Consider the following 288,358-nt stretch of genomic DNA (forward strand, 5'->3'; position numbering starts at 1 on the left):
GAGTGGTCTCCTCCTGCCCGAGAGCACCTCATCCCTTTGCATTTGCTATTAGAGTCAAACCAGTGCCCCACGCGAAGATAAAATTTGCTTCAGCGTGTGAATTTGCGTTTCCCTGGGTTGGCAGCCATGTGTGGATCTGGGATTTATGGCTCAGCTCTGGCCGGACACCCACAGCCGTGCCTGAACCCCTCCAGGGCACAAGGCAGAAGGGTCGAGCTGCAAAGGGAGCTCTTCAGCAGTTTTCAGAGAGCGGCAGGCGATAAAGGCACGGAGGTCATTTCGTATGCTGAACGGATTTGCCAGAGCAGGCATCTGAATTGCATATCTAATGACAATTGACAGAAAAGAGGTTTTTAGCAGAAATATGGCTGCTTCTTTCCTGTGCTCATCATCGGGTGCAATTAGTCTGATCAATACTGGATGCTCCTTGGTACCTTCAGGGATGTGGGTTCAACCGTACCTGGAGCTCTATCAATGGTCATTTGTAATGCAGGACTGCAACTGCCCGACTGCCAAGGAGCGGACCCCAGGTCCTGCTGAGCCCCGTAGAGTAAATAAACGGCAGAACCGAGTTTTTGCCATTTAACTGGTGTGCAACACGAAGTCACGAGCTCGTTATAGCCGCTGGCCAGCGTGTTCCCTGGCAACCAGCCTCAACCTCTTCCTCCGTGGTATTTCTGGCCGTGGGTTTTGAGGAGCAGAGCGAGCGCTGGGGCACGATGGGCAGCTGGGGAAGGTGCCCTGCGCCGCCGCCGGCTCAGCTGCCTCCTGGTCATCGCATTCCGCAGCTTCAGACCCGTCTGCATGTGCTTAGCACAAGAGATAATCCCATTAAGCAACCCGAGGCATTTATCACTCAGCTCGATTAAGACTTGAGTCTGCGAAGAATCCAATTAAAACCCGGGAATGAATTAAGCAGACCTGGTCCATGAAGCAGACCTTATCTATTGTCTGGTCTCTGCCTCTGCCCGGAGAAGCAGCAGCCGTCGGCTCGCGCCGAGCTCGCTGCCCTGGGCGCTGCGGTGTCCGGCTCTGCCACCCCACCGGGCTGTCCCCATGGCGATGCCATCTTCCCAGCAGGCCCAAAGGGCTGGCCAGGATTCAGGAGTCTCTGGGGTTTGGGGGGAATGGGATGGAGAATGATGGAAAAGTGGTTCAAAGCTAAAAAGGACCCCAGTTACTGCCCCCCCCCCCCCCCCCCCCCCCCCGCCCCGTGCTCTCAGCTCTTTCCTCAGCTGCGCCCGTGCCCCTCGAGGTCGTGTGCCCGCGTGGTGTCCACGCCCCAGCCGCAGTCTCTGTGTCAGACCACGCTCCTCTGAACCATCCATCCTCGCCGTACCACCTCCTTGGGGGAGGCCTGAGCTAACCTCTCTGCTTTTCCCACCGATTTCATTCCTAATGGACCAGCATGAATTTTTAAAGAGCACTTTTTTTCCATCTCCTGCTGGCTGAGCAGCATCTGCGCTGGCACAGACGGGCTCGTGTGGCTCCTCGGCCTCATTCAGGTCCTTTCGAGTCATGGCAACGTGACTATGGAGTTTACGGTAACAAACTTCGTAATGGATTTTGGGAAGTCAGAGGGAGGAGGGCACCTGGAAAGAAAACTCCTAACTTCAGCATTTTGCATACATGCTTCTACAACTCGAGTCCTTATTAAAACAGAGTTTATGTACTTTGAGGCAAAATCATCATTGAAATTTCTATTTGTAGAGTAAGAATGACCATAAACGAATAACAGTAACTTGGCTGTTTCGGGGATTGTCTTCAGTGTTTTGGGGGGATTTGGGCATTGTCTTCAATTTTTATCACAAAGTTTTTAAAATAAAAAAAAAGGCATCATGAACTCCAGGTGCTATAATTCATAGTGGAGTTAATGAATTTTTTTTTTTTAGAAAAAAGCATTGTCCATGTAGTCCTTAACTGCCAGCGTGAACAGCGCTTCTCTACACGGAGAAACTCAACGTGGAGCCAGTGCAGACTGAGCGAAGCCCGGCTGTGGGGCTGGCGGGCTCTTCTGTGTCCCCCTGAACGCAGCAAGGTTTGGGGCTGGGGACACCCAGCGCGCCTGCAGCAGGGGTCGGGGTTTGCGGTGAAAGACGAGGGGGGGAGCTTTGCAGCTGGCCTGAGCACAACGAGGACGGCGGGGCTCAGGGATTTCTGGAATATTTGTTGTTTGGACCAAAAAGGACCGTGGGGACAGGGTTAACCCCGTGGAGCGGCTGAGCTCCGGGCGGCAGCTCGTGCCCGGGGTGGGGAGTGCTTGCAGGGGCTGCGGTTGGCCCTGGTCCCTGCTCAGCCCCCCACCCCAACCCTCCGAGTGAGCCCCGTCAGCGACTCCCATCCCGTGCCTGTGGCTCGAGATTTTATTGCAAATAGATGCAAATTAGGCCAGTGCAGAGTCAGCCCTGAGCTCTGCTTGTAGAATGGGTTTAGTCTCTTTTTTTTTTTCTTTAATCCCCATGAAATCCCAATGATAGAAAAGAGTTCAAAAACTTCAGACTTCTCCAAAAATCAGACAGGACCGGTGCAGTAAATGGACTATGCTTTTAAGTGGCCTCTAGTTTGTTTTCTTCTCCCTGCAGTAAGCAGAAAGCTGTGGCCCTTAGCGTTCTGGTTTGCTAACGAACTTCACTGAGGGGACAGCCACCGCGGGCCCATCAGCCCATCCCCCGTGTCCCACCCTGTCCTGATGCCATCATCTAAAGCTGCTTTAACAGGAGGCTTTGTGTGCAAGAGAGAGACATTGAACCAAAACCGAGAAAACCCCCATGGAAATTTTATACTTCAGGAGTGGCTTCGTTATTTTTGACCTTCGTATCAGAAGGTTCGGTAGGAGGAAAACAAAAAATAAAATTGTGGTTTGAAGTCTTGATTACGCTATTTCAGGAGGAAGGGCTCTTTACAGGAGCAGACTGTTGGAAATGGCACAACCAAAAAATAAGGAAAATAAAGGGTGAGAGAGAAAGCTATCGTCACCGTGACTTGCAGTAAAGAGGCAGGGTAGCAGGGCTGCGGTGTGCTCCAGGGAAGTTTGAAGGCATGGGTTGAATGGAAACCAGAAGATTAGTTGAAAATTACAGTTCTTTGCTGTTGTTCATTTGGAGAATACGAATAGTGCAATCTTGAGAGCCCTTTTTGTAAATGACATTCTTGGACGAAGGCAAGGGACAGGCCGTGCACGTGCCTGTGCACAAACACCAGCACAGGGCACAACCAGGCTGCAGCTTAAAGGCGAGGGACCGCCCGAGGTCCCTCCTCGCTGTCAGCAGCCTGCCCGCACAGGCCACCCCTCTGCTGACCCGAGCATGGTGACGGCACCAGCACGGGGTGTTTCAAGGCTTGCTTAGAGGGGGGGAAAAAAAGGCATTTTGTGTATAAATGCAACCCTTGGAGCTGCAAACACGTTTCCACTCCCGCTTTCTCGCAGGTCGCTGTAAAGCGATGCCCTTCCCCTGGCTGCTCCTTTTCCCGGGCAGTGGCTTGTGTCGGCCGCTCCACGCTCCAGCGCTGTGCCGCAGGGTCTCCTTGTCCCTTGGAAGTCCCAAAGCCATTTTTCAGGACCAGGCTTTGGAGTAAGCAGCCCTGGGACCTGATCTCCCGCTCCGGTGCTGGGTCCCAAGCGGTGTCTATGCATCAACCTAACCTTAGTCTCAAAGTCCAGGAGCTATTTGGCCATCGCTGACACCATCACACAACTGCCCCTTTCCTCCCTTCTCTCCTTCAGTTCGTCAGCTGAATCCTTTCCCTGTTGACTTTGCCCCCGTCTCACTCATGCAGCTCATTGTCCTGAGCGTGGCACCCCGACAGCAATAGCCCGCCTCCCTGGGATTCAGTGTGAAACATCACGGAGGCCGGTCCCTCGCTTTGATCTTAAACGCTTTGCTCTGGGCTAGACACCGCGCTGCAATTCGGTCTGGGCCGTGCCCCTTTTTGTTTCAGCAAATAACACATTTCAAAGTGTACCTGAGCAGCGCTGGTACCAGCAGATGTACGACCCAGTCGGTGGCCTTCACTCCCCCAAGTTCCTCTAAGCTCACATGAATTTTTCTCCGAGGGAGGACTTCGGATTTCATCTGCAAAACACCAGGCTCCAGCTTTGCCCGTTTTCCACACGACGACATCCTTCAGCAAGAGCAGGAGCCACCCGCGCCGCGGGAGGACTGCAGCGCGATAAGCTAACAAAGCAGCGTGTGGTTTTAAAAACATTATTAACTTTTCTTCTTATCTGGTGCCATCGCCTGGGCTGTGCACGGCGAGGAAACCGGCAGAAACTCCCTTTCAGTCCTGCTGACTCGCAGTTCCAGATAAGCCTGTCTTGCTCCCGACACACGCCAAAGAAGCAGATTATGCGTTTTTTATCTGTAAATGCAGTTTAGGATGCTGAGGGTTAGGTCAACAATACTGCTGGGGAGAAAAAGGAAAGAAAAGAAAGAAAAACTCGATCCCAGAGCGGATCCGCTCTGGGCAGCGCAGGGTAGGGCTCCCGCGGCGATGTGGGGATATGATTTTTGAAGGAAAGACCGTGTTCCTGCATTTTTCCCTGGCCAGGTGCTTGCTGGATGGTATGGCTGCCTCCGACACCACGTTTATACGTTGAACAAATGCAATAGAGGTTTATTTAAAATACCGCAGTGCCGCTTCCGTCCAAACAGATCAATTTAATGGTTATTTAGCAGAAATAAATTCAATCTGGCACAACGGAAACGGCAGCAGGAGAATCTAAATATAGCGGCGGCGGCGGCAGGCCCTGGTGTATCATTTTTTTCCAACTGCCATATTGGTTTTTATTAGGGCAAGAGACGCTGTCAGTGCGGGAGGAAGCTGGATTGCTCCCACCGCCTCCCCACCGGCGCAGCGGCTGTGCTGCCCTTGGCATGTCCCGAGAGCTGAAGATGAACAGACCCGGTAAGAAAATGGAAAATAATGGCTGTGTTACAGAGACAATAGGTCCCGGAGGAACTCATCAGCCTAAAGGCATAGAGGGGACGTAGGAAGCAACCTGGATGTGTATAGGAGGGGAAGGAAACCTGCATAAAATGGAATGATCAAGTAGTTGAATAAAAGACAGAAAGACGATCTTAAATGCTAGGGGTTTTTTTACTAGTATTTATACTTCACTCGCTATAAATACGTTAATAACTCAGGGATGGTTTAGGTAAGCAAAGCAAACTGCCAAACGACCCAGGAGGGGTCTACGGGAGGAGCACGTGCCTGTGTCGGGTGGGTGCTGGCAGCCGGTGGAGCTGCCCGTCCCTGGGCTTCCCCAGCTCCTCCGCCTGCTGCCGGGCACGTGGCAGCCCCCCAGCTCTGCTCGCGCCTCCCGGGTGACGGGCGGCTTTTCACCCAGGACACACCTGGGGCCGTGGAGCAGAGGTTTCCCTGCTTTCCTCGACGGAAGGGACGTTCCGCGCGCGCAGAGCCGGGCAGCAGGACGGTGCCGGGGGGCGCCGCACCATCCCCGGCGTTAGGTCCTGAGTTGCTGCGCTCAAAGTTCTTCCTGTAAAATGCTTAAACCGTCTCCGATGCTCCAGATCGCCGCAGGATGCGGCCGGGGGCAAAGCGCCCACCGCGCTGCCCCCGGGCTCGGGGGCGAGGCGGTGCTGAGGGACAAGGAACAGCAGCGGTTTTCCCAGTTCAGGCGATCGTGTTGATCAGATCTGCTCCAGTCTGGGAGCACAACCTCCTCCTTGCTCCTGCCTCTGCCCCGGACCTGCTGGGAGCCTGGGTCGGTAAGGGAAAGAGAGCTGCAAGAATAAAACCACAATTTCTCTCCTTCTGAGCACCCCCAGGCTGCGCACGGACGGACCCATCCTGCTCCAGAAGCGCTTGGTCTGCAGGTCCAGCAGAGCCCCTAAAAGGCAGCAGTTCCAGACCATTAAGCTAAATTAATTTTGTGTTATCATTACTAAGTTACCTGTTGGAAGAAGAATTCTCCCTTCTTTGTGAAGGACGGGTTTTATTTCTGCCAAAACATTTGCAGCTCAATGAACAGAATTAATCTATAATTTGGCAGTTAATGTGTCCGCAAGCTCTCATGAAAGAAAAAAAGCTTATTAAACTTAATCGGGTTTTAGGTTTTCATTATTTCTGCTCTAATAAACACAGGAAACCATACTGCAGGAAGGCAAAGGCTGAGCGTGTTCCGAGGGGAGGGTTGGGAGGGCTCCAGCACCCTCCGAGTGAGGGGTAACCCCTGCAGGGCTGGGACGGCTTCCCCCCAGTGACTTCAGGTGCTGAGCTACTGCAGTCAGCTCAGCACAACCCCTCCAGCCTTTCTGCTGTGCGCACACACACACAAATGGGGGTGTGTGTGTGTATATATATATATATATGTTTGTATATATATAGCTATATATAAAAGTATGCTTGACACAGTTATGCTAATAAATAGGATATATTTTATATATATCGTGTAGAGCTATAATGTTAATAATATATAAATATATGTGTGTGTGTGTGTGTATATATATATATAAAAATGCTGATGCTGTTTGCTAGCAGTGCTGCTTTCCTGAGTAGCTGCTGCTATTCAGGACCTTGCTAATTAGTTTCTCAGTCAGAGCTGAAATTAATGACACAGAGTCAGACCTTTTCAATTCTCTCTCTTTCCCCATTGTTCCCCCCCTCGGCATCCGATGTGGTGCTCTAAGGTGAGACACTGGGGACCGTGCCAGGGCTCTGCCGTGCGGGACGTGGGCACCTCTTGGGGGGTGCTGGGGTGCCCTCAGAGGGTCCACAGGGGCGCTGATGCAGTGAGGAGCACTCGTGCCCGGAGGGATGTGATGGAGGAGGTATGGAGACAATGGAGAAGAGCCTTTTCTGAAAAGACTGGGAAAACTACTGAGCCTTTTTTTTAAAAAAAAGTCATTTGCAAGCAGTGGCTGACTTTAAAAGCGAGCCTCTCGATCACACCTCTCCTGGACGGATTCGGCGCCGGGTGCTGGGCGCTGCCGTGGCCCCGTCTTCACCCGCAGCCGTGACCCAGGGCTCCAGCCCACGCTCTGGCCTTCGCATTCTGAAGGATGATCTTTTTTCCTTCTCTGCTTCCTTTAGTACAAAATCCTCTCGTGCCAATATATTAATTGAGAGTCACTCCTCAAGCCGACCTCCTGGAGCAGAGACTGAACGTGGTTCTCTCAGCGACAGCCGCGATTCACAGGTCTCAGGCACCCGCATAGAGCCGCAGGGTAGGCGATGACCGGGGTTTCGAGCTCTGTGAATCTTTTGTCTCCCCCTGCCCTGATGTGCTTTCACATCTGGGGGTCTTTGCTTGCGGAGTAAATTGTTAGCAAACATCTTGTTCCAGATCGTTTGTCTTTCCCCGCAGCTCGTATCCGTTTGAAAAAAAGATGAAACAACAGCAAGATCAAAAGGCCGCTGTCGTGTCACGCACGAAATCGTTATTTAAATGCCAAAAGGGATCCTTAAAGAATTTGGCTCGTACATGCGAATTACGGGTGGAAAATGCGTGTAATTAAACTTTTTAAAAAATTCATATGGGAATTTGAAGCGAGTACCTGCAGACAACAAATAAACACAAAGCTACCAGGATGGCAGGGAAAGCCAAAGATGATGGGAATATGAACTTATTTAATTACAGAGAGAAGTTACAATGATATTTAAAAATGCCTTTTCATATTTAAATGCTTTTGGAAGAGCTTTGGTTTCTTTAAATCCAGAACATCGGGTGGGATGCTTGGTTTGCCGTCGTCAGTCTGCTCTTACCATTGACGGCTTTCCAAGCGCCCTGGCCAACATCAGCCCTAGGTGCTGCGGCTGGCCCCGCTGGCCCGGGGCTGGGTTCCAGCCTGGCGTTGCGTTGGAGCCTCGTTAAACGAATACACGTCCCTGGTGCTTCGCCTCAGCAACCCTGGGGCACCGCTCCTCCTCCAGCGCCGCCTTACGGACCGTCCGCGGTCGGGCTTGGGTGCGGCGGTTAACGGCGTGTTTACTTACCGGCTGCTCTGGTTGCTACGCTTGTGCTGAACTTTTTCTCGTGGAATCACTTTCCTGCGAACAAAAGGCGCAGGGAATACGCGTCAGCCCCACGTGCTTTGGAGATAATTCACTGAGGGACGTCAGGCAGCTGCCGATGGTATCAACGGCTTCCTCCGACAGAGGAATAGAATTGTTCACGTGCGGTGATAGCAAAGGGTTGCAGGAAGGGGCAGTGGGTTTGTGATTCTCCTGCCATTTCCCAGAAACGTTTTTTTTAATCAGTCACTCCTCTGAAATGACTGTGCGTATGAAAAAAAGAGATTATCACACATCCTTTTTTGTTCAGCCGTGCGTTAAGAGCTGAAACGCACCTTTCAGACGAGGGGTGAGGAATCAGCCTCGCAACGCCCTTGCGGCACGGCCTTTGCTGGTCTGTTCCAGCAGCGACTGGGAAAAGTTCATGTTATTTCTCAAGGTAGTCACCCCCTGGGAAAGGCGGGCAAACCCGGGGAAATGCGGGCTTTGGAAATACCCTGGGGGGGTGCAGGGTACACTGCGTCCCTCCCCTGGCAGCCCCCTCTTTTCCCATCGGTGCTGCCGGGGTGGTTCTGGGGTGCTGAATCGTGGGTGCTCCCAGCCCGGGCAGCATCACGTGCCGGGGGAAGGTGCTGGTGCCTGCACATGTGTGTCTGTGTGTGTGTGTGTGCAAGTGTTACTCTGTGTATCCACCCCAACTGCCCCACACGCCCCCACAGAAGCCGTACACAGCAGCGCTATTTAAGAAATAATCAAGGAACACCACCAGGATTCTCTAAATTGGAAAACAGAAACCCGATTTTTTTTGTTGTGGTTTGCAAAGACCCCCGTTCCGCACGCTGTTCCTGCGTCACAGAGGTTCTGCTTGGCTCTTCTCTGCCTGTTTCAGTGGGAATTTTGTGTGTGCAAGGCGAGTCAGTTCAGCCTCTAGGGGCTCCTTTACTGAAAATATATTTAAGCAAATGTTTTTAACTGAAAGTAAAAGAAATAGTTTGAATTAAGATTTTTACCTATTTATTTACCTTTAGAAAGAGCCTTTACCATGCGAGTACTAAGCCTGACACTTCCGCAGATCCCAACACTAAAAATGGTTTATTCTCCCAGGAGTTTTAATCAGGTAAAACACACACAGAAATGGTGAAATATGGTTCTGAGGCAAAGCTTTTTGAGCAGAGAAATGTTTGCTAGCCGCCTTTCACACCGCCTGCCTGAAGCTCGTGAGCCCTCCCTCTGCGCCCCTCCCCAGCCATCCAGCAGAACCGCCTTCCCACGGGAGCCACGATGCTCACAATTAAATCCTTCAGAAAAAAAAAAAAAAATACCAGAGAACTGCTCCGAGAAGCGCAGCATCTGAAACGATTCTCCGCGTGGTGTGGGCGCACGCGCGTTTCAGAGGGTCACGCAGCTCCTCCGCGGCGTTGGAGGGGACGAAACCGCCCCGCCGTTATCGCGAGCTCCCGCCCAGCGCGTGTCGGGCACCCAACTGTTCTGGGGTGCAGCGTGTCCCCCGAAACGCCAGGGGATCACAGAACCACAGAACAGTTTGGGCTGGAAGGGACCTTAAAGCCCACCCAGTCCCACCCCCCTGCCCTGGGCAGGGACACCTCCCACCAGAGCAGGTTGCTCCCAGCCCCATCCAGCCTGGCCTTGAGCCCTGCCAGGGAGGGGGCAGCCACGGCCTCTCTGGGCAGCCTGTGCCAGGGCAGAACCACCCTCACAGTGAAGAATTTCTCCCCCATATCTGACCTACAACTCCCCTCTTTCAGCTTGAAACCGTTACCCATCCTATCATGGATGCTGCAACTTGTCTTCGCCTGCCTCCCTGCTCTAGACATTTTCCACAACCTTTTTTAAAAAATTATTTATTGTTTTCTCATTATATTTATGGTATTTGCATGTTAGATTTACTCAGAAAAATTATCATCTGTGTCAGTTCAAGGGTTATGTATCTCTCTCTCTCTCTCTCTATGTACCTATATATATATAAAACGTACCTTTGTTGTGTGTTAGGCGGGAAGTATAGCGACTGGTCCTCCACAGATATACTATGGCTTTTTTTTCCTTCATCTGGGACCAGGAATGCTAATTGAAGCCAGCAAGTGGCTAGTCACAGCCAACAGCCCCGTACTGCCATCAGCCCAACGTGCTGGCCGGTGGCTGGTCCCGCTGGTGTGCCGGTGGTGCGGGCAGAGCCCCGGGAGCTGCCTCGTCCCCCGGCAGCTCCGCCACCCGCTTTCCCACGGACAGACGGGGTCAGCGCGGTTTGGAACAGCCTGTCTTCGAGCTGCGGATGGTTTTTCCACCTTCTGTCCTACCCGGTGCAGCGTGGAAATCAGTCGGTGCCCCAGCGAGCGCCGAGCTCCTCCAAACACGGGTGCGGGTCAGCCGGCGGGGAGAGAACCCCTCGGTGCTGGACGGGGGTCTGTCACCCAGCCCGTCAGCGGGACAGGGCTGCGCGCTGCGCTCTCACTGCGAGGACAGGCAGACAACTTATTAGTCTTTGAGAGTAATGGAATATTAGGTAAATAATTATGTTAATGGCTGCTTGTGCAGGCTAAATGCAGCGCTGAGAGACTCGTCTGCCTTGCTTCGCTAATCAACAGAGAGGGGGAAACTACTCCAGCTGGCAACTGAGATGGATAGAAAACGAACTTATGAGCCCTGGGTCTGTGTCTGTCGTGCTCTTCCCATCTCCCACGGCTGCAGAGGAAGCCTGGGGAAATTAAACTCTTCCTCTCTTTTTTTTTTCCTAATCTCCCTCTGAATTGGTCCACAGATATTCCGCTCTTTTAATTTATTCTCCCTGCTGAATGTGGCAAGTTGGTCATACTGCACAAACTCGGATGAGAATTTCTAGGGGTGAAATTTATTCAGAGGCACCACCGTACTCTTTGTTTGGTTTGTATTTAGTCTGACTTTGACTTTAATTTTCAGCAAATGCTTTTTTTTTTTTTTAATAAAAACCGGCAAGTAACTAAAAAATTAAGAAAGGCATCAGCCATGGGAAGGAGCAAGTGGGTGCGTCCTGGCCAGCACTGACAGAAGAGGGTTGGGAATTCGGGGTGCTGCCGGGCCAGGAGCATCTTCAGGCCTTTTGAAGCTGGAGGGAGCAGGGGGAGGAAAAAATCACCAGTGGGTAAAAAGCCGACCTGGGCAGTGATGGCTTCTCTCCTTCCTGAAAGAGGCTTGATGGTTTTCTGCTCTTTATAACCCAAAGTAATGCCAGGCAGTGGGGGTTTTTGTTCCTGCCTCTTCCCTCTCCCTCCCTTCCATCACCTCCTGCGGTTTGCGTCTCTCCCCGCGATGGAGTTAATTACGGGGAGGCTGGAGGGACGAAGCATCGCCAGGGAGCTGCTGGGAAACCAGACCTGCCTGCCTCGTCCCTGCGACACTTGGCTCGCCCAGCTCATTAAAAAAAAGGTGTTTTCATTTCGGCGGTGGCATGTGGGTGAAAGTGGCACGTAGACCTTCATAACTCATCTGTTTCTTCTTCTTTTTGATTTTTTTTTTGCTGAGCAACCCTACTACGATCTTTCAAAAAAGCAAAGATTTTCCCCTATAAGTCGCTGATCAGAGAGATTTCATTTTCATTTGTCTAGGGAGTTATTTAAAACAACCAGTATCTTCCCTTGGAACACCTACATCTCCTGGCGGCGCCTCAGCGGGGCTTTCTTCTCTCCAGGGCCAGACCAGGGGTCGAAGCCCTGGCCCAGGGCGTTGTGTGAACATCCCACATCCCCACCCGGCCTGGAGCGTCCATCCTCCCCCACCTCCTATTTCCCCTTTCCTGAACTTATCCTGGCTTTTCCCAAACTGCTCGGCTGTGTGCGGACCCTCCGGCCCTGCAGGACACAGCCAGGCTTGGGGCAGGGGGCCACCGCAGGGTGACCTCTTTGTGGGTTTTGTAGCCTGGGAGCCAGTTCCTTTATGTTGGGCTTCAAAATAGGTGTCCCTGGGCCAGTCCAGGTGTGCGGCAACCTGAGGGTGATGGGGAAGGACACGGCGCTTGGGGTCCTGCTGGAAAAAAGGAGAAGGGAACCATTTGCTGTCCTCAGGAGTAAATATTAAAAATATTTCTCTCTTTAGAAAAAAAAAACACCTGGTACTGTAACAGTGGAGAGGTGATGCCCAGTGGCACCATAAAGTACAGCAGAGCTGGAAGGCAGTATACTGGTAAGTATATATATAAAAATATGTAAGTATACACATAAAAATATGTAAATATACACATAAAAATATGTAAGTATATATATCTCTCTATACACACAATACATAAGTATATATATAAAAATACATAGATGTATTTTCTTAATATATGTAAAAGTATTGGGTTTTACATCTATATATAAAGGCTTGCTAATCTCCATGTGCCTCCCAGCATTTTATTCCTTTGTCTAGGAGGCTGTATTTCCATTTCTGTGTCTTGCCCTGTGATATGCTGCATTCACTAACCCTATTTTAGCAGGCACTAGCGAACAGACCGTTGAGCGTGAGGTTGTTGCTGTCACAAGCCACAGGAATTCAGCCGCTATCGGCGCTGTGGTGGTAATTCAAATGGTGAACAAATCCCTTTCCATAAGCATCTTATTGCTCCAATCAATACTGTTTGGCAGGGGAGTTCGTTTCCAATAAATAAAAATGTGATTAAAAACGCTCTGTCTGCGTAGCGAGGTGGGTGAGTGAAGACGAGGTGACTTAAACCCTCTCGAGTCGTGTCCTGACGCGGGGTCAGCCGGGTGATCCAGACCCCGGCGAGCGCTCGCGGATCACGGCGAGAAGAGGAGCCCCGCGCCCCAGCCCCCTTGCTGGGACGTCCTTTTTGGTGTTGCCCTTGTGGGTGTGACAGGGCAGGCGCCTCCGCAGCGGCGGCGGGGCTCACAGCGAGGCGGCTGGGGGGCGGGCGGGCGGAGGCTCAGTAGAACTGTGGGACGAAGGCAGAGCCCCCACGACGGCGCCGCTGGGCAGTGACAGCAGAGCAGTGACACCCTGGGTCTGCTTGCAGTCTGCAGGCAGGCAGGTATTCACGACTCGTTAACTGGGACTGGAAGGATTGTTCCATCTAGTCGGAACTGCTCTCAAACGGGACGTGTCGGACGTTATTGCAAAGCAGAAGATAAAAGCTTGTGTTCTTCTGTTTGAAAGGTACAGATGCTTGTGACCAAGGCGAAGAGGCTGCCTAGGAAACCACCAAAGTACTTGATGATAAGGACCTGGTGCAACGAGACGTCCTACGGGCGGGGGTAATAACGTGCACGTTTACAGCCTTTGGATGCTTGGACCGAAAGCTGCTCCGCCGTCACATCGTGTTTGGTTATCCCAGTGATTTCCCTGCGTAAAGTCAAAGCCCGAGACACTTTAATGTGAAATCTTTTTGCAATTAGTTCCTGAAATGAGCAGGATTTCTGCAGCTAACCACCTCTGAAAAATCTGGCTCGTGGTGCCTGCATCTCCCCAGGAGATGCTGCAGCTCCCCCGGGGCCGTGCCGGCGTGTAGGGAAGCCGCAGGAGCGTGCGCTAACCGGGAGCGAGTTACTCCCAGCTGCTCCCCAGCGAGAAGGATGCCTTCCTTCGTGCTCCCGGAGCAGCCACAGGGTACGAGCTGCTGCCTGGAGAACAGGGCGAGACCCGGGGGTGCTGCGGGGTGCTGCAGGGAGCGGGGCTGGGAACGGCGCAGCCGCAGCACGGAGGAGGTTAACCCCAGGCCCCCTCCCAGCAAAGGGGCTAAAGCACAAAACCCGACCGCGCGGGTATTTCAGAACGAAAAAGGAAGGGCAACAACGGGTGAAGGGGCACGCAACACCAACAGGAACTAAAAACCCCGTTTTAATTGTTGCCTCTCTCAGCCTGAACTGAGAGTGACGAACCCGCAGCAGATACAGAGCCCTTAGTGCAATTTTACAATATGAAGCTGGAGGTGCTGCTTCTTCGAAAATCTCATAGGAATTATTGTGATGCCTAAAAAACCCATTTTCTTTGCTGTTCTTGATTACACAATCTTTCAGGAATATAGCGTTTGGCTGTTATGAATATACTGACTGCTAAGCTGGCGACAAAAAGAGAATTTCACAGATTATGGCCTTGATCGGAGATTGGCCCCCCCAGTAACTTTCAGACAGAATTATTTTTTTCCGATTTGTTTTGTCGGGTTTATTTTTTTATTACTCAGCGTCTGCATTTTCCTACGGCTGAAGTGAACTGAATATCACCCAAAGCGAACAAATGCGTAGAGTGCGTCCCTCGCCGCTGAAGGCGGGTAAACCTAGCACCAAAACCTGCCCTTCTGCAGCCAACTTAAGTCCATTGATCTTTTTTTTTTTTTCCACAGTTTTTAGCTATTCCATCATTAACCCCGAGGCCTCAGGGCCTGGGCTGGGCTGTACCGGGCTGGGGGGTCCCGTCTACACTTAGATGTCGCTACCCACTGATGTAGGATGGAGCAGGAACCCGCGAGGGCAGCGACACGACGTGCAAATACAGTCCCATCCCAATGAAACCAGGGATGACGCTCTTCCAATTGACATTTAAAATTAAGAACAACGAAGGAAGGTTTAGGAACCATTTTTTCAGTGCTCGAATAACGAAGGAAGGTTTAGGAACATTTTTTTCTGTGCTCCTACCTCCATCCTCAATTTACACAGCAAAGTGTAACATCAGAATGATTATTCTGAACCTGGGAAGGGAATTTATGATTTTTTTTCCCCTTTGCGCCATGGGAAACGAAAATTCCCGCACGGTGCGTAGGCCGGCTCTTTGTCTGAGTCAGTGTGAACGGAGTCTCAGAGAGGCTCTAGGGAATTCATCCCTGTGCGCACGCCTTCCTCGAAAGAACGAAAAGGGGGCAACAGCAGCGGCTGCTGCCGGGGGGGGGGGGGGGGGGCACGGCCCCAGCTCTGCAGCCCCCGCAGCCCCGCGTGGCAGCGGGGCTCCCCCAGCCGCGGTGTCCGGGGAGGCTGGAGGGAGGGAGGGAAGGTCCCGCTCGCGGCATCACATCTGCCCTCCCTGCTGGGCTGCGGGTTCGCTCTTTTCTGAAAGGTCCTTTTTGCTGTTTCTCTACGGTCAGCTGTCACGCAAAATCTACCAGAAATGGCTTTTTCCTTGAATATAATTGTAGATCTATGGCATATACGGGGTTTTATGTACCAGTAGTAATGGGGTTTTCCTCTCTTTCTGTGCACATACCCATAAATACAGACTGGTAAGTGCTCAGACGCCCACTTAATACGTGCAGATAAAACATAAACATACATAAATATATTTCAAAACTTCGGTGGTTCTTCCTAAGGAAATGTAGCCCAATTTTAAGACGTAGGGCTTTGTGCTCTTTCAATTTGCCTAGTGGCTTTTTGCTATTTTGATTAACAGACTAGGAGGTGAGGTGACTGATAATGCCAAAGTAAAATAGCCTTAGATGAACACAAGGTATTTTAAGCGTGCTAACTTTAAATCTTTAAAAAATGCACCGTACAAAACAATTAACCTCGTTTTCGTGTCTGCCCTGCAATTATACAAGCTTGCCCTCGCTGTGTAGCACACGTTTCTCGATAGGTTTCACAGCCAGGGTTTGCAAGAGCAGGGCTCCCTGAGACACACGAGAACACCCTCGCTCCCAGGGCAGGTTTGCACGATGGTAAATTACATTAATCTCCATCAAACCCATCTTTGTTGTTTGGGTTTTTTTTGTCCTTTTCATTTACCAAAGCTTTGCTCTCACGGTTGCTGGCCCGATACGCAGTGAGGTGCGATGACACGCAGGGGGACTGGCATTAACGGGCTGCACGCCAAGGCTGACCCTGAACGTGCACGGTGGGACAGACGCCGAGCGACCGGTGGGTCTCCACTGGGACCTCTCCCAGCCCTGGGCCATTTGGGGGTGCGGTGGGTTGGGGTCCCCACCTCCTCCTGTCCTTTGGGGTCTGCCAGGACCAGGCTTGGTCCTGCTGGAAGTCCTCCGGGAGGGCCGGGGGGACTGGGGAGCTGCAGAAAGCTGTGCTGCTGCACCCCTGCACCCGTCCTCTCCCCGCTTCAGGGGACAAGCCGAGACCTCGGGGCAGCACGGCAGCTTTGCCTGCTGCGGTTAAGAGCAGGGAAAAAGTCGCAGGCTGCAAAAATACTCTCAAAACCGGCTCCCACAAACTAGCCAAGAGCAAAGTCTTCCGTTTAGCCAGTTCTGGTTTATGCAACCAATTATAAGACTAAACCGCAAAACAACTTGCACGTTGTTCCCCCATGGAAAGCCAAAGTCTTCTTGGCTCCAGCGTTTGTCCAGCGCCGTCGGGATGTTTTCCCACTGCGGCGCTCTCCTGTGCCGTCCAGCAGCGCATCGATTGCCGGGTCCCTTCCAAGGGGCTGAACTCTAAAAAGACAAAATCCCAGCGCTAATTCACTGTCTGCTGGCAAAAGAACGGAGGTGTGAGCTCTTCTTCATTAAGCGCTCCGAAGGCTCCACAGCATTACCTCTGGGGGGGGGGCTAAGGGCAGTGAGGGCTGGGGGACCACTGCAGCCCCCGAGGGGCTGCCCAGGGCTTCCTCCCCAGCTGAGCGAACTCCATTTACTCTTAACATAATTTTACATCCAAAAATGTTTCCTAAAGCAGCCGTGACTTAAAAATGAGATGTTTCTCCAACAAGAATGCTTTTCCATAAAACATTCCTCAGAAAACCGCTTGTCAAATGGGTTCTGAACTTATCAGTGGACTGAAAAGCTGTTAAGATTTTGGTAAAAGAAGAATATTTGGTAAAAGGTGGTTTGTGGTTCCGGTAATAGTTTTGACAGACGTGTCGGCAGAAACACAAAATGAACACCGAAAAAAAAAAGTCAGTCAAGTTCCAAACTCCCAAAACAGCCCCACGGCTGAAGTGTTCCAGTCATTTAAAAAAGAAAGTTCAAAAATGAAGCAGGGGGCTCTGCCGGCATCTGCGCCGCTGGCCCAGAGGCCCCACTCTGCCTCCCTGGGGACTGCACATCCCCCAAGGATGCCCCTGGCAAGTGCCTGGGGACGGGACCGCTCAGCGGCTGCCGCCGTCTCTTCAATCCCGCCATAAGCCTCGACCCCTCGCTGCCGGCAGCGTCTCGGCACTGCCGGTTGGAGCCTCGGTTGGTCACCAAATGCCGTGAGCCGCAGGGGGGTTGTTATGGTTTCTGTTTCTTTCAGTCCCCCACGTCAAGCCTATCGGGGACTGCACACACGTTTTATAAAGCCCGTGGTTTATACAATTTCACCTTTGATACTTCTCAACAGATACAGTAAATAGCGTAGCTGTGGTATATACACTACATACGCCATATCTAGTGTATCATGTACAGCCCAGATTGTTTCAGCAAATAAATTCGAAGTGGCTGCCATGTTGCCATCCCCTAAAACATTTTTGTAAAAGGCCGGCCTGCCATTTTCGAGGATGGGCTAAGGAACGGAAAAATGAAAGAATAAAGGAAAGGCCAGCAAACCTCCTGCTCGCCTCAAGCCTCCCACCAAACCAAACGCTTGGTGCTGTTTGCACGTCCAAGAAGCCACCGTGGTGCTCCGCCAGCTCGGCAGCGACAGGGAGGATTTCTAACACCAACGGTGCGCAAGGACAAAACCCCCGGCGAGGCGGTGAGGTGCGAGTCAGCGCGGTCGAGCCACAGCAGGATGGCTACGGGCACCCCTGGGACCTGGAAACCCGGTCCCCAAAGGGACCCGGCCACGGTTCTGAGATGTTCGGGTGTGCCAAGGAACAAATACAGCCCGATGACTGATTTTTTTTTTTTTTTTTAGAGCTGTAGCAAAGCCTGAATAGAACGTGTGTCGTTACAAAAACCTCTCGAGTCAGGGGGAAATGGGGAAGATCAGCGTGCTCAGAGCACACCCCCAACCGCTGCTTTGGAAGAACGGTTACAGAAAAACCATTCCCTAATCCTGCTCTCCCCTGGAAACCCCGGGAAGCTCTTTCTTCCCGGATACCTGCAGGACCGGGGTGGATAATCTCCTTTTTGTTCCTACTCTATGCTGAATAATTAATTTCCAAACGCAAAATAGAAAACACCGGGGATAAAAAGGGGAGCTGTTACCATGGCACCGCAGGACGGGCTGGCTCCATCCTTCCCCACGCACGCCGCCCGCCCGGGGGCGGCTCGTCTCGGCAGCAACCCAAGGCCAGGAGGCAGCTCCGGGTGGCGAAGGCTCGGCCTCCAGAGCCCGGCATGCCCGTCGACCGCCGTGGCAAGCTGGGCCGGGGGCGGCGCACCCCGCGGCCGGGCGACGTCCCCAAACCCTGTGGGGTCCCCGGGGGTTGGTGCTGGGAGGACGCGGCTCTGGCCGGCGCCTTGCATCCAGCGCGAGCTGCAATGCAGACGGCAGCTGCCTCTTGGTTACCCAGGTCAAAAAAAAAAAAGTCTGAAATTGAGCCTTACAAGCGTCTGCGAGGTCTGACGTTCGGATTTCTCTCCTTTCCCTTCAGCTTTGCACCAGCCGAAGTTGCTGGCCTTGCGCCGCAGCGTGCGGTAGGCCAAGGGCCAGGGTGCCGGTGCTGCGAGAGGATAAATGCACATCCATAAATAAGGGGTTGTGTGCTAAAATTCTGTGCTATTAATAAAAAGTACATTATACCAGTCTCTTCGATGCTGCAGCGCGTAGGTCGTACATACCCAGCTAACAAATCCAACTCCTACTTTTCCACGAGCACATGTACTGGGCTTATTGCTCCTCCACTGTGCCTTTTAAAAAGCCCATCTGGTATATTAGCATTTCTTCTAATTAACGTCAACTCGAATCACAACCACCTACATAAAAACACAAAATAGGGGGAAAAGCTCTTTTACAAATAGCGACAACATTTCAAATTGGCCTGGCTGCGCATAGCGATGTGCCCGACGGTAGCTTTTGTGGCGAGCAGAAAGGAACGGAGAGCACGCAGAGCTTTTCATCACACGTGAAATACTTGCGCCCACTTTCCCCGGCATATAGGCGAGGCTGAAGATAAGAAAACCGAACAAGGGTTTTACAAAGCCTAAGAAGGATTCATGAGTGGTGATTATGGATCACTTTTGCCAGACATGGCCTATGTTCTTGCCCTGAATACTTATACATGATAACGTTAACTCAAAAGATCTCAGCAAAACATTTGCGAGAAATACTGACACGGGGCTGAAAAGCACGTACCTACAGACGTGAAGCCTGGACGGAGCTGGGGGATCAGCTGCCTCCTGCCCAGCACGTGCCAAAAGTGCTGCCAGCGTCTCCGCACCGAGCCTAGACCTGCTGCTGTCGAGAACAGACGAGCCTTAGGTTACGTACCCGAGGTCGAAGTCTCAGGGAGGTCGAAGTCTGAGGGAGGCTGAAGTCTCAGGGAGGTCGAAGTCTCAGGGAGGTTGAAGTCTCAGGGAGGCTGAAGTCTCAGGGAGGTCATTCCACCGGCTGATCGCACCCTCTGACCGCCTCGGGGAATGGTTTGCACTTTTCTGCCTGGCTGACATAACGCCCAGCCGCGCTTTTTGGCTGCTGGCCCCCAGCCGGTCCCTGCCGGGCTCTGGCAAAGCCCAGCTGCCCTCCATCGCCCCGGAGACTCCCCGGGCTCTCCCCATGGGGCAGCAGGTCCCGGAGTGGCGGCAGGACCTGGGACAAACCCTCCCGTTCGGGGTCTCTTGCCTTGGCGTTACCCGGGACGGCAGCCCCGGCGGTGCCTGGCCCGCAGAGCGCTGCCGCGCTGCCTGCTCCTGCTCGCGCCAGGCGATGGGCTCGAAGGACTTTCCTCTGCACCGGGCCCGCGGCGAGGGGCAGGAGGCAGCTCGGGATGTCGGGGGCTGCTGTCGCAGGGAGGGGAGCGGCGGCGCTGGCACAGCTCCCCGGCACCGGCCGCAGCGCCGGTCTCTGCAGCACCACGCCCCGGCACGGCTTGCTTGCGCCGTTCCACCCAAGCTGAAGACACGAGCTCGGCCGTAACAAAAGGCAAGGCAGAAAGAGGCCTGTTGGAAGCAAGAAAAGTTGTTACTTGGTCAGAATAAACGTGTTTTTTTCCTTCCCCAAGCCTAGATCATACAGGGGTGTGCAAATATAGCGCGTGTGCCTGTATCCTACTGCCATAAATGCTGCTGTTGTGGTGTATATATGAACCGAGACAGGGCTTTTCTCACAACGGCAGCTTGTTGTTTATTCACAATTGCTATTAACACCAAAGCTTTCCAAAGCAAAGTGCTTCCCTGAAACAGCAAAACATCGAATTCACTACATTTTACCTTTTAAAGACTGGCTGCATGTCACGACCCCAAGGAACCCGCACCTCGCTTCTGCTGTACGTGGGAGCTTCGGCAAGCGTGGCTTTCACGAGCAATACCCTGCCTGAAGTGGGGATATTCCTCCAGCACGGTGGCTTTGTTTGCTGCTTTGCTCTGGCTTTTGGCCTTAATCAACAGTTTGTCTCTGTACCCAGCTCCTGGTAAGCACAGACACTTCTCACCAAAACAGCGAACCCTCCTGCTCCGTAAGAGCATAGTTTCCCCGTCACTCCGTGACTTCAGTACTTCGGGGGCTGAGTAATCATGCAATTCACTTTTCTATTATTTATTTCTTATTTCTACAAGCGAGGCAAGCGGTAAGCCAGCATTTGGAAGTGTAGCGCATTTAAATATTTCAATTCTACCTCAACCCAAAGGACGATCCCCCCGAGAGCTACGCTGAGGTGTCTCGGATCAGGAAAGAGGGATCTAAATGCGCATTTGAAATATTAAAGATTTAGGAGAGGCAGGATGATATCTGCTGTGCCTGCCAGGTGTGATGCGAATAATAAGAGGATATGAGGATAATCACTCAGTTTTTGCTCCAGCAAAACTTGCGTCCCTGGGTAACATTAAGAACAACTTCAGCTCCCAGGGGTGTTTCCAGGTGCACGAGGCTTTGGCAGCGCTTCCATTCTAAAACCTCCTGGCCCCCCACACAACGTGGGAACCTCTCCCCGCGGGTGCAGAGCCGCCCTTCGCACGCTGATGTGGGAGCCGGGTTTGGACACAGCAGATTTCAGAGCTAAGGACGAAAGGGGAATAGTTTAGAAAAAACATGCTCTTTTTTGATTAACTCCCCCCCCAATAACAGTATGGCTCTTAAAACTCATGCCTGCATCGGCCTCCTTTTTTATCACTATGTAGGGCACCTATGGATTTTCCAGTTTCTGATCTGCCTGTGACTATAGGATATTTCTGGCTCTACAAGACCAAAATTGAAAACCAGCTTTTTTCCTCTCCTCTTTATTTCCCCCCCCGCCTCCCTTACAGCAGCTCCTGTGTCCCTGGCATCAGGACGGTGGCTAGTATTAACCGCAGTGGTACAGCCTCTAACTTTCACGTGCAGTTTTGCCACAGTGATTTTTCACGGGCTAAAGCCGGTGATCTGGTCCATAAGTCTCCGTTGACGATCTACGGGGAATTAGATGCTGTATTTTTATTGTTGATAACGGAGACCTTGCAGAAAACAGGCAGCTGAAGGCAGCCACGGCCACAACACATTTATTCCGATCTATCACCATAGAAACAGATAATCCACAAATGGTCCATTTCTACCAAACCAGTTGACAAGATGGAGCAGGAAGCGGGCTGCCTCGTTAAACAGCACGTCGCACTCTGTGCTCAACGCTCCTGAGGGAAAAAATACCTGGGAAAAGGTTCAGTTTTATATTCGGTTACATGTATAACTTGCCCCGCCACCTACGGCTGGGCGATGCGGGGCGTGCACCCAGGCAGGCCAGCCCGCGGACGGACCAGGAGGATTTCACACGCACTCATCAGCCACTGGGGACAACAGGGACAGAGAAAATCCCCGTGACGATCCCGCACATGAATTTCTGTGTACGAGGCCCGAGAACCTCACGGAGGAGAGCGGCTGTCGCAGCCCAGGGCTGGTTCTGCTCTCCTCCGCGGAGCTTGGGGCTGTCACTGAAAGCGTTACTCATGTTTTACCCAGATGTGGCAAAAGTGCAGAGTCTGCTACAAGGCACCCTTCGGGAGGAGAGTTCTTTGGCCGGGGTAGAAGGGACCTCTGCAGCCTGCGCTGTCTTGTTTAAGCTGTAATGCAGCCACCTCCAACCTTATAAAAAAGATGGAAAAAAGAGAAAGGCAAGTCTAGAGTGGGAAGGAGGGTCATAAATTAAATTACAAAACCTTTTCCCCTGCTCTAGAGGAATATTTTGCAGAGAACAAATAAGATGAAAGAAAGGGTGCTCTGCCGGAGCATCAGGGGTTTGCAGGACACCCCCACCCCACCCCGCAGCCCCGGCAGGGCGGCACGGGCTAGTGGGATTTCAGACCCACACAACGCGCTTGTCCCACGCCAGCCCAGCTGTGGAAACCTCACGGCTCGAATGGAAAGCTCCTGGCCAGCTAGCCAGGGGTGTTGTTAGAGTGGATGGGGTGGGCAGCCTGCCCCGAGGCAGAGCCTGGGGAAACGCCGGCTCTCCCCAGCCTGAAGAACAGTGATTTTTTTCCAATTATTTTTAATATGTTAGCTCCTAAAAATTTGAAAAGAAAGTTCAGCTCTCATTAAAAATATCCTGTATCTACGTTACTTCTGTCTCTTGGCTCTTTAGAAGGCATCTATAGGCTCCAAACGACTTAAAAGGCACTGAGGCAGAGAGCTCGGAAAGTAATTCAAGTTTTCATCTCGTAAATCCCTTCTGGTTTAATACGAAGCTCAGGTATTTCTGGAAGCAGCAGCAACGTGACTCCTACGGCAGCTGGCCTAACCAGGCTAACGGAACTTTTGACCATAGCAATAATGACATTAATATTTGCTTATTGATGTAAAAGTAAGGAGCTTCACCGCAGACGCCCCCGCCGGCTCGTCCTGCCTGGGTGGCAGAGCCAGCCCTGCCGCCTCCCCTCCCGTGGGCCCGGGGCAAAGAGCCCGTCACTGTGAGGAGCAGGTCCCAGTGAAACAGAAGCTACTCGGTGCCCCACACCCTGCCTGGGATCGCTGCCCCGCAGCACAGACAGGACAGACGTGACCCCACACCATAGGACGCACGGGCCCTGTGCACCGGGGTGTCCGTGTGCCCGACTCCCTCCCGCCCCTCATCAAGGGAGGGAACAAGGAAAAGGTAAAAATTTAATTATTTTTTTGTTCACTTCTTAAGAAATTTGAGAATTATTAATTCCCAGGGCAAGGAGTTTCACGAAAAGAAAAAAAACCCCAAAAAACAAACAACAACCCCCCCCCAAAACCCCAAAAAACCCCAAAACCCAACCCCACACCAAAACCCAGAGGGATGTCCATGAGCTGACTGCACAGCGTTTAAACCAGGCATTTCTAAACCAGGGAAGTGTTTTCAGTGGAAGCCACAGGGCTCTCCTATCCTCCTTTTTTTTTTTTTTTTTTTTTTTTTTTTTTAAGAAAAACTTCAGCTGTATCTATCTGGCTACAAGCCCGTTCACAGACTCATTTCCATAGTTTTCTTTTTAACCACTCCATACCCAAACACCGTAGAGCCTCGAATCACCTCATTGCCACGCCGGGTTTCACGCCCGAGGCAGAAGGACGTGCGATGCACACCAGAAAGCGCCCGGGCCCTTCCAGCTCACTCGCTGCTGGAGTCAGCCGGCAGCCCGAGCGAAGGGGACAGGGACTGACAGCTAAATCAGCTTTTTTTTTTAATTATTATTATTTTTTGCACATCCAGTTGTGTCTAAGTTAAGATTTTGATGTCTAGACTTAAGAAGACGATAAATTGTCTTCCCAACACCTAGGCCTACAAGCACTTAAAAAAACATTCTTCCCCTATTGTCTTTCCGCTCCATTAACTCCAGTACCGACGTACCAGAGCAGTAGCTGACATTTCTTACAGCGTGCGCCGTTTCCTTAGCACAGATTTCCCGGGGGCTAAGCAAACTCAGGATGTATGCACAAGGAAAAAAATAGAATATCAAACACATAAATTATGCAGTAGCATTAAGGTATGGAGGCCTCGTGGTCTAGCTGGATGTTGCGCGCGTGCAGAATTGTAAATGACTGCTTAGAAAATATTTTCACCGTGTGGAGCTGCTACACGACACCCTCATTTTGTAACAGATACTGCAGGAATATGCTATAAAAATTAAGAATAGCTCTTGTCAAAGAAACTGTTGTTTCTTGCTTTTTTTTTAATACTGAATTCTAAATTATGCATTAGGAAGGGGCCACTGAGTTTTTTGAGTGCTTATCCATAATGCCTAGCACACATTTTAAATGGCATTTTTGTATCCCCTGCAAAGTGAGATTCCTCCCTATTTTTAGCTCCCCGCAGTTCATGTGTTGTCCAGCTGCAGCCCAGTACTAAAAAACAATTAAATTGAAAGAAAAAAAAACCCACTATCTTGAGCTTTAGTGGGAGCGAGCTGAAAGCCGCTGCTTTTCGCTTTCCAGAGGGGGGACAACCAGGTAAACCGGCAGTCCCGGGAGCCAGGACGCCGTCGCTACCTCACCGCGCCGTGTTTAACCGCTGCCCCTCACGCGCAGCCTGCCCGGCTCTGCCCCGTCGTGTGCCACCAGAAGTCCGTTCAAGAGAAATCAGTTCGCTTCACTTGGAGCTTTTCACTCGCTTATGCCCCAGGGAAGGGCTGAAGCAGCAGAAACGACTGGATTTCCATAAACACCAACGGGAAATTGTATTTGCGGGCTCTTGGGATGCGCATTTGTATCTCAGGATTCGATTACCTCATGGCTGAGACTAAGAATGAGCAGCTTTGGCCGCAAGATGGAAGAGACAGACGTGTTCATGAGATTTTTTTTCTCGCTTCTGGGCTCGTCTCTTGCGAGGCTTTCGGCCCCTGGTCCCGCTGCTGTGACCCTTGATGTCCCCTTGCCGCCGGTTTTGCCCTCTGTGTCACTCGCAGCCACCCCGGGCCGTCACTCCGTCAGCAGGCTGAGGGGTTTCTGGGCCAGTTTAGGGCACCCATGCAGCGAGCGTGGCGCTTACACCGTGCTCTGTCCACAGGCACGGCTGAAGGGTGAGGTTGGTCGGCAAAAACATCCCCGCGTTGACTCTCTAGCAGCCCACGTTTACTTTCAAATTGCCTCAATGTACAAGCGTTGCCACTTTTTTCTTGTTAGCAAGGATAATTTTGTGACTAAAGGAATAAGGTGTTATCAAATAACACATTCGAGGAAACATGTTGAGAGTTTTCCCCATTTTGCATGAAACGAAAAAGATAAATTTGTAACGTACTAATTAAAAGAAGAACAAGGGACTTTGTTTTATCGCCTCACAGGGGAGCTCGCTAATTTGTTTTTAAAATTAAATTACTTTTGCTATGAAGTGTGGATTTATCAATATTGTCAATTATAAAAATCATTTGTGCAGCTCCTTCTTGGAGCGGGGTGTAAGGTTATGGTTATATTCATCCTGAGCATCACCCCAGCACAGGGCTTAACTTCGTCCCTTTGCTGGGACACGCATTACTTTGGCTTTTCTTTATTGCTGACGAAGGCTCCAAGAACTCTTAAGGAAACAACGCTCAGAGCCTTCCCAGGGAAAGTCTGGAGGATGCCAAGAGAAAAGTCTCCCCGGGTCACTCCGACAGCGAGCGATGCCGCCGTGCCCGCGCTCGCCCTCGCCTTCTCCCGGTCGCGCACTCGTCCATCCGCCACCAGCTCCCCACCACACGCAGCCGGCGCGGGATGAGTCCAAAGACTCGATTCCCAAGGCAGTGCCCAAAAAGCTACGAACATTTTAGACAGAAAGAAATGTAAAATCTGGGGGAGCAGGAATGTGGAATGGGTCTGAGCCAGCGCGCAGCGACCTCGACTGCTCTTACGCACAGCGCGACGGTTACACAGACATTACACATCACGTATTTTCTTAGGAACGTCTTTGCAGTTACTACGTGCACGCTGTGTACCTTCTCACCTGCATATCGCCTGACCTCCCGCAGCTGGATACACCGACGAAGCTCTGCGGAGCCCGCGGCACTTGCAGTCACCAGCACACCTCATCCCGGCGCCGTGCTCACGCTGTTCCTCAGCCCTCACCGGTTCGGCAAAGCCCATTACTGGGGCGAGCAGGGATGGGCACCGAAATGCAGGCTGCACAGCCAAGCACAGCAGCAAGGGCCTTCCAGCCTCTGACGGACGAGGCACAGGTATTTGCCTCAGGAATAATGATTCAAGTGCATTTTTGCAGCAACCAGAGGGTGCTTGGAAGTGCTGTAAACAGCTCAACAAAGCCAGGAGAGTGCTTGGGCTGACCGGTAATTAGAACCGTACAAAAATCAGGCTGCCATAGCAGGACACAGGAGCTCTTTCTCTGCCTTTCTCTTTCTCTTTCTCTTTCTCTTTCTCTTTCTCTTTCTCTTTCTCTTTCTCTCTTTCTCTCTTTCTCTTTCTCTTTCTCTGCCTTTCTCTTTCTCTTTCTCTTTCTCTCTCTCTTTCTCTTTCTCTTTCTCTTTCTCTTTCTCTTTCTCTTTCTCTTTCTCTTTCTCTTTCTCTTTCTCTTTCTCTTTTTCTCTTTCTCTTTATCTTCCTCACCCTTTCCCCCTTTTTTTTTTTCCCTTCCTCGTAAAGCGGACATGTGAGAAGCGTAACTATAAATCACCTCGAATCCCTGGAAGTGGGAATTCTATTTATCACACGTGAACATTGACCTGCCCTTCCTGCCAGCCCACCCCAGCTCAGTCACAGGGTGGCTGGTGCGAGTGGCAGCACATTCAGGAGCCACCTGTCACCCCCAGCCAATCCTTATTAAAAAAAAATAATACAAAATATATTTATCTATATATGGATGCAGCTGCCTTCAGCTGTGACCTGACCCACAAACCCTGCCCAGGCCAGGGTCCCTAGCAGGGCCGGGGCACAGAGCTCCCCTCCTCTGGCAATGCCCCCACCTCCAGCCGTGGGTGGAATAAACCCCTCACACCTCATTTGAAGGTGTTTAAATTCTTCTCCTCGTTTTTTCCCCCAACACAGGATGAGAATATATTTCCTTTGGAGCTCATACACCAGGGATGCTCCTCTCTCTTTCTCGCCCTCCCTCCCTCCCCGGCAGGTCTGTTTCCTACGCAGGTATTTAAACCCAACCATTTCATTTCCATATCTCCAAGGAACGACCGCAAACCCACTTTGTTTCAACCGCGGCGGAGGAAATAAATCCCACTGCACTCTGCGCCCGGCGCTGGGGGATGATGGACGCGGCCGTGTCACCGCCCTGCCGCCCGCAGCACCGACCCCTCGGGCTGCAGCGGGTTTGACACAGGCAGCAGCAGGACGGCTCCTCCATTCCCCAAGGATGGGCCTGGCAAGCCGGGACACCCGCTAGGTGATACAGGTGTTCCTGGGTGACACCGGTGACGCCGGACTGGGGAGGGGGAAATAACATCCACCATAAAACTCTGGATGGAAACCAGGTGTGTGAGCCAAGAAACCTCCAACTTTTACGACCTCACCACTTCCAACAGCACGAAAAAATACATCCTCATCAGCACCTAGGGGCAAGTGTAGGGGGCCCAGCAACAGAGGGTCAGGACTCAGAGCAAGGCGAGCAGTTAGGTGGGAAAAACCAAAAATGGGCATGTTCCAGCAACCTGCCTTCAGCAGCCTCGTGAGGGGGAGGAGTTAGGAGTCAGCTATCGTCACACATCTTCTGCCATTCTTTTATTACTTTTATTTTCTTAGCAAAGGCCATAGTTTGCCCACCCTGAGTGCTGACACCCAGCCACTAACGGGGCCATTAAACCGAAGAGGAAGGTCTGCTCTAATGGGGAGCGATCCCATAGCCTCATATCGATTTCTGGCGCTTTAACTCCCGGGGCTGGACGGGGGGGACAACGACAAAAATCCCTACTTCTCTGTGCAGAGAGAAAGAGAGCTCCCCAGCCGCTGGGCTACAGAGGAAGCGGCATTTCACAAAGCCAAGCAAAGCTCACACAAACTCGGCAGGACGTTGGCGCCCGGGGCTGTCTGGGTTACAGCCCACGGGTTCCCAGCAGGACCCCGGGCTCTGCCCTTCAGGAAGGAGCCTGCGGTGGCCTCCTGCCTCGGCGGGGCTGGGGCTGGGCTCAGCCCGGCCGCCTCCGAAGTGCAGCTCGGCTCAACTCGGGTTGCACCTTTGCTGCTCGGAAGAGCAATCAAGAGATCGGCCCTTTGCACACGCTAGGATGTGAAACCAGAAGCCCTTGAACAGCTTGAGTACACAAGTCGTTTATTAAAGTAATAAAAAGCGGGCGGGATAAAAGACAAACACATTTAAAGCGAACCATTTTGGAAAGTTTAATAGCGCTTTCAATAAAACTGAGCTTGCAGTATTAACGAATGCAAGAGTTTGTTATTTTGTATAATCCAAATAAACTTGTACATTTATACAGTTACAGACTGCATGCCATAAAATGCATTTTGTTTATTCTAATTTGAATATGTACAATTTACAATATAATTCAAGCATCAATTCAGCAGTAGAGAACACAGACCGGCTGTGCAATCGGTTACTTCTCCTCAGCGTAAGCGTCAGGGCTGGGCTAAAATGTTAACTGGGGAAAAAAAAAAATAATTCTGCCACACCAATAAAAACGGAACATTAACCAGAAACAACTTCCTAAAATGAGCAGCTAAAGCAAGTCATCACCCGTGTTTACCCTTTCACTCTCACTAACGAAGGACGCACCCACTGCCACTGTAACACACGTAACGCCTCGCAACACAAGCCGCAAGCCTCAGAAATCTTGTGTCCAGCAAGGACAGGTGCATTTTCTGATTCAAAAAAAAAAAAATCCAACTTTTCAGTTAATCGTACCTTAATATTTTCTATGGCATTAATGTAATAAAAGCGAGGATACTTTCCCAGTGTCTCCCATACTTCTAGGTTTTTCCATCCAGGCTACCCAGCGAGCTGCAGCCACCCAGACTGCCAGAACGTTCTACAGCACTTCTCTCCGTCGCCTGTTTGCAGTTCAAGTTGTAGAACACGTGCACGCTGCTCCTACTTGATTCAGTCTTGTAGGCAGATTCAACCCAAAGCTTCCCAAAGGAAAACGCCACTCGGCTCTCCCAAAGGCAGGACTCTGCACCACCGAGCAGCCGCCACGCTGGGGCATGGGAAGCCGGACCTTCCCCACGTTTTTTTTGGGGGGGGGGAGGATGCCGGTGGCCCCGGGGCACGGCTGGTGAAGCATCATTGCTCTCAGTCCGGGGACGTGTCACGTTCGCTTTTCCATACAGGAAAGTCAACGGGACCATGAGGCAACCCCAGCTGATGGCGGGAGAACTCAGCAAAGACAGGGAACCCCCAGGGCACCCCACCTGGCAGCGGCGCTGCCGCACCAGAGCCCCAACTGGGGGCAGTGCAGGGGGACAGGACAGGACAGAAAAGATGGGGAGGGGAGGAAGGGGAGAGGAGAGAGGAGGAGAGAGGAGAAATGAGAGGAGAGGTGAGAAAGAGGAGAAAAGAGAGGGGAGGAGAGGAAGAGGGGAGGGGAGGGGAGGGGAGGAAAGGGAAGGGGAAAGGGAAAGGGAAAAGGAAAGGGAAAGGGAAAGGGAAAGGGAAAGGGAAAGGGAAAGGGAAAGGGAAAGGGAAAGGGAAAGGGAAAGGGAAAGGGAAAGGGAAAGGGAAAGGGAAAGGGAAAGGGAAAGGGAAAGGGAAAGGGAAAGGGAAAGGGAAAGGGAGAATATTTGCAGTTGGAATGGACCTACAACAATCATCCAGCCCAACTGCAGTGTCACAGAAGGGCAGGGGGTTGGTAGGGTCACACTCTGGCAGCATCCCAGGAAGGAGGCAGTGACCCCCCATCCACCCCAAATAAACCAAAGGAGCTTTTGAGGAGAGGTCAAGCTGCTGGAGACCCTTCTTTCAAAACCAGACCGATCTGCTCCAGCCTGCTGGCAGGACCCATCGCTCGGTTGTGCCACCGGCTGAGTGTTCACCACGGCCAACTCATGGTCTTGGCGCCCTGGTTTGGACATGGTGGTGTTTTTACTGCTGACACCTGGCAATTGCACTGGCTAACTTGGTTGCCAGTCAAGGACTGGTAGAAGAGTTACACGTGTACAAAAATCAGCGGTATTTTACAAGACAACCTGAGGAAGTGTTAGCAAACAGTAGAAGAGAAGTCCAGGTTTTACCTTGCCGCATCAGCAATCTGCTCGCCGCGCATGTAGAGCACAGGATCAGCGCCCAGGGAGCGACGCACGCCCTTCCCTTCAACAGCAACGTGCAGAGAATTGAAGTGTAGCCAAAGGTGTAAAGAGCATGCAGAGCCACTCAAAAAATCGTGATCAACGATGAAAATAAACTTTGGAAGTCGGTATAAAGTCCTTGGCTGTACAACTGACGGGTCGCACACGGCAACTTCCAGGGAAAAGCGCTGAGCCACAGCTGTGTCTGAGCCAACCCTCCAGCAGCGCTGAGTTTCCGAGTCCTTATTCCGTGCCAACGTTTATAACAAAACACAATTTTTTTCCTCAAAGACCATCAGATCTGTTGTTATTAGCTAGGCAGCAAGCAGCAGCATCCGTGCCGGATGGCGCAAGCCAGAAGCGCCCGTCCATGACTGCCCCTACACGTGCACCTCCCGTCCCACGCGTGTCCGTGTCTGGGCCCCCCAGGCTGTGCTCACCAGGGTTCTCCACGCAGAGGGTGTCACGCAGAGCCCTCCTCCTGGCCGCTGCCGGCGGTGGCTGTCGTACCCAGCTCCCCGACGGTGCCGCCCATCGCTCCACCTCGCCCAGACCTTCTCCTCCAAGAAGGAGCCCCCGGGAAGCCGTCGCCACCTGGCCCCCAAGCACAGACCGCAGTCCCTGGGCACCGCAACAGCTCACCTCCAGCGGTTTGGGGTGGTGTGGGGTGCTCCAGCTCCGCAAGCCGCGGTGACGGGGCGTGGGGGGCGCTGGGGCACCCACACAGCACCCAGCCCTCCTGGTTCACCTCACCGGAGCAAAACAAGACAGAGGAAGGAAACCCAAAGCCAAGCACAGGAGGATATCAAACCCCACATTTATACCAAGTATAACTCATTTCGAAACCCACAGGGTCAACTTTGGTTAAGAACGTGTTTAAACAGCATTTTCACCATAGAGAAAGCTGTAAGGAGCGACGCCGCCGGCAGCGCGGCCAGAGGGCAGCTCACGCAACCATCACCTGGAACCCAACTGGGCCGCCAAAGCGAGAGGGAGCGAGATCCGGGCGCTGCGGAACGAGGCGGGGTTGTGACTCTGCTTTTGGGGCGCGGCTCATCCAGAAGGAATGCCTGCTGGTTTCACGGAGAGGTTCAGCTGTTTTCGTGTTTAGCTGTTCTATCAACGCGAGAAATCAAGGACGTCCTGCTTATTTAAAACGGTTTTCTTGCACATTTCATGAAGATTTTAAAAGATTTTTACTAATCGTATCTAAAGTGTGAATTTTATTCATTTATTTATTGTTTTGCCTAGGCTTATTAATACATGTTTCTTCTCTAAACAACGCCTTATGAAACACATTTTCATTTTTTTCCGGTAGCCTAGACGCAGGAAAAGAAACCCCAAGGAAAAGTTAAAGCAAAACACAAACCAGCAGTTAAGGCCAGCAGATTCGGTGTTAGGAATTAATTAATACACCTCCTTTCAAGAAAAAAAGACATGCACCATAACTACTTTGTTGAACAAAACATCACGATCCACATCAGAGAAGAAAAAAAAAAAACCCCAAACCCCAAACCGTTTTCAAATCAAATTATAACTTACCCTGAAAGTTACCCACTCGCATGTTGTACCTACTACTTACTCTTAAGAAATACAGGGGAAAGGAACGCCCCTTTCCATATTTTTGAGAATATACAGTATAAATATAGTAGGAGTCATGCCGTAAAACTATATGCAAAAATTGCACACTATTATTGCATGCGTGTTGTGATACTACATGCCAACGAACACCAGCTCGCCCATCGTCCCGCCGTCCGCACTCACAGCGCAGCCGCTGCGACCCAGGGGACGCTCCCGCCCCCCGGCGCGCCGGGGAGCCCAGAGTCCGGCACCCCCACGGCTGGCGGGGGGCCCGCTCTCCCCCGCAGCTGCCCTCGCCAGTCGCAGTTCAAGCTCTCAACGATAGCTCCGAGTCCCGGCGGGTTATGTGAACCGATCCGAGTTCATTTTTCGCAGTTTGGGCGGAAGGTTCCCTTCCATCCTGCCGCCGCCGCCCGACAGCTTCTGCAGCTTGGGTGGCAGGTCGGCCACCGACTGGCTGATGGGATCCGACATCATCTTTGTGGTTTTAGACACCAGTTTCTCCTCCGAATTCCCCGGGACCGAGCTGATCCGCTGGAGTTTCATGGGTAAATCCCCCATGCTGTAGGCCTTCTCAGAGGTGGTGGAACTCATCCTGAGCAGTTTTTTGGGGAAGTCTTCCCTCCCTGTTATTTTCTGCAGTTTTGAAGGCAGTTTTGTGCCAACCTCGTCGAGACCATCCAGGCACTCCACCGAGTTATTCCGCTCCTTGCTGTTGCTCACAGCGGGCGCTATCAAGGGAGAGGACATGAGCAGCATCTCCTCCTGCTCCTTCACGCTGTACGGCGGGGTGGGGACCTCAAACGTCGCGTGGAACTGGGAGTAATCGACTTTAAAGAACCCCTCTTCCAAGGAGATAACAGGGAAGAAACGATGACCCCAGAGCACCTCGTCCTCGGTATAGGATGTCCTGGCTTGGCACGTCATCCCTGCAACGAGCAAGGGAGAAAAAATTTCACCAGTTACGGGCAATTGTGGATGCACTTAAATCCTGGGGGTTTTCGAACATTTCCATGAAACATATTTTATGATCTTAAATGTATAAAGGAAAAGGCACTGGCATGCCTACCGTTGGCACACAGAAGCTATTAAATTGTCATCCTCACGCTGAAAGGAGCCAACAATAGAGGAAGGAGTGTAACTGAATAATTCACATCGACTCTTACGGGCACTTTTGAAGGTGCTGCTGACAAAGGGAATTGCAGGGCTGACTGATAACCCCGGGATTATATCAGCAAGAGCTGCTAATTGTGATGTAAAGCTGGACTTGTCAGGATCTTAAAGTATTCCCAAGTTATTCCGTATTTCCATCACATTGGCGAATGCAGACAAAACCAGACCCTACGCTTCGTGCATCGTACACACAGACCAAGCCCACGTTAGTGCACCCCGACCCCCCAGCCAGCTGCAGGCATGTCCTATGAAACACATTTGTTCCTCTTTAAGGGCTTCACCAGCAATCTGCTCACAGATCCATCGCTGCCGGGCTGAGATCCAAGCTTTGAAAAATTAGCAGGGAAGAAGAAATATGACTAAGAGGCACAACACAGCCCTTCCTCTTCCTCCACTGCCTCCCACCGCGGAGAAAAGTCCTCCATGACCCATCTGACCTTGGAAATCAGAGGGAAAGGATGACTGTGGAGTGCTGGAGGCTTCTAGAAGAAATCCTGCTGCTGCTTTTTTTTTTTTTTTTTAATGGTATCTGTAGCAATCTGTAAATAGAATTACCCTGCCATTTCATCCTAGTATAGCAAACTGGAAATATGACATTTGGTTTTTCAGGAAGCTAAATCTACTTCTGTAAACACATCCCCTGCTTAGCTGGCACGAACGCCTTTCAGTCAGGAGAAAATGAAAGGAAACTTCAGAAGGCACGAGAAAAACGATAGCGGGGCTGTAGCGAGGGGGAGCGGGGATGGATACGTGCCCGGCGACATACAGCCAGAAAAATAAATTTCTATTACACTTTATGCTGCTGCAAACGGAATCAAAGTTTAGTTTTGCGTAGCAATTGCTACCGCTAATGCGCCTGAGAATATCACAAGACACAACCCTCGGGTTTCTGGTTTATCTCTCAGGTAAAAAATAGGAGCCCAGGGATTTTTTTGGCACCGCACGCGGCTCCCAGCGCCCACAGAGGCGCCTCGCCTGAGCTCGCCCACCTGCAGCAGCACACCCTGAGCCCAAGCAGCCCTACCCCCTTCACCCAGCCGCAGCCCGGGCTGCACTTTATACCTGAGGGTGTGTTTTCACCCGGTCACCACGTGTTTCGGTCCTGTCTACCAAGCGAAGCGGAAGCAATCGCGTACCTAACGGGTTGAGGAAAAAACCCGCAACTTTTAGAAAAACGGTAATTAGAGTGAGTCCTTCTTCCATCTGTGTCCTTTACTCGGCAGCTGTTTGTCAGGCGGACCTCCGCCGTGGAAGCCCAGACCTTTCCCCCTCTGCTTCTTCAGGCCCGACCTCCGAGGGAGACCTCATTAGCGAGCGCACCTAACGACGCACGCGAGCGGCGAGAGCCCTGCTTGGGATCGGGTCTGCGGTGCCCGCGAAGCAGACGGCTGGTTAACCCCGCTGACCTGCGCTTTGGAGAACAAATTGCTGAAAATGCAAATCTCTCTCTCTCTAGAAAAGTGGGTCATTGTCGACCTTGCTGCGCCGCGGGCTTGGCCGAGGGGGCTGGAGCCGCGCCTCCGGCGTGGCCAAAGGGCTCCCGTGGGAACACCGCCGGGGCGGCCGCAGCATCCTGCCCTGCGGAGAGCTGCCGGTCGGGCGGGAAGCCCTCGCACAGCTTTTTCTTTGCACTGGCCACACTAAAAAAAAAAAAAAAAAAAAAAAAAGAATTAAGCTTTATTGTAAAAGGTGTGCTATCAAAATGCCGCGGGGGGAACACGGGGGCCAGGAATGCTGCCAGGGCTTGGGAAGGGATCAGCACACAGGAGCGGCTGGCACCTGCATCCCCATCCCCACCCTCCTCCCCATCCCCAATCTCAAGAGATCCCACGGCCGATCCCTCCCGCAGGGTACGGGACCCGCTGCTGGCCGGGTTCGGCTCTCCCATCCCCACCAGCCGCTGTGCTGCAGGGCTGTTTCCACCTCCTGATCGATCACCCTGCCACCTCCCAAACCTGCTGCCGCCAGGAGGCTTTCAGAGGAGGAATTTTATACCTGCTTCCTATCGAAAAATGTATTTGCCGAATCTCAGGAAAATCAGCTTCGCATTTTGTTCCGTTGATGCAACTCTTTGTAAGCTCGCTGGAGAGATAAATATTTGCAGGTATATAATTTTTCTTTAAAATCAATTCATCTTATTCCCTAACAAACCTGAGGGTGCAAATTATTTAGCAGCCTCTCAGGATGATCAGCAGCAACTAATACGCTTGTCATGATAGGGAATACCTGTCACGCTAAGCAGATGATGCTAAGAGGTGCTAACGTGCTCTGATAAGCCCTCGGACAAGAAATCGATTCTCGGGTTTTCTTCCAGCTCTGCTACGGTTCCTGGCTCTTCCTTCCCTTCCCTTCCCTTTCTCTCAGCAAAGCCTCGGACTCTCAGCTATCAGCTCTGCAATGCCTCTCAGCTGCTACACGCCTCGAGCAGCCAGCTCGCACCACCTCCTTTGTGTTATTACAGCAACAACAACGGAGTTGACGACCGGAGCCATTGCCCGCACGGCCCGCGCTCCCTCCTTGGGAGAGCTGAAGCTGGCACCGGCGCTGGCAGAGGCACGGGCCTGGGGGTGGCCAGCCAGGACAGTCGTGGCATGGCCACCCCGCACCACGCTCGGGGCATCCAAAAGCCCTTACGCTGCTGCCCACGGCGGGGGTGAGCCGAACCGCAGCCGCGGCGGGTTTGTCCGTCAGCGTGGCGGGGGCCACGCGTCGCCCACAGCTCAGCTCCCCCCTCGTTTGCCCCGTGAGCCGGGGGGGGGGGGGGGGGGGCGGAGCAGCAAACCAAAAACCCGTGGGGATTTCCATGTTCTCCCACAGAAACACCAGCAGCACCTGGGTGCAACCTGCCACGGACCGCCCTTCTTGATCACTACCTCCGGATCGGGTTTTGTGCCCTAAGAAGTTATTCACCAGCAGGGCACACCGCCAGCAGGTCTGCTGGTGCCTTCATCATGCTCATGGGCCTGTTAAAATCGTACCAAGTTGTCTATATTATTAATGTCCACTTGCAGTATACATTTTAAACTCCTGTTTGGCAGCAAACACGCCGTATGCAGCGCGTATCATCAAAAAGCCAGCCGTTTGTCAAAGTAGGAGATTTCGATGCGTTTCGTTCGTCGCTCCGAACACAAGCTTCCACCACGACGTGCTCTCCAGAGCTGTGAACGGCCGGTGGTTCGTTCCCTGCCTACGCACAAATCGCAACGCCGCACCCGAGGAAGAGGCGCGCTTCTGCGTGTATTCCAGCATAAACCCAAACCAAACGTCCGCTAAAACCCCCGCTCTATTATTTCAAAAACAGAGGCTGCAAAAACATCGTTGACTACGTCCAAGAGAAGAGATTTTCACCCAGAAGCGCCGCTCCTAAGGGCGCAGGCAATGCTGTTTTGCCTGAACACCCCGTACTTTCACAAGCCTCACTCCTGCGTATTTGGGAGCACCCCTGCCCTGATCATCTCTCGCTATTTCCAGGAATTACACTCCTTCTGCAGAAACCAGGAGCTGACTCTGTTTTCAAAGTATTATGAATAATGAGCTTAAAGGAAGGCAAGGGCAAAGTTTTGGGACTCATCTCCTCGCAGGCAGAGGCTGAAATGGTGTTAGAGAGAGTTTTAGCATTAGACATTATTAGAAATGTTGCTGCTGATTAAATTCAGTCATTTACACCCACCCGCAGTGATCTGGCATCCCTTCGGTAGAGACCAGCACATAATGCCCCAGTCCCTAACACAGGAAAATCCCAGCCGTGCTTATTTAGGAAAATTTTCCATTCCTTTCCTTAACTAATGCACAGCAGAGCAGCTCTGGAGGATGAGCACAGGTTAATCCAATGTATTTCTCTCCTCAAGGTTGATATGAAAGTATCTTTGACCTTTTTTTTTTTTTTTTAATAATCATGCCTTCTCCTTTTAGTACTTGCTCTATCTGGAGCAAGAGCTATCACTGGAGAAAAATGCATCTATATCTGTCACATCGTAAGTTATTAATTACAAGTTGTTATTTCTAATGAGGTAGAACTCTTGGGTTTAGAGCCCTAGCCGAGCTGGAAAAGCGGATGCAATTATCCCACCCTCAGCCAAGCAACAGACTAGTCCAGCTTTTTGTTTTTCTCTGGCTATGGCAGGTTTAGACTCAATACCCCATTTCCAGGAAACACCAACGAGGAACAGGGTTGTGCAAACACACAGACGCAGCTGACGGGGACTGGAGCTCCCAGCGCGCTCCTCAGTAACCATGTAACCCAGAGGAGGTTTGATGCCGTTGGGATGATGCTGGGGCCAGAATTCCCCGGCATCCAAAACGCTCCTAATTCAGTTAACGATCCTGACAGCTTCTAGCTTTGCTCCAGGGTGAGGCCAGCTCCCCGGGAAGGCAAAGGCATCCCAAAGGACAACGGTTGCTGACGCCAAACTCGCCAAAAATCCAACCCAAAGTCCTGTCCCATGCACGTCAGCCGTGATGTCCCCACCGCTGGCTCTGGGTTGCGATGGGCAACGCACGCCCAGTTACTGGGCACGGCTGGGAGCCCACAACCTGCCCTTCATGCCCATGCTGGGCTCCGCAAGCCTGGGCGCAGCCGCAGTCAGGACTGCGGTGAGCGCTGGCTCTAGACGTTCAGACGCACCCGAAATCACTCTGGTCGCTCCTGAAGCGCCCAGAGAACGGCGAAAACCCACAGCACCCTACGGCTGCAGCCCGCCCTCAGCACAGCTGAGAGCTGCCGCCCCGAACTAATAAAGGGGACAAAAAAAATTCGTAAATAAGTGCTTTGACTAATTCTATCCTATAATAACCCTCAAATTATTTCTAAAGTGCCCAGATGGAGCTGGCTGTATTCAGGCAATTTCTAGAAGTCGTAACATGCTGCCTTGAAAAAAACCCCACAGGCCTGCTGTTATTTATGTGGCCCTCTTACATCTCATTGCAGAAGTTGGCTGATCGTTGTCACACCATAGATCACTAACGAGCTTTTAACGGCCCCCCCTGTGACAGTCTTCAGAAGCCACTTCAGCTAGCAAAGGTTAGGTGGCTCTTTTCTGGTAAGGTCAGAAATTTCACCTTAAATCTTTCTGTGTTGCTGGGCTGCAATTTGCTGGGCAAGGGCTGGGCGCAGGGACACCAGGAGGTGGCCTTCTCGACATGGAAACACAGGGAAGTTAATCTTAACCAGTCAGGGAAAGAGAGAGTTCTTTTGGCATTACAACGACTCAATAGCACATAGTCCCAAGGGCACCAAAAAGGGCATCTTGGCATCCCGGCCACCAGCACTGGGGTGAAGAGGAATCCTCCAGCAGAAGTTACTGGCAAAAAAAATGCACAAATACGCTTGCGTTTTGTCAGATCTCCTTTTTTCTTATTAACAGTTAGGGCCCTGCACGTTAAAACGCCTGGACCTGAGCCAGCTCCAAGAGGGGTGGCTCTTCCCTTCCCAGGCCTCGCTGTGCATTTCGGGGGGTGTCCGCCTCCCTTACACCTGCCGTTTATCTCCAAAGCCCAAATAATAAGTGCTAAAAATTGCCAGTCAGCAATGTCAAATCCATTAGTAAGAATTAAGCTAATTCACAACTGCAATCTGAGGCCCACGAAGGCAAGAGTAAAGCTTGATGTGAGACCTGATATAAAACTACACCACGCTCACCCTGCACCACTCACTCTTGCAGGACTAAGGGAAGATTTACAGCTGTAGGAAAAAAAAAAGAAAAAAGAAAAAAGGAGTTGCACGATTTCCACAGCAATCTCTCTTCCTCCAGGGCTGCAGAGAAAACAGGGGAAGAGAAGGTGGTTTTGCCACATTTAGCTAAGTGAGAGCGCGATACCCTGATGTTAACATCTGCCCCCCGCGCCACCCCCCGCCTGCGACGCCAACAGACACCCGAGTGCTGCGATAAGCCAGAAACCGGGCGCCCGAAATGGGAGGTCGGAACCAAATCTGGGAGCGAAGGCCGCTCTCAAGCTTTTCCTCCCAACGTTCGCCGCCACGTTGTTTTTCCGTGGAAGCTAAAATGACAAGCTGTACCACGCACGGCTGAGAAATGCACAGCCCGACGGAAGGGTTTCTCAGCAGACAGAAAGCGTGGTGCCTAAACTCTAACACTTCCCATCTACTTGGAAGGAACAGCTATTTTTAGCATTAACATTTTCCCATCATAATTTCAGGGGGTATTTTTTTATTAAACTGATGATAGTTTGAAGCGCAATAAAACTTCCTGTCGATTTGCGGTTGCCAGCCTCTTGCCGCTGTCTGCTGCCAAAGCCTGCTTTAAATCACCGGCACTGGCAGCCGCATTTTCTTTAGCTGAAGGCAGCTGGGCAGCCACCTCGCCATCTATCCATGTAATGCTTCTGATTACTTTTAAAGTAATGTTTCAATTAAAAATCCCTTTCGTTAAAGATAAAAAAAAATACAGCGTTTCCCAAAATGCAAGAGACAAAAAAGTCTTAAAGGCAACGACTGCGAAAAGGTGCTCTGGGAATTCAGGCAAACACAGGTACGGGAACGCCAAGCCCTGCTGGAGGCTGCTGAGGGGGTGTTTCAGGCGGAGGGATGCAGGCGGCGATGGAGCAGCGGTCCAGGAGACGTGTGGGGCGAGGGAAAGGCACGAAACCCACCCTGCCCCCCCCGCCCCTGCCTCTGCCCCCCCTGCCCCTGCCTCTGCCCCTCCCTCCGCTGGGCAAGGACGTCGCCCATCACCCTCACCGCTCCTCTCCGGAGCCAGGGGCGGGTGTGTCATGGAGCTGGAGGACAGAAGCGAGAGGGGGATGAGGGTACTGGGAAGAAGAAAATAGTCCAGGTTTTGGCACTTGGGGATAATCTGAGATCTTTCTTTCTGTAATGAGTGAACAGACACGCTGCTGTTTGGCGCTTTAAGCTTATCTCTGGTTTCTTCGATCATGACACAAATCGGTCCCGGGCTGGCACGCCAAGCAAAGCAAAGCAGTGGCCCTACGGATCAGCTCCGCAAGAGCCACATCCCTTTATCAGAGCAGGAAAAACCGTGGAGAGCCTGCCACTGCCCACGAGCCTGTGGTACCAGCGGAGAAGGCACCAGTGTGGAGGTCCAACGCACGTCCTCGGGCACACACACAGCCAGGACAGACCACGGGTGACGGGTAATTCGGGCCGTCCGACATACCACGGGGCAGGGTAAAGTGGCCAGCGCCTCAAGTGAGGGCATCATCTCCCTTGAAACATCGACCTGCAGCAGGCCTTTCTACAACACTCAACGCTTGATCACCATTTATTACCGAAATCGAGAAATTGTCCCACCAAAAGGTGGTCAGAGAGTGAGCAAACGGGGCAGGAAGGCGAAAGGGCCCCAAGGGAGCGACCCGAGGAACGCAACGCACGCGTTTATGCCGGAGTCAGACATCAATCTTATGCTGAACGTTTTAATTCCTGCACAGCAAACCCAGGCTCCTGCTCTGCTACTCAATTTAGACACGTTGTTTATGCTCCGGCACTATAAATACCTCCTGGTTTATTCAGACTGTGCTGTTCTCCCAGGAGCTATCTCGACACTGAAAAAACAGCGGTGACAGCCAAGGTATTTTTCTTATCAGCCAGTCCTCTTCTCAGGGCAATTTTTAATCACTCATACTCACATAGCTTTCTGACAGCTTGCAGACAGCTCACCTTGATGCTTACCAGGACCGCAGCTACCCATCGTTAGCACAAATTACAGCAGGTTTCGAAAATGTCATGAAACCAGCGCGCGAAAGCAAGGCACCGCTGCCTGTGTCAGTGCTGTTCCCATGTAAAGGAATGCAACAGGCTGCTGCCAGGTGAGCTGACCTCCCCTCTTTTGTGCTAGCCACTTACAGGGAAAAAAAAAAACAACTGGGAAAACCCACAAAAGCACAGCAGCCTTCAGCACTGCCCTGCTGTGCTCAGCCCGCAGACTTCTGCAGCAGTGTTTTCCACGCTTTCGAAAAGAAAAAACAGAGAGAGAAACTCAGTTATCTGAACAGAACCGTCTAACGCACGTTTAATGCAGTGACAGCAAGTTATACTACCTGAGAATCTGGCCTGGTATTTTTATTTTTTTTTTTATTATTATTTTTAACCAAAACCGCCCATATTATTCTGAAAGACTCTGATCCTTCTACCTACGCGCAGGAGTGCGTCAGGGCTGATTTCAGCCCCTTCAGCTCCCTCCTTTGAGCAGATTTTTTTTTTTATTTTTTTTGCAGAGCCATCTGCCACATTCCCGTTTTTGCATCATTTCCCTCCTACCGGGATGTTATTGAATAAGCAGCCGCGGCACCAAAATGGAAGTATTCCATTCCCTGCTCCACGCAGCTCTCTGCTAGGAGCGGGCAGGGGGAAAGGGATGGAGGGAGGAAAGGGGGGCGGTAACGAGGAGAGGCAACGCACCCCTTCTCACTGGATGGGGATGTTTACAGGGTGCTCACAGGCAGAGCTGGCGGTACTTACAACGTGGCACTGCGACACAAACTAGGGGTGCCCATCCGTGCCCTGACAAAGTGCAGCCGACGCTCTCCAGAGCTTCCCCTCCAGCCTCAAGGATTCCCTGATTTTTACTTGCTAACACACTCCTCGGATAACTCTCCTCGTGATGATGCCTTGGAGCAGACAGAGGAGGGTCACCACCGGCGGCAAAGCGCGCTAGAGCCCTCCTGCTTTGGGGACACAGCGGCCGGTGGCAGCCAGGGTGCCCTCGGCCACCTCCCCAGCACGGCTGTGGGCACGCTGCAGCTGGCGAGGGGACATCTCCAGTGATCCAGTAACTCCCAATTATTGCAAAGTGAAAGTGTTTTGTTTAACATCAGTCTGTGCAGAACTCCTGTCATAGGAGTTATTTCACGCCTGCTCCATCACTAGCAAGCTTTAATTTTAAAAGCAAGACGTTCCAAATTATCCTGAATTAATATCAGAATAACTTTCTTCCCCAGTTTAGTATCAGAAGTGATTTCCCTCAACCTTGAAGCTGCCTGAACCACGTCCTCTCCTTGACAGCTTATAGAAAAGCCCAGGGTAGCTGCCTCTGCGCTGGGTTTCTCTTCAAATTGCCAGTACAGTTTTTCAGAAAGAATTCAAAAGCTGGGTTCTGCAATTAATGCAGGTTTGGCTCCAAAGTGCAGCCAAAACCGCAGTGTTTTTATATGGAGCACAATGTAACTGTCCACTGGGGATGCTGGGGAAGAGGCACGGGAAGAAAGGACTGTTTTGTTAAATCACAAGAAAATTGTTTGGGGTCAGAGGACGCCTCAGGAACATATGGCTAGAGTGAAATGTGAGAGAAGTCTACCAAACCATCAGTTAGACAAGGAAAAAAAAAAAAAAAAAAAGATATTTAAAATAAATGATCCTCTTTGAATGAGAACATTTTAACCACGAGGCAAGAAACACAACCCTTCCCCTGAACACACAATTTCTTCAGCAGCCCTGTGCTTCTCCAAACACCCACCCAGCCATATGCCGCTGAGCACCAAAATAGAGCACTTTAATCTTCAGGGCTTTGGCAGCCCTCAAAAAAAAAAATCTGAAGAACTATTTCACGTTAGAGGCTGCCTTCCTGGGCTGGAAAACCCACTTCTCTTCCTATCGAAAAGGGCCGTTTGCTGGTGCTGGGCAATACGGCCCCGCGGCCGGTGCCCCTCGCCGGGCTCCAGGCGACACGGCCGCCTCGCGCTGCAGCGGAGGGAGACCCGCTGCAGCTCCCGCCTCTCCTTCCCAGCGTCCCTGCCTGCACCCACGGCACGGGAAAAGGCTCCCAGGGGACGGCCGGGAGACTTCTATTTAAATATGCCATAAACCTGGCAGCCCGTTCCTAAGCTGAAAATAACGTGCCATTTGGTATGAACTCTATCAATAGAAGGAGGGAACGCAGCACGGGGCTGTGTTTGGAAATAGACTTTCCTTATTTAGTGGTGTTGCTCTAACATATGTATTAATTTGTGGAATATCTTCGCAACACTAAACGTCTAAAGGGGGGATCAGTCCGGCCCTAGAGCGGCTTCCAACAAGCCTGCTCCTGTACCGGTGCGACTGCTGCTCCTGACCTGCAGCCCCAGCTGGCCCGTGGCTGCTTCAAACAGCAAATGCAGCGCGGGACACCCCCACACAGCCCGTGGGCCTCCTGTGAAAAAGGGAAAAATCTCATTTACCGTCCTCTCTTGGTGGACTAAAAATTAAGGTGACCGCCGACTGCCCCAGAACTCCTGCGCACCCCACCAGTACCTGAGGGCTAGGTCCAGGGGTGACGGACAAGGTCCAGCTTCTGGCCGCAGAGGACAGCCCCCGAACAAGAGGGGAGATGGGGACAAACGACCTCCAGCTTTGGGACAGGAGCTGCCCACAGCAAACGCACAGCGAATACCTGGAGCAGGGGACTGCCTGATGCGGGCAGCCTGAACAACCCCAAACCACTGCCTTCTGTTTTGGGGGACTGTTCCGTTCCTCTCTGCTAGGGACAACTTCTGGCGTCGTGTTTAAAGCAGCTTTTCTGTCTACAGCTCTTTCACCCGCATCCACCCAAGAGTGCCTGTCTTGCACTTGAAACAGTCACAGTTCCCAGCTCCATCCCCAGCATCTCCCAGCCCGGTTCAGCTTCTGTCACGTATTTTAAAATTAATGCACAGTGCTTAACACAAGATCCCTTGAACTAAACATAGCGTTTGCCGCGCAGCCTTCGCTTTTAGCTGACAAACACTTCTTGCAAACGCACCAGGCGCACAGAATTTCCTAGGGAAGAGATCGGTTTTGTCAGGTCCGGGAGAAATGACTGTCAGGCTGGACTTGGGGCTGCAGAAGCCTCTTCAGGAAAGCAGACGCACCTTGCTGCACCGTATATACGCACATATATAGCAATATATATTTAGAAAACAAGTTATGCCCTTCAGCATAGTGCTGGATGCCTCACAGGTCGCCAGAGGGACCCAAGCACCCCCATCAACGATCTGTACTGTTCTGTAATGTCAAGACTCACACTGAGATGACAGCAGCGCCGCGAGAGCAAGAGCGTTCGCAGCGCCTTGCGGAAGCGATCCGCGAGAAGCGCATCCGCGCGCGGGCTGGGAGAAACGGGATGCTTCGCCGGGAGAAGCCAACGCCCACCGAGGTGCCCACCCGAAATAGTGCTCTTGGTCCCAGCAGCTCCCACAGAACACACACACATGTGAAGACGAGTGGCCAACCAGGCGGTACATCCCCGCAAACGCACAGTTGCTCATTAGGCTTCGTTTCCTGAGAGCAGTCTCAGGTTTTCATGAAAATTGTCTACGTATATACATCCAGAAATGCCTCTGAGGTTTCGAAATAATCAAGACCCTTGGCGAGGAGACCACCTTAAAACCCACAACCTTCTCACCTTTTTTATGCAGCCATTTATCGATGGTGTTGCAGGTAGTTCCTGGAATACGCACCAGCGAATCCATCTAATCCAACAGCTATTTACATTTTGGGAGGCAACGAACACTGATTCCAGGTTTCCCTCCCTCCCTGGCATGTTGTACACGCTTCACCACAGGCTCGGTACAAGCTTAAACAAATCGGCTGTGCTGCCTTTGATCAGGACGTTTCACTTTTCGGTTTAAGTCAGACGCTACGTCTCTCAGCCGTTAGCGAGGAGGCAGAACGACGTTCTCACTTGTACTTTCTGTGCAAAGAGCTCTGCCGAGGCTTGAGTCCCAAATACCACTGCTTGCCTTTGTTACGGGCTCTGTAGGCGCTGCTCGGCCTGACCAGCTGGCAATCCTGCTAAAATACAAACTTGCAACGGCAATATTTTGTAAGGATGTCCTTTAGCATTTATTACCAGGAATGCAATTGCTTTAATTTTCCTAAGAGCCATGACTGAGCCCCTGGCACCCCGTGGGACATAACGGGGTTTTGTTCTTCCCATCTGAGTGGTCCCTTGCCACAAAGAGCAGTGAAATAAGTTGCCCATCACCTTGGATCTTCAGCCTTTGGGCAGAACACCACCACGCTGGTCCCTGTCCAAGGACAGTCTCTAAGCCCTGGCCTGGTGACTGTGATCTTTCAGGCAGAGGAGGTGGAAGAAAAAAAGATACATTTCTAGGAAAAACCATGGAACTACTTCGCTTCCCCTTTGCCCCTCAGGAGAAAGCGTGCAGGGCTTTGCAGCTCCCGTCAGACAGACGCTGGCCACGTGAAGCCACGCGCCACGCCTTCCTGATAACAAAACCAATTTTAAAATGGACTGAGCACAGAAAAATTCACAGCCTTGTCTCTGATGCCCGTGGCACAGCTTCGGCAGCCTCAGGGAAAAGCCCGGGAGCAGAGCCCGGGTGGGTGACGGTGGCTGCAGCCCCGGGCGCCCCCTCCCCAGCAGGGCGCCCCGCTACCCTTCTGCCCAAGGACGCGGCGGTGGGAGCGCTCATCCAGCCAGCGGGCAGGAGGCCACCGCCGGGCGCGATCCTGGCCCAGGTCCCTGCAGGAGCCAGGGAAGGGCATCCCGTTTCCACGTGCAACCGGTCCGAGAGGACGAGCGTTAGTTCTTGCTAGAGGTATTGTATCCAGGGGGTTTGGAGGCAGGCTCAGACTGGAGCTCTCGGCACATAAGCAGCTTCAAGACAGAAGAAAAGCAGCTGAAGGGGACAGCTCGCCTTCAGCATTGCTGCCCAGAAGTGCCCTGGTCTGTCCTTCTTCGTCCCATCCTGACCCAGCCATCCCACCCCCTGCGCGGAGGTCCCTGCAGGACCCATCCATAACCCCTTCTGGTGGGACCGTGGGGGCGTGCAGGCCTTGGGCTGCCCTCTGGAAAGGGGAGTTTTCCTTTGGCAGAGAGATGTCAGCTTCTCCTGGAGAAGCCGTGGTGGAAGCTGGCTGGAGTTGGGGTGAAGGAGCCGGAGAGATACAGGGACCACTTGGCAGCTGTTTTCTTCCCTCTGAATTAACATACAGGGCCAACGTCTCAACAAGACACGTGAAGAAGACGTACAGAAGCCTCACCGCTTGTAATCAACAAACACTGGGTCTTTCCCCAAATTGCAGAAGTGAAAATCAGCCTGCCCAAATCTAAGGTCTCCCCTTCCTACGCGGTGAGCAGGGCACCTTAGCGTTACCTCCCCAACCTACCGAGCTCTTGCTCTGCTAAACTTGGGCTTCCCTCTGGACAAACTTCCAAAAAAGCATCTTCATGCATTCAGTCACTTTGCATTGTTGTTTTTTTTTTTCCCCCTTGGTAATAGATCTGACTGATCTCTACAGATCGCACCGGTGCATTCGTACCACCGGGTGCACAACCTTTCAGAGCCGTTCCTTCGTTTGCAGCGTCATCAAACCTCTCCCATAGGAAAATAAAAATAAAAATCCAAAAATAAAACAGGACCAACATTTTCAGTTGCCAAGGCAGGAAAGGCCGATAAGGCTCAGAGTTATTGAATGCCGTTTTCTTCCCACGGCCCCATCTTCCATTATGGTTTATACACAAAGCATCAAGAAGATAATACAGCAGAAAATAATTTCCTGCGGCGCGTGCAGGAGTGAGACTATTACAGCAGTCAGCGAAGGTTAATTAGGGACTATATATATCGCCATGTGATGTCATGCAGCGTACTGGTTATTTCCATGTGCGCCCCAGGAGAATAAATAAGCCACAACTCAAAGCTGTACTGTACAAATAACCATATGCCTGTGAGGAGTTTCTAATTTTATACACAAACCCTCTTCCTCACATTCAAATCGCACTGCTATTAACTCTCCCCAGGCCAGTTTAAAATCCTGCAAGCCTGGGCCCTTTTTGACATTTTGGGGAAAATCATGACTTTTCTTTTTGAAAATTTCAAAGGCGTGTCAGTTTGACATTTCCTTGTGAATTCTGTATGGTGTTCTTTTTCACTTCCAGTCCTAAACGTCCCTGTACTGCTTTTCTTCCAGGAAAAGACCTGGTGCCTCCGCAGGTCAAAGGCGTTATCAGAAAGTGCTTTGAGCTGTTTAGATGGTGGTCACCACGAAAGACCCATTCAAATTCAAGAGCAGCGTTCACTGGTTTCCATCACTTGCTCCATTTTCAGTTAAAGGTGAAATACAAAATAAATCCAAGAAATTATTGAGAAAGACTTGGATGTACACATAAAATCTAGCAAGTAATTCGGAGCTAAGTAGTTTTCCCAATTGAAAGGTTTGCTAATTACTTCCCAAAATACACTGGTGGAACTGGTTGAATCCTCAGGGCTGGGCACTTGCCGTGCCACCACGGGATAGTGGCGCGTTGGCATTGCCCACAGCTGCTGGAGAGACCTTCACGGGCAAGACGGAGAGATGGAGAGATGGAGGGCAAGAGATGGAGGAGGAGGGCAAGAGAGATGGAGGAGGAGGGCAAGAGAGATGGAGGAGGAGGGCAAGAGAGATGGAGGAGGAGGGCAAGAGAGATGGAGGAGGAGGGCAAGAGAGATGGAGGAGGAGGGCAAGAGATGGAGATGGATGGGCAAGAGAGATGGAGGAGGAGGAGGCAGCAGCGAGTCTGCCAGAAAGTACTCAGTTCGCCACCAAGTACTCTGAAAAAGCAGCACCACCGCGAAGCACGCTATGGAAAACCACTCCTCCTTCAGCCCCCACCCCAATTTCGCCCTTTTGCGACACCGCTGTACTCAGGAGTTCAACACGGCAGGCACAAAAACTGCCCAGGACTGTGTGAATTATCATTCTTTGCTACAGAAAAGTCATGTAGAGGTGTTGTAGATGCTTCTGTGGAGAGACAGAGCTTTTGAACCCACCGACGGGCACAACTCCCAAATCCTAAATGCACTACTTCCACGCCAAAGCAGGGCCCCACACCCTCTTGGCTTGGGGTCTTTCGCCCTTTCCACGGCACTGGGGGGTATTTCCAGCTGCTGCAATCTTTCCTCAGAGCCCGTTCGATCCGGGCAGTTCTGCGGGGCATTGGGCACCACCCCCAGCCATCGCTTTTCCACGCGGCAGCAGAAGCACTACGCCGAAATCAATCCGATTTCCAATGGAGACGTTACAAAAAAAAAAAAAAAAAAAAAAAGATGATGTAAATGTTCTGAACTCTTAGGCAAAAAAGGGTGAGTCACAACAAAACTGAAGCCTCTCTTCTCCTGCTTTAAACGCCGCATGCTGGAAGCAGTGAAGAAGGACACTCCGCTCCAGGTTTCGAAGGTCAGGGACCCGCTGCTGAGATCTTTACAGCTGATCCCTCTCACCGAGCCGCCGGGCAGTGCCCGCGCTCCCTGCACGCACGGGAGCAGGGCAGAGGGCCGGCACTTACGTCCCTTCCTTAGCAAGGCCAGGGACACAGCAGTTTTATGACAAAATTCAGTGATTTTTGTAAAAAAAAAAAAAAAAAAAAAAAACCCAAAATCAGAATTAAATTAATAAAGCCATGCAATAAATAAACAATTTATCAGAGTAATTTAAAGCTAAGTGAACCAAGAAAAGGTTGCCCTTTGCTAGCCTGGCATCATGCACGTATAAAACTGCAATTGCCCTTTAGGGAAAAAAAATTAATAGTCCTTTTTTTTTTTTGGTCTATTACTCACTTTTCTGTGCACTGAGGTATGAAAAACCATGTTGTGCATTTTCCTTTCCTTCTCTCTCGGAAAGAGGCAAAGTTCCTGAGACCACGCAGAGAGGTGGGGGTCTTCTGCTGCTGGGTGGCTGCTGCTTTTCTGCTGCAGCCCCTCACACAAGCCGTGGCGCGTACGTGCCCTTCATGGACAGTATCCAGCACTAAGCGCAAGCGTGAGCATCACTTCATGTAGCACCGGAAAACCCCAAAGCTCGGCTTCATCCCGCCGTGCTGGGTTCACCATCTCAGCCCCCCACTCCTCCCCTCATTACCGCCAGCAAACTATCTCACATTTATATTTTTTTATAACTTTCTGGAGAGCAGCCACTGCTGCTCATTGTATTTTATTTTTTTTCCCCTAAAACCCCCAAGCCTATTATTTCCATTTACCTGGTTTGGCTCTAACAGGGAGGCAGCTGCCCGTGCAGCACTGCAGGCCCGCCGAGCGCAAACCATCTCAGCACCTTCCGCCGACGCCAGGGAAGGTACCTTTCCAGCAGCACACCTAGAGCCCCCAAAATCCGGCTGCTCCCAACCGCACCTGGGCCAGCCCCACCTCCGCGCTCACCAGGAGCAACCGTGGCAGCCGGAACAGCGCATTACACTACCTGAAAGTCATTAATTATTTTGTTTGTGTTTACTGATGTTCTCAGGTTGATCTGTTCAACACTAATGAGCCATTTACTCTCAATTAGAAGCCTCTCTCAGAGCAGAGCTCTAATTCCAGTGAGTTTTGCTGATGAATTAATTACAGCGTGAGCTCAGCCTTCTGCAGGAGCCTCTCCTCCTCTCGGAGCGAGGTCCCCTGAGCCACGGCACCCAGAGAATATGATTTACCTTAATGCCACTGTTGGTGACACGTTGGCATGGGTAATGCATACCCATGGAGTGGAAAGACGGGACGGTTTCATGGGCATCAGGGACCAAACAACATCTTAAGGCACGTTTGTTGGGCAGGTTGTAAAGTCTTAAACTCTTCCAGGCAAAAAAATTAAAAAAAAAAAATCAATTTTTTGTTATGTGTGAGGTACTTAGTATAAAGCATTATATTAATTTCCCACAGCTTTAAAAACCTGCCCAGGTCTGGCTGCTGAGCGGTACGGCGAGGAACAGCCACGAGCAGAGAAATCTTGCACGGCGATGCCTGCTTGTAAAGAAATATTAAATATAAATCTGTGCTGTTCCATCATGCAACATTAAGTCAGCAATGTTCCGCGGTGGGAAATCTCATCCCCATTGCTGGGTGAATTTAAAGCATCCGCAGCGCGATGAGGAAGACGGAAGGAGCTCCAGCGGAGCCCTGCGAATACGCTGAGCGCCGCGGTTTGGGTCCCGTTGGACGACGGCAGCTGACACGTGCGAAGGGTCGCGCTACCAAAGACAAAGGAAAAGAAAGAACGAATAATTAACAGCGCTCCGAAGGGTAGTTTGGAAGGGAGCTCTCTTTAGAGAGAGGCTCTAGGGTCTGTCTTCCCTCCGGTGCTTGGGCTGCGCGGCCCCTCAGTGGCTGCAGTCGGAGCGAGCGCCCCGGCCCCCCTGCGATACCAAAAAAACCCCCTGCGGCTTTACACAAGTAAGTACAACTTGGGGTACAACCGACTCGGAATCAGACAGTGCCAAAGATACTCTTCAGGCGCCGAGGTGTGCGTGAGCTAGAAGCGATGCCCCTTTCCTCTATGCCAAAACGTTGATCCTTGGCACAAAGCACCAGGGCCCTGCTCTGACGGCTGTAAGATGACGGCCAGCTCACGGGCACCCCAGTGCAAGAGGAGAACCCCCAGGTAGCCCCAGAGGAGAACCCCCAAGTAGCCCCTGAGGAGAACCCCCAAGTATCCCCTAAGGAGATCCCCCAGGTAGCCCCTGAGGAGATCCCTCAGGTAGCCCCTGAGAAGAACCCCCAGGTAGCCCCTGAGGAGAACCCTCAGGTAGCCCCTGAGGAGATCCCCCAGGTAGCCCCTGAGGAGATCCCCCAGGTAGCCCCTGAGGAGATCCCTCAGGTAGCCCCTGAGGAGAACCCCCAGGTAGCCCCTGAGGAGATCCCTCAGGTAGCCCCTGAGGAGAACCCCCAGGTAGCCCCTGAGGAGATCCCTCAGGTAGCCCCTGAGGAGATCCCCCAGGTAGCCCCTGAGGAGAACCCCCAGGTAGCCCCTGAGAAGATCCCCCAGGTAGCCCCTGAGGAGATCCCTCAGGTAGCCCCTGAGGAGAACCCCCAGGTAGCCCCTGAGGAGATCCCTCAGGTAGCCCCTGAGGACACAGATAACCCCAGTACGTTTCCAGTGAAGTTTCTATACCATAGACCTCAGCATCTCCAAGAGCTGAAATTGTCAATTCTGCGATGCAAAAGACTTGGGGGCAAAGCCTGCGTTACACGGAAGGTGACCACCTGGACGCAAGGCGCTAAGAAGCAAAAGCCCGAACGACTGCACTGCAGAACTGGCTGGGAAGCAAAAGCTGTGAGACAGGCTTGGCTTGGCCGTGCCACGGCAGCGTGCAAAGTAGGTGTGCACGGAAAATGTTGGAAAGGATTGACTTGGACAAGCCAGAAGGTTCAGCTACCTGGAGATTAAGGGAAAGGCAGATGAAATGTGTTTCAGGAAACTGCCAGCCCAGCCGAGGGAGCACCCAGTGGCACAACACCCGCTCCCACCCCTCGGGTGCCCCCCAGGCACGGCGTAGCACCACCCTATCACGCCGAGCTACGGCTGCGGCACCGCTGCGAGCGTTGGAGCGAGGGCAGCAAAGCCAACCCCCCCAAGCAGGCCCACACTGGCTTTTCTGCTTTCCTGCTACCGTAGCTCCGCGTGCTGAAGCTGTCTCCAGTAAGAAGACACATCCCCGCTCAACCCTAGTCTGGCTCTTTGCCAGGAACATAAAATAAGGGAGGAAACCAATTCTGCCCAGCTTTCCAGAAGGTTTTTTTCACAACTGGCACTCATGTAAACATAAACCGGTCTTTAAGGGCAGAAAAGCGTAAACATTTCAAAGGGCAACTTGTTGGTGAACGTGGAATGCTCAAGAATAATTCCTATGCAATGCATCACACAATCTATTGGGAAGGAAAAGATAAGGCAACAATGCACGCCATGGGGTGGAGATGCAAGCTTCTAGCTGTAGTTTGATATCAAAAGCTCATTATATGGATTCACCCCTGTAGGCAACAGCCATGTAACGGGGGCAACGACTGCAACTTGCACACTGCTGCAAAGTAAAAGCCACTGGAGACTCTCCTTCCTATCCCTGCCCTGTGTCGTTTGGGATATCCCAGTAAATCTCACATCCCCACGCTTGTCAGCTTCCAAAATATTAAAAAAAAAAACGGTCTTCACCTGTGCCAGGCGGTCCAGTACAGAGGGGAAGGAAAAAGTTGTGTTTTCACAGGTGAACTAGAGGAAAAGCCTATCACGAGAGAACAGAAAATTCCTACCCCAATGAAAACATCAACAGCACCACTTCGAAACATAATTTCCCACTTGGAGTAACGGTAATAATATGATTTGAATAATAAATCTCAATGCCAGAGCAAGCCACTTCAGAAACACAGCAATCTGTGTGCTCTTCAAGCACCAAAATCAGGCTTATTTACGTTAAGAAAAATATTTTTGCAATCTAGTTTGCTATGTATTATTTGCCCCCACTCCTTTTGGTCTCAAATACTCTTCTAATTCTTTTCTCTCTTTTTCTTATGCCATTTCCTTCCTTTACCAGCAAAATACTTATTGGCACATTCAAGCCCCAATCTGGCAGCAAAAGAGAGGAATACAGAGGATGACACCAGCCAGCAGCTATCTCATGTTTAACTACTTCACGGCCCCAGGGCCACAGGGCACCCTCCAACCAACAGCTTCTTTCATATTCTTTGCCTAGAGACACAGCAGTAACTGGGAAGAATTCAGGGGGGCACCCACCCCTCTGCTGTGGGTCAGTCACTTCTAAAACATTGGACTATTTGAAATTAAAGCCTTCTCTGCCATATCCTTAGCCACGGGAATAACAAAACACAGAACAAAAAGTCAGTTGGCTTCTTTCCTCAAACCTTTTCTAACGTATCTTGTTATTTTTCCGTAACTACTGAAATTTCTATCGAGTTTTGTGCGGTTCTGTATTTCTTTGCCAACTCACAAATACTACTTGCAAAGCACGTTAAGCACGATGAGGGGGTACAGAGCCGGAGCCCCCCGGGCTTGCCATGGCTGCACACACACTCTGGACCGATTTTTCCAGGGTGACGATTCCTAACTCGGAGACTTTGCATGTCCCGTGCTGTTACAGCCTCTATCGCCGCAGCTCTGAACTTGGTGGAAACACAGTTTTTAACGTGGGAACTAAAACTACGTCTCCAGGAGCGAAGGTGGAAGGGGGATGACCAGCAGAAAGAGCCCAGGCGGTGGGTGGGCTGGGAATGCTGGTCTCCAATTCTCTACGTGGAAAGGAAACCGAATCCAGCGCCGAAAGAAGCACCTCATTGAGTCACAGCTCCGTCCAGGCGTCACCTCTACTACCCTTGCACCTTCCTATACTTTGAGGTCATAATTTTAACTCTAAAGTTGTTCCAACTCTTAGCTCCTCCGGTCCCAAAAGCACTCCAGAAGCCAAAATCGTTCAGAAACCCACACCCACCCGACGTTAAAAGCACCGCAGAAGCGAGGGGAAGCATCGCGGGGTCGCCGGAGAGGCCACTTTGCAAGGCAAAACCGTGAAATGGCTAACAGCGATCGGCAGAGGGAAGATTGAAAGACCCGAACACCAGGCAGCCTAGTCGGCCATGGGGGCGTCCACGCGTCCTTAACCACCAACAATTAGTCACGCCGTGTCCTCCGTTATTTACACAGGAGATGCGAGCGCTCTGCTTTTTCCGGAATCATCATCCCGCTGCAGACACAGATCAGTATCTTAACGAGGAGCAGAGGAAATCTTGTTAGAAAAATTATTGCTCCAAGAGGCCACCTCATTTCTACCGCACTTATTGCTGCATTTCCACGTTATCTTTTCTTCGACCTGCTCGGACTAAACACGTGGTGATTCCCGATGGGACCGGGGCGGGGATCGACTCACAGCCGCGGGACCCCCACAGCGTCTCAAAGTCATCACTCCCACAAATATTCCTTAAAACCCATTCCCCACCTGCGAGAAGGACCCCGACACCACCTCCCATCACAGCCCCAGCACCCCTTCCTCACCGCTTGCCCCAAAAAGCGAGTCCCCCCCCATGCCAGCGCCAGGCAGGGGCTGAGAGCAGCCGGGCAGGGCAGCGCTCGCCCTTCCCAGGCATTCTGACCGTTTTCCAGGGATCTCTGCAGCCCCGGCCGCCACCCACACGTACGTATTTCACCACCAACCCAGCGCTCGCCCTGCAGTTCACAAATAGCTGTTTGCCAAAAATAGCTGTGCTGGGGGAACCCGTTTGGGTGAATGACTGAAGAAGGTGATTACTTTGTCAAACTTTTGCCTTTTTAATAGGTAAGTAGGCTTTTTACATCGTTTGCTTAGCTCAACCATAGGTCATTAATTTCATTTTTATTTTAAGCCAGCAGAAGTCCTGCTCGCTCTGCAGGGGCAGAGCCGACTGCAGACGATGCACATCAAAAATCATTTAAAAAAAAGCGTTGCTACTCAGCATCCCCTGTCAGTCCTCGGTACATTTAGGTGTATTGCCCCGTCCCTTACCGAACGCCACCCGACGTCGCTGTGCCCCACGAGCGGGCGTGCAGGGACCCCGAGGGTGCTGCTGCGGGGGGGGGCAGACGTGCTCTGTGGATCTGCACCCCTGCAGATGTCCCCTGGGCTGCAAAAATCCCCATGCACACGTCACACCTCCTGATTCATGTCCTGTCACCAACACATGCATTCTCCTAATTGCTAGTGATATTTAATGCATATCATGTTCAATTCATTATTTTTTTTGTCTTTACTCTGTCAAGGAGTTGACTTTCTGTCAACACACACATTTTGCAAGCGTACTTGGTGCTGGCAGAACAAAAAACCCAAAAGAAACAAGCAATTCTGCCACCAGACAGTAAAACAGTCTATGAAGTCTATTTATCCAGAGATTTATTGATGGTGGGATTAGAGCTGGTTCAGCGCGTTATCTGTGCGAGCCTGTGGCGGACACGGTGCAGTCCCGGGCTGGAAACCACCCGCTGTATATTCAGCTTCTGGATTTGCTTTATGCCTATGCCCTACCCGTTGTGCTACCGTTATTTCTGCTGTTAGAGATTTATTTCATTTCTTTCCTAGAAGGATCCTTTGTGCCCAGGTTTTGTCACAAGCGGTAAAGACTCAAGGAACCGCTGTGTGATGAAGATGCCAAGACCTTGGTGATGAATTCTGTACATGACTGCAGCGCTCCCTGACACACAAAATACCGATAATGTGCCTGGCGCTCCCGTGGCCAAGCGTGGCTAGCGGCAGCTTAAGCATTAATCCCAGGCACTCCTTGCAAAGAAAAGCTCAGTAGCATCAATCCCAAGGCTGCGCGGTACAGAGCCAGCCAAGGACTTCTGGACAATGACATTTGTGAGAGCTGATAAAAAGAAATGAATTCAAATAGTACATACTCTAAAGGACTGGCTGGGGAAAACCCAAACTGCTGGCTTTTTTCGCTGTTTTGCAATATTTTAGTGCCAAATCGCCGTGCTGTAGACACGCCCGCTCCTGCGGACAGCCAGGGTGTGTGACCACGCTGCCTCCCCACTGCTACGAGGTAGAAAACAATCCCCACGGTTCTTCCCACGGTTCACATTTTGAGGCTCAAGGAAGACCAGGGCCTCCAGGAGAAGATGCCATTGGCATCCCAAAGTAGGGCACCAGCCCAGAGCATCCCTGGAAAGGTGCGTGGGAGTTGCCAACCGAATAAGCCACAGAGGCGAGGAAGTACTTCAGCCACGACGATCGGATCCAAACTGAACTCCCAAACTCCCCAATAAATGTAGATTTTTGCTAAGGAATGACAAGGGCCATTTAACAGCCCTGTGAGAAGCCGTCCCTGCGCGGCACGGGGGCTGCCTGCACGGCGGGCAGCAGGGATGCTCCCTGCTCCCCGCCAGATAGCTCTGCCAGCGAACGCCACCACGGACCTACAGCCTCTCTCCTCTCGGGAACCGTGTGTTTATCCCCCCGCAGGGAACAGCAAACGGGGCTGAGCTCCGCAGCTTCATCATGAAGTAAATCACCACCACACCTCTGGTGACCCCGTCACATCGCCGCCGGCACCTCGCTGGATGCTGCGGGTGCCAAGGGGGCTCAGGTCCAGCTGGTTGTGGAGGAGGCTGGGAAGGAGAGGCTTGAGCGGGCAGAAGAAAGCTCTCTGTGCTCAGATGGCCTCTCAGATGCTCAGCTTCCCCACTGCAGGCAGCCAGGAGAGAGTGAGGGCTTGTCATAACTCTTCCAGTGGCTGTATTTAGCTGGAAAAATCAGACCAGGCACCTAACAGCACATCACTGACTCGATTGCTGTATTTATGGAAGTTGTTGAATGCAACAGCAGTTACAGTACGATGATCAAAGACCCTCCGAGGCCCCTACAATCACACATCACCTTGGCAACGGCTTGGCACGCTGCGTATTTACCTCTCAAAAATCAATGTATTGCATAAAGCCCCTTAATAAATAACTGGCCAGCAGCAACGTGCGCCATCACCCGACCAGGGCACACAAAGGCGCTGTGTCATATTTTCTTCACATAAGTAATCCAAAACAATTATTCCTATCACAAAGGATCTACACCGGCGACTCTGGATATCAAACAACAAGCAAGGCTCTTCCTAACTTTCACTAGGAAATTAATTGTTAGATATCAGGACAATTCTTTTAAGAAAGCTGAAACTTTTTGGAACTTCTGAGGTGAATTCCATGAGTTCCTAAACATCTTTCCACTGAAATACATGAGAAATTGTGCTTCATGCTACGAAACACCTCTCAGTTTTTAGGGATCCTCAGGCAATTAAGAAACGCTTTAGCAAGTCATATGAACGACAGAAGATTGAAATCAGGTCAGATGAAGAAAAAAAAATTATTTTAGCAATGTTAATTCTACCTCTTTTGCTGCATTTCTGCTCCCTGCCTACCAAGAGAGCTGTCTGTACCGGCCAGGAACTTGCAGCTGTGTACCATGAATGCATAATCCACAAAATGCAAATTCTTTTTTGTCTACCAACTTGCCAAAAAATATTTTCCTCCGAGCAAAGACCAACCATGAACAATTCCAGTCTCAGAAGTTAATTGGCTGGAAAGTTATAAATAACTGGAAGCAGAGAACTACAGCTCAAGTGCGCTTCTGGCCCTGTCGGGGAGGAAGGCGGGCCGTCAGCACGCAGCTCTCCCAACAAGAACAAAAGCTCCCAACCTTGATTCAAAAAATGAGAATTTACCGAAATAAGGGGAAAACCACACTTTTTTGGCGTTAGGCTTGACCGTCCTCTGAGCATCAGGGCTGCAGCCCGGCGTGCAGCGCTCCCCTCCCCGCAGCCATGCCGGGCCCACGGTGGGTGGGAAGGTCTGACACTGGTGGGGACCGGTGCCCCCCGCCAGCCCTCCTCCCTGCCTGCTTTCGGTCCCACCCAGCCGCCCCCCACGGCAGCCTGCCCCCCTGCCCCACCCGCTGGAGGCACCCAGACCCCCTGACCCAACACCTTGCCCTCGGTGACCGCGTCCCACCCCCGTTCACACCCACCCACCCAGACTCAGGCTGAACCTACACACTGTTACTCCAGCCAGAAGGGTTGAGGGGGCCAGGCAGCGAGTTTTATGGTTTATTGATCTACTGCACAAGTCGTCTGTTGAAGACCTATAGAGTTAGTAAGAAATTAAACCAATGAACCTACAATAAATCATGCTTTTTGAGGAGGATGCTGTTCCCAGGATCCCCAGTATCTTCTACTGATGCTGCGATGACACAGACAGTCAAAAAAATTCTTTGCACCTCCATGAATCCAGCCTACCCTGAACTGCCCTGCTCACTGCTGGGTGATGCGCCAGCAGCAGGTCAGACCGAGTGCTGCGTTCTGCAATCACTGCAGATAACCACACAGGCATCTCTCAGCACCTCCTTTATTTCTAGTGTAGCTGGAAGTTTTGGACAAGCGGGACAGAAAAGGGTGGAGAATTACAGATGCAATAGCAGATGCTTGGTTTTCACCTTCCTTTCTCTTCAACTTTTTTTTTTTTCAATATACTTTTTCTGCAGCCACATTTTGCCGTTTATCAGCAACGCACTAACGTTTGAACCCCGTCACACTTGCTAACGGCTTTATTTTTCATTTGGAGATTAATTCAATATAACAAGCCAAGATAACAATCTCTACTGGATGCCTCCAGTGCCAGAGCAGCGTTAAACAACTCAGTCAAACCGTGTCTCCCTAAGGCTGGATGGCTCCTGCGTGCGGAGAGCCAGCAGGCAGGCTGGAGCTGGGGGCAGGCAGGGGGCTACGTCCCACAGCCCCAGGAGCATCCTGCCCACAGGGATGTAGGGACGCAGGGACGCAGGGATGTAGGGACGCAGGGACGTAGGGACGCAGGGATGAAGGGACGCAGGGATGCAGGGACGCAGGGACGCAGGGATGAAGGGATGCAGGGATGAAGGGACACAGGGATGTAGGGACACAGGGATGCAGGGACACAGGGATGCAGGGACACAGGGAAGCAGGGACGCAGGGAAGCAGGGACGCAGGGATGCAGGGACGCAGGGATGCAGGGATGAAGGGACGCAGGGATGCAGGGATGAAGGGACGCAGGGATGAAGGGACGCAGGGACGAAGGGACGCAGGGATGCAGGGATGAAGGGACGCAGGGATGTAGGGATGAAGGGACGCAGGGATGTAGGGACACGGGGATGTAGGGACACAGGGACGTAGGGACACAGGGACGTAGGGAAGCAGGGACACAGTGATGCAGGGATGTAGGGACGCAGGGATGTAGGGATGCAGGGATGCAGCCAGCAGCATGCCCCATCCCAGGGGAGGCACACGGGCTGCCCTCCTCACCGCTTGCTTCTCTGGCTGCTCTCCCCGAACCCCACAGAGCCAGGGTGAACGGGCGGGGAAGGGAGGCAGGAGCTGCAGCGCACCGGGAGCTGCCTCCCAGCCTGCCCCCGCTAAGGACAGTGCCCGCAGGCTGCTCCTCTCACCCCTCGCCCAGCCGGCGGGTGCTCCCCTCCTGGCTGTCGTCAGCCCAAGCACAGTTCTCCCCTCCATAAAATTCAGGAGCTCCTCATTACACTTTGGACGACTCTCTCCCCAGCGCTCGCACAGCATCGTACCCACGACAGGCTTGTTCCCCTTCTTCCCAACAAACAATTTAATCATAGCTCAGTTAGTTAAAAGTAGCACTCAGTGAAGGTTTGGTTCTCTTAACCAGAACAGTTGTCCTCTTTAGCTTAAACCTCACCTTGGCTTGACAATAACAAAAAAAAGCAGATACATAAGGAGGTTTTAAACAGAAACTACAACTATTTTATCTCACCCACAACACTGTGCGAGCCCCGCAGCTAGGACAAAGGGCCGCAGCGGGCTGCAAACTGTCCCTCCATCCGCAGATGAAAGAACAAGCCCTTGCTGAGGTTCCTCCGCAGCTCACAGAAGGGTTTGGGCTGGAAGGGTCCTTAAAGCTCATCTAGTCGCTTTGCTCGATGTGCTTTGGGGTAGCACCGATGCTCAGCTGCCCTGCTGCCGGCACAGAGCTCCCCTCGCAAGGGCCAGCCCTGCTCCCCAAAGAGTCCCTTGGGGCGGGGGTGGGGTGTGACTTCCAAAAGGCAAAAGAAACAAAGAAGTTAATCCCAAGGAAGAAGTCAGGGCTGCGTGCCAACGGAGCCTTCTCCGAAAGCGTGCACCGAGCGTCGCTGCTCAGCGACGGCCGTAATTGCCCCGCGGCAGCCGCCTGGAAAGGCGACACTGGGGTTCCGCCGGTTTTCCACCTCAGGGAACGGCTGCAGCCTTCAGAGAGCCCCCCGCGCTGCTCCCCATGCCTTCGCAGAGAGGTTTGGGGGAAGAAGCTGTAAACTGGGGTCACTCAAAGCAACGGCATTTCGTGCGCCAGCGAGAGACGCCGAGGGCAGCGTGTCCCTCCGCGTCCGGACGCTCGCGTTGTCGGGGCACCGCTATTTCTTTTAGTGCGACTGTAAGACTGAACCTCACCACATCTTTTGCTGGACGATGATGAGTTTTGGCTTTGGAAGCAACGCCTACACCGACCACAAACCCAGCACGCAGGGTTCCGACGGGGAGAGCTTCGCCGTAAACAGTACCCGCCGCTGTAGGCAGGAAAAGCCCCCGGCGCGCCACCGCCCGGGCGGGCTCTCTGTCAGTCCCGGGGATCCGAGAGACCCAAACCAGCACAGGTCCCAGCGCATCTCAGCCCATCCAAACGGCCCAGTCCACCACGTTACTTCAGAGCAAGCCAACCCCCGATAAGCTCTTTAGAAGCAACAAAGTAAGTGTCCCTCAGCACTCCGAACACAGAAAGGCCATTAGAAGGGGCCTCTCCTCGGGCTTGCAGAACGCTGATGGGAGAGGTTTCTGGGGTATTCAACAAGTTTTTTTCTTGGACTGCAATTTGTGATCCCTTAGGTGAGCGAGTGCATGAGGAACCACCTCGGAGGGAGCTGCTGGGAGCTGAAATATCCAGTAAAACCCCCCACCGTGTAGTGCTCTAAATAAACAATAGTGAGCACAAAGGTATCCAGGACAAGTAACAGGTATCCATGGAGAAGACAGCTGGGCATTTCTTCCAGGTTTTAAGCAGATAGAACATCTGCCAGAGGCAGGTAACCTACTGAATATTATTTAAACAATAAATTAATAATACTTAAGAGGTATCAATTGGCTGCTGACAAAAAATACTGACAATATCATTAATAATTTATCAGGGATAAACATCCAGGGAAAGTCTGCATTGCCAGTTGATCTGATATGTTAACTAAGGGGAGGAAATAAGCTGCTACATAAAAATAATGGCCAAGAATCCAATACAATAAGCAAAATACTCTCTTTAAAGCAGAGCAGCCCCAGCCCTGCCACACTTCCACAGCACCTTGGGCACCAGAGACCCCGTCTCAGCCTGGGAGACACTGGCCACTGCCACAAAGGTGTTTTCTCTGCAGAGCCTGTACACCTTCCAAGGCAAGCCTGCTCCCTCCTGATTACAGTACTGTGACGGAGTGCAGAAAAAAAACCCATACCTGCTCCCCAGCCAGCTATGCCAAAAATCAAGAGCACTACATATTAAACTGTAAAACAAAAGGGAAAAAAAGGGAAAACTGTAAAACAAAAGGGAAAAAAAGGGAACACTGTAGAACAAAAGTAAAACCATCTCTGCCCCCCACCCACTCATGTGAAAATCAAGGCCACCACATACTAAACTGTAGAAGAAAAGGCCTTGATGGTATTTATAAATGCAAAGAACGCGATGCTTACTAAGCTTTCAGCATTAGCAAGGGGCTCTGCTTTCAGCCAAGCACACCTCTCCGTGTAGGCAGGACTGCAAACACACGTGCCACGGACCGTGGCAGCCTGCTCCGACCCACCACCCCTTCCAGGTCTGAAGGAGGAAACACTTTTAATGATGCTTTGAGCTCTGACCCAAACCCTGAGCATCCCCGAGGCCAAGACGATCCACGGCTGCCACGAGCCATCCCACAGGCACTGGGCTTGGAGACTTCCCTTTCAAAATAGCCAGTGAGCTGCAAGCCCCAAAACTGAAGATATTTCTGGATTTTCCCCACCAAGGTCTGGAGAGAAACAGAGAAAAACGGGCACCGCTTGTCGCGATGAGGCCACTGACAGGTCTTGTCTCGCTGCCAAAGCCAATGGCTTTAAAACAAGAAAGGGGATGTGGCAGCTTTGATGTACACGGACTCAGATGGCAAAGCCCAGAGGACAGGGAACGTTCAGGCTCGTTTCCACAAGACGTTGCTTTAGGAAAGGGGCCTTGGTGCGGGTCCCGGTGCACAGCCAAGGGGGAGATGTGAGGACCAGCACCTAACACCCTCTGCCCGGCGCGAGGGGTCCGACAGAGCCGAGTAGCCCCGTCACCACCGGCTACAGCCACACAGGACATCGAGCCTGATGCTCGTACAGCTCAGGCAGAGGTAACTACGGCCATAACGGACCCTGCCTCCCCGGAGAGGTGGGGTAGCAGCTCTGAAACTGAGCTGGGCCTTTCGGAGAGTGGTTCTCCAAACAGAAAATGCACCAGGAGATCTAGTTCTGGAGTCTTTTTTTTTTTTTTTCTTCACACAAAGCAAGCGAACTAGCAAAAATAATAGACCATAACTGCAGGTAAGTGCAACTGTTGGGCATCAAATGACACGTACGTGGTGCTGGACACAAAACATCAGAAAAGATTGAATAATGAAGCTCACTATGTGCAGTACTTCTAAGGACTATCTAAATATTTATAAAAAAATCTAAATAAATATCTAAAAATATCTAAAACCACGAGTAAATAGTTCACCATGATATTAAAATACTCAGCAGCATGCACCAAGTGACCTCAATCCTAGTCCCAAACTCTGCTTTATTGTGTTCTCCGAATGACGTTTCCTTTTTAATCAACCCGCCCCTGTAAACAGGAACCTGCTACAAAGGGTCACAGGCCTCCACCTGACCACACACGCCGAACCTTGATGTGCCTTCGGTACCACCCTGGGCCACCGCTCTGCCACCAGTAAACTGCCCCGAGGGCCAGCAGCAGCGATCACCCTGCCCAGACAGACCAGCTCTGTGACGGGGTGAAGAGCAAATCAGCTACACACCTACTCTGCAGCTGGGCTAAGCACACCAGACCAGAACAGTCTGCTTTTGGACAGGCTTCTACTGGCTTGCAGTCAAAAAAACCCAGAATAAGCACTGGGAAACAGCGCAAAAATGTCAGCACGAGTCTGATGTGCCAACTGGTCAGACGAATTGTGAATGGTTTCAAACCAGTCGCCTAAATGGGCGTTATTAAAGCAGAAAACTGCACAGACTACTTCAATGAACAACGATTTAGTCATTTTGCTAAAAAGCTTCATTCTTAGATTGAATTTTTTTAATATTTCTATTTCACATAAAGGCAGGAAATGAGTATTCTGTAATTCGACTATCATGTGTCTGTTAATTGCTGCACTCACGTTACGCTCCTTTTTTCAGCACAGCCAACACTTGCAGTTGCTCCCCAGCCTGCAGCAGACGAAAAAGCTCAGCAAACCGCCACACAGATTGCGCCCACCACCCCGGGGAGGTTTACGACGGTTTTTAAAAGAGCAAAATGCACAGGGAAACCTCGCTCACACACCACCCCCCCCGAGCCGAGCAGCGCCCCAGGAAGCTCAGCACCGCGAGAAACGCGGGGCAGCAGCCGCAGGAGCCGTAGGGGTGCACCGAGGCACCGACCCCGCTGCCCAGCCCCTGCCCCGGCGAGGCACAGCCGGGGAAAACGTGCCGGGGCACCGCTCTCCGTCCCAGGAAGCCGCCCACACGTGCCAGCCTGGGCTGCGCCCGCCCTGCCCTGCCCACGGCGTGAGGGAAGTCATGCCAGCCTCTCTCTGCAACCCCATTTCCACGCCGTAAGCACCGCTGCAGAACAGGAACGGTTTGCTGGTTTTCCTCTCCTGTGGGACACGCTATTTTACGTGTAACCAACGAGTGCACGGGCAGGGTGCGGAAAATATCTATGAAGTCCAGATTCTTAAAACGAGGACATTTGGGTGACAAGGTAAAACGTTTCCTCTGCTTGACTCGCTGTGTGAGCTGGTATCTCGGACAGCAGAGGACTGGGGGGAAAGTTAGCACGATACTGCCCATTCAATATTAAGTTAAAAGGACAATATTTGGTGTTTGAAAACCAGCTTAGCAGAAGGTGGATGCTCTAGGATACAACTGAAAGGGTACCAAACCAGCAGGTGTATAAATACCAACCACAAACCCTCCCTTTGTCACAGCCACAACGAAGCTGGCTTCTTGGAGAAGGTGCTGAAGAACAACGTGGTGCATTAAACCAGAAAAAACACCCACTGCCTTCAGCACCACTGCGCTCCCGACTCACCGGGCGCTGCAGCGTGCTGCTCACGCCGAACCTTCCCCGAGAGGCTGGGCTTTTGAGGGTCCTGGGGACTAGAGGGAAACCCTCGTCCTTGTCCAACTAGGCTTTGAAAAGCTTACAACTGACTCGGTAAGGCTGTTAAATATCAAAAATAATTGCAATTTCAACCGAAAAGACAGAATTTTTGTGACAAACACAACATACTCGTTTTCTGAGGTAGCACAGTAAATCTCTCCTTATTTCCCAGCAGCGATCAGGAAACGTTCGCTGGCTCATTATTTTTCTTTTCCAGCTAAGTATCTCTAAGATGTATCTCTAATTCTCTAAGCCCCATGGCTTGTGCCCACGATTTCCAACATGGAAATAGCTTCCAAAGGGAACTCCAACATCAGTACAGGCCATGTAGGATGCAGATTTTATTTCTCACTTGCAGGTCCTGCCTTCCCTCCCAGAGAAGCACATTCCCTTCCTCACGGGGTAGCTCCAGGGACTCATTCCAGCTCTGACGGTGGAGACAAGAGGGCCAACGGGCCATCCATGTGGTCTGTGGTCTCACCCCGGCGATGCCCCAGCCTCCTCGCCGGGACTGTCCCAGCGAAGGCACGGCAGGATTCAGGATGACCCAAGGTCCACCGCTCTCCTGGGGAGCTCCCCAGCAGCGACAAACCCGGGGAAAGGCCGGGCTGCGCCAGCTGAGCTCTCCAGAGCAGCGAAGGCAAGCAAGTCCGCGATCCCCAAAACGCAGCCCGACCAGGGACAGAGGCAGCAGACAATTCCTTACCTTAACTACGTTAAGGGTTTAATTTCGTTGTTGCTGCCTTCTCAAACAGTCCTGCCTCTGCTCCTCCTCTCCTCCCTCAGCCCAGAGGACTCTCCCCTCCATCCTTCCCACCGGGAAGGCCATGGCCCTGCAAAGCGAGACTCACATCCCCTTTTCATGCACTTCAGTTAAGAGCCCAAGTTGGGAGGAGCTTAGGCTGAGTTTAAAAAGGGTGAAATGCAGCCACTTCTCTGTTTCTTTTTCCCCAGAATGAAACAAACTCTAGATACTGGCCATGTATTTTCCCACCAAATAACCTCGCTCTACCTAAAGCAGAAATTAAGATACACAGACAGAATATATCACTGAACGCTTTACACGAGGTAGATTATCGATAGGTTTGGAGACGTGTCTTCATCAACGATCTGCCACACAATCGTCTTCTGTCGGTACCATAAATCTTTTTCCTACTTAGCCCTAGAAGCTGAATTCTCACTGGTACTCAAACGAGTTATTTTAAAGCACTTGCCAATGTCTTGAGGCTTTACCTGGCACTTCCCAGCCGTACCAAGACACGCCACCTATGGTGAAAACATGGGTAGCTGAGTGGTCCTTCAGAAAAACGTGGTAACTTCGGGAATCTCAGGGCACTTGTCCCTGCCTCGAAGGCATGGCCTGGTGGTGACTGTCAGTGCCGTTAAGAGAAAGGCCAGGTTCGCTCGGGTGCGAGCGGCAGTCCCTGTCCCAGCAAACAGACACGCCACCCACCCGCGCCACAGCACGTGGGAGGACGGGACTGGTGTGTGTGCAACATTTGAAACAGTGGGGGAAAAATCCCAGGTTTTCTCTTCCCTGACACGTTTGTGAGTTAGTGCAGTTTCAATATCAAGGTATCACTATGTGAAAAAAAAATTTAAAGCAGAAAACGAGTTTTCAGGGACTTGGCTGCAGCACTGGAAATTAAGAAAGAAAATGCATTTCTGTACCTAATGAAAGAAATAGATCTTCACAAGAGCCTCCTACCGTGGTGGCTAAGCAGGAGATCTTTAACAGCTCCTCTGCACTCCAGATTTTAACTCACATCCTTGGCATAAATGAAAAAAAAAAGCACCTTTTTGGTGAGAGGCCGTGCAGGTCTGCTCCTCCGCCTCCATCCACATGCTCTTTGCTCCCGTGGCTCACGCATGCACACACACATGCACAAGCATGCACACATACGTGCACACGCACTCACACGCATGCACACACACACACACACCCCCAGCAGCTAAAAGGCTGCCGTAGGACGTGGCATCCCTTTGCACCCTGCCAACACCAAATACACTGAACACACTATAGACAGCGGACCACAGCTTTGGGCACTGCCCGGAGGTGCCCACCTCATTCACCCCTCTACAGGGCTGAATTTACTACACTTTATACTTACACCTGTATTACTTATATATACACTCACATACTATATTTATTATACTACATTACCACCCTGTGATCTGGCCCAGCATCAGCCAACAAAAATGACCTCATAGGCATAAAAAAGCAGCAAGAGACTCTCTAAGAGCTGGAACTCATCCTAGAGTCTTCATGTCATCAACAGCCTTGGGAGGGGTTGTGAAATATTGTCACTTCAGTGATTTCAATGTACAATAAAATACCTGCTGAATTTTATAGCTTAAAAAAGTCCACATAAGTGATTATGCAAAAGTTAAAGAGAATGGAAAGCCTTTGTGAATACCCAAGGCACACAGAGAATGACCATTTCTTTTCTCCTTGGGAACACACAGAAATCTTTGACAGTTCTGATGCATCCTGGAAGCTCCTCAAGAGAATGTTTTGAAGTTTTTCATTAATATTCAGATGAAATTGGCACTACCACTCTTCCCGGTAACAATTCATAGTGAGCCCCACAAGAAGTCACATCAGTGCAGGAAGCGTTGGAAGGTTGGGCTCCCTCCCTCCCCCTTTCCACCGTCGTGTCCCCCTGACACCCTTGGAGGGTGACTGACTGACAGCAGTGCTCGTGGGCTGAGCAAAGCCCAAGGAAACTCCATGCCACGCAGACACACAACCCCTCCCGTGAGATCCCTGGGCAGATCATTCCTCGTCATGGTGCAAGCGCAGAATTCAGGGAAGTCCGACTAAAAATACGACAGCCCAGCCGTCTGCCTGGGGGCCGGGGGCCTGACGCACGGCATGGCCCCACCTGGTCCACGTCCCTCTGAATTAGGCCAGTTTACTTAAAATTCGTGTGGACACACTATGACAAAGAGAAGGATGTCAACGGGCAGGTGCAGCAGCTACGCTGGCAAAGGTGACACCGAATCCCTGCCTTGATCTACACGGAGCAAATGCACCTGAACAGGAAAGGTAAGAAACGGTTCATCCGATGGTGTCACTTCACAGACCACTCCTTGCTCCTCAGGAGAGTTCTAACGGCCAGCTGTACGGCGGGATAACAACAGCCTGGTGCTTATTCCTGTGAAGGGGTTAGGACTGGGTTACGAGGCTTAGCTAGGGAGGGCTCGGTGAAGAGCACTTCGTGCCTTCACGGCTGAATTCTCAGGCAAAAGAGTAAAAACCTTTGGGTTTGCAACAAGTAAGATTTAAGAGCAAGAAAAGCCATCTGAAGAATGAAGGGTGCTGATGCTCAGCAGTGACTCTCCAGAATTCCCAAGTCATGCAAAGGCACAGGGAAATTTTTAATTTCGAAAACAGGCACATTTCCGACGAGGCGGAGAGAAAGGGACGCGGCAAAGCACAAACTGCTCTAACCCCCCGTTTTGCAGCAAGGCAATGCTCGTTAACCCTGGTTTACAACCTGAAGGGCTTCACCAAGCTGCCTACCGGCTACAAGCCTTTCCCAGGAACAACCACTCTTTCCAGCTTCGCTTTTCACCCCCTGGTATTACAAAATCTTTTTGCCGATTTGCCACCCCGTTTCCCCTTGGCTGCCTCGGAAGCGGACGGCGCCCGACGCACCCACTGCCCTTCCCTTGCACGGAGCAGCGCGTGGAGCCAGAGACGAGCCCGCGCTGCGGGAGGAGGGAAAGGCAGGCGACGGGTAATTACGCCCCGTCGGGCTAACTTCAAATCGCGGGAAAACAGCGCACAAAGGAATCAAACCATTTTCATCAGCTAGAAAACAGCAAGGTTGCAAGCAAGGGCCAAAATGGACTTGTCAGAGCAAATCAGGTCAAATGGACTGAATTTCCTTCTAAGGCAGAGGTAAGGGGCTGCTCAGTAGGAGAGAGCAGCCTGCAAGAATACAAGCTTTAAACTTATTTTACAATAACATTAACAAACCAGAGGAAAAAAGGAGAAAGAAGCAATATGTGAGGAAATGGCTAAAAAGAGCAGCTCTTGGAAGCAGGAACATATTTGCTGTACCAACAGAAAATGGGAGATTTTCCATTTATTTCCCATTAAACTCCATTTAAGGCGACAGCCTTGCTGGAAACCCCAGCCCGGTCTCCAGGGTGGTCCCTGCCACAGCGCTGCCGCTCAGGAGTGAACTGCTCCATCCTTCACGCTGACCACGGCCGGGATGTCAGGACCGAAGGGGCCAAGTGCCCCCCAGCCAGTCCCATTCAGGGGGTAACACCACGGACCCCCAGGCACTGGGACTTCCCGGCGCTGCTCGTGAGACTGCTCAGACGCGCTTGTTCCGTACGAAGGCAGCGACAGGAACGGGCAACTCGGCCCAACGGGATTTAAATGAGATCGATACCAGCAAGGGTCACTTGTGAGGGCTTCGTTTAGGGCAGGGTTAAACAATAAAGTCATCCGATGCAAATGACAGAAACTGCCGAGCCAGCTGTCTCCTCCTTGGGTACCGCCACCCACACTCGGCCCAGGAGGAGCTGCTCGTTGGGGGGGCAAAACTGCTTGGCTCCAAACGGAGATTTGGGGACAATCCCAAGCAAAGCCACCGCGGAAAGAGCTATTACAGAAAATACAGACAGGGCAAAACCAGCCATTCAGGTTGCATCAGCACTCGGAAATGCTTCCTGTGTTCAAATTAGCCACCCTCATATGAGTATTTTCATGCTCTGTTCAAACCACTTTGCAGGAACCTTCTTATTTAAGATATGATGTGCCCCAAATCTGGGCAAATAAAATGTCCCTCAGATTCACGGTGGCTCAAATTCAGATCATGGCACAATCCATACGTGCACGTGAGCTGAACAGGTCTTTAAGCCGATCTCGCAGGTCCACAAAAGCATCCTTGTGACTCCAACACCGGGGCTACGGTAGCCACAGCTTTTTTCTGCCCAGAAACACAAAAAAATCACTAAATCATTTATACAACTCAGTAGGAGAGGCAGTGATGGCAAGAGGACAAGAATTAAATGAAGACTTCCAATTTGTGCTTATTAACTGAAAAGACAATAGACGAGACACAGCACAACTGGAGCACTGTAGAGTTTTCTTATTCGTTCACGAATTTCTCAGAGAGGAGCAATTTGGGTCTATATTTAGCAAGCAGCATCTCCATGTCCCTGCCTGCCGGTGGGTTTACAGGAGTGAAGTATTCCCTGCCCAGCACTGCAGCATGAGAAAGCAAACACCCCGTGCAACCACATTGCATTTGCTCCCTGGAAAATTCAAGCCCTTTGCCTTCCCCACGTTTCCACCCAGCGCTCGCGCAACAGCCTCGACCTGCCAGCGCTCCGGGTGTGCCGCCCCCGTCCTCCAGCCCCGCCGGGGAGATCCTGCCCCCCCGGCACCCCCATAACCAAACCCACACGGCTCCAGCTGCAGGAGGGACGTCGCTTGCACGCTCGCGGGGAATATTCGTATTTTTCTCGTTAGATACGTTTGATTTCCTGGAGGCACAGTGCAGATTTATATCAGAGATCAAGTTTTAGTGCTCCCGAGTTTTCCGGATGATTGCACATGTCACTCCCCCAGAGATGACTAGCTCGTGCTTAGCCCTCCAATAATTATTAATGAAAAAAATTGAACCAGACTGATGGTACAAGGTCCGTCTGTGCCAGCTCACACAGCACAAGATCAACACAGGAAGGCTTGTTCAAGGAGAATGTATTCTGTTTGATTAAGCGTGAACAAGTATTTTTTGCAAAGACATGACTTCTGATGAATCACCAGTTATTCAGATTATATATGGTGAAAGGAAAGCTCGTGCAGAGCTCCAGATTAAAACCACTATCGTTTTTCTCTTCTATATCTCCAAAGAAATCTAAGAGGGGGGAAAAAAAAAGAGAAAAGAGCCACGAAGGCTTTATGCAGTGAAATTCAGCACTTTGGGGAATTGCTGCCTGATGCAGGAGGGAGGTGTTAACCAAAATACAACGGCTGCGAGTTATGTAAGGGATGTAGTTACCAAAACTGTTCTCTCCCCGTTGTGCCTCCTTAGAACCAGCATGCAAACCCAGACACTTCCCCTACGGTTTCCCAAAACCGTAAATCTTTTCATTAGCATCAAAAAAAAAAAAAAAAAGCTGTTTTCCCCTTTTTTTGGTCCAGCTGAGCCCTTTGGCTGTGCTGCACCTGAGCAGCAGCTGCAGGGGGGGCAGAGGGAAGCGGGGCGGTGAAGGTCCCAGTTTCAGCAGATCCTTGCTTTGACAGTGACAAACAAGTTTGCCTGCATGACCAACAAATACTGGGATTTCCACTAACAGATTTTGTATAATGGTAGCACAGGAAAAACATTTGCTGAACTGCTGAGAGCACAACATTTTAAATGGCCACTTCATCGTGTTTAGGAAAAAAAAAAAAGAAGAAAAAAAAGCCACTTTCATCATGTAGAACTGCTGAATTGTTCTTTTCCTGCCACCTTCCCATCTCACACACCTCACTGATGTCTCAGTACTAAAACAGTGGCGGAATCTCCCTCCTTGGAGATATTCAATAGCCATCTGGACACGGTCCTGGGCAACTGGGTCTTGCTGGCCCTGCTTGAGCAGTGGGGTGGGACCAGATGACCTCCAGAGGACCCTCCCAACCTCAACCATTTGTGATTCTGTGCTACTTTGCACAGAAGTGGTTCAGAGAGGTGGTTTCTAAGCGAATTTAGCCATCGAGTTATCCCTGGTAAAAGCTGGCTCGGGCTCCCCGAGACCCCAGTGCTCTCCACCCAAGCAGAAGGTCAGGACTCCCCTTCATCCCTTGCCAAAGACCATGACGAATAGGTCCACGACACACGTGCGGGTCCATACTCCACCAAACCCAAGCTACCGACAGCTCCATGCCATCCTGGCACAGACAGGCAAACCCAGAGGGAGCAAGGCGCCGTCGATGGTGGAGCAGGGCCAGCACGCACGGTGCTGTGGAAGAGTCTGCTCTGGAGCTTGAGCTCCTCGCTCCACCTCTCTATCCCAATTTCTGTCCTGCCAATACAACGCGACTGATGATACCTTATGAACACCACGATCTGGTCCCAAAGACTCCGGTAAGCCAGTGGAGAAGGAGAGTGAGAGGATGAACCAGGTATAATTTATGAAGTCTACGAACTAACAAGTGATGCAATGTTTTGACTCGGGTTAGCTCCTCCATTAACTCCAGAGTATTTTCCCTCTCTCCTGTCCTCTGCCCACAACACTCTGCCCGCAGCTGCACAAAACCCCCAAAATCCAAATGGTGAGATAAAAACAGAATAAATAGATTTTATGCTCCACCTTTAAAGTTGCTAAACTGTATTGGGGTTTCTTTGAAGCTAAGCGACCTTGAGATAAACGCACAGGAAAAACATTCTTAAATAGCCCTAGAAATTATCTAAATCACATTAGCTTTCAGGTCTGTATTACAGTTCTTTGTTCACTCGAGTTGTTTCAGTTTTGAGATCATTCCCATGTACCTGTTTCTGAGGGAAACCTTCCTATGGAGACCCATAGTTTCATCATTCAAGCTCTTCATGTTTTTAAAAGTAAAACCAGTGGTAAATGCCTTTGATTCCATCTCTATTTATCTAGTTAAAAGGCCTGGCAGGCTGTTTGATTTCTTTAATCAGAAAATGATGTTAAAAGGTTTCAAAAATAACATTTAATGAGTTTTGAAGATGGATGCCTATACCATTCCTGCCAGGTTTCTGTACGTTTCAGGTTCTTATTAACTGTTCATTTTTTAGCCATTTCAGCAGCTTATCGGCAAGTCACAGAATAACGCAGCAACTGCAAAAGGCTACGTACTCCTGAAGGCATGCAGAGGCAAAGCCCCAGAAGGGGAGTCCAGCGCGAGAGGCAAAACCTGTTCTCCCCATGAACACCACCAGGAAGGTTTGCTGACAAGGGAGCTTAAAATTCTCCATCACAATAATGTGAAATCAGGACAATAGGTTTTGAAAATAAACGCTTTGAGTGTTCTTCAAAATTATATGTTATCATAATAATGGAGGGGTTGAATATATATCAAAAATAATCCTAAATGATTAGCAATTACCCTTATGAATCATAACCATCTTCGGATTCTGGAAAGCCATTTGAACATCTGAGCTGTGAAACCCTCCTGTCGCTGACTGACACGCCAAAAAATGGAAACAGGCCAAAGCCCAGAGCCAGCGCCGAGCATCCTGCAGCGTTCCCTGGGGAATCGCCCGGGCTCTGGCCTTGGGACGGCCCTGGAGCTCTCCCCACACACGAGCTTTAGTCTGTGGGTCACCCAGGAGGTAGAGAGGAGAGTCAGGAGCCACCCACGGCTACCTGAAGCACCCGTGGCCACGACCTCCTAAAAAAACCCTAAAAAATCTGCCTGCTGAGCTATTTCCTAAACGAAAGGGCTGGCTGGAAAGGGGAGGAGAGCCAGGCTCTGCTGAGCTCAGCCCTGCTGCTCCCGCAGGGAGGTCCTGGAGGGGTCAGAAGACCCTGGCTTCCTTCTCGCTCGGGATGTGCTGGGTCTGCTTCCCACTTCCCACGTGCTATTATCTAAACAACCTAAAAGCTGTAATTAAGGAAGGTGAAGAGGCATAAAGGAATGTTTATATTTTCAGAAATTAAAATTTCAGTGACGAGGAAGTAAATTAACTTAATCAAGTTGGGAGGCATCTATGAGAAATCATTTTTATATGACTTAACGAGAGAAGGCATCGGAAATGGTGATTTTAATCAGCCAAGTGGGATTTATAAGCAAGAAGATCCTGCTTAAACAACTCATTAGACTTCTCCAAAAAATCTTTACTGTCCCTCCAGACAGTCAAAAACAAGATTTATTGTATATATTTACTAATTCTCTAAATCCCTTGGTAACGTTGCATATCAAAAGTCAACTGATTAAAGCAGAAAACAAAGTCAAAGGAAAATAAAAATCTTCATAAGCACCTGCTAAAGAAAACCAGGAGGCTCTAAGTCCCTATCAAAAGACAGCTGACTCAAATCAAGTGCTATTAGGACTCCTAAATCCCTATTTATTAAAAATACGAGGGCTACATCAGAGTGAGAAACACTCAATACCTTCTAATACTTCTTATAATTTGTAAGACACTTGCACCCTGGCCCGCACCAGACAGCAATATCAGAGGGCTGGAACAGGAATAACCCGGGAAATGGCAAAGTACACGGGATCCTTCAGGCATTTTACCCTGTAAAAAGCTTGCTGTAACCCGCCAGGCACGATGCGCCTCCCAGACGCTACGTCCCACGGCACCACTCCACCACGGGTGAGCGCAGAAATGCGGCAGTGCTGCTAAATACGTCTTGAAATGATCATCTATAGAATAGTTCGAGGTTGAAGCATTTCAAAGCATCTCAAGAGCCCTGAATCCACCCCACTGATCCTCCCAGTGACTTTAATCCTCTCCTATTTTTCATGTGTTGAACCAGAAGTCTACATTTATTTTTTACAGGTATTCCTTCAGTTCCAGACTACAGGCCGCTTCTGTCATGTTGGTACAAACAGAAGAAGTGCTAAGAGTATACCATGAAATAAATATTTTTGTTATTTATTATATCAGGTCGACGCCTGACTCTTGGCGCTGGGACCAGCAGATCTCCACCGGACGCAGGAGCCGCGCGCGAGTAACTCGGTTCTTTACAAAGGACGCTGTCGATCTGAACATAATTTCCTTGAAAAACAAACCAGGAGCGTAGGCTGGAAGCACTAGCTCCCCCTTCAAACTCCGCAAGTTGAAGAACTTTGGCGAATAGCAAAGCCTTTTCCATTAAATACACTACCAACGACCAGCAGCAAAGACCCAGGGTAGGACCCTCCCGCAGCCCAGGCAGGGGCGGCTCCGCTGCGGTTTGCTGCGAGGATGTGGCAGAGGGGAGCAAACAGCCCGATTCCTCTGCGCTGCATTTCTGGGGAGGGCAAGGACACAATTCATCTCCATGGTATTGATGCTCTTGAAGTCAATTTTATATATATATATTAAAAAAAAAAAATAAAAGAAGACAGCAGCTTCAGAAAATGGGCTGTATTATCAGGTTGCTGCATGACTACATGTAGAAGCCGTGTTATTTTATCAGACGTTCTGAACCGGCTGTCAAAGCAGGAGAGGTGGCGCAGAAACCAAGCAGCACCCCTAGAATGGGGCAGGGGAAGTTTCTCCTAAAACTGCTGCTCTGCTCAGTACACATCTCCCTGCTCGGGAAGGAAGACATCCGAGTGACACTAAACTGTTTTTCATAGGGAAACATCAGAGCTGGAGTCCAATTTTAAAGCCAAAAAATACTTCCCAGGCAGGGTCTCCCCGGAGACGCCCCAGTGGAGAGCGCCGCCTCGCTCTGCGGCAGCACAGGGACTGGCACGGGAAGGGGCGCGCGGGGCTACTCGGCTGCAGCTTGGCTTCTGGACCTCTTGCCTTGGGAAAGAAACCAAAGGCCAAGACTGCATCGCTGTGCAAACTCATTGTGTTCCAGCGCTGAAACAGAGTCTGTTGACTTTCAAAACCCAATTCAATTTCAGCTCAGCTTAATGACACAAAATGATGATTTTTTTCATGCAGTAATTGGTAGGAAGGTAACAGATAACCACGGCAAAGGCAGCTTCCTCGGCTGAAAGGTAGGAAGTTCTTCACTCTGCAGTAAACATCTATTTTACTCCTGGGATGCAAGAGAAACGCATCCTAAGAACGGGGTTGTCTGAGAGACTTGCTCTCCGGAGGCTGCTGTCCTATCTGCACCAGTTTCACTTACAATTAAATTAAACACCGCTCCCAGTAGCATTAACAGAACATTGTGCTCGTGCATCGAAACTCAAAATACACAGTGCCACAGCCGAGGTCTGAGACAGCAGCTGTCAGAAGGGACTTCCATGCCGAGCGGGAAGCTGGAAGGCCTGAAAGGCGGGCAGGAGCACCGCCTGCAGCATCACCCGGGCTGACCCTGGCAGCACACGCCATGCCATCCATCACCCAACCTCCCTCTCGGCTCAGCCTTGGCTCGGACCTCTGCCGGCTCCTTCTGGGCTCGACGGGACCAGGCACAAAAAGAAACCCCAAACCCCTCTCCCATTCGGTTCAGCTCAGCCCTCACTCAAACACTCGCAGCTGCAACTCGGGCTCATTTGCAAATCAACCAGTTTATTTAATCTTCCTCCAACCTACTTCCCGCAGGCTACGTATCCATCATCCGCAGGACTCTCCTGAGCCACACGCGGATCAATCCGGCTCGCTCAGCCCCTGCGAGACCCGCCGGTACCACCACCGCTCCCTCTCCAGCCCCACACTCAATCGAAATGAATTGGAAAAACCTTTTCCAATGTACGACCTGCTCACTGACTCTCTGAGACATGAAAAAAAAAAAAAAAAAAGGCATCGTTTTTACACCTAACCAAAAATAGCACCCTGGTTTCCAAACAACCGCCAAGTTATTTCTGTTCTTTCCACGCCAGCAGACATTTCAGACGGGTATCGCACTTCTGACGTCGGGCACACACCGCAGCGAGGGCAGGGAACGGCCTTACGCCGAGGAGGAAGAAAGCACAGAGCGAGTCTCCTGCCGGCTTTACCTATGGAACAGCCGACGGAGCAAGCTGTAAATTATTTTACAGTATTTCTAATAATCCCCTTCGAGTTATTGCTTCTGTTCCGGGGCGGCTGTGGGCTGTTAGATGCAAGCCGTGAGTTAAGGCAGCTTAGATGGAAGATTTCTGCCACGTATTACTTCCACAAAGAGAAGAAACCTGCTCTGCACAACCCATACTAGCCATGCTGAGGGTGGCGTCCCCTGACCTTCAGCCAGCCCAGCCCCAGCGGTCACACCTCGCGGCATCAGACTCGGCTTCTCAGAAAACTACCTCTGAATTAAATCCATTTTTTACCTTAGCAGAGGTATTCAGGTGCGTAACCCACATGAAACATTCCACATTTTTCTTGATACATCAACACAAATTGCCCACGTTCGTGTACAGAGATTATGTTCCCCGAGCAAACCCTCCGTCTTGCGAGATGTGTCGTGAGAGGGGAGGTGGGAGCTGGAACAAAGAACCTGCCGGCAGAGCACCAGGACAGAGAGACAGGTCCTGACTTTCTTCAAGTTTTAAACCTACTAAGTGTCCACCTCTCCTCTCTTCGAAAAAAGGACGTCCTTTAGACGAGACTGCCCCTTCCCTCGCGTCTGCTCTTGTCTTCCTCACCTGAGCCAGGCCCAGCAAAAGCTGGAAGCATCAGTGACAAGTGCTGCAGCTTCTAATAAACCCCCCGTGGTTGTGCCTAAGGCAGTGCCCTGAAATGAGGCTTTTTGCCTCCTCACCACTGCCTGTGGCACCTCTTGTCTTCATGTTTACATGTCCTTGCCGGCACTGATACGGGTTCTCCTCCAGTCCAGCTGCCCTCCAGCTCTACACCCTCCTCCTCTCCCATTTACTCACATTTTAAAAGATTTTTTTTTAAATTTAAAACCCTTTCATCCCTCCATGTTTTATCAAGATAGAGCACATTTTGCTCTATTTTACCCAATATTCATCTCATCTTATAAAACTAGGTCACAAAATTTGCAAGCTTATGTAAGCTAGGCTTTATAGACTCAGAAAATACCTCCTTTTGGGTTGGCTTTTTTTTGTCCTGTGTATAATTTCTAAGTCTAAAATATTTACAAAACTAAACTCAAACGCATACGAACACACCGCTTTGTTTTAAAACTCTAATGAGTTACTTAGAAAATGCCTTTTCTTCAACCATTTCTGTTTTCAAACAGTTCTGCCGGGGGAGGGGAACAAATGAAACAACCTGGAGTTCTCTGGTCTGCACGTCAGCCCTGAAATCCTTAGCTATGCTAATAGCAGGGAGTTGTTCTTGAAATATCAGGGAGCTTTTCTTGAAATACCAGGGAGTGTTTCTCAAACAGCACAGATGATTCACCTCTGCTGCCCCCCCAGCCTCCCTGGGCACCAGGCTGAGCTACTAAAATCCTGCAGCCCGAGGCTCTCGGAGGTGACCTCCTGTGCCAGAAGAGCAGCCCGGCACAGAAACGCTGGGACACCCGCCCACGGACTGACAAAACAACCAAAGATATCCTGAATTTCCCCCCGCAAAAGCTCCCCGGCGGCAGGCAGCAGCCTGGGAAGCGAAGCGGGGGGCAGAGCACGCCCGACCCCACCACGGCGGCCCCGCCACCGAGCCACGGCGGCAGCTGCCACGGCGGATTCTCTTCGCCTTGCCGGCAGCACCGTAGCGCATCACCTTGGTAACAGACACACTGCCAAAAATCCCTCCAACGCTTTCACTTTGTAGGAAAACACGACTTGGGCCGTCTTGAGGCGCTTGCCGAAATCTGACCGTGCCGTTGGCACAAAGGGCAAGCTGAACGCCCCATTTTTCGAGCGCGGATGGCAAGACCTGCGGGGCCACGTCTGCTTTGCGGAGCCCTTTTTTTTTTTTTTTTTTCCCTCTACTCACCCGTCGTTTCCACGATGCCCTCCAGGATGACGACGATCTCAAACTGCTCCGTCTGCATGCTGCGCTGGGAGAGGTCGTAGAAGGGGCTCTTGGCGTCTATCACGTGGCAGATGGTGAGCGGGGACACGAGGAAGAGCTGGTCGGCCCCCGTGCTGAAGCCCACGTCCAGCTCCAGCTGATCGAGCGGGAGGAACTCGCCCTCCGGGGTCTGGCGGGACTGGACAGGCAGCGAGAGGAGAGACACAGAGAGAGAGAGAGAGAGACATCACTGCCGGAGCAGCCGTCACCGAGGCACCCTGGCAGCATCCCGCATCCTTGCCACCGCTCTGCACCACCCACCACACGAGGCGACCTCCCTGTCCAGCCACACGGCCACAAAACGGGAGGAAACCCAGCGCCGGCCATGTGGAGCAGGGATGAATTATTTCTAACACACGTCTTACTGCAACTGCAGCTCAGCAGCCCTGGAAAACCACTGGCCACCGACAAAGAATGGTGGCTTGGCCACCAACCCGCAGCATCACCCACCAGGAGAAGAAGATGAAGCTGGCACACACCCAGCCCGCCCATCACCCAGCTTTGCACGCCATCCCTTGTACAACCGGTGTGCCCAGAGGGGTGCACCCAGAGAGCGTCCCCTGCCCGGGGGCTCAGACAAGGGGACATCTCTCCTTGAGATACCCAAAACCCCCCAAAACCCGTGTGGCGACGCAGCAATCGCAGGTGAGGGCTCACAGCCACCTCCAGGGTCCCTCTCACTGGGGGCTGTCCACGAACTCCTTGCAGAAAGGGGCAGCAATTAGGTTAATTACCAGCTCTTCCCAAAAGAGACAGCTCCCCAGCGCTGGCTAACCCCCACCGGTGTCAGCCCTAAATCAGCTGAGCGCACGGTTCTGCAGGGAAGTTTTAAATCGCTGCCCTTTTGACAGAAGAAGCCTGGAGGAGGGGATGCTCTCACCGCTTTAGCCCCCTAAGACGCTATAAACCACAATTTCACAGCTACAAAACAAGTCCATAAATCCACGCCTGGAGCTGAAACCTGAAATTCAGCGCTCGGACTGGCACGCCTCGCTGCGAGCCCCCCGAGTCCGTGAGGAGCGCTGCCACAGCACAGCCCTGCCCCAACGCTCCCTCGTCGGCTCCTCTTTCTCCTCCCCGTGTTACGAAGAGGCAGGAACAGAACGTTATAGCCCTGCCTGGTCATTATCTTTATTACAGAATTTTCCATTATTCCCTACTCAGATTTTAAAAAGAAGTTTTACAAACTGTTGTGCTCATCACGTGTAGCCAAACCCCAATGTTCAATCACTACTCGAGATGCATTTCCATCAGCGCTTTGAGCTGATCTGAAACCTCCCGTTTCACTGACTTGACATGAGATTATTTCCTTTTTTTTTTTTTACCAGGAGCACGATTCGGCTCGCAGGAAGAAGCGTAATCTTTCCTCTGACTCCGTCTCCATTCTCCCCATTATTCAGACATACGGGTGTAACTGGGGGGGGAGGGTAGACACCCCGTTGGACAGGGACCAGCACAGCCATCACCTCCGGACTATCAAGTCTCCTACGAATGACACCAGCAGCTCCCAGAAAAAAACAGTCCCACGCCTCCCAAAAAATGCCCTGCGCTGGCAGCCGCGGGGGCGGGGGGGGTGTGGGGGTGTGGGGTGTGGGAGGATGACGGGTGCCCCCGGGGCACGGGGCAGCCCCCAGCAAGGGGTGCAGCGACGAGGGGTGCAGCGACGGCCGAGCCCCTTGGGGTTGGGAGCCTAAAAGCAGACGGCAGCAGACAGAGCAAAACTGGATTATGCGCCTCGCTTAGGATTTGGTTTCTATTTTTAAAATTTTCCCTGAATGGTGGCTGGATTTGAAGGAGATCTAATCCCAAACAAACAATCGTGCGTTTCACCGCCCTGAAGTTCTGGCTAAGAAACACGCTTTAATTTCTGCATGTGAAAATGCAGCTTTATCACACCTGCCTCCGCTACCCCGTCCTAGCACACGCCACGTTTGAGATAAAGACATCAGAGCTGAGAAACATCTAGAGCACATCTGCATAAATATCCTGCCTGCGGGGTTTTGCTGCTTCTTTCTTTAGAGAGAAGTCTACTTTTCAATAAAAAGACACAAAACACCAGCAAAGCACCAAATAACACCCGTAAGCAGGGCGAGGAGCAGCTCTAGGAGGGCACCGCTTCCATCGGGCAGCCCGCACCCCTCCCATGTGGCTGTAGCCACAGGCTGGCCCGTTTCTGGGTGACACCGAGCCCTGACCACCCTGCCTGGCTTTGGGAGAGATGAAAACTGTGGCCCCGAGTCAGAGCCAAGGAAATACAATGAGGAACTGCCTGCCCCGGGCTTCGTTATGAACGCTAATGGTGTGGGGAAGGCCTTAAAGGTCTGGTTGTAAAATCGTGGCTAATTCTGCCCTCTGGCTCCTCTGTTTAGGTCCGGAATGTTTTGGCTTTAGGTGGCACTTCTCCGTGGAGGCTTTCCAAGGAACACTCAGCGGTACCTGCCCCGAAATTTCAGTCTGAACCAACCAGCCAAAAAACCCCCTACCAATGCAGAGGAGAGAATGACGAAGCGGGGGGAACTATTATTTTGCAAAGAAAAAAATAAATCCTATATAATGGACATCTTAACAGCTGGAATAGTGATGAAGGAGAGTTAAAGACAATGTGGTACTTGAGGGACCAAGGAAGAGTCATGAACCACAGAGCGGGGGAAGAAAATGATGGAGAAGAAAGGTTAAAACTGGGTGGGCTGCTGCCTGGGTGCCACGAGCCGTGAGCGCTGCTGCGGTGCCGGGGAGGACCCTGCTCCCACTCCCACGGCACCCTCATGCGACCACTGCTCACGCTGGAGCCCGGGGGATTCCCGGGGAGTCCATCAGTCTGTCACAAAACCCTCCGATCCTACGGCTGCAGGAAAATCAGGTGTCACGCTCCTCGGCTGTGAAGTCACCCACGCAAAGTGCGATTGCTTCTGCTCTGGGGAAACCGAGGGAAAGACTGAGAGCTAAAATGTTACAGACAAATCAAACACTATTTTATGGCTACCCCGGAGTTCCAGGCCGCGTCCACCCCAAGGCAGGGTGTGAGAACTCGTACTATCGACTGATTTGCTATTCGAGCCAATACATTTTCAGGAAGAAATGACCTTGAGTGACTCTTTTTGACCCAGTGTAATGTAGGGAGGAAAGTACAGGGCTTCTGAGTCTCATTCACTTATGATCCTGTAGATTCATTTAAAAAAGTGAATATTACAGGGAATGAGTCTTTGCACTAACTTGCCACTTTTAAGGCTTTGTATTTGTTTTTTTTCTCCAGTATGCTCCAAGCTTACCGGGGGGAAAAAAAAAAAAAACACAACAAAAATTAGAAACGGTGTACCGGGATTTCCAATGTTACATAGATTTTGCAAGCAGAACAACCTTTTACCAAAAAAGAAGCGTTTCAGCAGAAAATCTGTGAGCAGCCCTACAATTAACTCTGCCCTCCAGGTTCTGCAACAAACCCACACCAAACGTTATACCAAACCAAAGCAGAAACCCCGAAGCAGCAATCCCCCCCGCCCCAGCCACATACTCCTGCAAGCCAGAAAGACTGTCCGCGCGTGGCAGCTCCCCTCGGAGAGAGATCTGCTGCAATCCTGGGATTTTTTTTCCTCTTTTTTTTTTTTTTTTTTTTTTCTTAGCCAGCAAAAGGATGCACCGCGCAGAGATACGTGGCAGGGGACGTGCAGAGCCAGCTATAACTGCATGCACAGCAAAAGCCACATTTTAGCCCGTTATTACTCTTCTCCCTCTCCCTCCACATCTACAGCTGCCCGTGCACAGGGCTCCTGCGGGCTGGGCAGCTTTGGGCAGGGGAAAGCCCCACAGCCTGGCAGGCAAGGGGCACTGCGGGATGCCCACGGCCACGGCATCGCCCATGTCACCTCACGGATGGCCTTTTCCCAACACAAACGGTGCCCCGCGACGCAAGGACAGCTCGCTCGGTTGGAGCTGCTGCTGGGGCAGGGCTCCCTGGGCTCCTCTCGGGTTCCTGCTGGCTCTTCCACGGCTGCAAAGCCTTCACCCCCCCGACTCCAGCACTGCCGTCACCAAACCAGAAGAAACGACGGCGATGAAGCTGCTCTTTCACGCATTTTAAGTTCAGGAATTTTTTTTAAGGCACACTGAGTTTTCAGCTCCAACTTTTAAAATCCCCCTGCGGCACCTCTGGATACAAAAAGGGCTATTTTCAAAACTTGTAATGGAAAGGACTCATTTTGGTTCTTTAGAGCTGTTAAGTAGCTACGTGAAATGTCACAGCCCGACCTCTCCCTCATCAGGGTGGCCTCTCGCTCAAAGCAGTGGAAGGGTCACCGTGGTGCCCTCTAAAGACCACATGATTACTTACCAGGCTAATTGGACGTCATTCAATTGACCCATCTAAACTTCTGACACGAGGAAACAACCAGGGATAGCTCATACCGGGGAAAAGCGTCACCGAGATCCCAGCTGACTACTCCAAAAGCAAAGAACAGGAATAGATGCCTCCAGGTCGGCTGCAGCGAGAGCATCTCCACCGATGGCGGTCCCCAGCTACCGAAATCATCCGGGCATGGGCAGGCAGGAGACAAGTGAAATTATGGTGATCCTTTACCAGCTTGCTGGGTGCGAGCACTACCCCTCCTTTTGGCCACAGGTTTCACAGGTTTAGGGTGCAGTGGGGGTTCTGCAGCCCTCACTGAACGCAGTAACGATCCTGCCTGCAAACCCCCCGTCAGAAACATGTATTTGGGCCAAAACACGATAACTTCAGAAGCCTCCGAGCCAAATGCACCTGTGCTTCACTGGATTCGGGTGCAGCAGATGAGGGATGAGCATCCCTCCGTGGGGGGCAGCCAAAGGAGCGGGGAAGAAAGAAGGGCAGCCCTCCAAGTGCCTCCCCCCCCCAGCAGGGGGACCCCCGCCTGCCCCTGCAGAGCACCCACCCCAAGGGCAGGGCACCCACATCCCCCGCCAGCCGTGGAAACATGCAGGGTGCTCTGCATGTGCCAAACGTCACCCGAGCCCGTCCCCTTCCACCCACTGCACATTTATTTCATCTCCCCTATGTATATGTGGCCGCTGTAGCAAGTCTCAAACAAGCACTCAATTTTCCCTAGACACGCAGGGCCATTAGCACGATTTTTAGACGTGTAGACATTCTGCTTTCCATGAAGTTCATCCACCAAATAAATAAAGTTCTGCCTGAGTGGACTCACCATTGCCTGAAAGCACAGAAATATGCCAGAAAGGCAAACAGCTTGCTTTCAAAATGCACACCGAGGAATTCAAGCTACAAAGTATTTACTTGTCAGAGAAATCTAGCATTTTATAGAAATATATAAATATGCATGTAAGCCCAGTGACGAATATAAATATTATCCTACAAGGCTGCTGGTAAATCAGATGGTTGAGAGTAAATCTGGTGCCTGACGGCTGAGCCCCAAGAGCATCGCAGGGACACGGGCAGCCCCCAGCAGGAGCGAGCGATGGCGAAGCTCTCCTGCCAAAAGTGCGCTCGGAGGGGCTGGCAGCTCCCAGGTGGGGACACGGAGGGGGAGGACAGGCGGTGGCAGCGGGGCAAGCGTGGCCAGCACCGCACTTACTTTGAGCAGCTTGCAGCGGATCTGCGCCGAGACCATGTGGCTGTTGCGGAGGTTGCCCACCCTGAACATGAGGGTGAGCTTGCCGTCCCGCATGGAGATGGCGGCGTGCTCGCTGAACATCAGGGTCTCGGCCCTCTTCTTGGGCTGAGACATCTTGATGAACATGCAGCCAATGAGGAAGGCGTCCACGATGGAGCCCAGGATGGACTGGAAGAGGAAGAGGATGATGCCCTCGGGGCATTTGTCCGTGATGTAGCGGTACCCGTAGCCGATGGTGGCCTCCGTCTCTATGAAGAAGAGGAAGGCGGAGGGGAAGTTGTAGACGTTGGCCACGCACGGGGTGTAGCTGTCGTCGTGCGCCTTGTTCAGGTCGCCCCGCATGTAGGCGATCACCCACCACATGGAGGCCATGAAGAGCCAGGCCACGGTGTAGGTGAGGATGAAGATGAAGAGGTTCCAGCGCCACTTGAGGTCCACCAAAGTGGTGAAGAGGTCCGAGAGGTACCGGCTGGTCTCGCCACCCAGGTTCCCGTGCTGCACGTTACACCGCCCGTTCTTATCCACGAAGCGCTGCCTCTTCCCCCGCGGGGCCGCCCGGGGCGGCGGCAGCCCCCCGCCGCTGGCCGAGGTGCTCACCACCTGGTACTCGTCCCCCAGCTTCCGCCGCAGCGCCGACATGCTCCGCTCCGCTCCGCGCTTCTCCGCGCCGCCCCGCCGAGCCCAGCCCAGCCCACCCCAGCCCAGCCCAGCCCCTCCCGGCACGGCACGGCACGGCACGGCACGGCACGGCCCGCCGCCGCTCTGCGGGCGCGGAGGCACCGCTCTGCGCGGCCGCCACCCACGCGGAGCCGGCGGCAGGGGCGGCGCGCGGCCCCGGGCAGGGCGATACCCGGCCCCTCGCTCCGCCCGCCCCCCGCCCCCTGCGCCGCCTCCCGCGCTCTGCCTTCCCGCGCTCCACCTTCCCGCGCTCCGCCCTCAGCCGCCTCAGGGCGTCCCTCGTCTTCCTCACCTGCCTCCTCCTCCTCCTCCCCGCCGCCGCCGCCCCCCTCACCGGGGTCTCCCTCCGTGCCTCCTCCTGCCCCCCGCCGCTGTGCTCTGCCTCCCGCCCTGCGGAGGGGGGGGAGAGAGGGGAGGCCTCAGGGGGCAGAGGGAAGGCGAGGCGGGGTGGGGGGAGAGGGGAGGCCTGAGGGGACAAAGGAAAGCGGGGGAGGGCGGGGAAGGGGAGACCTGAGGGGATGAGGGAAGGGGGCACTCCGGCTCTTTCATTGCCTTTCATTTTTTTTAATCATTTTAACACCCCGCGGCGGGGACGGGCTTTCCCACCCTTCAACCCTTTCACTTCGTGAGGGGAAGAAAATTGCACAGAGTAACAGAAAGGACAAGGGAGAGCTGTCGTCAGCAAAGATAACGAACGCGGGGGGGGGGGGGGGGGGGGGGTCGAAATACGTGTTAATAAGAGCAAAACCGGTGCAAAGCAGGCTGCTGAAAATAATACACAGGGGGCTGGAAGTATTGGTTACGTGTCTGGGGAAAAGCAAGGCCGTGCCACCATTGCCCAGGGCAAGGGCACATTTTCCACAGATTTGGGATCTCTGGGTCACGTGCATAGGGGATTTTTAAAAAATTTTGAAAAATAGGTGGATTTGAGTATTTCTCGATCACTAATAGCCGTTTTTAATCACTCTGAAAACTGTGTTTCAAAAGCGCAGAAGAAAACCAAGCTCCCGTATTTGAAAAGAATAAACAAGATAATTACAGACTTTGCCACAGGCAGAATAACCGAATAGCCGATCAGTGACTATTTGTAAGGCGCTGAAGGAGGGGTGGTAACGGTTCATCAGGCTTCGGTTTGTGGAAATTAACGTGTTTTAAAAATAACCTGCTCTGCCTTTCGGTTGGAGGAGCAGAGCGGCGACACGCAGGCGGCTGCGAGCACGAGTGGGATGAAGGCATGCCGTCCCCAGGGCCTGCGAGAGGTTTGGGCAGGGGTACGTCAAAATTGTGTCGTGATCAGAAAGTCTCATGTGATGGACGTTTGCAGACAAAAGCAAAGCAGAAGCAGGACCAGGAATATATCATTATCTCTGTCCTTGGCAATTAGACGAGTGCCAATGGGACATTGTGGCCAGTCCTCCTATCCCTCGTCCAAAAAATGATGTGAGGGAACTGGAAAACAGCAGCGAGGTCCTTTTGTGTAGCAGAGAGCCACCCAGCGGGGCTGGGGGCAAGCGGAAAAGCCAGTCCAAAAATTCAGACAGGTACATATTCTCAAACAGAGAGAAAAAAAAAAAAACAACCCCAAATGTGGAAATTGTACCTAGGGTATGGTGGATGTTTGGCCATTGGGGATTTTAAAATTACTTTTAAGAAGAAAAGAAAAAGAAGGGAATGATCTAGATCACAGATGAAGCGATTAACATCGTGAAATTATCTTGCAGAAATACTGAAGGAGAACTTACCTGCTACAAGCGATAACTAAATTTTGGTGTGGTTTATCTTGCCTGGTTATCCGGGCTGCCAGGGAGCCAGGACACAGGGGCTTTGCAGCAACCTGTTAACGAGCAGTCACAGAAAAAGATGTAGAAAATCAGCTAACGAGGCTAAGTGGAAGAAAAACCAGTAACTGGGTGGCACAGGGCGGCCTTGCCAGGCTGCGGGAAGGGCAGAGGGCCAGCACCCAGACACCCACCAAGTGCTCCGTCCTCGCTGCACGCTTTCAGCGCCGCCTTACAAACATTTCTGTAGCCCAAGCAGATGGGTTTTGTCATGAGGGGAGGCTGGGGATGCCGTCATCCTCGTTACTGTCAGGCTGTTTGTAATACACTAATTACTCTGGCGCTCTCTCACATTTCCATAATAACTTTAATAAAGTTTTATAGCAGCGTATCCAAACCTAACGATGTTTTCCTACCTGCTGTTTTTCTTCATCAACTGGTGCTGCTGATGTGGCTCCCTGATACCCGCTCCATTCTCCTGCCGGGAAGCTGTGCGTGTCGTCTCCTTTCGGGGGTGCCCTGGTGGTCCTCCAAAGAGTCGGACCCGTCACAGGGTCCTTCGCTCCTCGCCGCCCCTGCTGCTCGGGGGCCGCTGCCCACCCGCGCTCGCCCTCCGCTCCGGGACAGCGTGCCCAGAGGCTGCGCAGAGGACATCTGTCAGCTGTTGGTCATGTCACGAAGCACAACCATACCTGATTTTCTAACAGTTACCGCTTCGCTTTCTTCAGCAGTACTTCCCTAGGATTTTCCTCGTCACTGAATTTATGTTCCAGATTTTTTTTTTTTTTTTTTTTTGTCACAAAACAAATTTACCAAAGTGAGTCTTACTTGGCTATTTTTTATCCACCTTTAGTCTCTCAGGTCCCCCACCTTAGTTCTTTTCCTGCAACGTTTGACGTCTGTTAGTTGACACAACAGCTGGGTGAAGTTCATCCCGAGCTACGGCTAAGCAGCGCGACGCTACCAGCACCCTCCTGGGCCAGAGGCCGGCTGGCCCCTCCAGCTTCCCCTCTCCTGGACTCAGGGATTTCGTCTTTATTCCTAAGGCCTCCCTGCTTTCCCAGGCCGGCTTGGCCCGTCCCACTCAGTGGGCTGGGGGAAGGTGATCTTTTTAAATACTCTGTGTGGTAATCTGGAATGACGACAATTATTCCAGAAGCTTGTTTAAATCATGAGTTTACTTGCAATGAGGCGGAATGGTGAGAAACAAAGCAACCCAGAAAAAGAGTTTTTCTGAACAAAACAAACAATTTCAGCAAGAGAGTTGTCCGAACAAAACAACAATAACTTTGGCAAGAAGAGTTTGCTCAAAATAATTCACGTATATATATATATATATATATATACAGCTAACGGAGGGGGGGGGGGGGGGGGTGTGTGCGCGTGTGTCTCTGATTCCTAGGAGCACCCTTCTGTGTGTTCTTCTTGATATTTCTTCCCCCCTTCTGTCTCACTTCTCTCCCCTGTTACATTCCCTCTGTCAGTGTGACCCACCCCACTGCTTAGTTCCAGGTTTCCCCCCCTGCCCAGGTGATGTGTAGCAGAATTTGGGTGGGTGGACGAGCAAGCGCTAATCTTCATTAACATACGCAAAGGCCGTTCATCAGGTAGAAGGTCCTGAGAACAAAACAAGCTGGGCCAGAGCAGAGCCCCCCATCTCCCCAGGGCTCTCTCCTCCAGCACACGAGATAAGCAAGTGTTGGCCTTATCAGCTGTGGAGTACAAGGCCTGCGTTGTCCGGACTCCACATCACCCGCCCCGTGACTACAGTTTTTGTTTCCTGGGTACTTTGCAAGTGTTTGAGACACCCTAAGGGGAAGGCTGGGGGGGGGGGGGCTTTGCCCCTCCCTTTCCCTTATCTTCTTCCATCAGGCCGCTTTTGTTTCAGGGAGTTACAAGTCGCCTCCTACACCTCTCTCGCCTCTTCTTTCCCCTCTGTAGGCTAGAGGTAGGCAAAGATTTTATGTTATTAATCACAATGTTATGGTTGCATAATTACAACAGTCTGAGGGGAGCTATTTCCTTCGAATTACTGAAATTAAAATCAAAATTATTATTGCTTTTGGGGAGACAAGCAGATTGACAATATACTTGTTCTGTCATCCATGGTGAGGTAAGGACATAATGCGAGTGGAAAGGGAAATGCTAGACATTAAAGAAATGTCCTCCATCACACCAATGGCCCTGGTGACAGGAACGCTCTGCTCTCAAGAAAGCCCTGGAAGAGTTACTTTTCTCCCAGCCAGGAGCCCAAAACTGATGGAAGTCCCTGCTAATTTCATTACGCTGTAGCTGTGGGACAAAGTGAAAACACCCGGGAACTAACTGTGTCTTAACCTCTAATTCCTTCTGATGTCCGTGATGCTATTCACTTCATGCCTGCTGCTCGGTTTGGCCCAGACCTCAGCAGCTAGAGACTTCGGAAGGAAGAGCCCAGGCCACTCTCTTCCCCATCCAAACCACAAGCTCATTGATTTTTTTTTTCTCAGCAATTAGGTGTGCCATCGATACAAACAGTCCTGCCACCGGGATGGGAGGAGGCAGTGATGCCTGGCAGTGGAATGAAACACTCATTCGGATGCAAAGCCACTCAGGAAACCCATGCGGGGATTTCCAATTCAAATTCAAATTGAGATTCTGAATGTTCTCGGGTTGCAGAACAGAAAATTCCACCGTGAATCATCAAATCAGTTCATAAGCAAATGCACGCCAGAATCAGATACCAGCCAAGGAGCTGCGCAGTTGGCTGAACTTCTGCGTCCTGAGCGGCTGCCTAGGTACACCGGGGTGGCCACGGGTGGACGGGACTGGCTGCCATGTCCTGTGGCACTGGCTGTGGCAGAGTTCAGCGTTAGCTGTGTTAGAGCTCAACGCTAGTTAGGTCCGAGCCTTTACATTTCCATCAATCGCTACAAGCGCTGCCTCTCGGCACGTGCTCTGCCAGGGTCAACAACCCTTAGCTCTGCCTCTCACCTGGAAATCAAACTCGCAGATGCGAGAGCCAGCTAGCCACAGCGGGGTGTCACCTGCCACAGATACAGGGGACGTGGTCCCGGACAGCCTGCTGCAGGGCGGCGTGTTGCATCAGTGCACTGAAGTGATGGATTTGTTTCCATTTGGGCAGGGAGTACTGGGTAAATCATAGAATCACAGAATCGTTACGGTTGGAAAAGACCTCTAAGATCAAGTCTAACCATTGACCTAACACCATCGTGCCCACTAAACCACGTCCCTAAGTGCCACGTCTACACATTTTTTAAACACCTCCAAGGACGGTGGCTCCACCACTTCCCTGGGCAGCCTGTCTCAATGTTTGACCACTCTTTCAGTAAAGAAGTTCTTCCTCGTGTCCAACTTAAACCTCCCCTGGCACAACTTGAAGCCATTTCCTCTCATCCTGTCACTTGTTACTTGGCAGAAGAGACCGACCCCCACCTCACCACAACCTCCTCTCAGGCAGTTGCAGAGCGATGAGGTCTCCCCTCAGCCTCCTCTTCTCCAGGCTGAACACCCCCAGGTCCCTCAGCCGCTCCTCACCAGACCTGCTCTCCAGACCCTTCACCAGCTCCGTTGCCCTTCTCTGGACACGCTCCAGCACCTCAGTGTCTGTCTTGGAATCACAGAATCATTTTGGTTGGAAAATACCTTTAAGATCATCAAGTCCAACCATTACCCTAACACTGCCAAGCCCACCACTAAACCATGTCCTCTTGCAGTGAGAGGCCCAAAACTGCACCCACCATTCGAGGGGCGGCCTCATCAGTGCCCAGTCCAGGGGCACGATCCCCTCCCTGCTCATGCTGGCCACACCATGGCTGACACAGGCCAGGATGCTGTTGGCCTTCTGGGCCACCCGGGCACACAGCCGGCTCACCTTCAGCCGGCTGCCAACCAGCACCCCCAGCTCCTTTCCCGCTGGGCGCTTTCCAGCCGCTCCTCCCCAGCCTGTAGCGCTGCTGGGGTTGGTGTGACCCAAGGGCAGGACCCGGCACTTGGACTGTTGAACCTCATGGCATTGGCCTCAGCCCATCGATCCAGCCTGGCCAGGTCCCTCTGCAGAGCCTTCCTGCCCTCGGGCAGGTCAACACTCCCACCCAGCGTGGTGTCAACTGCAAACTTAGAAAAAAACATGTGGGGAAAGAGGATGTCAAATATAAGCACCAGTGTTATGAAATATTACGGTGGCCTACCTGAGAAGACCCTTCTGGACTGTGATGTTCAACTTAACCACACAGTCACGATCACACCATCCCGGCCACGTCCGTCTGTTTGAACGTTTGGTATATCTGAGGGCTGAGAAAGAAAACTGGCAGTGATGCTCTGACCCTTTTGAAGCCCCAGGCCACTGACTGCAGCCAGGAAGGTTCACCTGAACCCGGGAAAGGCAGGAGATGTGAACTGCGGGTTCCAAAGAGCCCTGGGAAGGGGCAGAAAACTGCCCTGCTGCCGGCATCTCCAGCTGCCGCCCCGGGCTGCGTTTCCGAGCCTTCTCCTCAGGACAGACACTGCACTTTACGTCTCACTTCTTCCCCACGAGGCAGAAAACCGCTGTAACAGCAGCATGACAGCAATTGAAGCTGTTTTGCTTACCGCCGTGTGACAGCGGAATGAACTTGTTTGCAGCAGTGCTCACAAACGAGGGACAGCAGCCATGGCACGGCAAGTTCAGTCAACATCTCCTGATCTTCTAAACCACAAGTCACGACTAACCTTAATTCATGTATTTGCTGCACGGTTCCTTTTGGGGAGGCAGGGAGTTCCTCTCAGGGGGCCGGCAGGACTGTGCTGCCCCGACGGCACGCAGAGCCCCTGCTCCCCCCAGCCACCCGGGCGGCTTTCAGGCACTTGTGGTTCTGCTGGCTTCAGAGGAGCTACTTCTGATTGACGTCCAGCTAATTCCTAGCAACATCAGGCTTCAACACTTTGAGCTGTCCAATGCAAATGGACACAAACATCGTTTTTTTTGCCCTTGCTACTCTGAAGCCAACGTCAGTTTTACGATTACTGGTAAAGCCTGGCAAATTCAGAGCGCCTTGTGTTCACTTTCCAAATTTAGAATGTCTTTATCCAGTTTCTGCTGGGCTGAGAAGCCAAATGAAACGTTTTTCTGAAAAACAGTGACAGGATGATCGCTGCCACCTTTGCATCCCACTCAGGTCTGGTTTACTGCTCGCATTTTCCTTTTGGAAGGCAGAAGCTGATGGCTGGCACACGGACGCTGCGGGGAGCCCGGCGGCAGCAGTGGGGCTGTGGAGCCAGGGCAGCCTTTGCTGGAGAAGACCAAAAGTGTCCCACAGCTCTTGCCAGCGCTCACAGCAAACCCCCAGCGCAGCCCACGTGCACGTGTCGTAGTCCAATATTCTCTCCTATCTCACTTTTAATATGAAAAAACCCTAAAAACTTGTCTTGACCAATACAGTAAAAATACCGGTCATGACCGAAAGAGTGCTTTTTCCAATGTGGAGGGTTTTCCCCCATCCATGCTGCTTTCATGCCTTTTTTTTTTTTTTTTTTTTTTTGCAAGTTTTCAATGATCTGCTGGCCGTGGCAAGGCTCCCCTCGCCGAAGCTGGATTTCCTCCATGAAGAGGGCAGCGTTCTTTCACCGGAGAGGGCATGAGGTTGCCCTGAATAGATCGTCAGAGCTATTGATTTGATTGCAGCGCGTGCGTTTGCGTTGGGAACCTCTGCTCTAACGATTGATGCTCATTTGCTGCTTTATTCTCGAGAGCTCACACATAGACCAACATCCAAAGGGGGAAAAAAACCCAACAGAACTGAGTGTTTCTTCACATGCTGCATCTGCCAACCCTTTCTGCCCTGTGGGACTCCTCACAGGGTGTTGGGGAAGCTAAAAATACACCAGGGTTCAATAAGCAGCAAGGGAAATTCAATGAAGAGCTATCCTGGAGGAGCGGGCACACAGACGCCATCTCCAGTCGCTGCCCCAAGGCCCAGGGGCTGGATGCTCTGTCAGCCTTTGGGAGAATCGTCACCAAATCCCGTTTCTCCTGCTCCTCCCTGCGGAGCAGTATTCCCCTCACGAGAGCACAGGGCGCCCGGTGGTGCGAACCGCCGTGTCCTGCCCTGGCATACACAAGTCTCACTTAGGTGCTTTTTTTCCCCCACATTTTTAACTGAAAATAGCTCGGAGTAGACGTGGTGCCAGAACAACACTCGCCGAGGGGTCAGATGGAATTACTCCGGGAAGACGCCGCGCTGGAGGTACATACGCCGATTACCAGAAAGCATCACCAGATCCGTTATTTCTTCCAGTGCGCTGTGCTTACCCTCCCTCGTAAACCACAATCACGATGTCACTGATGGCATTTTTGACAGCCTTTATGGTTTCTGAAATATTTTCTTTCCTGTAAAAAGTGCAGCGTCGTTTGTGCAAGTTCTTGAAAAGCCGCAGCCGGTGCCTCTGCCAAGACTGAGAGGCTCAGGGCTGGACTGGAGAGATTAATGACCGAGCGTCGGCAGCAGCTTCTCCTGGTTCCAGGGCAAGCCATGGATGAAGAAGGTATAAGCAGGGTTATTAAATTTACAGACAATACCAAATGTAGAGGCAGTGCAAGAAGAGAGAGGACAAATCTAGAATTCAAAATGTTGTGACAAACTGAAATAATAATTTGGAATTTTTCAAAAAAAGTACAATTCAATAAGAAGAAATTAAAAGTACTAGACCTGTGGAGGAATAATCACCTTAAACCGACACAGGGAAAGGAAAGGGTGACTGCAGCAGCCCCATAAAAGAAAGACAGCGCGGCAAAACTCAAATTTAGAGCAACAGTTCACCAAAATGCACAGGTAAAGCTGGCAAGTTACAGAAAAACATGGCTGTATTGACTGGAAAATGAAATCAGTCTTCATTTCAGATAAACAGGTAAAGCAGAAATGCAGCAAATGTCTCTTTCTACAGAGAATAAAAGGCTATTAGCTGAAGACAAGCACTCGAGCAGTCTCTATATTTCCCATCTGTGCTATTAGCAAACCAGCTTTTCCCCCATTTTTCCTGTAAAAAAAGTGACAATAAAATGCTGTTGTTCTCAGAAGTTGTTACTGAGGCTGCAAAAAAATTTCCCTCCTGTGGTCCGATGGGCAAGCTGCGCCTCAGCGAAGAGCACCGGCCGGCCCGGCCCGTGAGCAAACCCTGCTGCGCTGCCCAGGGGAAGGGAACCGTGCCTGCGGGAACAGTCCCCTCAGCAGACAACTGGCGATCCTGCTTCATTTTGTGATACTCCCTTCCCTTTCCGTCATAAAGAAGGTCCCAAAGATGGGACCCCACTGACAGGGACCTGGAGGAATGTCCCCCCGTGCCAGCCCCAGCACCCTGCCGGGGGAGCAGCCGATTCATTCCTTGGCAAGGGCTGGAAACATCCCAGCTCTTTCTTCTCCCCACAGAGAAAACAGAAGCAGGAAAACCAGAGGAAGTAACTTAGTAAAGACAGACGTGGGGCTTCCTTAGGAAAGAAGCCCCCAGAAGAAAGCAAAAAAAAACCCCCAACCAACCAAAAACCCTCAAAGCCAACAAAAACCCTCTGGAGGTTGTTCTTTCCCTGCTCCAAAGATGTGAAAATAAGTGAGGGAAAAAAAAAAAAAAAGTGTATTAGTGTTTTGACCTGAATTGGTCAGGCAGTTGGACGAGATGATCGTCGTAGGTCCCTTCCACCTGAACCAGTCTAGTCTAGTCCATTTTCATGGGTTTTTCATGGTTTCAGTCTCAGTGGGAGGACAAGCAACCTTGAGGAGGCCCCAGGGTGTGGGGAAGGCCACAGACAATGAGAAGAGCCTGAGAGATGGTTCTGGGACCTCTGGGACAAAACCAGTGCGAAAAGCAAATACGCAGAATAGCACAAGAAGGTGGAAGAGGATCTCTGCTCCTGGGGGAGGACGGGAGCCCCGAGCAGCGTGGCAGTGGTCACTGCGCTGCAGATTTTTCTTCCAGTAAATTAGTCTTAATTAAAGAAACGCAAACGTCCTACTGTCTGCTTTTGTGCTGTGTTCATCCCTGGAGTGAACGAGAGATGTCTGCTCCGTCTCAGCGTTTCAGCTTGTCTTGCCTTCTTCCTTCACCAAATCTTGAAAAAAATACCTTCATTAAATCAGCATACTGCAGTGAAGGCAGGAATGGAAAAAATAACTTGTTCTAGTGCTAGAGCAAAAGCTCTTGGAGCGAATCAAATGGAAGGGGAAAAGCGAAGACAAGCTGTGCAGCATTAATACCGATTGGCAACTGCAGCTATTGATTATTTTTATGCTTCTTTTTTAAAGTGCGATCTGCTTTTGAGCAACTTCTATCAGCAACATCAGCACCAGCTTTCCCTTGCGCCGCTTCCTTCTTTGCACGCTCTGTAAGGTTAATTTGTGATCTGCTATTCACCGAATGCCCAGGGGACATGGAAGGATGTGCCCTATTGCAGGGCTGTTGTTTTTAACGCTAAGCCAAGGTGTCTCCAGCCTGGCAGCTGGAGAAGCGACCACAGTCCAATCCTGGTCAGTAATTCCCTGTTATAGCCCACCCGCTGCATGAGAACAGCTGCTCGCAGGAAAGAGAAGGGGTCTGTAGCCTCGATTTGCATGCGATTAAATACCACTGGAATATTTTAAAGCCATCTTAAGAGAGTGTATTACAAGAGCTCGCGTTCCATTAAAGAAAGGAGGGCCCCCAGTGACCTCGGCCAGTACCGCCCGTGTCTGTTACCGTGCACGTAACGCCCTTCAGCCCGGCCACGCCTCGAGCTCCCTCCCGCCGCCCCGCTCGCGCTGAGCCCTGCTCTCGCGCTGCCGGCGCTCCCCACGCCCCTCCTCTCCAAATGAAACTTTTGCATTTGCCCAAACACAAACGGTTCGCCCAGGCCCCAGCTGCCCGAGCGAGTCAGGCACGAGTAACCCCGTCCTTGTCATTAGTCACCGTCCCACCCCTTGGGGTCACCTGTTGGTTTTTCCAGACGTACCCGTTCGCGACAAGGACATAACTGTGGAAAGCTGGATTTGTCTCGTTCTCCGGCAGCGTTTATGGCATGTGCCCAAACCACGCACACGCGTGACCGCGTGTAAAACACGCACCTAAAGAGGGCGTCTTCCAGCTCACCAGGTTTGGGTGCTGAGCCGCGCCCATCAGCGCGATTTGGGGCAGGGGAAGGATGCCACCAAGGGCAGGGCTTTCCCGAGGGTGCTGCGGGGGCCGTGCGCAAGGCTGGGCCGCAGGGAGGTTCGCATGGGTGGGCTGAGGCAGAGGGACGGGGTCTGAGGTTGGGAACTGCCAGTAAGGGAGTCCTTGCAAAAACCATACGCGCCCTTGTTTCCATTTACCTGCCGCCAGCCCTCCGCACCGAGGGCCCTAAGGATGCCCCTACATGCCGCCCACTGCTACCCCCAGCCTGAGCTGCTGCAGTACACCCGCTCTTTAAATTAAAGGCTGAAATCTGTGCATCAAACTTGTCCAATATATGACAGCATCAGGCTGAGACGACAGTTATTTTTGATCTATTTGCCATGCCTCCCGTCCCTGCTGCGGCTGTTTGACCCCTGCGCTCCCTTCAACCCTTCCACTGAAGGCTGCAAGGCACGGCGGTGACATTTGACAGAAGAAAAAGATTTACGCAGGCTAAAAGAGAGAAAAAAGATGGGGTGGGTGTGTGTGTGTGTGTGTGTGTGTGTTTCCAGCTCTTTGACTTTCTTTATAAATGTGTTTTCAAAGTTAAAGTGCCAGCGAGCCGACCCTAGGTCGTTCGTAGACTTTTATGAGCTTCCTATTTGAAGTCCTGAATCATGACTTTTTCCCCAAATAAACTCACAGCTTTTGAAAATGAGCAGTTAGTTCTGTTTCTGCTGGAATGTAGGCAGCTAAAAATATACCCAGTTATTTCTGCTTGAAATGTCAGCACAGACAGGTCTGGAAATGATTCCCTTCCCATCACATCTTAAACAAACTAGCCTGGGTCTCCTTTCTGGAAGAGAATTTGCTCCTGAAATCTGGGAGAGAAGTGGATGTCAACCCGGGCACGAGGCAGGCTTCTTTGAAAAGTTTGCAGGAAAGGAGGGGAGGAAACAAAAAGCCTGGGCTTTGTGGAGGAAGACAGGCTCTGCCCTAAGTCAGATTTCTTGAATTTATGACTCGCTGGGCTGCAGCACTCCCGTGGATGGCGAGGATGGGTGCCAGCAAGAAAGGGTGGGCTCCTCCCCAGAGCGGGGCAGGGGCCCCTCGCTAGGTCAGCGTCGGGGCACTCACACCCAGAGCAAAAATCACACAGGCGCTGAACCTGCCGAAGCATTACGGAACTTACAGATTCTTCACAGGGAGAGCGTGGGAGGGAGGGGTCATCCTTTTTTGCAGGAAAACCTCTGTTCTGCTTCTCTCCATCCTTCCCGGCTTTAACGCACCCAGGCTGTAACCTGCCTGCTCTGCCACCGCCCCACCCCTGATCTCCTCTGTGCTGGTCCTTGAGTCAGGATCGGGAACAGAATCCAAACAGCCAGAAAAACCCGTCAGGCTAAACGCAGCTGAAAACCTGATCTTGGAGCAGCCTGAGAACGAGCAGGGGCCGGCGCTGGTTAGCAGGTACCTGTGCTGATCTTAGCGACTTAACTCGGATGGAGAAGCTGCCCATTTCCATTTTATCTGATGCAAGGCATGGCTTTCCTCCGGATCACGCTCAGCTGAACGTAACAGCAATGCTTCAGCTTAAGCCTGCCCTGATTCATTTATATCTAACGGGCGCTTTTCAGCATTTCTCAGCCTGGCAGGCTCCCCCCCGTAGCACCCCTTTGGGATGCAATTCCTGAAGCCTGTAGGAAGCAGTGGATCTTGCACATCACGCCTCAGTTTACCAGTGGAAAAGCAGCGGGTTTTATCCACTGGCAGTCAAGTCCACTGGCTGTGGAAGAAATGGTATTGAAACTCCCTTAGGCCGTTGCTGAGGGGATTCATTATTAATCTTAGCAAGCGTTTCCTTATGGCTGTGCAAAAGTCTCTCTCCTCCAGCGTAGATTCGGGCTGCTCAAAACATTCCTGCAGACATTTCTCTTACAGTATCTCCCAGCTCCCTTTTTTCCCCACTCAACACCTTCTGCTAGCATTCCTGAGAAAATGATGTCACGCTCATAACTAAAACCACATTTTACGGGAGATTTAAGGGTAAATTTACAGCAAAACAGAGCCGAGTGAAAGCAGTAATGGCAGTGCTGCCGCTGCCGAGCGTCGGGAGAGCTGCAGCACTGCGCGGCAGCGCCCTGGCTGGCATTAAGAGTGTCACTTGCAGAAAACCACGAGAAACTGCCAGAAAGCTGAAAATGACCTTGCAGTTGCCTCCTAATTTAAGAAAAAATGCCCCATAAACCAGCTCCTGCTGCACCTCCTGTAGCCCAGTTCTCCCAAAGTGGGCTGCCAGGGCAGGGCACACATCCCGCCGGTTACCCGAGCTCCCGGCTTCCAGCTGCCCGGCACGGCTCGGTGCCGACCGCTGCATTTACCATCTCCGTGCTCAGGCCGGAGCCCCCTTGTTCAACCTGCCAGCGCGTCCTGTCAACGGGTTTCAGCTGCTAGATCATCCAGACGATTTGAACCGATATGACAAAGAATGGTGATGCTAAGTGTCCACTGGAGGTGATCTATTTCAAAAGAAAAGAAAAAAAAAAAAGCCAAAGTGGAATATTTTCTGGAAAAAAAAAATTAGGAAAATAGGCAATTTTGTACAATACATTCCTGGGAAGCTTATTTCTTTATTTATTTACTTGCTCAAATCCTTCCTGCAGTTAAGAGGCAAAGTCCAGCACAGGAACACGAGGACTAGGACAGTTTCCACTGGGACAACGCATTCCAACTTCGTCAAGCATGAGAAAAGACAAAACCCAACCACAGAGAACGATTTGTGTCTGTTCCTTGGGCGCTAACCGGGGAGAGCTGGCAGGCGTGCGCGTACTGCAGCGTAGTGCCCTGCAGCCGCCGGTGCCGAGCAGCCCCCAGCGTCCCCTCTGAGGGATCCTCAGCTGAGGACACCGGCTGCCGAATCTTTCCTGGAAAAATCCTTCCAGCTCCTCGCCCATGATGGGACAGGGGCTATGCTGCTAAAGCCAATAACATAGGTGGGAAGTCGCTTGTCCAGAGTCCCGGTGGGATATGGGGGGTGCTGGGGTCCCCGTGCCTGCCCCACGTCCCCGAGGAGATGGGCTCTGGCATGTTGACCCTAACGCCCTCATGAAATTAAGCACTTAATTAGAAAACAGCAGGACTGAACTTGCTGACACAGCCCGAGTTTGCTCCCCCTCCTCTCTCTACAGGAGCACAACGTCATTTTTAGTTATAAGACCTTGTGACGTTTTTTTTCCCCACTCCTGGCCTTCTGCACAGCTCTTTGTGCAGCGTTTTCTTCAGTGCCTTCATCCCTTCCCGTGCAACGTCTTGCCCCGAGCTTTATGTACTGCACAAAACTTCAACTTTATTCCAGACAGAAAACTATAACTTTCCTGTCACGCCTGTCATTATGTTATCAGTGTACTTCACAAAAGCTAATTGGTTTTTACCAAATCCCTGGGAGGCAAACAGATTTTATCTCCCCCTATTTTTACAGGCTGGAGTTTAAGACGGAGGAATTGAGGCCAAAAGTATTTTGAGAGCCCCATTTAACATATCTGGCGATGGGATCTTTGTAGTTTTTTGCCCTGTATTGCATTTAATGTGGCCAAACAAAGGCTTTATCGACCCCATCGCAGCGCTTCAGCAAACGATACCGTGGTGCATCAGCCCGAGCCAACAGAAACGAGCAGACGGAAAGACCGTTTGACGGGGCTGTAAAGAAACCAGACCTCTAAAGCACCGACCTGGCCGTACTTCGGAAAAACCTCAGGGACACCGTGGTGTGCTCCCGGGGGTGCAGGAGGAACCGCTGGAGGGGAATACGGCCGGGGAAGGACCCCAAAACACCTGGGGGAACCCTAGCACCGCGATGTAAAACCAGACAAGGACGTGCAGCCCTCCCTGAAGAGAGCAGCGAGTGTCCACTCGGGTCCTTTAAGGCAGAGTTACTGCTGCTGCTGTCTCTGGCAGAAGGAAGAGATTCAGCATTTTCAGTTCCTTGGACTCTTTTTAAAAGAAACATGCCTTGCCCTGGCAAGGAAGGGCTGGGCAAGCCACTCGGGACAGTAAAGGGGAATGCCGTGTACCGTGGGCCGCGCCTCGCCGCTCCCTGTTCCCGTTTGAGCCCCAGGCGCCACGAATCACGCTGCTGCATCCGTGTTTTATGGCCCCCCACAAAAGCGCAGCCCCGCAAAGCGAAGCCGTGCAGCCCTTGCCGAGCATCCATCCCCGCTGCTCCGCGAGGGCTGGGCTCCACGGCAGGTACGGCAGCCTGCTGGGCGACCGCCGCTCTCACCGGGGGGACAGGGGCTGCCTGAGGTTTGCATCCCTGCCGTGGAGGCTGGGTATTTCCTTGACAAAAGGAGGAACTGTCACCTGTCTGGTTACAAGGGCAGAACCACGGGAGGAGTTCGAAGCTCTGAGAAGCGGCTACACCAAGCAGGCCACGGGGACTCACGAGTTAAGAGACTTTAGGTTTGACTCAAAATCACTTGCAAACACAACAGGAGGAGGGGGTAAAAAAAAAACCCTCCTTGCACAGTTTGCACACAAATGAGGGGAACAGAATTTAAAATGTACCGATCTGTTGCAAGACGAGCGTGGGAGCGTTGTATGCTGAGACAGCACTTTTCCGAAGAAGCCGTTAGAAGAACATGACTGCAGTGAATAAGCTCACCTGCAGGACTGAGGGCGATTCGGTACTGAGACAGTCTCCCAGCTAAAGGGTCAGGGCGCTCCAACTCAAGAGCCGATTCCTTTTTAAAATGCATTTCACTCCAACACAGGAAAAATGGGCCGATGCCCTCCAGCCCACGCTGCATTAGCTAGCCTGACCTTTGCTGTAATGAGCCCTTCTTGCCTAAAAATCTGCGAGTCCCTGCGGGCAGGCAGCACTACTGTTCGCTTTCCGCAGCTGGGCGAACGGCCAGGGACACCCAGGGTGCTGCTCAGGCTCAACCCAGCCAGACCCAGCGCCCGAGGAGCTGAACCCCGAGCCTGGCTCGAATGCCAAGAGCAGCATTTAATGGGAATTTGAGAGCTGGTGCCAGACCAAACGCGTGATTTATTTCTCTTCGTTACTACTGCACCACAGGCCCGAACAGAAAGGAAACAGCTCGAAGCCAAACGTTGAAAAATGGGAGCGTAGGATCGGTCCGGCTGCTGCGCTCAGCGCTGCCGGCCTGCACACCCCGAGCTGGGCACGCTTGGTGCGAATCCTCACCTATTAGCAGCCCTTTCCGAGGCAGGGAAAGGCTGGCTAGAGCGTTGAATCCTTGGCTGCTGGATCCGGATGGCGACGCCCCGGTGGTGAGCGGCTCGTCCCGCGGGGAGGGATGCTCCACTGTCCCCCCCGCTGCGGCCGGGGGGCTGCAGCTGCCGCACACCATGACCGAGGGTCCTGCGGTGCTGAGCTCGTTTGCTATGGAGATAACGCTGTTCTTCTGCTAAACTCTGCTGTTTTTCGAAATTAAATCATTTAAAAGCCATTACTAGAGGTGTTTTCATGCAATATTCATGAGACCACTTATCTCTGAATTCGCTGAAAGCAAAGCAAGTCACCTGCAACAGTTACATTAGGTTCCCTCAGCTTCAGTTTGACCTTCAGAATAAACTCCTGTGAATAATGCCAGTGTCTATGAAAAATAAAACACGAACTCGAAGCATAATTAATGCTCTGACTCCCATCAGGAAGAATTAAAGGACCCCAGACCCAGAAAAGCCTTTTCTATTGTACCCAGGGGTAAGGTGACGCAGATTCTGTTCAGCCTCACTTGACAGAGGATTGTCCCGGCGCCCCAACTCCTGCACCCTTTATTGCCAAATTTCACCCTCTAAACCTCACCCTCCTGCCGCGCTTCCAGCCTCCCTCGTGCTTGTGCTGCAGCCCGGCAGCGCTGGCCGAAGCCACCGCCCGCTCCATCCCGCTCGGATGTCACCGTCGCCCCAGAGCGACAGCAGGGCTTGAGTTTAGTCCTGGATTGGAAGCGTGTGCAATTGTACATCCAGCTCTAGCAACGGGTTAAAAGGGCCATTTTGTCGCTGCCCAGAGAATTCGGGAGGGTGCGCGGCTGCGGCAACACGTTGTGGTTCGCTCCTGAAGGCAGCAGTGGCAATTCTTTTATTACAGCCCCTGAGCGGTTTGGCAGCGAGTCAGGGGTACTTGCTGAGGGAATACTGACGTGAAAAAATGACAGCAATAAGGGACTGGTGCAGCTGGGCCAGACAGCAAACCCAACCACACGGCATTTCCACGCCCCGGTCTCCTCGAAGGGAGCTCAGCTGCCCGGAGGCGGGAGGGCAGCAGGCAGCGGAGGCTCCCTCCGTGGAAAGGCAATGAAGAAAAGAGCATTTTACTTCCACAGCAAAGCCAAATTTGCGCAAAACCTCTCTGCTCGGATGTGCTTATTATCCTCAAAAAGTTCCCTCTGAGGCAGCACCAAGGGAGTAGGATCCTCTTCTGGTTTTAGGACAGACAACAATCATCAATCGACACAGAAGGACACGTCAGCGTGAGCAGCACTCGGCAAATCCGGCGCTCACCCAGACTTCGGGAGGGCGCAGGGGAACGCCTCCCGTGCCCCAGCAGTCACCTCACACCTGAAACGCTGTATAAAACCAGTTTCTCCTAAGAGAGGGGGTTTGGGCTTCCACAACCCTTGCTGCCAACCCCCGCTCCCACACCGTGATGCTCCTAAGCACTACAAGACCGTTTTCGGTAGGGAGCCCCCCCCAACCCCCCACGCCTGGCAGCTGGGCAGGGAGCTGGCAGGGGAGTAACGGCTGAGCAGAGCGGGGCCCCCGTGGGTGCTCGGGTGCCTGCCCAGGTGACAGCTCCGGGAGGGCAATGCTGGGGCTGGCAGCGTTAGACACAGCGACTGCTGTCACTTTTGTGTCTTCTTTGACAGAATGAACATAATCACAGAATCACAGACTGGTTTGGGCTGGAAGGGACCTTAAAGACCACCCAGTTCCACCCCCCTGCCCTGGGCAGGGACACCTCCCACCAGAGCAGGTTGCTCCCAGCCCCATCCAGCCTGGCCTTGAGCACTGCCAGGGAGGGGGCAGCCACAGCCTCTCTGGGCAGCCTGTGCCAGCGCCTCATCACCCTCCCAGGGCAGAATTTCTTCCTAATATCTAAATGTTCAGTTTGAAGCCGTTACCAATCCATCAGTTAGACATACGGCACTCAAACACACTCTGTCCTCCCCTGGAGTTTGCTCTTTGCCTTCTGTGAACATCCCAACAACTGGCTTTACGCTCAGGCACGCCTGCAGCAAATCGGGTATTACAAGAAAACAAGGGAAAACGAGAGCAAGTGATTCATCCTGAAGAGCTGGTTCCTCCCTTCCCACACCTCACCTGCCGTCAGCCAGTCTGCAAGCACTTTTGACGTTAGGAATGCATTAAATGGATTTCCAACACAGGATCTCCAAACTCAAGGGAAAAACCCAAATCCACATGGCGCTAAAAACCTGAGCTAAAACCCAGTGCAGCCCCAGCCTCCAAACTGTCCCCAGCGACTGCCCGTGGTCACTGATGACCGACATTACGAACAAACTGGAGACAACCATTAGCTACTCGAGGACAAATAATTTGAGTGACAGCTGGCATTACCATGAGACCATCAATGTTCCTTGCTGTGCCACACCGGGGAGGTTTCAATGGTCCTAAGAGGACCTGGGCTCACGGGCTCACAGGCACTGGCTGGTTGGGCTTTCTACTATTTTACTGTTTCAGGCATTGGCCAACATCCAGCTGAGTTTCTGCTCCCCAGATCTCTGTGGTAACTCTCCTACTCCCACCCTTGCCTTGTGCCTTACCCAGCTTTGGTCCAAATTTCTGTTCTGTGGCTGCAAAGAGACCAGAATGGCTCCGAAACGGGCACGTGGCTTGGAGAAGGGCAGACGTGTGTGTGCGTGCGCGCACGCCGGGCATTCGCTTTAGGAGCGGCACTTTGCCCCAGGGCATGGCTGCAGCGTAGGGACCTGCCGAACCCATTTCCACCCCGCCGCGCCCGCAGGAGCACGGCAGCGAGCTGCAAGAGCGGCGTGCCCTCTCTCTGACTCCTGAAGCAGCGCTGGTTCTTCACTCTCTCAAAAGCATTTACAGAGCTGGCAGAGTCTCAAAGAAGAGAGATAAAAGTGACCAACCGACAGGAAAACAGCCTGGTTCTGATCTTGCGTGTATGAGAAATTTATTGGTGTAATTATGTGCACTTTAGCTGTTCCCATATCATTCCTTGCTTACTTTGGCAGTAAAGATCGGTATCGTTGAGAGCATGTTAAGTCTGGGACGAAGCACCCGGCTTGTCCAAGTCTTGCGGGGGATACTGCCACGAAATCACAGGCTACGGAATGCAAGAGGATGGAAAGACCTGAGCCAGATGAAGCCTCATGAAGTTCAGCAAGGCCAAGTGCAAGGTCCTGCACACAATCTCTCTCTCTCTCTGTATATCTATATAGATCTATATCATCTACCTCTATATCTATTGTACATATATTGGTCTCTTTATCACGTCTATTTTAGTTAATAATAAATTATATTCCATATTCCCTGACTCAGGACAGAATGAGGAGCATAATCAGTGAAACAGAATTCATTAAGGTGGAAAAAAAAAGGTTTTGATTCACGAGGATGATCAATAGTTATATGGTACCAAGGATATATAGCATGAAATACGCTGTAGCAACGGTGCATTTTAGAAGAAATACCATTTGTGCGCTCGGCTATGCCCTTTGTGGAAGGCTGCATTTCCCACCCATACCTAATGCAGGATTTCTGGGACACTGATGGGGTAATTTTTTACCCCCGGGGTAAGAAGGAAGAGCTCAAGTAGCAGGGTTCTCTCTTTTTCCTTTTAGTTTCAAATTAAGAGTGAGCACTGAAGGGCAAAAGCACAAGGAAGGAAAGACTCGCTTTGTCAGCTCCTTTTGGTACTTCTGACTCCAGAGCTTCAGCAAACATTTGTTAGGTTGTATTAAATGCACGGGGTATAAACCCTTCCTTTCTTCCTGCTGCCGCATCTATGAAATGCCTTCAGTACCCTTCACATGAAAATGATTCAAAATACATTTTTCTCACGTCTCAAACGTGCCCTGGGAAGGCACAGTTCACATCACAGCCTCTGGGATTCCATGATCGCCATGAATTTTCATTCCTGCATATACAGGTTTGATTAAAAGCAAGGAAGTCGAGACCTGCTAGTCCCCTTGAGGCTGGGGAGCCAGGCGATGGGAAGAACAAAAACCTTCCAGGAGAGGCAGCAAACACCTTCCAAGGCCAGCTCTTTGCATCATGAAGAACGACAAGATAAAAACCCAAGGCCATAAACAATGTCCTTTCCAGCTGCTCCTCCTAACAGTGTCTCTCGAGGGCTGACACGCTGGAGAACAGCTCGCAGCGCTTTTCTTCTCATGGTCGTTTTTTAAAGCAGCCTCCAGAGACGGGGCCGAGAGGAGACGCTGGAGCAGTGTTTGCATTTCCATTTTGAACCCGAGTTCGCTGACGTCCTGCTTTGGCCTTGCGAGCAGCCGCAGCCTCTGCGTCCCGCTCACCCCGCGGGTGACACTGAAGAGCGTTTCACCTCCTCTCTCCCGTTCCTCCCTCCCTCCCAGGGGCGCGCTGGCACGAGCGGAGCAGCGTACCCAACGCAGCGGCTCCCTCCCACGCCACGCAGGTACCAGTCCCCACCGCCAAACCACGAGGTCCTCTCCAGAGCTGTCCCACCCGGGGTGTGCTCAGCCACATCTCTGGAAACGTGGGGTCCGTGGGGACAGTGACAGTACCGAGGTCTGGCTGTGGTATAGGGGGCTCACCACCCTACCAGAGGAACCTCGGAAATCACTTGCTCTTCTGCTGCCACTCCCATGCTGGGCTCCAGCTCCTTTGACATGTTTGCACTAAATTGTCAGAAGAAATGACAGCAAAATCTAAATGTTGGTTAAATAAGGGTTAAAAAAACCAATGAATAGGTGGTGTTGGATCTTGGTTGTTCTCCCCATGGAGAACCCCTCCATCACGCGGAGGGCAGTGCCAGCACGGGGGTCCCCCCGCTCCCCAGGGCAGAGACATCACCCACCCTCTTCACCCACACCCGCCCGTGCCCTGGGGCACCAGGCTGTGCCAGGGGAAGGCTCGTTCAGCGGATGAACAACAGCACGTGCTTAAAGCCAGGTGAATGAGAAGGAGGACATCGGTGGACAAAGAGTCTCAGACATTCAGTAATCCCTTCACATCCTCACTCGGGAGGCTTTCACGCTCGCGGGTCCAGGGGTTTGTGCTTCTCTCTGCCGCGGCTGAGGACACACGTCTAACGTCAGAGGCGCTTTATGGTGCAGTCGCGTGCTCAAACCACCGATATTCCGGGAACACCAGCGAAACGACTGGCATCATCATAAAAGCTGACGCAAAGGTATTCCTCTATCAGCCTCCAAACCCACCTGTGCAGGGCAAGCTGCGCTTGACCCGTTACAGAGCTGTTCCATATTCATACGGATTTCTTGTCAACACAGAAAAGACCCTTCAGTGGAGAGGAGCCCCGGCCAGCCCCGCTGGGTGAGGTTACAGCCCACACGCTGCTTTGCAAGACCGCTGCTTCGCAGCCAAAGTCCCGCTTTATACATCAACGTCCTGTATCAGCTCCTGCAGGAGGAGACGGAGAGGCAGAGCAGTGAAGCGTCTCAGCCACGCGCGTTTACTTGCAGAAGAGCGGCCAAGGTTCAGCGAGAGCGACCCACTCCTCACATCCCAGCCCTGAGCAGATGGGGTTGAAATACGCTTCCGACAAGCACTGCTATCTGCATGCCTGCACCCTGTCTTCTCTTACGTGGTGAAGAAATGCCAGGGTATTACAAAAAAACCCCGTCAGATTGTGTAACATGAAGGATGCGATCCCTCCGGGAACAGGATTTCCCACTGAATATTACTTTCCAGTACTTTTCACATCCTAAGGAACTGCAGTTTACTGGGATAAAAATCCAATAATAATCTTCATCAAGCAACATCGTAAGGATTAAAAGAGGTTAATGAAGACGTTACTAATCCCGCTAAGTAGGTAGCCATTGTAATCTCATCTTTATACATGACAGGTATAAAAAGAGAGTTCAGGAAACCTCACAACAAACTGGCTGATCGTAACAACGCGGCGCTACCCTGCGCTTTCGCCCTTTTGCTGACAAACACGTCGAAGGTCGCTAACGGCAACTCTGTGGAGAGCAGCCTGGTCTTTCCCCCTCTGAAAAGAGCTTAAGTCAAGCTTCAGCCTGGAGCAACCTGCAACAGGTCCATTAGAATCTGCTCAAAACCAGCAGCATTTAAATAGACAGACATATATACACACCTACCTCTATAATAAGTCTATACACATTTATTAGAGAGCTCCATGAGGTTACTGGGTTCACTTGCTTTACAAATTTAACAGCTCCCTGCAGTGCATTTTTCCAACCCCATTTTCAAAGCCTTTCCCTATTTTTTGCCAGGTGACACCATTCCACAAAACTCCCCCGGCATTTTCCAACCTTTGCGTCCCCTTAATATTGTTTTTGCAGCTGCCACGTAACGCGGAGAGGCAGATACTCCGAAGTTTTTTTCAGGAAAACACACATAACGTGCGTGGGAGTGCAAGCAGGACTTACAGCGAGATGTGGTTGTGCGAGGTCAGGGTTTATACGTTTATGATTCCCGCCGGTGTTTGACAGCCGGAGCGCCCGGTGCAGGCACGCTGCTGCCTCCCACCAGCTGCAGCTCTGCAAAGCCACGAAAGGCGCAGAGTGAAATGACCTTCCTTTCCAAAAGAAACGAGTCCTAACTACAGTTCCTCCAGGAAGAGCAACAATTTGGTACAGATAAACCACACGCCTCTTCCACAGATCAGAATCTTACCAAGGCCCTGTATTTTTAAGACCTTGCCTTAGGCGGGAGGAAGGGTGACGATGATGCGCTGGCATCCGGGTCTCAACACGAGGCACCACAAGGGACGGAAGATGCTTCAAATTCGTAGGTGAATCTGGTACCTGTTACCTTTAATTACGTGATGGTTTAACATTGGAGCACGTTGGGCCTGGCGGGACGGTGCTGTAAGAGCTGCTGTTGGAAGGCAAAGCTCAGCCAGCTCCGAGAGCAGAAACCTCCGTAACGGCTTCTCCCAGCCAGACCAGGATTTTGGAAGTTCTGCGCTCAGGGTTAAAACTACGTGCCGTCTCAGAAGACGTTGGTTCCCGCCCAGTGTCTGAAACCTGGATGTTGGACCTCAACGCTGCCCAGAAACTCTGGACAAGGAGATACGGAACAGTTCTCAGGAGATGCTGGATGCGTTTACCCTTTGCCCACGGGCAAAAAAAAACCTCGTCGTCCGTTTGAAGAGCAAGACAGCAAAACGCTGTGTGAACGAGTGGCAAGAAGCCCTCCTCCTCCTCCTCCTCCTCCGCTGCCCGTCAGCAGCACGTGGGGACAGCCAAAAAAAATTGCTCCAAACCTAATTTTAGGAGAACTCTGCGCTGTCTGAATGCTGCTATGGAGGAGAGCACAGCAAGGACGGGGATTGTAATAAGGCTGGAAAACCCCTCGTTCTCTCGCTGGTGCTGGCAAAGTGGCACCGCAGCGCTGGCAGGCCCCGGTGCCGGCGGTTCCCCGCTGATGTGCAGAGCCGGGGTGGCTCATCTGTGCATGGCCCCTCCAAATTCGGCTATTTCCCTGCAGCCTCTCTGCTTTGGACAATCAACTGTCACTACTCAACGCCGTGTTTCTCCAAGCATGGCGGAGCTCTCGGGTGATCCCACGTGTCCCACGCTCCTCTCTGGCACTGCACCTGGAGCCTCCTGCTCAGATAAAAGGGAGAAAAAGGCAGAAAACTAGCGAAGGCAGGAGCTCTCCCCACAGACGTCCTTGCACCTACGCAGCTCCCTGCTAAAAACGTTAAAACCTGGTTTTGTGTAGTGAAAAAAAAACCCAGCCCCGCACCCAAAACAGCAAAAAATGGGTTGGGATCACGGCTTCCATCGCTGATGGAAACCACAGAACGCTGAACGCCTTTTGTGAACTGCAGCGGGGGTAGAGCGGCGCGCTTGATGAGCGGGGTGAAATAGAGATACGGCAGAGGGGAAAAACTCGCCAGGAAACCCACGTGCCCGCGCTGGCCGGAGAAGGGATCCCCGAACTCTCCAAAGCAGCCTCTCGCTTGGGAACCGGGGGTGCGTGGATTTGAGCGGGGTCCCTCGGGGTGCCCCCGCCGCCCAGCTGCTGGGGACACAGGGGATGTGTGTGTGTGTCCCCGCCACGGCTCCGGGCGCCTCGCCGGGGCTCGAACGGCTGCGGGATCGGGCCGAGGCACTTACAGCAGAAACGCGCGGGGGCCGCGACGCCCTGCGAGCGCCTGCCGCGCCTCTCCGGGCTCACGTCCCTGTTTCAAGCTCATCACTCAAAGCCACAACGCTGACACCACCGAGCAGCTGCAAGAAGCAAGGTGCGAGCAAGAACAGCTTTCTGTGCGGAAAGGGCACGGACAGGTGTCGTTACATAAAAATAGACTCCAATAAAAATTGCCTCCCCTGACACCACTTTTCAAAGCATTTTTTACAGGCTCGTACCACAAGTTGGAAGGGACCACGGGAGGTCACCGAGTCCAGCCTCCTGCTCCCCCTGCATTTATTTCCCCTCTAAAGTTTTACATCCTAGGTGAGAAGATTTGTGTCTTTAATAATACGGTATTTGGTATAATCCTTGCCACACAGGAAAATGAAAGCACTTTTCAATTACATCATCCCATCAAAGAGACTTGACCTGATTTCTGGCTACCCCGACCGCCGGCAAGCTTGAGTTCTGCCCGAAGCCCGCAGGGCTGGCAGGCTGCCGGGCGGTGCGGGCGGGGGCAAAGCAATTGGGCTTTTGAACAAACCCGATTAAATATCGGTACAGGAGAGAAGAGACTTGCCAGCGAACTGAGATGTGTGTCCTTGTCCGAAACTAACGTTGTTGTGGTGCTGTTGAGCCCTCCGGAGCCGGAGGGTCTGCAGGAGAGCGTGGGCATGGAGAGCAGAAAAGGGCGTGAGGTGGGGCACGTGGGTTGGGATGGGCTGAAATCCCCCCCCAGGGCCACAGTGCCCCCGCCTGTCCCCAGACACGTCTCCTAAAGACGCTGTGAGCTCTTCTCTCCAACCCACCGGCAGAAATCGGTGAGACACAACGAGGTCCCGCGGCGCTGTGCCACGAACAGTTCCGCAGCTCCTCACGCAGCCCCAAACCCACAGAAAGATCACAAAGGTGATCTTTGTCCCTTGAACACGAGGGCTCTCATCAAAATTAGGCCTTTAACATGCACCGGGCAGAACAAGTTACTCCATTTTGATCTAAAACTGAAGCTGCCAAATATCAGCCCTACTTGAAATGCAGCATTTCCTGGGCTGGAAGCGAAATTCCACTTTTTCTTGGGTTTTGTCTTTTCCTCCCAACACTTCCTGGGACTTAAACAGACACAACTGTGGCAAGAGAGAAAGGGCTTGGAAACACTAAGAAATTCCCCTCACCCAGCAGTGACTCTCTTGGCACTTGTCACCGCCCCGTCGCCGATTTGTCACCGGGGACGACCCGCTTAGAGGAGTTTGCGGTGGCTCCCGGCACGCTGCCGCGGCTCCCCTTGGGCAACAGCGTCTCACCCCAGCAGGAAAGCCCCACGCAGGGCAGGCAGCACGGGAGGCAGGCGGGGAAGAGCGGCGGAACCAGCGGTTTGCTGCCCGTCGGGCTGCTCCCGCGCCGCGGCTCCGCTCCCCCCACAGCCGTAACTCCCCGCGGGAAGCGCCGCGCTGGAACTCCCACGTCTCCTCTGCAGCAGGCAGAACACGCCGTGTTACCAGGGTCTGTTGATGCAACGAAAAGACAGTGGTTAACGGAAGAACGTCTCAGCATTAATGAAAGCTGAATTACAGAGCAGCAGCTTAATCGCTTCCCAGCGTGACTCAAGCCGCGTGGCAGATACGGGGGCGGCATCACCACGACAGCAGCCGAGGTGAACCGAGACGTTCCCGTTCAACGCCCAGGGCCTTTGAGCAGATAAAGCACGGCGGGCGGGCAGGACCAAAGCCATCGCTGAGGCGTTCCAAGACAACAAAACGTCCAAGCGTTTGTGGGCAAAAAGAGGCAAACCCACGCGGGACCGCTTCCTCTGCAGAACCTGAACTCCCTTTCCCCGCTCCGTCCGTACGGGCCCCTTCTCCCCGCGCTTCCATCCTCAGGAGAGCCTCGGTCATCGCATGGGGAGTCAGCGCACGTTCTCTGCCAACGTACTGACACACCTTCGTGCCATCGACTTAACGCCGATGAGCTGTGTAACCAAGCTTGGCTTTAATGAAGCCTCGCTGGCCGAGGGGACCGCAGGAAGCCCTCGCTCTTGCCCAGCAGCTCGCCCCAGTCCCCAGCAGGAGGAAGCCTGGCTGCCGGCGAGCGCCCGGTGGTGCGTCCATGTGCTGCTTGCTCGCCAAGAAAAGGGTCTCCTTTTCTCAGCTGGTTTCTTAGAAATTAAAAAAAAAAATGGTTAAAATTTACAGCACCTGGAGACAGACTTCAGTTCTAAATCACCTCTGTGCCCGTGACGGGTGGCGCCCTCCTGGACCTCGGGCACATCTACGGCAAGTCGTGCCTTCCTGCCGCTGCCTCCCGCTCCGGACCAGGGTGGAGCAAGGGACTCACACCGTGGTTGGATGTTGAGGAATTAAGATGTGGCCCTGAAATGTTTAATTCACAGGTTAACTTAAAAATAAGGAACATTGTTCTTCTGTATGGGCTGCTAAACGGAATGACCTGGAAACAAAGAAAGAAAATAAGCTTTTGGAAAAAGGAAATAAAATGCAGTTTTCAATACCGGGGAGATCTAAAACGTTGGTGCCCAGGAACAGGAACAGAAGCTTTGTAGCTGTTGAGGTTAAACAGCCAACGGAAATTTAATTAGCTCCCAAAACGAAACTTCTCCCATCTGCCTGACGTCATATTCAAATTTTTCAAGCGTGGTTTCCCAACTTACAAGACACCATCGCCCTGAAGCGAGCCAGGGCCCGATCACCTGGGGTGTCGGTGTCACAGGGGTGGCTGGGTGCATGTTAACCCCTTGGCTCCGGGAACAGCCACCGGACCCAGCTGCTGCCGGCCCGGCTGCGGCTCAGGCGCTCGGGGGGGTCGGTGACGGGCAGAGGTTCCCGTTCGGCTCCATTTACACTCGCCTGGGATAAAGTCACCTCTGGAGCTGCTGTGCCTATTTCCACTTACCATCTGCAGTCACCGAACCTCCGGACACGGCAGCACCCTCAGGCTCTGGCCGGCGCCGAGCACGGTACGTGGCACAGGTACAGAGGGGAACCGTGCGTTTGAGAAGGAGGGGGAGGGACGACAGATGAAACCATGAAGCTGTTTGCTTATGGCCTGAATTTACAGAAATAGCCCCAAACGGCTGTCACCCCGTCCCACTGGCTTGCGAGCAGCTGCCTGAACATGGACTTCAGGGCAGATCCTGCCACCTTCGCTCTGCAAAATGACATCCCAGGTCAGGTTTGAAACGCCAGTTTGAGCGGGTGGCAGCGGTGGGGTTTGCCCTTGACCCCCGGCGACACCCTGTGGGGCTTCATCCATGGGGGTCTGGCTCCATAAACCCCTCAAATGCACCTCGAAAGAAGAGAGAAAAACACGTACCGTTTTTAAGGAAAACAAGGTTGTTTCCCTCCCTGCAATCGTAGCTCTATAATCAGTCTTAATTATTAACATTTTTGAGAAATGCAAAAGGAACACCTCTATATCTGCATTGATTACCCACAAATAGATTATTTTACGAGTCATTTAAACGATTCACATACGATAATTAACATGAGCTCTACAGTTAATTGCATCTTTGCAAAATAGCCTAATAATCAGACTAGAAGCTCGACAGTCATGTTTTTAATCGCACACACGCGATAGATGTTTTATATAAACCGCAGCTCATCAGAAACAAACACACGAACACGCGGCTCTGAAGACAACCTGCAGCAGGTACACCTTGACAAAAAGGATGGAACCCTTCTCCGCTGCAGCGGCACGAGCAAGGACGCTGCTCTGGAAGGACATGATCGCGGTAACGGCGACAGTAACCGGTGGTACCTTTGTCAGTCGGTCGATCAAAGGACACTGCAACGGGGCAGGCGATGAATTAGGAGAAGAAAATCGCTGTTATATAAAAAAAATAATCTTTATCATCTTCAGTGTTATCGTTTCTTTGTCAGTAACTCTAAAGCAGCGCAGGTGAAGGGTACATAGTCTCCTGTCACTCTTACCACCTTGCTTAACTTTTTGTAAGGCGAGTAACAAAAAGGATTGGTTTTGTTCAGAAATTAACAGAAAAATCGGAAACAATTCAATATTGGCATATTACTGTTTGTGCTAAAACTGCTCAGGAATCGTTCCACTGCAGCGACGACAGGAACCGACCTCTCCCTCTCCTGAGGAGGCATTTGCCTTGATGTTGACGGATCCTTTGTTTTTAAAACATTCTCCCTCCTCACCAGAACTTACCCAGCCGCGTCAGGACTCGGGATGTCACTTCAAAATCCTCCAACCAGCAGCTCCGATGCCCACATCACGCGTTACCCGTCCTACACCCCCAGATCCCGCCTTTCCCTCACAGCCCCGGAGCCCGGGAGCGCCGTTAGCTGAGGGACGCGCGGCACCGCAATCCAGCCACGACACACGGCTCGGCTGCCCGGCCCGGCAGCGAGACCTGAAGCAGGATTTATATGGAAACCACTTCTTTCCCACCAAATTATTATTTTTTTTCCCCCAAACGCAGATGATTAATGCACCATTTGGGCCACAGCTAGCACCGCGGGGCAAACCCCAGGGGTTCAAGTGGGAGGCAGGACCCTGGAGTGCTTCCTCGGGCTCTGCGGCACGGCCAAGCTCGGTTTTCTTGTGTGGTGATGTTTTCCAGGCGACGGCTGGGAAATCAGGCCTTAAACACCGACGGAGGGATGGTCGACCCATGTGTACGGCCGCCCCGCAGCAGGAAAAGCTCTTCTGCCTATTTCTGAGGAGAATCTAGAGATCGAAAAATACGGAGGCTGTAGCGGGAAGTCTGGATTTTTACCATATAAAAAAAAAGTATGTGCAGAGACAGACAAACGCACCAGAAGAAAACTAAACCAGTACATTTTAATTCTACAAAAATGTATAAATATTTAAATGTACAGCAAAGAGTACCAGTATACCATTTAATAACTGTTAGGACATTTAAAACGTGTCATTCACAATCTGCTTTTACAAACTTAAATTTCTGTTCCCAGCACTTATCCAGGAGCCTTTGTAAGCGCGTCCTCCAAACCTCAGCCCTTTTTTCCCCCCCAACTTCAGAAAGCACCCAGCAGAATTCCACCGTTTCTCCAATAAACTTCGTATTTCCTCACTTTCCGCAAGGCACCACTTACCGAGCTGCCCTGAACACGTGCTCGCAGGGAAAAACAAATACCACAAAACGGTGCTGCTGGTGCTCGCCCAGCACCGCCGGTCACGCAGCAGCTCGCGGGCGGCGGCAGCCGGCGCCTGGTGTAGCCGCACCGGCTGCCTCAGTTGATCTCCCCGGATTGTTCCAGCCTGTTCGATGGCTCTGGCCTGAGGATCGCCTGGTGCCAGCGCTGCCCAGCACCCCCACCAGATGCCGCCCAAGGGTGCGGGATCAGACAAGATCTCCGCTTTCAAATTAATAAAACCCCAACAAATCAGAACACGGAGCTTCGCAGCTTTTCGTACCGAGAGCGCAACAGGTCAATCCACCCTCCTGGCAACGGGGAAATAGGCACCTGCAGGGAAACCCGCCGAGGTCGGTCGATCCAGTTTTGGGGCTGGGGCTGTACCTGGGTTCCCCGACCCCGGCGGGTCACCCGAAGGTGCCGGGAGATAAAAAGGAAAGCGGCTTTTTACAGCGTTTATGGTTCAACTTCCTCGTCAGAACGCTCGGTTTGCTGACGGCACCCAGCATCACCGCTCGCTCTCATGTCGTCAAAGCAAGTCTTAGAAAAAATATGAGAACAAGCAACACCCTTCCAGTGAGAACAATAAATATTCAGCATTTGTAGAGTTCTTTGTAAAGATGCTGTGTGAACAGGAGGCAATCCTCCTGACACCCGTCTGAGATGTTTTATAAACGGGGAAACACAGACCAAGCGGCTGCGGTCCCTCGGTGGGTACGGACCTTCACACACGCACCAACAGAGGCAACCAGAGGAGCTCTTTTAAACGGTTTTAGCCCAAACCACTCGCCAAGGCAACACCCGCATTCAGTGGCAGGAGGACGGGCTGGGGCCCAAGCGCAGGAACGTACATTCATTCGCTGAACCCCATCATTTACCGTCTCCGATGCCGCGCCGGCGTTGCAGGCACCCTCACCACCACCACCTCGCTCTCCGTAAACGAGGCTTGGTGTGCAACTCCTCCGCGAGGAGACCCGCGGGGTTCCTGGCTCCTTACTGAGGAGGCGAGCCCAGGGCCCGGCCCCTCGGAGCCCGTGGGAATACCGGCCGTGACCGAGTTGGACACGCGGTACCTCAGTGCTCTCTTCCAGGTCCGAGCGCACTCTCCAGCCTGCAGAAGACCTGCGGCAACGCTGCTGCTCCGGCCGTGAGGGACGGACGCCCTGGCTCCCGAGCGAGCCGACACAGAGGCATTTCCCTCCTTTTTCCCCCCGAGCAGGGACACAGCAGCGCGGGCGCTGCCCACCCCCGAACGCTGTCTTAGCCCGGGGAACACGCGCTTTGGAGGAAAATCAACCTCCACGGTCCTTCTAAGGAGGAAAACACGCAGAGCGCTGCGCGCCGCCCCGCCATCACCCTCCGGCTGCGACGTCAAGAAAACCTTGGGACCAGAGCAGGGCAGCGGAGGCGACGTGGCGGCCTTCGCCCTGCGGGGTGTTCCCCACGGCACGCTGGGGGCACCCAGAGGAGACGGCGCCTCCGGCCGCCCTCTCCCAGCGCCCCTGGATGCTGCGGGACCCTCACCGCGCTTCCTTCTGCAGCGGCACGCAGAAGCCCAGCGCCTGGATCCACGACCCACCGGCGCGGGCGGCTGGGCGTGTGCCAAGAGCCCTGGGAAAGGAGATGAAGAAACAATTTGGTAATTTTGTTTTCCCCCCCTGTGTGGAGATTGGCGCTGAAATTTCTTCGTGATGTTTGCATGCTGTTTCTATGAAGCACAATTACAGCCTCTTCTCCCGTTTCGCTAGCTTTTAAGCCATTCTGTGTACTTTTGTGGCGATTTGAAGATGAGCACTGGAAGTGTTGGACCCTGCTTTGAGCGGGGAGGCTGGACTAGATGAACTTCCAGCCTGCATTAATCCGTGATACTCTCGCTCCCACGCATGCACAGCAATCACCGTTCCAATTTAATATTCCTCTATTTTTCATTTAATGATGTGCATCAAGAAAATATGATCTATAAATTTATAATACGTACATATATGACACTATTAATCCGTAACAACCAGAGCATTATACAGAACATACTGTAACTTTTAATGACCTAGTGCATACACAGACCTTTTGAGGAGCTGAGTGAAGTCATGGGAAACCATTTCACTTTCTCAGTTTCGCCGTTCACAGCTCCACCGCTCGCCCGTGCTGAAATTCCGCCGCGGCTGCCGCCCTGCGACTTGGGTCTCCTGAACCCTCCGGGCAACGAGGAGTTACAGACTGCTGCTGGAAACCCAGCCCAGCCCCTCGTGCAACAGGCGAAGCGTCCAGTCCCGGGGAGTGCGGGCTGCTGGGGTCACCACAGGGAAGGTCACCAGTGCATACAGGAGATGTCACCCACACGCCCAGGACCCTTCCCCACACCCCGGCGTCAGTTCCTGCCGCGCCGCCGCCGCGCCCGTGTGCCATCGGCACGTTCCTAATACCCACGCTAACAAACTGGCTAAGCCACAAAATTATTAAAAATATAAATAAGCATCTGTCGTCGCGACCGAAGCAAGAACATCTGGAGCCAGAACCCAGGAGTCAGCCCCGTTCTGTCCTCTGGGCACAGGGGACCCACGGAGGAGGCTCCTGCCCGTGTCTTACACAGGGCGCAGGGATGTGCCAGTGCTCAAGGGCAGCAGCTACGGACCGAGTTCAGACCAGCTTCACTCTCCAGGGGTCTCAGTTTTTGGTTCCTCCCCCTGCAGCTCCCCAGGTGTCGGCCCCAGCCACTGCTCTGCCCACTGCAGGGGACAGTCCAGTCTGCGCTGGTCCCAGTCACCCGCGTGGGCCGCTCCTCCTTCTCAGCATCGTCCCTGCACCTTTTGGTGCCGCCTCGTTGGATTCCATTTCCATTGCGGAGGGCGGCCTTTGCCCACGTTTGGTGCTCAATCCCATTTTCTTCCCGGCACAAACCACGAAGCTTTCGCTTTCTCTGGCGACTTTGCTGCTCGGAGTGGTTTGTCGCCGAGTCCCACTCGACACGAGCAAACGGCAAATATCCCCACGGCGCTGCCAAGAAAGACCAGCACCAACACATCCGCCAAGAAAGACCAGCAGCAACGCATCCACCTCAGGAGACACCTGCCGGGACGGTTCCCAGCGCCAGTTAGTGTCATAAGGCATTTTCTACGGGGTCACTTCTCCGCAGTGGTGTGTGACACACAGAAATCACCCTCCATCCCTACCTCTTTGACGTAGGGTCCTTCGAGGCTTCTCTTGGAACCGTTTTGGAGCACGTTTGTGTTGGTAACAGCACATGTTTTGACATTTATAGGCTCAGATGAGCTTCTTTTGAACAGTCACACGTTTCAAAGGGCCACATGGAGACCCGCTGCATCAAGGAAAACCCCCCCGTGACTTTGCTCTGACAGCTGGGATTTGGAGAGGGCTTCAGCGCCGCTGGCCTCAACAAGGACGAGGGAAGGAAGAGGAAGAGGAGGAGGAGGAGGAGGAGATCCCGGCCAAGGCAGCGGGTCTGCGCCAGCTTCAGGCACCCAGGGTCATGTTGCGCAGCAGCCACTGCTGGGAACGGCTGTCACCGCACTCCCTCATGGTGGGAACCATCTTGTCCTCCTCCGACGGCTCATCCAGACACTGGTTGCTGTTGACGTGCCTCAGGGTGAGCTTCTGCAATAGAGAAGGGTAAGAGCTGCAGCAAGGCAATCACCGGTGCAAACGGGTAACCGCGGTTTTGGTCTTAGGTCAGTATTACTCTAGTCACTACAGAAGCCACGAGACAAGTGCTCAGCCCTGGCTATCACTCACACGGCTCTACGAGACCTCTACCACGCTACTTGCTGCTCCACGGGGCGCCCAGCTCACCTTCTCACGCGTGGCCGCAGCCCGGGGAGCGAGCGCCTCTGGTGAACCCAGCGACAAACAAATGCAACAGAGAAGTACAGGGTAAGTGCAAGGAAATGGTATTTAAAAGCAACAGCATTTCGGATTAAGGAGCCTGGTGTCCAGCGACCCGAAGACACGTGTGTCTCAGACCCCTGCGCTGCTCGCTCAGAAATCATCGCCAATGGAAATACCTTTGCTAAGCGTTACGAACAGCGGCTACAGCCAGATGAAAACTCTTCTGTTTCCAATACCTGTTGCTTCTCCGGGACACCCAAATCTTTCTATTCCCACCACGACACTGTTTCTGAGGAGCGGGAGAGTCAGAAGGGGAACAGAACTTATTTTGAAGACCCAATGTCTGAAAGCACTGGGAGAGCACGTCCATGAAGAGATCCAGGGGAGTTAAACACGAAGTTGTGTACTTGGGTAAAACAGGACAGGCACGGCTGCAGCTGAGCAGCAGCAGTTCTCTCCGTCACTCCTCCAGGGCTGCTCTGGGGCTTTTACCCGCCAGATCACAGCAATTAAGCACACACCGTAAGCACCTTTGCTATGAAGAGCTGCATTTACCAATTCACTATTTCCTGAAAGGCCTTCCAGTCCCTCAAAAAACCCCAACAACTCAAGCTGCGTTACGTGCACCCGTACCCCGTGAAGCCAGCGGCCGTAGGTCTGTGGCAGGAGCCAGGGGAGCGCAACGCTGCCGGACGGCCGCCGTGCCTGCACGGCTGGAGATGCAGCTGAAGCTGTGCCGGCAGGGCTGGGGACCTCCTCGCCGGCCAGCCCGGTGCCCTCGCTCCCCTCCAAGGCTCACGGACCAGCACGGTGCCCGTCTCCTGCCAGGAGACCCAGGGCCGTGCTCGCAGGCTTCAGCCCCCCGCACAGACCCACCCCTCTCCTCTGCGCTGCCTGCCAGGGCAGACGCGGCCACGGGGCAGCCTGCTGCCCGCCGCGGGACGGGTCCTGCCCCACGGGACTGTACGTGGCATGGTTTGGGCTGGAAGGGACCTTAAAGCCCATCTAGTCCCACCCCCCTGCCCTGGGCAGGGACACCTCCCACCAGAGCAGGTTGCTCCCAGCCCCACCCAACCCAGGGGTGGGTCCCTTCCAAGTGTCCCTCCGTTGCTTTGAAAAACAGTCAAGCAACTTCCCCAGGCAGGTTAACGCTCCAGGTGAAGCGGCCAAACAGGCCTGAGCTGCTGTACAGCACCTCCACGGGGGTCAGAACCCTGCCCCGGCAGGAACAACCACGGGAGCAGCTGATTTCCGAAATCTTGTTTGCAGACCCTCCGCCGGAGCAGAGGCCGAACTGACGTCGAACACCGTGCCAAGGAACAAGGACGGGCAGCGAAAGCTCTGCAGCCTCCTGGAGGTGGGAGAAGGGAAGAATGAACGCCAGGACAGCAGAGCCTGGTCACTGAGGTCTCCTTCGAGGCAGCGGCCACCGCAGGGGTGGAGGCTGCCCGCTCCCTCGCACACCCCGGCGAGTACAAACGCTGCTGTAAGACACCGTAAGCAACGCTCCCGTCACCAGGGTTATGCAAATCAGGAGTCACTTCAGAAACGAGCCTCTCCGATGCAGCCTCCCTGCTGACGAGCACCATTTGTGTATCTTCATGTTAAAAAAAATGAGGTAAAAAAAGACTGTTGTCCGGTGTTTCAATTAAACCACTGGGAAATGCCAACACGGCCAACAACCGATGAGGATTTCTTACCCAACCAGCCACCTGCTCTGCTGCGCCGTGCAATTTCACCCTGCAGCTCGCACCGGACGGCCACGTCGCACATTAACACCCCTGCGCTGCCTCACGAATATCCTCTCAACAGCTTGGGATTCGCTCCTCAGTTTAAAACAAACTACCACGCCGTTCTCCCAGCCAAGCCTGCAGATATTACAACAAATCACCGAGGGGCCATTCGATGTGCGCTCAGTGATGAATATAAGGCATTTTTTCCTCTAATTACAAGAGGAAAGAATTAGTAGTGCTAACAGAAGTAGCTTGTTTACTAAATAGCACTGCTCAAAGCATCACTGATTCTTCACTTATATTGTTTTAAGTGCAATTAAGCTGCTATCATTTTCCACTATAACCAGAAATGCAAACAAGTCTAAAAACGCTGCCGCTGCCTTCATCAGCTGTTCCCTTTTATTCAGTGTATAATTTCATGCTAGATTACCATATCATTGGGATTTTCAACCGTCTCATAAATTTTTCCTTTCTGTGTTCTATCATTATTTATGCTATTACAAAAAAGGTCTCGTTTGCTTGGCAAACAATTAATTACCAGGCAATACGACACTCGCACAAGCCAGCCGACAATCCGAGCTTTACCCAACCCGGGGAACGCCCGCGCGGGCGCGGCGGGAGCCGCAGACGCGCAGGTGCAGGGGAGCGAGTGCCGCCGCTCCCCGCTCGCCCAGCGCACACAAAGAACCGCTCCGACGAGCCGAGACTCCGCAGGCGCCGCGGCAGAACGGTGGAGCGCACGTCCCTTCCTCCAGCACCGCGGCACTCCGGCGGCAGATCCCGGCGGCGGCTGCGGAAGCTCTCGGTTTCCAAAAGGTCACCAGGGTCTGCCGCTAACGAGAGCGGCTCCCACCCGGCTGCAGCGGGAGGCACCGGGAGGTGAAGGTACCGTCGTGTGACGGGGGAGCAGAGGGGAAACGAGAGCAAAGCCCCGCTGGTAGCCCTGCACGGCACCGCCCCGCTGGATGGCCCAGCAGAAGTGTCCGGGAGAGCGCAGCACGGCTGGCACTCGGTCCTTCAGCGACTGGCATTTCAGAATTGTCTCTTCTGAAATCACCCGGGACTAATATCTCGTGGATGGAATTACTTCAAATTGGGAATTTTCAAAATGAACGTCTCTGAAAAATACGATGCAACTGGCGTTATTGATGTGCCTGGGAACGGGGACCAAACCTTGAGCTATCGCAGACAGTGACAGTCACGTTGACATCAGCAGATCATGGAGGGAGCTCAAGACAGCTGAAGCGATCTAGAATTAGTTATAACTGATAATAACTCACACTGAACACATGTAACGTCATACCTCTACACAATCCCCTGAGAAAACAAGAAAGTTGAGTTTAACACGCAGAAGCATTTTTCTGGGAATAGCTGAAATCATGACAGGCTGTATTCGCTTTTTGATACCAACCTCCAACCGTTTGTTAAAGGAAATAGTCAGTGGGGCTGTAAAAAATGTTTCTAAAGACTTCCAGCCTTGTGTAGTTTCTCAGCATCCAGGTTTGCCAGGGGCTGCCATTGCAAACCTCCACAGTGGGACCATGGGTGCCATCCTCTATCCTGCTTAGTGTCAGGCACGACTGGGTGATTATATGAAGAAATGTATGGGTCTGCACGACAGAAAAAATGGTAAAAGTGAACAAAACCAGCAAAGACAAAGACAAACAAAGGAAAAAGCGACAGACTGTTTGATCAGGCACCCACAGCAGCGAACCAGGTGAAGCTAAGAGCGCTCCCACGGGAACTGCCAGCGGGTGATTGTCCCTGCGAGGACTCCGGTGCCGCACCGTAGGCGAACCGCGGCAGCTCACGCACCCAGCACACACCCAGGGACAGGCACACTCGTGAACTCAGCTTCGGTTTCACAACCAACCTTCTCACCGCTCTGCTTTGAGGGACGGGGCCGCTCGAGACCCGTTCCCGTTCCCTCTTGCAGTTCAGCCCTGAATCCCCCCGACACACGTCGCCTCGTCGCGACCACGATTTCCCATTGCCCAGCAAGGTTTGGGCAGCGGTGATGTTTCTGCTACTGCTGCTAAACATCCTGAAGCCTACTCGAGCACTACTAAATTAAAAATACAACCAATTAAAATGTTTACACAGAAGGAGATAAGAAGTTTCTGCCAACGACGATCTCCTGTGCCAAGACCAGGCGGATCGAGGTGGAAGTGGGCTTTTCTTTCCCTACGCTCTGCCCGAAGCCGTGGCAGGCAGGGGTTGTATCGATCCCCGCGGGTGCCCAGGGCCGGAGCTGCCTGGGCCAGGCTGGGGACGCTCCTCCCGCAGCCCAGCCCCGGGGGATGCTGCCCCCTCGCCCGCCCCTGCTCTGTGGTTTTGGTTTGGTAAGGGAAAAAGTAACGCACGCATAAAGAGGCCACTAAAAACATCAAGAACAAACGTCCTTATAATGTCACTTTGAGTAACCAGCATGAACATCAACGCTTGTTTCCGTTTCATTATGTATTATTGCTCTGCGCTCACTTCTGCCTCCTTTGGAGGGAAGGCAGGTACGTAAACAAATTACTTTGAAATGTAATTATCGCTATGTTGCATGTATATATCGCACTAAATGTCTAGATTTAGTAGGTTCTTCACATGGGAATAAGTAGTGCTAAGCATTTTTGGTATTCTGACCTGACTCCTTTCCCTGGTACGTGAGACAGCGAGTTAAACTGCTGTGCACCAGCAAGGCTGCGCTGGCTTTAGAAAACCCACAGCAATGGAAGCACGAGATCATTTGTCCCCTCCACTCATATTATTAAACATTTTTTATTACCTTCTTAGAAAGTAACCTGTAATGTTTTCCCTGCCCATTTTTAAAGCACTAAAGTCCTTTCAAATGCACAGTAATAAGACTTCAATTGATAGGAATAGCCAAATTATTGGCCACGATCTCTTACGGAAGAAGCCAGTCGTCAGACCGCCATTTACAGGCGTATTCAAGCTATGAGCCAGGAGCTCCTGTGGCAGAAGCTGGACTGCACCAACTGCAGCCAGCCCCGTCGCTTCCAGAAACAGCCACAAAGCCTGTCACCGTTAGAGGGGCGCAGCGTGGCAGATGGGACATCGGTGACACAACGTGCGCCGCCGTCACTTGCGAACAGCAGCGGCCAGGGCTGAAGCCGGGGCAGCGGGCAGGGAGCTCGGGGCCCCACAGCCCTCCTGCCCCACGGGCACCAGCGTCCCCCAGCACCCACCAGCGTCAGCGTCTGCCTTCCACCCAGTCACAAGATTCGGACACCCCCGGTCAGCCTGGCACACACACACACACACACACACACACACGTACACGTTCCATCTATCGACCTGGCAGCCTGGCCCCGAACAGGGGCTGCCTGAACAAATGAGGTCTGGCCCGCTGGGGGAGTCTCTACAGCGAGGCACTACGTCACGTCGCTTTTACACAGCACGGCTAGAGAAGCGAGAGGGGCGTCGATCTAGGGCTGGGGACGGGGGCTACGGGCGTTGCCAAACTTACCTCAAAGCTATACTCCCATTTACCAGCGTACTGACGGAAGGGGGGGAGAGAAAAAGAAAAGCAAGTCAAGCAGTGACTCGTGAAACGCTTTCGCGAAGACCCTCACCTCTCAGCGACTGCCAATTCGACAGCTCCACGCAGACACCGCGAGGAGTAACAGCGGCCACGCAAGATCTAATCCCGACGCCCGTCTCCAGGCGTGACGACGTGACGCTATGTTCTATCGGATGCGGCGTGGCTACAGCGCTATTTTTTCCCTGAGCTCATTCGTGTGTGTCACAGGCCGTAAGATTCCACCACACCGTACGCGCAGAAATTTGCCTGGATGCCACCGGGCGACACAACGGGAGCCACCGGGCAGGTGAGCACAAACGTGGAGACGCTCCGCGGGGCTTCCAGCCTCAACCGGACGGACCTTTGGCAGCCGAAGGCCAGCTGTATGGAACAAACATCTCCATCAAGACCAGCGTCCCAGTACAGGCGGAAAACAAGCAAAGAAACTGTCTACAAAAAGTGGAAAACCAGGTTTGCTCAGACCAGCAAGGTCACAGGCTGATGGAGCAACTCTGGCTCCAGCCCATCGTAACTCCCAGATTTTTCTTCCTGATGATCCGCCGCCTCGTTTCCCACCCCCATTCCAAGGCGAAGAGCATGTATGTGTTATAAAGACGTTGTAAACCCCATGCTGACAGGAAGCCTTCGAAAGGTGGGAAATTCCAGCTCGGCACGTCGTGCTGACACAGCTGATTTACAGAGCTGCCCTTGCAAGGTAACGGGCAGCTTGAGAAAGGGCCAGGAATCTCCATGTGCTGTTCAAGAAGTCGGGAAGAAAAAAGCATTAACATTCAATAATGGAAGGTGGTGGATTAAAAAAAAAAAAAAATTTGAAGGAAAAAAAAAATTTCCTGCCAAGACGTAAAAACGTTCAGGAAAAAAAAAATGTTTAAAGCTGCTGTAAAGTACTATTGCCTGAAGAGTGAAAAGCCATTTTGCATTAGGGATGGAGAGCGCTGCAGGGACGCGGGCGGCCGCCCTGGGAACGGCTCGTCCGGCCGAGCTGCAGGCTGGAGCTCCTCGCTGCTGCTGCTCCTGGTGACAGCACGTTTCTTTATTTAGTGTGCCCTTAAATCCCGACTACGCCGTTAACATTTTGTGCCATAAGGGCTTCTTTTTAGACTATATAAATATTACTACCAGTGTTTGGCTCCTTTTTTTCTTCTACAGGTAACACCCAGAGCGATTTGATCCCCTCGGGTTAAGAAAAAGATGCAGCTCAGTGAAAACTGCCTTGTAGGAAACAGCGATGGAACAAAGGAAGGGAAAGGAAGTTCCTTCCTTAAAGTTTAGGGGGGCCTGTGGGGCTGCAGGCAGCGCCCGCCGTGCTTTAGCCAGCCTGAACGTTACGGAACGGTCGGTCTGAACAACAACACCAACCACCACCACCACCAACCACCACCAACCACCACCAACCACCACCAACCACCACCAACCACCACCAACCACCACCAACCACCACCAACCACCACCAACCACCACCAACCACCACCAGTCACTTCTTGGCTGCGGAAGATTTTGTTTCGACGTGGACTTCCATTTTACGTAGGTGTCAAAGGGGAACGGGTTTAGGGCCGCCCCCGTCGCTCTGGTGGGCAGAGGGCAGCCAAGCGGCCCCTCGTGCCCCTGTCAGTTGCTTGGTCCAGACGAGAAGCATTTCTGTTTCCATTCCAGCAAGCAGAAAGGCCACAAAACTCATTTTTAAGGTTTTTTTGGGGGGGAAAGATGGAAGAATACCTCAGCTCCCCGACCGTCCATCTAGTCATGTGCCATGACAGTAATCCCTGCAAACACCAACTGAAACGCCCGCCTGCTTCAAGGCGAGAGCGACCGTTGGGGAGCCACAGCGTTCCTGCCCAGGCTATGGCCTTGATCCACCTTTTTTAAGGTTTAAAACCCTGTCATTTTCTTCGACGATGTTTTTCAGCGACACGACCCGTGGCAATCTGCTAGCGTTTAGGATCTCCCCAGTCACAACGGCTTCTGCTTCATCAAAAAAAAAAAAAAAAAAAAAAAAGCATTCACACTCTGTTCTGTGGCGTTTTGGTCCGGTTTGTTTCAAAAACCGTGCAAACCCCGGCACGCACTGCCTTGTTTCTATGATCCACAGAGACCCCACCGTCCAGAATGCAAAATACCGCCTCCGGTCAGTACTTTGGTGACGTGCAGGGACTGACTGATTTATCTCGGCTCTCAGCTGATTTATCTCGGCTCTCAGCTGATTTATCTCGGCTCTCAGCTGATAACCCAACAGGTCCAGCACCATTTTAGCCGACAATTCGCACAGGCAGGCTTTCTTAAGACATCAGACCCTTTGGAAAACCTCACTGCACCCCACCTGTACGTCTTTCCTCTGGACAAGAATCACACAAATCTGGGTTTCTGACAGAACAGCAAACCCCACGTTTCCAGCTGCCCAGGAGCGCTGAAAGTATTTTGCACAGATTCAGACGCTTTTGGTACAAGAAAATGAGAAAAGGGGCTTTTTGAACATCCTGCTTTGAAACAATGAAATCTGATATTTTCACAAACAGGTATGAAAACACTTGAGATTTACCTTTCTGATCACCACCTCAAAACCTTCTCAGCTCCTCGTTTATTTTAGAAAGAAATATAAATGCTAGGAATACCTAAGAGAACTGCAATATTTTTAAGGTAGGTAGAAACTCTTGGAAAATAGTTTCCTGATTTTTAAATACCTTATATATTTAAATATCAAAGTAAACTAGAACATTAAGGAAATTTAATAACAGTATGCAAATCAAAGAAAATTGCCTGAAAATCTCTATTGAGAAATCCCTCTTTATGACTATTTGCATCTCGCACCGTACCTCCAGCTGCGGCCACGGCGCCGTTGCCCGTTACCAAGCCTTAACTCCTACACACCTTTAAGAGGAGGAGGGATGTGGTCTGTAACCGCCTTACAACACCCAGAATCACCTCCATTCGATTTCCAAATAAGTAAAGAAATGCAAAAATGAGCGAGTGCAGTTTCACTGGGAAAACATGAACGGACACAGGCGACTCAGGCAACGTGCTGCAACTGTTTCTCCGGAAGAAAAATTTAAAAAAAAGAATCACAAGCCAGTTGTTTTCTTGGTAAAAAACACTGCATATTGGGTATGTATTTGCGCATATACCGTACGGTATATCTGGTACCTCTCCGGAGGCTTCCTGCAACCCTCGGAGATCACCAGGCAGCCAAACGGCACGAAGATGGCCGGGGCGAAGAGCTCTTCCCAGGCAACGCTCCGGGACTGATCCCTGAGGACCCCGGTGACCCACCAGGGGCGACCCTAATATATGTATGTAAAAACCGCCCTAACAGACCCATCAGAAGTCCCAGCGCTGCCACCGGAGGGAGGTCTGCAAGCTGAGGTCTGCGTGTTCACAGGGTAGGGCCGGTCACAGCAATGTTCTTGTGGCCACCCGGGCAGGTACAGGACGCAGCGGGCTGCGGTTTATGGGTGGAACAGACGGCCAAACCGTTGTCTCCCGGATCCCGTCTACAAAAACCCGGTGTATTTCTGTTTTAGGAGCTCCATCTAATGGCTGCTTTTGTTTTTACACAGCTACTTCGAAATTTTCCATTGTGGATCTCTCACGCTAAAGTTCAGCGAAAAAGCCAGCACGTGTCCCACGAGAACAGCAGAGCAGGGCGTATTGCGCTGAAGGAACTCAGCTGTCCGTGCAGAGAGGTGGAAGCAGCCATTTCTAGGAAAAGCTGGAAATACTTTTTTAGAAGACCGCATGTCTTTTAAATACGTCGTTATTTTTCTAGCTTTGAGGTATTTTCCTGCCTTTGTAGCCATGGAAACACGCCAACATTAATTCGGCGTCTTTAAACTCAAGACTAGCAGAGCCGCCGAAGCGCAGGCCACGGGGCAGCCCCTGCTGCGGCTGGGCTCAACGGGGAAACCCATTTTCAGTGCCCGAAATGTTCAAAGGAAAGCGACTGGGAGGATAACGCTGTTTGGTTTTTCTTTTAAATCGGGAAGGACTGCTCTCCACGCTTCTGGTGGTGGAGAAAGAGCATTTTGCCAGGAACCTTGCCGTGGGCTACGGAACAGCGCCAGGGAACGGCGGGAGCTGGGCTGGGAGCGAGAGCATCCCCCGGCGCGCGGGTTCTGGCGGAGAGCTGAGACACAGCCCTGCTTTCTGCGCTGCCTGCGCTCAGCTGGGAGCGGGCTGCTGAAGCACGTAGAAATAATATGTAGAATAAGTTTTAAATTAATATTGATTCAATATTCAAAATTTATCCTTTGAGGTACTGCCGAGATAACCCTGAAATATTCCAATTCCCGACTTCCAACAGTCCGACAACCTGGTGTTTCAAAGCGTTCTACCTTAAAGCAGCGCAGCGCGCGTGCCAGCGGGCAGAGGATGCTGCAGAGGATGCGAAAGCGCCTGCTGTGCCGACGGCCGTCAGACCCGTGGGACCCCCCGTGACCAGCCCGGACCCCAGCAGAGACCTGCCTGGATGTGCTCGGGGCACGGGAGAGCCCGGAGACACGAGCTGCCCGCGCAGGCTGAGGGCACCGCACCCACGGGGGTTGGTGACGTTGGATTTCCTGCGGCGACGGACCGGGAACCTGCGGCAGCGATGCCGTGTCCTCGGCCACCGGTCAGCACCGCGCTCCTTAGCTTCTATGTAAAACAATCTAAAGCTAATTAAAAATGAATTATCAGGAACGAACCGGAGAAGGATACAAGACCTTAAATCTCAGGTGTTAACTGCAGGCGTGAACATCCTCAAAACCACCTGAGAACTGCCAAAACATGCGTGCATCTTGTGTAAGAAGAAAAACACTCTTCTTCACTTAAAATTGGTTTAAATCCAAATGTTAAACTCAAGAATGTATCAAAAGTCACCAAATAAATTGCACCTCGACGGCAGGTATCGTTGTTGCTTCCCTACTGGGCAGCTCGGTGTTGCGCAAGGGCAGGTTTGCGCGGCTTTTCCTTACCACAACGCAGCAGGAAGATCCTGTTCTTGAAGAAAATGCTAATAACCTTTGTGTGACTTTCACCACGCAAAGCTGCACGTTCACATTTCAAAGCAAAAGCTTAAAATGAACGTTTTAATTTTCACCTGCTGTTTCCTGCCTCGTTTAAAAAAGAAGAATTCTTGGGCCACAAAATACTGAGATATTTAGCTTCAAACTGCACTCCCTCTCGCCACGCAGAGAAAGCCTCCTCCCATCCCATGGCAGCGTCCAGCCACACAGGTGACCGGGATATGGAAAATGGCTCAGCGCAATTTGAACGCAGAGGCGATAATCTCTAAGAGCCAGCAGAAATGAACTGGAAAACTGGTGAAAAATAAATAAAACTTCTTTCCTAATTCATTTCTCTAACACTGCAGGATACTTCTGTATGTTTGCAAGAAGGCACCACGACGCCAGCTGCTAGAAATAAGATTTTTTTTAAACAATAATTGACTTTCTCACCCCTCTAAAAATAAAATTCTGTGGAAACACAATGTAAACCCTGGAGATTCGCTGAACTACTTGCACTCCTGAGCCTGTACCATGGCTCAGCACGTCCCCAGGCTCCCCATCCCTGTGATACGGCCACAGTCAGCCAAGGACAAACTCGTGGCCCCCCCGGCGAGAGCGGGTGCCGCCACCGAAGGCGCGGGTACCTCGGCATCGTACTCCCAGAGCTGGTTCCCCCTCATGTGGTGGCACTTCAGCATGATGACGGGGCCGTTCAGCCTCGAGACGTCCAGGCACAAGTCGTCCGTGCGGATCTCTTTGTCGGCGGTGTAAGAGAACACCTGGGAACAGACAACGAGAAAGGAAGCAGGAAAGCGTCAGCGAAAGCGCCGGCTGCCAGGGAACACGTGTGACCTGCGCTCCCCCGGAGCCCGACTGCTTCCTCCCCATGCACCGAGGTGGTGCCTTGCACTTCACAAGAGTTTCATGCAAGTATCTCTGCTGGTGAATGTCTGTTGGACCTAAGAGAAGGAAAACCATGTGCAGGAAGAGCAATTTTATGGGGCCAAGCCCAGGAGTTACTCAGGCATACACCCGGCGTTGCCTCCTGGGAATTCTACAGAAGCACATAATTGTGATCAGTACCTTCAGGGGAAACGTCACAGATCTTTTAATACAAGGGATAAACCGAGCCCATCATTGGAAGAGTCTGAACTTGGTTCTTAAACTTCACCCTAGTACCTGCTTTGGGTACCAAGAACGATCTACATTAAAGATTCACGTGCATGAGCGCTTCAGAAATAAGATGGCTTTGACCGCAGCTCCCCGACAGCCACGGGCTCTCCAGCCATCCCTCCTGCACGCTCCTCACCAGCCGCACAAGGAGCGAGGTCCACTGCCCAGAGAGGGGTGAAAACGTGGAGACCACACAAGCAGGAGGAAAGGAAGGAAGCCGGTAGAGAACCGCAAGCATTTACAGGGGAAGCATCTCCGCCCCTAACCCACTGCTCACAACCTCCCCAGCGTTGCTGGCCCCAGGAAGCAGCCTTGGGGCTGTATTGCTTCATCCTTTTCTTGCGGAAAATCCTTTTCTTAGCCAAAAATGGAGTTATTTCTGTTCCGCCCCCTCTCCTCAGCACGTCCACCAGGATCCCACGACAACCAAACAGCGCCTGGGCGGCTGCTGGAGCTCACAGGGCTGCAGGACCACCACGGTGGAAACCGAAAGAGGAGCAAGCCTGCAGTTCCTAAAACAACGTCGAGACCGTGGCAAACGATAGAATCACGATGTCCCACTCGGGTTCTGAGGAGTATAAACCTGAACCCGCACCTGCCACGGAGAGACAGCGCTGTCAAACCCAGGCAGAATGTTCACTTGGGTGGCGATGCTTAAATTAACAGAGAAATAGAGTAAGAGCACGGACAGCAGGTGGACACACACCTCGGTTACCTGGTGATTTCAGAACGCAACCTGTTCCTCTTGGCATTTTCTTTTAGCCTCAGAGACACGTTTTTAGCCTCAGAAAGACATTTCCTTCTGTGTTTTACAGAAAGCAAATGCTTGTATTTTCAAAGGTACTTCCATTTGCATATTTCTTTTTCCTCTCATCTTTTATAACAGCAACACACTGTTCCATTAGATCTTCTGAAAGAGTAAGTGATGTCTGAATCGACAGAGAATGGGTTTGAAAAACACGCCGTCTTCAGAAAGAAAAATGAATGCTGATTAGGACGATGTAAAATTATCAGGCTAGCACTTTGCTACCAGCCTTATTAATTATAGACATAATTATATTAATGCCATATAAAAATAGAGGGTGAGGAACACGTTGAGTTTTACAGCTCATTAAATGGCACATTTCACACCACGCGTTGCGGCGCCAGCCAGGAAAGGACTTTCCCGAGCGGGAGCCCAGTCTCCCGCTCCCCACGTTTTGGGGACACAACAGCTCCCCAGGGCACCATGCCGGCTTCAGACACCAGGCTGGGGCAAAGCCCGAGGAGCAGCAGGCAGCGAGATCCCGGGAGCTGCTCCGGGGCCGGGCAGCACGTTCATAGCCCCCCGAGCTCTGAGCTACCACGGAGTTTTACCGGGCTGCGGTTTAGTTACCCACCCACGGGCTGCTGAGGCGTGAAAACGAAGCTCCTTCCAGTTTCCCCTCGCTCTCCTTCCACAGCTGTCCCCAGGGCTGGTGGCACTCGCCGCGGCCAGCCTTCCCCTGCAGCCCTGCGGGAGCTTTGGGTCGGGCCGGAGACGAGCGGTGCCGCCGGGCAGGAGACGGGGATGCTCCGGCACCAGGAGGTAAGGCCCTGGGCAAGAGCCGCTCCCCGAGACCTGCCGGTGTTTGCCCACCTGCTTAATCCCAGCCAGCGTTCCAAAAGGGGTTCAGCAGGTCCCTAAGGCACTTGGAGGGGGCCCTAGTCAAGCAGATGCTTAATAAAGTCTCCAGAATGACAAAACACAAAATATTCTCACAACTGATGCAGCACTTCTCCGTGCAGACACAAAGAGGTACTGCCACCCTCGTCTGCTTTTTGTGGAGCTGATCCAAACACAAAGGAACCCAGTATTTTCCACCAACTCCTTGTCTTTCATAATTCTCACGCAGATTTATCGCCCACGCAGAGTAGCAGGTTTCTTTAACAGGAGTTAGTGTATTTTGTATGTATTTTTCGTTAACGTCCTTTATTAACACATTCCCGTACAGCCAGTCTGGAGGCAGAAGTAAGCCCCACAAAGCCAAAGGTCCATTAAAGGTGACGCTTGGGACTGAGACATCGGCCAGACTGAACCGAGAGACACGCCTCGCCTACCATTGATCATTTCCTTCCTTCCTTCATCTTAAGATGCAGTCCTGCTGATGAAAGTCTAAGGAAGTAACCAGTTTGTTCAAGCCCAACAGAACGACAAGCAGCATCATGAACTGGAAACCAGCTGAGCGGTCAATACAAATCTGTAGCTCTTTTTTTATTTTTATATATATGGGCTGCAATAGCCCATGGCCAGGATTTTCCTTTCCCATTGTTTGGTTGACCTTTTCCCTGTAAAACAGTTACCCAGAGCATTTTGTCAACTCATAATAAGTCTAATACGGAGAATATTGTTCATAAACTTCCATTTTATACTTCATGATGTGGAACTAAATCCCGAGGATGCATCTGTGCGACCAAGGAAGCAGTCCGCCACGCAATACAGACAGTTATAAACCGGACAGAACTAAGTACAGGAAAATCTAATTTATTCTGACAACCATTTTAATTATCTATGGAAGTCCCAAAGGCAAACTTTGAATTCACCGTTTATAATTGAATTAAAACATTCTAATAAAAGCCGCAAGGACAGCACTCTTCCTCTCCTCCTGAAACTGTTTACACATTAAATGTCAAAAGCCACCTTAGGCGAAGCAGGTGAATCGAAGCTGGCTCCCCTACCACCCAAAAAAGATCCAGGTCTCCCACAGTCCACCCTGGAAAAGCAGGGATCAGCTTTATTTCTAAAAAAAAAAAAAAAAAAGTGATACCAAGACCTTCAATGCCATGAAGGCACCTCACGCCACCCCACAGCCGGCCGTCCCCATCCGTGGGGGATACAGGCGCCGCCGAGCCACCAGGGCCGTCCGCGTTTTGGGAAGTTCGCACGAAACTTGTTGCCCGCCTCCAGCCACCAGCGCCACGGATCCCTTTACCCCGGTGCTCAGCCCCCAGGAGAGGGACGCCGCAGTTCGGAGTGACCTGCCCTCCTCCAGACAAACACCGCAACCACCGCCGGCGACCGCGGGGCGAAGGCAGTAGCTGGAACGGCACCAAACGCTCGGAGTAACAAAACCCAACCAGGACAGGAGAAAAGAAAGCCGGCTGGGGACACGCGCAGCAACGACGGCGGGGGTCTGCAGGAAACCCTCGGCCGAGCGAGGTTCCCACGGGCTGCCAGGGAACCGGGGTTTATCCCGTTCAGTCCCACCAAGCTGGCGTCAGCCCTTCGTGCCGACGGCAAGCACGCCTTCCCGATACCCAAACCCTTGTCCGCCCCCACAGAACCCTTTGGGGGTTTTCTAAACCACTGTTTCTCTGTAGGGGTTTCAGGTGCATTCAGCATTCTGCACAGAAACTGCAAAACCACCTGATTTTCGGCTCCACAGGGGCGGGGGGCATTTTGTGTGCTTGTTTTGTTCTAGGTTGGTGGGTTTTGGGTGGTTGTTTTTTTTTCCCCAGACAGCTGTAATTTCATAAAGGACGGCTGCCCACACACCTGCAACAAAAAGCTGTCGCTGCTTCCAGGATCTCACAGCGCTCGCGGTGCCGCGCCAAATCCGCGCTCCTTAGCGGGCGCAGCCACCCTCGGATCCCGCGTTTCATCTACCCAGGCTTCGTTCCCGCAAAGTTACACAGCTCACGCCAGTCTTCCCGCATTCCCCCGTGACTATTTCTGCTGATTTAAAGCAGCAGCCATTCAGTTTTTCCATAGGCTCTAAAAAGGCGGCATTATTTTCACTCTGATTGTGCTAAATAAAATACACCGCTATTTAACACGCGGGCGCGGCTCCTCCGTTCCCTGTTAATCACCGTGCTGAAGATCACCGAGGGCTCCATTGTGCTGCATCCTGAGCAAACCAGAGCATTAGACAGTTGCTGCCCCAAAGGTTTATCACCTCAGCCCAGAAGAATGATGTAAAGCCTGCAAGGGGAACCACACATCAGCAAAATGGACTAACACCACCTAAGCGATAACTAGTTTTTACCATAATGGGCCTGATTAGAAGCTGAAAAGCTGCACAGAAAGCCAAGGCAGGGAGAACAGCAGAAGCTGAAAAAGGCTGAAAGAGCAAAGAAGGGCTGAGTTACTTTCTGGTAACCCCTGATGAAATCTAGTGTTTACCTGAGATACTGCGATTAATAAAACCAAAGCGGAAAACTCCGAGTCTGTAACGAGCGCTGCGTTTCCTCAGGCAGGGAGCTCTCTAAGGAGAGTGGACTGGAGATCACTTGCGTGAGATCAGCCGCCCAGGCACCGCCCCGTTCCTCTCCTTCTGCACAGCTTCTGCCAGCGGCACGAAGAAACGCCTAACTGGCGCTGAGCGAGACGTGGTGCTCCCTTCGGCCTTGTGCATCAGGCGCTCGTAGGCCACTTACCGCACAGCTGAGGGGAGAAACGAGCTCGCTGGAAGTGTAAGATGTGGCTCCTGCACCAGCCTCCCGCCGCTGAAGCGCGAGCCGGGATCCGACGGCTCTGCTGGCGCCCACGGCGAGCTCACCCTGCGGGCCGCCCGGGCGCCCACCGCGCGCCCCTGTCCTCCTGACCTGGCTAGGGTGTTAATGCAGGAAAAACGACGCTCTCTAACCGACTGAAAATGGTGCCTGCCATCACGGAAACGTCTCACGAGCCCGACAGCTCACACATCGCCATCCATTCCCAGTAGTAAGCGCATTATCATAGCACACCGATAAATTCTTACAGAGTGAGAGTTTATAAATTGTTTTTCCACAGACTGCTACACAGAAAGTGCTCGTGTTTGAAAGGCCTTTGGAAACACACACATTTGTTGCGAACAGGAAAATAAATGGAAACTCTATGAAACAGAACAGCTTCTGAAAGACCCATTATTTAGAGCTAACTGGGGAAAAAAAAAACCCTCCAACAACCCTTGTTGTGTGTGTTGGGTTTTTTTTTGGAACGGTGAGTGCCAAGTCTGAACTTTCTGTATAAAACACTGCCAGAAGGGAGGCACGTTCCCCCACCACATTCACGAAAACACACAAAACATGATGTTCACGCTGATCTCGCCCTGCAGCGGCTGCCCCAGGTCAGGTCACACCGACCAAACTCCTGCCTGATGCAATTCCACATTCACTCAAAATGAATCCTGACAACACACTCTCCATCCTGCGGGAACCACAATGTCCTTCCCAAAACACCCTCCTCCCACGCGGAGCTGCCATGCACCTAAGCTGCCGGCAGTGAGGGAAGGCGGCAACCGAGGCTGGGAGCCCCGAGTCGCCCGGGGAGAGGTTTTGTGCGAAGCAAGTTCCTTCCACTTCCCAGCGCATCCCTCCATGCTCAGGGAATTGGGGCAGGCTGCAAAACAGGGAAAAATTCCCCAGACCATCGCCTCTGCCAGGGCTCCGAGTGCCTGCTGGGACAGTGAGCAGGAGCTGCAGGGCTGCTGTCACGGCATGGGACGCAGAGAAATATCCACGTGGCCGTAGCCGCGCTGCTGCTTACGCGGCTCTGCTGTTCTCACCAGTACGGAAAAGCCACCACGCTATTTATCCAGAGAATCACAGGATCGTTTAGGTTGGAAAGGATCCTAAAGACCATCGAGACTAACCGTTAACCCAGCACCACCAAGCCCACCACTGAACCGTGTCCCTCAGCACCACATCTACGTGGGTTTTGAGCACCTCCAGGGACAGGGACTTCACCACCTCCCTGGGCAGCCTGTGCCAGCGCTTGACCACTCTTTCAGTAAAGAAATTTTTCATAATGTCCAACCTAAACCTCCCCTGGCACAACCTGAGGCCTCTCCTCATCCTATCACTTGTTACTTGGCAGAAGAGACCGACCCCCACCTCACCACCACCTCCTTTCAGGCAGTTGCAGAGCGATCAGGTCTCCCCTCAGCCTCCTCTTCTCCAGGCTGAACACCCCCAGGTCCCTCAGCCGCTCCTCACCAGACCTGCTCTCCAGACCCCTCACCAGCTCCGTTGCCCTTCTCTGGACACACTCCAGCACCTCAGTGTCTGTCTTGGAATCACAGAATCATTTTGGTTGGAAAAGACCTTTAAGATCATCAAGTCCAACCATTACCCTAACACTGCCAAGCCCACCACTAAACCATGTCCTTCTTGCAGTGAGGGGCCCAAACCTGCACCCACCATTCGAGGGGCGGCCTCAGCAGTGCCCAGTCCAGGGGCACGATCCCCTCCCTGCTCCTGCTGGCCACCCCATGGCTGACACAGACCAGGATGCTGTTGGCCTTCTTGGCCACCCGGGCACACGGCCGGTTCACCTTCAGCCGGCTGTACCTAGCACATCTGAAGCTCCAGACAGGAGAAAAGACGTTAAATGGGGGAAAAAAAAAAAAAAAAAAAAAAAGAAGAAATGGCAACGTGTGGGTTGTTCTGCAGCAGCCAAGGGGAGAGCGGCCGCTGACCCCCGCTCCCTCTCGAGCGAAGGCAGCCCGCCCTGCAGCGCCTCTGCAGCTGGGAACCTGCAGAACTCCCCAGCCCTTCTTTCTTGGTCACATCCCCCTCCTGCCTGCGTGGGATCGTACCATTCCAGTGTCGTTACGAACAGAGGCCCCGCACTCGCACCCACCGCAGCACCAGACGACATTCCCATGGTAACGTGACAAAAGCCTAACCGGTAAGCCCGTCGGGATGACTGTAGGCAGGAAAACCAGACGACTGTCTCGCCCTCCGCCAGGCCATCGAAAGGAACAAATTTCCTCTGAAATACCACAAAACCAGAAGTCAGCTGTGGGGGGAAATAAAAGGCGTGAGATTGATGGGTCATCCCCCCTCGGTCTGAGGCTGGAAAGCAGGGTAATAGCTTTTTTCCACGATTCACATATGGTCAGTGCTTTCTTTAATCAGGGATCAACCTTGGGTACCTCCCTCCTGCAAAACATCATTCCCGAAGTAAGTTCATACCCCACCCGCCACCGTGACCCCAGGAGATACAGGCACAGACCCGATACCCCAGCCCCTAAAGCCATATCCCCACCATAGCTGATCTGAGGACAGGCTTTGCATTTTACTTCCCTCCATACAGAGCAAAGAAAACCGTTCCAAGATCGCTTTGAACTGCATGATGAGACTCACAGTACTTATTTTAAAGATCATTAACAGTCACGAGGTCCTCACCGAGTTAGGATAACCTGAAATACCTGTGCCAACGTAACAAATAATCCTCCACAGTTTCATACTCCGAAAACAAGTTTCACATGAAGGGCCTCCGTTAACATCTTTCATTTTTCTTAATTTTCTACAGAAATTCATATTTTTAGAATCTCGTTATCCTTAAGTCCTTTAAAACGCTTTGATAGCTGTGAAATATTGGCCCCTGCCTCAAGCTGGATCACGCCCATGCATCTTGCTCGGCTCTAACGAGCTAGGTATTATCCTCGCCTCGTTTTCATTCCGAAGTAGTTTCTTTCCTCAGCTATTTCCATCACCATACAACCCCCCTGCCCCCAGCATTTACATGTCTTCGCTCAGTTCTAATTCCTCATTAGAACAGAATTTAACAGAGACAACTTTTAACGGGAGCTGTGTACGAGCACTGAAGGATGAATCGAGTTCTGCCCGTGGGGCAGGTATTCCCAGCAAAACCTCCGCCAGGGGACAGATGCTGCTCTTCGTTCACGCAGCCGCAGGGGAGCAGAGTCTCTTCGTCCTGCCGGTGCACGCTGCGGTTTCTGCTTCATGTGAGAGGTATAAAGCAGACTCGAGCCAACACTGCTCTAGATTTGAGGCCTACGGGCTTGGGAAGGCTCAGAAAGAATGGCTACATTTATTGGTTATTAGGGTTTCTTTAGGCTATACAGCCCCTATATACACTCACAACCCATCTGTCTTTATCTCAGAGCCTTGCAGTCCTCCCAGCCTCACCCCTGGTTCTTCAGAGGAACTGAGGGCTTGGAGACGTGACAGTCATCTCTGATTTTTCACCTCTTTCAACAAAAAGAGAGAGGTCTTGCTACCACGTACAGAAAGAAGGGGAAACACGCCAAACACCCAAGGTGTAAAGAGAAATTTCAACCTTGATCATATGCAGTCTTATTAAACGCTAACACCTCATTTTCCTAAGTCAAATTGAGAAAGGTAGTGAAGTTTGGGATAAATATGATGGACAACCTTATTGCTGAAAGAAACATGGGAATTTGCTCTAAGGTCCTGCCTCTTCTCATCCTTTTTTCTTAGCCAATGTGACACTGGGAAAAGCCACCCTCACCAGGCATTACCCAGTAGGTGTATGGTCCGAAGACCCTCCTGGGGAGAGACGCCAGCACAACCTTAAGGTCCTCCTGAGGGATCTCTAGGGATTTTAACTGCAGAGGGTGAAGCCAAGAGCAGCCCTCTGCTCCGGGGTGTGTCAGAAGCCGAATGAAGGGACCTGGAGTCTTTAATTTGAGAAAGCCATCAGAACTGAGGGGAAGAAGAGGGGAAAGGTTTTCCAAAGCAACCCAAAAAGCAGAGAAACAAGGCGAAACGACGTTCAGAAAGGTGCCAGTGAAAGGAGGAGACTGCGGTAAGTTCTGACGAGCTTCCAGGTCAAATCAGCGATGGGGCAAACAGCGACTGTGCAGGAGCATCCCGCCCGCTCGCACCAGGCGTGGTGGCCAGGAGCAGGCAGCGGCAGTGCCGGTGCTGCCGGGACCTCCCCGCCGGGCCAGGCTGGCACGTCCCCGCCGGCAGCCGCACGGTGCCGCACGCTCCCCGTCCCGTAGGTACAAGTCCCCTAATTACAGGTTTACATGGCAGAACCCAACCAAATCCAAATGAATCAGCTCCGCTAATTTGAATTTGAAGCATTAGAATATGCAAAGTTTACTGTTATTTATACAGCGAGCAGGCACAGTCACCAGTGGCACAATGAGCTCAGTGACTGCCATTTACCTTTTCACTCCCTTCCAAACGTACCCAAGGCACAAGTGAAACACCCCACGCCCCCGCTATCTGAACTGCCACTAACGGAAAAAACTCAACTTGCATGAATATTCTGCAGGTTTATTCTTCACACGCACGTTTTAGAAGCGGGCGGATTCAGCCGCAAGCCACGTAGATGCTTACCTGTTTCCTTTTAAAAAAGATTTTGCCCCCAACGCCAAAAAAACTCCCCAAATTAAAATGCAGGATCGCATTAACGTGAAACTTTAAACGCATTTCTCTGCGCTCTCAACAGCAGGAATATATTTGATATATTCACTCGGATGCTTCTCTGGACCTAGGGATACGTATCCATATGTTCTCAAAATGTGCAGCTGTTACTCGAGAAAACGGCTTTCTGAGGACTCCTAAAGCTCTTCAGCTCAAAATCTCAACCATTTTGGAACCTCCATGAATACGCCTGCCAATTGCTGCTGCTACTGGTTTTAAGAGTGAACAGACACGTCTCCATCCGAGCCGCGTTAACTGGGCACCACTGAGGGCAGCCCCTTTCCATCGGACAACGCCCAGGGTGGCCGGCCCCCGCAGGCACCCCCGAGCCCCAGCCCGACCTGCCGCTCACCCACCGGGGCCCCAAACGAACGCCCCTTCTCTGCCGCGGGGAAGAAACGCCGACAGGTGAAGCTGCAGCTCCCGCACTGCTCTGGGCGAATTCTCATCAGTTTTTGCTGAGAGCTGCTCTGCCTGCGGTTACACAGCAGCACACTTGAAGCAATTACTGTACAAATAATACTTCTTTTTTTTCCCCCCTTATTTTTTTATTTTAATTTTACCTGATTTCCTCCCATGCCGTGGCAGTTGAAAATGCCCACTTTCTCATTTTCCTTGCGGCCCATGTTGTCTAAGCACTGGTTGGTTTCAACGTTCCTGATCTGAAGAAAGAAAGAGATGAAGTGTTCCTTGAAAAAAAAAACGCCTGTAAATGTCATATTTGTGCAGAAAAAAAACATACATCACTGTAGGAGAAAGTACATTATCCGTGCATTCAACTATATGAATATATTTTAACTTGCAACTTGTAAATATGCCACGTTTCTGAAAGAAAATAATTACAAAGAGTATAATGAGATTTTAAGTTAAATTTATTAAGTACGAACAGCATTCAAGGGAAATCTCTGCCCGGCGTTGTTTGGTTTAACAAATACAATACGCTTTTCCTTCTAAACGATGCCAAACTAATGGCTCGCCCAAGACAAGCACTTGCATTCTCCTCCAGCAGGGCTGCCTCTGCTCCGAGAGAGGAAAACCGAGCACGAGGCGCGGCTGACGGCCGACTCCTTCGGAGCAGCGGCTGCTGGACAGCTTTGTGACCGACCACCCACTTTTTACAAGCTTTGAAGTACGACTCTGCCCTCAGCACCTCTCCGTTCTCAGAGGAGACCGAACATCTCCGCTCAAACCAACCACTTCTGCAGAGCTTGAGCGCGAAGCCGCCACCAAAGGCGGCTTCACGCCACGCGGCCGCTCCCTCCAGCCACGCTCCGCTCCTGCGATCGCAACGGAGGAGCGTGGGAGCGAGCAGCGAGGAGCAGCAGGGCACGTACCAGAGCGTCACCGCTCCTCAAGGCGTGTTTTTGGAGCGCACGTTCACCCAGGGAAACGGCTGAGCACAAAAGCAACCGACCGACTTCGGCTTCGTAGGGGAGGAGAAGGGGGAGACGCCACAGGACGCCCGAAGCTCTCCCAGCCGCAGTCTCACGACGGTGCGGGCATCCAGCCCGCACGGCCCCCAGCACGTGCAGGTAACACGTTTTCTCTGAACCCCTCCAAGATACCTGCCAGCACCACGGCACAAACGCGGCTCCCCCTGCTCCTCCTCGCTCCCCGCAGCACGGCCGCATTTTCTCACCGTTGCGTGCAAAGCACGACCGCGTCTCCAGCTCCAGCTCCCTCGGCAAAACTCGGGAAACTCCCCAGTTCGAAATACTTCGGTGGCCTTTAGCACAACTCTCGGTCACCTGCGATTCCCCGCGCCACCTCCGCAGGCAGGGCAGCCAGCCCCAACCCAACGCCACCAGGCCGGCGGCGGGCAGCAACGCCATTAACGCCGCTTCTGGGGAAGGGAGGCTCAGCGGGGCTCACGCGGCCGCTTCTTCAGCGGCTCTAACGTTACTCACGCAGAAAGCAAACTCGCCACCTTGTGCTGGTGGGAAACACCTCAGAGGCTCACGCTCTTCCTTCCTTAACCCTCCACGAGCTGCCGAAGCCGGGAGAAAGGCTGCCGGCCCTCCCAGCCCGCTCGCTGCCCTGCGGGTTCAGACTCAGGTGCCGGCTGATGACCAGACCCCCAATTCCCACCCCTTTCCAGCTGCTTTTAAACCAAAACGGCCCTTCTTCAGAGCCCAGTGAAAGCAAACGGCTTCGTGTGGCTACGGCAGCACGTGGATTTCTGGGGTAACCCGCTGCACGTGCCCCGGGCCAGCCGGAGCATCGCCGGCAGCAGGAACGCCGCAGCGTGGAGGAGCCAGCCCACGGACAACCCCTCCTCTTCTCCCCGCTCTCCTCTCCGCCAGCACGTGCCACTCTGCAGACCACCAAAGCCACTGCAGTCCCGAAACTGCATCCTGATGATCAGCTCAGGCGATAGTCCGAGCTCAAACGGTAATCCCAGCCTTTCCTCTTAAACCACCTCTTTGGGGAAACAGAGTCTCAAGTGTTGCCATGAGAGAGGCGATGAATCAAGGGTTTAATTAATTAAATTAAAACAGAGGACTGAAATAAAACAGTGACTTTAGAACTCATCGATGATTATTCCATCTAAGTTCTACAAAATAATTATTGTCTTGTGTTTACTTTGTGTTCCCTTTCGATATTACGTGATTAAAATCTAAAAAAGAATACTCGGTGTTGACCACATTTTGCACATTTTATGCCCACTCTGAGGCACGTTTTCCTCCATCTAGGAAACCCGAATCTCGTACATCGCTGTGTAGACATATATAAAGTTATGTCCTAACTGAACGGAAAATCTAGTCGCAAACAAAGGCTTGGCAGCCTTCAGGATCTGCCTGTTAACGTGCCACAACGAGCAAACCTCATACACTACTTAGGAACTTCAGCTCTGTGCAACTCCCCCCTTCAGAAATGGCACGTGAGAGCTGCGCCCTTCACGCACAGGACGAAGTTAGTCAGTCAGCTGTCAGTCAGCTGCGCAACAGCCAAACCAACTCCACGTTCAGACGTCACACAACACTGATGGTTATTCCTATCGGGCTGGGCGGTGCGAGCGAACCCTGCAGGCAGCACCGCCTGACTTCAAGTCACCCCTGCACGACCTCGCAGGAGGTCACAAGTAAATTACGGATGCTTATCCCAAACCTGTCACGGCTCACTCTCTCTGCCACTGTTTACACTACAAAAGAACAAACCACGCGCTCGCACAGCATCATTCGGGGCCCGGTGCTGAGCACTCGTTGCGTTCCGACTGCGCTGCTCCAGACCCGTTTTCCCTGATTTATTACCAAGCCCCGTTCTCAGCGGCCAGCACACCCGCGGCTCCCAGCACGGCTGGGCACCGTCCTCCCCCGGAGCTGAGCACAGGGGACGCACGGCCACCCCCGGCCGGGCCCCCTCAGCGCAGGGCGCATCTCGCCGCGCAGCACGGACCACTTGTGGACTAACGGTCCCGCAAGTCAGACGGTTTGTCCCACCCGAGGCCAAATCTCGGCCGAAAGGGGGGGAAACGACTGAGAAACACACTTCTGATGGTTTCCAATTGTCCATCAGTGCTGCCGACGGCACCTGAGCTCTACACCCAAACCCCCACTTCGCTGCTCAACTGGCCGTCGGCAGCTGCGACAGTCACGTACGCGCCCCAGTGCCTGGATCCTGCCTGAGCTGCTGTCTCCATAGAAACTGAGGCCGGGTTGGTAAAAGGAAAGTGTTTGAATAACTATTTTATTACTTTCTCATACTTCCATTTTCCCCGTTGACAACACCGTACAAAACCTCCTTATCTAACGCTTGTTAGACAAGTTCTCTCCTTGCTGTAAAACCACATTTCATTTTATTTTGTCATAGTTAAACTGGAAACCCTGCCGTGGCTTTTATTTTTCACTACAATTGCAAGTTTTAATAGTAAATTACTTCCCTGGATGTAAAAAAGCCATTTGCTCACTTGATTGCTATGTTATCCGTAGCTATTTTTAAATCAAACCATTCAAAAGCTTTTAAAAGTCTGCGTAGGTACAACTCAATAGAATGTTTTTAACAGCGAATTATCTGAATTTTAAAGAGATTTCAGTTCTTGGTGGTACTAGAACATCAGATTATTTGCAATGTCTTTGATATGCAGCTCCAGAAATACGGCATCAATGAACAAACACATTTCTTTAAAAGAAAAAAGAAAGGAGAAAAAAAACCCCAAAACTTTTTCTGCTCTACATTTAAGTGATAAGTGATGATGGAAAGTTCCCTTCAGCTACTGCACATCCTTGCTTAATTATTTCAAAATACTGCTCTCAAACCGCACTCTTCCGACATGCCACTTGATTTACAGGATAAATACTTAATGGGGAACACACTCATTCAGAACATCAACGCCCCCTCACGAAAAACCGAAGAGAAAATACAACGTGCTCAAAAGTAAAGACAAATAAGACGCAGGGCCTGCACACAAGCACTTCAGTCCCTTCTCCAGGACCCCTGCCCCTTCTCGGGGGTTCCTCCATACGCACCGTGCGGTTTCATTTAGCCAACGGGAACGGTCCGTACCTCACCGAGGGAGTAGTAGCGCCGTGGAATCTGGGAGTCGGGATAGATGTTTTCCAAGTACCACGAGAAGGGTTTACACTTCAGGTTCTCTCTCAGTGCTTTTCTGACGGATACATCGCCATAATCCACCTTAACAACACCTGGAATTGTTAAGAGAAGAGACGATCAAAGCACGGGTTTTGTCAGGCTGCAAAGCACAAACCACAGCCCCTTCTCCGGCTGTCACCGCTTCCTTTTCATCACCAGCCAGTCGCTGGAATCACGGGACAGCAGCGCGCGGACACGGGTGCAGCTGCCACGCCGCAGATCGTTACCAGCACTAAATAATTCATTTAGCAAATCGAAATGCGTGGAAAATTAATTTTTTTTTCTTTCCAGATAATTTATCAATCCGGAAAGGCGGGACCACTGCACTCCTTGACTCCTTCACCTTCCAAAACAAAGAAATCCGTTTACGTTTCTACAAACCATTCTTCCCAAAGCACCTGGCTCGCGTTTTCCAGCACTCCCGTCGAGAGAAGCAACTCGGACGAGGCACGGCGACGTCACTGATGTAACCTACATCACCCTTCGGGGGATTTCACCAGAAAGGACACATTCCCCATCCTGAGGAACCCCATCGCTCCCTGCCCCACGCCCCCAAGGTCCCCAGACGGCCACGAGGCAGGGAAGGGGGAAGAAGGCAGCAGGTTCCTGCGGAGACCAGCCGGCGGACAGGACCCACCTGCCGCCCGGACGCACCACCCCTGAGGCGGGCAGGCACTGATGGCACGGCTCTCCTGAAGGGAGATGGGGTCACACCGTGTCACAGTTAAAACCGGCACCGTGTCCCGCTGGCACCGTTCCCACCACAAGCCTGTACATCAGAGGCCTGGGCCAGCAGCACCCCGCTGGCCACCAGGAGCTGTGTGTGGGCCGCTAATCAGAAATACAGGCCACGAAGAGAAAAAAAAAATAGAATAATAATCAAGAAGAGGGGAAATCGGTTAGAAACCCCCCCTGTACAGTGCATCCCACTTTCAATGGCAAGCTTACGATAGCCAGTCAAGCCATGGCGCTGCTGGGGCTAGGAGCATGTGCCCAGGAAAGCAGAAATGGAAGTGGGGGGCACAGCCACGGCCGCACGTCCCAGACTCGGGAGACGGAACGAGAGCTCAGCAACGGCCGTGCGTCGGCCCAGCTCACGGCCCGAGCGCGTCGGCACCGCCGGCAGATCGCGGCCAAGACGGAGGTGGCTCGAAATGGACCCCAGAGGCGCGTGAATAAGGAACTTGCAAGGGTTAAAAGTATTCCTGAAGCCTTCGAGATGCAGCGTTCCCTCTCCAACCCGTCCACGTACGTGCTGGTTTTGGCTGGGATCATGTCTCTGTAGCCTAATTTAATCTAATTTTAGACGAGAACTATCGTCCAAAGGAACAGCGGGAGGCAAAGCAGCAGCAACTGCCAGCACTCAGCTGAAGTAGTCTGAAAGATGCTCCCAGACTCGTATCTGAAATCCATGCTGCACCTCCATTACCTTCTGCTTTTATGGGATCTTATTTTGAAATTATCACCGAGGTGAAGCTCCAAGGACATCAGCATACTGTGCTAGCAAATTACGCCCTAAAGCACAAGATGATACCCATTTTTAAAGAAATTCAGGAGACAACAGCAGTACAACTATTCATTGCTACGATGAAAAAATTAACTTCTTTTGGATAATCAACCGCATTTCCAACTATTTACGTCTTTGACCAATCAGGATTTTTATCACTATGTAATCGTAGGATATGATGTAATTCCAGACAATTAAAATACAGGGTATGCTACAAATTATTGCTACAGGCTAAAAGCAAGGCAGGTGCTCCTGGGAAGCACTTTGGCCTGATCACAACGGCTGGGGGCGACTGACACGTCATCGGCTCCAGATCAGCAAAAACTCCTCAGAAACTAAATGCACCCGATGGGTGCCAAGAAATTGAGCGGCCTTTAGTCGGGTGGTAGGGAAGTAGGAAATGTTAAACTTCAGTAAACAGACGTGTTCAAACAAAACCTTCAACCGTAACCCACATATAGCACTTAAATCATCGTCATTTCGGGGATGGAGGAAAAGCGAAGACAAGTCAAATCCAGGTTAAACGCAGGAAAAAGCCGAGCTCAGGGCACGGGGAACACATGGGCCTTACGGCACAGACGTGGTGGCCAGGAGGCTTCATCTGCTCTTCAACCCTCAGACCACCTTCTGGGCTACAGTATGTTCGGTGAGGTATTTGGGGAAGTTTTAGAAAACTTCTACAGGACTCAAAGATTTTTATTCTTCCCCAGAAACAGAGGTAATTTATCGGCTCTTCTGCAATCAGGGAGATTGATCACAGAGTTTCGTTTGATTCTGTTTAGGGGAAGAAAACTATCAGTATTACAGTTATTTAATATTTTACTGTTTCAAAAGGCAATTTTTCAACTCCTGCAGTCACTAATTCAACTTACAGTACCTCGAACGCCTCGGTGCCTAGCCCCTCTGCTTCCATTAAGTAGCATCTTACGGCTGGTTCGTTGCTTTGTGTCTGTCCACACTCACCGCGAAAGGACCAACCAAGACAGACACCGGAGAGGACAACAGCTCGACCCGGTCTGGCACGAGCAGGACCGTGACACGAGTGCCGCTGTTGAGCGTGGGTCAGTTGTACGTACCAAGGGTGGAAGGGCAAGAGCACTCGCCTGACCTCGAAAGCGATGTGTGCAACGTGTGCCACAGGGCACTGAGCTGAAAACATCATTGCTTTCAGAAAAGAGGCTTTATTAAAAAAAAAAAACAGTAATTATGTTTTCTGGGGAAGCTTTTAAAGGCAAAGGGGAGTGGGGGTCTGCGATTGCTGCCTCTTGCAGAGGAAGAGACGTGCCCTACTGCTATTATTTGTGCTACTCAGTCCTCACCTATAATTAAGCTCATCTTCCTCATGGGAAGGCACTGGAGGCGTTAGGAGAAAAGCAGTATCTGTGTTTCATGGCATTTTATACTGTGGGGACCTGACGAAGCTGAACACGAGGAAAAAGGATATTAACATGGTTATAGTCTGAGATTGCAAACAGCACACACGCACACTCTGATATCAGCGTTACAAACCAAACCAGAAACACTGTCTCTTCAATGAAAACTGTGGATTCAAACAACACCTTGTTTCTATTTCACTTTGCAATTCTTACAGGCACTTCTATTTCCACATTTGGTTCAGCCCTGAAATTGCTGGAATGGGAAAAGCAATAAGCCATTTTCCACTCAATCTGACTCAACTTCATACTTGAGTTTTCTGTAATTATAAAAAAAAAAAAACCCCAAACCCTAGAGCAAAATAAATTCTAGTTTTACATTTTAATAAAAGTTAGCCGTAGAGAGGGGGAGTCTTTGGTGGGTTTGGCAGGCTCTCCTCACTGGGGTAGGATTATCCTAAGGCTCTTGGGATCCCACAGGAGACACAGAGACCATGGCCACCGGGCACAGTGGTGACCCAGGTCTCAAGGCACTGGCCTCAATGCCCCCTCCAATCCAAGCTGTCTCTTTCCTTTCTTTCCTAATACACGTTGACAATACTCCCCGCTGCAACCCTGAGAGGTTCTCCTTTGCCAAAGCTCCTCTACTCCATATATTCCTCGTCTTGCACGGGCTGGGCTGGCTCGTTCGAGCAGCACTCACCCCCGTCGCACGGAGCCAAGCCAGCACGTACACCCTGCGCTGCCTTCCAGCAAGGACCTCATTTGTATGGATCTCCAGTAAAACCTTTATAGCCCCTTCTGCTCAATTTAAACCCAAGCTATTATGAATCAATACCTATTTATTGTCACTACTTGCCAAATAATCGACAGGACTCAGAGGAAATATAAAAATAATGAATAGCTAATACACCTGCTTACACTTGAATAAGAAAACCCAAGTAAAACGTCCTTGGGTGCAAAAAAAGACATGTAACGTCAGAAGGAGCTACAGAAAGCGTGGTGGGCAAAGGAACGGATTAACAACACGCCGGGAAAGCAGCAGATCGTTTTAACAGCGCAGCGGAGGTGTTTCAAGCAGGAGAAATGAAGAGGTCGCAGCACTGCATCAACGGGCTCGTCCTGCAGGCTGGCGTACGAGGGCAGAGCTTCAAAACCAGCAAAAGGCACCATTTCTGCAGAACAAGACGTTAACTCACGATGATAAAGATGGAAAAAAAAACAAACCCTAACCCAACAAAACACACACCTGGAGTGGAACAGAAGTTGCAGAACCGAGAATAACTTTCTGAATAACACTTGGAAAACCGAATCCAAAGCAGGCTTTTGCTATCTTCTGCTGCCCTGAAGAACCTGAGAGGAAACCCTCGCCTCATTAAACTGGTATTTCAGTGCATTCAGCGCGAGAGCACCGTGACCAGAGAGGCTGGTCTGCGCCCGTCTGGCGGCAGCTCAGCTCTGAAAACCGGCACCACGGGAGCCAGCGCATTGCCCCAGGTGCCCCCTTTAACCGAGAAAGCTGAGAACCGAGTCAGAGGCCACCAGGAACCGCCAGAGCTGGAGGTGGTTTAGTTTGATTTTTGCCTTGTTGTTTCTTTTTTTTTTTTTTTTTACTACCGAAGCAGCATTCGACATTATGTTCTGTTTCACAGGATTAAAGATGGCAAAGTGCTAAATTAAAAACGAGTCTGCAACACCAGGATGCCTGGTTTGGCACACGTTACAGAGAAGCAATGAGAACACCTGCCAATAATTTCTGAAAAACCCCAGTTTCTGTATCAACATGGTTCAACAGGTGCCTGGGAGGACACAGTAATTGTTAACATGAGCATTTTCTAATTAACCAAAATGTTAATTCCTTGACATGTCTTGTTCATACTGCCAAAAACGATGCAAAACTCTCTAAAAAGTAAAACGAACAAAAAATGTGCTAACTCAAAAAAACCCCACCACCACCCACCCTCCCCCCTCTTCCTGAGAAGTTCTTATACCAATTCATGAGTGTTTTCAGATAAATATAGGCAGTGGCTTCATAATATAAAACACTGCATGGAATGAAGATTCTGAGCTTTTCAAGGGAAAACATCAGTTATATATGCTTGGAGAAAACACGCTTGCAATTTCCGACAAAAAAAATCTTAGCACTCCAGAAAATGAATCAATATTGTCAATATTTCTGCAAATAAAGCATTTCATGATAGTGTGCTGCACTTTTAAAGCTTATTCTTTGGCAAAATATTAGGAATCTAAATATCATTTGCCCCATACACATACCTGTAACACAAGATACTTATACACGCATATTTTAGAGAGAGACAGAGGCCAATTAACTCCTATGTTGCCAATTTTGTCCAGACACTAAAGAAAAAAATACCAGTTTTACTGAAATAGGTATCAATGGGAACATTATTATGGATAAAGTTAATCCTGCATTAATATGCTTCTCCAGTCCACATCCTCGGATAATTTTTGAGAGGCAGAGCTGAAAAGAAGCCTCTGATTTTAGCTTTAACCACCTAGCACCAGGGAGTGAAAATTAAGTAGTAAAATTATTGAGGTACTAGAAGAATGTTGACAGTGAAAACGTTTTTCCTGTGAAAACCAAAACCACCCTGCTACACTACAGGTCTTCTTCAGCACACAAAACCTGGAAATTAAGTGGTCCTGGGAAATTTTGTCTTTTTTACTGACATGTAAAAGTCACAGGAGTGAAACCTGCACCACCAGGACTACGGCAAGGCTAGAGCTGATCTAAGTTACCAGAGTGTGTATGTTAAAAAAAAAAAAAAAAGGATTTTAGTAACTGGAAAAATTGCTAAGTGTCTTCATAAAAGACGACTACATTCATGGAATCGTTAGGTTGGAATAGAGCTCTGAGATCATCACGTCCAACCACTGGCCTAATACCACCAAGCCCACTAAACCATGTCCCAAAGGGCCACATCTACACGTTTTTTGAGCACCTCCAGGGACGGTGACTCCACCACTTCCCTGGGCAGCCTGTGCCAATCTCTAACCACTCTTTCAGTGGAGAAATTCTTCCTAATGTCCAACCTAAACCTGCCCTGGCCCAACTGGAGGCCATTTCCTCTCATCCTATCGCTTGTTACTTCAAATTTAAACATTTGTTTTCTGTTGACTTTCATTATATTCAGACCAGACGAGTAGGTCAGTCACCAATCCCTCTTTTGTCGGTATCTCAGATGAGTCTCGTTTTGAATGTCATAGAATCACAGAACAGTTTGGGCTGGAAGGGACCTTCAAGACCATCCAATTCCACCCCCCTGCCCTGGGCAGGGACACCTCCCACTAGACCGGGTTGCTCGAAGCTCCATCCAGCCTGGCCTTGGCAACCCCATCCAAGGTCCAGGCAACCCTACAAAACAGGATTGTTTCCAACTCAGAAGTGATTGATTTTAGAGACAAAACACAAAACGAGCCTCCCTCCCCAATACATGCAAAGGTATGTTTTGTATTACCTGGTATTTCAATATTTGGCACGATATGCAGCGTCCGTGAGTGTATTATTTTTCCTACTCTGCTTGTAATACATGTAAAGAAATAAAGGTCGTCTTTCTACTCTTCCCTATCAGCTGAAAAACTACATTAAGTCATTAGAGATTTGTAACACGCCCCACAAGGGATACCGCCAGGAAAAAAATGCTCTAAGGCGGCGCTGGCTGGCTGGCAATGATCTGCCAACCCACTCTTTCCGCTCCATTTTATTACAAATTTAATAAAATGTTCTTTGCAAATATCAGTGCTATAAATGACACAAAAGATAAAACACGAATTTGATCTGTCGGGATTCGTGTATGTTAATTACAGGGAGCACTTCTGCGCCTGTTGATCTACGAATGTCATCTTTCTCCTTAAAAAAACCCAAGGATATACACAAAAGAGGGATCACACTGGGGAAGAAAGGGTTTAAGCTTCCTTTTCACTGCAGCTTCAGGTTAGGGCAGTAATAGCAAGTCAGCTACAAGACAGGAAAACCCAAATTCTCACCCCTCCTCTCACAAGAACTCTTGAATTAAATTCAAGCCAGACGACCCCCAAAGTTCCATCAAGCAACACTAACTCTCAAGGCGGCTGCTGGTTTTGATAACGCGGTATTCGGCGAAACACCGAGGTGCTGCAAGTCCTGCCCTTCCTTCCTACCAACGCCCCGCACGGGAAAGCCCCCGCGGTGCCTTGGGCCACGGGGAAGGGGCTGGTCCGCAGGCGATGGGCACCAGCGAGGGGAAGCGGGGGTAACCCCTTCTTTCAGTCGGAGTTTAGTAACGCCAGTCAAGTGTTCTGTGAGCCAAGACAGGCCCCGGTAGAGCAGAGCTCCGCTGCAGGAGCCTCCCGCGCCGCTCCTCCTGTTTCGGGCGGAGAGAGGGGCCGATGGGCACCACGGGGACCTCCTGGTGCTTCGGAGTGGCCCAAGCACAGCGTTGGGGCTCAGGACCGCCACCGGTCTGCTCTCTGAACCCCTTCACTTCCACTGTTAATAGACACGAAGCCCATCTCTGCAGCTCGACGTGTTCACATCCAAACCCAAATCATCGCCTTGCAGTCTACCTTGCACAAACCACCCCAGCTCGCCGCTCGCCCGCCAGTGACTGCTGACCCTCCTCCGGACGCATCTGCAAGGGGACGGAGCGCGCCTGGCAGAGCAGCAGCTCCGTGAGAGAAGAGCTGGCTGCTGACCGGCAGCAACGCAACCCTCCCGTGACCAGCACCCCGAACCGCCGGCCGTAACCATAGCTTTCATCACTCAGAATAACAACAACGAATTCCAGCAGAGCAACACCAACCAGACACGGGATCAGGGCGAATATTCTAAAATAAATAAGACTGTTCAACTGTTCACTTTTGTCCCATTTTGGCCTTAGTCACCCAGTCCTTTTGGTGACTTCACCCTCAAGTGGCGTTTGAAGAGCATGACTCATTTTTACACTGCTTAATTTGTTTTAATTGAGTAATTACATTGCCTGGGCGAACCTGACCAGCCAACCAAGGACTGAGGGCTGAATACCAGCATTGCAAACGCACTTCTTTTCCAAAAAACCACTCGGGACACGCTTCAGGGCTTTTGCTTCTACCAGCCAGCAACCTCATTCAGGGAAGTGCTGCAGCACGTGGGCCCAGGAGAGGTGGCTTGGATCACCCAGGGGGAGCAGGGACGGGGGCAGCGCGACCCCCGGGACTCACCATCAGCAACCCCGCCGGCCTCACCTCCCCCCCCCTGCCGCCGCCGCAGCACCCTGCTCCGCACGGCACGGGCAGCCTCACCGCTAACCCCCGGGCTGGGCACGGCTCTTCATCCCAGACACCTCCTCACCTTCTTGTGCGAAAAATGGCTGTGTCGATAGACAGGCACGTGCAGTTTTTACCCGAAAAGTTAAGAACAGTGACTAACACTGCTTTTATTCGATGCTTTTGGGTTTGTTTTCTTTTCTCCAGAGAAGCTCTACACGCGAGCCCTACCAACAGGACTCAGCTTTTCAACGTCAGTGTCTCAAATAGAAGACACTTTCTTCAGCTGCAGAGAAGCAACAGAAGAAAGGGTTGGGTGGGTTTTGATTCAGGAAGCCACAGCTCGGCTGCCCCCACCCTGCTCCTCCTCCTCCTCCTCCAGGCACCGCAGCACGGCCCGCACGAGCGGAGTTACGCCTATGGGGGCCGCAGAACGTCCCCGGCGCTGCAGGGCGCCCTCCACGACTGCACACCCACCCGGCCCGGGGCAGAACTGATGAGACCCACCGACCACGAGACATTCCATCCCTCGCCCACGGCGCGTTCAGCTGAACTTGGCTCATCCAGGAACGAAGACGGGACCTGTGGGAACTACGATGCTGAAAAAAAGTCAAATTTGATTTTGTCCCTGCTTTCTTTTTCTTCTTCTTTTCCTTTTTCCCTTGTTTATCCCCAGCACACTCATTTCCCACCCCTGGCAGACGAAGGGAGGACCAGCCCCACGCAGCAGCACGGTGCTTCGCTCCCGTGGAAACCCCTCCTCGCTCCGGGCGAGCGCCTTCCTGCCCGGCTCAGCGCGGAGCTCGGGCGCCACGCAGGTGCCCCAGGGCGGCCACTTCTTTCGGAATTAGTGCCCTTGCAGCTCTGGCAGTCCTCTAGCACGAAAATGCTAAATAGGTAAGGGAGGAGTGAAAGTGTTTATCAAGAGCTCTTACTTCCTAAATTGACAGGGTCATTATCAACCTAATTATATAATTACACTTGAAAGGAGGCTTGCACATCATTTGCTGAGTAAATCTAAGTTAAGCACAAGCACTTATCTTGTAATCCCAAATTAAAACTATAAAGTACTATATTTAAATTCTCAATAACGCTTCAAATAAAGTGCTCGAAAAATAACGTTAACTTTGCCTTTTAGCCTTACTTTAGCAGACTAGGTAGGACATGGGAATTGAATACTAACTGATTATTAAGGAGCTAAAGTGGTTTAGCAACGCGCTAAGTGTACAGAGAAACTGAGCTATCACATGCATTATCTTTTCCAGCTGACTGTGCAAATGCAGGCCTATTCTGAGCATGTAATTATTTCCATTCAGTGATTAGATACAGTATTTTAATGCATAAATTGACGTAACTGCCTACATTTAGGAATATACAGGCGAAGTGGAACGAGATAAGCTGAAACAACTTGAAAGAGAAGTGAATAAGGCCGTTGGGAACAGCATGCCGGGTGACTGGAACAGCCGGAGAAGGTCCACGCGTGCAAACCCGTCTGGGTATGCACACACGTGTTCACGTGTGTTGGGAAGAACAAAACAAGGTGCGTGGTTTTGCACGCGAGAGAGAAAGGTGATGGTTTAACAGCAAAGAACAACCTGGAGCAAAACCCTGCACTGTTGATTTACACCAATTACACTGGCAATTTATTGGATAACAGTGAAAGTAACAGAGCTCACCGCTAAATATACTGAGAGCAGTTACCATTAAGCTGTTTGTTTTATTAGAGACGCCGATAAAAGACCGATCCAGGGGGGAAGAGGGAGAATCGCTGAGAGCAAATGCCGATGCAGCACTTGGCTTGGCAGCTCGGCCTGGCGCTGGGCACGCTCTGCCTCGCAGGGCCGAGGTTGGCCGAGCCCCCCCGGGTACCCCGCGCTCCCAGGGAGGCGGGGAAGAGCACTGCCTGCTGTCAGAGAAGCGCAGGGTTTGTGCTGATGGAGGAGGAAAGTCTCCTCTGCCGGCGCCCCTGCCACCCGTCCCAACAGGGGCAACACGCCGCAGCTCCGCCGTCCGTCAGGACAGACCCATGTACTTCTTTTCCTAAGAAAAGGGCTTCCTTTAACGCCCTTTGAAGTGTATCCAGCACTTCTGGGATTTTTTTTTTTTCTTAAAACTCTCCGGAATTATTTGGCTCTCAGTTTCAGGCTGTAATCACGCTGCAGACTCTTCGTTAGGCTCCTGCCAAGAACAATTCCAAACTCCCTTCTCAAATGCAGCATTTACACCAAACCAAAAAATGCAGTATTTACACCAAACCAAGAAGGTAAGCGTTCCTCACTACAATTGTATTTCATGATCTTACTCCCGTTTCCCCAACTCATCCCAGCCTCAGCAAACAGAGCTTGCACAGCCCCAGTGCCCGGCTCCAGACAGCGAGCAAAGCCACTCTGCGCTCCAGAACACACAGAGACAATAAAGCTGCACTGTCCTCCCACACACCGATGCACATACTCCACAGACAGAGTATTTTTCTACAAGAATTGCTCCTCCTCCTCTCACCATATGACAAATTAAACCTGGTCTCCAACTCAAAGTATTTTGCACAGAAAGTAATCGGTATGGCTTCGTCTTTTTTTTTTTTTTTTTTTTTTTAACCTAGCTTGGATATGTCAAAACTTCTGGTTGCTAACTGATCTGAGCTCATGGCACAGCAAACAGGCAACACGCAGGATGGCCAACTTCAAGGGTAGGAGAAACAAAGGATTTTATTCTTACGCACACACAGCTTCTGCAAAGACAAGAGAAGGCATCAACTTGAAATACGCCCAAGACCACCAAAAATTTCAGATGGGCTCTTCTTCAGCGGCGTTCTATTTTTACAAGCAGACAGCCTCAAGAAAGCAATTCACAACTTGATCCATCAAGACTTTTACCTTGAAATACAATTACTAGGCGCGCACCCTAATTACGCCGAGAGATACAACGAACACAACGGCACTGCCGACAACCGCTGGTTCCTCTTTCTCTCGGGACATGGGCTAAGAAATCAAATTAATCAGGTCACAGAGGAGAGCTGGGCAGATGAGTGCGTGCTGATAGATAATAGCTTCAGAGACCTAATTACTAAAACGCAACTCTCTGTTCTCTAACAGAATTATCTAGAGATCTGTATTTTTCAGATTAATCGACTAAGAGAAATGCGTGCCAGACAAAAGGACAAAAAAGCAGTTTAATAATACAGGGAAACAATTCCCGACATTTAGAAACGACCTATTAAAAAGATCTACTATTTTCTATGCATTTTTATTACGACTTTTTTAGTTAAAATGTTATCATTAACTTTATTTTTCAAAACCTCTAAGTATCTTTCTCCTCCATTTGGTTCTTAATCCTGAGGAACATCTTCATTGCATTTTAATTGTCAATTAATATAGCATATTCATGAGTAACTTCAAAAAAGATCAGAAAATATAAAGGAGACGTATAGTGAAATTCTCTCCAGTGACTGAAACAGCAACAGACATTAAGTTTTGAATTAAATACACCTTGTCCTGCCAACATCCCTGCTCCTGACCTAGTTTCACCTTTCTATTCAGTAACATTTTGTTCACAGGTTCTCTACTTGAATTTTGTGCAAATTTGCAAACTGTGTAAAGGAGAGTACATTTAGCAGCACCGAATTTCTGCTGATTTGTGCTCATTTCAGAAGTAAACCGCAGTTTTGTTCACAGACAGACCAGTCATAACTTAGCAATAAATACAAGAAGTGCATTGGCACTTCGCCCTAACTTTTCTAATAAAAAGGAAAGTTTTCATTAATAATTGTCATAACAAAAACCGAATCATTTTATCCTGCATTGGCTCCACAGCTCTACCCGTAACTAACAAGTGCACAGAAACGATCCATAAATCATTAACTTGCACCCCTGCCCGCAGAGCCGCGGTTCAGAGCGGCTGAAGCTGAGCCACCAAGACCAGCTGCACCTCTTTTCCGTGCCCTCCGCACGCCAAAAGCTCTCGGGGGCCGTTTGCCATCGCTGGGCTAACGCGTTCGGAGGCGGGATGCCCGTCCCACCGGGGTGCTCATCCCCGCTAGCCAAAGGCACGCTCCGACCGGGATGCCCTGGGGGTGCCGAGGGAATGTTCCCCCCCACAGCCCTGCCCCTAGAGCTGAAACTCTTTTTAAATTGTCTTACGTCTTCCCATCTTTTCGGATGAAGACTGTCTTTTCCGAGCCACCTCGGCATCACACTGCTATAAAAGAAAGGGCAAAAGGACCCCAGCCCTGTGCCGACCCTGGGGAAATTTTGATCGGGAAATTGATAAATGTCCTCTCTGGGTGGCAGGAGGAAAACGATGGCTCCGCTAGCGGGTCTTCCTTCCCGAAGGAATCGCTGTGGAAAGCGGTATTTGCCATGCACGGTATCCCACCGGCTGCCAGACTGCTGAGAAATGGTTCGTTAAAGATAGCTTTGCATTTGTATCTGTGCTTCAGAGCCTAAATTAAAATGGCCTACGGCAAGAATTGGTCTTTTTGATGGAAGAAGGGATGTCTTCTCACCGTGGAAACCAGCTGATGAAGCGCAGGCTAGAAAGCCCAATATTGGACACCCAAGTTAAAAAACACCGCTGATAAAATCCTCCCCCGCTGAAACTTAGGGAATTGTAAAGGCAGCCACAAAACTGGTGATCCAAAGTGATCTCAGAAGCTCCTCTCTCATACAACAGGGAATAATCGGCAGTCCTGTCCAAGATGCACGAGCTCCTTTAACCTCCTGCGTGGCAGGTGCTCCTCCAGACAGAGCTTCGCAGCGGCTTCGGCCACCAAAACCATCCGCCTGTTTCCAAACCTCAAACTGGGCATTTTCTGCCCAGCTGAACCGCACGATACCGGCCAGTCCAGAAGATGACATGTCAGCATTCACCGCTCCTCTAAACCCAGAGGACAACCACCCGCCCACCCCCCCACCCAGCAGCCTGACACAAGGCGGCCCCACCAAATAACGCCCTGCGACGGCAGCGCCGCACATTCAGCTCCGGGCTGGAACCAGCAGCAGCAAGGACGCAGGTCTTGATTTACACCACGCAACGCGCTCCTCGTCACCCGCCTTCAGAGCCAAACCTCAGATGTAAAACACTTTGAGGTGCCGGGGTACGACTTCATCGCTCAACCTACAAGGCGCTCCACAATGGGCGCGCCCCGGCAGATGGAAACAGGTATTGCCCGTTGCCGCTTCCCTGAGCTTTGTTTCCTTTTAATCGGGTGGTTCCAAATTAATCTACTGCATTGGAGGTCGGACACATCGAACCGGCGAAGCAGCAGAGCAGGGGAAGTCCGTAGTGAGAGGGTTGCTCCAGCTTTTGCAGATGCGCTGGAGAAACAGCCAAGCTGGTCAAAGGCAGGCTTAAATCCAGTATGATTTTTGACACCCTTTTAATTTTAATTTCTACACCTGAGCTTAACCTTTTGCTCAGCACTGAATTCCTCATGCCCTCAAGTCAGAACACCTCAGCAGAGATTCTGTGGAGACCAAGAGTAACAGGAATCAAGGCCTATTGGAGGAGTCCTGCTGAACCAAACGGACCCTCGCTTAGAAGATCTCAAAACAAAAAGAAAAGCAATGGAAGAGAGAAAAAAAAAAAGTTCTGATCCAGGATTTGGAGTGTTGCATTTAGGAACCTGAAAATTAAAACGTGTCCAATTTGTGAGTGTTTTTTAACTGAACCATTAACACATTTTAGAAAACGTACGCAGCAGCAACTTCATCTGGCACTTGCTGAAAGCGGGACTTTTAAATTTTTCTACCGTGCATGTCGCTATTCTAGTGGCATTTAAATCCATTTTGCTAATATCTCATTTAAAACGTACTGTCTTGTAAATAGCCCTTACCATGGCATTTTTAGAGCCTCGGCTCACCTAAATGCTTTACAGCAACTAACTCCCAACCAGCGCAGAAAAACTTGCTGTCAGGGCAGAACAGAACACAAGAGCACAGAGCGCACCACATTCATCACGCAGGCTACGGGGCGAGCACCCATTGTTAGCAGCTGCATGCCTCGCGCTCCTAAGAAAGCACGCTGCCAGGGTAAGTTATTAGAAATGCATTTAGCTCAGCAAAAATGAAATGTGAACATGGTATTATGAGCCTGCACAAGAAGAGAACTTAATAAGGGAGAACTGCATTAAAGAATGGCTAATCCCATGCGATATATTTAGGGTTTGAACTCGACTGCATCCTACGTAGCTTCTGAATCCACTTTTACATCGTACCAGACATCCATTTGTCAGCATCAGATTTACGTTTTCCATTTTTTTCCCCTCCCTCTTGCAGAAGAGCAGAAATCAATTATGCTGGAAACAGCCAGCCAAATGGTCAGTCACACGCCCTATTCCTTCAGCTTTCATTGGGGAGATACAATCACAAAGGGACACAACCCCGCCGACGTCACGCAAAGTTCGGTTCCCATACTTAAGAGGACCCTGCCAACGTGGCGGTTTTCCACTCACGGAACGCTGATCCCCGGCGTTTTGTTCAATGCAGAACAAGTGAGATCCGCAGGGCACTTCCCTGAGGGGTGGCACGTGACGGCTGTACCGTCAGCCCCAGGAGGGACGGCAAACACCAGCAGCGGTGACAGCAGAGCCGCTCCTCCAGACCAAGGCAGCAGCTCAGCCTCGCGGTGACTCAGAAGAAACACCGACTGCAGAGGACAAACAGCATCTGAAGAGACCGATGGCTCCTGGAGACCCTGCTCTGCCCCCCAGGAACCCCACTGCCTCCCGAATGGAACATGGGCTGGAGAGGGTGGGTGGTTGGACTTGGTGATCTTAGAGGTCCTTTCCAACCTAACGATTCTAGGTGTTCCCCTCGCTGGCTAGTTTGGCTCTTGTGACCAGTCCTGAGAGCAGGAACATTTAGTCATCTTCCACGGTTTCACCCCTCCTACCAGACCAAGAAACCTTTCCTCATGGGCTGCTCCCTAGAGAGAACAGACTTACTTTTCCTTGAGGAGACCAGACGTTCCTCCTTAGACGTTCTACTCTCAGCCCTGTTGCCAGAGCACCACGAGAAGATGCACACAAGATGGTGTTTTGAAAGGACAGAGGAAACCTGCCTGCACCTCTCTCTGTTATGATGCAAAGGCCCTTCCTCCGAGCGGGAGGCAGAGCCCTGCGAAGGCTTCCCAAAAAAGCTCGGTGCCAACCCAAACCTCTGACCGATGGGGATTCATCAGCCTGCTGCCATTTTTTTGGTTAAGATTTGTTTCATGCTTGTTATCTTTGGGTTCCACACACATTCATACACGTCTGTATTTCACGTATATCTAAGGTATAGATATAGAAATACCCTTTTTACACCATTAGCAGGGCACTGCACATATGCACAGATTTTTTTTATGGTGCTTTAAACATTTTGGCTTGCTAAGGGTTTTCCAGGGCAGACTCAGAATATTCTACGAGCACATACTGCGACAGCCACAGGACGCACGCCATAACCCACGCAGAAACCGAGAGTCTTCCAGCTTCCCAGCTCCTGATTACGTGTTGGCACCTGATGATTGACTGAGACACCCTGAACCCCTGGAAAAATCAAAGCACCGAAAAGCCAGTCTGCAGCCGGAATGAGCGGAGGCCTAACAACAGCAAATTGTGCTGGAGATGAAACACAAAACTCATCCAGATAATCATATGGTCTGGGGGTTACTTCTTTGTGACAGAGACAATATAAACTGATTCGGTTGCCACAGAATTTAAATTAGAAAAAAGTTTAAAGATGGAAACCCGAGAAGATTACCCCAGAGCACACAATGAAATAGTAATAATAGCTTACGTACTCTATGGCTACTCTCTACCACAGACATTAAGCAACAATTTATAAATACTATGAAAAATAACTGGCTTTCATAGGCGAGACATTGTATGTTCTGGCTTTTGAACGGAAGCAATTCAGTTTTTATTAACTGTATAATTTTGAGGTATCAGTAAAACTGGAGTAAAAAAACCCACCCAGAGTAGTTTTCTGGTTTACATACAAATCTTTAGAAGAAAAACAAAGTTATAAAGTACATTAACCTTATTTTCTCATTTATTTCTGCCAAATAAAATGAAATAAAACTACTGGTCCCGATTTGGGCAAAGAAAAGGCTTAGCTCGAAACGCCTGCTTTAAGAGGTTGGCTGTGCCCAAAGGCCTACTTGAAATACAGGTGCAAAACAATCTTTACCAGAAAGCCACGCTCTTTTTTTCCTGATCATGGCCACTAATGAAAGCTTTTGATTCTTGTTTGTTCAGGGGAAAAAAAAAAAGTGACCCAGAGCACCTCTGCTGTCCCTCCAGTTGGCACCTTCTGAAGGGACCTTCAGGGATCACAGGGACAATCTGGCCAAAGTCTGCACTTCTTAGACTAAACGGGTCCAAGACCTTTCCTCCTCGGCTGCAAGCTAATATTAGGAGAATAACGTTCTGGAAAAAAAAACCTGACGATCTTCGGGAGAGGAGAAGCCTTAACTGGCATTTTTACCTTGGGAACAGAATATAGGAGGGTTTGACATGTGGAAAGGACATTCCCTTGAATCCTGAAAGCGCTTTTGCCATTAGGTCTCAGCTTTTAGCACACATACGTGCACACATGTCTACACGTGACTTATTTACACTTCCCTTTTTTTCTTCAGGCAGCTTTACAGACCATAATATGATCAGAAAATAATTCCTTACCTGGAGATATTATATAGAAGAAGTCCTTAAACTCATCCATCCAGACCTCTGCCAGTCTCCGGTTGTTCTTGTTGATGACGTGCCCCGTGCCACCCGGGAAGGTGTAAGGTGTGGCCTTTCGGAAGACGTGGCCAACGTGCGAGCAGGTGACGATCTCCAGGGAGCCGCCGCACTGCCAAATCTGGAACGAGAACCCCAGGAAGCGTTGGCTACAGCCAGGCCAACCCACGCCGAGTCCATGGCGGGAGGGGCTCTGGCAGCCACGACAGCGGCTGCCTCCTGATACATCTCCCCTGTCACCACTCAACGGGGAACGTCAAGCAGAAGCTTAAGGGGAGCAGCAGGGGCAGGACTGAACAGCGATGGAAGGCACAGACTGGGACTGCAACGGGACGGTTGTGCGAACGGCTCACGGGGCTCTGTGTCCCCACAGCATGAACACGCACAAACCACTGTCTCAGAAAGGGGTCACCCTACGAGGGGATAAGTGTCAGGTGTGGAGGTTATCTCTGTATTTGAGATTTTATAACATTTAAAGAAATAGAGAAAAACTTTTACTTTTAAAAATATATATATATGCACATCTACTCTTCAAGCAGAATCATGTTCACGACCACCACGAGCAAAGGCACAGCAGATCTTGGTATCACAGCCAGCCTCAGAAAGCAGCAAGCACAGGTACTCTGAACACCACAGAGCCACGGAAGTGAAACACAGATGCAAAATGTCTGTTCTCTGGTTCATACGCTGGGGAGTGCCACCATCAAAGAGAACAACAAAAAAAAAGTTATAGATCAAAAAGAGAATTTGATGAACTTCGAGATGCAGACTGTCCCTTTCCACTACTGGAGCCAAAATCTAGACCCTTGAGTAAGCTCGGTGCCTGCAATAGGACTGCACAAGTATGAACAATCATATAATCCTGGACTTTGATGCCCTGTTGTTAAATGAAGTAACATATTTTCTGTCAGATCACTGGAGTCTTGGTATGATAGACATCAGTTCATGGACTAACCATCATCAGTTCATGGATTAACCATCTTTCTAGGCTCTGTAAAGAACTAGAGAAGAAACTAAAGACGGCTGAAGGTCCAAGTTTGCAGAACTGGAGGCATAACCTAGGCAGCCGGGTGACCGACGGGGGCAGAGCAAGATTTCCATCGGATGCTTGCAGGGTTACAAAGCTTCGCTGTTCTGCCAGACCACATCGATCCTGTGGGATCCACCCTTCACTAAGGTTCACTGACATTTTTGGCAACAACAAAGGGACCACCAACCGCCCAGCTCCTTATTTAGGCTCGTCCCACCCTTTGCTTTAGTCTCCTCCTAAGCTGCCAGCAGGACTAGGATTTACAATACCTCCTGGTAATAAAACACAGAATTTAAGAGCCACTGGGTGTTTTAGACAGAAACAGTCTTGTAATTAGGGCTCCTTGACACAGACAAAAGTTACCATAGCAACTTAATGCAGCTTTTATTTAATTAGGGCTAAATCCTTTTATATAATTCCATCAGCACGCCAAGCGACGTACCCTGTCGGGAGAAGCAATGACAACATCGCAACATTCTTGTGTTTAACAGCTCAAAGACAACCGGTCGGCTCAGGTGAACCTTGAGGCTGACGGACGCCAAGGAGCACGGGCCGGGACCGAAAGCAGCCCCCACACAAAGTGAAACAGCCCCTCCTGGGACGTTTACCAAGCGCCCTGGGAGTAACTCACCGGACAGGGGGCAGGAGCGAGCACGTGCGATTAATGAGCGCACCCACGGTCCCTGCATGCCCCCCGCCCTGGGCTGCTCCTGCTCCCCCCCTCCCACTACTCTCCCACGCTACCATTTTTGACAATTTGTGTTCCTGCACGCTCCTTAAAGCGCATTTTCAGCCGCCCTTGGTACAGCCTGCTGTCTAACACAGCTGTCACAGGCATGCACCCTGCTCAAAAGAAAAGGACTTTTATCCTTTGGTAAAAAACCCAAACAAATCAACCTTCCTGAATATCCCCTGGTAAAACAAATACTTTCCTCAGGTTCATAGAATGGTGAAGGACTGTGGGATTCCAGAGCTCCGTTCACCACACAGACGGGACATGGGAACACATTCAGTCACTCGTCATTGCAGCTCTGGGGAACCCCAGAGCTGTCCCTGACCCCTGGCTGTTGAAGAGCTCTTTGTAGACGACACCTCAGGTGTTCAAGACCTGCCGGCAGCTCTTTACCCACACTGGTGACTGCTCCATGTAATACTCCAAGAGGTTTTTTTGAGAGAAACATTGCCATTAAATTTCATTGCAGCCCTTTCCATTGTAACATTCAATATATTTTTTAATCCAGCAAAACTTCCAGGGATAGAATTTACCTGATCCTACAGCCTGGGAACCTGACATGTCAATGAACTGTATCTTTTCTCCAACATGCCTAGATTTTTCTGAGCAGACCAACGATGTTCGGAATTATTGCTTTACTACAGTCCTCCTGGTCATCTTGCTTCTCTCTTCCCAGAAAAAGACCCACAACCGGAGGCAGTGTCTCACCCCAGACTGCCACGGGGAGACTTTCTGCCCACCCAAACCTGCCCTCGGCAAACCTCCACTGTGCTGAGCACCCGCTTTACTGACCTCCCACCCACTGGAACAGGCAATAAAGGCCCCGACAGTGACTAAATGCACCGAGGGACTGAAGACAGCCAGACTGCAAATATTCTGATACAGATCGATGGATCTCATCTAAAAAAAAAAATTTAACTCCAATTTTCACACTGAATTATTCATAAACCAGTTATTGTCACATCATCATTTTTAAGGCTGAAGGTGTCTTCCTTCCCTTCTCTGAAGCTTAACCCCTCTCCTTCCACCTGAATGATTTCCCCAAAATCAGATATTCTTCCAACCACGGTACTTCAGTTCTCTCTCTGCATCTTCCAAGCCAGCACATTCCAGGAGTTTATTCTCCACCTTTCATGAAAAGTTATTTAGTGAAAAAAACCCAACACCCAGCTGCAACTTTACACTTAAGAAACTAACGACGACCTGTCCCCAGCCCGGCATCTCGTCCTTCAGCACCACCCATTTGCCCACCCGCCAGCTCCTATCGATCTCCGCCGGCTCCTGACTCAGGAGGGAACTTCCAGGGTGCCCCTTACCGACGTGTTCTGGTGAAGACCAGACCAGCAGATCCGCTGCATCTCCTTGGGCTGGAAAACAGGCTGTCCAATCCAGCACGTGATAATTTACCTTCCACAAGCCCATCTGAGACTGACCCATTTGCTGTTTATCTTTTTCCTTACAAATATTAATTCTTTCAAAATTCGTGGTAGGACACTGCGCGCCATGGAATTAAATACAAGGCTTGTGTTTGCCCACATAATTTATCCCTTTTTAAGCACAGGCATTAATTATTTGGAACTACCTTTGATTTCACAGACGTTTTAAAAGCATTCTTGTGTAGAACAAGTGCATTAAACTCCGTCTGATCTCTGTGCAGCCCACTGTCAGGATTTTTTTCCCTCTTCCATCATTTTTGAACACTAAGTCATAGAACCACAGAACAGTTTGGGCTGGAAGGGACCTTAAAGACCACCCAGTTCCAACCCCCTGCCCTGGGCAGGGACACCTCCCCCCCAGACCAGGCTGCTCCAGGTAAGCTGCTTCTGCAGTTAACCCCTATAAAGGGGAGTTTTATGGACAATGCTTACTGGTTACACCTCATGCTCGGGGGTATCATTCCCTTTTATGACAAAATATGTAAAACTAACTCCAAATGAGAAATAAGTCTCTAAAGTTTGGAGTAAAATAAAACTAAAATCTCATGTTACAGAGATATAAACGCTGACAGCAAATGTTTTACGTGTTAAGAATTCCATTTACTCCATTTTAGAAAATACGTTTCTTCACATAAAGGGGTGCTTTTGGTCCACGTGTGTGTTTACTGATGAAGGTGTTCGACTAAACATCACCCATGTACATGCACAGATCAAAGCTATAGTAAAAAAAAAATCCCCAAAGATTACTGCAAACACGAAGGTAACACGTAAGCACCGTTATGGCAAATGAGTTTAACTTGTTTGTTGCTATGCAGTGATGCGCAAGGAGGTTTTGGGTTTTTTCCCTATTTATTCACAGAATCTCTGTGAATAAATAGGGAAAAAAAAGAAATCCTGAAAATTCTCAACACCAAAGATCTCTAATGAAATCAACTGAACTGGTGTATCTTGAATGCTTTCCCTATAGAAACATAAGAATCCTGACATACAGAAAAATTAATGCAGTCCAAAGAAAGGGAGAAGCGTTGCATGCTTTAAATGCAAGCACACAAACACATTTTGAGCACAATTTGTGAGCAAACTGCACTCCTAAAATTAGTTCATATAGTCAAACAGCTAAGGAGAAGTACAGAGGGACATTTTCAGTCTGTTTGCCAGGTGACTCCGGATTGATACACCCCAAATTCCACTCGCCAACGTGCAAAATTCACTTCGGTGTCACCGGGTACTTCTGAAAGTCATCTCAGGCGCACCCACAACCCTTCCAGCCTCGCCAGGAGCTACGTGCTGCTGCGCCCCCGGCCACCCAAGTCACCGCTTCTGCTGAAACCGTCGACCTGAAGGTGTCTAAAGGCTCCCTCACACCCACCGCGCGGCAGCAGAAAGCCGAGACCTCCCGAGCGCTCGGGCTGCAGAGGTGCTCGTGGTAACCCTTGGTGCGGATCCGGGGAAGCTCCACCTCAGCACGGCCACCAGCGGCCTCGGCGGGGCTCGCCTGCAGGCCGCAGCGAGGGGGCTGCGGTTTGGCCGTCCCCGCTTCCGCGCACCCAGACCCTCCCGTTTGCCGGGCTCTATCGAGTGTTTCTGAGGACGGGATTCTACACCAAGTTACAGGTGGACTGAACATCGTTGCTCCTCACTCATTTTCTACAGGAATTCCTACAACAGCCAAACCCAGAAATCCCAGAGACCAGGAACAACGTGTCACCAGCGCTTAGGAAACACACACGGAAACATCTGCACGCCCGCTCTGCGCTTCGGACAGCTGCCAGCAAGCCACGAGTAAACAGCATCTTATTCCTGTTACAGCAGGAATTGTTTTCGCTGGCCTTGCTTTGGCCTACTTGGATTATTCTAAGGAATAATCTTTTTTTTTTCCTGATGGACAGATTATTTTTAATACTCTTTCCAAAGCTGTATGAGCTCCTTTCTGACTACCCAGTTTTCAGGGCATTCTCTGCCTGGGAAAAAACACTTACAGAATTTAATAGAAAATTAAAAATGTTTAAGGAATTCTATAGATAAAAAAAATGTTAAATATCTAAGGATAAATGAGGTTTCCCTTTACCAGAGTAGACTCTCCCAGCCGTAAGCGATTCCCACCAGGATGGCTTCCCCGCCCCAGCGGCCGTTATTTAAAGACACCCCCCAACCGGCACCGCTCAGCGGCGCGGCTCGAAGACCGAGCACCGGCTCAGCCAGAAGGCAGGCGGTGGGACAGAGGGACCGGGACGGCCGCGCCGCCAGGCCGTGCTGCGGGTCACGAGCTCTAGAAACATCCTCACGGCTGACTCCCATTTTCCAAACCAAGATGCAGGCCCGCTCTTTTCCCGACTGCAGCGCGGTATCCCAGGAACCCGCTGGAGGAACCTCCCCAAGCCCTTGGCAATCTCTGCCACCAATCTGCTGCACGGGTTTTACATCCGATCGGGTTTTAAATGCAGAGGCCTTGGTATTTTGCTGCCGTACCTGACCGCTCGGTCGGCTGTCTTTACAGACGAAGGCTCTAAATACCAAGCGATGGCACCGCGGGGCTGCCGGGCACTTCCCCGGTAATCTCCCGGCGCTGGCAGCACATCGGTTTATTTCTATTCTTGACGCCATGCCCTCTTATTCGGCGGATGCACGCCTTCCAGGCTGGCAACGTTCCTTGAAGCTGAAGTGGGAAAAACTTCTGAAGACATAAAATAACTTTCTCTACTATGACTCCCCAAAATTCACCCGCTCCCCCCACCTCAGTCCTAACCAGAAAACCAGAGCTGCTTCCCTGCTCTCACCAGCAGGGCTTTCTGCGGAGGGCATGGCTATTGTTGGTCTTTGCCTTTCCGCATATTTCGGACTGAGATTTTTAGCGTAAAGCTGAAATGAAGAGCTCATGGAAGTATTCTCACAAAATTTATGTGGAGTTAAGCCCATCAGAAACAGGACTCAGGCATTGATTATTTAGTGAAGGGAAGGAAAAAAAAAAGGGAAGGAAAAAAAAAAGGGAAGGAAAAAAAAAGGGAAGGAAAAAAAAAGGGAAGGAAAAAAAAAGGGAAGGAAAAAAAAAGGGAAGGAAAAAAAAAGGGAAGGAAAAAAAAAGGGAAGGAAAAAAAAAGGGAAGGAAAAAAAAAGGGAAGGAAAAAAAAAGGGAAGGAAAAAAAAAGGGAAGGAAAAAAAAGGGAAGGAAAAAAAAGGGAAGGAAAAAAAAGGGAAGGAAAAAAAAGGGAAGGAAAAAAAAAGGGAAGGAAAAAAAAAGGGAAGGAAAAAAAAAGGGAAGGAAAAAAAAAGGGAAGGAAAAAAAAGGGAAGGAAAAAAAAGGGAAGGAAAAAAAAAGGGAAGGAAAAAAAAGGGAAGAAAAAAAAGGGAAGAAAAAAAAGGGAAGAAAAAAAAGGGAAGAAAAAAAAAGGGAAGGAAAAAAAAAGGGAAGGAAAAAAAAAGGGAAGGAAAAAAAAAGGGAAGGAAAAAAAAGGGAAGGAAAAAAAAAGGGAAGGAAAAAAAAAGGGAAGGAAAAAAAAAGGGAAGGAAAAAAAAAGGGAAGGAAAAAAGGGAAGGAAAAAAAAAAGGGAAGGAAAAAAAAAGGGAAGGAAAACAAAAGGGAAGGAAAACAAAAAGGGAAGGAAAACAAAAAGGGAAGGAAAACAAAAAGGGAAGGAAAACAAACCCTCTGAGTATTATTATATAAATTACCGAAGTGCCCAGGAAGCAGCAGCAGTGAAACCGTACCAAAGCAGAGGCATCAGCTCAACCTGCACTACACTCGACTGCAAACCCCCCAGCATCCCACCCAGGAGCTGGCTGGATCCCGCCACGGATCCCGACAGCTCTCCCACGCCAAGAGCCAGAGCAGAACAGCACAAGCCGAAGGCACAACAGCACCATTAAACAGCTAAACTTCTCAGGAAAGGTTTTCAAAAGACATTAGCAAGAAAATGCATTAAGAATTTCCTAGTTATGGCATTTTTTCGCATGTGCCGGGAGCCGAAGACCCGCCCGCGTGCTGCGCTCAGCAGAAGATCAAACGCTTTCTGCCAAAACGGATCTGTTCCGCCAGGGAGCGGGAAAAGGCCGTGGAACTGTAAATTATTTTATTCTGTGGCACTTACAAGGCCTGACAGAAAAATGATCAATATTTGTATCTTTGTTAACAAAAATAGTCACTGCTGAAAGAAGCCCACGGAGAATCAACAGCCACATGCCCGCCAGTACGGACTCTCAACAAAAGTCACCTCGCTGGCCCCTTCGGATCAGAGTTGGTTTCTCAAGGGTTATCATTTTTGTCATGAAACCCCAGTGCTCCTCCAAAAGGAGAGTTAAACATTTTAGACTGTTCAGTAACGACCCAAAATTGGTCCTGCAGAAGCTTTTCTGCAAGCGATAACAAGCGCCAGCGGTAACAAACGGCTTCGAGGCTCCTCGGCCAGGGTTTAATGCGCACCAGCAATCCTGACCTTAGCATTTCAACGAGCGAGGTGAACTTCACCTTACAGAAACCCCACACTCTGGTACTGGGTGAAAAGTGGACAGTAGTAATACGCAGATTTAGTCCACGAGAGACAGGCATTTACGGCTTTAAAGCAGTGCTAGTCACTCTCTGCTCCGCAGATCACTTCTAAAGCAGTGCGAGACAAGCCTACTAACAGGCTTAAGTTAAAAATAAGCTCCTACATAGAGGCCTACATGCATCCAAGGAATATTCGTGCACACCAAAAAATGTTGAAATCCACTGGTTTAAAACGTGAAAGAAGTTACTCAGAAGAAGTAACTCTACCCTTCTATTTTACTGGAAAGTGAACGATTGTAGAAAATGGCCTGAAACTGCTTTCAAATTCTCAGTTGATCTTCTCTAGAAATACCTGCTTCACAAAAATCTTCAAAGCAGTTTCTGTCAATAGAAAACAGTCCACCAGCCCTGGCTGAAGACAAAAGACACAAAAAAAGCAGGCAAGAAGGATATCTCCGTGGGTACTAGACAGGCATACCAGGGTTTATCTCGCATACTTACTTAAAATGCATAAATTGTGATACAGAGATGTTCAAAGTCATTCCTTTCTAACAATTACTTATCAAAGACTCAATTTTCCCATTTTCCTTTATGTCTAAAGGACAATTACTAAATGCACTTCACTCAATGAGATTTTATTCTTGTCACGGGCAACATACCTATCCCCGGCAGAACTACAGCCCCTTTTCCGCAGGACGGGAAATTTCTCTGCGAGCTCGGCTCTCACACAGGATAAAAATCCCAGCCAGAACTTGCAAGTTCAGGACGACATACACTTTCAAAACCTTCTGTTAAAACATATATTAGAATATTTTTTTTTTTTTACGCTACACAGATTTACATCTCATGTCAGTCAGCATTTGCATTAGCCCACGGAAAGCCTCGTTTCTCTTACAAAGGAAGGTATTACTAAAATAGATATTATTTTGAAAGTGCAAGAATTTCCAAACAGTAACAAAATGGTTCATGCAGTGAAAAGGACCAAAATACTATAACGAGGCATTCCCAAATATCTTGAGAATTTAAATTAACCCATGACTTGCGTGACAGCTAAAGCACAAGGGCCCTGTCCGCAGCGCAGGAACCGTTACAGCACAACTGTGTTTGTTGACAGAAAATGAAGGAAAACGGCAATTACCCTAAAAGACATTTCAAGATTCTCGCCACCCCAGATATCCATTCCTGCATCGTAAGTTCCTATCTCTTCAAAGTAGTTTCTGTCAATAGAAAATAGGCCACCAGCCATAGTAGGGGTCCTAGTTGAAAACAAACAGAAGAAAAAAAAAAAAAGAGGAAAAAGAAAAGAAAAAAAACCTTTTGAAAGACACTGTGGAATTTGTTAAGTGACACTACAGTACATTTCACTACCTCAGACATTTTGACTATAAATATATTCTATGTACAGCAACTTAAATACAAACTGCTAACAATAACAATACGATTTTGACTGCACACGCCGTGCGCTTGCCTTCCGGGCAGAGCTCCCCCCGGAGCCGACGAGAGCGCTGCCCGCCTGAGAGCTGCGGCACTGCTGCCTACCCGCAAAAATCACATTTCCATAGATTATTTCAGGAGCATTGTCATGGGAAAGCGGATGGAAATTTGGCCTTCTGCATCCAGAACAGCAGTTCAAATCCAATCTGAAATGCTTAGTGAAGAGAGTTTAATGCCTCGGCTTTGCCTCAGAGGGAGGCTAAATGTGCATAAAATTACCAGGCATAATCTCTCGTAACAGGATTATAAATCCCCACAACAGGCAAATCCAGTCGGAGCGCAACTTCCCTTTGTGTGAAGATGTCCTGCGTCCCCCTAAATACCTGCTCTGCCTTCTCGCAGCGCGCGAAGCCGTTGAGATGAAGAACGCCCACCCCGCTCCACAGGAGGGGCTGCACCGACGCGGGTCCCCACCGCCCCACGGCTCTCGAACGAGGTGTGCGGCGCGCACACCCCCCCCCCCCCCCCGCTCCAGCACACAGCTGAAGGGGCTGCCCCACGCACGGGGTTGAAGCCCACGCGTGTCCCCAGCGCCACGCCGCAGGAGCGGTGCCCCAGCCGTCCCCGGCACCCCCCCCCCACCACCACCCCCCCGTCAGCCAAGCTCAGGGGTGACAGCACCCACCCCAGCGACAGAGGGGCTTTGGTGCGGGGGCTTTGCGGAGGTCTCCGCACCCCCACGGCTACAGGCTTTGCTGGTGAGGACCTCGGGGGACGTGAATGGAGCCGCGGGCCGCGCCTGGCGGGGGATGCTCAGTCGCCTTTCTGCGCTCAGCTTCAAAAACAGCAGCGAAGGGGGCGAGACCGGGGTTTGCGGACACGTCACGTAACCCTGGCTCCACGGCACACGAATGCACCAGTAACCACGGCCTGTCTGCAAAGGGTTCGGTCACAACAAGGAACTCCTTCATTCGGTCACTTTATGTAGTAAACTGCTTGCAGAGGCCGCTGGGAAGAGCTGATATTCAGCGGGCAGAGGAGGCACCTGAACCTCGGCAAGCGCCGTGTTGCCAGCATCAGCGCTCCTGCCCCGTTTCCACGAGAGCTCCCGTGCTTGGGGACAGCTTTATGCAAACACTGACGGTACAAAGCAAGCTCCTAGCGTTTTTCCGACAAGCAAGACGGCAACAAAAGGGTTCACGTGCAATGCAGGAAAAAAAAAAAAAGCTGGAAGAGGGGCTTCACGGGTGCTCCCACCCGTGGCAGGACCTGATTTCCTCAGATCTTCCTTGAGCAGCTTCTGTCTGTCCTACAGGTGACAGGGATTAGCTGAAGCACGCCCTGTGTGCACACCGAGCCGCAGCGAGACGTTGCGGGTTGGGGTGGCCGTTACACACACAGACACACACACGGGGTGCTGCAGGGACGGGGCTGGGCTGAGCTGTTCCCATAGTGGCATCGGGCCCTGGAGCCCTCGCTTACTCTCAAACTCAACAAATCCAGGTAATTTGCCTGCTGTGCAATTGTTTCCTCTTCTGCTATCGTTACTCCCAGAAAAAAAAAAAAACATGGTTTAGCAACGAAGCACCACCGGACCCTGAGTTTACCAACACTTCATTTCTATTCTCCTCGCGGTGCTCTCAGCACCGAAAGCTCCGTTAACGAACTGCCCATCACTCGGACAGGGCGAAACCTCGCCAGGTTTCAAAGCCGCTTTGCTGCCCTCAGCCTCGCTGGGCTTCTGCCACAAACAATACCAGGGGCCCCCCGAGCTACGCCGCAAGGCGAGCAGACGGGAAGGGCCGAGTGGCACGACCCTCCGCCTGACTGCTACCGTGAAAGTTACAGACCATCTAGGAGGGGGAGCACGAAATAAAGCTGACTGGGATCCTTCTGAATTGCACTGGTTTTGTGCCAGATGACCACCTGTGATAGTCAAAAGAAAATTCTATTATGGATGACCTGGAAACTCGGTAAGCCTACACAAAACTGCTTACGCTGACACCGAAACTCGCCTCAGGACTTGGTTTACTCGCCTGCCTGCCGACTGGCCAAGCTCCCACAGGACTCACAGCGCTTTGAGGAGCCCGTGACGAGCCCAGCACTGCGTGAACAAACCTCAGCTCCCACCCGCACTCAGCCCCCACCTCGCCGAGGTGAGGAGCGCCACTGCTTTCAGACGACTCAAGTCACCGCCCCCCCCCCGGCCTGCAAAGAAACCTCCTCCTCCTCTTCTTCCTCCTTTCTTTTCTTTCCCTGAATGGAGATTGTCTTCGCTGGAAAAGTACAAAATTCCCCATTTTTGCACGGATTCAGCCTTAAGCAATTTTTGAATGATTGAGCCGAACTGGACACACAGATCCGGATTCTTCTGAAATGTCATCAGCAACGGCTCATGAGCAACAAACAGTGTTCCCCTAATAACTCACTAACTGAAACCAAAGTGCTGAGCTTCATGCTGCAAAATGTGAGCAGCTATGCACCAACACACGCCACGGATTCTCAAGTAACTGCAACGCAGCAGGCAGGACTGTTCTCTGTTATGTAAATTGAATGTTACACAAACAGATCTGCAGAGCTCTCCCTGTAAAAACAGCTGAAACGGTAATATTAGAAAGAGTAAGGGTTCCTACAGGGTTTTTTCTCAGCTTTGCGCCTATTAGCTATATTTTGCTGACTTGCAGTTATACCAACAACTACTTAACGTGTCCTGATTAACTCTAATCATCGTTCTAACCCACTGTTTAATTTTATTTTGGAGACAACGTCTGCTGCTCACTGCTGCAATCATTAGCAGGATTCCCGTTCCTGAACCCACACCTCTGCCTTCCCAGAAGAGGAGCTGCACGACACAAAGGTATTGCACAAACCCCAGGTTCGCCGCACCCCGCCGACCCCCAAACCCAGCCCAGCCCGCCGTGCCGGGGAGGGGTCGGCACGGAGCCGCTCCCGAGGGGACTCCGGCCCTGCCCTGGCCGGGGACGCTCAGGTCGCGTCCCCCTGCCTGGGAGCTCCCCAAGGCCACGTCACGTCACCTCACCCCGCGTCCTCCAACCCCCCCGTCCGCTCCAAGGGGTCCAACAGGCACAGCGGCAGCATCGCTAACGCACCAGGCGAGCTATTTATAGAATAGCTGGAATAAGAAACCTTGGAATAAGGTTTTTACACCAGTTTCCAATACTGCTGTCCGTCGCCCAGGCAGCACTAATTGTAGTCAACTCTGATTTTAACCAGCCGTAAGAAGATAAATAAAATATGCTCCTAATATTTGATGTTGTATTTGTCCTTTCAATAACTAATTCACAGTTGAGAAGAGATTTTCCAGAACAAAATCGATTTTTGGCTTTAGTATTTCTAATGCTAGCCTGGAGTGTCTTTAGCTTAAAAAACCCGAGGGTGAGTATGGAAATATCCATCAAAACGTGCTGTGGAGAGACTGTAACTGCCCAGCACAGAAACACCTTATGGTTTTGACACTGCAGATGGAAGAAGACAAGATGGTTGTACACGGATGTGAGCGCAGACAGCTCCCCTACTGCCGCGGGCAGAACCGCAGAAGGAGAAGTGAGCTCCCTCAAAGACAAAGGACGTCCTGCAAAGTACAAACGTCGTGCGAGGATTTTTCAGTGGAAAAAGAAGAATGAAAGGTTTAGCACGAGTGGCTTCAGCTGGCACCACCCACGGACACTGACCGCTGACCCGGGCCATGCCTGAGCACCGCGCTGCCCAGAGCTCTCCGGTTTCGCCATTCCCACCTCCACCGGCTCATCTGCAGGAAGCTTTAGCTTCAAGCCCCACCTCTGCGCTGGGCAACCATCCAGGTTTTGCTCCCAGAGAGCCCTCTGGGAAGAGAAAGGGGCTCTGCGCTTCAAATAACACGTTTGGACGAGGTCTAACCACGTATAAAGCCGGAGTTACTCCGGCGACAGGGGAAGTTACAGCCCTCACTCTGTACGGGAACCAGGTAAAGTCCTGAGGTGCACCAGAACAGCAATGAATAGCCTTTGCTACTCAAACAAAAGAAAATACATCTGTCCCCACTGACACGAGTCCTGGGAGGCTGCTGTACCTTCAGAGCAAGAAACATTCCCCGACAGCCACACCGGGAAGCCCCTGCAAGCTCCACGGCTCAGTAACACCTGCACCCAAAGCCGCAGTTCCTATCTGATTTCTGCAAATACACCTGAAAAAACATGTTTCAGCTGATTCTAGCGAAGCTCACAGGACGAAGTGTCTGTCTCGACCAGCCCTGTCTCCAGGAACAACCTTTTCTTCAGGGATTTCTTCTAAGCGCCCCCTTCCTGTCCTCACTTTGTCGGTTCAGTCCTAGCAAAGGCGCTTCACGAACTCAAAGCTCCCTGATGTTACTTCTCCTTCTGATCATTGTACGCATAAAAAAAAAAATCATAAGTACATTTTAAAAAAAACCCCAAGAAATCCCAGAAACCGCTGATTTCTACCCTCTCTGCCCCAGGACGGGGAGCACTGACAGGGGTCGGGGCGAAGGTGGCACGACCTGCTGCCCGGTGCCCAGGACAACCCCCCATCCTCAGCGCTGCCCGCCTTCATCTACCACCTTCAAACTGGGAGCGCTTGCAAACTGGAAAGGCTTTTGCTACCTCTGCAAAACCCTGCGATTCTTTGGGGAAGAGTTACCGTTTCAGACTATTCTGGGAAAGGTTACGCTACCGTGGTGTTAGCTGACCTGAGACCAAACTAGGTAAGGAAAGCAGAGAATGAGAACAAGAGGAGGGAAGCAGAGAATGAGAACAAGAGAAGGGCTGTCAGGCTGGGGTTGAAGAAAATAAGGAGCAACAGTGGTAGGGAGCAGTGTGGGAAGAGCAGGAACAGCACCCCTGTACTGAGCTCGGATCAGAACCCGAGGAGCCCAAGGCAAGGCATCGCTCATCAGCATGAGAGGCGCCTACGAACCCCCACCCTCCTGTGTGCTAAAAACATGACCAACAAGGCACCTTTTCTCACGGAGGTTGGCAAGGAAACTCTTTTGCAGCCACGCTGCAGGACAGTTAGCTGTGGGGTTTTAACATCAGAGCCACTGAATTCATTAACCTTTTCCCACTAAAATCTAGAGAGCCCAGCAAAGGCAGGTCTTTCAGTTGACTCAAATACCTCACTCAGGAATTTAACAGCCCCTCTACCAAACGAGCAAGCAGCGCTTCACATGCACGAACTAGAAAGAGTCAGGCACCCTCTCCCGAGAGCACAGCACCCTCTGCCTTTAGCTCCACCGGGGTTAGGGTCCCAACGTCTGCGATGGCTGCACTCTGTTCGCACCCCGCAGTGAGCTCTCATCAGCAAGCTAGCCTGATCTTTTCCAGAAAAATACTTCTACAACAACACAAATTGTACATAAATAATAAATTGCATATAAAATAAGTTGTAGCTTGAAAATATGTGCATTGTGATTTTAAATCTAAAAAGCAAAGGTAGCAATTTATCAATGCTATTATGGAAGAGAGATATTTTGAGTAAAACTTTTGTCAATTACATGGATTTTTAGTGTAATAACAAGCAGAATTTGAGTGCAAGGGTCATGCCTGCACAGAAACACGTAACCCAATGATGTTGGTACTCTATACCTATTCCATTGATTACAAAGCAAAAATATGAATAAAGAGATATTCGATCTCCATGAGACTGAGATAATGTTACAAAACGTGGGAAGCAACACAGAAGAAAAAAAAATGAACTCACCAATTTGTTTCTGAATTTTTGGTATGGGTCGGGCTTTTGTTTACTTTTATCCCCCCGTTTTTTGAATATTCTTAACTTAGTTGAAATTCTAGACTTTTTCTCTCTGGATGCAGAGCTCGTGACTGTGTGGCTGGCACCTCAGGACTGATTTACTGCCGCAGTCCGTGGACTGTGATAGTTGGTAGTTTATAGTTTTGACACAGTTTGTAGCAACTGGACGAGGGGTGATGGTTTTAAGCTACAAAAGGGTAGATTTGGGTCGGACATTAGGAAGAATTCTTCAACATGAGGGTGGTGGCTCACTGGAACAGGTTGCCCCGAGAGACAGTGGAAGCCCCATCCCTGGAGACATTCAAGGTCAGGTTTGGTGGGGCTCTGAGAACCTGACCTGGTTAGAGATGTCCCTGCTTACTGTAGGGGGTTGGGCTAGGTGGCCTTTAGGGGTCCCTTCCAACCCCTTCCCGTTCCATAAGCACTGGGAGATACCAGCTGGCACCGCAAGCAGCCGGTGGCACACGGAAGGGGGTTCCCATCGCCGTGACAGGCGGGCAGCTCCACGGCTCATTGCATCGCTGGGTCCCCTCCCAGCCAGGAAAAGGGAAAATGAAACAGGGAGAAGCTTCTTCTGGCACGGGAGGGACTGGGATGCCCCTGCTGTGCGGTCAGAACAGGGACCTGCGTGTCTAAAGCCGACACTTTGGTCTCCAGCCAGCACAGCGACACACCCTCGGAGCCACCTCTTCACTCTAAAGCACTCGTGCAAGCGATGGCTATGGGACACGTGGCACTGGGCATTAACCTCCAACTCCTTCACCCACGCTCTGCTACCAACACCCACCTTACCAGGAGAATCCCCAAAAGCCCAGTCAATCACCAGCTAAAAGCTGGGGAGGGGGTGGGGAATAAAAGACAACAAAAAAAGCGCGCTTTTTTTGTTTCAATAATTTTAAGAGTCAACTACATGTCTGGTTCTGGATTAACTTCACCACTCCATTTCAAGATAAGGAAATAAGACCTGGGATTTGCATTTCTTTGACAACTCCCTGTGCCTGTGAATTGATTTGGCACAGAGAGACAGGAGAAACAGAGCACAGCGAGCGACACGGCGTGAGGCTCTGCAGCTCGTTAGGTTAATTAACTCCACTGATTTTAATGCACACCTCAGCTCTAATGAAATAGCTGCTGGCAGACTTCACAGCTGAGGGGGTCATATTTTAGATCATGAGAAAAACAGCTTTTTGACTCAAAACCAGCTCCACCCCCCTTTGCCAACGACAGCGCCCGCTCCTGCTCCGGGGGACCCTGCTTGCTCTTCCTGCAAATACAATCTCCAAAATCCAGCCCCTCCCTGACTCCAGGCTTTGAAGGACAAACAAGGACAGATTTTGGCCATTTTCTGCAGCATAAGGAATTTTGGAAGGCTTCTCTTGGCCCATCCACTGCCTTACCTGGAAGCGTGTCACAGAGCCGTGCTGCCACTGCTGTCCCCTGAGCTGGCCCTCCCTTCGCCCGCCTGTTGCGCCCAACCAGGGGTGCGCAGGGCTGGGATTCTGCCCACTTCATCACGTCTCTCAGGTTTGAAACCATTACAGCCACTCATGAAAGCTGGTTTTGTTTTGGTTTTTTAAACTTTTCATGAAGACCACAGAAGCTATTAGAGCTGAGCAAACAACCCATTGCAAGTAATTTATTCGATTTGTTCTGTTTCAGCTTCATTTCAAATTTTTCTAGAGGTTTTGTTACAGTCAGTGGTTTGAGCAATTAAATGAAGGAGGTCAGGAATCACGGGAATTCAGGACACACTCTTAGATCATTTTTGACTCGGTGTGCACAGCCATCAATTTTACTTCCTAGCCAACAAAAGCATGCACTGTAGGTGCAAATCACCATAACCGAATAGTTGGGTTCAGTGTTCAAAAATGGGTATTTCGGAAATATGCTCTAATACTTGGTTTAAATTACGAAAAACCAGTAACATCTGTAAACAGGCTATTTGCAGAAAACAAACATGGGGAGGGGACTTAAAAAGCAGGTAATATATTGAATTGCTGAACATCATAAATGAGTTTTCTCAGCTCTGATAACTGCATTGCAGCATTAAGGACAGGTCAGATTTTGGTCTTCTCTACCCTGAACAGTGTGCCACAGCTATCTGATGGGTGTTCTCTGATCCCGCAGCAAAACCTTAGGCACTAAGCACTAGATCTACCTAAACAAGAACACAGCAGAGTCGCACAGCACAGTGCTCGAGTCACTCTCCTTACCTTACAGGCAAGGTCCTGTCTCCTTTCCTCCTGTCCATCTCTCTCTGGGGAACTGGGTACCAGCGAAAGTTAAGTTTCCAGTTAAACCCTCCGTAAGTCATATCAGATCCGGCCATGTATTCAAACGTGTCATCGCTGATCACATCAATGATTGGGCAGACCACGGTTTTCCTGCAAGGAAAAAAATCAGGGTGGTGTTTTTTTTTTTAAAACAAACATTTTTTTTCACGTTACTCTGCTGAATACTGCACTTACTTTGAGGCTTCTCTGCATAAAACCCCATTTACCACCGCTCTGTGCAGCCCTCCTCTTCCAGAAACAAGGCTATGTGGAATTCCCCTTTTCTGCTGTGGCTTTTTGGTCACACCGGCTCCTTGCTGCGCTCCCCAGCGCTGAAAGCTGCCAACACCCAACCCTGCTCCTCTGCCAAATCCTCTCTGAATGGCACCGTATCGGTAAATTCTCCTCCTTGTTCCTTACATGTCACACGCTTTTCTGTACACCCTTCTGAGACAGGCAGGGTTGGGACAAACACAACAGCGGCTGGAGAGGTGGGTCTGCGTGAAGCTCATGAGGTCCAGCAAGGCCAAGTGCAAGGTCCTGCACAAGGTCAGGGCAACCCCAGTATCAACTCATAGAAAGGCTGGGCAGGGAGTGGATCGAGAGCAGCCCTGGGGAGAAGGACCTGGGGGTGCTGGTGGGTGGGAAGATCAACACAACCCAGCAGTGTGCGCTCACAGCCCAGAAAGCCAACTGCCTCCTGGGCTGCATCCAGAGCAGCGTGGGCAGCAGGGCGAGGGAGGGGATTCTGCCCCTCTGCTCCGCTCGGGTGAGACCCCCCTGCAGGGCTGCATCCATCTCTGGGGGCACCAGCACAGGACAGACACGGACCTGCTCGAGCGGGTCCAGAGGAGGGTCATGAAGATGCTCAGGGGCTGGAGCAGCTCCCTGTGAGGACAGGCTAAGGGAGTTGGGGGTGTTCAGCCTGGAGAAGAGAAGGCTCCAGGGAGACCTTAATGCAGCCTCTCAGTGCTGAAAGGGGCTGCAGGAGAGGTGGGGAGGGACTCTGGATCAGGGAGGGCGGTGACAGGATGAGGGGCAACGGTTTCAAACTGAGAGAGGGGAGATTGAGATGAGATATTAGGAAGAAATTCTTTCCTATGAGGACGGTGAGGCCCTGGCACAGGCTGCCCAGAGAGGCTGTGGCTGCCCCCTCCCTGGCAGGGCTCAGGGCCAGGCTGGATGGGGCTGGGAGCGACCTGGTCTGGTGGGAGGTGTCCCTGCCCAGGGCAGGGGGGTGGGACTGGATGGTCTTTAAGGTCCCTTCCAGCCCAAACCGTTCTGTGATTTCTGCTCGTGGCTGCCAGGCTCGAGCAGTGCTGTTTTCAGCACGTGTGCCTGCCGGTCTCGTGGAGCACCTGCAATGCGTTTCACAAACGAGAACAAACCCCGTCTCCCCTGGGAGACGTGTGGCGGCTCCTCCATCGAGCAGAGCAAGGACCTCAGCTGCTGCAACACTGCCAGGGAGGACAGCACGTCCTCCTTTTTGGGTCTCACCTGCACGCAGGGCCTTTAGTCACTTAGGCACAAAGAAGGGGAAAATTACATCACTTATGCGAAAAAAAAAAAAAGGGGAGGGGGGCAGGAAGAGAAAAAAAGGGAAAAAGGTGGGGAAAAAAAAGGTGCAAATTTCAGAGCATATTGGAGGTCACGTGGACAAAAAGTCATGCCTGGTAAAAAGGGAAAAAGATGTCCATCAGGGCGGGGGAGAGGCAGACAATAAATGGCACCAGTTGCTATCACTACTGGCATTGTTATCCTTGCTGTCAGCAGCAGAAATCCTGCTGGAAGAATGAAAAGCTTATCATTCATTTATGTAGAAATTAGGTTTTGACGCAAATATTAGAAAATATTCTATCTTCCTGCTAAATTTTTAAGAAATTAAATCTTCCTTGTCAGATCAATGAATTGTTTTGCTTCCTAATTTTTTAGCAGCACAGTGAAACCCAGGAACAGCCTGGAGGCGGGTCGCCTGGCCCTGGAAGGCGGGAGGGCCACCCTTACCTGTCCTCCTTTATCCTGGCCAGCAGCGGCTCGAGCCAGCCCAGGGTGCACTCGCAGTGCGCGTCCAGGAACGTTATCACCTGCCCTTTGGAGGCCGCTGCCCCTCGGAGCCGCGCGCGGATCAGTCCTGACCTCTGCTCCATCCGGATGATTTTTATGGAGACTTCCAGGTTTTTCACATAATTCTCCAATGAGGCCTTCAAAAACTCTGCCAGGGACAAACGAAGGAAAAAAACAAGACAAAACACAAACACTTTCAGCCAGGTTGGGCACCTCCCGAGGACACAACCACAACCGCAGAGCTCGTGGGTGACGCTGGGCGCGCCGAGGACGGCCACGCACCGACACGGCCGTAACACGGGAAGCGCGTTTTGACACGGAACACACACACACACACACACTGTACACGGGGCATCTCACGAAAATACCCCAGAAACCAGGAGTCCCGATCCGTTTCCTTGCAATAAACCAGCAATCAATCCTGAGGGCAAAGTGATTACCCTTGTGCTACTTTGTCTGCGGTTAAAAACAAATGCAGCTTTTTGGGATGAATTTCACCATTTGAGCCCTTTAGGAATCCAAAACTTTGCTTTTAGGAAAAACTGGGCCTAAAGTCTCCCTCCACCTTCTGGCACAGAGAAACCCCAAGCCTATTCGTTTTCTGAAGGAGGGAAATCCAGGAGAGTAATTAATGCTACATGGGGTAGAAATAAAGGACAGCTTAGCTTGCATCCTCTGTCCCTTGCACCGTTGCAGCTACATGTTGTGTTCATGCAGCTGCATGTTCACCATTACATACATCTGGATACTCCAGGAAAATTTATCATTCTATTTGTAGAACACAATGTGATTCCCTTCCCAGGTAATACCGGTTTTACACGCAGATAGTTTGCTTTCTAAACCCTGGGTTCAAAAAGAAAGGGGGGAAAAAAAAAAAAAAGAAAAAGAAAAAAGCCAAGACCAAATGAAATGAATGACAAACACAGGCAATACAAGGAAATTGGCTCAGTTTGGATATTCAGGAAAACGCGAAACACAGAACGGGGGGGGTGACGTGGAAAAGGACTGTCTTTTACACCACTGTGAAATGATAAACCATTGTACAGACAAAATTGTGGATAGGAGCACCGTAGATACAACTTACAACCTGATAACAAACCTCCCCCTCTGTGACCACTTGGAAGTGTCCTCCAGCTCTGCCCGCACCTACCGGAGTCCACTTGCTGCCGGCTCCAGCAGCGACCGGAGACGCTCGGCGAGGCACGCGGGTCTGGTTCAGCCGTGACGCAGGCAGACACCCTTCACAGCCCCTTCTGCAGGATCCTCCCAACGCTGAAGGCGCTGAAACAGCACGCGGAACGGGACTCCCCTCTCCCCAGACCTACCTCTCTCGCTGGCATCGTCCACCAGGATGATTTCGGAAAGCAGGCGGTGCGGGGAGCGATTGATGACGCTGTACACGGTCCGAAGCAGCGTGCTCCAGGCCTCGTTGTGGAACACAATAACCACACTCGTGTTGGGCAGTTCGTTGGGATAGACTTTTGTCTTGCATCTGCCAAAAAATACAGAATACAAACAGAAGGAAAAGGAGGTTAATCTCTGAGAAAATCCCTAAAGAGCTCTACCAGCAGGACAGCCTGGAAAAGGGCTCCACGCCTGTTGAGCGGGACACATTTCAAACCGGTTACTCATCTCTTCCAGCTCCCAAGCCAGATGCCCGAAGGCAGAGGGAATTCCAAATCCCGTTTTCTGGCTAAGAAAACACAGCAGAGTATCCAGAGAAACACGCACGGCTGCGTTCACAGCTCCCGCGGACTCCGGCTCTCCTCGCTCTTGCTTGGTACACCCAGAAATCAGCATCCAGCAGCCCCGGTGCCAACATGTCCTGATGTGGCCACCAGAGAACTCCCAGAGGGACACAGGACGTGGGGCAACGAACATGAAGTGTATCCAGCGGTTACAGCGAGGTCAAATAAGGCTTTCACTATTGCAAATACTGAATTCTATGGTTTGAAGTATGCAGCCCTCTGAGACCAGGTTCCCATCAGTGTCAGCTCCTCAACAAGAAGGAAAAAATAGCTATTTGGTAGAACATTCTGTATGGCCATTCAATGGAAGAATGAGAGGTCGACAATTCCACGTATTTGTGGAAAAATGTAGAAATCAAGGCAAAGGGTGCAACAGATACCAAACACTGCTGATTCTGTGAAGGCAAATGAAAGCTATTTGCTTATTAGAAAAGACCCAAAATTCTGTATATCTGTTCCAGATCTTGGACAGACATCAAAAATACAAACACGCCTACATCATCCTGTCACCAGTTAAACACACCTAATATGGATTCTTAAGCACTGTGACTTAAAGTAATTTGCCCTTTCTTCCGATATCTTGCTATGGTATGATTTTCTGGCTCTTCTGTCCCCACTGTCACCCTGGTTGAGGGAAGCCCTTCCAGAAGGGACAGGCGAGTGTGTACGTACTTTCCTCAGCAGCAGCACACACACACTAGCAAAGTGAGAAGAAACATGTATAGCTTTTTAGCACATCTTCTTTGTAATACCACAAATCGGAAGCTTCCCTAAAATATTCTAGCTCAGTCAGTTATTCACTAGCGTTTACCCACCCTACATTCTCCGACTGTGACACGGGCCCAGCGTACCACTTCTGACTGTGGTGCCTGACAGATCAACCGCTCCCACTGCAGGGCGAGCTCAGGAGCAGCCCCCTCTTCACAGAAAACTTCTCTATCGAGGGCCAAGAGAACGAATGAACAAGGGCCCTGAAGAAAAGCCAGCTTGCCCATACAGTTTCTCTCTTAAATATCATCTGCCATAACAAAACTCTCTTTAACCTTTTCCTCTGCCTCACTGACATTTAGAGAAGGTAGATAAAGCAACAGCGCGACCACAGCTTTCAAAGTACAAGGGTAGGAGAGAACACAGAGGAATGCAGACTACCACTGATTTCTATGGCACAGGTGAAGGGGTCATGGTATGGGTGTATACACACAGCGACCTACGCATATATTTATATATATATATTTATTTATAGGTCACTGGTCACTAGATCTGACAACAGAAAGTCCAGTGCTAATAGATATATATACACATACACAGACACACACCAGTCTTGACATCATTTCGATGATGGCCGCTGAAGCTTGCTGGCAGCCACCCCACCTTCACGATCTCAGCAATCTAATTAACGATACAACTATCCATCAACTATGAACTAGACTCAGAGCTCAGGCAAACAAATAAAAATCCTTTACTAACGATCATCCACCACGACACCCCTCTGCTTACCCAGAGGTGTCTAAAGGAGCATAACCCCAGCAGTATGTCCAAAAAAGGGCATTTTGAACGTATTTGTTTCCAAGGCATGGTAAAAACGTTTCCCTCGCACACATAATTGCCTTTGGAAGGCATCTCCTCTCAACCCTGTCATCTGAATGTCACACAAAGGCTGAAAACCAGGAAGGCTGTAGTACAAACCTCAGCGTATCAAGGAACAGAGAGTTTATCACCATGTAGTATGTGCCAGGATCTTCAGAACTTTATCATTCCTATTCTTCTCCCAGGTATCCAACGGTACCCAGAGAAGCGAAGGGCCAGGTGAGCTGAGCACACTCAGGAAGAGGTCCTGTGTCCTAGGTTTTGCAGCAGACAGACCAACCTAAATTATCTAAATGTATGTAAAGCTGTGCCAGGGGAGGTTCAGACCGGACACGAGGAAGCGTTTCTTTACCAAGAGGGTGGTCAAACCCAGGAACAGGCTTCCCAGGGAGGTGCTCGATGCCCTGAGCCTGTCAGCATTTCCTAGCACACAGCAACAGCACCGCTCCACGGGGAACCTGCCACGTCCAGCTCGGTAGTTAAAGGTGATGGAGATGAAGTAAGGAGGCAAGCAGGAGACACAGAGACTGAAACACCGACTGGTGTGAGGCTGAGACTGCTCTGGATGGGCAGGTTATGCCTTCACCGACATGCCTTTGCTCTCTGGCAGAAGCGAGATGTTGATTAGTTCTCACTAAACTCACTCAAAGCAGTTTTCACGAGCATCTGATTTACTCTAAACGTTAACCAACACAGACCAGTAATAACACAACCGTACGGGGGGTGTTTAATCACTATTCTTGCTCTCAAAGTCATTCCCGCTGCCACCCACAAGATGTGCAATGGCAATCAATCACAATCCACGTACCAACGTGACCAATTTGTGCCCTGCCCCTCACCTCACCCCTGGCTGCGCAGGGCCACGCTCCGAACCCAACGCTCATTACACCCCTCCAGGGGATGATTCACCTCTCGAAGGTGCCCCCACGCCCACCTCTTGGCCGGCTTTTCTGCACGGCCCGTGAGCGAATGCAGCGCACGGCCGGCCGGGGAGGTGCCAGAGATGGTGCAAGACCAGGAGGAGAAGGGCATGGCCAGGGGAGACCCAGCATACCAAAACCTCCCCGTTCCAGCCACAGGGGGCTGTTGTGTGCCACCCAACGGCCACACACGCTCCTCTCCTTTCCCTCACCGAGTTCAGCAGCAAATTGACAGCTTTCCGCTGTAGATCACCTTCTGCATCACCACGATGACCACGGGTACCGACCCAGGGACCATCTTCTGGGCTGAGTACCTCAGGATCACAGAATGGTTTGGGTTGGAAGGGACCTTAAAGGTCATCTAGTTCCAACCCCCTGCCCTGGGCAGGGACACCTTCCACCAGAGCAGGTTTTGGTGGAGGGCATCCTGCGAGAGGGGTAACGTCTTGGGGATCTGGGCGCTGTAGTGCCCCGTGTCCTTCCCCAGGGAAGGCTCAGTCGCCACCAACCCCCATCCTGCCCCAGCAGCACACCCCTCATGGTGTTCCAGCCCCAAACAGACGCTGGCCCAGCACTCTGCTCGCTCGTAAGCGTTCGCAAGCGCACGGAAGATAAAAACCTTTCATGTCCCTTTAATGAAACGGCTCACGCCGCATTTTTTTCCTCATGCAAAAATATACCACGCGCTCAAGAAGCGATAAATAAGTCATCTCCTACTCACACGCCATCAAACCCAAGGACTCCCTCTCCACCACCCCTGCACTATTTACAATGCACACTGATTGTTCAACGTACACTGACACTGGCAATACTTTCCCAGAAACATCGTTTTTTTCTCATGCAGTCATCAGATGTGACTTCATGAATACACATGAAGTAAATACAGCTGTTTAAATGTGAGAAAAACACATTTTCCAAGATCAATAACATGGAAACAGAGTGAGACTCTGCTATTTACCATCCTTCCCATCGGCCGCGTGCAAATTACGTGAGCGTGGGGGGCTGCACTGTGATTTTATCCCTTCCAGAACTGCGCTGACGCTCTCAAGGAAGCAACTCCAGGCAAAAGATCATGCATGAAAGCAAAGTATTTGGAAGGGAAAAAAACATGAGACTCTAACTATTACATATGATTTATTATGTAGTATTTTTTATATGATGCATTTGGGAACATATAGAACTGTGTTAAGTATTTGTAGTTTATACGAGTCGAGGGATTTTCATGATTATTCAGTCATTCATTACCTTTTATTGCTCTGCTTTAGTGACAACACAGAAGACTAACACCCATAAAGGAAAGGCTGGTAACGCAGGTCACTGGTATGATTCCTCTATGAGACTAGACTTACTGTATGCTCCAGTGCCTACGGGGCACTGGAAAACTGTCTGCTGGAGGACTGGTGCTTCTGCTGGGAGCAAAGGCAAGCAGCCCCTCTGGCAGCACGGCGAGGCAGGAGTGCTGTGGAGGAGGTTCACAGCCAAGTTACGATAAAGGGAGCGTGACACGGCTGCAGCTGAGCAAACTGCCAAAACATCAGAAGTTATAAAGCAAATTAAATCCATAAAGTCATCTTTTTCCAGGTGTCGTTACCTTCCACTGAACTTTATACTTCGCAGTTGTTTTAGTGCCCCAATTTAGCATTGCGTCCACACACGTCGTTTTTGAAGAACGGTCAAGAATAATTTTACACAAAACGGAAGAGTTCGCCTCTAAACAGCCTATCACAAGTACCAAAACAACTCCACGTATGTACGTGTGGTCTTATTTGGAGTCACATCTCACGCGCCAATTCTTAGGAAAACATTTACCAGCTCTCAAGTGAGCTGAGGAAAACTCCAGTATTTACAGGACAACTTCAATGCCAATATCTTTAAGGTCGGGCTCTCGGTCACCAGAGGCTGAGGCAGCTGAAGGCAGGGTGGTGTGGGAGCGCCTGAGCCAACAGCAGGAACCGAAGGCAACCTCGCCTGGAGCGAGGAAGCGGGAGATGTTGGGCAACCTCGACACCTCTGAATTCAGGGATTTCATTTTGAAAGCTGTCCCAGAAACAAAGCACTCCAGCTCAGCTCTACAATACTGTCAAAAGCCTTCCAGAAGTTCGTGACTGTGTATTGATTAGTGCTGCAGAAGGCTTCTCTGAAAAGCAAGCATGGGCATAACCTGAAAGGATCGACAGCCTCAACAGAGAGAGACCGGTGCCGTTGGTAATTGCCCGTCACCATCCTCCACCCTTCTTCCCCCTCCCAGGACCCTCCCAACGGAAACAGATGGCAAGATACACCCTGAAAAAGATTATGAAACTGCTTATCGTGATGGACTGCTTCAAGGTTATTTTGGTGTTTAAATCTCGCAGCTGACGGCTGGTGTGGCCTAGCTGCTCTGTAAAGGCACATTTTCTGTAGCATACTGCTCCCGCTGCAATGAAGCATTTAAAAAACCTGGATTGCCAGGTCAAGAAAAGCACCTTTCCCTCTCAAAAGGCCCCGCGGCATCCCACAGCAACGCCGGTTTTGGCACATGAAGAGCCACAGCTCAAGGCTCAAACAGCAGCCATCCCCGGGACCGTGCGGTGTCCTGCCCCGGCGAGCCACGTGCCCTCCTGCCTCGGGAAGCACTTCTTCAGCAGCCTGACAGTTCCCGAGCCACCGGATGCCCTCCAGAAACGCTCAGTAACAACCCGAGACGTTCCCACCAGCACCAATCGCCGACGCTGGCATCCCGGGCCTCTACCCGCGCGTTCACCCGCAGCGTTCCTCCAACATCCCCTCACAGCTCTGCGGCGCAAGAGCTGAAATTCCGGCACACCTCTTGTTACTACGAAATGCAGAAAGCCTGAAACCTGCCATTTCTCATCATCCCCTGGGCCAGCACCCCCCGAGAGCAAGCCCGCAGGCTCAGGTATTACTCACCGTTGCAGAGACGAACGCCTCGCTGCTACGCAAAGCTGGCAGCCAGTCGCTTTTCTCTATCTCCCTCTAGACCCAACACACACCACCGTGGCGTTCAGACACTTCACAAGGTGCCAAATCATATCAAGGCACATTGATTACACGCCAAGGCACGTTAGGAGGCTTTATTCCACACCAATAGCACATACTGATTGTTATTCGTGCTCCGCTGTACCTGGCTTTCAAGAGCGCACTTGTGTATCTCGTTCTGCCTGTGGAACAGTGTTGGGATCCACAGAAACACTCAAGGTGTTTCCACCTTCCTCTAATCTTGAGCAGGATTTAAAAACATAAGGAAAGGGGCACTTAATTTTAAAAAATATTCTGGCAAAGCAATAGCTTAGTCCATGTTCAGCAGAAACACAAGGCCATTTCTGGTTTCCCCTCCACAAGGAACGGCGACCAAAACCCCCACTTCTCATTGCTGAAGTGGATCTGAAACACCGCGGGAAGCCAAATGCAGCGCTGGCGCAGCTCCAGCCATCGAAGCTGCCGAAATGCCCTCCAGACCTCTCCAAAGCCGGGCCTTGGGCCAGCACTTTTACGGGAAACCCCATTTCGAGAACCCCTCCACATCGCAAGCTTTCCCTTCAGAACCGTCTGCTGTGCCACGTGCCGATCCCCACTGCTCCTTTGTGGTGGTTGGTTTTGCTTTCGAAAAAAAAAAAATAAAAAAAAAATCACACGTTGGAGGGCAAGGTCACTACCCTGGTAAGCAAGAATTTATTTTGAGAGTAAGTGGTAACTCTGGCACTACGGGAATCCTGTTGCCTGAAAGCGCCTCCTCCTCCCCAGCCCAAACACAATCTGTCAGGTACCGAGGGACCGGGAACGCGCAGAAACGGAAGACGTGGCACAGCATTACGAGCAGAAGGACAGGCTGTCCGAGTGCTTGAGTCCCCCAGCAGAACGGCACTGGTTTAAGCTCGATCTGTTGTGTCTCCTCTTTGCCACAGCCACACGCAACTCCCGGCCCTGCCGGAGCTGCACCAGGGTCTGTGTGTGACAGCTCTTGGAGAGAGAGAAATGACGCGTTATCCTGCCATAGAGTCTGCTGCAGCACCCCAACGCACCCAGCTTTAAACCCAGCTCCAATAAATTTACTTAAATTGCACCGGTGCATATTTCAAATTGAAATTTATGCAAGTGAAAGGTAAACAGAAAATAATCAAATTGGAATTTATTTCACTTAGAGGAAAGCAGAACCGTGCCAGAACTGCATCTACATTGTCTTACTAAGTTTTATCCTGTCAAAATACTCCAAAGCTAACCAATTTTCATACCCAGCAGACAATGGATGCGAGTCTGTCCTATGAAAACTGTTCTCCGGTGTTTCACTACAGAGTATAAACAGGTTTGCAGTTTGCAGGAGCAGAGACCCTTCACTCACACCTTCGGCTGTCACTGTTCATAAAGCGTTGGGTACAGCCTTGAATATCAACCCTTCCTTGGGGATTTTCAACCCCAAACTCCTTTTTAATGTTTCAGAAGTTACTTCAGCAGTCATTTACTACAGGCTCAAAGTTCCTTTTATGTTTGATGAAGAACACAGTAACACAGCACAGTATTAATAAAAGCAAAAAACACAGCGGAGAGGGGACTATTGCTTTTTCAGAGGACTGTATTAGAGGCCCCTTTGAACTTTCTTCACTTTTTCCAATAAAAATGAGAGATCTGTAATGGAAATTACAGTTCAGATCAGATCAGGCTTTCTTGGATGGTTTCTGATCATTAATTTTGTTCCGTTTCCAGCGCCATTTTTCATTAGATCATTGCTAAAGCTTCTTTGAAACTCACCAAGCTCACCTTTTGAAGCTCACCTCAAACTTCCCCTACTTGTTGGAAGTATTTTGAAAAATATTTTAACAAGTATTAACTTTGAATCTCCCAACTCTCTTATTCATGTCTGCAATAAAGGTTACAAGAATCAAAAGAAATCATTTTCACACGCTTCTGCTTCCCCACAGCTCCGGAGCCCCCAGCGAAGGGGTGAAACCCCGCACCCCGTGAAGGGCAGAGCGGAGCCACGGCACACTTTCCCGCCGCAGCTGCTCAGCTCTCCGCTCAGCGGCTGCTGGTAGCTACGAGAAACGCCTCCACGTGGCGCTTGGCACAGCTGGGCTCAGAGCTTCCTCCCAAAACTGAACTCCCGGCAAGAAACCGATGTCAACCGATCGGCCAAAGGCTGGGTGACCCTATGGTCCTTGGCAGGCACCCAGGCACATCAGGGCTCCTCCGAACACATCCCCCCTGTCTGACCCAACGGCGGGCGGCTCCTTCTGCAGGCTCTCGAGGACCAGGAGCGTCGCAGAGCAGGCCAAGGGCAGCACGGCAGCACGCCTCTGCCAGCCTCCAAACCCAGCCCGCAAACCGCAGCGCCCTTCCCACCTGCACACGCGGCCACACAAACTGCCGGGAAACGACTTCTTTTTTGTTGTTGTTATTGCGTTCCGCCTTGCAGCAATGACACACGACGTTTTAACGGAGTTTACGGGCTGAGGCGGAGAGTAGCCCACCTCTCTGAAGGAATGCACACGGCCAAGTCGGAAGGCAGCTTCCACCAGGGAGGACACGAAACAGGAGCATGAAGGACCCACACGGGCTCATTTCCTGGCACTCGCACAACTATTCCAGATGACTCCGCCGTAACAAAGGGGATTTTCTCTACATGCCACAAGCAGTTTCAGGAAACAAGACCATACCGTCAGCGGGGCGGGACAGACACCCCAAACACCCAGAAGCTGCCCAGCGTCACACCCACCGTGACGTGACGGCCCACGCACACAGCAGAGCGGACGCCCACCCGGGCGGTGGCCAGAGCTTCTTCTGCAGGGCCAGGACTGTTCGGAGAGGTGCTCCCTATTAACCGGTCCCTATTCCTGCCTGGAGTGAACAGGAGACACCCTGCGATGCCAAAGCCATCCACATACCTGCTGGTACAAGCTGCACCAAGGATCTTTGTTGCCTTGACTGTCCAGCGCTCAGCTGCCTGCAGGAACGAGCTCACACTGGTGAGCTGGCTGCAGACGCACCATCTAACCGACGGCACGGCGGAGGGTACCCCTGCTCGTCTCACTGTGCACCCTCTTAAAAAAAAAAAAAAAAGGCATAACAACACAGTTTCATCATTAAGGACCCTTGTTTTAGTAAAGTAACCATGATCGGTTTTTCTTCCTGCTGGAAATAATTCCGCAGGCTTTCCTCACTTCCCAGTTCCCACGTTTCCCTTACGGGCACGTATAAAAGCTGAGCGCTGTTCCTCACAACAACCGGCCAGGCCAGCAGCAGCACTCGCGGTGCCCATCCGTTCCTGAGCCTTGACTCGCCAGGCAAAGGGGACGACTCCACGTGAAGGAAGCAATTTCATGCCTGAGCAGCCTGGCGCTATGAAACCAGAGAACCGAGTCACAGCCACTTCACGGGGCGGACCCTGCTGCCAGCGAGGGGCAGGATCCGCCCGGGGGTACACGGGGCGAGTGTCCAGGGACGAGCCGCTGAAGAAAAGGCAGAACCGACACGAGATCGATCTACGTGAAACATCCACCCTTTCTGTTTAAATGCTGCTTACCTTCCTAAAGCGCCTACCACACAAGGACCAAACACCCACCACTGTAACCCACCCTTTTACATTATTTAGCGTATTTAGGGGAAAACTGGGAACCTGCTTATCCTTGCAACGTGGACAACCTTGACATACTTCAAAACCATGAAACAGCCATACGTTTTTAAAAGATAAGCAAGCCATGCAAATCAAAATCCTTCAATTAAGTACCCTCACCATCCCCGTTTTCAAAGGGCTGGGGGAAAAGCTGCAGGCAGGACAGACTCTCTGGGAGAAGATATGATGGAGAAGGAGGTGAGGTCCCATCAGTGCTCGCTTCCAAGGCAGCCTGCAAACTCACTACTAGGAAAAAAAAAAGCAAACAATACCTGCCAGTAACACCAAGGTTTATCCATTCTTTTATACAAACTGTTTAAGCATTTACTAGTATTCACAGAATCACAGAAATCATATTCAAAGTCACCTGAAGCCATAAATAAAGGAAATAAAAATACCTTCTTTAGATCCATTTTGCTATATATAAAATCATTCTTTATACTACACAAAAGAGTGATCTTTTGGGGGCCTCTCTTAGTACTAAGACCACTACCCCAAGCTGACAGCAGTGCTGCCGGGAACTGAAATTTGGTTTTGACTATTTTTAACACTGAGTAAGGAGCTGACGACTTCTATTTTATCATCGTCCCTCCTCCTATGAACTGCCTTACTCCAAAGCAGACTCCAGTCCACATGAAACAGTGTGGTGACAAGAAACAGGTTGATCTTTCTGGAAATTGGACTCTGGAAGTTTGCTGGACAAAGGACATCTTCAAAGAACCACGTGTATCAATGTCTACAAAGAAATGCCGGTATTGAGAACTAACTGGGTCAGCAGCCACCACCACTCGCACAGCCTCCAGCTGCAATCCCTTCTCCCCAGCAGCATTTCTGCTCCTTTGGTACACCTCCAGACGTAGGCAAGTTCCACCCATTTCCAGATTAACGAGAGCAAGCCACTTCCCATTCAAGTGAGCTGTATGGATCTACCTCTACTGAGCGCTCGCATTTTCTTCTCCTCTCCCACATGGGTGCTTTGCTGGTGGTGTTTGAATTAAAAAAGTCTTCCTTTGTACCCCTGGCTGTTCCGTCACGCACAGGCTTTGCTCTGCACGCACATATACATAGGCAACAGCCTTACCCAGGCATTGCTCACTCCTAGCTGAAACACAAAACTAACTGCCAACCCGACAAAGTCATTTTGAAGAACAGCATTTCTTGCTGAACGGTAACAGCGTGAGGCAAAAAGCAGACTGCTGCCCTGTCTTGGACGCGGCTCCTGGGAGCGAGCCGATGCCCACCTGGGAGCGAGCCGAAGCCCTCCCGTCAGGACAGGCTCCAAGAGCTCTCTTGCAGAGAGCAGAGGCTTCCCTGCAGCGATTACCCTCATCAAAGCTGGGGCACCAGCTCATTTTTAACGTTAGGAGCAACCCTGTGTGCAAGAACCTCGTGGCGGTTGATGTCGCTTTGGCCATATGGGAAGAGTTCAACCATTAGAAAGACATTAATGAGGCGGCAAGAAAGGGCTCTAAGCATTTCCTGAGTCACAGCTGCACGCTATCAGGCTCCCCGTGGGCACGGCCACAATGAACAGAAGACCTGCTAAGTTACCGTGGTCCATCATAGCTGGACCAAACCACCAGCTACCAAATGGTGAGAAAAGACACTCTAAGGGGAATTTTCCCCAAATACCGAGATGCTCCACAGCGAGGACACATGCTGCCAACTCAGGTTTATCCACAAACGTGGCCAAAGCCGTCTCCTCCCCTTCCCCGAGCTCAGCGAAGCTCACCCGAACGGAGGCACGCTCTCCAGACAGGCCCTGCCCCTGCTCCAGCCAGCCGTGTGAACGGGGACTGGCTTTACACGGCTCCGGCAGCGCCGAGAGCCGGGATGGGATCAAAGCCCGGCTTCTGAGGGAGACACCAAGGGGAAAGAGCAACAAATTTGAATTGTTCCTTTTGTTATACGAAAGTACAGACGAAAGGCTCACAAAACCAGCTTCGAAGCCGTCTGCTGACTCGTGAACATATTTTTCTCATTGATGGAGAATTACTTTTTTTTTTTAATCTCAGCAGCCTTTAGCTAATTTATACATCGGGAATTGGCTTTGATCTCGCACAGATTACCTGCATGTACTTTCTCTCCCTACTGGCAATCACCCTGGGTGATTTTTTCCCCCCCAAACAAGGTGGAATAATTTCTAAACTGTCATTTGAAAGCATTTTCTAGACAAAACTAATTACTGATTTCTCCCTGAGCTTACTTGTTCATGACCAGTTTATAGATTGTCTATGCATAACTGCATATACACAGTAAAATCTTTAAAAATAAATTCACTTTTAATTACATGAAGCTGTAAGCAGATAAACCCGGCAACAAAGGAATTCTTCTGTACTTTATCCACCACAACCTAGAGCTGGAAAAAACCCTAATACAACAATTCCTGGTGCAAGACAAATGGATTAGATGTGAACATCACAAAATAAAACAATTTACCCTCCCTTATCAGGGCTAAATCTCATGGAGAACAAATAGTGGCCTCACCAAAAAAAAAAAATCTCATCAGAGCTTCCTGCCCTGTAACCTGGAGTTCGAGGCACTAAAGGATTTTCACTGATGTTTCACAAGGGAAATTTTCACAGGCGGTGGTTGTCACTTCCACACTGCTGCCAGAGCCTTCTTCCCCACCCTGGGACAAACCTGTCAAGGTTTTTGCTTTGAAGAAGCCAACACAAAACTGTGGCCCTGAGTTTAAGCCGTGATTACTGTTTAGAAAATCGTTACGTGCATTTGTTTCTGACCAGAAACGTGTGCTCACAAGCACATACGCACACCAACTCAACACAACAGCTAACTTCAACCCAAATTTCAGTGATAAGAAAATCCAATTATAGTGGCTTAGCAATTTGTAGAACAACACTTGCAACCTTACTCATCCAGAAAGGACTGAAGATGGATTTCTTCCTTTGCCAGAGAAAATACTTAGAAATAAAATTCAACGTTTCTACATTGAATTAAATTGGGTTTAAGGTTTAATCAACAGCTACTCCAAATTAGACCTGACACTGATTAAAATCTTCAAGCTGGCCAGCAGAACTCAGGCAATCGAGGGACGTTCTCCAGCAGACAGCACTGTGCGCAGCGGGAAGCAAGTCAAACTGCTCGCGTGACGTCGCGTTCGCCAGCTGGAACCCCAGCACCCACACGGGAGCAGAGACACGATGGGAGCCGCGCTGCTGCGTTACGGCACGCGGGAGGTGGGTTTTGTGGTCTCCCGATGAGAGGGCTCGTTCCTACAGAAGCCAGAGCAAACCTTCATGGATCTCATGGAGGTCAGGACCTCACGCCAGGCCTGTGCACAAACACCCCTGCTTGGGAGAAGGGTGAGAAGAGATAGATGCCTTCTTGCACAGAACTGTAAAGGGAACTCTCATCAGCCAGCAGCCAACCCAGCCTTCCCTCTCTTCCTGCAACTCATAAACCAGAACTTATTTTCTAGAAATCTAACGTTTTTCCTTAGGAAAAACCTTCCAAGCACAAGTACTGCGGCTGCGGTGTAAATCCAGGGTTAGCTCAGTCATTGAACATGTAACCACAAACAGCCATAAAAGGTTTCAGGAGCTCATTTGTCTGCTCATGCGAATAAAATTAAGATTCCCTCAGATTTCCCCCCCCCCCTCTGAAATACATGTTCCCTAAGCTTTTACAACCCTCGCACAGCCCCGCCGTTCACCACAGCGCTGCCGTGATCCTTTGGAGGCACCGCAGCAGCAGCGATCCCCAGCAGGCAGAGCCCCGGTACCCTCTGCCGCCGTGGGACGGGAGCACCGAGCTGCGGAGCGGGGTGAGAAGGACCGACGAGCATCTTGGGTCCTTACTCCAAGTCGGTGCGCTGCAGAGCGACTCCCAGAGGTACGTGCAAAGCGCCGTGAGGAGCAAGAGGAACCCGGGCACCCGCATCGGGAGGACGGGGTGACACTGCCTGTGTCAATAAAAAGCAACGAACAAAGAGGGAAAAGGAATGAGGAAGGCCAGAACAGGAACAGAATGGGAACGGATTCATCTCATATAATCTGTGTAAAATACGTATACACCCCACGACAATGACAAGGCTACCATGACAGCGCACTGCTTCCCTCCCACTGCCCTCTTCCCGATGACTTTGCCAATACAGGTACGGCAGCGAAACGGAAGAATGCATTTCTAGAATGAGAAATTACAAGACTTCTTTTTCTTGGGCTGCCTGTTTCTTATCAGAATGCTTATGTCTATTGATAACATTCATTTGAGACATGGACACAGCACTATAATGCACAAATCTAAATCATTCTCGTAGAGATATAAAGGCAGTGGGAAGCCTCACCAGCAGATGACACGTTGCAGTTAGGGTTAAACCCCAGTTGGAAGTCATAAAACCTTCTAAATGCAGGGCTAATGGATAAGCTGAGGTTTTATTCTCATCGAAGACAGGGTGTGGGAAGTCAAGACACATCAATTTCCGCCTTAAGCCTATCCTTGACACCACGACGGGCAGGAAAAGGACATGTCTGAGAAAAAGGCATTCAGCTGCTTTTCCAACATCTCAATCTTAAATCAGCCCGAGAAAGTCACCGCATCTGGCAGGGACATCTCGTGCAAGACGGAGAAGAGGAGCAGTGCCCAGGACTGCTGCCACTCGCCGTGCCTCCCCCCCTGCCCCCGGGGACCCCCGCACAACCCCGACGGCAAATGAACCCTGAATTGCTTGCACCGGCAGCCAGAACGGAGACTGCAAGTTAACGGCACGGCACGGGCTCGGAGAAACGTGAAAACGCCGCTTACACACAGCGAAACGTTGACGTGTGATAGACACAGTAAAAAGGTCAAGTCATGCCAGGAGTTAATTAGTTAATTAGCTAATAAATGCGCTCCATCCCTTTAATCCCCCGGCAGCGTTCCCGAAATGGAGAGCGGCTTGGCCATCTCCCCTGCAAACACCTCGGCGCCGATGCGGAGCCCCGTGGGGCTGGTCCCACGCCCGCTGCCGCCCCAGCCTGCCCTCCTCCTCCTCCTCCTCCTCCTCCTCCCTTCCTGCTATCTCCCTACAAATAGTCAACCTGACCCCGACCATCTTCCAGCAAAGTTTCATCTCTCTGGCCTCGAGTTTTCTGCTGCATTTGGTGCAGCTGCTTCCCAGCCAATACACCGATTTAATACATTTACACCTCAATAGCACTGACTTTTCATCAGCTCAGGATTACTAGTAACACAGCAGTACCCACAGCGACACAGGTTATTACAAATTTCCCACTAGACAGCATGTCCAGCAAGAACAATTTTATTTTATTTCCTTCCATTCATCTAATTTTGCTATAGAAAACTTCCTGGCCTCTGAAAGGCAAGAAAAGCTTGCATTTATAACATGAAAGGCACAGTCTGTTAGACACTCAGCGCAAATCGGATGCCTCTGTCCATCACATCAATAAAAATACATCTTTCTGTCACACACTAAATATATTAACCATAAAATTGTATTCTTCCTTAATAGCCAAGCATTATAAATCGGCTTTCAGAACAATTTAAAACTCCCTAAAGAGATAATATGTACAGAAAGCATCTGTCTGAAGAGGAAAATGAGAAAATTATGGGTTTTTTCCCCTAAATCCCGTAATACTTTCTGTCCTTGCCACAAAGAGTATGAAACTTGTGTTCATCAAGAAAACGCATTTAGACAGATTTCTCTCAGCATTAAAGAGTTCATCTCCCTTAGACTGAGCAGGGCCCTTCCTTCAGCTGAACACCCTCCAGTACGCACTTTCTGTGCCACGCTTGCTCCCAGGGGCAGGGGAAAGCCCTCCCAAGCAGGTCGAGAGGCTCCGCAAGCGCCCCCTCGTTCTGCCGAGTGCAACGCTCGGGTCTCGTCTCCGCGGGGGCTGCAAAGGCAGAGGGGTCCCACCGAGCTGAGCACTCCTGGGCGGTTCAGCGTGAGCTGGGCCACCGGCCAAGAGCACGGCGGGGCCAGAAAACCACCAGCGGCGAGAGCAAAGCCAGCCCAGCAGCACGCCGCGTCCTCCCGGCCAGCCAGCAAGGCGCCCCGTGCCCGTGGGGATCCTGCCACCGCTGAAGCCACCTCCACCAGCTCGGCGTGGCCGTGACTGCCCTTGGCGCTCTGGCACAGGGCAAGCGGTAGGGAACAAACCAGCAATAAGCCATAAAGCTTTCCTGATGCTTCTGTTTGGTGAAATAGGGCCTTGCTGGCGACAACTGGGGCTGGTTCATCCCATCGCCCCGTTACAAGGGACCACGCCGTGGAGAAGCATCGCCTCTGCGGCTGTGAACGAGCTCTACCGTGAAAGCAGCACTTCCCTTATCTGCAGGCATTTACAAATAAAGTCCAGGGAACAACGTCTTTATTTTATTTCAAACTTCATGGGAACCTGAAGAATCTCATTTCAAACACAGCATAATAAGCAAGACTTCAGCTAAGTCACAATTCAGCTTAAAAAGCAAAAGTAATGGGAGGTTATAGAAGACCTGACCACTTGTATATATTCAGCTATGCTTATATTGCTCTACATTTTTATTTGTTATAAGCTGCAGTACCTATAAATGACACCATTTGTGTAGGTGAAGGAGAATAGGGAAAAGACCTGAATTGGAAAAAGATTAAAATTCAAATCAACGCTAGGTTTCTATAAAAATTAAGCAGAAGAAAAAAAATCCCACCTCTAAAAATTTACTTCCAAAACTGTGTAGATGACAGCACTCCACACACACCATTTCAGTTAGGGACTCTTAGGAGAATGTCCCTTCATGCAAAGGTTTTTAGTGAGATACGACGGACTTGAGAGCCTACCCCATCAGCCAGCATTCCCTCTGCCACGGGGACAGGGGGGAATTACTGCCAAAACCCACGCACACAGCAGATATAGGCTCTTTTTTTGTTACCACCATAACTTGTTTCAAGATCTTCAGACAGCAGTCAGAACCCCTGGTTAAACAGAGGTAAACGCACACATTCGTACTGTCACATCAAATGCACGTGTACACACAGGCTCGCTGTGGCGACTGCAAAATTTAATCCCATTAACAGTAACTCGATGGATTTGGTGAAACACTCCCCCGAGCTATTCCTTAGGCTGAAAGTCACCAGGCGAACTTCATGCTTCACTCAAAAATAAGCAGTTACTAGACTTAAAACAGAAGAAATCCCCCCAAAAACCCCAACCCCAAAACAGGAAAACATTTTGAAAGACGTTTTCTAGAACTGCGATTATCCCAGAAGTGTCTATGGACAGAACCGAAAGAAAACTACATCCTGCAGGTCGGTTTTGGTATTGGTAGCACCTTTGCTCCATCAGCATGAAAATGCCCATTTTTAAATGCCGACAGCATAGTTAGGAAAAGTAACAGAGTAGACATTGATGTTTTCATCATTTTAAAACCTTAGAACTAAAGTGTTCCCTGAAGAAAAAAAAAAATACTTAAACTATTGCAGGTGGTAAGGCACACCAGGGGGCATTTCGTTACGTGCTGCAACGCAAACCAGTTGCTCCAGGTTGGCAATTTTTCAGCTGCTCACAACGTAAATCGCGCAGGGTAACGACGGCTGTGGTGCAGTAGCTCTTTTCCTAAGAAAGTTTGTGTCAGAAGCTCCGCAGGTGGCACCGGGGACTCACCCGTCTAACCTCACGTCGGGCAAACTCCGGTTCAGGGCGATCAAGTCACTGGCCATAAGGTTAAACTGGTTGATTTTGAACAGCTCTTTCATCTTCTCCTGGTCGTCCTTGGGAATGAGCACAGCCTTTCCCATCTCTCCAGGTCCTTCTTGGTTTCGAGAAATAACAGCTGTAACACAGAAGAGCAAAAGCCAAACTTTTAGTGCGTGGGCGGCACTTTCGTTCTGCACCAGCAGGGCTCTGCAACGTCTGGTGTGCAACGAGCAATGTTAAAAAACACCCAAAAACCCCCAAACCACCACACCACGGTTTTCTCTATGCCCCACTGTGAGGGTTTATCTCTACCTGGATGCGCATTTATATCTAATTCCCTTCTAAGATGATTAAAAAAATCCCAGATTTGGTCACTTGCAGCGTTTGGCTGTAACCACGAGGACAGTAAGTGACTGTTCTCAAGAGATGCACACCAGGATTACAGAGCATGGCACTGGATTCTCTGCGAGATTCTGCAGACAGAAGAGGTTTGACTTTTATAGCCATTGAAAATATTTGAAGAACACGTGTATTAAACTCATTCTAAACAACTGCCTGTATTTTTTTATTCAGTTTTAACTAGCAGGCACGTTCTAGCATAATCCCACCCCTAAGTAAATCCATTTTCAGTGACAAAAAAAAAAAATCCATCCTGAAATATACAGAATCCCAACCCTGAGGGAGCATCTTTCACACACTATTAGAGAGTAGTTTTGAGAAATATTTGTACAGCCCATTTTGAACCCTAAGGAAACCACAGCATCACCTCATACAAGCGCACAACACCGGACAAGACGCAGACTGCCTATCTAGGAACTGGACGTGAAAAGGAAGGCAACACCCCACGTACACAAACAATTACAGCCGTTACTGTAAAGCAAACGCTTCAGACGAAGGATGACAGGCTCACCACCCATCTCCTTCCCCGACCCCAGCGCGCAGCGACGCAGCAGCAGCCTCTTTCCCTCCCGGCTCCCCGCCACCCGGGCGCTGCACCCGCCAGCAGAACGAGGAACGCTCCGTTTCACGCCCGCACTCCAACCACCCTCCGGGCTGGCCCGTTAATACCGATTAATCTGTCTCCAGCCAGGCCTGTCCCCTGCTCCTCCCATGGACGAGCAGAGCTCAACCCTCCAGTGACCGCGGTCCTGCAGGAGGCAGCTCACACACGCCGCCCTGCTGGGGCCGCCCGTGCCGTACTGGGCAGGAACTGGTGCTGGTGGTGACCTTCAAGCTGGGTACTTCTATGCCACATCCTGACACCACCATTTTATCTTAACGAAGGGATCTCGGTTTTATTTTTCCGCCACCACATTCATTTTTCATCTTTAGTATCAAAATTACTTTCAAACATTTGATGCTTAATATCCTGACGGACTGTCACTTAGGAGGGCTTCTCTGCTAGCTGAAGAGCAATTAAATCATTTATTTCTGCAACCAAAAAAATAAAATGCTAGAAGAACAAACCTTTTTCTACAGAATGCACAGGAAGGAGACTAAGTGACTTTTTAAAGACAAAAAAAATCTACGTTTTTTCCAAGCAAATCAGCCACCGTAGCAGAACAACCTCTGTGGTGAGACACTGGAACAACTAGCAGAAATTTACAGAAAAGGCTTTTTAAAGATAAATATTACAGACTCTGGGCACAGAAATTTTTTTTCTGCAGTTCTCATTTATGCTTCAGTCGAGCAAAGAACATATTGCAGTATTGCCTGCTCTGGGTTTTACCCCTCCCTTGGATCAGAAGGAGCACCTTTGCAGGCTGCGACAGGGAGGACCCGCTCGCCTTCGCCGTGACGACACGCGAGGACGGAATTGCCGTCACAGAGACCCTCACGCCTCCAACATGGCGACTCCGAAGCCCTCTGCGCCCACCCCGAATCCCGAAGGATGGCAGGCTCGGTGGGTAACGCCCGGCAGGGTCCCCCCGGGGGCTGCCCAGGCTGCAGCACCGGCACCCGAGGCTGGAGATGCTCTTCAGCACCTTTCTCCATGTCTGAGCAGAGCTGCTGACGCCTCTCGCCCAGCTCTGGGGAAGGAATTCATGAGTCCACTGCTGTTCCCTCACAGGCAGGATTTTATCTCGGAGGGTACATCTCAGTCAAGACCATTTAGAAGCACCACTGGAAAGAGATGAAGTACGAGAAGAACATCGCCCTGCTGTGCTGTGGGCTGCCTGCTGGCACAGCGCCGCCCCTCTGCAGCCGCGCCTCACCCGCAGCACGGCTCGGAAACCTGCGCCGCACACCTACACGCGCAGCTGAACGTTCTTTATGCTGTTAAATCCCTCTCGGTCCATTTCATAAGGTATATTTATGTAACGTGCAACCTGAATAGAAAATATTTGGGATTAATGGCCGGTAATTAAGCTTCGCTACATCACCACTTTCTGGAGAAACGGCGAGACTCCTCAGAGACCCCGGTTTGAAGAGCCATTTGCTCAAGCTGCAAATGTTGTTTACAGAAATAAATTCTGCCTCCTTTTTGCTGGGAGAGGCGGAGGGCACAAATTAATCTGAACAGCAGGAGGGAGCAGGCAAAGGGAGTCAGCCTGACTGCTGAAAGCACGGGAAAACAGGGAAGAGGCACAGAAGGGAGCTTGGCCAATGCCTTTCTCCCCGAGAAACACAACATCAATGGAAAGGAAGGAAATCCTCAAAAGAAGGGATGAATGCTTCTGCAGAAGGAAAGGAGCGATGAGGAGGGAAAGGAGTTTGTCCTTGTGGCATCCTTCAGCCCAGTCGTCTTCCGGAGGAGGAATTATTTGGTTTTCTGCCTCCAGAGCTGTACTTAAGGGGCTGTCCCAGCTTTACAGATCCTAGCCAAAAGAGCAGGACCACCTCTGGAATACAGCACCAGCACGTACATCACCTGCCCGCCCGGGCAGGGAGCCCCCTGCTTCACGTTCAGATTGAGGTGGGCAGAGAGAGGGGACCCCAGCATCGCGTGAGGGTGGCGAGACCCTGGCCCAGGCTGCCCAGAGAGGCTGTGGCTGCCCCCTCCCTGGCAGGGCTCAAGGCCAGGCTGGATGGGGCTGGGAGCGACCTGCTCTGGTGGGAGGTGTCCCTGCCCAGGGCAGGGGGGTGGGACTGGGTGGGCTTTAAGGTCCCTTCCAGCCCAACCTCTTCTGTGGTTCTATAACTGCATGTGACGTGAAAGCTGGAGGAGCACGTTGAAGCAGAGCACTATGTGGCGCCCAAACTAAACGCCTCTGAAACAGTAAGGCAGCATACCAAAAATGTTTTTATTTTCTGCTGAAATACTTCAGGATCAGCTGAAAAATAATCTTGGGGACAATTTTCTCCTGGAGAAATTAGAAACTTTTCATTAAAACAATTTATTTAAGGGGGGAAATAAAACCAAACCAAAACAAAAAACAATTTAGCAGCTCATTATCGGCACAGTCATTATTACAACAGTAAATTTGCTGCCTCCCCTTGTAGTAAGCCAAATACCAAACCTGTATCCCCCTGTGGAATACCCACAGGTTTCATACTCTAAGCCCACGTAATAAGACGACAGCTGTAGAGGATGTTATGCTCCAGTGTAAACTCACTGTAAATTCATTAGAAACCCCGCTGATTTGCAGTGTGCCATCGCAGGGACTGGCATTAAACTCAGCCTGAAAAAACTTTTGTTTATTCTGCTTGGAAGCATGAGTTATATATTCCTTCATCTGCAAAACTCATTTTCATTACAAGATTCTGCGTTCTCCCATTGTTTACTAAGGCCCACCGAGATGGAACTTCAGAGAGATCTCCCTGTCCTGAAGTTTAATATAAAACTAATCAGAAATTTCCTAAACAGCCTTTCCACTCTCATGGTTTTATTCAAAGCAAAGTATTATCAGATTACATTTCAATCACAGCTTACACAGATCTGTGATGGAGGAACAGATTTAATTCTGCTATGGTTAAAATGCAGCAACCTCAGCTTATTAAATCTTTAGAGAAGCTGCACACGGGTTATGAATTACCAACCACATATCCACGAACGTTTTCAGAGACGTAACCTGAATCCATACCCAGGGCTGTTTCGTCTTGCATTTTCTCTCCCACATTTGAATAAACATGTTTTGAGCCCAGAGACTCTGTAAGAAACAGTCCTCAACCGTCCCAAACCCGGCAGACAAAGCACGCCACAATCCAACCGCACTCAAGAATATTCAACTGTATTCAAAAAACAACACTTTCCATTTTCCAAACTATATGCAAAATAGTAAAGTAAGAACCAAGTAATTAAACACCACAATACCAGAGATGGCAGGAATATTTAGCAATTTATTAACTTTTGCAAATAGTCGATTTGACCAAATTTTTCATAGAAAACTGCATCCTTGCTAGCACTGAATAGATCTGAGAGTCTAATGATGCCATCAAAAGTTTTCTAACACCAGGTATGTCACCGAAGTCGACTTTCTAAATGCACAAAGCCACTATAAATATTTCTACTGCTGTTATTTATCCAAAGCAAACAAAACAATCTTACTGTTTTTCCAGATACTGTCATTTCACCACATTTTTATGTTCTGCTTTACCCCCTCTAGGAAGGCCAGCCATACCTCATTAGTTCAGCATACTTCAAACTTTTCAGAATCCTTTATGAAATACCAAATTTGTATTCAAGTTTCCACACCAAAATCTTTATGCAAAATTCACACACGCACACTCTTCAATCAGGGAACATAAACATAACACAGAATCCCTTCGTCTAGAGCATTAAAAAAAATAAATCTGTTTCTTAAGTATTCAGAATGTGTGACTGGTAAGAGAGGCAACAATCAGTGAATGCACACTGCCCATTACGGATTACTCCACCTGTACTGGTGTTTATAAGCTAAACGAGCATAGCAAGCAATTCCCTGACAGTCTACATCTTCAAAAACATCACTTTGAATTTACTGCCAAAACCACCTTTTCTAGACAGCTTTTGTACCGCTTTTTGACAGCGGCGTGAAGATCGCTGGCTTTACGAGACTCGGCAGTGAGGAACAACTCCGTCCCTCTGCAGCGGTCACGGAAAGATGGGTCTTCACAAACAGGGGCTGCCCACGGCTTCTAAAAATAATCACACAAACCCTCCAGCTAGGTGAAGTCTAAGATTTTCCAGTCCCTGCTGCCTCCAGGTTTTCTCCCCGATGGAGAGAGCCAATTCACCCCACAGAAGGCTGCACATCCCCATCAGGAGCAGCCCAAACCCACAGGTAAAAACCTTCCCAGCCCAAACCCACAGGTAAAAGACGGTGCTGTCACCTTCCAAAGTACCTGAACTCACTCCAGGCTCGTATTTTCAATAACTAACACACCTCATTCCTTCTTCCCACCACGATTGTATTAGCTCAATCTTCTAACATTAAGGTTTGTCACAGCGTGAATTCTTAACAAAACAGAGACCTAGATTCCTCTTCTCCCCTGTAAATCACATTGAGTAATGACCTTGAAATTGCAGTCAACTTGTCATTGTTTAAATGCAAGATGGAAGAAAGCGAGAGGAGGAAAGGGATGGAAGTGGATCTCAGACGGGCACCTCAGGTTTCCCCACACCACAGGACACAATTAGTTGGACTTAAAACATCCACAGCATACGTGGGTTGCTGGGGTTTTGCTGAGTTTTGGTCTTTTTTTTTTTTTTTAATATTTGCTTTCAAAGCTCTGAAGATAAAAGAGTTTTTACAGCCTTTCAAGGAAATCCAGATGAAATTCAAGCAATAAAAGTTACTGAATTATACTCATACCTTGATACACCTGAGGAAACAGAAGAATTTCCATGAGCTAAACACACAAAAACTGGAGAACTGACGCTCTTTAAGAATACTTAAGGGTTGGGCACAGCTGGACAAAGTCAGAAGTACGTGTGGGGAACTGAGCAACGAGAAATCTCAGCTAAAGCCAGGGAACAAATGGCACGGAGGAGGTCAGACTTCTGCTGACCAAAGCCAAAGTCTGCACAGACCATTCAGCGCGCAAGTTTATCTTGTTTGTCAAGTAACTTACAGCAGAACTATAAAAATAAATAGGAATAAACAATATCAACAGCAGAACTGATTAGATGAAGTGTCTTCAGGCCTCTTCCAGTTTTTACTGTTACAATTCACTAAACCCAACCCCAAAACCTTCCTTTGTTTCATGTCCCCCTGGGAAGGGCTTCCCTTAAGATGACAAGTCCTTTCCTCGATCAGGACAGCGGTCTGCCGGGCTTTGTGTGCTGTCCGAGAGCAACTGACAGATCATGCCAGAAGTGGTAAGACACAGGTTTTAAAATAATTCTTCCAGAGGTTCCCCTTCGCTCAGGTGGGGTCCGTACCCAGACCGTTGTGTTCACCAGATCGCCATCAGCTTGTGTACTCCCTTTTTGAATCGATTTATCTTTTTGACAGTGAACTGCACGACTTAACTGCCGGCAAAAAAAGCGTCCCTTTTATTTCCTCCGGATTTGCTACCTCACATTTCCATCGGCTTTTACCTTGGGACACACAGTGAATCCCTAATCAACCTTCCCTGCCTATTTATGCCTTTACAAATCCTCAGTTTATCCTTCGTTGCTTACTGCTTTTCCAAGCAGCAGAATTGTTTTAGTCTCTCCCCAGAGAGAGACCAAACAGTACCTGAAATCATCCTTGCCTGCCTTTTCTGAACCACTGGTTTCGCCCAACAAAATCGAGCTTGGTTTGAATCAAGCACCAAACAAACAAACAAAAACCCAAACAACTTTTGTCCTTCAAGGGCATAAATTGACGTGCTTCTAGCAAAGCACACGAGGCTGCTTTAATTTGCAGCAGAATTCTTCTTCTGTGATTATCTTTGAAGATCTTGAAAACAAAGTAATCTACAATTCTCTGCAGAGCTCCACACCTCGTCACACGTGTGTGATTTCAGAAGGAGCTGTGCACACTTAACTCTTCCCGAAGGAGGCATCTGCATGCGCCTCACGGTGCTTCACTTAACTCCGTTTAATAGTTGCAACTAAGGAGCAGTGATTCAGCAGTTTTGCTTGTTAACTTCTTGAAGTGGATTTCAAATACTTTTGAAGTGTACTTTTCAAAAAAAAAATAATATATATATGCCTATCAAAAATAGCTTTACCTCCGAGCACAAGAATTAACAGCTCATCTCTTCAATGACCATCTCGGTGCACGCGGGGATAATGGAACTGACGCGAAGCATGCCCACAAAGAATGAAAATGCTATTTTTCCAGCATTCTGCCCGCAGACATTTTTCATCCTCTGTCAGCAGAGATAGGCCTCCCTTGGAAATGAAAATAACCCCCTCACACAAGGGCTTATTAGAAGTGCGGAGGTCTTTGGTGGAGGAGAGAATAGAAAGCACAAAATTCAAGATAAAGGAAGGCGAAAAAAAGCAAAGCCCAATAGATTTCAAAGCATTCAATTTATTTAACAATTCAGCAAAGGCCCTGAGCGGGGACTCTTGCACAATTAAGCATGGCAACACTCAGAAGATGCAAGGACTCGTGAATCATACTTTTTTTTTTTTTGGTTTTGGGGAGCAAATAACGCTGCAAACGTACCGATGCTGTTTGGCGGGCTGAGAGCAGGGGCAGCTCTTCCGTGGGGGACAGCGGGGTCCATCCCCCCCAGATCAGGGTCACCCCCTGCACACCCAGCTGCGTCCCACCTCCCCGGGCTGAGCTTGGATGCGAACACCCCAAAAACCTGCTGGTCTCTTCGGTGTGCCCAGAGCACAGCCCAGCCCCCAGCTCATCCCACCCAGGCGCAGTGAGGAGGGCTGGTGTCCACAGCCACGTCCCAGCGGCACCCTCAGCCCCCTTGGTGACACCCAAGCGGCAGCGATGCCGATGGGCAGAAACCACGGCTTTTTGGTTCAGCCACCAAGCTCGCTGCCAGCGCTTCGAAAGGCGAGGGGGTTCTGGGGGTACAAACGCGATCAACAGGCAAAAACCAAAGAACATCCGCGGCATCAAAAAAGCATTTTCCTGTTTCAGAAACTGCCTCGTCAGTAAGTCATTCCAGTCTTGCTCATACGCTATTAATTGGTTTAAATCGCTAGAAGAGGAAGTTGGAAATCCCACTTCATACTTTCCCACTGCAGATAAAAACTCCTTGGTTTCCCCCAACCAGACTGGAGAGCTTCCAAACTACCAGTTTGCTGCATGGGCTGCCCTCTGAAACCCAAAGTCTTCCTCTGTAGGGACAGGTTAGACCCCCGACCATGGGGTTACGTGGTTCTCCTCTGCAGGGAGGAACCACCCCGCCTATGCACAGCCCGAGAGCACCGACAGCACCTTCTCGAATAGCACAGCAGACACCTCTCGTTTCGTTAAGGGTCTGACCATGGCCCGAACCTCGCTCGTTCCGCAGCTGCAAGGATCAGAAGCTATTAGAAAGGAAAAATGCCCAACTTTGTAAGAAACTGAGGAAATAATTACATTATTGCTGTTTGGAAATGTAAAAAAAAAAAACCAAACAAAATTGATCTCAGTATAGAGATAGGGAAGAAAGTAGCTGAGGTGGTGTAAGCCACGTGCCGTTGCTATCTGCCTGACACACAAAGTCTTCCTGGACATCCCCCCACACAGACCACATCGAAGACAAAGTGAATGGCTTACGGGTAAATACATCTTTGTAAATGATAATTTGCCTCTACTTACGATGAAAATTTGAAAAAAATGCATTTAATAAATAAGCTTTTGTTTGAAAAAGGAATATATACACAGGCAGTACCCCAGGGGGGACGTGGACAGCATGCAGAGCTGGCTGCTGCCTCTCCTGCTGCCCATCAGCGCAGGCACCCGGCCTGCCCAGACACAAGTTCCTCATTATCATCGATCTATATTTTACCACCATACTAATACGAGGCATAAAATCAATCATTCTTGTCTCATTCTCAGAGGAATCTTCTAAAAAACCTGTGCTCAGGGCCCTCTGATACCGCACGCTACCTTCAGGCAGGCGAGCTGGCTAACCAGAGAACCACCCACGCAGGAAGATGCCCCCGACTGTACGGTACCCCCAGCACAGCCTCGCTCCGCCGCCCCAAGCGCCCATCAGGGGACGAAACGCGAGCGCAAGCCTCCGCTCCGTCCAGAGAGGAGGTGCCGTAGCCGCGCTACGTGCAGTTTAACACCGTCCCAGGAGCTTTCTCCTCCCCACAGCCCACCGGCACGGCACGTCTCGGGAAAGCCAGGAGCCTGGCAGCAGACCTCGGCCGCGCTGCATTTTGACACGGATGGGGTCTTCGCCCTGACTGTGGCAGCAAACTGTCCGTAAACGGCAGGTTAACTGGAAAAGACATTACAGCATAGCTGGAACAGAGAGATGGAGAGGAGTCTGTAACAAGGAAAGGCAGCGAAAAGTCCTCCACCGCACCGCTGTGCTGCTCAGAGCAGTGTCGGGACACAGGCAGAAGGGACATCTGAAGGACTAAGTCAGAAGAAGACTGAAATCCCATTGCTTGGAACACAACCGCGGCTTGTACCCCCCTACCGAGTTTACCCATATGTGGCGTACAACCTTATTTTCTAAATAACAATGATTTGGTACTAATAAAAGTACTTTTGGTATAGTTTCACACAGGAGAACTGCACATTTTCAACTGCAATCGGTAACTCATCGAGAACGCGACAGAACATTGGATTTTGGGTTTTTCTTTAACAAAAAGTCATCATACAGTTTTGCATAACTTCCTTGGGTTTTTTTCCTACTGCCAAACAACATTCAGGGGGAAAAGACGACCCAAGCAGTTGTTCTAGGCCACGTGACATCGCGCTTTAGCCATAAAGTGGAACATGGTGAGTCCTTCCAGCGGGAGCTGCCCTGGAGATGGTCCATGTGGCAGCCAGGCCACATGGGGAAACCTCCAGTCTCCTGCACCAAATCCACTTCTGGGATATCATTCTAGCTTGTCATTAAATCACTTGTACAACATTTCAGCTCAAAGCATTATTTTTAGTGCTTATTTTGTCTTCTTTCATTTTTTCCTTTAAATCAGGCAGCGGAAGGCACTAACTCTGTCTTTCCAATGGTTTTGCCTGAGCAACCGATTCAGAGCGCTGCAGTCTGACCCGTGCAGCCCTGCCTCCCAGGGCTGCCAGCACTGGTGATAGCTAGCGACAATGATCCCAAAGCCAGGAAAAGCCATCGCAGCCCTCACTGACTTCAGAAAGCGAAGCACACTGAAGCTAAGGAACGCTCCTGCTCCATCACCCAAACCACACGTCCAGTTCCACAGCCACCAGGAACCGTCCTGACACGTGTGACGGATCACAACCTCCCTCACTGCTGCTCCGTCTTTCTGCGTGCACGACTATCTGAATTGCAGTAGCCTTTTACTGGCCTGCTACGCAGAAGGCCGGGCTTGTTCGGGGTTTTGGTTGGTTGGGTTGGGTTTTTAAACCTGAATCCTGAACAAATAATGCTTGGTTGCATCTCCATAGCAGATAAAAGATGTTTTACCCCAAATAATTTGTTGCCGTAAACTCCATACAGGATCCAATAAACTAAAGGATCAATTCACAGTCCTTTGCCATTTACATGATGTATCTCTGCTGCTCAGAACTATACACAGACTTATCTTAATCCAGAACATAAAGAATTCTAGTTTTCATTATACAGTAGCAATAAATCCTGTAAAGTTGTCATAAACATCATTAAATAGATCATTTCCTTCACAGTATTTCTCAGTGTAAGAGTTCCATGACTCTGGGGAAAAAAAAAAATTAAAAAAAATGCTGCTTTCCAATACTAAAAGCATCAGAACTCATTGTAACTTCTGTCATAAATACACTTTTTTTAGCATTTCTGCTACACACGTTGTCTAGAGACATAGCAGCCTACACCGACTCTGCTACCGACACCCTCAAGGCAGAAAGCCTCAAGAGGTACAAGGAGGTCTGCAGTGAGAGAATAAACTGCACATCAGATTTATTTAAAAAATAGAATTTAGGATGGATGTGAAGTCTACTCACAGATACTGGCTGCCATTTCTAAGACAGAAGATCTGAAAGGAGGCATCTTCTCATCAAAAAAACATATCAAGTCTCATGAACGTTCTTCATAAATCCCCAAGAAACCTACACGCAGTAAAATAATGCAATCTAACGTTCAAAGGCCTCCACAGTTACCAGCCTTGTTTATCACACTGCAGTAATAGCTACTGCTAGATTTTGATAAAAAATTCAAAGTCTGATTAAATATCATATTACTCCAATGTAGTTCAGAACCACAACTGCTCTTTTTTACAAATCAGCTGTAGTACAAAGTTAACAACCACACACACCAGGCTGAGCAGTCAAACTGTTTTCAAGAGGATAAAAACAATTACCCATTCTAGTCCATCCCCTTCCAAATATCTCATCAGTTAATAAAGAATATCTTTATGAATGTGGAGACGAAAGGCTCGTCTCTTTTGCAAGATACACAGCGTCTCCAGGTATTGCCTGCTTTTATTTTCCACTATAATGGACTTCAAGACAAGCTAGAGAAGGAAGCCATGTGAAAGCCCTGGTATTAGCAAATCACTGCATCTCGAAGTCTTTCAGTAGGCTGACAAAAGGCATTGTGAAACCTCCGTAAAACCTCAACAGTTATATTATCAGCCCTGAAAGAAGAAAGCGTAAATATATTCCTCCCAATCACGTTGTCAAATGGTTTTGTGTGAAACTCTGTTTCAAAGGCAGTCGCTCTTTTCTCCTCCACACAAGCCGCTGGAAGACGCTGCTTTGGCAGCTGCAGCCCTGGGGGGCACCGGGGCTTGTCCCCACTGGGACGCAGCGGCCAGCCACCCTCAGGGGCACCCACGAGCACCACTCAGGTCACACTTACAACAGCGAAGCCAAAAAACCTCCTCCCACACCCCACGCTGCCTGCACCACCTCCAGGCTGTGACGGCAAACGGGCAGCGTGGCCATCAGGGGAGAGAGCAGCCGTCGGCTCTTCTTGTGAGCAGCTCGGGGAAGAGCAGCGGAAGGCACTCACCGGGCAGAGACGGAGAAATTCTAGCGGAAAGGGAAATACAGGAGACGCGAAGGTGAGAGCGAAAGAGCCGCCGCTGCCTGTGACCCTTCTGCAGGCTCACAGCGCCTGGCAGCCGCCTTCTGCCAAAAGTACCGGGTACGACCACGTCGCGAGCAGCGCCCGAAGCCAAGGCCGAGGGAAACCCCCGAGCAGGCGTTACACACGGCGGATGGGCACCACAGAATCACGAGCTTGGAACAGACCTCCAGATCATCAAGCCCAACTGTCAACCTAATACCTCCAAGCTCGCTAAACCACGTCTAGATGGTTTAGTGTCAGGGTGGGGACAGGCTAATGAGGAGTGACGGGGGTCTCCAAGGCCTCCTTCCCTGCCCACCCACGCTGCCCGAGAGCTGCACACCAGGCTGCGCAGGCAGCGGCGGGGATGTGGCAGCCCGCAAGGGAGCCCTCGCCTCACGTCCCGCCCAGGGCACACGCGTGCAGGGCAGGCGGCATCGACAGCCCCGATCCGCCTGCTCTCCTGGTGCTGGGAACACGCAGGGGTTATGTTTCTATGAACCTAAAACTTCTGGATAATTTTTTTTTTTTGCTTTGTGGTTTCATACACAAAGATAAAACCAAAGATGCAGAAAGCACAGAATCATAGAAGCGTTCAGGTTCAAAAAGACCCTTAAGATCGAGTCCAACCGTTAACCCAGCACCACCGAGCCCACCACTAAGCCGTGTCCCTCAGCACCACATTTATGTGTTTTTTAAACACCTCCAGGGATAGGGACTCCACCACTTCCCTGGGCAGCCTGTGACAATCTCTAACCACTCTTTCAGTAAAGAATTTCCTCCTAATGTCCAACCTAAACCTCCCCTGGTGCAACTTGAGGTCATTTCCTCTTGTCCTATCGCTTGATACCTGGGAAAAGAGACCAACCCCCACCTCACCACAACCTCCTTTCAGGCAATTGCAGAGCGATGAGGTCTCCCCTCAGCCTCCTCTTCTCCAGGCTGAACACCCCCAGGTCCCTCAGCCGCTCCTCACCAGACCTGCTCTCCAGACCCTTCACCAGCTTCATTGCTCATCTTTGGACAGGCAAGACAGAAAAACTGGCAATTTCCAACTGAAATATATCTTACAGAAACAAGTCTTCAAGATCAGCAAAGGACAGCAGCAGAGAACAGCAGCAAGGTTCAGCCTACCCATCTGCCACCTCCGTTGTAGGAAAAAAAACCAACCCTGGATGTCAATCCAAGCCAAGGAGGGGATTCACACGGGAAGCAGGGGCACCTGGAGCAGCTGGCAGTGCTCGGACACAACCGCCGCGCACCTCAGCGGCGATGCTGCTCTCTGCCATGTGCGTCCCTTGTCCTGGTGGTCACCACGCTCCCGGGCACGGGACAGCCGCTCCACGGAGAAGCCACGCTGGCTTCTCCCCAGCCAGGCGGAGTGGGGAGGGATGAGCCCTGGCCGGCGAAGGGAAGGACGGGATGCACATCAATCCCTGCTCAGGTACCCCCCTGACTGACAGCTGTGTTTCACAGCTGAACCCTGCGCTGGTACATACAATGAGATACCAGTTACCTCTCTGAAAACAATTACAAACGAGCAGTAAGCCAGGGAAGATGTATTAGTACATCAATATGAATTTAAAGTAATGGAAATTCCTAACGGATGCTAAGCGCTAAGCAAGCAAAAGGTGACGGGAAGCGAGCAGACCAAGGATCGCCCTGCCACGCCTTTTGGGCCACGTTTCAGCAGTTCCTGCCACCCAGCACAAGACTCCCTCCCTCGGGGGGAGCCCGCCTGCGTTCCTCCTGTTCACCACAGGCACCACGCGATGGGCGCCCCTTCTAAAAATACTCATAGTGCCGTGACGGCGTTACCTGCACACCACGTAGCTACTGCTGGTAGTAGAGATCTTTGTCAAACAAGTTTGTCTGTACAAGTTTATGCCACTTTTTCCCGCAGCAGTAGTAGTTCTTTGAGAAATCCACCATTACAAACGAAGCGTAAGTAAAGGGCGAGTAACAAATGTTGAGATTAACAGTGACGGTCAAACCCGCCGTCTGCGAAACAAAATGAAGCAGACAGTAATTGCACGGAACGAAGGTAAGAGGCATGTAATTTATTTTTATTTTTTAAACCTTCCCTGACCCCCCTTGGCTGTCGCTCTAGTATTTTAGAGTCCCTTATAAAGCCAAACTACTACTGACATGTAGTTTTTCTATCTCAGCATTTTATCTGCTTTCATTAACAGGTCTCCTTCTTCCACACTTATGAAAAATGCAATGTTCAGTAGCTGCTTCAATTGATTTACACATCTTCAGTAAATCTTTAGTAGAAGACTCTTTGTGGCTGCTCTGCGCTCCCTTCCCACAGGGCTGAACAACTCAATATTTTTAGTCTACCACACTATACTTTAAATAAGTCAGAAGTTTGAGAGAAAAACATTTATGAATTTTCTTGTTTTGTGAAGTTTTGCAAATAAGTCCCTCGGGTGGCTGGGGGGCTGCCACCACCCGCCCACTGAGCTCCACACGGGAAGCGGGAGGATGCTGAAAACAGCATCCTTCTCCCTCCCTCCCTCCAACCAACGCAAAATTTGTCACCCCAAAATCAGTCATCAGCAGGAACCTGCTGAGGATTCCCAAACGCAGCGTGCCCCAGACACTGGAGGGTTCAGGCAAAAAGGAAAGAGGCAGGAGAGCCTGTGACTGCCGTGGGACATTCCCCAGTGCCACGGGGACCAGAGCGGAGCCGAGGGCGGCAGGTTTCCTCCTCCGTGTCCCCAAATCCCCCTTCTTCCAGGCCCTACCTGCACACCAGTCTGCTGCTATCCCAAGCAGCCCTAAGGCCGTTTTCAAAGTGTGCCAAGTCCACGCAGGGCTGAACACCGGGGTTCACCGCCGCCAGGGCAAATGCCACCCGACCGCCACGCTGTGAGCCCGCAGCCGGGATGCCCGCAGAGCACTGCACATCACCCTAATTGGTATTTGATGGGTAATTATGTCATATTTTGGCAGCAGGCATCGATCACTTGTGCACAGAGGCTACATACCTCAGTCTAGCCCAGAAAACGTTATTTCAGTGAACGAAAGAAAGGAAGGAGCTTCCTTCCCACGAGCCACTGCTGTCAACAAGCCTTAAGCTACTTGCTTGAGAAATCTCCTCTTTCTCCTGGAAAAATTCCTACTCCTCACTAGCAAGGGGCAAACACATTTACAGGCAGGACTGGGTACTTGCAGTAGTTTTTACTACCGACATCTGGGGTGGCACAGAGGGACCGTCCCCGGGTGGGGACCCCCACGGGGAAGCCACAAGCCCGGACATGCAACAGGCAAGTCCCACCTTGGCAAAGAGGTTCAAAACCGAGCAAGTGGCACCTTGTGACGTTCCCGTTCAAAACCACCACCTTGCACAAAGCAAAGGCTGGGCACAGCCAGGTCCTCTCTACAACAGCAGCACCCGGGCAGTGAAGCCTGTCTGAGGTCTCCATCTACCCGGCATCCTGAAACGCTGCATTTTCGTACTAATTATTGTTACATTCCACTTATCACATAGTTTTCTACAGGAAAGTGTTTTAATGAAATACTTTATTATTGCAAAGAAATCAAGCAAATTTGAGATGATTGTAAAAATTGATAGGCCTTTTTAACAAGTATTGTGCTTTAGTAAGTGCAATGAAAATTAAATGCAAAAAAAAAGAAATTTTTCTTCACCCTAAACAATCATAGTTCAACTTCCCTTATAAGAAAAGCTACTGAAAAGTTTTACATTATCAACAAAAACACTTCCCTGTCTAGGCCTATCGACCTAAATCATGGTGTCTGCTTGCTAATAAACTGTCTTTTCATGACTAGTTTGAACTTCCTAACTTGCAGAGGCTGTAGTAAGTCCTGTACTACCATGGCACAAATTACTGCAACTCATGGTTTACACTCAAGAAAAAGGAAGACTCCCAGTTCCCACAGACAGTAAGTTACACTGGTCTAGTAAGTGATACCTTTTGAATTTCAGACTGAAGTTGGTCATTTCTAGACTTGCCCCCCACAACTGAGAAAACAGCTATAAAATAATGCATAATTAAACGAATACGTACCTGTGATTCTTCAGGCTATGGTCAGTGACTGTGTTCACATGCGCGGTGTAACCTGACAGCTACGTTTATTCTCTTGCACGGGCATTCAGCACAGGACAGTTCCTCAAGCCAACCACGCTGTCACCAAGGGAGTCAAGGGAGCAAGAGAGGGAAGCAGCCAGTGAAACAGCCCCGCGTGCCCGCGGCAGGCACGGACCGCCGGTACCCCCGTACGTCACGTCACTGCCGCTGACGAAAGGCAGACCTGCCCCCTCCTGCACCCCTCTGCCGGGAAGTGTTAGCAGCCTTTGCCCCTTCCTGGCACCGCCACGCTGCAAACCCCCGTGTCACAGCCCGCCTGCCAGGGCCAACGGCACCTCCCACCCCTCCAGGGAGCCCCACGGCACAGCACCGCCAAGAACCGCTTCGCACATCCTCAGCGCGCCGAGGCACCTGCCTTGCAGAGGGGATTTCTTGGCGATCCCCTGCAACGAAGCAATTCGTCAGAGCCTCCAAGTGACAAAAACCTCACTTTTTTTGAAAGAGTTTCGCACAGGAGCTCGTCTTCTGCAAAGCTGTCTGTCGTGATAAACGCTGCTCGGTCGGCTGGGGATCCACCGCCTCCACCCTCCGGAGCTCCGTGGCTTTTCTCTATCAAAGTGAGACTGAACTCCAACAAAAGCCGTAAGCTAAGAGGGAAGTATGGATTTCCACAGCCTCCGAGGACACGCAGTTGTCCCCTACAGCTAGGTTATGAAGAAGTCGTCCTTCAGGTTAGGAAGGAATTCTTCACCCTGAGGGCGGTGAGGCACTGGCTGCGGCTGCCCCCTCCCTGGCAGCGCTCAAGGCCAGGCTGGATGGGGCTGGGAGCAACCTGCTCTGGTGGGAGGTGTCCCTGCCCAGGGCAGGGGGGTGGAACGGGATGGGCTTTAAGGTCCCTTCCAGCCCAAACCATTCTACAATATGAAGATATGCTTTGTACAAAATTATAAACTAGTCTAATTAGTCACTTCCTAGCCAGAGGTAATGTGATCACACACCAGGACTTGTCAATAACAAGGAAAATACAAAAAAAAGAGTCAGATGCTGAAAATAACCTTGGAATAAATTACAGCATTTCTAATTAAAGGCAAGGAGAAATGAAAATAGATTCACAGCCTTGTGTTATAATTTTAGCATGGCTTATTATTCAGAAACACGGAAAAAAAATTAAAGACTCTAACATGAACAGCTACAAAATTAGTAATCGACCCCCGAAACGGCACGGCTGACCCCAGAAACAGCACTCCACAGCCCGCTGCACCGCGCCACCAAGGGGTGCCGAGCAGAAGGAGAGGAGAAAATGCTTCGTTTGCCATGGTACCGTCAGGACACCTCCTGAAGAACTTCTGTAGTCAAAACCCATCACCATCAGTTGCCATTCCTGAGTCCATAATGAGGTTAAGGGCCAAGCTGATATGAAATCACATCTGATCTGGTCTTAAATGACAAGAGGATGGTCTGTAGCGTAACAGGCGCTTTTTTAACTTGCAGGCTTTAAATTCTTCAGGTTTCATTATTTGCATCAAATTTTAAACACGAGCTCTCTGGGCACACACATCCATCTTAATCCTATTAGAAAAAGCTGTCTAAGGATGAAGAAAGGACCAGATTATCCTCTTCATAACAGTCACGCATCCCATCACTGACTGACTTAATCCATAATTTCCCCTCTGCATACACCAGCCAAGTGACCAGTCTATACAGAAAGTGACAAGTTAAGCCAATACAGATCACATCCTAAAGATGCACAGGGGAAAAAAAGGAAGAATATAACTAGAAAAAACAAGCAATCCGAGTTTAAACTGAAAAGTCTCCTAACAGTAAAATACCTGAAAAATGCAAACGCGTACCTGAACACCGTTACAAATCAGCTTTCCAAACCCAAAGCAACCTTCGCTCAGAAGGGGAGCACACACATAATGTCTGCAGGACAGGAAAAGAATCAGACTTAAATTCTGTCGATCTCTCCATTAGCCCAGTACTGCATGTATGTCCCCATACACATCTCATTCAGCATAAAAACCTGTATTAGTTGCACCAGACCAACGAACCACAATATGCTGTTTAAGTACCAGCACTGAGAAAGAAGCTTGCTTGAGTAACAGAAGTCACCAGAACCATGAGAGAAACAGCTCCAGTCTTCCAGCTTGCAACATATTTCAATAGAAAACCAGAGCTATAAACTGAAAAATAAATATCCATTTAATTAAATTAGGCAGTATTTGCCTTGTCACTATTTCCCAGCCGAACCTACATGCAATTTTGTTGAGAACCACTTTTTTTAGCCTGAGAAGAGTCACTTTCTCTCAGTTCCTGCCATATAGTAATTGTTCTTGTGGAATCTGCACTAAATCCGCACCACAAAGTCAGGAAATTCATTACACTAAGTAATGGCCAGGATGAAATGCACTTGCATTAAAAACACAGTAAGTCTAAAATTAGCTTGCATTTCACCCCCCCTTCCTTCGCTGGAAGAGCAAAGTAGCGCCAGGACATGACTGCAAGTCAGGAACGTTGTAGTTTTCCATTTAAATGAATCCATGAGCAGCTCCTCTCCTGCCACCAAGAGAAGAGAAAAACCTCCTTTTTACTGCAATACACCAACTGTCCCACTTTAAACGTGTCCATCAACTCTGATCAGTGCTGTAATTAAAAAAAGGAAAGGCAGGTGACATGCCAGGCATGCATGGCTTGGGCAAGGACATGCCACCACATTGAGTTTCAGCCACCACGGCCAGGCTGGAAATGTCTCCTCTAAAAAACGCCCTGAAGTCCTCTAAAGTCCCCTAAAAATGGGGCAGGAGACTCTATTTGCATGAGTAATGGGTGGTGGTGGGAATAAAAATCAACTCCTGAATTCCACCAGCACTCGCACCAAGCTTACCGCTCCCTCAGAGGGGCGATCCCACTGCTCGAGAGGGACAATGTGATGGGACATCAGGAGAAACAATTTTCACCCTACACCTCAGAGGGCAACACTTAGATTTCAGAGCTCCAGACCCTGGGAGCGAGGTCCTTGAGCTCCCCTTGGCACTTGAGCTGTCCAAGAACACCCGTACAGTTAACACCGTCACCACTTACTCAGATGTAGGACATAGAAGCACTTGCTGCGGACTCGGAAAGTGCCCACTTTGTCACTACAGCAGAACCACCCACTGTACAGAACTATCCCTTAACTCCTATTTATTTCTAAAACAAAGTTAAGAAGAATTTAAAGTTTAACATTAGCCACCGAAACGGCTAAATAGCAGCCATGGAAAATATGTCTGCTCCGGACTCTCACCTAAGTTTAACGGATGATGAACTTTGGGAAGACAAAGATTCCTTTCTCAAGCTCTAGAACCTTCCTCATTTTGATCTTAGATGAGCAGCACCTTTTTTAAAAAAAAAAAATAATTTTTTTCTATATTTATGACAAAATACCTTCTAGTACTCCACTGAGACAAGGTAAGCATGAAATTGTGCCTTACGCTTGCACACATTTCCTGTGCCCAAATGCAACCAAGATTAACATTTCCAAATACAGTAACATGGACCACCCTCTCCTGAGGCTGGAAGAAAGTACCAAAATGCCTCCTAAATTAAAGACTCTGAGATTTACACCTTCTCTCCCTCTCCCATTTCGTATCCGAGCAGGGAAAGGGCCTTCCCATACCACCTGCAGAGCCTGGGCATTCAGAATACCATTCACTGTCAGTTCATGAGCACACAAAGACCTACGTTTGTCTACTGGCGAAAAAAAAAAATTAAAAATCCAAGATTTCTTATTAGGGAATCAGAGGGTGACATCTAGATCTTATTAGACAGGAAAATAAAGTTGGGGTGGGGTTAATTTAATTTAAATTTACCCATCAGGGGTTGAGAAAGCCTTCCCCCAGCTGCTGGAGAGGGAAAGGCACGTCCCGAGGGCACCCACTGCTCTCCAGCAGAAGGGCAGGCGGTTCAAACGAGCGCTCAGCGACGCGCCACGATGCTTCTTGCTGCATTAGAGTCCCTAAGAGGAGTCGGGGCTGGGCTGCAGTTTCATTTGTGTCACCTTCACGGCATATATCCCACAGGGAAGAGAGACAGGGTCCTCACTGCCCCGGGAGCAGCGCCCGCGACGCCCCAGCCACCGGCCACCGCCCGGGCGTGCCGACCCGCCGCGGGTCACCGAACGTGGGAGAAGCAGCAGTTTGGGATTACCGACTATTAAATCCTGAAAAGCAGCTCCTCCTCCCATAAATAATCTTATTTAATGAGAACGAAGCGGCTGCCTATAGATACCCACAAAGAGATTCACGTCAATTGGCTTTGCTTCCAACGAGCTTATCGCAACGAGGACTGGGGAGCGAGAGGGAAGAGTTTTCATGAGACCAGCTGACAGAGGGACTTTTCTCAGGCCAGGCCTGGGAAAGCTTGCCTTTTTCCTTCCAACTCCATCATCCCAGCAACACAAGATACGCTGCCCTTCCTCACAGGCTTCTCTCCCACCTAAGAGCCTGCGACCCTTAGGGCTACAATCCCAGGGAGATTCCACAAAGGCACTTTTCTGCCCTTCCCTGCTGTGCCGCCTGCGGGGAAGGGCCATGGGAGCCTCAGCCGCGGAGAGGCCGTGGCGCCGAGCCGTCCCCGAGCGCAGGGGAGCCGCCTGGGCGTGCGGCACGAGCACACGGCCCAGCCAGGGCCCCGCCGCAGGGCGGACACCGCAGAACGCTCGCCGGGGCCTCCGCTTGTCAGTCCCTGGGATGGGCGCGAGCACCAGCGCTTGCTGCATCGCAAATGGCCATGAAGCGGCACGTACAAACCCCACAACATACCAACAAACCACAGGTAAAATAAAATAAATAGACCTCTAGTGAGAAGCATTAAGATAACAAAGTTAAAGTATTAACAATTGCACAGAACATTAACCTAGTTTAGAAAAAAGTGAGTATCTATATAAATAAAAGAACAACCAAAGGAGACTTGAAAGATTACAGTGGCAAAAATTTATCAAGACAGACAGAAGAGGGACAGGAAACCTGCTGTCAACAAAAACAAGTTTGTAAAATGCAAAAATAGAAACCCAGTAGTCAAAGACGATCAGTTCTCAGATGAAACGAACTCAAAAGCAAAGAAGGTTTCGCAGTCAAGGAATTAACGTGAGCCGCGTGTGTGCGGGCAAGCAAAGAGTAACAGAATTCTATGCAAACTCAGTTTAATAATGTTTTAAACATGTGCTGCTAAAACTCAGTAAAATCTATTTTCAGCACAGTATGCAGTCTGCAGGAAAACAGACAGACTGCATTTAGAGGATACATAAATGTTTATTCTTCTGAAGAGGTTCTGTGGGGGTGTGACATCTTGTGTGTGCTTCAGCAGTTATGTGTGGCTGCAACAGATGAGAAAATCGTCAATTCTGTAAAGCATTAGCTAAATTAATGGATGTGTTAGCATCACCATTATGGTAGCACGTAGTATAGGGTCTAAAGATTAAAAGACTTCAAACAAATTTAAACCTGTCAGCTCGCTACTACAGACTCAAGTAACTAGCACGCCACAATGAGAGCAATTCCTCGTGTGCCCTGAAAAGAGCCCAATTCAGAACAAACCTTTTCCACCCAAGGGAAGGAACACCGACTGCAGGGTGACAGGCAGGGGACTCTCACACAGGCATAGTGAAATCCAGCACAGAGAGGCTTGAGTTCTTCCTGCAGCGCAAAGGAGCTACGGAGGCATGTTTCAAAGGGTTGCAGAACAGCAATAAGGAAGAGTAAAACACAAAGGTTGAAAACTAAATTAAAATTGATTTGGATACTCTTTGTTTAATCAGAAGTTTAGTAGTATTCTCCTCAAGAGCCAATAACACTTCCAAGCATTAGGAAGCCTCAAACTGCTCCTCTGTATCAGCAAAATATTGTTCTTGGCACTCACGAGCTGGCGCAAGCAAGGCAGGCACGAGTTCAGGCTCGCTCTGCAGGGCCCACAGCAGCGGTGCTGCAGCGCAGCCAGAGCGACCCTGCAGGGGCTGCTCCCAGCACCGGAGCGCGGGACTGCGGCTGCACCATGGCTGCGCCTTCCCGCGGCCCCGGCGCATGATGCTGCGGGGAGACAGAGGATGGATCTTCCTTCCCCGGGGCACAAGCAAACCCACCCACAGGCCTCATGCCTCCTCTTGCGGCGCTCCACCCAAGCCCCGGGAACATCAAAACGCAGAACTGAACGGCGTTTGCTGGATCACAGTCCTTTGCAACCCACACACACCACAGACATACATTGACTTTCCTTCTGGAGAAAAAGAAAAACTCATCCCATTTGCACATACCCGGTGGCCTCCTGGTTTATTCAGTGTTCCCAAGGTGACCAGACAGATTTCCTTCCCCTTCCTTTACTTTGTTTCCCCTTACTAAGTTTCCCGAATCTAGAACCAGTAAAGCCAACCTGCCGACAGCCACAGCCGCTCTCACGTCGTGAATTACACAAAGTTGTTAGTGAAGACCCACAGGTCAGCAGCTGAGGAAGGACGACCGCGTACTCAAGAAAGCACCTTTCCGTGAAACGAAGAACCTGACGCCACTTTGGGAAACAGCTTCAGAGCGAACCTTTCTGTGCCAGTCCTGTAGCAGCCAACAGCCCTCAAACAACGTGGTGCTAACGCGTCGCTAGATCTAAACACAGCATGATGAACGAGGGGAGAAGGACCCTCTGTCCTGTGTGTCCAGTCTGGACCCAAGCATGATGCTGCTCCCCTCACACGGGCAAGCTGCCCCCACGCAAGCTGCCCCGCTCCTGCCCACAGCGGCGAGGAGCGGGCAGTAACTCACTGCACTGCCCCTATCCAGAGAGCATCCTTTCCCCGGGACAATCAGGGGACAGGATCTGGGTATCATTGTGCTCGGAGAAAATGCTCGTCACATCCCTACGCCAGGGAGCCAGAGCGCTGCCTGACTGCCCGGGAGGGGCTGCACGAGGTCGTATGAACTACAGCAGGTGTGGACACCAGCTCAGGAGCCCCCAGCATGGGGGGCCGCACAGATACTGGGAGCATTTCACCCTCCTCTCCCAGCAAAAGCTTCTCCTGGGGTCCTGAGGCACAGCACACCCCAACCCAGTACCCACGCGTTGCTCTAGCCCCTCAATCTTCTTACACCCTCTGCTAGAGGACAGGATGGACAGAGGGACACAAGCGCCAAGCTTGACTCCAGACCAGCCAAAGCTTAAAGAGACTCATTAATTTGCAGTCCCTTCCTCCTCTCTGCCAAAACGCATTATGGCTCTGTGCATCCACCAGCTTGTTTTTATACTGCAACACAAATACCAAGTAATACACACGTGCCAGATTCATACGCCAGAAACAAGTTTTTTCCTAACAGATTGCCTTTTTTTTTTGTTCTAACCTTCTCCCCACATAACCTGGTGACTATGTTGGGTTATAACAATTCATCTCGTAACCATTTAGCAAATACAAGGAGCCCCTAATTGATCAACAGAAGGTCCATGTGCTGAAGGATGTGAATATAAGTAGAGCCCAAGAGAGGTTCTCCCAAAACCAGCACGTCCCCACCCATCTGTCCCCTCCTGCTCACCGAGCCACCTCGGCACGCAGCGGACCCGAGCCCGCTCTGCCCGGTGCTCCTGCTCTCCTCCAGCCGTGCCGATCGCAGATGGCCCCAGCAACAATTCGAGGCGGCGAGCGGCTGACAGCAGCCCTCTGCAACACGGAATTAATTGCGAGATTATCATTGGGGAATGCTCAGAAGTATTCACATAAAAAATCTCATTACCAGCCTCTTGGTTTGCAGGACAAAACACAAGTTTTACGCATTTTCAAGAGAGCAAACGCTGTGTCTGCCACGACACTTTCTGGGGCGCTGCCCTGCTCCTTCCTATGGCAGGAGGTGAAACGGGCAGCGCTTCTCCCAGCCTGTCTCCTCAGCGTTGAGGGTGAAGACAGAGCAAATAAGCCAAGAGAACACACTTAGTTCCTCCCATTTGCTTGGCTCAAAGACAGCCAAATAAAAGCCTCGCCTGCCCTACCAACTTGCACCAGACTTTCACAAAAGACACCCTTAAAAGCACCCTGAGGTCACCCACTGAGAGGGCTCACTCTCCCCATTTCAGCCTTGCGCCTCTTGCCTGGAATGGAAGCCCAGCTGCACAAAGGCTGAATTTCATAAACAAATGAGGTTTCCATTACAGCACAGACTTCTCATGCACACTGATGAACTAGGTCTTCAGCCCAACAGATGCAGGCTAAGTTTTATCAGCAGACACAAACCCCAAGACGTGACTGGGGTGAACCAACCGAAATCCTGTCCGCAAGCTCCAGAGAGAGATGGTCTCACTGCCAATCTTACAACTCATTCTGCTGCTCCGTAGTTGGGACTTGATTTGTTATTTGTATTATTTTCTTCATGTACTTACATCACTGCAACCTAAGGAAGACCAAGCACTCTATGGACCACGCGTATATTCAAGAACACGAGCACAGAACCACTCAGTAAGGGCAGGCACACCCCGATGAACCCGCAAATGACTTTTGTTAACTTGCTTACGAGCAACTCGCGTCACCTCCTGAACATTCTGCCATTGCTGGAGGCTTTCTTCACCCACAAGTCCAATGCTTCTGGAAGCTTATTAGACAGTCTTCCTCCTTCAAGATTTTCTTCCGCTCCTCCTTGGCAGAGGGCTTTGAAGTGTGATGCATCGGTGTGAAGAACGATTTCTGATGCTTGGACTGATATTAAACAACAGGGATTACAGCCAGCGAAATCCTGCAATCGCACCTGGGAAGCGGGTGACAGCACTCCGGCCCGGCCTCAAAGGACATCAGTCTGTCGGTGCACACCCACAGCCTCCCCGATCCCAGGCAATTTTAGACCCTCTGAAACACTAAAGCCCCACGAGCGCTGATCAGCATGCCGTGGCTGAGCTGGCAATGCCCACTAAAGGATTTCCTTTCCATTTCCACCATTCCATCCACCAGTTTCACTTTGATCACAAGAGTTTAAAATTTTCCTATAAGCCAACCAAAAGAAATCTTAAATTTCATCCTCCAACGCAAACCGAAGCGTTGAGCTTGTTGGCAGCAGACTGGACACAACGGTACCAGAACGACGTGCTCAATATTGTTCTAATTTCTGCTGTGAGGGCAAGGATTTCACATAACGCAGCCTGTGTACCAGTGCCATCCTTAACTACAGAAAGCTCAAAGCAAAAGGCCTTTTTTAATAAAAAGTGTGTGTACAGGTATTTGAGCTAAAATTAAGACTTACAAATGAAACTAACGGCAGCATTTATCTACTTACACTGCCTCAAGAAGCTGTTTCAGCTGTACCCTGGGTGATAATTTAGGAAGGCTTTTTTCCTTCTTGTTCCACATTTATGGCATAACAATTCTGACCACAAAAGCAGGAGGAAGCTGAAAATACAGAGCTGGGAGCTCCAAACTGTCACTGAATGCCTGATACTTTCCCTTGTTGTAGGTCTCCTTGGTATAATAATTCACATTAGCAATTACACTTTCATTCTGGCAGCAGGTTTTAATTATACCTTACAATATTACAAAAGAAATAGGCTAATAACTTCTCCTCCTAAAATTGCTGGCTTTTATTTTAGAAATGGCCACCTCTCCCTTGTTGACGAAAAGCACCTACAAGGCTTCAGAAAGAGAAGTTCTAACACCTTTGAAGCTTATTATTTTCTCATCATACCATTTTCGCATTTAGTTGACCTTTAAACTGTTCTTTTATCATGATTTTCCTCTTCCTTTTCCATTTTTCCTCTGATGTCAAAAGAGACCCGGGAGCTGCAGTGAATTATAAGCAGAAGGTAAGTCACGATGCCGCTGAGCGGAAGCGAGAGCGTGGAGGGGGCAGAGCCCACGCAGCGTGGGAAGCGATCTTCCCTTCCGACGCAGCGCTGGGCACCACGCTGCCAACCCCTAGCGCGTGGGAAGATGCAAGGAGGAGAGTAAGGAGAGCTCCTAGAGATATAAAACCATCGTGCAACACCAGAGGAACGTGGTTGTCCAGCCTAAAGACAACAAGACTTCAATTGGGACAAGAGTGTCTCAGGTGGCAAAGGTGCACGGGTCACCCAGGCTCTCAGAGCAGCGACCGTCCGTCTTCTCTTTGCAGCACGGAAGACTCAGTCTAAACAATACCTAAAAAACCCACCCCCTTTTTAAAAGGAGGGCAAGAAGTTGCTGGGGCTGGTTGCCCAAGACGACAGCTGGCATCGCTCACCCTGAGCTGCAGAAACACAGACATGAGACCTGATCCCCACCCGCGGCTGCAGGACAAGCTCCGGCAGCGCCAGCAGCAGAGCTCCCTCTCCCCAACCCCACCAGCTCGCCCCAAAGCCCTCCCGACCTGCAAACCCAACAGGGTTGGGTTTGGTGGACGAGAGCAGTGAACCAACTCCTTGATTTCTCTGAAAATCCAAACGCAAGCAGGTTACCCCCGACTGCGGTGCCAGCTGTCTGCCCAGAAACGCAGATCACAGACCTGCGAACCACAGCCCGAGATAAACCAACAGCAGAGTGGTGGGAATCGACAAAGTTCATTTTACAAAACGCCCAATGTTTAAGGTTTTATGAGATTTGTTTTCTACACCACTAACTGAAAGACTATACATTCATCATACTTCCTGAATGAGTCATTTTAGTGCATTTTAATGATTTTATTTACTTATTTTACTTCTTATACCACGGACTAGCATGAACAAACAACACACCAAGGCCAGTTCAATTTAGAAGTTAAATTTGAGATGCGCCATCTAGCTGCGGGGAAGCAGCTCTTTTCCCTGAGATTTACTCTGTCATCACGCCATAAAATGAAATGCAAGACAAACAGCATCTACTATTGTAGCATCTGCCTGCCCTGATTTGAGGTTCACAACTCTGGCTTCCTTGGGTTTTTTCCCCCACCTGGTTTTTGGTTTTGTTTTGGGTTTTGTTTGTTTGTTTGTTTGGGTTTTCTTTGTTTGTTTTGGGATTTTTTGGTTGGGGTTTTTTTATGTTTTTTTTTTTTTTTTAAGTATGCCCTCAGAATGTCAGAGCAACTTCTGTATCTACAGAAAAGCACAAACATCATTCCCAAAAGAAAATTATTTCAAGCAGAACTATTTAATTAAAGATGACATAACCAGCAGTTAAAAGGCAGTTTAAGAATTCCCCATTGTAGAGACAGCATAATGCTTTCCTTTAATACTATCATCTCCAAAACCACAACAAAGCAGCAAGAAAAAAAAAAAACTTTGTGCATTATCTAAAAGAAAAAAATTTATCTACAGGTAGACTCAAGCTTCCTACCAACTGTCAACATACAGTAAAAAAAAACAAACCCAAAATACTCCAGCCAGTCAAATGAAATTTAAGAAACCCCAACCAATCCTAAAACCAAGCAAACAAAACCTGCCCCTCTGCTTTCTTTTTGGACGTATACAAATGCCTCCAGGACCCTTCTCCCGCCCCTCAGGAGGCACATACCGACATGAACTGCCGCAGCTCAGCATCCATAACAACCGAGCAACCTAATTACTCACCCTTCAAGCAAAAGAACTAAGGGATTCTTGAAGTACAGCGACTACAATATACAAATATAAATGCTTTTTATACAGCACATATTTCAATTTCATTGTCTTGTCGTGTCATATAATAAGGATTTAAAGTACCCAACACTCAGGACTATAGATACGCAAGTAATGAACACCATCAGATACAGTATCCTTGAGGAAATTAAATTAAATGCTTGAATGAAGCATTTATCAGTGATACAGATCTTTAACCTTCAAAACAGAAGCAGACCTCCGAGTAGTCAAAGCAACAAAGCAAGCCAACAAAAGCCTCCTCCTACCCTGCTTTTGCTCACTGCAGCTTCTTTTACATCCCTCCTTCAAGGACAGCAACCCCAACCCCATACCCTGGTGCACCCCAAGGCTGACGCCAGTCCAAAGAGAGGGACACGTCCCACGGACCCACCCTGTCCCACTGGGGAAGAACCACCCAACTCCACCACGATCCTGATGACAAAACCAGCCACGAGCCCTCGGCCTCAGGCAGGAACACAAAGCAGTTCAAGACTGTGGCACACCCGTACCAACCACTAGATCCGCCCGTAGCAGGGTCATGGCACATTCGACTCAGAATTATGACTTCCACTGAGTAGCAAAATGAGGCAAATTGACATTTTATGAAGTTTAAAATAGGATCATTTAATGCAGTTAAACTTTAAGACTATCAAAAGCAGAACTAACTGCTGAACCCGCGAGCTCTAAGTCCCAATGCACCGTATTTAAACTTACGATTGCACTGGAGTAGGAAATAAGGGAGATTGCCGCTATATAAAGTCCAAAACAAGAGAATTTAACATGGTTAAATTACTCCTAAACCATGAAAGACTGACAAGTTTTTATTACAAAAGGCTCTTATCACTTAATGGAGAAAGTCTTTTATGATTAAAGTTTTATTTGGTTTTCAGATATCAACATTACACAAAGAACATTGTTCTTGTAATTCAGCACGTTCTGGAGAGCAGAACCATCCCAGTGCAAGAGCCCACGATAAACTGAATTCACTACAGTAATTATGCAGGGCATCCTATTATGCAGGTCTATGTGGGTTTGGCCTGTGTTTTGGCTGGATTTTGAGGGGTGTTTTGTGGTTTCAGTGTTGCTTGTCACAGTCCCTACATGCTTTGACTGACCCCAGTGGAGCCCAGACCTACTCGCAAGCGCAGAATCTCATCTCCTGCCTGGCTCCACCACGCAAACTTGGACAAAACAGTTTCATCCTTTTTGCCAAGACAGCACCACCTCCGTGGAGGTCCCGTAATGTCAAGTATGAAACACTTGAGGGTTTTGAAGGCTGCGTGGTTGGAAAGTGACCATTACTACATAAAATTCTAGTCTAAAATAAACACCAAACAGGCAAATCTAAGAAGCAGCATCCTATGGAATTCTCAAGTGCACTGAAAAACTGCAGTTCTATAAAGACAAGCAATCACTACTGCAGCCTTTAAATCACCACACAAAGAGCAGCCATGCACTGTGAATAAACTGGATCCCTTTATTTCATTACGAGCTTTAAGCACCTCTCGCTCCTTGTGAATATTCCCAATACCTGGTACTCAAATTCCTTCGTTTCCCTCATCCTCCAGACAGCTCACACACACATATACTCAGAGTAAAACCTCACCTACACCTAAACACCTTTAAGAGAGGCCTCTCTCCAAGCACGTGGCTCCTCAGGAATACCTGGGGGCAGCGACCACCAGCTCGTAGGTCCCTGCAGCCTCCTGCACGTACCACTGAATCCCCACGGAAGGCAGATCCTGGCTGGAGCCCTCGCACGATGACTGCAGGCAAAGGAGGGCAGCAACGCCAGCTCCGAATCACCCTCGTGGCGGCACAGGGCCGCCGCACCTCTCGACGCCGGCTGACACAGCAGCCGTCAGGTACTTCACTGATGTCAGGTACTTCACTGATGTCATGCAAGGCGCGACTTGGCACGCTAATTAAGTGAGGTGAATCAACTGAATAAAAGCGTGATGAACCAAACCAGTAAAGAACACGAGCCAAGCAATCTAGATATATATTCCCCCACTGCAAGGCTGTGTACAACAGTGTGGTGTCCTGCACAGAACAGGGTCTTCGTATCCCAGCGAATTCCGGATTTTAAAGGACCGATCTATGAAAAACTCGCTGCACGAGCATGGCATAACACTCCCAAATGGCACACCTAATAAGTTTCATAACAAGCATTCTGCGGAATAAGCCTACATTTGCCATTTCCTGGAGGAAAATCTAAACAAGCTAGAATCACGGTACAAAAGGGATTTATCTTGCCTAAAACTGGGAAGGGGCAGGGGGGAGGGAATAATTTTCTCATTACTTTTGGTGTATTAAAAAAAGAACACAATGAAACACCGATCTGACGCAGCCTTTGTGCTACTGTCGTTTCCATACAAACTGTACACAGGCTCACGTCTAAATGTTTTTATATTATTTTAACTGGGCGCTTAAAAAACCCAAACAGGCACACTGTAAGACAATCCACTTAGAAAAGGAAGTGAAATTCCAGTCAAAATGCATTAGAGATTAGAGATCTAATTGGCTTTGTTTTGTGACAGGAAAAAAATAAAAAATAAAAAAAACAACTCACAAAAAAACCCCCACAAAAATACACCACACCCTCCCCCCCCAAACCTCAAAAAAAAACCCAAATCCATTACACTCCTATTCAAATGTAGTCACTAAAATGAAAATACCCCAAACCCTACTAAGCTCAAAGCACTGGCCTAACAACAGGTCTCTGAAAGGGTCTCGGGAGACTCAATACATTTTTATATACACTTTGTGAAAAAAATCCAACGTAGTTTTAAAACTGAGGGTCCAAAGCAAAGCTCTCTGCACAAACCTGTCTCACATTGTGCTTGGCAAATACTTGTAAACAAGCACTTTAAATTAGTTACGAAAAAAGTAAGACCTTGACAGGTTTTTAACCATTTAACCACTGCCCAATGTCAAAGCAAGTTAGAAATCCAGTTTGACCAGAATAAACCAGAAGCTAAGCATACCTGTACCTTTACATGTCCGAAAGCAAAACATTCCTTTACAAAATACAACACACACCCTGTAACGACACGGTAGTCTTTCAGACCTTAAAATGCTCTACAACATACCACAGCAAGTGTATTCCTTCAGCATAGTATAGCCAAATGTGTTGCTGACCATCGCAGTTTCACATCGCCACTTGACAAGCTGCTGTTTAAATTAATATAAAATAGTATTTTCCAGATTTTTTTTTTTGGTGTCTTACAGTGCTCTAGTCAAAGCGTACAAGTAGGTATTCTGCATATAAAAATATTCTCCAGCTGATTTGATTTAAAATTATCTAAGATTTAAAAGCAAGCTGTGCAAATCACAGAAAAGGAAGTTATTGAAACGCCAAGCCAAGTTTTTCCAGGAATAATTCCACCAGTTTCAGGCAGCAGATGGACAGCTTTCCATGAATTCCTGCCTCTCGTGGAAGAGGTATAAACCACAGCAGCGTACTCCCTCTGAGTGAGAAAGCGCATGCACCACACTAACCCCACTGACACGGTGCTAACTTCACGTTTAAAACAATCAAAAATACGAGTATTGACTGACAAAGCCTTATTAAACATGGGAAAAAGTTGTCAATTAGAGGTCAGCACTGTACTTATTCCTACAAACCTATAAACAAAGCTTTACTTATAATTGAATTCTATTTCTTAATTTGTACATTTACGACTACTAGACTTACCAAATTTATACTGTAATTCTTCTTAAAAGATTTTTTTGGTGGTCAAATTTTTGTGAATTGAAACTTTAATGTGAACACTACTTGCTCTCAATGAAAGGAAGACTTTACAGGGAGGCATGCATGCAGGTTTCACTTATTCTGCCAAAACGCTCCCATTTCCAAAGCACTACTGCAGATTTTTTGCACGTCAATCAGCTACAGAGCGTGTAATTAATGGTGACTGGAGGGAGGCCAGGGCTATTTCTGTCACGGCTAATGCCGGCCGTCCTGACGACAGGGTTTGATCCTGCCACCCAGATCCAAAGAGGCCAAGAGGTGGAACAGCACTGGGTCACATCAGAACAGAGCCCGTTGCAACAAAACATCCAATTCCATATATAAGAATCTAAAAAAATAAATGGAAGAGAAAGAAAGTGTTGGGCAGATACACTTGGCATTATTGGGGCAGAAAATTGAGCAATTTGGGAGTTAAATGCTTCCAATTTACTTCCAACTTTAACACAACCTGAACAATAAAGTCACACAATACAGCGCAAAAACATGAATTTCCACATTTAAAAAAAAAGAACCCAAAAAAGAAAAAAAAAAAGAGTTGTATCATGCTTTAATCAAACCCAGCCAATATTTATACTGAAAAATGTTTCAGGTAAGTCAAGACAGACAACCAGGAAAGAGCCCCACACGTGAGAGCCAAGAACGACAGCAGCTCCTCTGAGCGCGCGGGAGACGGCCTCGCGTCCAGCCTGCGCCCACGGACCCCTCGGTGCGGGGGGAAGGGAACAACAGAAATCCTCACAGTTGTGGGGTAACACTGAAATGAGGGTGCACTCTACTTTTTTAAAAGGGAAAAAAAAAAATCCACAAATGTAATAGGAAATGTGCAAATAGACATTAAGGTAGGAACAGAGTGGTTTTGGCTATTTGCATTAACAGCTCTACACGCATGTCTATGAAGCGACGAAAAACAAAAGACTTTTCTGTACATTTGCAGATAATTTTCAAACTGTTTCAATAATTAACTGATCTTTTATACATTTTATTTTGCTGTTGAGCCTCAGAAAAGCTTTTAACTATTTTTAACTATACCTACTTCTACGCTTTGACTAGAGCACTGTAAGACACCACTATTTATTTTATTTAACTATTCTTTTAACATAAAGCACAATATGGAGGTGTCAAAAGTCATGACACCACTTTGAGGCAGAAATTCTCTCTAACGCACCAGATACCAGGGCCACACCACTTAGTCGTGAAACGCCTCCGAGCTCCTTGCTCAAAGCGTACGCCCTTTTTAGCCAAACGCTAAAGGTAAAGGACACCCTTCTGCCCCTGGCATCGGCGTGTCACCAAGGGCCCAAAACACCCCACGGGGCCGCTACTCTCCCCCACGGGAACACGTTTTTCTGCGCGGCAACTCGATGGTAAGACCCTGTTCGGGGTCTTGTTTGTTTGTTTTAATACAGAGCAGGATCCCAAGGACAAGAAGGATGACATTGGAATGAATTTCACTCTGATTCTTCAGTCTTTATTATGCAAATGAAGGCTCACTTGAGCTTGTCAGATTCGGCAATCAAGGCCCCGGAGAATATCTGGAGCTAAAAATTTTCATTACAGCATACACAAATACTGTGCATGACATCCACTAACAAAAGTCTCAAAGGCTGGCATTCAGATACATAAACAATCACGGCTTTACAACAGACATTATGAGTTCTAATTATTATTCACATTGCACGCAGCACTAATACTGACAAACACAATGTTAAAGTATTTCGTAGCGATAAAATCGATTACTACTTATTTCAGATGTTTCCGCAAAATTCCCTACCATCCTGCCTCAGAAAAAAAAAAAAAGCAGTCAAAACCAGTGGCTTAAAGCCAGCATAAAACCACTTCTCTTGTCCACAGACCAGAGCTGCAGCATCCGACACCCCAACTCAAGGTGCCACTTACCACCGTGCGCCTCCTCAGTAACCCCGATTTCTCCAGTTGTACTTCTTAAAACCTCTACAGAACTCATTCAAGATGAAACACTCCTCTGCTGCACTGAAGTTTCAAACAGTAGAGAGTCAAATACACTGTGTAATTTGTAGAGCAATTTAATCCGATTTTTAAATAACCTTTAAGAAGGGCTGACTCTGAGCTTCATGTTTTCCAGGCTCAATTCTCGCAGGCTTGTGTACACCGACGCTATTTGCAGAGCTTTCCTGAAATCAATGAAGCTTCATTCACAGTCTGGGAGTGTGTGTCAATAGGAGGAAAGGAGGCATAATTTTTAGACAATATCCGCTATAAAAGCTTCTGATGATAGAAGTGCATGAGGTTTTCATGAATCCTTCTCAGTTTTCATAAACTATTTTCTCCTGAGGTATTAGACTGTCAATAAATTTTGCATGCAAGTAGGTCTGAATGGTGACAGGTACTTTGCAAAAAGAAAAGATAGTGCCCAGGAAGAATTTCCAGTAATCTTATGATTCATCTGCTGCCCATAAAAAGTAAACCAAAAAACCTAAAAACCTTCCAAGCAGGTGGAAAGCCATTGCCAAAAGGAAAGTACATCTTCTAAAACTCTGGGTTTCTGTTAATCCTCACAAGAATGACTTGAAGTTTCTCAGCACAGCTAGAAGACTGGCTTCTTTCTGCTGCCTTACAACACAAACTATTTATGTACCTTGCTACCAGCATAACTGTTATTAAGAAAAGTACCAGTTACAACGTGAAATCAAACCGCTGCCACGCTGCACACGTGCACACGGGTACTCTGGGTAGGCACAAGCACCCTCGGCCGTTCCTGTTAAACTGGCTGTCTCTCAAAGGAAAACTGTCAAGAGCAAAGTGTCTTATTTCTAGAAAGGATGCTACACTCCCCTGCCTATCTTGCATATTCAACTAGCAGTAAGATCGTTTCCCTTGAAGTACTTCCAACTTTCTGCACATTCCTGGGTTTGTACCTTTTATATTACACCTACATCATTAAAACCGCTAATATCTACCGATCTATCAGGGAAAGCAGATGGTCACCATTTACATGGAAACTATTTTTCTCTTGTACTATCAGACACAAAAATTTAAGCTGTTACTGGAAAAACTTACTAACTATACGCAGCCCCAACCAGCAAGACACGGTTATGCCTACGCTCCTGATGAGCTCTGTCTTGACAAACGTGCCTGGTGCCAGGATGAAACACAAACACGAAAAGCTTAACTGAAAACACAGGAGAGCAGCGAGACAAATTTCAAGCAATACCAAACAGTACAACCTGATAAGCTCTACCTGCTAACGAAGTGCAGAGGAGCTGGGGTGGACCTTATACCCTGGGCACCTGCAAAACTCTAAACAGGCTTTATGAGGACAGGGATAATATTGTCAGAGTGACACAGTTTTTACACTTCCAAACAGACTAGCATATTTAAGAGAAAAAGCAAAAATAAACAAGCTAAAACACCCCACAGTTTATACCTTTTTACTTAAAATCTGAAGTGTTATGTAAAATTAACAGTATTTTATTCATACCTTTAGGATACAGCATAGACGGGTACAAGCTTTTCACACCAACAATTTGCTTCTGAAACACCAACCAAAAAGCTAAAAAGAGTCATTATAAACCCCTTAATGGATCAGAGGAAAAAAAAAAAAGTTTTAAAAAACCACCAAACCACACTTCAACAAGTAACCCAGGGACTGACAACTGCAAGTTTCTAGACAGCTATAAAACGCTGCCCTACCACACACGACACCAGAGTTATCCAACTTTTGGCAGCAAGGGAGAACATAATCTCTAATTTTGTCACCGCCGTGTCACTTTTCTGTCAGCTAGCACAGATGGAAAGTACTTCTGACATCCTCCAATATTTCTGTGTTTACTGTCAACAAGCAAACAGTGCAGTGTGCAATATCCACTCAACAATTCCCCTGGGTATTTGCACACTGCAACTCCCTCCGCAATTCAGCTCAGACGACTGGACCCCGCTAAGATACTGCAGCAGGACTGTGTGATATACAAAAACGCTGAAATACATTTTCATACTGCAAACCTGAATTTTTTAATTGTATCTACTTGTTAGAACCAGCACAGTGTGCTCCACGCCTGTCAGTAAGTTTTCCTCAATAGCCTCTCCAAGATTTTCACGTCGATTTCTAACACAACGCTTGTTTAGACAGATAAATGCTGAAGATAAGGAGGATATTATGAATGTCAGCAAAGTATAACAAAGGTAATATTGTTCATTCCTACCCACATTTGATTGACAGATTCTCCTATTATTTGGAAAAGTATCATAGATTTTACTTCATTTTAACCACAGAACAACTAACAATATTTCATTGGTTATGCATGCGGTGTTTTGACTTTTTTTTTTCCTCTCGTCAAATTTTTAGTGAAATTGTTACACTAAATTCTTAAGCAGTATAAAAGCAATGGGGAAAAAAAAATAATCATAAACTTTTCCGGTTGTACAGAACCTCTCATTAGGGAGGAGAGAAGGAAGCGTGAGGGAGAGAGCAGGACCTTCACTAGACTTTTGGCCTGAGCAACTTCTCTAGCTTAAGCATGTGTATGTGCACTGGGAGTACATACGCGGGTTACTGTGTGTAGTGTAGGATACATCTATAGATACACACAGTATAGATATATATATACACACTGTACCAGTTCACCCTCACATCAGTTACTCAGATTTTTTCATTAAGTATTTTCTCAGGTTAAATACTTCCACAACATCAAACCTTGAGAGAAACCCTATCCGTACAAAAATAATTAGGAAAGCCACATAAAAATGTGAAAAACCACACTTTGTGCAGTCAGACTTCCATGGCAGCACGTCTTTCCCTTCCTACTCTACTCTTACGGCAAAGCACTGTGCATAATGATCCACAACATTTTCTGTATGTCAGGATAATCACGTATGACAACCGAATCAAATGACCGCAGGGTTTGGTTGGGAGGGGTGATGGAGGCTGTTTCCCGGCGTTTGTGGGTTTGTTTTTAAACCGGATCCCTTGAGGGTGAGTCCATGTATTTCTCAGAGCCAGAAGCAGGAGCTGCTCCCTGGCCATGGCACTGAGAAACACATGTTCCTCTTCCTTCTAATACTGCTGGCCTTCCCTAAAAGCAGTACGAAAAGGGGGAAGCACAACCAGCCTCCAGCACCGCAACCATAACCAGGCAGGAGGCACGGAGCGAGCTTGGGAATTCCCTACCTCACGCAGTCGTCAAGGGACCTGCAGAGCTGGGGGAGCAGTCAGAAACTTCTGGTGGTAGAACTGTGGAAAACCGAGGAATTCCAGACCACACGGCTGGTTTTGTGTTTTTCAGGAGATCAGAAATTACCGAGACGCACTTGCTGGGTTTCAGGGCTTCTTTTCCCCCCTTCTTCAAAGGAGAGAAAGGGTTATTTAGTATCTGTCAACATTTCTCACCTGCTTCATGCGCTGCCCACAGCCATGGACACCCTACACATGCCCCACTCAGCACACAAAAAGCAGCGTAACAGAAACGCCGTTTCCAGGGGACACAGACCATAGTCTCAAAGATACTTATCTACCGAGGCCCATTCCACAACAGACAAGTCCTTCACTCCACCAACACAGCTTGGCAGTCATTCCTCTAATGTCTAACAATACCTAACAATGACAGTTAACGGGAAGTTACTGAACAATACCGCTGCAGTAAGCAATACCTGTCAATTCATCCTCGAATGGGTGTCCACAGTGTGCTGGAAAACATGGCATTGTCTGGCTGGAGCTGGTACATTCGAGCCAGTGAGCACTACATCTCTCAGTAACACAGTCTTCATTTATTATTTTTTAAGTTTGCAATCAGAAAAAGTCGTCTGCCGTGCTCAAGCTTCAGAAATGCTTTTTTTCCTTGAACTGTGGGATGAAACCTATAAATAAACTTAAGTGTGTTGTCACAATATCCAAATCAGCACTTTAAATTTTATTTGTCAACAAATTTGTGATAAGATCTCAGTGCAATGTACATACTCATCCATCCATCTATTAAATCTTTATGGTATGCTATTAAAAATATTTGCTACCATTGTTATTGCAGACAGTCCAATGCATACAGTAATCTGACAGATAAACACGTTACTATGGAAACTACCCAAATGAATGCCTTATTTTCTAAACTTGGCCATAACCCCAAACTTTCATTACAGCATCCAAATGTTTCATTCACTTGCTTTATAGGATCATAACACAGACTTTTTCTCTTTAAAGAAAATACACGAATACATTACAGGACTTGAATAAGTGAACCTTCCACTTATACTGAATTCTCTTCAAAATGGCATTTTCGTAATGCCTACTGATTTCACGACAAAACCTTTTTGTAGCACCTGAGAACACAATTAACAACACAGCAACAAAAACTGCATGGAAGCATTAGACACCAAAGTAATATTAAAGATTTGTCACCACTTCATGAAAATTTGAAACACACATTGACATTAAAAAGCTGCATTAAAAGCATTATTCACGTTGCAGAGACAAGCGCTCAAAACTACAATTTTGCCTCTACAATTTTGCCTCATTACTCATATACACTCGTTTTAATTAATCACACCTTCCTTACAATTCCGGTTTCAATCACAGCACCTGCTCCCTGTTTTATTATCTAGGGAGCAGTATTTCACTTCCCCCAAGCTCAGCACGTTTCACTCCTCATCTGGACAGAAAATTGCCAACAACAACTGTCTTCAAAGACAGCCTTCCAAGCAGAAAACGCTAAACTTAACCAGCCTATTTGAATCTGATATTAAAGTTTAGAGATCTTTCTGCAGTAAAGTCCTTTTCTATTTCAAATTCCTCAACCACAAAATAAGGAAAAAACACCAACACAAATGTACAAAACCCCCCTCTGTCTGCAGGACGTGTTCCTCCCGACAGGATGCCCAGAGACCACCTAAGATCCTCCCTCTCCCAAGTGCTGCACCAGGCACAACAAACCAATCACCCTCCTGGCACAGCAGAAACTTGGGTGAGGATTTGATTCGCTAAGAATACTGAGATTACGGATGGAAGACCACATATATAGCCAAGCAGACCAAAACAGACAAGGTCTTCCCATTTTTCAGAGCTATGCTCCTCCTATCGCGAGCAGCTTAATGAGAGAAGCTGCACCTTGGACTACGACTGCTTTACACCGCCTGGTCCCTGCCCCTCCTTCCAACCGGGCTGGGAACGGCTCGTCACCTCACAGCCCAAAGGTCTTCCTTTGGTTCACCAGAAGAGCAGGCTACAGTAACCATGAAAAAGGTCTTGTTGACATTCAGCATGACCATCATCAGTGGAAAATTAAAATAAAGCTCCATTGATGAGATGCCAGGCTGTCAAACTGCCTCGGTTTAGACATGGGCCGTAGCTTTTTTAAATACAGCGGCAAGACCCAGCAGGTGCAGTTTATCGGACAGTAACCCACATCTGCACGACAGCAGAACCCAGATGAGAAGTAGGGTCTTCTGGGACTGACAGCTCTGCTGAGACGTTCTCAGCAGTCACTTGCAGATGCCCCCTCTTTTTTTCCTCCAAAAAGTGCTGGCCTTGCAATGTTCAGGCCATCTTATTAGACATGGTGGTGTTATGAAGGCCGTGGTGGCAGCTGGCTTTGTGATGGTGTATGTCGACAAGTATCTACAGCTGCAGTAACAGACACCATTTGCGGATTTGTTTCAAGATGTAAAAACTTTCTCTCAGCTTTTTAGGATTACACACCAAATATTTGTTCAAAAGCCCTTCATTTCTGCGTTTGGAGAGCAAGACTTCCAGAGTTAATAAGAACGTATTTACAATCATGAACTTGCTGAAAGTCAACAGAAGCAGTAAAGAGAAAGCTCAAGCCACTTTTCAAATAAAAGGACCATGGCTTCAGTTTTTACACACCATAACTTCTTCATAAGATCCCTTTTAATCCCACAGCTTGGAATTTAATACCATTCCAGTACACTGTAAACACTTCCTTCATTGTAAGCTCATTGTGCTGAGTAAACAGACTTCTAGTTTGTGCATTAAAAAAAAAAAAGAGACTTCTGCTTTCAATGAAAATAAGACTGTATCTTCAAGGAGGCCTGAAAGCATCCTGTCCTGCCAGTTGCGAGTATTGTACGTTTCAGAAGAACCATCTGCTGGGACGATCAGATTGACGATGATTAGTTCACAACATGAGAAAGACTGCCTTTGCGATCTCTTCCCGGGGCAGAGAATGGGAAATGACTTACCTGTCACTTCGCCCATCCACTCCCCTGCACTCCAAACAAGACCAGACACAGGCCCACACAGACCGACCCTGAAAACCAGCTTTTCTGAAAGAAACAGACCTGTCCTTGAGAAATATTTGGAGCAACTGTCATTAATACCAGCACCGAACGTGACCGAGTTGTACAGTTCTCAGTCGGAAGCCGAACAGGAACCACACGCTGCACCAACACGGAGCAGAACAGCCCAAGAGGAGCCGGAACACCCGACAAACCAAGCACGACCTTCTCCCGTGTGATGCTGAATCCACAACCGGCTCAGGTCGCAGCAAGGGTCCTTCAAGAGGCAATCCAACACATCGCCACCGCTCACAAACTAAGCGATGCCCACGCTTCACCTCCCATCAGAGCCACGCTCCTGGAGTCCCCGCGCGCACACCCCACCGGGTAAGCTTCACGGATGCCTGGCTTTTTTGGGACTTGCCAACTGGTTTCTTCCCTTCAAAGCCCTGTCTAAGCAAACTGCTGGCTGGTGAACTTTGGCTCTCCATGTCCTAAATCTGTGAGTCAGCTCTGGCTCCTGATTTTGCAGGAAGCGCCATACAGAGAGGAAGGAAAAGAGAGGAGGACCAGACTGCTCTCTCCTGTCAGAAGCGCTGCTAGGTGCTCCCCTGTCCCCTCTCCCACTACACAACATCCATTTTCCTTCCATTTAAGGAGAAGTCAGACACATTCTACTTAATGTGATGCTCTCCATAAAACCTATACCTCTTACAGCTCTTCTGAAGTGGCTTAGGCATGGTCAGATCTACTCTAAGCTTCCTGAAATTCAAGGGACAACCTGAGCTTCCAGGGAAACCTCTATGTTTTTGAGCAGCTTGCTATAAGGTGCGAGGAGCCTCCAGGAATGGGAAGGGACTGCAGCCCTGCTTCTATGTTATTGATTGCTCTTGAAAGAGCTTCCCCACAGTCTGTCTGATGCACATCCTGGGGACTTACTCCTCCTCAGACAACGCTGCCCAAACAACACTGCGTCAGGCACGCCAAGGTACGTTCAAACACCTACACTAAAACATTCAGAGACAGCAGCAGTGCCATAACCCAACCCTCAACACGAAGGGGAAGCAGAACTGCTGACCTCCTGCCAGGCTATTTTCCCAGGTGCTGCACACACCACTGACCAACAGAGACTGCCGAAAGGCCGCCCAATATTCATTTTCTTCCCAAGTAGGAAGTAAGTGTAAGAAAGAAATGTTGTTTCTTTCAACAGCGGCACAAAAATAGATGCAAGTAAAGATGACTTGACTGAAAGCCAGCCCAGGGTTGAATAGGATAACACTTGCAAGTTGTTAAGCAATACCACTAACCCAGCTCCGCGACAGCTCATTTTTATAACACTCAGCTTTTATACTTGTCACTCGTACAACTTAAGAGACGTACTGCGAGACATCAGAGGGGATTTCTGACAGCTGTGTTCCAGTCTGGACTGTCACTGCTTACGGTTCAACATCTACTGTAAAGTTCTCTTCATGAGTCATTTAAAATGCAATAATTACGACTGAAAAAGGCATGGAAAGTTTACCTCTTTCTCCTTTAAACACACCCTTCTACCTAAGCAGAATCTTCGTAATTAACAACAAGGGTGACGGATTAAGTGACTTCAAATGCTGGATCACCACGTCCAATTTAAATTTCTATTAGTATATTGATCCTTGTATCTCTTAATATCCTTGTGGAAATACTGTAATTATGCTGCTTTTTACGTTTACAGACAATCTGCATGCTCAATTAGAGGTATTCAGAAACCAACATATACACTATTAGTAAGACAAAGGTGATGGTACCCATGCAGGTACTTTACAGCAGAAAAGCAGCGCTACATTTCATTTCCATCCTAATAGCTCGCGGCACTCCCTGTGCAGAGGTTTTAGTAGTCTGCTGGCTTGCAAGCTACAGAAGTTTAAAAAAAACATTTGTAATTACTCCACTAGAACACACATAGTTTCAGCAGAAATAAATGAAGACATTCACCTAAATCCCCACAACAAAGTGAAAAATGGATTCTTTTTGTTCTCAAATCTGCTCACTGACACGGCAATACATATGACTGTCTAAAATAACAAGAAATATTTAGGACATTGGAAAAAACCCAGAAGTCAGACAAATTAGCTTTGAACTTAGTGGACCAGAATATAAGTTTCATCCAAGAACACGCACACTTACTTGGAAGAGTCTGTAGAGCATTTCAGGTCTGTGGGTACACAAACACAAAACCCCACAAGCTACATGCTGAGGTACCAAACCTCCCATTAGATCCGCCAAGGAGGAAAAGTGGGTTTGCTGCCATTATTTCCGTGAGTCGTTGTTTCGTGAATTAACAGCCCCCATCTACTAAACAACGCTTTCCTAAACCCAAAATCTTTTAAATGAGAATGTTCAGTTACTCTTGTTTACTGGAATTGTTACAACTGAAGTCCCTATGTCACCAAGCAGAGTAGAGGTATCAGTGAAGGATAAGTTTCTAAATTCCACAGTATTGGCTTTTTTTTTTCCCCTCCCCGCTTTTAAACAACCCATCAAAAACTTAAAGATAAAGTAGATTTAACTCTGCTTTTTCTCATTTTGTTCCTTTGCAGCAGAAGCCTTCTAGAACTTCACTAGACATGCAATCTATTGCCAATAAAAATACTCGAGTCCCAAAATATTACATATATTTTCATATTTCATAACCTTATAAAAACTATTATAATCAAATATTCTCCCAGGATCATGTCAAATATGCATAGTACAGTAAGAGACTCATTATTTCTTTTAACAGGCTTTAAAGTTGAAGTAATGTGATATATTAAACACAACATCTATGAAAACTGAGAGCGAGAAGCAGCAATGTTGCTTTTAGAATTTCTGTGCAGAAACCTCACCTCGTTCTAACAGGCACAGTATGTAGTATTCAGCAAGTTGAACATAAAAAAAAAAGAAGTCATTTCAAGTAGTCAAATGCAACAGAATAAAAGAAGTCAAGTATTGCATAGTGTTGTGTGGATTTAAAAACAAGAAGTGTCAAAAAGGTGAATTCATACTTGCAAGTTCCAGACATTTTCATTCCCATTTGAATGGCGGTGGCAGGGACAAGTGTTCATGCTTCTCTTTTTTTTTTTCTTAGCCTAGCTTAACTTAAAAGTTTTTAATGTTCAAAGCTATCACTCTAATATTTAATATTTTTCTTTACAAATTATCCAATTACATAGCGAAAAATGCAACCAAAGACAATTCACAAAATGTAATCAACTTAGAGAAAATTCCAATGCATACTTCAAAAACAATCTATGATCACTGTTCTGCAGCTGACAGTATAGGTAAAATGGGGTTTACCCATTTTAGGCCACATTTCTGCCTAATATTTGTATAAAAATACAGAATTCAATTCCATAAGGAAAAAACCAAACTACAACAACCAATATCCTTCTTGTTCAGCAAAAATAACTGAATTTTTTTACTACTTTTAATACCATGTAGCTCTTCATATGATTGGAAGCTCAAAGTGAAGTCTTCGAAAACATTTTGAGTAAGGACTGCCATGTGACAAACCCATCACCAAATTGTATGTTCAGTTCAAATTATTCCAAAGTTATCGACTCAATGAACCGTGACCCCCCAAGTGCTTTTAAAAGGATGACAACGACTCATCCTGTGGACAAAACCGAGGCTCCATAGTTTTCAACACACAGACGTATTTATGGAGAGAGGAACAGCACCAGACACTACTCCTGTCAACAGTAAACACGTTACAAAAGCAGCTGCACTAGTTCTAATTCATCTTGTTCCAATCCTATTAGGGACTCAAAGCATCTTCCTTCTTCCACATGCTGAACCTAAACTCCTTAAGAACAGGGTGTACATTTACAAGGAAAACCAAACATCTATATTTCACAAATTTCTACTCCCTCTTCTTCTTGTGACTTTCCCACAGATTTAGAGTCTTAACTGCATTCGTAGTCAACGTTACAGCTTCTACAGGTGACTCAAGTCCACAGCAAGTACTAAACTGCAAGTACTTGTGTCTTTTGGGTGCACAGAAGCAGATGATCTGTCCTGTGAATGACTGCTCTGGAAATTAGCAATTACGAACTCAAAAACTTGTACCTTCTGTCAAGGTTCAGTCTTCATCAACTCCCCTTTAGTACACTGCATCACTAAAGTATCTGGAGCGAGATGAGAATCTCTGCTCCATCCGCATTTGAGACTTGATCCTAGTGTTCTCGTATGGTAGAGGGAATCTAAGTATCTTTTAAAATGATTGCTTCAGCCAGAGTTAAGAGTTTAAAAGCAAGCTTACAAAGTAAGTATCTTTCACAAATGAAATCAGGATCATAAAGCATCAATGCTCTTGTGGGTCAAACGACTTCTGATGAAAGGTTCTTAACATGTTTACTTTGGATTTCTCTTCCGGAGACATTTTATTCCAATTTCACTCAAGAAAACACGCAAGACTCTGGATTCATCATGGCAAAGGTCAAACACTGAGGTAATGGTAATTCAGAAACCACTACAGCACTACAGAAACAAAGTACTTCAGATCCTGGTATTTGGTCTGTTTGAATTGGAAAAGTAATTTAGAAAGTATAATAGACAAACACATATGAGGCCACATACTTTAAAAAAAACCTACGACCTTCAAAGATAGCTTAGACTTGGCACTTACCCCTCAGAGCAGGCAGCAGAGACCTCTCTTTCTTGTCATCACATTTATTACATTCACTGAAGTATAAAAGCAAGAAGACGTCCACAAGCACCCACATGAGAGAAGTGGCTAGGACCACCTTGCAGTAAACAAATCTCCTCATTGCTTTACTTGGGTTCTAGCTCAAACGCTGAGGAAATGCAGCAGTTGCTGAGATGTATCAAGCTCCCACAGTTAAAATCCAACATGGAAGCAAAGACAAGCATCCCACTGCAAACAGAGGGAAAATGTCCAAATTAGCCAACGAGTACGCAAAGTTTGAACTGAAAATGTATAGGAAGGGGCAGCGTGAGAAGTCCACAGTGTCTGTTTCTTTCCACACAGGCAGGCACTTTCTGGTTTCTACCACCCTGCTATGAACACCAACCATTTTGACCTGCATACATCACAGCCTACGTAACTCACCTTCACTCAGAAGCATGTGCAATATAGGCACACCCTTCATGCAACGTAACAAATATTAATAAAGATTATACAAAAAGACCACAAAACAGCGCTAACAGACAGTTCTAACCAGTTCTCATCGTTCTATTGAACATTCGACATGTTAACAGAAAGAAAACTGAAGCTTTCATTTTGTTGAAACAATGTGTTTATTTTAAATATTTTTTATATTTTAAATACAGCTTCCAAACAGTAAAAGCAAATTAATTTTTATCTTGCAGAAAAGTTTTGACCACCACCTGGCTACCCCCAAAGCTGCCTCACCACAGAACGCTGCACTCCCTCACCCCCGTACCCAGGCTCCTGCCTGCAGCGCTAAGCCTGGTCAGCAGAAGCGGAGGGCGAGCGCCTCCGTACCGACGCCCACGGCAGCCCGGACGGCAGGTGACCATGTCAGACCTCACACTTACCGTCACAAGCTGCATTCCACGCCGAGACGGGGAGCCCTGCTTCGGCCATGCTCCCAAAGCACTACCGCAGCACCGAACCGCCGGGGGACTCTCCAAGTGCCTGTCAAAGAAAACAGACTGAAGAAAGTCCTTATCACTGGGCTGTCCTTCCTAGGACAGAAAAGTTTCTCATAATTAAAACAACTCTCAAATTTTGTCAACATTTTAACCTACCTATCTTAATTAAACGTAGTTTTACACACAACTCTTTATCTTGGTTCTGAAACCCCCTCAGCTTTTCAAGCCAGCAGCACCACAACTGGTAACTTCCCTGGTTTAACCCCCTCCTGGCCCAGCTCCCCTTGCTCACCGTCGCACTCTCGCCACGCCATCCCCACCCTGCCGCATCCCTTTCAAGGAAAATGGATTCCCGTCCCTCTCAAAGCCAGCTCCAAGGAGCACGCCGTCACCTCAGCTCCACGCACGCAGGGACACGAGGACCAGACACCTAACCCAGCTCATGCCAGCGGAGAGCAGCGCCAGGGGAGCCCCCGTAACAGGCTGGTTCTATTTTAAATCGCTCCCAAAGACAAGAAATCTACATTACGTTTTAACTGCAGTTCATTTGAACCGATGAGATGGAAGAGATGGATTGATTCAAATACCGTTTTTCAAATTATTCTTGAAGCGCTATTTCACTATGTAATCATTAATAAAGTTTTCCATCTGTCTTAAACATAAACACAACCAATAGCTCTTTTTCCTGCTGAAGCGATCCACAGCCAGTTGATTCAAAACTTCAAGGGCCCAGGAATACATGTTTCAGGTCAGCACAATTCATTTTCATGCTAGTCAACAGGAACAGCTTAATTATAGAAAGAAAATTACAAAGAAAAAACAAATTAACAGAGATCCTTATTAGAAAAGGGAGAGGAGAAAACAGCTGAAGTGTTAACCCTCCCCACGCAGTCTCTGTCACCATGGTGGCTGTAATTGGCTTTTGTAGTGTGGAGTAGAATAGTTATTTGTTCAGCACCAGCTGAGATACAAAGGCACTTCCTCCCCAAGCTCTTAATAATACAGAAGAATTGTTTCCTTCATCAGTTCTTGTTTTAATATAAGTGAGTAAACCTCAGAAGTGCAGCAGTCATTGACAGACAATTGGAAAAATCTCCTATTCCCACTGCTCTGCAGTTTTTAAACAACCGGTCTGTACAGAGAGCACTGCAGTCTGCTCGCTGTGCAGCTTTCGGTGCCTGGATAAAGGCGGTGCAACAGGCTCTCACAAAGTTCGCAGCAAGGATGGCTGGCTGCTTTTTTACAAGAGTTAAACCCTTACATTCAACATTCCTCCCCTTTCTTAAAAAAAAAACCAACACCAAACACTAAGCAAACCTGCTTTAATCTGTTAAAGTCCAGCTAATTCAGGGCACTTCCACCCCCGTGTACTCACAGCATCTCGCTACGGGGGACGGGCAGCGCAGCCTGCTGCGAAACGCCCTCGGCCTCAAGCTCCAACCGCTTGTCTAGTCCTGGGGTGCTTCGCTACGAAAGGAAGGATTACTGGCAGCAAAGAGCCAGGCCTTCTCCTCTTCATGTCCTATAAATACCTGTTTTCCTTTTAAGAAAGGAATTAAAGTATTTGATTACCGGAGAAAACCCCCAGCAGGTTCTGTACCTGAGCAGCAGCACACACGGTCCCAGCCAGTTACCGGCAAACGCCAACGCCCGTAGGAAATCTGACCGGCGGGCAAGTGTGAGGCAGCTGGGGAAAACTCCGTTTTTCTCTTGGAACGTGAGCTTCACAATTCACGCTGCCAGAGCTCTCTGTTCGGGGTGGGGGGAGCTTTCAGAGCCCCACGGCTGGGTCCGGCGGGTGCCCCCGGGGAGGCAGCTCGCTCCCGGGAGGCACCTGCCGGAACACCACGGCTGTTCACGCGGGGTGAAGAAGTCAGGCCGAGCGGCTGAAGCGGGACCACTTGTTTTTGGCACGGTCTTCTGGTGAAAGCCACCCTCCGTGCCGCAGCCCCAGGCAGGGGTGACCAGCTCAGCCCTTCCCCGGCCGTACACGAAGCCAGGTGGAAACCAGACCCAGGCACCATCTGTGACCATTCAGGTGCTGCTCAGTTTGAGCTGCTCCCACACGTGCCCCAGAGCTCCCAGGCTCCACCTGACCTCATCACAAACAATCTGCAGATTCGCTTACATTTCAATTAAGGTTATCTGAACAACTAAAATAAGCAGAAACCCATGCATACTGAATTCCAAATGGATACACATAAATCACCAGGAGAGGCTAATTGATCTTTTTTGCTTCAATCAAGTGCTTGAGTTGAATTTGAAAAAAATAGTTTCATTAAAGAAAAATATCACTCTAAAATGCAAGTCTATCATTTGGAATTTTTTTAACCTAGCTCTGTTTCAAGACAGAAGTATCTCCCTTTCTCCCCCTTTCCTGAACCTCACATTTGCACAAAAAATTCATGATCATTTTGACCAGTCAAGAGAGTCTTTTTCAGCAAGTACTGGAAATAATAAAAAAAAAAATATGCAAATCTAGGGCTAGGCAAACAGGAGCAAGGTTCTCCTCCTCCAATCTGAGGTAACACAAAATGAGAAAAAAATTTCAGTCACGGTCCAGACCAAACCACAATGATCTTGAGATGCTTCTGTCAAAATCTCCACGTTTCTGTCCATACTCTTGGGGATTCGGAATGCTTTTCAGTCCCCATAAATGCTTTATATTACAATTCCTTTAGAGATAATTTAACTACTATGTCTTAAAAAAAAAGATAAATCAAAACCCAAGAACTAGATACAATGGCCTCTAAGTCAAAAAACGAACAAAACTAAACCAGCAGCGTGCTTCTGGCCCCCTTTCCAAGATTTCTTAGCATTAAACAAGAAACTTAAGCGAAGGCCCGTGGCTATAATAAGAATCATGCTAAACATTTTCTCCACCTTCCTCCCAAGCTCAGACACCACCGACCTCCTCACTCTGCACCCAGAGCACAAGCCACTCCGGCACGAAAGCAGGGTTTGAACGTGTGCTACTCGATTCCCATTGCACAAGGAAAACACCATCGCTACACAAGAGGACCACTGGAAGTTCAAACACGGAAAAAACCCAACCCAAACCAGCCAACCAAAAAACACCCACAAAGAGCCAGAATTGGAGAGCGTATGGTGATTCTCAAAGCCCAATTCCCACCAGCCTTTGGCATTTTTCCCCAAGCTAACCCTCTCCCAGCCTTCTTCTCCAAGAAGGTGATCCTCTCTCCGTCTCCAAACACCCATTTCTCCCCAGGGGCCAGGCCCTCCAGCTCAGCTCAGACTTTTCCCTCCTTCTCGGCTCTCCTCCTGCCTGCACTCAAACAGGCTCCTTCCACAGGTCTGCCCAGGCTGTCCCTGCAAAGGACATCCCGCTGGCACTGCTGACACGTGGGCTGCAACCAGCCCAGACCGTCTGGTCACCAACAGCCACGAGCGGAAGGTACCTCTCAACACAAACACCATCTCTGGCCATAGCAGCTGCTCTTACAACCTAAAGTCCCTCCTCCAGACCATAGAAGAGGTGAAGCTTCTCAAAGAATTGAGGTTTTTTTACTAAAATATAGAGTAACGAGGTCTTCAGGAAGAGGAGGAAGGTAAATGTGCTGAGGTTTTGAGCTACCACTTCTAAGAATAAAGCTAATTTAAAAACAGTATCTAGCAGCAACAGAGCGAGGGAAATTCCTGCCCCAAAAACCTGCAGTTTGGCAGTGTTATAAGCAATAAACCCAGGGTTTTATAACAGAAAACAGTATGCAAATTTAGAAATCATCTGCATTGCCAGCCTTTCCTAAAACTGCCACAATAAAATGCTGTGGTAAGAGAATGTTAATGGAGGTTGCAAATCCAAGCTCTGAAAAACTGGCAGAATCAAAGATAGCTGCAAAACCTTGACTCGCCTTTCTCACGTACTAAAAAAAAACCCTCTGCAGAGCCCACTTTCCCCAAGTGCATGCAGCAGACCAGGTTTGGTAAAATTGTCCGGTATTTCTTCTTGTAACTCACCACACGGCCCCGTGCCCTATTTATTTCATACCAGCCAGGCCATGCACAGAATGAACAATATTTAATTTTCTCAGGGGCTCAAAGCCACAGCATTCATCACTGCTCCATCCCGTTGCCTCAAAAGCTTCCAATTCACTTTCACAGTATCTCTGTGACATTTTTCATATATATATATATATATTAACCCCTCTACAGAAACAATGGGAGCACAGACCAAGGCCAAGACTTTAGTTTTGCTCCCTGGGGATATTCCTGGAGCAACACCCTTCAGTGCCCACGGTAGGGCACTGATTCAATGACAGCCCCAAGGCTTGAGCCAGGATTTTCCCACCAGTGCTGAAAAGGGACCAGCCCCTAGGTCTCACTTGCCTGGATCCCTCAAAGCAACCCCTCCTCTCCAACGCTCTCTAGCAGGATCAGCAGCCACCCCAGAGGAGTCAGCTTCAATCTGTCCCTGGGAACGCTCATCAACTAGAGAGAGGAGAAAAGCTGCCTAAGTGACAGAGTGGTCTGTTAAGTTATAGGCATAATCTTCATGCCTTGACTTAATGGACTAAAAGTATTAAAACTGCAAATATGCCATGCATAACAATTTCATCCAAGGCATTAACGGAAAGCTTCCAGCCAGAGCAAGGCCATTTTGAAGCGCTGGACATGGCTGCTTGTAGCAGGCCTGCCGATTACCTGACTCTGGGCTCCTTTATGGAACATCCACTCGCTTCACAGACCAACAGTTTCCTCCAACTGCTTTTTGTCTTCACACTTTATTAGTGAGACTTGTGGCAATTTCAGGCTGTTGCGGACTTAAGAGACATCAATTGCAGCAACCCAGGGGTGGGGGTACGAGGAAGTCCAATACAGCAGCACTTCAAGCGCTACATGCAAAAAATATAGTCAGAAGAAACCTAACAGGATTTTATCTCTACCCATTTTCAAATGGCCAGTTTCTGTAAGTCACTACAAGCACATCCTTGAATGGCTCCTTAATCTGTTCCCACTCTTAAGGCTGATATGAATTAAGTGTCCTAATCCTGGAGCGAGACAGAAATAAGCTGTTTACAAGAGTTCCTCCACAGAAAACCTGAAGAATTGCCCAATTTATCACTCAGCACTTTTACTGATTAAATACAGAAAACCATTAGAGCCCAGAGTCCATCCATATCCTAGAACCGCGATTACATCTTCCAAATTAATATCACAACGACTCTGACCTCAACCTGATCTCCCAAAACCGTGCGACTGCAACGTGTACAAAGCAACGTGTGTCAGCCATCCGTACCCCCAGGAACCCCAAAACCGACTAACGACCTCTAGATGTTTGGATAAGAAAGGATACAAACTGCAAGTTGTTATTATTATGGAAGTGTTGTTTCAAACCAAAACAGTCAAATTTCTTGAGGAATGAAATCTAAAGCGGAGCTGAACGTCGCTTTTCAAGCCAACACTGATCTCCACATCAGCCGTGAAAGCCTCACGAAGTGCCCACAGGAGCCAGGGCCGGACAAAAGCGCAGCTCAACCCACCACGCATCGCAGGAAGACGCACGGGACATGCGGAGGCACGGCACGCCTCCATCCTTGGCCAGATGTGGCCACATCTGCACGCACCCACAGCGTGCTGCAGCGCAGCATCAGGCAGCGGTTGCCTAGCAACGGGAGGGCTGCTCCCCCCCGGGTACCAGGCTCTGCTGAAACCCCCACCTCTGCCCGGCCGCCCCCGGCTTCCCATCGGGGGCCAGACGTGGCACGGGGAAGCCATGGCACCAGCCCGGCTCTCCAGACTGCAGGGACGTTTGGGGCTTGCTCTCAGTTTGGTTTTTCCACTGCCAGGCAGTTCCCAGCTCCTCCAGCCCCCCCCGCCAGCTCTGGGGAGGATAACGGGACACCCAGGAGCCCCACCAGCACGCCGGAGCCCGTCCCACAGGAGAATGAAAAGGAAAAGAGGGCCTGCTGCTGCCTCCTGGTCAGCACACACCCGGACAGGTTTTGCTGCCGCTGGAAGAGCTTTAAGAGGAACAGAAGACGCAGCAGAAGAGCCCCGGCGGTACCCGCGCCGCCAGGACAGAGGTTGCTTGCTCGCAGGACACGGGACAGAGAGGCGTTTCCAAACCCCGTCACGGTTCTCCCGGCAGGTCAGCAGCACCCGTCACGGGCGCAACGCCCCTCGGTCGAAAAGCAGCATCGCAAACGCCTGCTCCTGACGATCCGTTATTTGCGCTGGTGTTTTATAGTACGGCTTGGATTGAATATCACCGTGGCCAACTACGCGTTTCCACGGAGGCTATTTCCCCAGTACCTCTGCATAGCACCAAACTACAAACAGAACTCCTCCTCCTCCTCTTCTCCTTTACACCCCTCTAAACTAACAGTATTGAGGGGAAAGGAATACACTGGGGGCAGAAAACTGCCTTGGCTGACCTTTTGGGGGACATCCTCATTACTGTACACCGCCTTCAGATGGCAGGGGCATTAGAAAGAGGCGTCGGTGGATGGAGTTACGTCACTGTTAGGACTCCAGTGGTGATCTCCTGCCTGTTCATTCTTTCAGGGAGGCATGCCGCATTTCCTAACGAACGTGGTATTTGTCATGCAGACTGCTCTTTTAACGTATGCGACTTAACACCTCAGTCAGTGCAGGAATTTATCCCGTTTGACATCTCTGTATGTTAGCAAGCATCTCAATTCACAGCCTTTCAAGAGTTCCTCTCGTACATACTTGAAAGACTTTAGGCTAAAGGCAAACCTTAGGACGGCCACAGCTATGCATCACGGTACTGGCCCCAAGAGCACTGTATATGAGAATACCGGATAGTTTCACGAACCGATTAATTCAGACATTAAATTACTGCTGTTGACAAATCCTTGTTATAATACAACATTTGACACTCAAGTGATGCACACATTAACGAACACTGAGCTCATGACAGGCACAGAATACTTAATTTTTCAAAAAAAGAACGCAACTCAGCAGCGAAAGCGTCCACAAAGCCCTCCAGTAAAGTAGCGCTTCAGCCTTCCAGACCTGATCTATAGTGCACATCTGCTCTGTCAGAGCCATTTGGAGCAGACTTCTGCAAAAGATGGGCAGGTCAGCTGAAGAATCATCGGAAAGGAGTTTCCTGGAAGAAACTCTTGAGCAGAAATAAGAGCCATCACCAATGTCTTTGCCACGCCTAAGGAAGGCAGAGCAGAGTTCAGCTCGTCTGGAAGCTGAGATTTCCAGCATTTCACCTCTAATAAATCCAAGGATGAACATGACTGTGTCTCGTAGCTTTCCTGCGATTCACTGCCGCTGCCGGAGTAAAACCAGACAACAGCAATATTTAAGCAGCAGCCGCCGAAAGAGTCGGCATTATTATTTTCATCAATCTCTGCTGCAGAATCAGGGTCCAAGGCAGGCAGTACTGCACCGATGGCAACTGGCCAGCAGGCACTGACAGAACTCTGTTCAAACCTAACTGCACCCATGCGTGCCAGCACCACGGTGCCATGGAACGTGAGCTAACGAGCTATGTCCACTGCTTAAGCTCTGGGTAAAGCGTGCTACCACGCGTTATAAATTAAATTTATCAGAGTTGCTATGAGAGCAATTACCATTGAAAAACGGAAGAGGCAAGCTTGCTTTAAGAACAGCTAAGGTTTGCAACCCTATCTTTCTAAGGTGCACCTTAATTTCAAAATAAACACATTTAAAATATATTTTGCCTACAAAAATCTTACTACTAGATTGACCTAATCAAGCCTTAATACATACTATACTTCTCTAAAAACCATGAATCATCATTTAATACCACAAGCAGTTTATTAATTCATGTACAGCTATCTGAAGAACATATAATGCTAGAATTGTCCATCTCCAAGATCAATACAGGAAGCTCTTTCAAAAGAAAAAAAAAAAATCAGGTATCTCTAGTTAGAGCTATCCAGTGTTTTGTGTTTTAAGAATTAATGTGTGTGTGTGTGTGTGTCCCTTTCCTGAAATAGGCTGCTTGACATTTACTAATAGACCTATTCTTCATTTTAAAATGCATTTCCGTGACTCAGAAATTAAACTGGAAAAGACTTATTAATTCATCTAACCAAACTTCATTGTAATAAAAGCCTACCCTTTATTTTGCGTTGCTTTGTTCAGACTAGAGTCAGGCAATGACTAGCACCAGTTTCTCCCAGAATCGATACCTCAAAGCACCACATCCCCAGTATCCAGACAAGGAAAGTTTTTTTGCATTCGGAGCCACCTCACTGGAAGCCACTTTCCTTGCAAACGATGTCAAATTTGTGACAAACTTAGCCGGGTTTACTCCCTCCTCTAAAGCCCATGCCTTCAGATACTAACCTTGTGCTAAACCAGGCTGTTTCTACCAACGTGTTGGCACAAAGCACCAAAAACAAAGCCAGCTAAAAAAAAAAACCAAAACAACACAGCCTAAAAGAATACAGGCATAAACTCAATACCCACATATCAGAAGACAATCCCAGGTGCTCTAACATACTGGAAGCTCACAGAAGAAGTGCAAAGTCCTCCTCTCATTCCTTTTTCCACCTTCTTCCTGCAAAGCACAGCCCATCTAGTTGCAGACGTAAACAAATCAGAGGACTTGGGTCACCAACCTCACAGGTTTCTCCCTGCCTTGCCAGTCAGACCCGGCACTCCCCCCTCTCTAACCTACACTGACCACCCCACCAGGTGACGGGCAGGTAATCCCCTTGCAAGCTGCTGCACGACCTCGTCACAGCTAATTAGCAGACTAACCTGACTATACTTAGTCTGTTTTCAGATGGTGGGTGCTCTCCCACATACCAGTGAAATTAAAACAAGTACTTGAGTGGTATTGACAGCGTGACAAGATACCACCCAGGACCAGCTTCCAGCTCTTCAAACAAGAGCCAAACGCTGGAGCAAGCCAGGCAGCGACACAACGATTGGGAAAAAGCTTCAGGACAAGAAGGAAGAAATTGGCTACATTGGCTGTAGCCACGTACTGAGCAGCTGTAGCCACGTACCAGGGGATTTCCCCACCAACCTCTGACAAACGTGAGGCTTGCAGCCCTCGCCAGCACCCACGCATCCCACCGGACCAGCCATAGCGGCCGTAAGGCATTCCTGCTCACGTGAGCTGGGAGGACACAGCCACCCAGGAACACCTGCTGCTGCACCAACGGAAAACCCGTATTTCACCTATTTTGTGACGAGAAGGACCTGTCGATTCTTTTTTCCTACGTACCAAGGCCAAAGGAACTCATTCAGAATGCTGGGAAAATCAGGACTCCCTCACTCCTCCCAATCCAACAGAACACCGGTGCTGAAAAAAAACAAAGTTTGTGAACACTCAAAAGGCCATTTTGGGCAATCCCTAAGTTGTCACATCATCCTTACTCTGACTTAAAACCGATCATCACAAAACCAGTAGAATATGCACTGTGCAATCCTTCTCCCCACCCCACCCCAAGTTTCTGAGCACAGCAGGTTTGACAAAAGTGCACAGCTCTCACTGCATCAGATATAAAAAAACCAAACCGTGTTTCCCCCTGTTCATAGAAGTGATGTACAGCCAAGTGGAACTCAATTCTCCTGTACTTTCAGGAAAAGCATTCTCTCGATTTCACCTGCTAATGTACAAAACCCACTAGAATTGTGTCTTACGCAGAAAAAATATTACAAGGTTTCCCAGCTTTTTATTTCCAAGCGATTCTGCTTTTCTTCTTCGGCCTTAATTTTTCTGTCATGTGGCAGCGGGGTTAGGTAGTTCTCGACTGCATTTTGCCTCAACCAAAAACAACTGCACGTAACACTAGAAATGAAGTAACTGAACGATTCTGCACATTCCCAAATACAAACCGGTCAGAAGCTTTTGCTATGGCTGATAAGGAATGTTTTTACAACTCACTCTCCCCTAGGAACAGGGTTCCTGGGGGTAGGGGTGGTGGGAACAGATCTGTCACCTCTCTTCTTCATGAGTGTTCAGGAAGAATCATGGCTTTTCCCGGGGGAGGCGGCAGGCAGGTGTTCGCAGACATAAATCCCAGAACCACGCAGGCTTATGTCCTCCCCTTCAGCCTCCATTTGTGCCTGAAAGGCACAGTTGTTTACACTGGTATTTTCTGAAAGCTCATCCGCAGTCAAACAGGAGACTGCGAGTCTGGCTTTCCACCCTCTCCTACCAGCATCAGCATCTCCTGAGAGCACACACTCATCTTCGGGGAACTCAGCAAGCACTCATCACTCGTGAGTGAGCACAAAGATGGGAAGATACAGCACGTTTTGTTTCTTAGAATGCTGCTTCAGTGAAGAAAGCACTTCCAAACCTCAAAAAAAAAAAAACCAAAAAACAACCAACCTAATCCCAGGGGACTCCAAATTTATGCCCCATTACACACACTCAGTTTAATGTTAACCAAAACCACTTTTTATAAACCACAACAAAAAAAAAAAAATCTTAAAGTGTTTGTAGTAGCAGGTCTACGTAAAAATTAAAGAGTACCACTTCTGAAGTTATACCAATTTTTTTAATTGTCCTCATTAGCCTTAGCACCTTCGCATGGTTTTTACTGACGAACGCAGAACACCAAGATCACCGGTAACCAGACATGCTGGCAACCAAGGGCACAACAGAGGAAAATCAAAGAAAAGGAAAAAAAAAAAAAAAAAAAAGAGACCACTTGATAAGCAATAGAAGGTTCAAAGCCTCACTTCTCAACATCCAGCAGCCATTAACCAGTTAAAATAATCTCTGCCTCTTGCTTTCCTCTGCATGATTCTAAGCATGTCTTAATCTCTCATTAATCTTGTCTCTTACTATTTCCAGTCACCCAGGAGCACCCAAACAAATACTCAGCCCGTTCTCATTTTGCAGCGAAGAAGAAATAACAGCACCTCCAGCAGCTATTTTTTTTTTTTCCCTTTACCATTTCAGCCGGACAACGTTTCTTACCAATAAACCGCAGCATAAAGTTTATTTTCTGTTAGCTCCGAAGAAGTTTTTACCCGATTCTTCAGCATCCTAACTTCGCAACGTTCTGGAGAGAAACCCTGCCTTCCAAGCCGCCGTGCCGAACCCCGTTAACGCCGGGATTTTTGAGGGTTTACACCACGCAAAGCACCGGCGGCGAACCGGGGGAGGGGGGGGTTGCTCCCAGCCAGCCCCGACACCCACCGCCGGCATTTACAGCCCAAAACGTTATTTCAGCTCCACCGTAAAGACCCTCTATCTACGGCTTCCCAGCGGCGCTTAGCTCTCGGCTCGCAGCCTCCAAAAGCGGAGGCAACACCGGCTCATGAGGGAGAAAACGGGATGCTCGGAGGGAACCGGTTTGTCACACGCCGCTGCCTCAGGTCAGGCTTATCCCCGCCCGAGGAGCTCCCCGCCACCCAAAAATCCGGCTGGAAGCAGCTGGAAAGGCGGCGGGCATGGGGCAAGGAGGGCTTCAGCCGCCAAACGCCTCGCCCGGCGCCCCGCTCCCCCGGTCCCGGCAGCCCCCCCCCCCCCAGCCTCAGGGAGGGCAGTTCGCCCGCGGCCCCGCCGCGCACTAAAAGTTGACAAAGGGGCCGAGGGGGAAGTGAGGGGCGCGAGGGGAGGCGAGCCCCTTGGCTGGCATGGCGCTCGGGTCGGCGCCGCCGTGAGCCATCCCGCCCGGGAGACCCGCCGGCCTCCCCCTCAGCCCGCGCTTACCTGCGGCGGGACGCCGAGCCCCCACAGCGGCGCCTCAGCGCTCAGCAGCGCCGCCGCCCGCCCGGGGCAGAGCGCGGCGCCGCCGCCGCCCTCCTCCTCCTCATGGCCGGCGAAGCGAGGCGAGGCGGGACAACGGCCCCAAGGGCGCGGCGGCCGGGGGCTGCGCTGAGGTTCGGCTCGGCTCCGCGCCGCTGCCTCGCCGGGTCGGTGGCCGCGCGTTCAGCCGCCGCCGCCACCGCCGCCTCCTCCTCCTCCTCCTCCTCTCCTCCGGCGCGCCGCCCAATGGCTGCGGCGGCAGCGCCCGGCTCCCGCGATACTTGGGGCTCGGCTCGGCGGAGCGGCGAGGTGGGTGTCCCCGCAGCGGGCGCGGAGCCTGCCTCGGCCGGGGGGTGGGAGAGAAGGAGGGGCGGGCAGGTGCGCGGGGGCGGCTCCTCGCTTACAAATAGCGGCTGCCGGGAGCGGGGCGGGGGGCGGCGGCGCGGGCCGGGGAGGCGGGAAAGGGGGCGCTGAGGGAGAGGCGGGATGGAGGGGGCTGGGGGGGGGCTGCCGGCGGGTCCCCGCCGTGAGGCGATTCGGCCGCCCCGGGACGCCCCTGTTTCGGGGGGGGGGGGGGGGATGCTGGAGGAAATGAAGGGAGCGGAGGGCAGCGTGCCCTCGGCTGTAACCCGGAGCCGGGTGGCGGCTCCCCTCCACCCTCCCCGCCCTGCTCCCCTGCCCCTCAGGCCGCCGGTCTCCGCGCCGTCCCCAGCCCGGCCCGTCGTGCCGCGGAGGCCGTGGCCTGGCCGGTGCGTTCCCTGTGAGCTTGTGCGCCTTCGTAACGCGTTATAGTCACGAAAAGATGGGAGCGTAGAGAAAAGGGGGGGGGAGGGGGGGGCAAACCCGCAGTAACAGACCCAGTCCCTCTCGCGTTAAAGTCACGAAAAGCGTTTCGGCTGCGGGTCGGTCCCCGGGGGGCAGGTGGCAGCGAGGCCAGGCTGAGCCGCCCCAAGGCCCGGCGCTGCCCTGAGCCCTTGGTGGGCTTCGAGTCCTCGGCAGCCGTGAGGGGTGGCTCCTCGCTGCCAGCCAGAGCCTCAGCCCGAGTCACCCTTGAGACGGGTTATTTTCCAAGTGACTCCAGTTAATGCTTTCTCCAGTTTCCCAGGGAGAACCACACGTACTCCCGTTACTCCAGAGCACCCAGACGTCCGGCCACTATGGCCCTCTGATCCCAGCCCCGGTTACCAGATCCTGCTGGAGAACCTGTAGAAAGTTACGGCTCAGTGTCAAAATGTTTCATTTCTCCGTTGAAAAACAAACAACTCCGTAATCGTTCTGTTTCAGCCATGTGGTGTTGAAACAGGAGCCCCGAAGCAGATGTGCTTCACCATTGTTGAGGTAAAATTCTGAGGAGCTTCTGCCGCCCCTCCTGAGGAGTCTTCACATCCTAGCAGAGGGGTGCTCGCGCGTGTGTACAATTAGGGTGCTTTTTTCAATGCATCACCCACAGATGTTGGAGGTCCTGCCTCTTGTATCCGTACGTTTTCAGCATCAGCTGGAAGTTTATTTATTTGGTGAGGGCAATCTGACTCATCAGAATAAGGAGAGCAAAAGAAAAAAGCTGTCCGTCCTGTTTACATCAGCAGCCAGCTAAACATTGCACAGACACTGACATGTTTTCTCAGTGGGTGGTGGATAAAAGGGCCAGGAAGTTTTTTGTATTTTGATACAGCGGGTCGATCCCAGGGCGCTTCGTTCCCTTCTTCCAGTCTGTCTGTGGCCAGACTTGGCAGCACTGAAGCAAAGTGAAAAAGTCCTGACTTACAACATTTTACTGTTAGTCGAATAATATCTTTTTTGACACTGAAAACCAACTGCATAAACTGGCTGCTTTGATACAAGGATGAGAAACCTCTTGGTGCTTTGTATTTCTTGTTCCCCTTAGAAAATAGTTAATAAAGGCATTTTTCACTACGTTCTAAAACAACATTTAAATAAATGGTTTGATGGCCTCTGGTTCTCTTCTCGCACTGAAAGGTTGTTCGTCATGCTTTAGCATCTCTTTGGGGTACAAAGTCTGTTCAGTGTTTGTGTTACAGAGCCTGTAAAGTATGAAATGATTCCTAAGATGGGCTCGATACGAGCAAGGCAGAGAACTCAGCCTAGCGCTGGAGTGCAGGACAGGAGATCCACAGTTACGTGCTTCTCTGAGGATGAGCAAGTCAATTCCTCTGCATTGCAGCTTTCTTATCGCTAACCTCGCACGGGCGTTGTAAGCATTAATTGCTTCCTGTAAAGTACGTTAAGATGCAGAAATGGATGTTGCCTGTGTCAGTGCCAAGTATTCTTTCTCTGTTCATTTTTAATGCCAATAGAAGCATGTTTGTTCCAAGTAGGAAAAAGTGAGCTATCATGCTGGAAGAAAATAACAATCCACAAGAGTTTGGCACCCTTAAGACAGTAGTGTCCTTCAAAGGTAATAAATACAAAACAAACAGCAAAATCCAGTGAGTGCCTTATTCATTTGGCGTAATGCCGTGTTAGATTCTGGGCCTGGCACCTGTTTGAGAGAGCGGTGCAGAAATGCTGCGGAGCAGATTTGTCTCATGGAGGGACTTTTTGCCACCTGACTAGTAACCGCGCGCTGCCACAGAGCAGAAACGTTCGCGTCTCAGCACGGTTTTCCTTCTGGTTCGTACAATAGACAACCGCTCTCTTCATCCGTGAAAACAACAACCCTCCAAAGTTACTAAGAGATTTCCTTCCAACAGGCTCCTGGCAGTGCAGCTGCACAGGTCCTTAAACTAGTGTGTAAAAGATACTGTCCATGTCAAAAAGGTTTTCTACTTCATTTGTCCCTGGTTGCTCGGAACTAGGTTCCTCTGTAAAAGCGTTCGTTTCCTCGGTGCGTACCCGAACTGCTGTCCTTGGCTTTGTCCCGCTGGTAAACGTGCTGATCCTTCACCGCTCCCGGTGATTTCAGTACAAGTGGGGCGTGTTAAGCAACTCCGCTTCGCTCGTGGCAGTGCCTCCACAGTAGTTCGCCTGCTATTACAGTCTGGTTTTCTTATCCTTTGATACACCGTGGGCAAACGATACACAAGGCCGAGGAACGACTTCTTTCTCCGAACGTGCGTTATATGGCATTACCTGAGCGTCCTTTTTAGCATAAGGGGTGCCTGGCAACTGAAGAAGGCCACGCAAAGCCACGGAGGTCCTAGAACAAATAAAGCATGCAAGGGTGGATGTGCGAGCTCTAAACGTATGGCTTGTGTAACCGCGTGGTGTTTGCACCATAGCATCTGGTTTATAACTTGCCGTGGGTGGGCCACATGCCGGTAACCATGACAAGGGGAATCCCATTTGTCAGGAAAAAATTCCGTAATCCCTGATGTACGAGGGTAAAGGGCACGTCAGAGAAGAACGGACATACGTGACCGAGTCAAAGGCAGCGATCTGGAGCGGGTGCTGGGCAAACAGCGTGAGAAAGAGGAAACGTGAAGTAATTCTGCTCTCGGCGATCTGTGTTTCCAGCAGTCAGCGGTGAGGAGTTTCCAGCGCGGGGGCTGCGTTCAGACCGTCGCGTTTAACATCTATTTATAGATCTTGTATGCGTGTCTCTTAACATCTCTTTTAATCTGGTTTGACTTTTGGTTTCAACAGCAGCGTGAGCCATAGAGTCCCAAGACTAATTACACTCTTTGTGTAGAAGGACCCCCACTTCAGCACATCAGCTGTACACTTGCTGCTTGATACTCTTGCTGGGCAGTCTTCCGTTCAGAAACGGTGGACAGTCCTTTCTGATGTACGTTATGACATCTGTGATTTCATGGCCTTCAGTCTTTAGCCTCCCTTAGCCTTTGCAGGCAGAAGAAGAGACCTGGTCTGTCCAGTTTTCCCTGTACAAAAGCCACTCCACATCTCCACTCATCCTCATCTTTCCCCATGCTTTTTTGTGTTTGGTTTTGGTTTTTTCCCTACTGGAACATTTCTTTTTCTCTCCCAGAGAAAAGAGGTGTCTAGAACATCCCTTGGCTTTCCAGATACGTGAGCGGTATCACAGCCAGGCTGGTTATCAGCAGGTTGATGGCGTGACCTGCGTACGTTCGCATCTGCTTGGCTTTTACAGGCTGGAATTGAGCAGCACTTAAATAAAACCAATGCTTTTTTCTTGGCAAGTACTTTCAAATATTGTGTTGCATTATTTAAAATGTAACTCGTGTTGTGCCAAAAGACGTATTCCTACCCCTAGTGGAATATCTACCACGACCTTCTCACCCATCTGTCATGCCAGAAGGTACTATTTTTTTTTTTTTTCTGGCAGGTGAGGTTGGAGGAAAAAATTATGTTTATTTATTTCCTAGAACAGATCCTTTGACTTGTGTAGGATCTTATGCAGAAAGGAAAACAGAGCTGAAGGAAGAATACAATTGGTTTTCATCAGAATTTTACATCAATAATTACACAAAATTTAGAACGCTTTCCTACCGCCTAATAGAAATAAAATGGGCTGATAGATAACAGACTGACAGTTATTGCATGTATACTGCCTTTCGCTGTAATTCATTCTTTATTTTGTAGGTAATAGCAGCCCATACTCTTCTACTCACTCAATTTTATTGCTTTTGCTGTATTACCTTTTCAAATGCAGAATCACAGGTAAGCCAAATGTAACTTTTCGTCAGCCCCGTGGAGTATCATTTATAACAGTAAAGCAATCACAGCTAATGCATCCGTTAATCCCGTACCTCCTCTGGCAGAGGCTGCCTCCACGGCTGCACAGCCGGGTTTTACCGTTTGAGAAGCAGTTGGATCACCTTTGAAATAAATTTTCCTGCCCTATATGAGAAGGTTGAAATACCCTTGCATTTAAATACTTTATGCCCTGTACTCCCTTTATGTCCTGAGCACAAATCTTAGCGCTTTTTTAAAGCAGGGTATGGCACTTAGTCCACGCATCTGCTATAGTAGGTGTGTGTGATGATAAATTACATACATTTGGCAGTAGTTCAGTTACTTCAGACTTTGGTTTCTTCAAGACTCTTGGACAAATGTCACCTGGGCTTTGTGATTTAATTTCTTTTTTTTCTTGCACGTCTTAGTGGCTGCCTGTGTCTTGCCTCCCTTATTTATAAAGGGTAAACCTCGGGCTGCTTCTTGCTGTCCTTCTAGAATCATTCGCCTCTGCTTCTGTTTTCTTAATTAAAGAATAGAATATATTTCTCTGGTAATGGGAGGGAAGGAAGGGCATTAGCAACGATACCGCTCCATGTTTTGCATCTTATTTAGATGCATCAGTCTGCTTCAAATTTTAAAACAGGAATAAGATCAGTAAAGCTGGAAAACACATAGAACTGAGTCTAAACCTCTACAGTGAATTTGAGTCTCTTTCTACAGCTATGGAGCCAGAAAGAATCTCGAATCCCCGTGAGCTGTCTGTCAGGTCCAGTGAGAAGTCGGACAGCCCGAGGTCTGTATTTACTCAGTGAACCAGGCTGTGCTGGAGACAGTAAAGAGCATTTCCACTCGCGGTTCCTCTGGGTGCAGCAGCCTGCTGTTTGACTGTGTGCGTGCTGGAACTGGCACTCAAGTCTCTGCTCAGGACCAGTTAGTGACAGTAAAAACAATGCTCAGTTTGAGGGTGAGAGTGATCAAAAGGACACAGGCACTTTAGGGTGCAAAGCACTCGTGATGCAAGAAAATATTTGGGAAAATCCTTTTTGCTGTGAATTCAAATCACTGTTATCCAGGTACACCTGTATTTGGCATTACCAGAGAATTAATTTTGTCGTCAACCTATTTCTTCATGTTTGATAAAATTCCATTTCAGAAGTAAAGGATTTATAGCTTACTTTCCCTCAACGCACATTATCATTTATATAACTGACAGCTTCAGTTGTTAAAAGCAGTACATGAGGTTTTTTCCAATAAAGGGCTCACATCTTTCTGACATTTATTACAAGTTTATTACTTCTCTACCCTTCTCAGTGAAGCTGTTTCATTCATTGTGGGAGTGTCTGAAGCACAGATTTTTCATTACCTGTGACTTGCCATTAATTTTAGGCCAGAAGTGGTTTCATTTTGACTGGCTGTTAAAAACAGGAAGGGCATAAAAACACATGAAGTCAATTAAGCTAAGAAAACTCGTTTGCGATGGAAGGGGAAAGTTAAGGTACTTTTTTTTTTTTTCCCCAGGTGATACGTCTGCCTTCTCAGAGTAGAGAGAAGGTGGGTTGGTCACCCTTTTGATTTACTTCCGAATAAAAATCACCGCCTAGAAGATTGAGTGAACTGGTTATGTGATGCAGAATTTGTTCACTTCTGTATCACCATCGTGGTGATTACATTAAGACAACGGAGCCGTTAACTGGGTGCTTAACTGAGAAGCGTCCCTCGTCCCAGATAGATGGGAAACCAAAATCTGAAGGACAATTCTGTATCTGCACACGGGTGCTAAAACTGGATTGCGTGTGCACCTGTGGGGGGAGAGGCCGTCCCATGCCAGTTGGTCTCAGAGACAGAGAACGGGCGCGGGCAAGTTTAACAGATGAAGCCTTAAGGAGCCTTCCTCCACGGCCTAAATTCATGGTGAAGATCCTCAAAAGTCAGTATACATAGCTGCTTCTGTTGGGGGACCGCCGTGGCAATCCTAGCCCCTTAGGTCACAGAGCTGAGCTGGTTTAATAGGTTTTTCCCTTATGCAGGGAGGATCTGGTCCTCTGTCTAGAAATGCACTGAATTTCCATCTTTGTAATATTTGCTTTTGATTCTCGATAACTTTTTAGGTGTCAGGTAAAGATCTGCCACCTTGCCAAACCTCAGTCACCATTTTGATCACGTCTACTCTAATCACTTCTTCTAGCTTGTTCATAGGAGAACTTCTGTGATAAATGGAGACATCGTTTTAGTAAAACTCAATTTTCTTTGTCAATACGATTAATCTTTCCCCTTCAAATGATCTCCATTTTTTAAATTAAAACTTCTGTTACTAGCATTATCCGATCAATTGTTTGGGGTTTTTTCCTTAATCTGTGCTTCCAATCTCCATCTGCTTGAAGGGCAAACTGTGCTTCAAAATCTTATACAGAAACAATGTTTTATGAATATTGGAAGTTACACTGCTTTCTGACTAGAAATAAAGAGTGTCTCGAATTCACACCATAAAACTGCTTTTGGGATTTCGGCATGTGTTCTCTTGGAAAGCTCGGAGGCATTGATCAGAGAGATTACTGTCTGTTTGGTCTCGACTCAGACGAAAAATAATGTTTTACAAACTCAATCAGAGTTCTTGAAAATAAAGTGAACTGTTAGAAACGGCAGTCTTGAATAGAAAACACGAAATGGTCAGAGGAGTTTGAGCTAGCTGTGTGCAGGTCATGCTTGAAACAACTCGTAAGCCGCAGGAGAAATAACTCACACAGGGAAGAGGGAGGCTGGCAAACCCAGGCACACTCCCTTGGCTGTGGATGGGGAAGTTTATCTTCCGTGGAGCTGGCAGGGGTGAAATGTGGTTGTCCCTATTGTTCTTCTCGTTTTTGTTTCAGGTGTGTAATTGTAGATCTGTAACTGGGGAGTAAAATGAGCATTCTGTTTAAGATCAAGGTCACCCTGCCCTTAACTGTGAACCGGATGATACTACAAATGCGCTCGCTGCTCACAAAAAGGAGGTATCGATAAATACCACGCGACAACTGGGTGGTGCTTCGGGCTGACATTGCCTGGGAGGTGTGATTTTTGTCTGGTCTAGCAGACTTTTTCTGAGCATCTCTTTTCAATTGGGCTTCACCCGAAACTCGGAGGGCCTGCCTGCCTGCTGCCTCCTTTCCGTGCATAAAGCATTCACCAAGGGCGTGGAAGACCTGTAAATTATTATCAGCTCTGCTCGAGGTGGCCTGAATTGAAAAGTTTGGTATGTGTGAGCAGCCTACAGGCAGTCTGCTGGTCTACGGGGCCCTTTAGAGCTGAGCTTTTCCAGGTGTCCCTGCTTGTGCAGCTCCACAGTGTAGGAAGTGGGATATTCCCGGCCTCAGGGGGCGGGAAGTCTGCTGTCTGCGCAGGCGGAGGGACACGAGGGTCTCAAGACCCTGCTTTTACATGCTGCTGCTCACCTTGTGCTGCGTGACAAACGTGGTGGGTGTCCAGGTGGCGGTCTCTGCGCTGCATCCCCCCGTGCCCTCGGACGTGCCGGCCACGGGCGGTAAATTCATACCGCTCCAAGTGAGCAGGCCTGGGTCCAAGTCCCTGCTCTAAAGGCTATTCAACGGGAGAAAATTAGTCATTGATTGGAGGCAGGCTGAGGACCCGACTATCCACAGCCTCTCCCTACCTTCTTTCTGGCCCAATTAATACTTAATGATTCTGTACAAAGTGATACGGCTGTAATAGGATGGACTGAGAGAAATTTCCTCGCTGCCTCATTAGCCAGCAGGCTCCCGAGCTCTCACGGGAAACGGGAGCTGCGGGTTGGAGTTCTCTTAGGCAGAGGAGGAAATGCAACCCAAGTCCTCACGCCCTGTGTGGGCACTGCAGCCACCGAACTGGGGCTGTGCCAGAGGCACCAGTGGGACCGCCTCTCCCTGCCAAAGGCACGCCACCAAATCCTTAATGAGGCTCGCAGCAGATTCCCCGCTGCATCGCCTGTAAGCCTGTTAGTATGCGCTAAACTTTGTGTTCTTAATTTGCTGGCTAATATTCATGGAGAGTGATTTGAGAAAAATACAGCAATATTTTAATCAGAATTATTCACCTGAAGTAGCTGTTAGATATTTATGGCATTAATTCAGGCTTAATGGCTTTCTGCCTAGGGAAATCTTTCATGTTAATAACACATAGATCACATCCAAGGGTGACCTCAGTCGTATTTGGAAAACAGCTATTCTAGATACAGTGTTTTCTGGGGGTTAGTTTTGCTTCTGTCAGTAACTGCTGCCACATTTTAAACAAGATATCACATTTTCTTGGGTATAATAGCGGCCAACAGTCTTTTTGGCTCAAAAATAAACTGCAAATGTTCTTACTTAGAAATAAATGAACAGTCATTACCCATTGTGGTGTAAACTCGGTGTCTCACCACACATTTGCCTTTACTCCATTTGAATGCAGCGGGGTTTGGCCTTGGTACCTACCACAGTAACAGAAATATTACTTGCAAAGAAATGTGCTATAAAGGGAGGAACTAGATTTCCCTTTGTAAGGGCTCTTTCCCGGTGTTTTCCTGAGGCATTACCCAAATGTCATTCATACTGCTTGCAGAATTTCCCATGTCAAAAAAAAAAAAAAAGCATTAATTTGGTTTAATTCTGCAAGGCATTATATGAATCCATCTGAAACCATGCAGTTCATTGAAATCTTTCCCGTGGTGGGAAGATGCCACCCACACCTTGGGAGAGCGTCTACTGTGTTGTAGTCAGCCTCCAAGTAATGTTCCAACCTGGAAGTGGCTTAATTGCCTCCTCCGGTGCTGCTGTCAAACTTTCGCCCATGCCAGGAGGCGCTCGGCTGCTATCCACCCTTAACTTTTTCCTACCTCAGTTCAGGTTTGTAACTCCCCCAAAGGAAATAGCGCAGCTTTCTCCTGCTTCCCTCCGTACGCTGGAAAGAACCATGTGTTTCTGTGGAGGTTCCCTCATCCTGAAGCAGCACGGAGCTCAGCACGAGTTACATTTCAAGTAGAGGGTTAAAATAAATCTCGAGTCTGCATAATAAAAGGATTTAAAAAAAGTTGAGTCCTGTGACAGTGCTAATTTGTGAACAGCTGCCCAATTTAAGCTTATTTATTTCAGACTTTCTAATCGAGTTATGAGTGCTCTGCTGCTGAAAGGGAAAACCTTTCTAATTAAGTTCTTAGGAAACAGGGTGCATTATTTACAACTAAGAATTGGTTAGCTTCAGACTTTTTTTTTCCTATTCATCAACTAATTAAAGTCAGAGAACAGTTTCAGCATAGTGACGTCATCTGAAATGGTTCTATTTTACATGAGCATAAAGCAGCATATAAATTGTTTACGAACGTCTCCTGATCAGGCGTACTTCAAAGAAGTAGAAACGGCTTTTAAATCTAAAAATGTTTTTAGAAAAAAATATTTTATACTTGCAGTATCCATAGATGTGTACCTCGGCTTCCGGTTAGGTTTTCTGCTGCTGGTATCTTACTCTAAGAAACTGAGGCCCTTCTTGGTTTTTGATTCCAGCTGTTCCTTCCTTTTAAGATGAAACTTTCTATTTTTCACTGACATTGCGGAGTCTCAAAGTGTTTTTTCTTTCCTCTGGTATCAGCCCAGTCAATATTTTCCCTCCTGCGGTCACTAGACTCCCACTACAACCAATTAATCCCGGCCACATTCAACTTTGCTGATCAGTTCTGATCTGAAAGAACGCTGTTGCATCTGAACCCCAAATACCATTTCCTACCACAAAGCTGTAACGTCGTTCATTCATTTTTCGTGCTTTTTGTCAATTTGTCTTTTTTGGGGGAGACAGCATAGGCACTTGTACGTGTGGAAGTGAGATAACCTAATGTGATCTCGTTACTCTGTGCTTACCAGAATGAAAATGCTGGTAGAGGAAGCTCTCTCAGATGTCTCTGAATATATAAAATATCATTTCCCATCATTTTTGCAAGCCTTTTGCATCATATGCATCCTATTGTCAAACTCCCCCTTCTCCCCCCAGCTGGTCTGTCAGTGACGAGACGCTGCATGTTAGGACAGAAATTTATGAAGGTTTCTTCCACAAATGTAACTCCTTACTTGATTTTTGAGATTAGCGTTTCACAGCATGTCCTCATAAACATGCTTTCTCTTTTTCCAGTCTTTGAAGGCTATTGACATTTTCTCTCTTTTTTTTTCCTCAACACTTTTTCTTTTTTCGTTTTGTAAAGGTAAAATATTAATATGATTTGTGGTACCTCTGATTTCCCTATCTCATATCTCTGCAAAATAATTATCACTTGGGAGATGTATTGATTTGAAAGAAAATTATTCCAGTCTTCTTTACATTTCGTCGTGGTGGTTTCTTTCCCGGGCTGACTTTTAAAGGTTTTGTTTTAGCTTGCACGCCGAAGTAGATAATTCATTAAAATACACCGCCTTAGTCGTGCTGAACATCCAAGTTTCTCTCTTCGTCTTCTTTTATCTTCCAAGTGTATTCTCCCTTATGTCTGCATCGTTTGACAGTGGCATCTAAATTTTATTTCCACTATCCTTTTTTTTATTCTGCAGCTGCACGATTTCAGCACAAATAAATCCTAGTTCAACGTCTGCTTAAACTCATCTTCTAATTGACAGAAGGTCTTCAGGTAGCGTAGTCACCCCAGTAAGCTTTTAAAAACACACTGGCCGTGCTGGGATTCTTAACCTCCGCGCTCAGCAAGGTTGCGATGCTGTTCCTTCTTTCTTCCTGCAGGTTTTTGGAGTGTCAGAGGCACCAGGTCAAGAAATGAACAAGACTGAAATTGTGAGACTGTGGCATCAGCCCTCCACTTCCCTCGAGACTTTAAAGAAGATTTTGTTGAAATTTTAGCTGTCAGCAGGTACGGAGCTAACATTATTTTCTATTGGGTTAGAAGGAGAGAATAGAGTTCTAGCATTACACTCCTGTTCTCGCACAGGGGTGACACTTGGGGTAGTACCGCTATTTATAGGGTTAAATTCGCACCTTCTGTAAAAGCTTCTTGATAGATGTTTTCATTAAAAAAAAGAAAAACATTAAATAAAATTATGCAAACAAACTACAGTGTATATATGTCTATCAAAAGACTCAATTCCTCCCTCATTTACTGCTTTAACTACAGCAATACACTTCAATGATAGTGTTCTGGATGAAGCTGAAGAAACCAGTCATTAACACAAATACCTGTGGATTCATAATGTTATAGCTTATCCTGCTTGAGTAATAACTTTGTGAGGCCTCTATAATCAAGAATAATTCAGTCTGCACTAGCTGTATCCTTGTTTCAGGCTGCAAAGAAAGAAGAGATCAGCACATCCCTTCTAACCCAAGCAGCCATATTAATAGACAGCCCATGTGAAGTCTGGTCTGCTTGCGAGATGACTAAAAGCACTTGTTGGGGGGTCTAGAGCCCAGCAGGGCGCCTTTGCAGTGTGCACCTCCGGGCACAAGTCCTGACAGAAACGTGACCACTTGAGCTTGTGTTGTTTATTTGAAATTGATGCCCCCTCAGGAATTCCTGTGTCACACTATCGACGAGCACACGGCCTTGCAGAAGCCTGCGTTGTCCTGAAATCGATGGTTTAGGCTTCTAAGTCGCTTCATGTTTTTGTCCTTAAGTGGCCCCAGTCCTACCAGCTGGCCCGTTCATAAGTGTTCTGGGAAAATCGCAAAGGGAGAAATAAGACATTTTCTTGCCGAGCTGGGGCACAACAAGATGGACAAAATAGAGACAAGTTCTTGGACGTACGGCTGCTACTCGCTGTGCTGCAGATAAAGCATGCTCACTGCCAGCAGGGGCTGGGCAGCTGCCTCACCAAAGGTTTCACAGATGCAGAATGCAGAAGTGATTCAAAAGCAGTGCCCTTCAGAAAGCACCTTGTGGGGAGAACTCCTACGTAGCTGCACGTAGAGGTTCCCAAAAGCCAGCGGCGGGTAATGAGTTCGGCTGGCTGCATGGCCAACGGAGAGGGTGCTGCTCAGCCAGCAGGCAGGGCAGCCGAGGCTTCTGCCCCAGAGCCCTGCTCTCCGGAGGAGCCTCTCTCAGCTGGCTTTGCAGGGAGCTTTGGCAGACGTTTTGTGAGGTTGAGGCTGACTTTGACCGTCAGAATATCCCGCTGTAGGCGCTGAGGGAGCTCTGAGGATGGTTGCAATTCCATCCTCAGGCTGCTGAGCTCTGCGGTGCGCTGGGGAAGGAGGAGCCAGTGAAACTGGCCAGAGGAACGCACAGGCAGTCAAACAGTGGCACTTTGAGGACAGAATTAAGTAGATACATAGCTACTGCTCTCAGAGTACTCTGTATTGACTAAATTTAAAGGTTTATATATATATGTATGTATGTATTTTCCAAGCACAAATGAAGTCAAATGATGAAGATATCAGATGAACTAAATTTTATGGTTTTAAGAAAAAAAAATACTCTATTAATCTTTAGTATTAATCAGCCAAAACAACAACAAAAAAAAAAACCCATACATTTTTTAGTGGTTTATTATATTTTATGGTTTATGAATTAAGAACAAGGAGCTGTAATGGGAAATGTATTACTGTGGCATAAGCATTGGATTATGCAGTCAGTGTTAACTTTTCACACGATGTACATGGGTTAACTTGAAAAATAATTAACACTAGAAAGGCAAGGTTACTGCTATTTGCAGAGGTTTTCTTTTTCAGAAATACCTTTTGCATTGGCAGTTGCTATAATATCAAAGGGTATTATTTGGTGTATGTTCTGTACAGGTCCATGTGCATGCCGCAGGGCTGGGGTTTTGGTGGGGGGCGGGAGGGGTGCACTCCCTGGAGGAGAGAAACATCACGGGGATAAGACAGGCTAGGCAGGAGAGAGCTAATAGCATGTTATTGCAGATGCAAAGTGAGAATAAATGAATAAATGTAAGGACCTCTTGCTGAAACAGCTCTGCTCTTTCCTTTTGATCTGGCGGTTAAACATTTAATAGCACCCTGAATTATCCACAGTAAATTCTTTCCTTTCTGTAACTTTCCCGTAATAAGCTTCCGAGTTTTAATTGAAATTTTGTTTTCATTCCCTTTTCTCATATGCACACCTATTGAAAAGTAAAATTTCTTTTTGCTTTTCTTGACTCGGACTGGTGAAGTCCTTTATTTTCTCGTGAACTCCTTACCCTTGAACCTGGGCAAAACAAGAGACTCTACTCACATGACGGAGAACAGCGTTCAGGTACGAGTCTCCATGTGAAGCACCTGGTAGGCAGCCTGTCGTATGTACGTGGGAAGATACCAGCTGAAATGTCACTGATTGAATTTCGTTTATGAATAATTATTTGTTCACCCGAATATCTGGAGCAATCTTCACTTGAGGTCATCATCTTTACGAAAGGTTTTGCTTAGCCATTTGTGAAAATTCAGGTTAAAAATAAATATTACAAAAATCGTATCTTCATCAGCTTTTAAGAAGGTCTGCTGTCAGTTTGAAATTTCCACCCAGGAATAAGGCATTTTTCTTAGCTAGAGATGGAAGGAGTTACAGAGATGTGCTCGTCGTGGACAGTATTTTAGTAAAACACTGCTTAAAGACTTAATATACCAGTTTTGGCTCTTTAATATGAGACCGTTTTTCCAATACCATACTAAGTTTGTAATGGATTTTCACATCTGAAGAATGTCTCTGGCAGGAGACAATAAAGCAACTGATTTATTTGTAGGAAAAAACTGTGATGTCTTTGAGTCTAATGTAATGTTTTAGTAGCGTAGCAGTTAACTTGCCGGTTTTGTTTCTGAAGCTTTTCCAAGTCTTTAATGTTTACACAATAGATCTCAGTAAAAACTGTACCGGCTAAAAAACCCCAAACCATACATTTTGTTAGAAAAATAAAAATCATTAAGAAAGGCAAAGTGGCAGGAGTATGAAACATTTCTTATTTTCTTTATGTTCTAAGATAGGGAATGGAACCGCAGAGGTTAGAGGTTATCGTGCCAACAGCACAAGAGATGTGGCACAGATATTTTTTTCTTTCAAAGCTGTGTAAGTAATAAACTCTGGTAGTTAAAACGTAGGGTGTAATAGATGAGCTAAGAGAGAATTCAAAGATCAGACAGTCAAAGATATAAAAACTTTAATTTTCTCAGATGCGGGCAAGTTGCAGGAGAGCTAGGGAATAGGCTTAGCCACAAAGGTATAAAGAAAGTAATTTTGTAGAATAAAGGCTGTCTTGAAAAGCTGAAGTATTTATCTGTACAGCTTTTTTATTATAGGAGAAACTGGAGAAATATCTTTTCTTTAAATGCAACAAAGGTAGGCTTTCGCAGTCAGAGAAACATCAAAAGTAAAAAAGCAGAGCTCAGATCAAACTGGCCAAATTAAAGTGCTACATAAATGCACGGCCAAATAATACTTTTCTGAGAGATCTGCAAGAACCGAGGGAATTACACATAAAAAGCTGGTAATATAGCCTGAAATGGAAATTGAAAATGATGTTGTAGGACAACGAAGCTTTGTACTTGAAAGCCACTGGCCGAATCATCTTGTTTACATCAAATACTTCTCTTTAGATTAAAACTTCTATAGAACACCAGCAAAACATAGTAAAGAATATCCAGATTAGCTTGGGTTTTTCAACAGATGACAAAATTCTTCAAAAGTATCCGAGATACCAGTCATAGAGGTAAAGACTGCCTCAGAGAGAGGGAGTAAGAAGTCTTTGGGTATTCAAGTAAGCCAAGCAGTTTAGGGGACGGGCAGACCAAACTGAGTTGGTGAATCCAGCGGGAGAAGTACAGCCTGAGCACCGCTGAAACCTTCAGCGTTACTCCCCGAACGAAGACCCGGATGCCACTGCACACAGATCTCTGACACGCTCCGTGCTAATGCTCAGCGTCCCCGCGACACGCCGTACTCGGTCTCCAAAAGTACATAATACAACAGAGGCAGCAGAATGGTCAGGGATAGAGAGCACAACGTAAGGCGGCGAGTGCGGACACCAGGACCTATTTAGCCTAGAGCTCATGTCCGCGCTCAGGTGGCACGCTCGAGATGTGCACGGAAGAAAGCAGAGACAGGCGGGTATCTCCCCTTGGTACCCGTGCTGCTTTCATCCCTTAAACAAAGACCAGCGACAGCTTGAAAGCGGGAACAGCCTGTGGAAGATGTTCTGCAAAACTGCCCCCAATGGATGTGAATGCCTGAGCATGTGTTTAACCACTTTTCAGCAATACTCATCTGAAATGTCACATTTTGAAGTGTTCAGACAATACAAATCAAAAGTAAGTGTTGTCCAAATCTTGGAGCATGTTTCAAAAACTGGTGTTACTAAGACTGATGAGTAATCAGCTAGGCTTGTCTCCAGCTATAAACAAACTCTTCAGACTTGTGGCTTTCCTTGTTATAAATATCAACTCTAGAAACTCTAGCATACCCAAAACTTAGTTGAGATCATCATCTACAATCCAAACAAGAGAATTTACTTCCTTCATCTGCATACCAAGGGTAATATTCCTCTGTTCTATTTAACAGTTAACATAAAGCTTGTAAGAATACAATTATCAAGATTGTCTTGGGTTGTAGAGAGGGTGGAAGAAAGGAGGAATAAAATGTACAGAAAGGATACTGGATGAACATGGAGTTTACCCACTTGGTTTACCCTTCATCTCGCAGAAAGGTTGATAGCTCCCACATTGGTTGGCATTCAAGTGATGGACTGAATGGCCATCTGTTGAGGGACTTACTATTTACTTATCTCAGCTATATGGATATATGCCAGGAACAAAAGGGTTTGAAATTAGCTTAAAAGAGAAGCAGAGGGGTTTTTAGCCATACAGCTTTAAACTTTAAGATCTTTCCAGTAACCTTTTCTGAGGCAAGCATAGGATGAAGTGGAGTGAATAGACCTGTGATTACACACACTGATATTCAGAAGCATGTAAAAAAGATTACACAGAAGAAATCTAGCAAACATGACACTCAAGGGAAAACAAAAATCAGTGACTGGTGGCTGGGAAAATCAACTGGAGAGAATAAAATAAAGCAAGTCAATCTCTTCAACAATGATGTGGCGTAAATGTTTTGGGTTAAAACGTATCTTTGGACATCTATGATGCATCTATGCCTGCAAATCACTGCTAATACTAGTCCCTGAGTTGCATAGTGCAACTCCACGCTGAACGTTCACACAGAGAATCACCAATGTGTATTTGCAACTGAAGGGAATGTAAAAGCTAAGGATTCAGAACTCCTCAGGTGATACCACCAGACATGCAGCTTCTCGGAGGTTTTTTCAGTCCTTATTCTGTAATTTGCCTCCAGGCCCGGGGGAAGTCACGCAGACTGCAATTACCTTTCTAATGAAACGGAGCCAGAACACAGAGCTAACGATGTGAACGCGAGTGACAACCGTGCTTTTCCTCCGTGTACGCCCGACACCACAGAGCTGGTCAGGACCTGACTCTTGGCCAAGAGTTCATCTGAAAGTATCGTACCGACGGGGCATCTAGACCCTGGGTTGATCTCTGACCGCAGCCTCATCTCTTCCCTCAGACAGCACCTCCCTGGGTCTCTTTAACTGCTCACCGTGGCTACAGCACTTCAAACTGAAGTCTTGGTTCAGAGGCAGCTCAGGCCTGAGCAGTAAGCCTGACTCCTCATGCCCTCGTCCTAATGGCCCTATGGACCATGTGAGTTAGACAAGGTACAAAGGAGAGGAGGGTGGCGCAAGCTTTTGTGGGTTTTGACCACTGATGTTAGAGTTAACGAACTTCTCTTTTGCTAAAAATGAGTTTTCTCCAAACAGAATTCAGCCAAAACGAAGGTTTATATTTTCAACGCCTTTATTTAGAAAGCGAAATACGGAAAAGAGCTAAAAAAAGCACTAGCAGCAACGACAAAGTGACAACTAAAATAATGGTAGTCAGGGACGCGCTACTATATTTAAACTCAGTGAAATGGTTATTGCTGATCGTTTTGACTGGTGCCTGCTTTCTGTCCTGGAGAACACGAAAGCTTACAAATTGCTTCCTTGGTGCGGACGGAGTGTTTCTTGCTTGTTTGTTCAGCCTGTTATGTTTGTCTAAAGTACTTGTGCTCCAGCGTATTCCAGCGTGATGACTGCAGTGCCGTGGTTATGGTTGAGAAGGCGTTTAATTCTAGTTCTGTGTTTTCAGGAGCTTAACGTCGTCCGAACAAATTACATTTTGGACGCAAATTTCTGTGCCTGTTCTGAGCCCAGAATGAGGAACCTGTTACGTCCAAACTCTGCTACAACTCGGGTGGCTGAGAAATTTTTATTCCCCACATTTGGCAAGTATTTATGGCAATATTTTTGCCGGTCAGAGTGCGTCCTTTTTAGTCTTTTGAACTTAAAGCGTGACGCTTCTTCAATTTCCATTGCTACCTGCGTACACGAGAACTTACCTGACGGCAAAGCGTAGGGGATTTTGTAGAAGGCAAAAAAGAGATGTGCCACTGCGCGGCTCCAGGTCTGTGTGCCCTTCACAGATTGCTGGTGGCACGGTCCACCTCAACTGCTCCAGCCCAGTGCTTCTCCCTTCCCTTAGCGAAACGAGCGCGCTGAGGAAAGACGGAGCAAAAGGCAGGGGGGCTGCGCCGGGGCCTCACTGCAATCCCTCACGTTCCCATGGATTTCAGAAGCCACGCTGGCCAGCCATTTGGCAGCAGGTGGAAGGATGCCCCGCAAAGCTAGGTTTAGGAAAGGGAGGGAGAAGAGCTCTAGCGAAACCTATTTCAGAGCACTTCCCGTTGCCAACAGAAAAAGTCCAGGAACACTAGTCCCTGCGGGCTGTACCTGACCTTTGTGAATGCTCTCCTTAAGTACTTATCTGTAAAACAGTGACAACAGCACTTTCTTACCCCGCGGATGCAAGAGTAAATACAAAAGAAAGGTTTTAAGTGGTCGCTCTGCAGTCTCGCATACCTACATCCTTTTTAGACATTGCCAGGACCTACCGCCCACCAACTTGTCTACAAGTTCCCGGTCAGATAATACTTCAAGAATGCACTTCAAGAGTGTTCTTTAGTCTCCATGCCAGGCCCATTCAGACACTGGGTTCATTTCTGACTCTGCCTGCAGCTGGGATTTCATTTCACAGAGGGCAGGATTAAGAAAAGCCTGCTGCATTATAAAAGAAGGAGAGCCACAGAGATACAAAGGGTCTGTTCAATTAAAATCGTTCTGTGTATGGAAACTTCTTAGGTAGCTGGTGATGAAGTTAAACCGTAAAGCAAAGTAAGCAGAGACTCTGAGCAACAGGCATGTTAGGGAATGTATGGACTGTGTGCTGTAGAGAATATTAGTGGGCTAGTAGTATAAAATGGGAGAAGGCAGCGTGTGCTTTATTGCAGTGTATTCTGAGAATGTGACAATACAGAGTAGGACAGCTTGGCAAAACTGTTACCGCCTCCGATGGTGCCTTGCTGAATCATTCATCACTTCAAAAGAATATAGCATTTTCTTGCAAAATGAATAAATTACATCCCCCTCATGTTTAACTAGATGGAACTGGAGCTGAATAGCGAACAAAATGCAAACACTTTGTGATCTATTCAGTGGCTACTGGATCTGACTTTAAAAAAAGGCTGAAATTCTTTTAATATGCTGCAGGAACATATTTGGAGACTGATACTTCACTACTATCCTAGAAACAGCCAGCTGTTGGCCATTTTAAGCTAGATATGTATGAGAAAGCTAAATACTGATAGTTGTATGTTAGTTCTTTATTTTCTTTTGTGCAAAGGTATTCAAAGAGACTTTCTGGATATGAAATGAAAACTAGACTGAGTTCCCAAGTTATATGCCTGAAATCCTTAAGGGAAACAGAATGGAACAAGAAAGAGGGAAATTTTAATCATTTGAACCCTGTTTGCATGTGGCACAGTCTACAGGTACGTTACAGTCACAGCTGTAGACGTTACATGGAGGGTAGCTAGGAGTCAATAGAAGTTACTGTATTTAGTTATTAATTTTTTGTGATATGTTAACAGAGGTGTTGAAAAATTACCAGAAAATACCAGAAACACTGTACTGCAGATGTGAAACAATGTAGGTGTTGATTCCCTTTAAGTATACAACGTATTGTTAAAAAGATTCACCACATACTGTAGCCAGTAACCTGTTCTACGTCGCTATGTACTTATTCTTGTTTTCTACAATTCTGTAACAGTGTATGTGGTTTTATAGCTATGGTGATAAGCAGCGAGGTAGTATTCATAAACATTTCCAAATAAGTATCTATCCTGATTTCATTTTGATAAACCAGAAACTTTCAGAACACCACAAGAATTTGGGGATACCGCTCACGAATGATTGCTTTCTAAAACTAGCTGGAGAAGTCCTGCAGTTTGGGGTCATCTTGGCATGTAGTATGTGTCATGCAAGGTCTGCCCCCTATCACAGTGATGCGTGCAACGTCTCCAACACCACCACAGTGGTAATCAAAGGAAGATACCGCAGTGATAACTGAAATGCTCAGCCCAACTACGTAACCGTAAACCTATGCCTATGCGGAAGCCCATGGAGTCATATGTGAACCACTTGAATAGGCCCAAGTCGTATGAACTGAAAAAAAAAGCCCGTAAAAATCCATTTAACTTATCCATGTCTAATATATACATACATGCACATATGAACACGTGTGTGCACACACCTGTATATGCGTATAAACTGAGAAATTAATTTGGTATAAAACGCTAATGCAAAAGTCAAGTTAAAAGCAGAAAAAAATATATATCCTAGAAATTTTCACTGAATTCCTAAAGGTCTGCAACATTTTTGTCAAAATACCAGCTTTTGAACATGGCAATAAAGCTTTAAAATGGGAGGCAGTTTTACCAGCTTTTCTTGAGACATCTTGATGGATCTTACTACCACCATCAAGTGGCATCCACTTGATATAGATCGGAATGCTGGAAATCACTCTTCAGACTTCCCTTTGCAGTTTTTCTGCAGGGGTTCGTAGGGACAGGGAGCAGGAGGTCGTGGACCATCATCTCGTTTTTTCCCAGAGTAACCATAGGTACCTTACACGGAGGTGGTGGTGCTGCAAAACGGTCGTGTTAGCCTAAGGGTGGGGAGCGAGGGGGTAGGATTGCCTCCGGCTCCTGAGCAGTGGCAGAGAAAGCGGGTTCAGTCGGTACCTGCAGTGTCCTCAGAGCAGAGGTGATGTACGGCAAGCAATGAAAAGTTCTTTTTGAACTCCTTTTTCTCTCTTTTTAGCAATGGAATTTTCCCTTCCTTTTCTTTCCCAAGTTTGGCCCTGTTTTTCACAAGATGCTAACCTGGTTTTTTACAACACCTATTGGTTTGTCTGATGGACCGGTGGTCAGTCAGCAACACGTGCCTTTCTAACGACTGTTCCTCTGAATAAGAACACCACCGGCAGACGGGTGAAAGGGAAACATCCTACCCCAGCAAGTACCACCAGACAGCGCTGCTTGTTTGTGCTGATGTCCTGGCCTTAGGCAAGGACAATCAATCAGTAAAAATTCCTCTTTTTGAGGAAAATATCCTTGAAAATCTGTAAGCTAACTAGTTCAGTTTGTATTTTTGGTTTTAGAGTAGAGAGCGTAGCAATAAGTACCTTCTGAGCATGCGTAGGAGTTAAATTATGTGACTGTAAAGTGTATGTGAACTGTATAGTGAAACAATGAGGTGTGCTGGCTCTGTGGAATTTCTACCTAGCACCCTTTTCTGCACAGATTTGAAAGTAAATAAGTATCTCGTCTCTGTGTGTACGATGGGCTTGTTGCACACCGGGTACTGGACCCAGCTTGGGGGATAACAGATGGGGATACTTACTAAGGGCCATTCTGAAACAAAGAGGGGTTTTAAGACTTTCGGCCAACAGAGCATGGGGTATAAAGTCAAATTCACACACGAAAAAATCCAATTTGGTTTCATGTCAAAATCACATATAGTCACCAAATTGTGAACGACCTGATGTTTGACGCTGTATGTTATTCCAGGTCCATTTGTGACGTAGCTCTGCAGCAAAAGGCCTTGCAAAGCCAGCCGGATCTACTGTTAAGCAAAAGCAGTAAATTTTTGCTTAACTTGAAATATCAACGAGATAAACAAAAGAGGAATAAAAGGCTGGGCGAATGCAGGCTGAAGGGAAAAAGAAGAAAAGCGGGAGTAAACATTTTCATAAAGATATGAGACAACCTGAACAGTAAATAACAGTGGTAGCAAGGAAGAGAAAATAGAAGGGAAAGAAAAGACAGACATGCTCTCTGGAGAGGAAGAGATAACTGGCCGGTGGAGAGAAATGACACTGGGGAAGAGGGTGGTAAAGGCAAGCGAAGGGAAAAAAAACCCCACCTGATCTTCCAAAAACAGGCCTTATCAGCCAGAGACAGAGAGGCTGTCTTTAGAAAAGAAACTCAGGCATAAAGAAATCACAGTAGGAGACAGAGAAATCCCCGAACACCTAACCTAGATAGGAAAACCGAAACGGAACGTGAAGGAGTCAGAACAGAAGACAACAAAAATAAAGATGAGAAGGAATTCCGCTGATCATTTCTTCCGACATTGTCAGTTAACGAGTCTTGTACTTGGGCTAGCATATGGTTTCTGGTATGTTTTCTAAATCACGTGGAACCTGTGGTAGAGCTTCTGCGTGGGCGGTGACAGATGACAGCACCTCTTGGAGACCCCTTCTTAGTCCAGACTGTTAAATGAAATGAAGTTCTGCAAACAAGTTCAGATGCACAGCATCCTTGTTGCTGGTAAATACTAATTAATTTGCAACACTTTAACAACTTGTCCAAAAGTCTACGCTATAACTAAAGTTTTATGAATCTGTGTAAGCTCAGAGAAAACCAGAGCTAGCCGGACTCCTATGTGTAGTTAGGTTCCAAAGAATAGACGCATTGAGGTTGGAGAAGACCCTTAAGATCATCGAGTCCAACCATCATAAACAATTTTATAAGCATCTTCTTGATGAAACAGGTAGTTTCATCAAGTGAAGCGCATCAATCACACAATCCCAAGGCGGGTGTTCTGCATCGTGTTGCCAATAGCGCCAGCCGCATACTGGGCACACCTTAAATGTTGTGGCATGACTGAAGCACGTGGTCGGCATGCGACGGAGCGTGAGGCGGGCAAACAGCCTCGCTGCTTAACAGGACACGCTGGCCTTGGCGTGTCGCATGGGAACAAGGACTCCAAGTTTGGATGGGGGAGTTGGGTGCCACCTCTTACACATCTGAGCAATATAAAGGGTTATAAACACAAGCCCAAAGAGGGTGACCGAAGCAGAGACCAGCACAAATACGTCTCACCTTCTTTCCCAAACGTGATACAGACAAAGTACCACTGAGCATGACCACGAAGGGTGAGTTAATAAGCAGGAGTGAAACATCTGAACCAGGAAACATATCACCAGAGAGGCGATAGAGCCAGGCTGCACAAAGGGTGAAGCGATTACCAAAACGCCAGGGCCACACAGCAAGCGAAACCCTCAGGATTTCTGAACTCGGTGGCTGGTTAAAGGAGTGCTGCAGCTTTCTTGGAAACCACGCTCTTTGGGACAGCCGTCCCAGGGTTAGAGTGCACATTCGGGAAGGAGGCTTCCCAGCAACTGAGAAGTCCGAGATGATTTTCTTTGCCTGGGTTTCAAACCGCAGCCCAGCTGGCAAACGGTATTTCAAGCCGAGGTTTGGGAACCGCAGCCTCTCCCCGGGGTGGGAGACCCGAGCCGGCACACAGGGCTTTGGCACTAGCTGCGGAGAAGGAAGATGGCGCAAATTAGCCACCGCCATCTCTAGTAAAAATACGTGTGTTAAAATAGGTTTGCTGTGGGGTTATAGCAAGTTGGCCGGGCGGGTTTCTGCTGGCGGAGTTTGGAGCTTGAAAATCTGCCAGGGCTGAGGGTGCTTCCCAGCAGCTCGGCCTCAACCTAATCGCCCATCAGGACAAGACAAGCAGGACTTGGCCGCGCTGCCTCGTTGCCTTTTTCCTCAGCTGCACAACGCAGGAATGTCTGCAAGGAAATACCAGAGCACACCTGCTCCAAACCCAATAGGTAGTATGTGAGGTGTACCCCTACTGTGTATCCAAATATGTATTTGTAAAATAAGCTGCCTTTCTCTCACATTCCTTGCCCTTTCTAAGCTCTAGCAGATGGACTTGATTAGAATAATGTTCCTTTACTTAGGAAGTGGCTACAACTGTAAAAATGGATGGTTTGGAGAAGTTACAATGCAAATAAATTCTTCACAGTGGCTTAAAAAATCCATTAGCTAAATACTTCTACTGCTTCTATTTTATAACCCATAAGCCATATTCTTACTAAAGAAACTATAAATTATTACATGAAATGCAATTACAGAACATAGTGTTTGTGATACTGATTTGTGATCAGTAAAACAGGGCAATTCATCCTTCTGCAAGACAACCCAAACAGTAATGGCAAAAATCTAACAGCTTTCAACAATCGCATATTTCTCAGAGGAGTGAATAATGTTCGAGAGACTCTTCTGCAAGATCAACAGAGCCACTTATATCAGACTCAATCTCTCATCTAGGAAAGCAGAATTCCCCTCAAATCCCATCGCTTTTTACTGAAGCCAGAGGAGTTCTCTGAATATTGAAGTCTAAAGCCATGAAATTTTAAAGATATACCTTTCCGTGAACCCACATCTAGGTTAAAATTTGAAATGATTCAGATCCCACTTTCATATTGAAGAGGGATTTGGCAACGTGTGTTATAAAGTCAGCTACCAATGAGATAATCTAATAAAGCAAAGAGTTGGTTAACGCCACCTCCCTCAACTCATGTGAGGAGGCTCCAGGGAAGGTTCTGCAGACTCTGAACTGTGCCCCTGTGTGTCAGCGAGGAGAGCTTTCTGAAAAGTATATTTGGAATGCATTTGAAGTACCTTATTTCTCTGAATGCACGAAGCATGTTTAGGACCAGTAGTTCTGACTTGCTTGTTCACAAGGCTTTATTAAAAAACAGAAAGTGTTTTCAAAGGAAATGCAAATTCTTGCAGGAACTGGCCAACTAAAAAGAAAAAGATTATGCAGATTTTTTTTGTGAAGCCAAAGCAAACCTGGTCAAGATAACTTCAAAACTATGTGACAGTTTTGCTATTAGTTTTTCTCCGAGAAAGATGCACAGGAAAAACCTTTTCAGGCAATGCTGTACTGTAGCTTGCTTGAATAGATTCACTATGCAGCAAGTCATTTTGAACAAATCACGCCACCCACGCCGTAGAAGGAGACCTGCGTTTGCCAGACGTGGGTTTTTGCTGTGCACTGTTCCACGCAGTTCAGCGGGACGTGGGAACTGCTCCTCGCCACTTCCACGGCAGCAAGAAGTTTCTAAGTGCGGAGCTCAACTCGCTGGATGTTAAAAAAATAAACAGACCGCCTTCATGAAGTAGGTCCCTCCAGGAGACGTTCCTCTGCTGGAGGCGCCCTCCTCCCCAGGAGTCAGAGCAAGGTGCTGCTGTCCATCGCCATGGCTCAAGGCAGCATGTCGTCTCTCTTGACCTTGTTGGCACATGAAATCTTCTCTCACTTGGTGCTATTGCTGGAGTAAAGCTTCTCACACACCCCCCTGGTAAACGACCACCTATACTGAAGTTGTCTTGTCAAAGATCCTTGGAAACCATCTACTTGGAGACTGCTTGAGTCCAAATCCGGGGGGGGGGGGGGGGGGGTGTTAATCCATCTGCCCTACCTATTCTTCCCGGGTCGCTCAGGACCACTTCAGTCCCTCGTCCCAAAGCTCCCTTGACCCCCTTTGCTGCCATGGCTCTAACGCAGCCGTGGAAACGCTGGTTGTCCAGCCCCTGAGACCACGTGCTCCAGCCTCCCCCGAGGCACCCCCAGTGCTGGGTCAGGCAGGTCGGGTTGAGCACTGGAAACCTCCCAAGCAGCCATCTATAATAACTAATTTTGGCGCTTTGTTAACAAGAGCAAAAGGTTGGATTTATGTGAGCCAGTAAAATAACTGTTGCATTAGTATTAAGTTTCATCAATCTAGAAACAAAACTAGCTATAACAATGTCTGAAGTTCTTTGTCTTGGCAGGTCAGTTTTCACAGTATTTTTTTAATGGAAAATTTAAAAAAATGGTGGAGAGAGAGGCACTTAAACTTGTATTTGCCAGCACAGCTTATAAATGAAAGCATATATCACATGTCATAGAAATGACTTTTTTCATTTGCTGATCTACATAAAGCTAACTGTTTGTTTCGATAATTGGCCTTTGCACAAAAAAAGGCATTAAGTCAGCAGTGGTGAATTATTTATGAGACCTACTTTAATGTGATTGTTCTCCGGGGGCCTTAAAAAATAGTCCCGGGCATAGTGCTGTTTTTCATTAATTGCCGAGACAGTCCAGGAGTCAAAGATCTGTGAGGCCGTTTTTCCTTCTCGTTTTTGGCCGCCATGCTGTCCCCAGGCATCAGCCTCCGGCCACACCGGTCTGGGGCGTGGATCGCACTGGTGATGCTGGGAAGGGGCTCCCCTCCATACTGCCCATGAGCCCTGCGTTAAACCATGGCTCGCTGGTTCTCCAGGAGGAAGATGAAGGCTTTCAAGACGATGGGAAACCCCTCGGTCGTAGCTGTAGCACTGCAGCGTCTGCTGGAAGATGCCGGGCCGGCGCCGTGCTCGGCCTCCTCACCGGGCATCTCCACTGCTGCTGCTTCCTGGCTCCTCGTGTTGAAAATCAACGGTTACTCGGCCATGAGCGCCTTCTCTGAGCCATTGCTGGGTTATCATTCCTGTTGCCGAGCGTAAACACATCTGCAGAGCTGCGAACAAATCTTCTGCCTCCCGATAAAGTAAGCAAAACCACAAAAACCGCTGAAAGGCGAAGAGATCCGGAGTAACGAGCACCGAGAGCTGAGGGACCGAAGGGTCCTTCAGTTCTGTCTCTTCCAAGGGAAGAAACTGGGGAGAAGGGACAGCAGAAGGGGTGTGGGGAGGAAGGGAAAGCAGAGTGACTGCGATTTGTGCAATGGAATATTTTCCCGTGGTGTTGGTTCATATCACACCAAGCAGCGTCCTGCCGTTGCAGAACTTGGGCCCCAAGTACAGTTTGACCTTTTCTCTCTGTTCCTGAAAGCGTACTGCTGCAGGGATACACAGCACCTTTCCCGCTCTTCGTCATGGCTCAAAATCTTGGGAAAACTCAGAACAATCCCAGTATTTGCACGTTAGAAGGGTGGGAGGAAAGAAACGGTGGTTTTGCACGCTCCGTTTGCTCGTTGCTGGGTGCTCTCCAATTTTTTATTCTTTTTTTGTTTTTTAACATTTGTACTGATTTACTGTATTTTTGTGACACTAGCTCTTTGGCTTTTGGCTTTGCAGTACTGTTTTCTCCTTGCTTTTACCTGTGGTTCTGTCCATGTAGCCAGTATTGGACAAGCTTTTGGATAAAACACTGGAAAAGCCAGGAAATTCCCTGCGCACTCAGGACACTTTGTTCCAAACAAAAATATATTGTTTAGAAGTACAAATGCACTATTAATTGTACTTATTATATTAGCTCTCTACAGATAGAACTTAAACTACTCTCAGGAAAAATGATTTTGAAGAATATAAAACAGAGATCAGCGTGTTGCTGGAGTTAGAAACTTAAGTAAGAAGACTTAAATGTGCCAGATAACCTTCTGTTTTAAGTTTTTGCAAGAAAATGCAGTCTGACCTTAGCAGCTGCCATGCCAAGACCGACTGCTTTTAGCTTCAGAACGCTTATTAAAAATGACAATTGAATTAAGACATAGCAACACAAAACAATGAAGTTTTTCACATTCAACCTGAAAGGGCTTGAGCTGCTGCAATTTTACCATATTGGTTTGAAAAATGATAGCAAATGGCAGAACCTACTTTAAAGTCAACCTTTTAAGTGACTCTTAATAAAAAAAAAACATTTTTAATGTTGATTAAGAAGAGGAAATAACTTAGACTGTTCATTTTCTAGCTCCAAATGCTTGTTCAGAGGACTGCAGTTGCACACATCATTAAAATTTAGGTTATTTCTCTCATGTATGTCCTCCTCCGTGTACGAATTTAAAATTAAACACACCCGTCCATTGTCTGAGTGTCCGTATCTGAATCAATCACTTGCCCCACATTTATTTTCAGGTAAGCAGGTTCAATACAGAATAGGCCGAGATTTGGACCCAAAAGGGAGGGAAGGAGGTGACAAGCAGCAGCAGCCAGGGCAGAAAGCCTCGGGGAGGGGGTTCGGGGAGTGCCGAGCCTGTGCCGTGCGACGGCTCCCGGTGCACCAGCACCACTAGAGCTGCCCGTGGCAGCGGATCCACCCCCAGCTACGCTGAGTGCTGCTGTGGTTGCTCTCCACACGTGATTTGACCCTTTCGGAGGGGGTACAGCCAGGCATACCAAAGGACGTACCTACTTTCTGAATATTTCCACTCCATTTTCAGAAATATTTCACCCATTTGTACAAATGCCAGGCTACTTTTCCCCGTTTTACCAAAGATGCCATATTCCTGTCGCACCATAGCGTGGAGAGTACCGGGGGGTGTTTTAAAATAATAGCTCTTCTGCACAGCACGTTTCCGAGCCTCTGACTTTTAACATCTTGTTTTCTATAGCCCCCAGGCTAAAACTTTGGGAAAAGGTGTCAGGAAATCCAGCATCTGAAAAGAGCTGATCCAGCCTCACCCACGCTGCGAAATTTTAATGACCTTTTTTGCAAAGACACATTTATTTTGCTCATTTATACTATACTGACAATACTGGCGTTGAATCTGTACCAGGTTGCGTATGCTCTGCATCAGTATTTCCCCCCTAAAATGAGCAATCAGAAAGCCTCACGCTTACACTCCCATCTTAGCTCTGCCTTGGGTATATTCGCACTTGGACTAGGGCTGGAGGTGTTAAGTGCAGGGATCCTGGGGCAACCAGGGACAGCGAGCAGGGGGGGTGGGCAAAAAAAGCGTCGAGAAATCAGCTCTACGTTGCCTGCAGCTTACCTACGCAGGGCTGGTAACCACCCCTGACCGGGAACGGGGACTAACACCAGGCTGACCAAACGCTGCCTTGCTGCCGGGCTTTGCACGCCGATTGCTCAGCCTTAGGATCCGAGCTGGCGAGGAGCGGGCTCTCCCGGGAGAGCTGGGCGAGACTCCACAGCCTGTTAAGCAGATGTGCAAAACGAGTGTAAACTTGCCTCTAGCGGTAAAATTTTATCCCTCTCTATGGAAATCAGTGTGCATATGGTGGAACGTTAGTAATACCCAGATTTTCCAAGCTGTAAGTTTTAGTCCTGGGTTTTGCGTTTCCCGGTCTGCGCTCCTATTCCAGAGCCCTGGTTTAAGCCCTCCCCAGCAAGGTCGGTTGTGAAGGGCTTGCACAGCTCCGCGTTCCTCTCCTCAGGGCGCAAGCATGGTATTTCTCCTCTCAAGAAAATTGTCTGTTTATAATTTATCACACAGAGAAGACGACAGCAGTTCAGCGCGACAGTAGCGCACCTCAAACCAAACCCCGGAGCTGGAGGAAGCGATGCTCCGTCCGACCAAGCGGCTCCGTACAAGACAACCTCAGAAGAGCCGCGTGCTGCTGGAGGCGGCATCAAAGGCAGTAACGGGAAGGTACACACCGCGGGCCGGGTGCTAAAGGGTATTTCTTCTAGGCTGTAAACGTGAGAAGAAACAGCGCAGCTTGCAAGAGGGGAGGTAAGACCAAGGAAGGGACACGCTGTGCTACAGAAAAGGGGATGGGGACTTTCTCATCCCCCACCACCCCGCAGGGATGGGTGCCACCTGCTCTGCCCCAAGCCGCACCCCCAAACCTCACCTTGCAGCAGAGGCCGGCACAGCCCTTGGAGGACCTGGGCCTTATCACGGGTGATATTGTGCGTGGGATGCAGGTATTTTGGTGCCTCAAGCAACAGCTCTGTGTCCAAACTCCTCCCTAACTCCTTGCTTAAGCTCCCAGGTGAAAAACCAGGCAGATCCTCAGCATCCAGGGCCACAAAGCCCTGCTGAATGGCAAAGCAGCTCCGCAAGCACCGTGAACAAGCCCAGGAGGTGTCAGGCTAAAAATACGTCTACTTACAAATCAAAGTTGATACGCAAGTGAGTGCATCAATTAATAAATACCTCAGCACAATCTTAAAGGCTTTTTCGTGGTTAGATCCTCTTGCGCTCGTGCCTGTTTCTTTGGGAAGTTGCTCAGGGGTGAAAAGTGTGGTTTTTTGACTATGTTTTAACAGAAAGCGCTGAAAGTGTCACGATTTGGGGGGGAAGGTCTCTTGCATGTCTTTAGCATTCCTCTTAGAACACAGTGTGTATATTAAAACTTTAAGGCAAGCATATTTTTACCCTGGAGCGCACTGCCACATTAAAGGTTAACCAAACAGAGACACACCGTGCCAGGGCGGATTTCTATTTTTTAAGTCCTCCTAAAAGCCGGGCGATTTTCCCCGCGGCGGCTGAGCCCTGGGCACCGCTGCTGCAGGGACACGTGTTGTCCAGGAGCGGCTTTTCTCGAGGAAGGCTCCAAGCTTGATCCCACCCGAGCGTAAGCCCTCCTGGCTTACCCTTAATGCCTCTCGTGACCCGCTTTAGTGGATAAACCTCGCCGGGTGACGTCTCGCCCTGCTTTTCAGCGCCCACCGGCAGCCCAGCCCTTTGCAGCATCATCCCCGCAGGCTCAGGCTGCGCGTCTTTGCCTTACCAGGGAGCCCAGGAGGACGAGACCGCCTCGCCCAGAGCCCTCCCACCCCGCCTCCCAGTGCAGTCTGCCACTGGTTAGACTGGTTTGGGGTTTGGTTGCATTTGGGGGAAATAACAGCACGTGGTTGCAGGTAGAGGAACGCTCTCATCTGGGCATTAAGCGAGGCAGCTGCCGTGCAGCGCAGATGACTGAAAGAAACGCACAGGTTAAATTTTAAACGTGCTCTTTAAACATTAAGGCTTCCTTGATTTAATTTTTAAAGTTCCGCCAGCACGTAAGCGTTTGCAAATCCAAAGTCCTAGATTTTTTTGCGTTCATATTTATTTCACCACGCCTGGTGCTTTGCTTATTTGGGCACCTTCCTAATTTCTGTCGCTCTTCCTGGGCCATGAGTTTATTTCTTTATGAGAGCTGGTTACTCTTGAGCTTAAAATATTTCTACGTATATTCTACGTTTACAAAGACAATGAAGAAAAATTAACGTTGTGGAAACAGTCTCCTTAGGAAACTATTTCTTCGAAAGATGCTTCGGCCCTTATGGATGCCTTGTGCGATCCCGGTGTGGCACAGTACTGCTGATCTTGGTGAGCAGGGAATATTGGATATTGTTTGAGGAGGTGAAGAGCCATCTCTGCAGCCCTGATGCAAAAGGTCCTCCTGTGCATGGGACCTGGCTGCAAAGCAGCGGCGCCAGTGCCCAAGGCGGAGGTCCGGGTGGCTGCCCCATCACCAGGAGGCAGCAAGATCCCCCTCCCTAATTCAACAAATTACATTTTGAACTCCAGGCACTAATCTGTGTTTTCCTGGGGAACACAGAGTGTTGGGGAAAGCGCGTGGGAAGCACTGGAAGACGAGACTACAAATTAATATTGCCGAACCCTCGCAACATCAGCTTCTGCCCTGGCGAGCGCTGCTGCACATTAAAAATCCTTTTTTCCACATTTATTCTGGGGGGAAACACCACAGGTAGCGGGGTGTTAGGGGCTATTTTTAAGTCTGTCAGCCCTGAGACCTGCTGTTCATCTGACTCCAGGTTCTCGCGTGCCAGTCCCCAAACTAACCCATCTCCAGAACATCAGACACATTTGTTTTTCAAATGACACCCTCTGCTCTGGGTGAAACCGCTGCCAACCTGCAGCCGAGCAAAGCAGGATGAAATTTTGAGGGGAAAGCAGATGGCCGGCCCCTGGGAAAGATTTCTCCCCCTTTCCCTTCTCTTTCCTTTGCCTTTTTTTTTTTTTTCCCCTTTCTCCCCCAAAGGTGACTCCCCATCGCCGCTGGCGCACGCCATCGGTTACCGAGCCTGCAAATACGGCTCGGTGGTGCGAGCCCACCTCGGCAGCCCCACCAGTCCCCACCCAGGGGTCGCTGGTGTCGGTGAACGTGCCCAGCGCATCCCTGCTAGAGCTGCGGGTAGAGCAGAGCAAACAGGGTCAGAAACTGGGAGCAGAACAGCTACGTCCCAGGACCGACAATAATTAGCGCTACTGAATTAAATGCTGAGGATTAACCTGGTTAATTAGCACAGGCACAGCATCACGCTGGTACAGCCCTGCTCCTTCTGGGACCTGATTTAGTGTCTTTACACGAGGGTAAGTTGTTCCTTGCACTCAGTGCTCCCAGCCTCCTTGTTCAGCTGTGCCCAGCCCAGGATTCTCATGCAGCTGCCTCGCTCTGCCACTGGAATTTAGTTTTTCTCTTCCAAATACCAATTATTGCCAGACTCAATAAGAAAATGTCTAGAAACCTTGAAAGGCTTCAAGTGCAAACCAAGAAACGGCCTTAGACCAGCAAAGTCAACATAAACCCCGAGCCAGAGCACAGATTCCTCTTCTTCAGCTCCACCTTCCCATTACCCTCCTCCACGTGATTCCCACAAAAGCCCAAGCAACTCAGTTTTACCGGAATAACAGCCACACAAAGGATGTTTCAGGTTCGCGCTGGGCATATATCCAACTGACAGCAAGTGCCAACCAGAGAGATGCGCTAATGTGGGCGGCAACATCTAGTTCACAGAGAGAGGATTTGGTATAATCAAACCCAAATGATTTATGCTCCAGGTGCTCCTGTGCACATCTAGTGAGGGAAAAGCAGCAGCAACATGCGATTGATCTGATCAGTCAAGCAGCACAGCTCGTGTGTCAAATATTTGCGATCACTGCCAAGCGTAAATAAAGATTATTTTGAAAGAGGAGTGAATAAGCTAAAGAAAACTCCGTGAGTTACTGTCAGAAGGTGAGCTAGCTGCAGCGTTTGCTTGGTTTACAGTGGATAAACAGGTCGAACCATGCACCAGGTCTCAGCATCCCCACACCCGTGGGGCTCTGGGGGAGCCAGGTCTCCAGCAAAACTGGATTTGATGGGAATTAGAAGCATGCCCTGGGGATCCGCGCTGGCCCAGGCTGCCCAGCTCCACAGGCTGGCAGGTCAAAACCGAAGATTAAAAAAGCCTCTGGTTGTACAAAGTCCTGCAGCTCAGGAAGGAAACTTGGCTTTTGGTAACAGAAAATCCGTGTCAAACAGAGGAACGTTTGCAAGATCCACTTTGGAGATGGTAGGTCAGCAACTGACTGACTTTGGGCCTTTTTCTGCTCCACAGCCCACATAGAGAAAAGCATCAGCCCACCCCAGATCCCAGCTTATGGATTCTGTAAAATATACTCAGGCATGTAATCTTTTCATGGGATTACTATTTTCCATCTTTTTGGAAAATGAATGTTTTTAGTGTAAAATAACCCAAACACATATGGTTTCTCAGTATAGAAAAATCAGACTTTTTGAACTAGGCAGTATTTTAGAGGGTTTTATTTTCTCTGCTTGGAGAGAAGTAAGAGTCTTTTCCAGAATATGGTATTTTCTGCTACTTGATATCCTTCATGGGATACTGCAAGCGTAAAATGGTAGATCTAAAATAGGAGGTTTATTACTTTCAAGAACACAACTGACAAAACACTTAAAAAAAAAAACCCAGCTGCAATATCCACAGGGCCACAGCTGCTGGTTCCTGATTTCAGGTCCTGATATCCCAGCAGAGCCGACAGAAATCACGAGAGATGCTCTGGAGGGGGACTCAGAGCAGAAACTGAGCTCAACTCAGCCATGATATCCTTTTTATTTTTTTTTATTTTTTTTTTTTTTAAATAGCGGCAAGTGCTGGGAGTCCTTCAACAGAGAGTGAGCTTTCTGGCGTGCAGCACAAATAGCTTTGCTAATTATTCATTGACTGTCTAATCAATCCTGATTGAATTAACTGATAGCTGCAGCTTGAAGGAGCTAAGGTAAGTAGTGAGGGCACGATACAGACTGTTATAAGCATGGCGAGATCAGTGGCTGCATCTTAACTCAGCTGGGAGCTTGGATTGATACCAAATAAAAAGGCCCAAGAGAAGGTACCTTGGTGTTCTCTACAGGCATATACCAAAAAAACCACCCCTCATCAAGGAGAATCGGTAATTATTATTATTTAAAGTGGCTGCTGTGCTCCTGCTGGAAGAGCTGTCCCGGTAGCAATCCCATGCCCACCAGGCACAGAGCGATGGAGCCAGACCCTTCTCCGAGGGGCACAGGAGAGATGGTGGGGCCAGGCTGTGGGATGGGAACCCCCGGTTGGAGATGTGGAAGCACACGTTCAGGTGGAGGGCAGCCGAACTCAGGAACAGGGGACAGAGAGGACATGGGATCTCCATCCTCAGAGACACCCAAAATCACCTGGACAAGAGCAGAGCAGCCTGATCCAGCTGTCCTGGTGCTGGGTAGAGGTGGGACCAGAGACCACCAAGGCACCCATAAACATCAACTCATCTGTGCACCAGCCCTACAGCTCCACACCCGCTGCGGGCCAAGGTCCAGCAGTGCCAGTGCCATCAGCCTCCGTTGGGCTCCGCACCACCCGTGGCAGCACCCGCACCCTCCTGCAGCCCCCTCTCTGCAAGCATCAGCCTTCCAAAACACGGCACAAGCCGATCGCTGGCCCTTCGCTCCCGGCAACGTTCACACCCACGCTTGCAGGAGCGGAGATGCAAACCCTGCCGAGGCCAGAGCGTGGCTTTCCAGTGCACCGGGACTTCTGGTGCAAAGGGGGATTTTCGGTTATTCTGTACATAAAATTGGGAAAACCTTTCAGGTGAGAGTTGCAATAAGATCACAGGTTGCTTCTGCATGCCCAGAAGGAGGGTAAGCGTTGAGGGGGGGAGCCCTGCTTGTGTGAAGCTTGCCTCCATCCCCAACAAGAGCTTTGAGTTGTGAAATGTTTTACTCATTGTTCAAAAGAGCGAGTCTACCAGGCACGTGTAGTGTGTCTCCTCTTGTGCCTTTCTCCAGTCCCATCATACAGAGCCTGAGCCCCCGGGGGAGCATTTGCATCAACCTACTTGTGTTCCACATTTTCCTCAATCATTTCACATTTGTGGTGTTCAGCAGACTGGCTACAAAAAATAACTAACCTTGGGTAATATGTTCGGGTGAATTGTGAGCTCCTGAGAGGTGTAAAGACCGGGGGCCTCTGCACAGAGCCATGCAGGATGGACAGCCCAGGGAAGAGGTGACATGACTCCTAATGCCCTTGACAGGAGATTGCTTGAAGCCAGCAACCACCTTCTCCAGGGATTCAGCCTACTTCACTTGCTAATTAGTTGCATAGATCAGCTAGGAATTTAAAGTCTTACTTCTAGCTAAGCAAAGGCTTCGTGTTGTTTCTGCAAATAAAAGCTTTTTTTGGGTATGCCACACCAGGAAAACATTTCTGTGAAAGAACTCCAAAACATGTGGGAATAATCTCCCCATTTTTTGGCTACCCCAAGACCCAGAATTGCTTTGGTAGCTCCCGCTGGAATGTGGTTTGGGTCCTCATCTGCAATCCCTGTGCAAGAGCTCACTTTTGCAGGGCTCGTTTCAGCCTGGAGCAAGCAGCGCTTCTGTACCAATCTGCCACACATCATTTAGTGCAATTAAGCATGATTGACAATTTCTTTTCAGGAAAGACTGTGAACAAGGTGGGCTAGGAGAATAAATAAAACTTTTCTCACCTAGCAAAGCCAGCTTCCCCAGGGCAGAGCAGCTCATTAGCAGGGCCATGTGTGGATGAAGAAGCAGAATTCAG

At 49.5% G+C, this 288,358-nt stretch overlaps 2 protein-coding genes across 6 annotated transcripts; both read right to left on the bottom strand.

Annotated features, from left to right (window-relative positions):
* Positions 1 to 31,994: 31,994 nt before the first annotated feature.
* On the bottom strand, positions 31,995 to 83,218 carry KCNJ3 (potassium inwardly rectifying channel subfamily J member 3). Its single transcript, XM_086465109.1, has 3 exons — positions 82,541 to 83,218; positions 76,899 to 77,115; positions 31,995 to 32,581 (listed from the first exon to the last, which is right to left on the bottom strand). Exons 1-3 carry the CDS (start codon positions 83,216 to 83,218, stop codon positions 31,995 to 31,997), a joined length of 1,482 nt encoding a protein of 493 aa, XP_086321235.1.
* Positions 83,219 to 116,057: 32,839 nt separating this feature from the next.
* Positions 116,058 to 240,510, bottom strand: GALNT13 (polypeptide N-acetylgalactosaminyltransferase 13). Of its 5 annotated transcripts, none has more exons than XM_086465115.1 (12): positions 240,369 to 240,510; positions 196,124 to 196,292; positions 178,986 to 179,152; positions 177,601 to 177,808; positions 175,537 to 175,707; positions 167,262 to 167,379; positions 158,382 to 158,562; positions 141,515 to 141,654; positions 137,575 to 137,673; positions 127,339 to 127,473; positions 121,641 to 121,670; positions 116,058 to 116,198 (listed from the first exon to the last, which is right to left on the bottom strand). In XM_086465115.1, exons 1-12 carry the CDS (start codon positions 240,508 to 240,510, stop codon positions 116,058 to 116,060), a joined length of 1,701 nt encoding a protein of 566 aa, XP_086321241.1. The 5 variants fall into 5 exon arrangements, with proteins under 5 accessions (XP_086321241.1, XP_086321243.1, XP_086321239.1 ...); XM_086465113.1 differs by lacking the exon at positions 116,058 to 116,198 and adding an exon at positions 119,587 to 119,772; XM_086465117.1 differs by lacking the exon at positions 121,641 to 121,670.
* Positions 240,511 to 288,358: the final 47,848 nt, after the last annotated feature.

Source organism: Leptosomus discolor, chromosome 5 (assembly GCF_034619465.1).
Source record: "Leptosomus discolor isolate bLepDis1 chromosome 5, bLepDis1.hap2, whole genome shotgun sequence".
Lineage (NCBI taxonomy): Eukaryota > Metazoa > Chordata > Aves > Leptosomiformes > Leptosomidae > Leptosomus > Leptosomus discolor.

What these genes read in the sequence shown, in the direction of transcription:
- KCNJ3 (XM_086465109.1), bottom strand. Translation starts at nt 83,218, where the DNA reads ATGTCGGCGCTGCGGCGGAAGCTGGGGGACGAGTACCAGGTGGTGAGC. An exon ending in TCCGCTGCAAGCTGCTCAAA is followed by an intron (nt 77,116 to 82,540) that starts GTAAGTGCGGTG and finishes CTGCCTGTCCAG; the next exon opens with TCCCGCCAGACCCCGGAGGG. An exon ending in GGGCATCGTGGAAACGACGG is followed by an intron (nt 32,582 to 76,898) that starts GTGAGTAGAGGG and finishes TGCTCGTTGCAG; the next exon opens with GGATGACGTGCCAAGCCAGG.
- GALNT13 (XM_086465113.1), bottom strand. Translation starts at nt 240,510, where the DNA reads ATGAGGAGATTTGTTTACTGCAAGGTGGTCCTAGCCACTTCTCTCATG. An exon ending in CCCGACGTGAGGTTAGACGG is followed by an intron (nt 179,153 to 196,123) that starts GTGAGTCCCCGG and finishes ATTTTTTGGCAG; the next exon opens with ATGCAAGACAAAAGTCTATC. An exon ending in GCTACTACTCCCTCGGTGAG is followed by an intron (nt 137,674 to 141,514) that starts GTACGGACCGTT and finishes TTCTTTCTTCAG; the next exon opens with ATCAGGAACGTTGAAACCAA.